The 245,460-nt window shown below is 41.1% G+C and overlaps 30 protein-coding genes, 1 long non-coding RNA gene and 1 pseudogene across 53 annotated transcripts; 15 read left to right on the top strand and 17 right to left on the bottom strand.

Annotated features, from left to right (window-relative positions):
• Positions 1–4,993: 4,993 nt before the first annotated feature.
• LOC108099877 (sodium- and chloride-dependent neutral and basic amino acid transporter B(0+)) lies at positions 4,994–37,469 on the bottom strand. Of its 3 annotated transcripts, none has more exons than XM_017203528.2 (6): positions 37,302–37,469; positions 23,064–23,723; positions 10,827–11,058; positions 7,544–7,689; positions 7,352–7,488; positions 4,994–7,286 (listed from the first exon to the last, which is right to left on the bottom strand). In XM_017203528.2, exons 2-6 carry the CDS (start codon positions 23,712–23,714, stop codon positions 5,507–5,509), a joined length of 2,946 nt encoding a protein of 981 aa, XP_017059017.1. In that variant the 5' UTR covers positions 23,715–23,723; positions 37,302–37,469; the 3' UTR covers positions 4,994–5,506. The 3 variants fall into 3 exon arrangements, with proteins under 3 accessions (XP_017059017.1, XP_017059019.1, XP_017059018.1); XM_017203530.2 differs by lacking the exons at positions 23,064–23,723; positions 37,302–37,469 and adding exons at positions 13,621–13,849; positions 14,289–14,501; XM_017203529.2 differs by lacking the exons at positions 23,064–23,723; positions 37,302–37,469 and adding an exon at positions 13,621–14,063.
• An 824-nt stretch (positions 37,470–38,293) lies between these two features.
• LOC108099943 (exocyst complex component 1) lies at positions 38,294–41,696 on the bottom strand. Its single transcript, XM_017203618.2, has 6 exons — positions 40,933–41,696; positions 40,647–40,874; positions 40,140–40,589; positions 39,598–40,079; positions 39,028–39,535; positions 38,294–38,906 (listed from the first exon to the last, which is right to left on the bottom strand). The coding sequence occupies exons 1-6, from the start codon at positions 41,572–41,574 to the stop codon at positions 38,559–38,561; spliced, it is 2,658 nt and encodes an 885-aa protein (XP_017059107.1). The 5' UTR covers positions 41,575–41,696; the 3' UTR covers positions 38,294–38,558.
• A 231-nt stretch (positions 41,697–41,927) lies between these two features.
• LOC108099891 lies at positions 41,928–42,792 on the top strand. The gene is made up of 4 exons (XM_017203547.1): positions 41,928–41,978; positions 42,040–42,101; positions 42,420–42,589; positions 42,649–42,792. The coding sequence occupies exons 2-4, from the start codon at positions 42,056–42,058 to the stop codon at positions 42,703–42,705; spliced, it is 273 nt and encodes a 90-aa protein (XP_017059036.1). The 5' UTR covers positions 41,928–41,978; positions 42,040–42,055; the 3' UTR covers positions 42,706–42,792.
• On the bottom strand, positions 42,793–43,681 carry LOC108099890 (DNA-directed RNA polymerase III subunit RPC7). Its single transcript, XM_017203546.2, has 3 exons — positions 43,425–43,681; positions 43,240–43,368; positions 42,793–43,183 (listed from the first exon to the last, which is right to left on the bottom strand). Exons 1-3 carry the CDS (start codon positions 43,566–43,568, stop codon positions 42,818–42,820), a joined length of 639 nt encoding a protein of 212 aa, XP_017059035.1. The 5' UTR covers positions 43,569–43,681; the 3' UTR covers positions 42,793–42,817.
• Positions 43,682–43,797: 116 nt separating this feature from the next.
• On the bottom strand, positions 43,798–45,301 carry LOC108099888 (RAB6-interacting golgin). The gene is made up of 3 exons (XM_017203543.2): positions 45,101–45,301; positions 44,320–45,013; positions 43,798–44,266 (listed from the first exon to the last, which is right to left on the bottom strand). The coding sequence occupies exons 1-3, from the start codon at positions 45,198–45,200 to the stop codon at positions 44,050–44,052; spliced, it is 1,011 nt and encodes a 336-aa protein (XP_017059032.1). The 5' UTR covers positions 45,201–45,301; the 3' UTR covers positions 43,798–44,049.
• A 232-nt stretch (positions 45,302–45,533) lies between these two features.
• Positions 45,534–50,148, bottom strand: LOC108099889 (ubiquinone biosynthesis protein COQ4 homolog, mitochondrial). 2 transcript variants are annotated; one of them, XM_017203545.1, is made up of 5 exons: positions 50,066–50,148; positions 46,638–46,864; positions 46,374–46,578; positions 45,780–46,003; positions 45,534–45,709 (listed from the first exon to the last, which is right to left on the bottom strand). In XM_017203545.1, the coding sequence occupies exons 2-5, from the start codon at positions 46,856–46,858 to the stop codon at positions 45,553–45,555; spliced, it is 807 nt and encodes a 268-aa protein (XP_017059034.1). In that variant the 5' UTR covers positions 46,859–46,864; positions 50,066–50,148; the 3' UTR covers positions 45,534–45,552. The 2 variants fall into 2 exon arrangements, with proteins under 2 accessions (XP_017059034.1, XP_017059033.1); XM_017203544.1 differs by lacking the exon at positions 50,066–50,148 and having other exon boundaries at positions 46,638–47,864.
• On the bottom strand, positions 48,082–49,699 carry LOC108099887 (UDP-sugar transporter UST74c). The gene has a single exon (XM_017203542.2). It carries the CDS (start codon positions 49,486–49,488, stop codon positions 48,376–48,378), a length of 1,113 nt encoding a protein of 370 aa, XP_017059031.1. The 5' UTR covers positions 49,489–49,699; the 3' UTR covers positions 48,082–48,375.
• Positions 50,149–50,564: 416 nt separating the features above from the next.
• LOC108099932 (protein IWS1 homolog) lies at positions 50,565–54,982 on the top strand. The gene is made up of 6 exons (XM_017203602.2): positions 50,565–50,833; positions 50,887–51,031; positions 51,089–51,151; positions 53,015–53,068; positions 53,203–54,254; positions 54,322–54,982. The coding sequence occupies exons 1-6, from the start codon at positions 50,633–50,635 to the stop codon at positions 54,571–54,573; spliced, it is 1,767 nt and encodes a 588-aa protein (XP_017059091.1). The 5' UTR covers positions 50,565–50,632; the 3' UTR covers positions 54,574–54,982.
• Positions 51,157–53,125, bottom strand: LOC108099933. Its single transcript, XM_017203603.2, has one exon. It carries the CDS (start codon positions 52,934–52,936, stop codon positions 51,227–51,229), a length of 1,710 nt encoding a protein of 569 aa, XP_017059092.1. The 5' UTR covers positions 52,937–53,125; the 3' UTR covers positions 51,157–51,226.
• Positions 54,983–62,774: 7,792 nt separating the features above from the next.
• On the bottom strand, positions 62,775–63,635 carry LOC108099927. Its single transcript, XR_001771963.2, has 4 exons — positions 63,428–63,635; positions 63,245–63,372; positions 62,962–63,045; positions 62,775–62,907 (listed from the first exon to the last, which is right to left on the bottom strand). It is a non-coding gene; the product is annotated as an uncharacterized LOC108099927 (long non-coding RNA).
• Positions 63,636–64,240: 605 nt separating this feature from the next.
• Positions 64,241–71,655, top strand: LOC108099926. The gene is given in 3 exon segments (XM_017203595.2): positions 64,241–64,487; positions 67,440–71,182; positions 71,184–71,655. Coding segments are annotated over 3 exon segments (4,125 nt in total). The 5' UTR covers positions 64,241–64,483; the 3' UTR covers positions 71,562–71,655.
• An 11,820-nt stretch (positions 71,656–83,475) lies between these two features.
• On the top strand, positions 83,476–83,851 carry LOC108099713 (annotated as a pseudogene).
• A 3,299-nt stretch (positions 83,852–87,150) lies between these two features.
• Positions 87,151–87,948, top strand: LOC108099754 (MICOS complex subunit MIC13 homolog QIL1). Its single transcript, XM_017203384.2, has 2 exons — positions 87,151–87,307; positions 87,378–87,948. The coding sequence occupies exons 1-2, from the start codon at positions 87,297–87,299 to the stop codon at positions 87,733–87,735; spliced, it is 369 nt and encodes a 122-aa protein (XP_017058873.1). The 5' UTR covers positions 87,151–87,296; the 3' UTR covers positions 87,736–87,948.
• A 3,670-nt stretch (positions 87,949–91,618) lies between these two features.
• LOC108099958 (pH-sensitive chloride channel 2) lies at positions 91,619–96,300 on the top strand. Its single transcript, XM_017203638.2, has 7 exons — positions 91,619–92,247; positions 93,851–93,972; positions 94,033–94,434; positions 94,572–94,730; positions 94,795–94,950; positions 95,380–95,759; positions 95,821–96,300. The coding sequence occupies exons 1-7, from the start codon at positions 92,174–92,176 to the stop codon at positions 96,055–96,057; spliced, it is 1,530 nt and encodes a 509-aa protein (XP_017059127.1). The 5' UTR covers positions 91,619–92,173; the 3' UTR covers positions 96,058–96,300.
• On the bottom strand, positions 96,196–97,269 carry LOC108099959 (protein telomere ends associated-like). 2 transcript variants are annotated; one of them, XM_017203639.2, is made up of 3 exons: positions 97,056–97,269; positions 96,687–97,001; positions 96,196–96,624 (listed from the first exon to the last, which is right to left on the bottom strand). In XM_017203639.2, exons 1-3 carry the CDS (start codon positions 97,142–97,144, stop codon positions 96,378–96,380), a joined length of 651 nt encoding a protein of 216 aa, XP_017059128.1. In that variant the 5' UTR covers positions 97,145–97,269; the 3' UTR covers positions 96,196–96,377. The 2 variants fall into 2 exon arrangements, with proteins under 2 accessions (XP_017059128.1, XP_017059129.1); XM_017203640.2 differs by lacking the exon at positions 96,687–97,001.
• A 67-nt stretch (positions 97,270–97,336) lies between these two features.
• LOC108099973 (protein telomere ends associated-like) lies at positions 97,337–101,743 on the top strand. 3 transcript variants are annotated; one of them, XM_017203664.2, is made up of 9 exons: positions 97,337–97,840; positions 97,895–98,224; positions 98,282–98,416; positions 98,492–98,821; positions 98,872–99,378; positions 99,442–99,889; positions 99,969–100,044; positions 100,100–100,830; positions 100,982–101,099. In XM_017203664.2, the coding sequence occupies exons 1-9, from the start codon at positions 97,395–97,397 to the stop codon at positions 100,988–100,990; spliced, it is 3,012 nt and encodes a 1,003-aa protein (XP_017059153.1). In that variant the 5' UTR covers positions 97,337–97,394; the 3' UTR covers positions 100,991–101,099. The 3 variants fall into 3 exon arrangements, with proteins under 3 accessions (XP_017059153.1, XP_017059152.1, XP_017059151.1); XM_017203663.1 differs by having other exon boundaries at positions 98,498–98,821; positions 100,100–101,743; XM_017203662.1 differs by having other exon boundaries at positions 100,100–101,743.
• A 1,461-nt stretch (positions 101,744–103,204) lies between these two features.
• Positions 103,205–103,975, top strand: LOC108099766 (cytochrome b-c1 complex subunit 8). The gene is made up of 3 exons (XM_017203395.2): positions 103,205–103,280; positions 103,539–103,723; positions 103,781–103,975. Exons 2-3 carry the CDS (start codon positions 103,549–103,551, stop codon positions 103,873–103,875), a joined length of 270 nt encoding a protein of 89 aa, XP_017058884.1. The 5' UTR covers positions 103,205–103,280; positions 103,539–103,548; the 3' UTR covers positions 103,876–103,975.
• A 465-nt stretch (positions 103,976–104,440) lies between these two features.
• Positions 104,441–104,768, top strand: LOC108099775. The gene has a single exon (XM_017203404.1). The coding sequence runs from the start codon at positions 104,528–104,530 to the stop codon at positions 104,690–104,692; it is 165 nt and encodes a 54-aa protein (XP_017058893.1). The 5' UTR covers positions 104,441–104,527; the 3' UTR covers positions 104,693–104,768.
• A 1,276-nt stretch (positions 104,769–106,044) lies between these two features.
• LOC108099744 (myosin-10) lies at positions 106,045–107,432 on the bottom strand. The gene has a single exon (XM_017203369.2). It carries the CDS (start codon positions 107,292–107,294, stop codon positions 106,485–106,487), a length of 810 nt encoding a protein of 269 aa, XP_017058858.1. The 5' UTR covers positions 107,295–107,432; the 3' UTR covers positions 106,045–106,484.
• A 373-nt stretch (positions 107,433–107,805) lies between these two features.
• Positions 107,806–108,765, bottom strand: LOC108099771. Its single transcript, XM_017203399.1, has one exon. The coding sequence runs from the start codon at positions 108,520–108,522 to the stop codon at positions 107,908–107,910; it is 615 nt and encodes a 204-aa protein (XP_017058888.1). The 5' UTR covers positions 108,523–108,765; the 3' UTR covers positions 107,806–107,907.
• Positions 108,766–114,831: 6,066 nt separating this feature from the next.
• Positions 114,832–141,953, top strand: LOC108099859 (solute carrier organic anion transporter family member 74D). Its single transcript, XM_017203506.2, is given in 8 exon segments — positions 114,832–115,996; positions 137,154–137,713; positions 137,716–138,858; positions 139,339–139,702; positions 140,160–140,344; positions 140,406–140,549; positions 140,613–140,789; positions 141,178–141,953. Coding segments are annotated over 7 exon segments (2,472 nt in total). The 5' UTR covers positions 114,832–115,996; positions 137,154–137,436; the 3' UTR covers positions 141,360–141,953.
• On the top strand, positions 122,980–123,445 carry LOC108099861. The gene has a single exon (XM_017203509.2). It carries the CDS (start codon positions 123,013–123,015, stop codon positions 123,364–123,366), a length of 354 nt encoding a protein of 117 aa, XP_017058998.1. The 5' UTR covers positions 122,980–123,012; the 3' UTR covers positions 123,367–123,445.
• A 128-nt stretch (positions 141,954–142,081) lies between the features above and the next one.
• LOC108099860 (U4/U6 small nuclear ribonucleoprotein Prp4) lies at positions 142,082–144,152 on the bottom strand. The gene has a single exon (XM_017203507.2). The coding sequence runs from the start codon at positions 144,015–144,017 to the stop codon at positions 142,362–142,364; it is 1,656 nt and encodes a 551-aa protein (XP_017058996.1). The 5' UTR covers positions 144,018–144,152; the 3' UTR covers positions 142,082–142,361.
• Positions 144,153–144,950: 798 nt separating this feature from the next.
• LOC108099842 (putative RNA-binding protein Luc7-like 1) lies at positions 144,951–148,127 on the top strand. Its single transcript, XM_017203489.2, has one exon. It carries the CDS (start codon positions 145,119–145,121, stop codon positions 146,385–146,387), a length of 1,269 nt encoding a protein of 422 aa, XP_017058978.1. The 5' UTR covers positions 144,951–145,118; the 3' UTR covers positions 146,388–148,127.
• Positions 148,128–148,925: 798 nt separating this feature from the next.
• On the bottom strand, positions 148,926–153,498 carry LOC108099841 (enhancer of mRNA-decapping protein 3). Its single transcript, XM_017203487.2, has 5 exons — positions 152,511–153,498; positions 151,360–152,268; positions 151,145–151,305; positions 150,987–151,071; positions 148,926–150,929 (listed from the first exon to the last, which is right to left on the bottom strand). Exons 1-5 carry the CDS (start codon positions 153,068–153,070, stop codon positions 150,602–150,604), a joined length of 2,043 nt encoding a protein of 680 aa, XP_017058976.1. The 5' UTR covers positions 153,071–153,498; the 3' UTR covers positions 148,926–150,601.
• Positions 153,499–153,692: 194 nt separating this feature from the next.
• On the top strand, positions 153,693–171,319 carry LOC108099839 (E3 ubiquitin-protein ligase Nedd-4). Of its 16 annotated transcripts, none has more exons than XM_017203471.2 (20): positions 153,693–153,898; positions 154,422–154,633; positions 162,503–162,585; positions 162,655–162,736; positions 163,471–163,509; positions 163,579–163,748; positions 164,869–165,019; positions 165,101–165,228; positions 165,664–165,763; positions 166,525–166,730; positions 166,912–167,191; positions 167,279–167,365; positions 167,917–168,024; positions 168,188–168,425; positions 168,714–168,838; positions 168,905–169,046; positions 169,106–169,262; positions 169,322–169,615; positions 169,677–170,075; positions 170,142–171,319. In XM_017203471.2, exons 2-20 carry the CDS (start codon positions 154,448–154,450, stop codon positions 170,242–170,244), a joined length of 3,078 nt encoding a protein of 1,025 aa, XP_017058960.1. In that variant the 5' UTR covers positions 153,693–153,898; positions 154,422–154,447; the 3' UTR covers positions 170,245–171,319. The 16 variants fall into 16 exon arrangements, with proteins under 16 accessions (XP_017058960.1, XP_017058965.1, XP_017058964.1 ...); XM_017203476.2 differs by having other exon boundaries at positions 153,693–154,010; positions 163,579–163,739; positions 164,872–165,019; positions 165,104–165,228; XM_017203475.2 differs by having other exon boundaries at positions 153,693–154,010; positions 163,579–163,739; positions 164,872–165,019.
• A 1,005-nt stretch (positions 171,320–172,324) lies between these two features.
• Positions 172,325–173,786, top strand: LOC108099760 (histone-like protein 18C). Its single transcript, XM_017203390.1, has 3 exons — positions 172,325–172,448; positions 172,593–173,289; positions 173,591–173,786. Exons 2-3 carry the CDS (start codon positions 172,651–172,653, stop codon positions 173,651–173,653), a joined length of 702 nt encoding a protein of 233 aa, XP_017058879.1. The 5' UTR covers positions 172,325–172,448; positions 172,593–172,650; the 3' UTR covers positions 173,654–173,786.
• A 455-nt stretch (positions 173,787–174,241) lies between these two features.
• On the bottom strand, positions 174,242–175,163 carry LOC108099856 (serine protease 1-like). The gene is made up of 2 exons (XM_017203502.2): positions 174,915–175,163; positions 174,242–174,851 (listed from the first exon to the last, which is right to left on the bottom strand). The coding sequence occupies exons 1-2, from the start codon at positions 175,139–175,141 to the stop codon at positions 174,290–174,292; spliced, it is 789 nt and encodes a 262-aa protein (XP_017058991.1). The 5' UTR covers positions 175,142–175,163; the 3' UTR covers positions 174,242–174,289.
• Positions 175,164–177,210: 2,047 nt separating this feature from the next.
• On the bottom strand, positions 177,211–179,322 carry LOC108099855 (brachyurin). Its single transcript, XM_017203501.1, has 3 exons — positions 178,288–179,322; positions 177,965–178,227; positions 177,211–177,581 (listed from the first exon to the last, which is right to left on the bottom strand). Exons 1-3 carry the CDS (start codon positions 178,524–178,526, stop codon positions 177,268–177,270), a joined length of 816 nt encoding a protein of 271 aa, XP_017058990.1. The 5' UTR covers positions 178,527–179,322; the 3' UTR covers positions 177,211–177,267.
• A 71-nt stretch (positions 179,323–179,393) lies between these two features.
• Positions 179,394–180,391, top strand: LOC108099854 (brachyurin). Its single transcript, XM_017203500.1, has one exon. It carries the CDS (start codon positions 179,415–179,417, stop codon positions 180,219–180,221), a length of 807 nt encoding a protein of 268 aa, XP_017058989.1. The 5' UTR covers positions 179,394–179,414; the 3' UTR covers positions 180,222–180,391.
• Positions 180,392–180,902: 511 nt separating this feature from the next.
• LOC108099853 (cyclin-T) lies at positions 180,903–187,778 on the bottom strand. Its single transcript, XM_017203499.1, has 4 exons — positions 186,500–187,778; positions 186,375–186,420; positions 184,975–185,570; positions 180,903–184,909 (listed from the first exon to the last, which is right to left on the bottom strand). Exons 1-4 carry the CDS (start codon positions 187,062–187,064, stop codon positions 182,823–182,825), a joined length of 3,294 nt encoding a protein of 1,097 aa, XP_017058988.1. The 5' UTR covers positions 187,065–187,778; the 3' UTR covers positions 180,903–182,822.
• Positions 187,779–190,768: 2,990 nt separating this feature from the next.
• Positions 190,769–233,478, bottom strand: LOC108099892 (ecdysone-induced protein 74EF). 2 transcript variants are annotated; one of them, XM_017203549.2, is made up of 6 exons: positions 233,179–233,478; positions 232,221–232,556; positions 231,511–232,012; positions 196,233–196,607; positions 195,428–195,682; positions 190,769–193,444 (listed from the first exon to the last, which is right to left on the bottom strand). In XM_017203549.2, exons 1-6 carry the CDS (start codon positions 233,263–233,265, stop codon positions 192,414–192,416), a joined length of 2,586 nt encoding a protein of 861 aa, XP_017059038.1. In that variant the 5' UTR covers positions 233,266–233,478; the 3' UTR covers positions 190,769–192,413. The 2 variants fall into 2 exon arrangements, with proteins under 2 accessions (XP_017059038.1, XP_043065475.1); XM_043209540.1 differs by lacking the exons at positions 231,511–232,012; positions 232,221–232,556; positions 233,179–233,478 and adding exons at positions 206,426–207,183; positions 207,218–208,324.
• Positions 233,479–245,460: the final 11,982 nt, after the last annotated feature.

Below are 245,460 nucleotides of genomic sequence, written 5' to 3'. Positions count from 1 at the left end.
TGGCTTCAGTCAAGGCGGACTATATTGTTTTCTGCTTAAGATTTATATTTATGTAAATCTGAGAACCAAACAAACGCCCAACTCGACTAACTAGTTTCCCACTTTGTTGCGTTTTTTTATGCTTGGCTTTAAATTTGGCTGAGAACTCTGGTCTAGGAAGTGAAAATAGCTATACTTTAATTGAAGGCTCAAACTGGATTTTACAACATGCTTTGAAAATCATGGAAATGGAAAGTTTTTGGAACATATAACATATAACCAAAAGTTTACAATTATGTAACCTATAAATAATCTAATTTATTAGATTTTTTCAGGTTTTTCTTAAATTAAAGACTACCTAACACCTTTAAAAATATATCTTTTCTTGAAGGCAATGTTTACAGCCGCAATAAAACTATCATAAATGCTACACTTGTAACCATATTTTCTGTTCCCAAGGCCTTGACTATTTTTTTCAGATTTTAAGATTGATCCGATTAAGATCGTCCTCCATTAAACGCCATATTTCATTCATTGGCTCAATTAATCAGACTGAATGCAAAAAAACAATTAAGTTATCGGTCCAATAATCTGTGAAACATTCACCTTAAATTGATTTAAATCGAGCGACACAGGCTAAATTAATTCTTTCAGCACGATCTCGCTCGACTTTGTTTAAACAATAAAAAGTACAGTTAGATGATTTCAATACCCAAATCCGGACAGTAAATTTATGAATATGATTCGGCAAAACGTACAATGTTTGCAATGCGATTGAATAATTGTTAACATTCGTGTTGGCCAAATCGCATAAACAACTTGCTAACGGCATTTAGTTAATGGATATTCCAAGTAGATAAATAAATGGCGTTTGAAATTCATTTTAAAATCTGTGAAATTTACTTGAAACAAAACCTGCAACTTGCTGCCAAATTAAAGGCGGTTCGGCGAGAAAAAATAAACGTGTTTCCCCCGCAAAAGACCCAGAAACAACAAAAATATTAATAAGCCTTATCAAGGACACCGGCAGGCGAGCGTTAACCAGTTTCTTTTTCTTTTATTTCTTGTTGGTGTTGCCAGCAATTTATGGGCCACAATTGCGGGCCATTGCCATTGGAATCCTTGTCGTGCTAAATGAAACACCCAGACAATTTTTGGGAACCGCCGAGGGTCACCGCGCTGGGAATCGTGGGACAGGTAGCAACTTTTGACAACCGGTTACATCGATCGATTCTGGGCTTGGACGATTACATAACCGAGTGACCCTTGAAAGTTTAACCAACTCGCGCCTGGCCTTTCGAAGCGAAAGTGCCGGGCTTAACCAGAATTTACAAGATCTTCAACGACGAGCTATCATTAATCAGGCTAAGATCGCCGGGGATCAGAAACGGAATCGGGCCTATTATTCACTTAAAACGATGACACCCCGTCTCAAGTTCAAGTGGAGACCCCGTGCTTCGTGGGTCACCGAAAACGGAAGGTGCTCGAAATGGAACTCGAGTTGATGGCTCCCATCAAGAGCTGATTAATGGCCATCTCGAGAGTGCACTTCACCCCTGCCATTTCGACGGCTGAATTAGCCCACTTGGGCATGAGTTTTGGCCACCAACAATCGGATACGAACACTCGTCAGAGGCCCAAATAGTTTTGAGTGCAAATAAAAACAGAAATTGGAGCAGCGCGACTCACACGCGTCGACAGCCACAAGGCTGCTAAAGGCCAAAAACAAAAACAGAAAAAAAAAAACAAAAATAAATTCCAAATTAAATATACACAAATGAGATAAATATAATGTATGAATTGGAGCTACAGATCAGCCTTAAGCCCTCGTTGTGGATGTATAAATTCTACACGGATTGGCCAAATAAAAACAACGAGCCAAAAATTAAATTGGAATAAAATTCATTTGTTTCGGGTTGGGAACTGATCAACTGGTTTTATCGCCTCGATTCGACAGCCAACTGGTTCGTCCCAGTACATAATATATTGCCACTTACTTAAAGCTTGTAGGCAGACCACTTTTGACAGCGGCGATTCTACACCCAAAAGCCCAAATTAATAGTCAGACATGCAAATTTGTCAGTCTTTTGTTTTTTTCGTTAAACGCACCCTTTGATTTACAGAGCAGCTAGTAATACCTTCATAGATCATATTTTTAAGCAAGTTTTTTTATCTTACCGATTGTTTTATTTATAGTCGATAACAAGCTGGTTATTTCATATATGTATTTTTTTAAGATGACAATTATGTTTATTTTGTATTAGTGGACTTATACAATATTCTCAAATCTATGAATTTTAATAAATTCAATTCGGAGAAGATGAGATACGCCAAATTAAAAACCTAGTCAAATAAAAACATATTAACAAAATTTATTTACTTATTTATTTATTTTAAATTCTGGAATTTCAAGTAAGAATAGATAATAAATATGTTCTAGAAACATTGCTGAGCAAATATAAAGGGTGTTCTGCTTTCGACTTTGGTTGCCAGCTAAACTTTTCATTTCATTCATTTTAAAATAAGCTCCATATGGTATCACATACTGACGCACTTTTTCGATACAATCAACTCTTATATATATAATTTACCGAAGTCTGGACGATCGGTGGCCTGTGAAGTGTCTGATCGAAATGGCAGCCACGAACACCATTCTGCACTTGTGAAGGCACGAAAAAGAAACATAATTTCCACCCGGCCATAAATTTCGGCTGTGGCATTTATGATTTGTTGACCCGAGTCCAAGACCACACATTAATCCGCAGGTTTTTGGGAGCTTCCCGCTGTCTTCCGCATTACAAAACCTTGGATTGGGCACTTTAACCCATTAAATAAGTAATAATCCTGCGATATCCTTCCATGTCTCGTGGCATTTATGAAATGTTCAAAGTGACATCGCATTTGAGGCGATTAGCACCGACTTAATTGGATTATGCAATCCAAAGACGTCAATCAGTGTGAAGTCCCCTCTCGTAGGCATCTTCTCGACTCGAAGGTTAGATGGACCAGTTTTCTAATGAATTTCAGATAAAGTTCGGCTCGGACTAGAGCCACAATGAACGCCTAAGTATTTATTAGCTTTAATTTGAATTTTCATATAAAATAAAACCGCGAACAAAACTCGTTGGCACGCTGCTTCTGCACGGAGATACATTTAGACATAGATGCTTCTATACGAAAACATAAAAAGCTAAAAAGGCGAAGAAAAAAGAAACAACACCGCCAAACAAAATCAAGTTCACCTCGAGTGTATCAAATTTGTATAAAATTCATCAGTTAGCAAATACGTCAGCTGGTAATACAAGATCCAAACTTTGTGGTTGGCTCTGTGGCAAGGTGTGTGTTTATATGTGTGTGTATATGTGTGTGTGTGGGCATTATGCAAAGCAGAGGAAGAAGACCAGCTCCAACATACATAGTTACCATAGATACATTTGTACCTGTTCAGCGCGGATCGATTAGCATTTTAGTGGCTGGCTTAATGCCTTAATGATACTCCGCCATGGGAGCCATCGCGATGCAGTTCTGCGTGGCTAAACTATATTTTTATGTGGAATCGATTAACTCGAGCCATACATCACACGCTTGTTCCATCCATTCGATCTGCCCCACTCAAGGCCCCCCTCGGCGATCCGAACAAGCAGTGGAATCAGCTCAGAAGAAGCTCAAGCATCTATTGATTGACCACTTAATGGGCCAACTTCGCACTTCTTTAGCGGTATTAATTGATCCCCGAGACAAGAATCTGTCTCGCTTTATGGAAATCGTCCGGTAATTGCTCAATTTCCTTCTTTATAGCTCCCTATATGTTCCCTAAAGCAATTTACTTCTTGGCCATAAAAGTATTGGGTTGGCATTGAAAATATCCCAGGTTTTAAAACTTTAACCAACAGGTGTAACTATTAGTTTTTACTTCTCAGTATTTGGTTCCAAATGCAAATATTTTGAATTTCCAAACACATGGGGCAAACAAAATGGCAATATAAAAGCATAAGAAACGGACCAAGATAAATATATTTTTTATGGTCGATTTTTTAAATAAAGAAGAACTTGTAAGTTTATTTATATAGTCATTTAATGCAACAAATTACCAAACCCAATAGTCTGAAATAAGAGAAGATTGGCAGAATATTTTCTTTGTTCTACAGCTTTGTGCTAACAAATAAGCAAACAAATTAAATGAGTAATTTACACTTAAACGCTCTTATCGCGTTGGAATTATGTTTCCAAACGTTATTGTTTTTAAAAGCCAAAAATAAAATGAATTTAAATCATAAAAACTATGAAAAAGAGAACATAATCTTTTCAATGTTATAAAATATGTATCAACCATTTATTTTATCGAGGTTGGCTTACCTTTGATCTTGCTTATAGAATACAGAATCAAATCCGAGGCTTCCTATTCCTCGCGGTTTAAAATTCCTGAAGCAAGAAGTCATTGTCCAAAATAGCCCATGTTTATTATATATAATCTTATTTTATATAATCCAGTTTGCACCCATTTTTTATGGCCAGAAGAAACCCACACTGTTCCGTTTGGGATAACGGTACAATATCGATAAATTATTTACCGACTCCATAAGCTTTCGATTTCGATGGCGTTTGCGTCAGCATAACTTGCTCTGCGGCTAAAAACAAAAGTATTCTTCGACGAAATTTAATTGCCGTCTTGGGATGTTCACTTGCCCGGAATCTCGTTGGCAAAACGATTTTGTGCAAATTTGTAGCGAAAATTTATAGCTGAGAATGGCAGAATATAAATTCTTAGCTGGATTTTGGTAGTTAGCGGCAGCAGAATCGATCGACACGATCCACCGATCATGTTCGAACATGTATGCTAATTGAAAGTCTGGTTCCCGAACTTGAATCCATGGATGAGATATTCAAGTAAGAGTTTCGAGATTAGGAATCAAATTTAGCACCCGACTTGATAAACACCCGAACTTTGATATTTAGTAGCCATAAAGTTTCGGCGAACTGAAAACTGAAAACTGAAAACAGAAAACACGGGCGATCATAATTTACTAATCGTACTGTTTATTACATAAGATCGTTTTCGAAATCGTTGTGTTTGCTATGTAACTTTACAATGGATGCTTAGGCTATGCGTTCGTAGGACTACCGACTAACTAACTAACTAAGAACTGAAGAAGCTTAGGGTTAGTTCAGTTACTTCACGATTTTCAGGCACTCGAATCCATGATAGTTCAACGTGCTTAGACTACTGCGTTTATTTCCTGCTCCTGATTTCCAGATGAAGAACAATGACCACGGAATTCTCTCGACTTAAGCTAAGGAACTAGATCGTAGAACTAAATGTCTAGGGGTTAGGCTATTTACAGCTCGCAACTAGAAGATACACTTTCCATATGGACATGCTTTACTCGCGTTACTCGTGACTTAAAGTTAGGTGTGCGGACTACAGATACAGATACGTTTGTTTTGGATGCAACAAGTCTTTTTGAATGTGAATGCTTCGTTTCCCCCTCCTCTTCCTCTGGCTCCTCCTTTTCACCCTCCCCTGATTTCACAGCTCCGTGGAATACTCCTCGGGATTCACGTTGAACTTCCGCCAGCAGATGTGATCCGCCGCTCCACCAGCGCTCGTGGGTGGTGGCAACTTGTGCGAGTTGACGTTCACCACCGAGCTCGCCGACCGCTTCACATGGACGCTGGGCGGCGGAGGTTGGGCGGCGGCGGCCAGGCATCCGGTGGAGCGGCCCAGCGGATTGCGGGACATGGCGGACTGGCCATTGGCCATTTTCCCATTGCCATAGGTGATGGACTCGTTCGAGGGCGAGATCTCAATCCGCGTGGCGTGACCCGTGCCACTTCCCCCGTCCGACAGGCGGCGGATGTAGACCACCTCGCGGTGCTTCTCCACCGACTCCCTGGGCAATCGCATCTGCGTCTGGGTCTGCGGCTGGGCAGTTTGCCTCATCCGCTGGGAGTACCGCGTGGGCTTCGCCTCACTCGCCTGGAAGGGCACGTACTGCTGCTGCGTGATCCCCGGGAACTTGTCCACGCTGATGTCCTCCTCGATGGCCGAGTCCCCGAACATGGAGCCGCTGTAGTTGGGCGAGCTGTTTCCCGGCGTCGAGGACTTCCAGTGCTGCTGGTGCATCGGCGACTGCGTCTGACCTCCGCCTCCGTTCTGCACTCCGTACTTGGCGGCACTCGAATACTGACCCTTCTTGATGGAGTGGGTGTAGTCGCGGGTTCCCCTTCTCCGCAGGGTGAAGTCCCTGCGCCCGGTGTCCTGGCAAACGGAGCGCCACTGCTTCCAGGAGTGCCTGGCCAGAGGGTCGGCCGGTCCCCACTCCTTCGCCGGCTTGGAGGCCTCGCAGATCATGCCGAAGAAGTTGTACTCCACCTGCCGGAAGATCTGCACACAGGCAATCACCACAATCACTGCCAGTACGAAAAGAATTGGCGCCCAACGCGGAAGGTACTCCGCCAGCAGATCGTACTGATCGTCGTCGGCACACCACCACACCAGGATGCCCGTCAGGATGGCGGGACAGACGACCCACAACCACATCCAGACCTTGAAGATGGGCCGTCCCACGGAGAACTCGAGGTCGGTGTAGATGTTCTTGGCCCCGTAGATCCAGGTTATGGCAATCAGCTCGAACACCAGGGCCGTCACCACCATGGTGCCCACCAGGCGCGAGTCCAGCACGCGGGCGATGAGGAACTTGGGCGCCGCGAACGAGATGACCGCCACCACGAGTCCGATGAGGCATATCACGTAGTTGGGGCGGCGTGGCACGAGACGCGTGGAGGTGTACACTGCCACCGTGATGGAGACCATGGCCGAGAGGATGATCAGGGCGTAGATGAGCGAGGGAACCAAGTGCTGGAGCAGCCGTGCGTCACCTTCCCCGGTGCTTTCCAGCACCCGATCGTAGATGGCCGTCAGGGGTTTGAGCTCCTCCATGATCTGGAAACCATTTCCCGTGACATCGAACTGCACCATGAACAGGGTCACGGCGATGGCGTTGATAAGCAGGTTGAAGCAGAGGTAAACCACCGAGGTCCTCACAGCATCACCTTTGTACAGGAACTTTCCCGTGACCATTGGTAGGGCTCCAAAGCCACAGTTCACCGAGAAGAGGACTTGCATTAAAGCATTGAACCAAATGTTACTCTCGGCCAGCAAACTCGAGTCGAAGGCCCACAGTTCCGGGAAGTAGTGCCGACTGAAGGAGTTGCGCACCTCCCATCCAGTGAGTGTGCAGAGCAGGGCTAAACCAACCAATCCATACACGAATACGCTGCGACGCAGGATCTTGGCATTATGGGTGCTGTTGGGTTAAAAGAGTATATGTATCATTGCTTTAAATTAAGATATCTACTTATTTCTACTTACCAAAGCATTACCACTATCCAGATGCCTATCAGTCCCGCTGCCAACAGGCCAAAGTACATTGGATTGCGCCAGAAGGGAGTGAGGAAGGTCTGCTGCAGGCACTCCTGTCCACTGGTTCCCGTCAGTTGGTAGCCACTCTGAGGAATGGAAAGCATCAGAAATAGGTTTTTAGATAGATTGATTGCTACTTACCAATCGCAGCTTCACGGGTCCGGCGCACTCGCGGAATGGCAGCTCATTGGAGGCAAACATCCCGATGTAGGCCAGTGCCAGCACGGCCTGCAAGGACACCCAGATGGCCGAGAGCCAAGAGGCGAAGCGGCTGATGATGCAGGCTCCTGAAAAAAGCATTTCGATTAATACAGTCACATAATAGAATTCCTAAAAAATATAACTAAAAAATGTATTAATAACACATCTTTTTTATAAATGATTTTCTACTTATATACAGAGATTTCAATAAATATCTGCGATTAATAAAACTATTTATAAAAAGTAAACAATCTTAATATTAATCTTGCAATAAATATCCAAGCCTTTTCTAGACTCAAAGAAAATTGATTCACGGCCAAATATTAAGTTTTTTAAAATTGATTTAAATAGGTTCTAAAGGTTAGATAGTTATATAACTAATAACTTTTCTTGATTTGAATCACTGACTTAATTCATGTAGTTTTAGTAGTTCACCCTATATTCCTGTCCCGAATCGGACATAAAATCCGTTTAAAGTACGGTTTTAACATCTCACCTTGCCATCGGACAACAAAAGAGCGGAAGAGGAGGAACCCAGTTAATTAAATTACTTTTGTCATTTAAATGGCGAAATTCATAAAAGCAAAAGCGTTCGTTTGAAAAGAGCTCATGTGAAAACTAGTTATAAATGAGAACGAGACTTTAATATCTTTACATTTACATTTATAACATATTCTGCAGCGACTGAAATGCTATTCGCCAAACCAGATCAATTTGACCTTAAAAACACACCCAAAGCTGTTAATAAATATATGTATTGTAAATTGGTTGGGGGACTAACCAAAGTCGACATTGAAAAGTATACAAAATATATAAATGATATAGTTTTCAAAGGTTTTAGGGCTTGGCTTAAAAGCTTGATAAATATTAATAACGAATTTTAAATAGCATTGTCTGTTATGGTGACCGCAACTGTATTTTCTTGTTTATTACACACTTCCTCTTTTTTCAAATAGGCCACATTGTATTACGTTTGCCAATTCCGTTAGCGCTGTTTTTATGAGTTTATTGCTGTATTGACCGGCGCTACAAATCAAGCAAAAGGTGAAGGATCAGTTACTGACTTTTCATCTGAGTTATTGGTTCTTTTTCCTCCTCATTCATTCAAATACGCAATCGGCACGTGTCGCAAATATTCTGCCTCACTTATCGTAATTATAGACTGCAAGCCACTCACTCAAAACGCAAATGCTCCACTCAATGAGCTCGCAGATTTCACAATAAATTGGTCGTTAGAGGTTTGAAAGATGTTAAGTGTTGCCTTCAGCCTTTTAAGAGTTTTATATGTTATATGAGATGCCTAATGATGGAGAAGATTTGAATTAAACGAAAATTCTTTAATTTACAACTCAGTCTTGCCCTGCCAAAAAACATTTTATATCTCTATCTTTGCCAATACTTTTTATTGTTGTATTTAATGGACTTTATTTCGAAATAAATGTTGATAAAATTCGTTTGAACAGCAGTAATGCCAGTTTACTGCTTATAAAATGTGTTACTTTACTGAAACTAACAAAAGCCATAAACAAGGCATAAACATTTCGAAGAATGTTTTTTTTATTGTTTTTGTTAATTTATTAAACTTTAAATCATACTACACACTTAATGAAGTATATAGGCATTGCGTATACGCACTGTTGTATTTACTTTTATTATTTTATACATTTTATTATTATTGGAGTATCTGTCACTTTCGTCCATTTTGTTCATCAAGTGCTTTCATCACTTTTATATTTGTAAAAATTTTAAAATGTTGAAAAGTAATTCCAAATGTTCTGCTTTATATTTAGTTTAATTGTTTATTCAGAAAGGCAACTGATTTTTCAAAAACATAAATTAGAGAACCTATAGCTGAGGCAATCATAAAAAAGGGCGATACAACGAAGGCATTCCTTTGCAGCCACCAAGCATTCACGTGTTTTTGTTGGTGTTTTATTATTACTGAGGTCTTTTCGAAGGTGTTGTGTCGTAATTTGCAGTTGTCGTTTTTGCTTTTTGCCATTATTAGTTGTTGCTCATATTGCTCATTTTTGAATTCGTTTGTTTCTCGTTACAATTGTTTTTGGTTTATACTTTTGTTCATTTAGAATTTGCCTTAAACGTCTCTATGGTTATTTTTTGTGGACGCGCCGCCGCCTTTGCCCGCCAATGGCACACCGCTCCGCGACGCCATCTTCCTTTTTTGCTCGACCGTTTCCGCTACCGTTTCCGTTTCCGTTTTCGGTCTCCCGCTTTCAGATTTTGTTGTTGTTCTTGTTGGTTTTTGGCGTTGTTACTAGATGTCGATACATATGGGCCGCCCACTTGTTTTTGCCCGTCTACCCGCTTCTTGGGGGCGGCAACAGTGGGCTTTCGGGAGGGGGGCGTGGCATGGTGAGCGGGCCGACAGTGGGCGGGCGATGGCCGACAGCGGGGTGGGCGTGGCGCGCCAGCGATTACACGAACGGGACACACACACCAATGCATTTTGAGGTTTTAATATTTTTTTTGTACGATTTTTCAGAGATTTTTTGCGGTCGTCCTGATAACACGATGATGATTTTATCTACTAGGTCACATTTAAGTAAGTCTTCTCTTTTTTTTAGTGTATTTTTTATGTGTATTTTTTAGATTTTTTTGTTTGCATTGATATACTTTTGGTCTGATATTTGTTTCTTTCTCATTTTGTCATTATCGTTTTCGATTCGTGATACATGTCTTAGACTTTTGCGGTTGTTGATTTTGCTTTCTTGTTTATTTAGTTTGCTCCTGTGCTCCTGTGCCCTTGCACTTGCACACCTGCACACACGTCCTTGTTTTGGGGAAGGATATGCGACACGAGTGCGCCTGCTCCGGCCTTGGTTTTTGCTTCAGAGAGTGTGAGAGATGACGAAAGTTTTGCAATCGTAACTTCGGCTACCAACGGACACAATTCGAGAGAGTGGGGATGAGACGGGATGTGTCCAACCGTCGTTGCTGCGGAATGCACGACCGCCCGACTGAGAACCGTGCTCGGCGGCTATTTAAGCAGCTCCGTCCGGAATTCCCACTTGAGAATTACAAGCGGCCGGACTGCAGCTGCAAAGCTTTTCCCCCGGAAGCTTCGTCCTGCACTGGGGATGCAAAAAGCTGCAGCTGCAGCTTTGGCTTTTGCCCCCACAAGAAACGGGGGATGCTTCCGCTGCTGAACACCTGTTGCCCGCCTGCCGAAAAGTATGCAATCCCTTTGTTACAGCCAACTCACCTTTGAAGATGGGCGAGGCGCGCCACGTGTGCGCCGCCCCCTGGCCGAGGAACTGGCCCACGGAGATCTCCAGCAGAATCATGGGCAGGCCGACTAGAAAGAGCAACACCACGTACGGCAGCAGGTACGCCGACCCGTAGCGGTCCAGCTCGCGTGGGAAGCGGACCACGTTCGCGAAGCTCACATTGAGGCACAAACAGAGCACGAGCCCACGGAACACCGAGCATTTGGTCTGCAACAAAAAGAAATGGTGGAAGTATTGAAATTAGTTTGCATTTAATGGGTTAAGCATAAAACTACAATAAAATTGAGTCAGGGGAGTGCACCCACTAAGAACACGATTCCCGCAGGCATCTAAGATCTTCTTCGATGTGTAATTTATTAATGTATGTATTTTGTAATTTATTTATATGTAATTTATTTTTGAAAAAGATTTGTTTCTTATTAAAAGAAATCTCTTCAAAATGAAGTAAAAAATTTAATTCAAATTGTAAATTTAGTTCGCATAAACATTTTGTGTCTATAAATAAAACCAATGCCAAGCCGCACTCAGCCTCTTCTATAAAACTGTTTCTGTCAGTAAGTCAATAATATTTATGTTCTCCTTTTTGTACGTTTAATGCTTTCGCCAAATAGTTGTTCTTTAACCTAAGTAGGTACTTATTTTTAACCAGGATTTAGGCAATTGCTTTTTAACTGGCAATAAACTCCAAAAGCAGCATTGAAAATAGCATTTAACCTGTTAATTATATCTCACAACAACCTTATAGTCAGGATAAACAGAGGGTCATATAGAGAAAATCTTTAAAATAGTTGAAGAGTCTTCCGACTCCTTCTACTAAAAAGAAAATAAATTACCGAAAAAAACCACCTTGCCAACTTCTAAATTCTAAATTGACAGCACATTCTTCTGCTTAGAATGCTTTTAAAATTTGGTGTTAACTATTCAGACCACGTTAGCCGCTCACAATAAAACATTATCACTTCCGTGATTCAATATTAAAATACTTTTTTGCACACAAACCTTTGGTTTATTGGCATAAGAACCAAGTGTAAATAATCGAAACTAATCACACTTAATTTACAAAAAAATAGCAGAGTCGCCAAAGATCTTTTTTCTTAGATTTTTAAAATGTTCTTTAATAAAATCTTTCAAATGACTTAATGTGTACATTGTTATGGAAATTCAATCGAAGAATAACACTATTATTGTTGTCATTAATATCCAATACATATTCTTATAAAACGAACAACCATGTCAAATCGATTAAAAAACACCCATAAAACACCCATAAAAAATAAAATAAAAAAAATACAATAAAATCCGCCTTTATTCATAAGCTAAGCAAGTTCAAAGACATTTCAAAAAAGTTTTGTGAATGATTTTAACCCTGAACCCACCTGAAAGAAAGTAAGAGTTGGCCATTCAGCTGACGAAAAATTTGCACAGCTGATGAGAAATCACAAACTCACAAATTGCCGTCATATGCAAACGCATTTGGATTTGCCTTTTTTCTGGTAACCCAGACAAATAGCGGCAGTCACAGTCACAGTTGCCGCATCCGCCGACATTAAACAAAAACAAAAACAAAAGCAAAAAGATACTCCTACAGAGCGTCGTTGTCATTTCCGGTACTTCCGCTTTCGACTTGTGTAATTTTGCTATGCTTCGCTTTATTTTCATTAATTACACAATTTTGCTTTCTGTTTATTTGTCTTACGACTCATATTTCTCGAGTTCCCCCCGCACTCCACACGCCGCAGTCCAAAATGCCTTAGTTCTTTGTGTGTTTGCACAGTGAGCGGCAAAAGAAAGTGCCCAACAGCAGGGAGTCATGGGGGATCTTATTAAGCGGCGGCCGAAATTCGCTCATGGCTCTAATAAGTCATCTGCAAAATGTACAGCATAAGCCCATTAGATGTGCGCGCAAAAACATCACCGGGCAACTAACAACAATCCTCACTTTGGTTACTTTCAAAGCCAAAAAAAATGATACTGAAGAAAACATACATAGCGACTAAGGAATACCTTGGGTTTAGAGTAGAAACCCTATTTCGTAAAATATTATTTAGTATATGTTATGAATTATTCACAAAATTGTAAGTTAAATTATTTCAATTGTCAGACATTTATTACCTCTCTTTTTAAATATTTATGATAAATAGCAAAGTACTTGTATATACAGTGAAGTTAAAGGGCTCAAAAAATGTTAAATAAAATGCAGAAGTTTTTGTTTTTAAATTTCTTATGTTATTTGAAGTCTTTTTTAGGTAACAATGTATGTAAATTTAGATGAGAAAGCTTGTATTATTAAGTGTTTTTGAGAGAAGCGTCCTTAAATATTCGTTGCAATATAATCCTCTAACAACATCTGTAAATGTATTTTCATCGTTAATTTTTTTTGTATCAGAATCTAGTCTACAGAACTTCTAACTCCATACTTATTCCGCAGGGTATTTCTAATCGTTGGCTGGCTGAACGCTTTTAAGTGAAATTCATTCAGCTAGACAAACGAGCGAACTGCCAACAGGGCAACAACAGCAACACAAACAGCAGCAGCATCCGCAGGCAGAGCGGTAACAACGTGCCGCCCAGGTAAACGCAGTTAATAAAGCGAAAACCGCACGGTGAAAATGTAAACAAAAAAATCGCCCAGCCAAGCGGCATTTGGAGTTTACGAGCGTGTAGATGACGAGCGTTATGTGTATTATATATGGGCATATATCAAATGCCATATCATGCATGATGGCCCCCGCGGAGCCCCACCCCCCTCAAACCCCTCAAATCACTTACTTTTCGATAGTATCGGAAGGGAACGTCCTCGTGCACGACGTACAGATAGTCGGCTAAATACTTTGTCGTTGGTATCTCCATCTTGGGACAGACTTTGTATTGCTTATAGGTGTCGAAGAACTTGTCATTTTCTTGCATTTGTTTGTTGTTGCATACAAATCGGTTTTCTATTGTTATAAGCTTTGGCTTTGGGGGTTTTGTTTCCTTCTGAGCTGAAATATCAATTGCACTGCACTCGAAAATAAATAAATTACAATTAGCGAATGCACTCGTTTGGGTTTCAAGTACTTCGTATTTATTTTTGAAACATCACGCTAATTAAAGCCTCGAACCGCGGCATTTGTGTCAAGAAAATAACAATATTTTTATGCAAATGGAACAAGTTATCACGTGACGACAGCGAGCCAACAAAAAGCGCAGACTTTTAAAATAAATTGGCAACACCTTCAGAGCCTGGCCCTGAACCGCTTATTGAATGTCTCGCTGTCTTGTTTTGTTTTTATTTCACATAAGGTATTTGTATTCTTTTTTTCTGTATTTTACACAAATCGCCAACGCATATCAATGACAGTAGTTATGGAACTATAGCACTCGAGCACCGAGCTCCTTCCATATAAGTCTACTATATATCGTTTCTTGTGGTTACGGATTGCCTGGAATTCAATTACATTTCGCTGCACAAAACTCATTGGTCAGGCGATTCACACTTTACACTTTTGCATTTTCCCCGATTGCACTGCGTTTCCTTTTCTTTCAGGTGTTTTTTTATTTGTACTCTATATTTTTTTGCTTTCTAGAGCTTTTCGGATGAGCGTGTGCACTCATCACCGCTGCAGCGTCGAGTTGCGACTGCGCAGAAGACGATTTTGATTGGGGGGAAAATCGAATTCGAGTGCCCGGGGAGAAAGAGGCGGCCAAAGAGAGATGGCCAAACAAGTTTTCCCCCAATAGGTATAGGTAAACTTTTATTTGGGATCTCTCTCCGCCTGATTTTCCCCTGGCAGCGTTTTCATCTGGATGCGGAGGCCCAGATGTTGTTTTTGGACCACACGGAGCGTGCGAGCGAGCGTACCTAACTGCTCTCTCATTAATGCAGAACTGACGACTGACGTAGTGCCGCCGGCAGAAAAATAAAACAGCACCAGTGCCAGCCAAAAGCAACCAGCCACCAACAAGCAGCAGCGGCTCAAAAGCAGCGACGGCACCAAAGCGTGGCTTTCTATGCACAGTGGCTGCGCAAAGTCAGCGCACGGCGACTGCTTTAAACGCGCAGCCGAGCTCACGCCTCACTGGGTTTCTTTGGAAATTTATGCATGCTTCTACAAGCACACTCGAAAAAATTTGGATATCAATTAAAATGTAGCCATCTTTTGTATGTTAATTTAATAAAAAAAAAAGTATCCCACCCCAAAAATAAGGAATTTAAATATCAACTAAAAATGTTTCCAATAAAAAAATAGCTTTAAAGACAAGGAACTATGCTTTTTACACCTTTATTATTTTTGCTAATATTTGTTTTCAATTTTCTTAAAGTGTATTAAGGTAATGCTAACTATCAATTGCAACCTTTTTATTCTTTTTAGTTTTTGATTGAGCTGTTTTAAACTATCTAAAATTATTGTAATGTAATATCGATTAATTATTATGTGTAACACTTCAAGTAAAAGTTCAATTTATTTGCAATCTTTTTCGTTGCTTCGTATCTTTTTCATACTATAATTTAAAAACCAACTTTAAAGTTACAATCTTAAAGTCACTTTTCGAGTTACAAGTCCCTTACTGGCATACCCATTTATCCCTCTACTTTCAACCCAAAACTTGTCTTCATAATTTTCCCCAGTGCACTCAAGTTCTCTGAGAGAATTTAAAAATCACAGGTTCATTGAGGCTCTGCAACATTCTAGGCTCGCCCACGTGGGTTAATTGAAAAAAGTGGGCAGGGAGTACAAAGATGCTGGCTGAATGAAATTCTATTTCTATTGCTTAATGATGCCCTCGGGCCGCGTTCCCATGTCTCGAAATCCATCTGCATAATTAACCTGTCTTCTGCACAGCAGGAAGCGGCCACCGCAAAGAGCAGAAACCGTCTATTAGTCTTGGCTCTTTGAGCCGCTTCTCATACTAAAATTAAATTTCGTTTTAACACGTTCTTTCCGCGCAGAAAGAGAGAAGAGTGGCGTTTTCTAATTATTATGTAAGCATGCGAGCGAAACTGGCACTGGGCGCGTAATTAACGGCAGTCACTGTGCGATCGAAAAAAAAATAATAAAGTGGGAACGAGAAAAATTATCGCGGTAGCGCCGCTCAAAATAGGTGGATTGAATGGGCGCTAATGGAAAATAAAAACATTATCACTAGCTAGAATTTATATTTGGCTTCAAAGTTCTGCCATTTCAGGCGGAAGTTCCAACGAAATGCTAATAAAATCGAAACGATAAAGGAAGGCTGGACTTTCTCAACGATGATCACATCAAGAACTTCAACACATTTGGCATAAATAATTGGTTAATTTTGGCTTTTTGACGGTTAAGTGTGTGCCTGGCATATCGAATGGGCTCTAAAGTGGTATAATAAATACTTCTGAAATATGAAAAGCCAAAAGTAAAAGCGTGGGCTGGGGCCAATTAAATATGAAACTTAACCCATAAAAACCAGCCAAGGTTTCTCCGGATTTCTTCTATCGAGAATTGATTCCGTGATTGTGATTGTATCAGAATGGAAAGGTCTTGTAGGCTGCACAATAATTACCTTCAGAGCGGTATCACCTGAAACTGGAGTGTGAAAATGTCCCCACAATGGAGCTGGCCACAAAAGGTGTCCGACATAAGGCTATTGTTAGGCAGTACTTCGCTGTTGAATAAGCGACGCCTCGACAATCTCTTTGACTGAACGGATCTGGGCACTGGAGCATGGACAAGTGTGCCCGGGAGTTATGCTACTCGCATCTGGGCTATTGTTTTACGACTTGGATTGCGTCTCGGTGACTCTAATCAGTGGCCAGTGAAAGGAGAAGTCATGAAGCCATGCAGCTGTGTGTGATATCGTTAACTCGTCAAATGGTCTCGGTTACACCCAAAACCCGGTAGTGCAGTGTTGCGTTCAGTGGGATTGAGTTTCGGACAAACCAAGCTGATTCTACTGCGATTCCCACTTTCGCTGCTTATAAATTCCGCGATTTATCGAAGCAATTCTAACAGCTCCAACTGCATTATTTCGCGTTGCATTCAACCAGTTTGCCACTGACGTCATTTCTTATTTTCGTTTCTCATTTTCATTTCTTTTTATGGCCAAAACGTGCGTCTTGCCACTGCCGAATCTGCACCGAAAGTATCTGCAGCATTTCAGTGGTTGCCACTGTGTTTTGGTGAACTTGTTAATCAGCGAATTGGAAACGAAATAACATAACAGATGAAGTAACTGAACAACTCGAGAAACATGCATATGGGCAGGGGTTTTCGCTTTTGGTCTTGGGTCTGGGCTTTGGCCACTCACAAGAGCCGCTAAAAACAATGCAAGGGAAGTGGCGAGGGGCCATCGATTGTAGTAAGCAAATTGCACATTCGAAAAGTCCCGACTTAAAAGTAAAAATTAAGCAAACAAATATGCGAACTGCCGGCAGACATGGAATTAGCCGAGCCCAGTTGCAGATACGGTTTAGTTGCGGGACCATGAAATTGGTCAATAAAGTGTACATTTAACGCGAAATTTTTGCCAAAAAAAATTAAATTAGTTGGGGTTTTAAGCTAACAGTGGAATGAAGGGTAACAGCTTATATATTTTTTCTAAGCCACTCGAATAACAATTGCATTTAATGAGTAATAAAACATAATAAATTTATATAATGGCTTGAGACCACTTAAAAAATAATGTAATTAATTATTTAGTTTCCTTGTTAGGGTTTGTTATTTTTCTTTCTTCTCAAGTGTTTTTTTTTATAAAATAAAGGTAATACTTCGTGTTTTTAGACATAAACAAAAGCCTTGCTTGATCATAACAAAAGACTTAGGCCACAAACCTTCACCCAAAACTATGCAACACTTTTCTACTTTTTGTACACAAATCATTGCATCTCTGGTTGATGAATTTTATTTACTTTACCTATGTAAGTGATTCCGAATCAAGCAGCGCTGCCGACACACGTCAAAATAGCTACTTAACTGGAATTTAAAAATATTTTATTTTACAAAACTGCAAGAAGGCTCTTGATGAGATTCGGTGGTGCCGTGGACAGAAAAACCAAAAGCAAAGCAAGAGGATCTCAAATTTTTCTTTTGCGCACTCTTCGTGTGCTAATTGGACTTTGTCTAGTGCAGACGTACAACTACAAATACTCATCTGTAGACGGTCACCATTCACTCCGCGCGTGCCGCGCAAGAGGGGTAATGGATGGAAATCTTCATTCTAACTCTCAACCTAGCGGTAAGCAGTTTGATTATAAAAAAATGTTCCAAATAGCTGGTAAAACACCTTCGGAGATAAGGGAAGAGATCATCAGTTTACAACGCCCACTGTGCTCAAAATCTGCGAGCACTAGTACTATAACCTCAATGCTGGCTACAGCATCAGATGCGGAAATCAGCAGTGTTTGCTCTTCCGCGAGTATGGATAAAACTAATGTTTATTACTCCCAACGCTCATCTGGTAATTCATCCCCATTACCCAGAGGTGGGGCTGCAATTGTCTCTCCAACTCTTGGTGATAATTCAAAAATTTCTTCAACTCCGTTTTCTGATGCTGCTACCAAGTTGAAGCTAAGCCAAAGCCATCTGTCGTACAAGAGGAAGAAGCAACTTTCATATACTCCTTACCCTAAGAAGGTGCACAAAGAAAAGTTATCTGGATCACCCTCAGCATCAACCAGCAAGGCAAGCTCTAGTAATAGGTTTGCCTTACTAGACATGGAGGTGGACCTAGACAGTGACAGACCTGTTGAGGAAAGAAGTAATCTTTCCTTGGCAGATGCCCAAACAGATTTAAATGATGATATGGAAACAATTGTCTCAGATAATGAATTTGAACAAAATAATTCTAATGGCAAGAATAATCCCAACAATAATTTAAAACCACCACAAATTGTTCTAAGTTTTGTCAACCTTAACGATCTATTTGATGTTATTTCGGGGATCACTAGTCTAGATAACGTTATCGTTAAAGTAAATCAGGGATCTACAGCAAGAATATTTTCCAAGGACTCTAAAACTTATAGAGACATTGTTGATCATTTTGATGAAATGGAAATTGAATTCCATACGTACCAAATGAAGGAAGATAAACCACACAGAATAGTAGTTAAAGGGCTTCATCATAGCACATTAACTAGCGAAATTGTTGCCAATTTTAAAACCTTAGGTTTTGAAGCTCTTCAGGTGCATAACCCAAGATCTAGGTCTGACCCAGATGAGAAACTCAACATATTTTTTATCAATATTAAGCCATTGTGCTAAAATTAATGCCATATATGATATAGTAACTCTTTGCCGCCAACGAGTGCGAATAGAAAGGATGCGTAAAAGATCTGAAATAGCTCAATGTATTCGTTGCCAAGAATTTGGACATACAGCGAAGTACTGCCGCCGGCATCCTAATTGTGCTCGCTGTGGAGAAGATCACCATACAAAGCAATGTGTTCGTCCCCAAGATCAACCGCCTACATGTATGCACTGTAGAGGGAATCATACAGCAAGCTACAAGGGTTGCCAATCTTATCAAGAATACCTTAGGCGATCGATGAGTTCAAAAAAACAATCAACGCGACAACATCCACAACAAAAACGTCAGCAACAACAGCCAATCCGAGAGCAGCAATCTCAGCAAATGCCTAACTCTTCTGCCAGCAATAATATAGGCTTATCTTATGCCTCTATTGTAAGAAATGGAATTGGTCATGCCCAGCGCCGTCTACATGATCTCCAAGCGCAGCCGCAAGTACAAAATTCGAAGAATACTCAACAACAACAATATGTGCTTGACGTTCAGTCTATATTGGAGCAACAGCAACAGCAATTTATGAAATGGCAACAACAACTTCAGCAACAGCAGCAGCAGCAATTCTTTTTTGTGGTTACAACAACAGCAGCAGGAACAACAAAAGCAAAACAAACAGAACAGCCTTCGACTTGAAAGACTTGAAAATATGGTTTTCGAAATGGCCAATTCTATTAAGCAGTGGACTGGGGGCAAATCAGTGCTTCACAACAACGTTTCAGCCTCAAAATGAATACACTCAAAATCCTTATCTGGAATGTCAATGGCATTTCAGGTAAAGCCAGAGAAGTGGAATTCTTTGCGCACAACAACAACATTGATATTATACTTTTAAGTGAAATTAGGCTCAATCGAGGTGAAGTTGTCAAAATTTTCGGATATTCCTTCTATCCAGCATATAAACCTTCACGACATAATCAAGGAATGGGTGGGGCGGCGGTATTGGTAAGAAGCTCTCTCAGTCATTTCCCACAACGTATTATAGAAACGAAAAGCATTCAATTGTCTTCCATTAAAGTTGCGACCGGCTTAGGACTCGTGGATGTAAGCGCAATATACTGTCCTCCAGGCCAAAGAATTGTAGAAAGACATTTCACTGATATACTCTCTTCTTGTGGTCAGAGGTACATAGTTGGTGGTGACTGGAATGCTAGACATTGGATGTGGGGTGACACCTACAATTCACCCAGAGGCCGTGAGCTGGTTGAATCGATTTCAGCCAGAGGGTCCAAAATACTTGCCACTGGTTCACCAACGAGATACCCATATGTTCCTAGCCACACTGCTACTTGCATCGATTTTGCTTTATACCACGGAATTATGGATTCTCAAATCAATATCTGCCAAAACTGGGACTTGGAGTCTGATCACATTGCCCTTATTGTTAATCTACTAACAAATGGTTCCAATATCACCCGAAGCCCTCGGTTAATAACAAGTCGGACTGATCTCACTTCTTTCAAACAAATTCTTGATAACTCCTTGTTATTTTTCTAAAAAAATTCTTCTCAAGCTGAATTTTTTTTTAATAAAATAAAGGTAATACTTCGTGTTTTTAGACATAAACAAAAGCCTTGCTTGATCATAACAAAAGACTTAGGCCACAAACCTTCACCCAAAACTATGCAACACTTTTCTACTTTTTGTACACAAATCATTGCATCTCTGGTTGATGAATTTTATTTACTTTACCTATGTAAGTTCGTGTAGAATGTCAACATAAGGCATGTCAAGCTGAATTGAAGTAAAATATAAGAGTAGTGTGGGTCTGGTTTCCGGTTGTTATGATTGGGAGCACCTCCCACTTATTTTTTGGGGGAACCAGGCGCACATTTTAAGGTGCATATCAGATAACGATAATTATAGGTATTATTCTGGCAGTATAATGATATGTCGGAATGTGTATATAGTAGCTCTAGAAGGAATTGAAAGGTTCAGATTTGTCGACTAATGTATTTCAATCAATACAACCAAACTCTTTGGTTTATTTATATAACTCAGTGACCTACAATCAAGAACTATTTTGCATTCGTTCTTGCTCTTTAAAATAGGTCTTGAAGTATTTTTGATTGAATTAGCGGCATGCATTAAGGTCTGTGGCATAGTGTGCGTGATGCCAATTAATACCAATTAGCATCTGCTCGACGCATTTCATATTGCACTTGGCACTTGCACTTCCACACTCTCGCCATTCGCCCGGCGAACCTGGCCTGAATGGCTGGCAATTGCGGGGAACAATGGGAGAGCTGGAGGCGAAAGACAATGGCCAAATGGCCAAATGGCCAGCTGGGCCCTATCCGGTCCAATCCGAGCCACTCCGATCCAGTCCGGTGCCCGCTGCCTTACTAACCCAAATAGACGACAAACGCTGGCGAACTCGCAGATGCCGAAACTAGTTTTATGATCGTGTTTATGATGTTGCCGCTGCCCGACAACCCTATAAACAATGACTATTAGGCCAAGACACAAGGATGGACTGTGTGTGGAAGAGCTGCATTCCCCGCCGGGCGGAAAAACAAAAGCGCTTCAGGTGTTTGAAGGTTGCCATCGCCACGCCCTCTGCTGCAACCGAGATTTGTGGACTTGGGCAATCTTCATCTCGAAACTATTCAAACACCTCAAATCGAAGATCAGCAAACAAAGGAGGGGAGTAAACAAATCGCGCGAAAATTAACGCGTTTTATCTCAAGAAGGTGTAACAGTGAGCCATAAAAGTTTGATGCACAGTGCAAAAGAGCAGTCATAAAAATATTTTATATTTAAAAGCGATTTGAATGTTTGGTTTTGGTAATAACGGAATTTTTGTTAAATATTTAATGCCCAATCTTATGTAATTACATCAAATATTTCTTTGTTTACGGAAGTGTTTAAATAATAAACACTTATCATTACCAGACGATTTCATTTGCTTAGACAAATCAATCGATTGCAGCCAGACAAACAAAAATGTGAACAAACTTTCGAGACCTGAGACACGTACACAAAAAGTCATTCTGAATATTTTCAGCATTATTAAGCGGAGAAATATAAATTTACAGCGACTCGTGAGTAATCAATAAACGGAATCACCGAAGTTTCATTCAAAAGAATCACCTGATGATAAGCAGCCGTCAGCTGAGAATTACCATAACATCGTTCTTATTCACATTTATTCTTATTTATTCTCAAGAGGAAGATGAATCAAATCGCTTCTGGCTAACCCGTAACATTAAACAAAAGGGGTTGAACTTGAGAGATCTTGGCTGATAACTTCTAAATAACCAAATAGCCAAAACAGGTAAGACCGCCACTCGACTGGAAGCCAAAATAAATTGCATACACGAGCTCCGGCTACGAAGATGAACTACTTTTTTGAAAGTTCAATCTATCGGAATGCTAAACGAATCTCAAACATGCTAATGAAATCCGCATTAATTGCTTTGGCTAGGCCGCGAAATATAATAAAAGGCGTGTGGAAAATATCAGATGGGGTTATTTTTGGGTTTAAAAGAAGAATATAGATTACTTTTAAAGCTACTCAAATAAGCATCTTCTTTTTTTATGTTTTAAGGTGGAAGTTGGGTATGGTTGAATATGTAGCAAAAAGTTAGGGGAAACCGAAATAAATTTTGGTGAGTTTTTTCAAAGATTTTTTGTAATTGTATTTAATTAAAATTAAAGCGTTGTATGTTATTAATATAAACCTCTTTAAATCATATAAAATATAGCAAGTCAGACACTTGGTATATTATAATTTGTTTAAGAACAAGTCTAAATTATTTCAATTGTAAATGAATACGACCTTTATCATTTAACTTGATTTAAGGACACACCAGTTAGATCATTTTGAGTAGAAAAAGATAATCATACAATAAATCAACTGTTAAGGTTTGTTTCTTTTCCTAATTGAACCTATAACATCTTCGTTTTCCCCAATAAATCCGGAATATAATCCCCCACTTTTTGGTTACCCCACTCACCTGTTTGTTGGACTCATCCTCGGCGGCGGGCAGGAGCTTCGCATTGCTGGCCGTGGTGATGTTGTGCGCGGAGTGAGCGGAGGCCGAAACGGAGAAGTTCTTGGAGACGGCATCGTGGTCCATGTCGTGGTAGCCGCCCTGGATTTCGCTCAGTGTATTGTTGCTGCCGCTGAGGGTGACGATGCCGCTGGAGCTGATGCGACCGGAAGTGGCGGTGGTGCGTCCGCCACCACTGTCCACCACACTGGACACCGTGGAGATGCAACTGCGAGTGGTTTGCGGCGAGGGTGTCACTGTAGGCAGGTCCGTCTCGTTAGCCTTGGCCCTTCGCATATTCAGCCAGGACATTCGCTGCGGCTGCCGGCGGTCCAAGGTCACGGAAATCTGTCCATTTCCGGTTCCCCCGCCATTTGGCGCTCCACCAATGTAAACGCAGGTTCTCGAAGTCGCCGTTGAATCGCAGCGAATTCGGCCGGAGTTGTCATTGTGGTTGTGGTTGTTGTTGTCATGGCGCGGCAGGGTTGCCATGGCGCCGGATATCTGTCGGTAGGTGGGCGTGGCCGGGGGCTGGGTGCCACTTCCGGCACGGGCTAAGCTAAGCTGCTCGGCGAGGGCCTCGTTGCTGCTGCGGGGCTTGTAACTGCTGCTCATCGATCAGATCTGCGGATCACGATAATAAAACAAGAATGTCAGCTCAAATTTGTCATTCGAAATTAACCTTTTCTGTAGAAAAAAACATACAAATTTGGGATCGAATACCCTTTTCTCAGGAGTGCCACACAAGGCAAACAAATTTCAACATAAATTAAATCATAGGAATATTTTGGGATAGGTCAAAGGAAACCGAAATGGGTTGGCTTACCAATAAAATTTTTAAGAGTTCCCCAAAATGAAAAATATTAAAAGATCGAAAAAAAGTATATGTGATATGAATGTATTAATCATTTAAACGCAATACTTTAAGTTTTTAATTAGTTTAAGCGTTTTTGGTCAATTCCCCCTGCTCACTTTTCTGAAACGTTGATAATTTTGTTTTCTAATTCTATCCCTAATTTGTATGATTTAATGATTTAATGATTTTTCAATATACTTGTAGCACTCCTTAAGCCTTAACAGCTGTTAAAAAATCCTATGATAAAACTAATTGTTTGAAAAACCAAATCAAGCAAACATGATAAAATTTTTCCTTGTGTCCGTGAGTCAATTTCGTGGAAATATCAGAATGACTTCAAAGTCGAACTCCGCCAGCGGAGTTCACACGAAGCTCGAAAATCAAATTAAAAACACGATTATATCCGCTTTGGTTTTCGTTATAACGAAATGATTCATATGGGAGATTGACTTTGGCTTTTGGCTGGGGCTTTGTTTTGGGCCTGTTTAGACAGCGAATTTGCAAGCGAGAGAGAACAATGTGAGTCCGTTGAACGGAAAGTGAAAAGTCCCCAAAATTCGCAGCTCTGCGAAAGTGAAAGCCCTTTGGCCATTCTACCGCATACTGATGGCCAAATTATGCTGTGGATTATGACATTGTCTCCACAGATTCTGCAGCCCCTTTTGTCATACCATTGAAAACAAATCAGAGCAAATCACTTTATTTCTGATCTAGACAGGTGACTTTTTCGCTGCTGAAATTTCACTGACAGGTTATTTTTATCAGACACTGGCAGAGAAAACATCTAGACAGAAAGTTGACAACAATGAGAGTTGAAACAAAGTCGTAAAAAACAACTGTTCCAATATGAACATGGCAAAATAAAAACGCAAAAAATAAAAAGTCAACAAAAAACAAAACAAAATAAAACGAATCGAAAGACACACAGCGATATCAGTTGCTTGGGTCTCTGTTTCCCAACTTATTTTATTGACCTGAAAATGAGTTTCTCGTGCTGGAACAATTTTTAGCGTTCCATTGCCACCGCTTAACCCATTGGCTGTCAACTCTTAATTAAATCAGCGTTATTTGGAAATTTTGAATGGGAAGATAACCAACAAAAGCCTAATTGGAAAAAACATAAAGGGGCTGGGAAACATTTTAAAAGTTAATAATCTTATGGCAAAATCTTTATCAACATTTGTATTGTGCTAATCTCTAAGCCAGAGTTTAAGAGTCAGTTTTATTGGCCATTTGCTATCAAGGATATTCAAATATAAAAACCCGTTTCAATAGTTTAAATTCTATTCTGATAAAACGTAAATAAAATTTGTTCAAGGCGTTCCTATTTAAGTAAATAAACTCTTTATTAGTGTCCATATTTGCCATCCCATAATCTGTCAATATATTTTTAAAAGAGAGATAATGAAGAGACTTAAATACGTTCATAATTATGCCAGCTACTGTCTTCGGGCCTTGGCAACGCAAATTAAGCAAATATATGCGACTAATAATCATTAATTAAGCCAAGTGCTCAAATATGTTTGCCGATTGGCGTTTATATATTTAGCACCGCAGGAAATAATTCAAACGGCACGATGACTCAACTCAACTCGACTCAAACATAACATTTCGATTATTAAGGTTGTGTCATTATATTAATGACGACGCTCTCATCTTATCGCCACAATGGCACACATTTATCACGGCGACAGCAGCAGCCTCTTATCACAATCACCTGAAATGCATATTTACAAATAATTATGCACGCTTGCATAAATGAGCAAAACGCTTCACAAAAAGGCGAGAGAAGAAAACAAAATCAACTTTTAACATGCGATCGAGTTCGGTGACCAGCTAAACAGTCCAAAAGAGGCCGTATCTCAATCTTGCTCGGGTATTTACACAAAATTTCGTTCATTTACTGGGCTTTCAGGCCGCCAAGTCATAAAAATAAATACAGGTGAGATTCGGGGGTGTTCGACCCAGGAGATATCCTAAAGGACAAACCAGGTATGACAATGGGGGTAAGAACTTCGTCTGATTTTATTACCTCGAAACTTGAAACTAATTGTGAAGATAAGAAACAGTACTAATTAGAGCTATACAAGATAACCTTATTTGGAGTAGTTCGATAAATTGGAGTGTAACGATTATGTACTTTATAATTAAATATAATATTTAATGTATTTTTGCATATTAAAATCAGCCTAACAATAATTAATAGATTGTTTATATAAAAAAAAACTCTAAAAACTTTTTAGCAGGTAGGGGTTTGCTTGCCGCCTTGAAAAACCGGTTGCAAAGTTAATGAAACCTATTGCGTTTACTAAGAACATTTCTTTTATATTTCATATACTATATATAAATGTTATATATACTTATATCGGTATACACTTTTTGATTTCTGTTATCGATTCATTTGTAGGTGTTATCATTTAAATTTGCTTAATGTCGACAACATTATTTAACCCAAATTATTATCTCTGTCGTGTCTTGAAACACAGTCCCTTAAAAGTAATTTTTTTCCTGCAAAGTCCCATCTTTTCGGATCAAGTTACTTCACCCAGCCGTTGTTTATCCACAAACAGGCATTAATGAGTACCGGGTATCGGAGTGTTTACGGCGTCTTCGCCCAAATGAACGCACCAAAGTGGATGACGGCGGCGTCTCCACTTGTTTATTATTGAACATTTTGCAAACAAATGCGGCGCCAAAGAGCCCGAGATTTGCATTTGCATGTTGCAGATAGAGATACGGATACAGATACAAAGGCGGAGAGATGTGAATGTCTGTTGAGATACTTTGGTGGCCGAGTCACTCACAAACACACAGACAGACAGACCAAAGTAAAAACTGTGAGTAGCCGGGGCGGAACCAAAAACCGGGATCGCTCGACCGTTGGCAAAAAGATTCAGAGAAACCCAGTCCAGCGGGACGGAGACCGAAGCCAAGGGATCCGGCGATCCGGCGATGCATCAAGTTACAAGTTATTAACAGGTACGAGTGCGAGTACAAGTGTTGCCAAGGAAAGCACCCCACACATAATACCGAACACCGAATGCCGAATACCCGTAGATGTGCCTGCTTTTCTTTGTGCACTCAAACCGAACGGCGACAAGTGCGATGGCTGGGGTTTCGAAAACTATGACACTTGATAAAGGTTCTGGCGAGGGCAGCATACCATATACTATATATCGCACTTTATATATAGAAATGCCGGTGGTGCCAGCAGAAACTTCAGCACAATTACTGAATTCAGCCGGGTGTAACCACAAGAGAACTGCCACTGACCAAAGGCGAACATTAAGTTGCCATTTAGCCCGCACTTATGGCTCAGAGAACCCAAACAAACCGCACAGAACCCCAGATACCATAATTCCACCTTTGGCAATAAAGCTTTTTAGCTGAAATTATCAAGGGTTCACTTCCAAGGAAACCCCAAGAATCAACTGCCTTGGCAGTCATTACTTTTAATGGAAAAGCAAATGGTCGGATGAAGCTGACGTTAAATGAAAAAGCTTCTCTTATGGAAAACTAACAAAACAAAGAACCCGCAATATCAATCAATTTCTGAAGGTCAAAGTAGTTGAAGGGTTCTGTAATAAGCAAATGAATTTATGATACCATCTTAATGGGTTTTTACTTTATCAAATATTCAATGATTTTTGAATTGTTTTGATTTGTTCTTTAAGTGCTTAAATTTATCGTTAAGCTTGAAAGTATTGGAACAGGAGTTTTCCTAAGTTTCTAATTAAACTTTTATCATCATAAGTTTAAAAAATGTTAAAAAATCTTTGTTGCTGTAAAGATTAAATGGAAATGTTTGGTGCGTTATTTGTGCTATATTTTCATAATACTTTTGGTTTGATAGTGAACCATTGTCGGACACCAAGAAAACCAAAAATCAAATCAATAAAAATACGACATGAGAGAATCATGATATTAAAATAGAATACTTTGTTGTTCTATTTTTCCCTATGTGCGCTAACCTTTAACTTAAATAGCTTTCAGGCCGCATTAAACTACCGTCAATTAAACGGCGCACTATGATTTATTTCGAAGCCAATTGTAACGAGCACACGTGGTTGACCTTTGCCAGGGCGAAAGTCCAAACTGCCGGTGATTCGAACGCCCATTATAGAGCTGAACCTGAACCTGAATCTGAATCTGAACCTGGGGAAAAGGCAGAAATGTCACAAGTGGCAGACAAACAACAGACTGTTTCCATTCACCGACTGACGGCACTAATTTGTGTCCGACTGTGTATCTAATTAGGGGATCATCCAACGGGGAGAGCAAATCAAATCAAATCAAATCTCGTGGCAACAATTCATTTAGTGGATCTCGGGGATAATCGCGATTGGCATGCTGCTCTGCTATGGGCCGTATCTTTAAATCTAATGGCCGTATCTGTATCTCAATCTGCATTCGTGTAATTGAAAGTCTGCGCTCGGCCTGGCGTAAAAGGAAAGTAAAAAGTATTTAGATGGGTCTACAATCTACTGTCTACTGACTACTGACTACTGACTACTGTCTTCTCGCCCCTTTCTTCTGCTTCTGACGGCTCACAGATCACCGATCAGAGCCACCATCGAAAGTAAAAACAACAAAGCCAAAGCCGAAGCCAAAGCCAAGATACTTGGCCAACTGGCAGCCGACTTGACACAGTTTCTCAAAAGGCGAAGATTATGTAAAATTATGTGCAAATTGAATTGAAACTCAGGCGACACAAGTAAAAGTATCTGTGTATCTCGGCATCCGCGCGTGTCCGTACCGCATTGATTGCCTCTTATTGATTGTCCAATTCCGATCGAGTCTAATTAATGCTGTCCGCTCTGGGGACACGGACCACTGCGAAATCTCGCCACGATGCCACGCCCCTCGATCGCTTGACTGATTCCCAGCCACCAGTTTTTTATGAGCGAATTTTCAGCGGCGTTTTCTCAACAAATTGTCACATCTGCACTGGCAATTCGAGCTATGTTTTTCGTGTTAGTGGAACGAAAATACTGGACGGAGATGGAGATGTGATCCGAAAACTCGTTCGGGCGTTATGGCTCTGCAAATTGCATTTAGCCCGTGGTAATTACGCTTATCCAGAGATCAAGGTATGCCAAGTGGACACTTTTTACTTTTTTCTTGCTTTTTATTGGACCTGTTTTGCGCGTGGAGATTAGCCAAGAAATTGCCCACTTTGACACTTGTTTGCCACTGGGTCAAGAGCAGTAAGAGATACACCAGAAGGCTTTAACCGCAGGCCCGATTGAATACGGCTGCTCAGGATTGTGTTGGGCCATGATTTGTATAAATACTCGTACTTCGTGATGCCCTTGCCGCTTGTTAATTGCATCAGCATCGAGTCGCTGGCAATCATAATCGGTACTCGCTACTCAAAACAAAACTCTACTAAACGTCGTCGGTGTTACCCGCTCCTTCATTTTGTCCCCTTGCCCCTCTAGTTGCACAACCAGAGTTTCGCTTTTGGTTTCGCACAATGGCAATTATCAGAATCATTAGCAACTGAATGGGCTCCACCTGCCCCCCTCATTGACATTAGATTTACCGCTTTCGCAATCGATTCGAGCCAACAAAAATAGTCAGAGTGGCAATGAAAAAAATGGCGGGATGCTATCTGAATAGTTTCAGTTGTTGAAACAATATTCAAGCCAGGTGCTTGCTGTTAAGTTCTTGAGCTGATAACCCGTTTTGCATTTGCAGCGAGTCTTCGTAGAACTTTTTCTTTTCTAAGTCTTCGCAAAGTCTGTTGATTTGGTTACTCAAGTGGCTTAAATTTGTTCGTGGTACTTATCCAAGCTTTAACTCATTTTAATCCCCAATAGCTAGAATTATCTTAGATATTTTTCATTAAATTTAAAATCAACACAAGTCGAGCTTTCACTAGAACTCTAATGATTACTTTCAATAGTTGATTCTAAATGATACTAATGACTAATTTCTTAAATAGAATTATTGTGCACCAAGAAAATATTATATAAGCACACTTATTAAAGTTAGTCAGCAGTTTTAAATTTTCTCATTTAAATGGAAAAATTAATTACCGTAGAAATCCACAAAGTTAAACAAAACGAAGTCTGGCAAACGATCACATACACATTAAACAACGTTTTGTAGCTCGTAAATATTTTTAAATATTTCGTTTTCACAGAATTTCAATGAACTTCTTTCCACTTCTTATGGCCAGCCTAAGGTTGAGCCGACATTCATTCATCACTTGTTAGGAAGTAGATAATTTTTAATTTGTATTCAGGTTGGCTTCTGCTTTTTTCGGGCCAACAAGCGTAACTGGAGCTGGTAATCAGAGACGTAACTCTGTGCCAAAAAGCTCATTTGAATGCTCCATAAAGAGCAATTGCCACACGGCGAAATGGCAATCATTGAGGCACTGGAGCCGTCATCAATTTCGATTCAATAGCGCAAAATTCATGGAAATTACGTTCTCACACACGCCAATCAAAAAAAGCAAAACAACGAAAAAACATTGGAAATACAAAACACAGTAGATACAAAGCGCTGTTGCGGTATCAGAAAAACTAAGCGGCGACGACGACAGGTTCGGCGGTACTGACTGAATCGCCGAGAGCGGAACTGCGATGAGCCGAGCTGAGCTGAGCGGAGCTCTGGACGGAAAATACCTGTCAGGTAGCGTCGGAGGTGAGCGGCACAACACGTGTAACAGCTAAATGTATCTGAGAGATACACAGCTCCTAGCCCATCCGATCAGGCGTCTAGTAATTGCCGTAATATCAGCGAAACACGCAACCTGCTTTAAGATAACTCGAATAGTGAGAGGCCAAATATTTTAACATATCCTGCACACGAAAAAATTATTCAAATTTTCAGTTAGGATCAGTTTGAATTTCATCATACGAAAGAGAAGAGAGAAGTGTTAAAAGAACAAGGCTCTCTGTAGAATATAATCCAAAAAAATTAACATTTAAAGAGAAATAAAACATAAAATTCTATTTAATTTTGTTAAAACTGTAGCAGAATGTAGTGCTATTTTTAAATTTCTTATTAGTTTTGAAAAAATGTAGCATATTGGTTTTTAAATGTATTAACTTATTCTTTGTTTTAACGTTATTTAGTATATTATTTGGCAGAACTTTTTTAATTTTACTTTAATTTTGAAACTGATTTCAACTATTAAATATATAATTTCTTAAATGATAAAATTCTCTCTTTTTTTACACATTCAATAAATCCTGATTTTATCTACACAAATTAATTGAATAATCAAATCGCACTCCTAATAAGATAAGATAACATTGTTAAGCTAATGTAAAAATGATCTATTTACGCAGGCGAACGGAAACATTATCGATTTGTTATTTACTCGTTGTATATTTAATTCACTCTATAACTGCGTTCAGTGTACTCAGCACATAGGAACAACCATACGAGTCCCGAAACTGAGGTTCATTGAGGGAGGGAAACCTTCGAAACCTTCGGCGAGGAAGCCGCACAACAAAGAATCAGACGAACGAAATGCTCATAAACAGGAAATTAATCACTCGAGTGTGAGTATAATGGGCCGATTCCCATTCTCAGGTCCTCAGGTAGAGGCAGATATATCTTGGCTTAGGGCCCTGTGGCGACGGGAAAGGACGAGGTTGCGAGGAAGTGAGAATTCGAGGGTTAGGGCAAGGTGAGGTTTGGGTAAATTCCCATTTGCCAAGGTCGCTCAGGTATTTACAACTTCATTCGCTGCGTGCAATTGAATTCTGTTTATTTTGACTTTTCGATTGTTCGCACAATGCAGCATAAAAGGCGCTCGCAAAAAAATTCCCAGGTATTCCGACGCTACTGGCACAATGCTAATGAGTTCCTAGTTTGAGTTTTTCTTAATGATGATTCAATGGCGGGCCCAAAGATTCTTTGCCAATAACTAATTACAATTGGAGATGTTGCCACTTTCAGAGGAGGCGGCGAAGGCAGAGTTACCGGTTTCCGGCTCATTTCTAATTATAAACCAGACAACTCAACAATTATTGTTAATATTAATTTAGCATGCATCCAGCAAATATTTCACGGCCCCAGAACATTTGCTTTTTATTGATGCTGATCATGAGTTGGGGGTACGAAGTGGAGGGCTTGAACACCTTTGATACGCGAAACGTGCGAGTGCTTTGTCTTGTTTTGGTTTTTTGTTCTATTCATCGGTTAATGAGCTGAGGAAACCATCTTCACAGCTTCCAAAAAAGAGCTTAATGATATTTAATCCAAATTCTGATTTATTGTTCTTTGCTTATTATATATTTTCTAAGAAGCACAAACAAACATTTTTTTACATGTATTCGCAAATTTTAATCTGTGTTTTCGGCACTTTGTTAAACTGACAAATTGAGTTTTGTCTTCATTTACTAAAGTACAAGAAAAGATACTACAAAATAAGTAATTCTAATTAGATAAACTACCTTTAAGCTTATTAGGTTTTTAAGGTGAAATGTACCAAGTTAAGAACTGCCTTTCTTCTCTCTTCATAACGGTAACTAACCAAATATTATTTAATATAATTATCCCCTAATTTGATAATTTCGTATTCGTATGCAAAGCTGATTTATGAAGACATTTCCGTCACACCTGAGCTTTCCAGGTAAAAACGCTTCTCTTAAAGACCTCCAGGCAGTTGAGCTTGAAGCTTGAAGGGGAAAAGGGAGGGGAGGGGGAGGGGGATCATCTTTGGAAGCACATTAGAACCGGGCTCATCAAAACGAGGAAACTGGTCTATATATAATGTAAGACACGAGTTCGTCCACTTCCACGATCACGTTTACATGGTGAAAACAAACCAAACCAGACGAGCAGACACTCGAAAAAGGGGACGATAGCCGACTGACTCGCCTTGGCAACTTGGTAACCTGTCAGTTACCAAAATGAGTGCAGAGCCATTTTCCGCAGCATGCTTTACTTTGGCTTACACCACGCTTCTACTTTTTTTGTTTTTTTATTTTTTTGTTTTGCTATTTACCAGCCGCCTTCTGGCCACTTTCTAGCGGCAGACTGGCGAAGAAGTCTAAGAACCGCCGAGCAAATTGCACCACTTTGTGGCGTTCTGGTGGCGAGTCGGCCAAGAGGCATCATTATCATGGCCATTACCGGCTGCAGTGTACCTTACTGACACCATAAATGGTCCGACCGGGCCCAGACCCATGGAGTTATGTGCTCTAGGTCCAAAGAGGGCTCTCCACGAGTGTGAGTGTGTGCGAGTATGTGTGAGTGTGTGTGCAAGAGTATCTGGAGTTACTTTCCACCTCGGCTGCGTGGAGCAATCGAGCTGCTAGATCTGCAACTCTACCCCCAATCGAATATGACGTGCTCGAGCGTTTATTTTTTCATCGCTTCTAAGAGCCAACTGGAGGAGATATCGCATTTGTATCTTGGCTTTTCTCGGAGGTAATGTCTTTGCTCTGGGAATCTTAAAACTATTTCGAAAACAAAAAATACTGTTTATTTTCTCGAGATTTAATATTTAGAATAAATTGTTTTGAAAAGGCAAGTAGGATTCAAGAATTTCAGTACCATGGAGATACTATTTACAGTTATTTTTTCCTCTAATTGTTTTACATTTAAAGCTCAATAAAAATAATTGCATGAAATACAGCCAGTTAAAAATAAAAACAAAATTCCTATACCTGTAATTGATTTACTCCATAGACTGTTGGGTAAAAACATGCTAATTTTGTACGCAAACAAATCACGAGATTCTGTGACAGCTATTATTATTGGTAGTTGAATGGGTTTGCTAACAATTTAAGCCCGTTGAAAATGTTTATTTTTAGACCGGGTTGTTACTTAATAATCGAAAGTTTAGAAGAACTACACTTTAATGGTTTCAGTTTAAGTTATGCAACATGCAGTTCAATGGTTAATTGCGAATCGTAAACGATAAGGCAAGCCTGGAAAATTAATCAAATTTTACTTTTTATCTTTTCGTAGAGATCAAAAGCCAAAGCATAGTTGCACCCGCCCAACTTCCTCACTTTTACAGTCACTTGCCGCCTTTTTGATTTAGTTACAGCTGGTGTTTGGGGTTCACACGGTTCACATGGCTCATGGATTTCGAGAACACGACAACAATAAATAAAGATCCACCGTCCGAGGGTGAGAGGCTGGTATTATGTGGCATACTACTCGCACAATATTCAGTTAGCACTTGCCGTAACTCTTCTCGCCTTTATTTTTATTTATTTGAGAGTGACTTCATTTTCTCAGGGCTGAGCGATCTAAGGCTGAGCCGGTGACATGCAACCCCCGTTTCGGCTTATTTATACACTTTTTATCGTATAACGCTCCATTGTTCCGAACAATGTGCACCGCACACTCTTTTTCCACATGCATTATAAAACAAGCACATAACTATACGCGCACCTGTATATAGATACATATATAGGTGTTTCATATGCAAACAACAGCAAACTTACGGCGCTTATTGTCTGAGCTTTCCGATTGCCAAACACCCCGAAAATTTGGAGAAAAAATTTCAGCACGTATGTCGCAGATTGGGAGCCAAGTACACCGACGGTCATTCTGCTGATGACAGCAGCGCTCGAGAGCTTTGATTTAATTAGTCTAGGTCTAGGCTCTAGACGCTAGCTAGCGGGAAAAGAGATGTGGAAGATATGCTATTTTCCAGAGATTTCTTCATACAAGCGGAAGGGCAAAAACCTCCTTCACCCCTTACATTTTTGCCGTCTCTCCTTTCAAAATACACGGGGGTGACACACAAAAGGAAGGGGTAAAGGAGGTTTCTATGTAAAAATCCACAGGTTTCAGAAACCCACCCTTATTTAGCGGACCGAAATTTTCATTTCCTACCCCTACGCCTGCTAAAAGAAGCAGGATTTCCAATAGTCTTAAAACCGAAAACCTACTTCTAAAAACCTACTTCTCACTTTCCCGCTGGGAGACCACTCCGCTCGCGAGAATAACGGTCACTTCAGGTGGGCAAAAATGAAAATGCGAGGCAAGAAATGTGCGGCCCACAGCAAGCCATTGCAGTTCTTGGCAAAGCAAAAAGAACGAGGCGAAAATAAAGAAAGAACGAAAGGTAAGAAGCCAGAAATGGTAGGGAAAAAACTGCCTCTGGCTGCTAACCTCAAGTAAACTTGGGTTCTGGTTCAGGCCAAAACCGGCGGGAGATAGAGGAAAAAACCTGATGACTCAGTCACGAAGCACCGAGTTGATGGCTTCCCCCTTCGGGAAATTTGCGAAAAGTGCGCGGAGTGGGCGGGCAGTGGGTGGGGGCGGGGCACCTTCCTCCACTCCCGACATTGCAGTTGGGTGAAGTATTGAAACAAAAGATAATGACCGAGTGCAAATATTTGCCAGCAATGCATTCTAAAGCGGATATTACGCCGTCGTATTCCGTTTCCTCTGTAATAATTCTAAATGTGCCACGCAAATAAGTAAACACTTGATTATGAGCGAAAACAAAAGTGACTCTAGATGTTTACGCTTAAATCCAAGGTTCTACTGTATATGTCACAAAATAAACAAAATAAACAATGCACAGGATCTCTGTTAAGAAATGTAAAATAAGTAAATCTCTTTTTAAAGGTTTTCACTTCGGAAAGCCTAAAGTCTAAAACCCCAATTTAAAATGTTTCCCCTTCTTTATTACAATTTTAAAAGTGTTTCGACAGAGCAAATGAGGTGTGGACCATGTATTCTCTCCGCTTATCAAGTGCGAAAATATATACTCTCTGCATGCAAATAATAAAGTGGAACGGCAATTAAAACTGAAAAAATAAAAATTTGAATGGTAGCAATCAGGGTAATTAAATTATGTACACACAGCACAAATGAGAACTCTGATCTCGCCGCAATTTAGAAAAAGTACACTGATGACAACTGAGACTATATTTTCCATACATAAACACTAAGCTACAAGTATAAGTATCTTATAAGCTGACATTGAAGTAACATTTTTAAATTAACCATTTGTATCTCTTTATAAATCTGACAAATTTGTGCCTTCAACTTCTACGTATTTATTGCAGTTAACAAGTTCAAGCTACTAACCCACTAAGGCCACTTCATCCCTGGTCTCTTTATGACTCAAGATCTTGTCAGCGATTACAATATTTACTGACGACATAGATAACTCTTGCAGTTAATCACTGAACATAGTTTGCTATCGTGCTCCATCCGTTTATTCGAGAACAATTAAAGTGGGCTATGTAAGGGAAGGGCCAGCGAATTAACTACGGTACGAACTAGCTAATTATAGCGGAAGTCGAAAATGCACCGCCAATACTGCGAGGTGTAGCATTGAACTTGCCGAGACGATCGGCCAGCGATCGCGACTGACTGACTTTCCAGGGGCTTATCAAGGTGGGCCAGGTTTCAGCGAAACTTCGTTAAAATATACGGCAAACAGCAACTCTGATGACCGCCAGTTAAGGCAAAAAACAAAAGGCAGTTTGTTAAAGAGGAATGCTAAGAAAAGAAGAACAGTGGGTACAACACGAAAAGTGCAATATGAGATTAGATGCGAAACAAGAATTTTACCAAACTTATTTTTGTTCAAAATAAGAAAAGAAAACAGCTATTAAAACTATGCAAACGAAATCACTTAATGAAAATGATTATGATTATAGACAAAAGTGGTAACAAGATAATAAGATTTTTCGCAAATTACCAGCGTTATCAGAGTTAACTTTTTTAAAAACTATTACTCACTCTTTTAAACGAATTATTTTAAACGATAATATTCACAATTTCAAGAAAGCCCAAGAAGGGCACTTAATATGATCCATGACTAAGTTTGAATAAGGATCATAAATTTCAAATTTAAATTAACCATTGAGAAGGTTGTTGGAGACAGGAAGTTTTCATAGCTTTTGTTGGAGGTGTTAAAAAGTGTTGTTGCTTAATGTTTTTTGTATCCGATTAGTTGTGCATACAAAACATCAATAAAAAGTGTTCCCCCGAACCGGAACAGCAGTTAACCGGTATTCACTGTACTACAGGCTGCCGAAAAAGTGGAAGAACATGGGCACGGGAGCGCACGAGAGACACAAAAAGCGAGGAACGTGTGTGCACGAGAAATGCAAAGACGGAGGGCAAGGCAAGGTAAGGTAAGGTAAGGAAAGGCTGGATGATGGGGATCGAGGTGGGAGGGGGGTCGCGGGGAGGTAAGGAGAGCCGAGACAGGAGCGACAACCGCAGCACGAAACTGGTCGGACGGGTCGCTGTAGTGGCCACAATATGCATGGGACAGGCCAGACAGGAGGGAGGATCAGTTTTCGGATCGGCGGACGTCTAACTTTTCGTTCTCCCTGGCGGAGCTTCTTAAAATATGCACCACATTCAGTCGCATGTTGTGCGGCTCTTGCAATTACCATTTGCATTTCACGGAGATATCAACACACGGCACATGGGCACACACGGAAACACGTACACGGGGATAGAACAATTTAAAATGCACGGAATAAAATGCTTATAATGCAGTTGCGGCCAACGACGCGCTCGAGCGACAGCCGATCGGAAAGAGGCGCGAAACTTGAATGGGGAGCTGAGTCCATAACTCCAAGTGCTGGCCATGGTAGAATAAAGGTAGTCTCGTCGGGGCCATCAGTCCATTAGTAAGCACTACAATGAGATAAATGCATCTTTAATTTTCTCTCTGATCATGATGATGAGGAGATCAGAATCCTACCTTCCTTGGGATAACCTCATTGAGTATTCGAGAGATGTCCTTTAATGAGCTGTAATCATAGACACACAAATCTGTTGACCTTCATATCAAGGTTAGGAAACCCAGAATCAGTCTTAGTCAATCCCGCGATCACCGGTTATCTTTAATTGATATTCAAACTTTACAATCGGTTCCCAAACGGTTAGACAAAGTTTTTCCAAAAAATTGGACATTGTTTTCCCAAACGGTAGGACAACGTTTTCCGAAAGAGAGCCAAGAGAGTCACACCAACGATTACGGACTGAGCCCGAACGACTTTTCCCCTACGAGACTACTTTATACTTGTTCTACCATCTTTGGGTCCATCAGTCCATTAACAATACCGACAATGAGTGCGACGAGTTAAGCAACAATAAAGTATTGTGTTTAACCCCTAAGCAGTGCATGGAGTTTAACACAGCCTGTATAACCAAGAGGTAACAATTCTTTTAAAGTTTTTGATTTTCCGCTGGTTTTTATCGCTCTTCGAATGTGTTCCTAGGTGTTTAAGTATGCACATTATAAAGTTTACGATCAGCTGCAGTAACACTTACTTTTTGGTTACGGAACAGAATTCCACTATTCAAAATTCAAATTGGTGCTTTACATTTGTATGCAAGACCTTTTACACAGAATTATAAAACAAGGAAACAAAAATCAAGGTCTTTGTGGGTATAATGTAAAAACATTCCAACTCTTCTTTAAATATATTACTCAAACACATTTTAAGAATTAATATAAAATTTAAGTTCCCTTAAGCGCGAAATCTTCATGCAGACTTTCTTCACTTTGAACTTGAACAAATCCACATCTGTTTAAATTTTTGCGCCGTATATTTCTCAATCAGCGCTTTAAATACTATTGCACTTAAAAATAAAACCCGGTATACACGCTCCCTGATTTCCAGATACCAATCCTTTGATCAGTGTGAGCGCGCAATATCCGAGAAGAAGGCTAGTATGTCCTGGATGTTGAACTCCAGGTTGATCATGGCTCCTGCGTAGCACTTCTGGATGCGCTCCTCCAGATAGTTGTACTGGGCAATGAACTCCTCCTGCATGGCGTGCCACACCACCTGCAGCAGATTCTCCTCCTCGCTCAGGTGCTTCTCCACCTTTTTGTAGAGGTTCTCCAGACCCTTCTTCACCTCGCGGGCCGGATACTGGGCGATCACCTTGCGGAGCTCCTGCTTCGAGAAGGCCATCTGGTAGCTAATCTCCGTTTCCTTGACTCCCTGCGCCACCTTTAGTTGCACGCCCTCAAAGAATTGCTGCAAAAAGAGAAGGGTTATTAATAAGATAGAGATCTAAAGCGAAGTACGAAAGGCGTAAGCAAATCTTTTAATATCACTTCCCAAATTATCTTCTCTTTTTGAAAGGTCATCGACTTACATTCAGTTTCTCCAGCGGCCGGCCAAAGTACTGAGTCACATACGCTTTTAGCGCCTCGTTGTATCGCGACTTGGCATCTTTTTTCAGCGCATCCAGTCCAGGAACTTTCAGTTGGGCCAGCAGGGCGTACATGTGGTGGTAATTCTCCATTCGCACCACCTGCGAAGGTGTCTTGGGATGGTCCTGCGAGTGCTGATTTATGCCATCAAAGATGGCATTGACCAGCTGCAAGTACCACTTCTCCATGTCAGTTCGACGATCTGACTTGCGGAAAATACCCTCTGCGGTTTGGGCAAAGTTCTCGAAGTTCTCCACGTACGGCAGAATCGCTTTGGACCGTTTGTGCAACTTGGCCTCCCTGATGGACTGCAGTTGGTTCTGCATGAATCGGTCAAAACTGCGCTTCACCTGCACGAGAGCCGATGCGAAGGTCATGCTGAGAAAGGAATGTGTGTCCTGGGCGGACATAACGTGCTGGGTGAGACGCACCAAAACGTACAGAGAGTAGCTGTGAAAAAAGCAATTTATTTATATACAAATTAATAATAAAATATTTCCTTAGCTACTTACAAGCTGTCGACTCGCTCAAAGCTTTGAATGAAGCTCACCAACTCTGGTTCCAGGCAACCAAAGAGACCCATCATCAGCTTTCGCACATCCTCGTTGATCTGGCGATCAATCCGTTTCTGCGGCACGCCGTCAGATGATGGGGAAACAGCTGCCGCTGTTATGGACTGCGACATGTCCACAGCCTTCTCCATCTCCAATGTGGTTTGAGTGTTCTTTGTCGTTGGACTAATCACATCCATTTGAAAGAAGTTTATGCAGAAAAGCTGCTCCTGCAATGCAATGGGTTCCAACTCAGCCAGAACCTTTTCCAGCAGAGCATCGAAGCGAATTCGATCCGCACTCTCTACTCCAGGTCCCCACTGATCTCGGTTGATTCCCAAAGTGCCATAAGGAATCGTGGACACTGCCGACTTCCTAGAGGACGTGGACATGTCGAGATCCTCTCGAGAACTGCGGAATTTTTCTGCCACTTGTATTTTAGCCTTATTAAGAAATTGAAAAAGTTAAACTCATGTAGTTACCATTATCACTTCAGTTCTTACCAAGTTAAAGAAGTTTTTTACATCCCTGTCATAAATCTTGCTCAGCGAGGCTGTGTAGACCCGCATCAAGCCATCATAAGTCTTTCGATCCATGGCCTTTGTCCAGTGCATCAGTTCCGTATAGGGCGTCAGTTCCCGATGGACGTTGGAATGATTAGGCAATGTCAGCTCTGTGCTGGTCACCGGCATGTCGCCGATTTCGTTGCCCAAGTGGATGAACAGATTGTTCATAAACCGACTAACCGTGGCCGAGAACTTTTGTTTCCACTTCTCGAAACGCTTGCGCTGATCCTGAACCGCCTCCAAGCGCAGCAGGGCGGGATCGATATCGCTGTTCATGGCCTGTTGCAGGCATTGGGCAGCTGCTATGGCCGCTTTGCGTCCATTGGCGGTCTTAAGATCGGGTTCATCGAGAGCCTGCTGTTGGTTGTGCGGCAAGTCCAGTTGGTTCTGAAAATACAACCGCAGGATAAACAAAAATAAAAAAGATGTTCAGTCAATACACACTATGACTTTGTTGAGCTCCTTCATCAGCTTGATATTGTTATTGTTGGCGATCTCAATCATTGCATTCTTGCCGCCAATCTTCTCCATAGTCTCCTTTACATGGCCTAATATATCCTCGTAGCTGTCTAGGCGGTTCTCAAACTTGTCCGCCTCATTGATCGCATTGTCTATGTGCTCCATCATTTTCAGAACTTTCTGCTCCGAGGCCAGCACACTTTGCATATTTGCCTGCGTGATAAGAAAATATGAGTCATAAATATTGACTTCAAAAACACTTTGTACACACCCCATCTAGATCATGAAGCTCCCGGGAAAGCTGTTCTATGAACTGTTCGGCATCCTTGATGGCAAAGTCGCACTCAGAGAAGAGTTTGCCCAGCTCATTGGCCTCCTTGTCTGTCAGGGCGGTGAACTCCTGGGCCTCTTCCTCGTCCTCCTCATCGTCGGTGTGTTGCGTCTTTTGGGCCACTCTGCCCAGGACCACCTTCTCCGGCGACTTCTCAGAGAGCCAGGCGGCGGGCACGTTCCGGAATTCGGCTCGTTGGCCACGCACACTCTTCTGTATCTGCCGATTCAGCACCGCCAGGAAGTTCTGTCGCTCGGGGGGATTGAGGGCATACCACTTGTAAAGCTTCTCCAGCTGAAGATCGAACTCGTGCGTCTCAAACTGCTCGTTCCGCCCGTCCACCCACTTGATCTCGTCCAGCTGCCAACTCCGCTTTCGCTTGTACTCGCTCTCACGCTGCTCCGACTGCTTGATGAGGCACAGCGTGACCACAGGTACTGGGGGCGAAGTGGTGACCACGCACAGGTAGCAGGGCTTCTTGTCCTTCTTCTTGACCACCGTCACAACGGAAAGGAGACGTTCGCCGGTGGCCTGGAACAGCTCCTTCTGCAGAGTGTGCTTGATGTTGGCCAGAGAGAGCATGGCTGGGAATGTCTTGCGGGGCACTGGGCGTGGAAAAACTCCTGCAAACAATCAACAAATTTCCAATTGTTTGCACTTGGAATTCGCAATCGGTAAACGCCTCCGCATCAACAGCTGATTTTACAGACCCCTGTAAGAGATGCTTACAGAATATCGCTTAGGGATGTGCGCGTATCGTGTTCGTTGAGGTACTTGGTAAATAATAAAACTATGTTTGTGAAATGTATTACAAAATACAAATATTTCCACTATTTATGTTTATGAATGTATGAAATGTTGGCGCATTAAGTACTAATAAAAAAGAAAATTTAATGATAAACTCGTGAACGCATCTCTAGCTCTTAGGTAGATATTACCCAGTTATTTAAGCACGGTCACACTGTTCGACGCAAGGTAATCTACGGGTGAGTTTTACGCGAAAAAAATATTTTGCATTAAAAATAAAGCAGATTTTTCGATTCGCAGCTACTTTGAAGCAATCATGTTGGTTAAGCACATTGTCAAGCAGGGTCTTCTGCTCAAGAACGGTGAGTTTTTGCATCGTAGCTGCCTTTTTCAGTGCAACTGCTAACCTTAAAAATTACATAATGTGGGAAGCGAAGGAAGGGATTTTAAGGAACTGCGGAGAAACGGTTTACCAATTTATCCATTATAATACCCGCTATACCCACTATTATATCAAGTTTTATAATTTTCCTGTAATTTTGTTTTAATATTACGGTTAAGCTAAAGAAAGAGTTATGTTGGAACGAGATCATAATATTTATACGGCGTTTTCTACAAGTCGTTCCCCTATTCTTACGTTTTCCATAAACAAATAATATTACACAATATTACTTTTTCAGCTGGCGCCTTGTCGCGTGCCGCTTACCACGGTGGACATGGTCCCCACTCCACCATGAACGATCTCCCCGTTCCCGCTGGAGATTGGAAGGAGCAGCACAGCCAGAGGAACGCTAAGTACAACGCCGCGCTCATCACTGGCATCCTCGTCCTGGCCGGCACTATTGGATTCGTGAGTCCCTGCGACAATCCAGTCAATCCTTTAAATTAACCCGCAATTCCTTATTTCAGGTCAAATCCTCCGGAATTGTCTACTTCAACTACAACGCACCCAAGAGCCTGGACTAAGCTAGCTTACCCTTCGTGTACATTAATCCAAAATTTGTGTTTAATAAGCTTAAAGTGGCGAAATAGTAAATCACAGATCTTAAAGTATTCAGTTCGATAGTTTTTATTTAGCTCAGTACACGGGACCATCATCCAAATTGTCGTCCTCATCATTAAAGGCTTCTCCGTTATCGAAGTAGGTCGCCCCATAATCGTTATCCTCGTCCATCTCGTCGTCCAATGCCGCCTCTGGATCTTCCTGCTCCTCCTCCTGCTCGGAATCGGATTCCTGCTTGATTTCATCCTGTTCGCCGCCGCCAGACTTAAGTTCCTTCTGTTCCAGCACCTTCAGCCTATCCTCGATATTGGTCTTCTTGGCTAAAAGCTTGGGGCGTGCATCCGCACCACGTCGTTTGCGACTGGAAATGTTTAGTTCCTGGGGCATGGCTTTATAATTAAATTCAGGCTGTGCTTTGAGCTTCATGCGCTCCATGGCTTTCTGAGGGTGTTCAAAAAGAATAAGGGATTCTAAGCTTTAAGTAGATAAGCTATTACCTCTCGCCAGTCCTTGTGTTCTACATTTTTCGACTCCTGGCTGGCAGATATAATATAGTAGGGGGAATCACGCATACGATTCAGGAAATCCTCCTTCCAGAGCAGCTGGTAGTTTTGCGTGGCGGTTGTCTGTTGTGGGTGTATATTTAAAATTACTTATTTTAATTGAAATGCATGCCACCTACCTCTAATGTAGTGGGCCTGTTCAAAATAGGGGGAAACGTTGGAGGCGGCGCTGTTTGGACCGGCAAATCCTTTGTGCAGCCGAGCATGGCCATTTGCTCGGCTGTTAAAGTGCCTGTTTTTCCACCCCTACCACGACCCGCCATTATCGTACTTTACTTTTCTTTAATTTAAAATAAAAACCATTTGCCTTCGTTAGTTTCGTTTAGCTATCGCACACGTTTATTCAACTAAAAACTTGATCAGCTGTTGTGTACGCAACGGCGTTGCCACCTAACGTAATCCAAACAATAACAAATAAATATTCTTTCTGGCCGACTATAAATGCCCTCACTTTATATATGTAAACAAAACAATCATTTACTCAGCGACAAATTCTTTTTACACAACATATACACACATATTTTATTGCAAGTTGCACTTTTTTCTTAAACTTAGAACTTTAATTACATATAATTGCAAACACTAATAATTTACTCAGCCCTGCTTCATTTTAAGATTGCTATAAAATTAAGCATTAATATAATATCAATTTTGGAACAAATACAATTTTTAGACGAGCTTATGAATTCTTGGTCAATTTAGGGAAACAGGGCTAAATATTCGATTTGAACAATCTAATTGGGCTTAATTGACATTCGGATTGGGGGGCGTGGCAGGTGGCTCATCGGTCGGCGCCAGGCCCACTTTCTGCATAAGTTCCGTTAGCTTCTGCGCCTTGCGATCCTCATTGTGGGCAATTACAGTGCAAAGATGCTCGGTAAGCAGCTCCTTCTTCTCGGAAGCATTGTGAAGCTCTATTTTGGCTCGCAGGAACTGGGCCTCGATCTTGACATATTGTTTTCTGAAAAGATCACGCATTAGGTAATGGGTCAAGTCAAGGTTTTTCCCACTTACTCTACATTGGAAAAATGTATGCAGGCATTGTCGATTTGCTTCCTCAGCATGGCCACGTCCACGGCAAGGTCGCTCTCCAGTTTCGACAGTTCATGGCGGATTTCCTCGATCTTTCGAGACTCCGCCGCCGTTTTTTGGGTGTGCTGCTCGATGGCCTGGTAGAGCATTTGCTTCTTCTGCTTGTTCTGTTCCTCGATCATGCGTCGATGCTGCTCGAAATCCTTTAGCGAGATTCCCTTAAAGGGTGAGTCCGTGTTAAGCCGCTCTCCCAAGGAGGAGTCCTTTGTACTTGGCAAGATGCTGGCATCGTCCGCAGAGCTGGTGGTCTGGCTGTCACCGCCGCTGATCTTCAGTATTGAGCTGTCGTCGGTGGAAGTGGTTGCCTCAGCATCCGCATACGTGGCAGTGGGTTTGTTATCTCTAGCTGAAGGTTTTCCATGGTATAATGCGTCCATTAATGAATCGGAGAGTGCTCGCTCTAAATTCAGCGATCCATGGGCTACGTCATCTTCGGCCGTGGGAGTTGGTGGCTTTTCCGTGGGAGTCGCCGTTCCCGATTTGGTCTTCTTCGCCTCATCCGGTTTTTGAATTGGCTGCTTTTGTTGTTGCTGCTGCTTCCGCAACTGATCAGCCTGACGGAAGATCTTATCAGGCATCCGCCGTATGCCGGGTTGATTCCGGAGCGCCTGCTTAGCTGCTCACGCACACACACATGCAAGCGTTTTTTATTATAAACAGATAATTGTTTACACGCTTCGTGGTTCATTCATGGTGATCTTACCTGCATCTAGATTCGCAGGCTTTTTGACCACGCCGCCCTCCTTTACGCCAGTTATCTTGAGGATCTCGTCGTGGCTAAACCCATTGAAGTTCGCAGTCATGGTAATGGAATTAAAGATAATTTGCCATTTAACGACGGTCGATCAACAAACAAAACACAACACATCAGCAAGAGCAAACAGATCACATGGCGTTGCCAGATCGATTAGTAATTATGAAGTCATTTTTAAATATATGGCCTTTGCACCGCTCTATTTATTCATATATTTAAAATAAATTAGCACTAAGGGGAAATTTACGAGCAATGACTTCACCAAACTAGACTCTAAAATTTTAATTTAAGTATTTTAAAAAAAAAAATTGCCATCTTGTGAATTTTTCACTCGATCTATGTAATCGATAGTCAAAATCGATATTCCCAGTTCAAAAATAAGTTTAAAATAAAACGCCTTATCAAGCTTTATTCAACACAGTAATGCCCAGTTCGGAGCGCAGATCGTGGATGTTCTGCTCCCAACGCTTTTCCCAGTAGATGGGCATCAAGGGCTTGGTCCGCTTGCCGTTCTCCAGGGCCCAGGGCAAATAGTTTTTCAAGTACGCGCGACGCTGCCTAAGCACATGAAAAATAAACAAATGCGTGAATGGAAGCGTAATTTAAGACCTCAGTTCACTGAACTCACTTGGGACGTAGGCGCACCGCTCCGAACACCGCGCCTCCATAGCACATTGGCAGACCAGTGTTCAGAGCCTCCACCCACTTAACGGCCACCTCGCCGAGCATGTTGGTGGGCATGTCGAGCACCGTGTGGATCAGGTCGTGGCACTCCCGGTACCGCGTCATCAGATAGGCCAATTTGGGGTCCTCCAGAAACTTCACCGCCATGCGACTGTCCGGCGTGACTTGCTAAAAGTTAGTTTACAAAATTATTACTGATTTGATTGCTAAAACCCCACAGCCATATATTATTAGAAATTTTTGTTTCTTATTTAAAAAGAAAATTTAACAATTGTTCAAAAAAAGGTCTGTTATCATCTCTATGCACATTTGTTTCTTAAAATTGTATATTGAAACACATTGCTCGGCAAAACAAAAGATTTGATATTTTGTACTACCTCTTTCAAAAAGAGATTAAATTAGACCCAACCCCTTTTCCCCACAAATATCTTTAAATAGATTTTGTTTACTTATTCTAACAAGAATTTTTTTGACTCAGATTTCAGTACGTGATGTGTGTCAAACTCTCGTTCTTCTAATTTTACATTACATTACTTACATTGCCTTTCAGGAATTTTACATAAGCGGCTCCAAAAGTATCTGGTGGCAAAGTTTCCAGTCGCTTAAAGTCAATGGTGCTGGTGTGGATGCGGGGCTTGTCGGCCATGATGCGCTGACCCTCCTCACTGGCTTGCATGGTGTCCAAGATATTCAAGAGAGCACTTTCTCCGGTCGTTTCACCCAAACAGGCGATCATGTCGTGGCTAAAAAAGGATCAGCAGAGGTATATTCAGGCATTTTCTGTACAACTTAGTTACCCTACCGTCTTGGATCAAGCAGAGCGGCAATGGATGATCCTGCTCCGAGGAACACCCGCTGGAAGGGCGATATCTCGATGCGTTCCCTGAGGTACTGCCTCTCGAAGGCATCCAGAGGCTCCGCCTCAGGGGTTTCTGTGGCCACCGCTTGGCTGTTAACCTGGTTTGAACTGAGGCCTCGTCGCAGGGCCAGCGGCTTTGGGAGACGCCAGCAGCGTTGCATCATGATGATCTGTGGATTCATAGAGTAGGCACCCGGTGACCTTATCAGCACGATCGTCGGCATCATCATCATCATCATCGTCGTCGCACATAAACATGACCCTGACTACCTGTCTTCGGTTAAAGCTTGTCGTACGTGCCCACTTTCAATAGCGGCGAATATGAGCAAACAATTTGTCCATAATGTGGGTACGCGGACAGTGCTGATGCTGACTAACAATTTATTTTACCTCACAATCTTTGTAAACCTGTTTCGGCTTCCTCATTACCGGTCCCCACTTCTCCGAATCCCTCGACCGCCACCTATCGATATTGCTGGGTCCCAAAATAAAACCTAAACAAAGTGCTTTAGGGGGCACTGGCACCTCATTCTTCGATTTTATGCTTGATTTCAATGTCGTCATTGTTGTCTTTTTGGACAAATGGGTAGTCATTGATAAGCAAGTAAAAAAGGTAATTTTAGAACGCTATGACAAGACATTTGCTGTTAAAAGCAAAATGTATAAGAAGTTTAATGGTGCTTAAGCTAAGTCTTGCAAAATTTATGATCCTAAGTTTTTAATAGCTGAGGTAGTCTCTAAGCAATGCTGGTTCTTAGAAAATAGATGCCCATCTTAAAAGCATATATTTATTTAAGAGACAGTTGAATAGTTTCAGCTGTGCAAATCTATTTTCTCTACAAAGCAAAAAATGGTTTAACAATACAATTCATTGCTCTAAACAAAAGTCTATTATTCGGCAATCAACAAGTGAAACGGAAAATAACTTTGCCCAAAACTAAAGGAGCTCTAATAAAAATTATATTATGAGGCCCTGCAATCTATCTCTTTGACTGATAATTTTGTTGTTTTTTTTTTAGTTCAACATAAAAACACGAGCTCCGATAAAGTGTAACCGGGAATCGGCCAAACCTGTGAATGTATTCCGACTGCTTTCTGCGTTTTGATGTTGAGTGATGACGCTGCTGGTTTGCCCAGCACTGCAGTACTTTTTTTGTTGGGTTCTCAAGGTTCCAGCGTGTTTACCCAGAACAGATAAACACCCGATTAAGCACAAGTAATTGAAATTTCCCGCATCGCAAGTTCCAAGATTTTCTATTTTACACCTTAAGCTAATTATAAGTTTGAGAGCATTATTTTTCTTAATTAACAAATGGCGAGTTGTAGACTTTATCGGGGAGAGGCAATCTTATCGGTAGTGACCCAAAATAAGACAGAACACAATCAGTTATCTGGCCCACCCATTGCAGAGGAGGAGTTTGATGTCTGTGTATTTCTATTACTTATGACACTTTCGATGCAGGAAACAGTTGCATGCGGACAAATGTACAAAGTGATTAAAATTACAAAATTGCTAAATTGCACTTATTGAGATACATAGCTAGATATATGTACAGAGACGATGCGCTGTGTGGCTATAGGAAAATCGAATACGAAGTCGCAGAACGCAGAACGAAGTACGTAGTACGGAATACGCTAAACATATCGTATGGCTTTGGCTTGAGTTTGAGCTAAGACGAAGCTAGACATTCTCGCCGCGGGTGCTGGGCAAATGGGCCTGCTTATCGGGCGCCCGCTTCCGCCGAAAAGTGACGTACGTGTACAGCAGACTCGCCAGCACGCTGATGTTGATCCCGATACAGTTGAGCCACGAGAAGACGTAGTCGCCGCCAATGAACATGCCCAGATAGGTCACGCAGATGTTCTTCAGACAGCCCACGATGGTGGTGGTCAGCGCCGAGTTGAACTGCGTGCACAGGATGGTGCTGTACGACAGGATGAAGCCCATGACGCAGCTGAGCAGAAATTGGAGTACGAACACCGAGTCGTTCCATTGCCCATAGTTCAGAGCCTGGTCCAGATCTCCTGTGGCATAATTAAGAGCCAAGGCGGGCAGAAACATAAACAGCGAGTTGTAGTACATCAGGCCGTACTTTCCAATCTCCGAGGTGTCCAGTTTCTTCTTCACATACACACCGTTCGAGGCGGTCAAGGCGTTCGTGATCATCACATAGATGTAGCCCCTCATGTTGAAGGACAAGTCATCGGAGGCGGCTAGCAGGGCTCCTCCAATCATGGCATATACGCTGACTTGGACCGCCGTCGAAGGCCTTAGACCCAGGATCTTGAGCTCCAGCAGCATGGTCATCAGGATGGAGAAGCGCCGTAGGGCCGCAAACATGGGCAAACTCAGTGTTTTGGTGCCGCCCAGCCCGAACATCATGTTTCCCAGGAAGATCAGTGGGAGTGGAAATATCTTGGCGAATGTGTTCCTCTGCAGGGGCGGAAAGGACACAAGTTTTAGACGTTTTCCCACGCCCAGAACCACAATGCTGGCGGTCAGTTGGCCCAGGCTAAGGAACAGGAACGAGGGAAAGTGGTAGGAGGTCAGCACCGTCTTGTTCACCACCGTGATCATAAAGGACGAAAGTCCGTAGAACAGTGCGCTGCCGATTTTCTTGACGAACAGCGCCGAGTCCTCTCGTTCCCGGTGGCCCAGCTCCTTTGAGTTGGATCCATTGAGCTGGGCTCCACCGCCCGATCCTCCGATCTTCTCCTCCTGATCCCTGTTGTCATCGTTGTCAGCCAGGAGCGGCTGAAGGTCCAGTGTTGTGTTATTGCCGCTGCGCGACATCGTAATTGCGGGGAGGCTTGTATTTTATTTTAAGCGCTATCTTCACTATCGTTCTTATCTTGCCGCGCACACATTTGCTCACTCTGTTTTTGGGGCCACTTTGGGGCCGGGGAGGAGGCTTTCCCGCAGCACATCAACGAGTATTTGCTATTTTTACCGACGCGAAATCGCAGCCATTCCTCCCGGAACATATGTTCAGTGTGACCGTGGCAGGGCAGTGAGAATTTCCTTCTTAAACAAATCACCCTAAATATGCCCCCACTGTTACTTAACATTGACTGGTGTGGCTATTACTTTCAGGCGGCATGTCAAGACAAAAACAAATGAGATTTCATTTGTAAATATGTATAAATTCCACTACTTTCTAGTTATTTTAATAGTCAACAGCTCACTTTATTGTATATCACAGCACGAAACTATTAGCCTGTCAAAATTAACATTTCTGTGCGTAACCAATTTTGTACACAATTATTTTTCCTAATTAAGCTTTTATCGCATGACCACTCCTATGCTCTCGTCGGCCTTATAATAACTCACTTCTCACTCAATTAAAAGTCACAGTTATTTAAGTCCTTACCTTATAATTTACTGCCAAGAGACACTCAACTAAATTTTTTAGCCGGACGGCTCTTGAAACAGCTGTTTCATTCAGAACAACAATAACACTGTTAACAACAGTTCACAGTGGAAAAAATACATTGAATATTTAGCTAGATGTAGATGTAAACAAAGATGGACTAAGTTTTCCTAGGATTAAAATTATATAAATTAAAGTCTTACTTGCTTAAAATAATTGGTTTTCACTGGATAATTTTATCAATAGTAATTACAGTTATAATTAAATGTATTTCATTTCATGGTCACCCAACCTTGTTAAGTGAAATTATTGGTAAAATTCACTTGTAAAAAGCGCTTAAAACCTAAAAGTACATGTGATACTTAGAAGATTGAGTACTTAAGAGCATAAATTTGATTTTTCATTTGTATAAGAATTATTTGAAATAATCAACATATTATTTTTGAAAGAATATTAACCAAACAACAGATATCAGCCCACTGTTCAAAAGGTCGTTCATCGAAGTGGCAACGCTGGTTGCAAGACCGACAATTGTTTGGTTTTTATTTTGTCAACAAATTGGGTAAAATGAGCGGCTCCAAATCGAAAAAACACAGCAAGGGTGACCAAATCCCCAAGCCCATTAGCATAAAAAAGGAAAAGATGGAGGAGGACCGCACGCTCCACCCTATTTCCCATTACATAGACGACCGTCTGGAGTTGGTAAAACAGATATTTGGGACCCTAAAACCGAAAACGATTATGAATCTAGCACCGGAGTTCTTAAAGGTTGGATAAGAAACAAAAAATGTTAAGACAAATCACTAAATCACTATCCACAGAAAACCCCACTGGATGAGATCGAGGAACTCTGTTTGGAGGAGCTGCTTTGCCTGTCCACCAAACGCCTGAAATCAATTATAGAAGGCACCCGGTGTCCCACGGACACGGAAAGCTCCGAAGACTCCGATGTAGAGCGCAAAGAGGGTAAGTTCAAAAATTCTTAATCCAAGAAGACACCCTCTTATGGAGCTCTCTTTTTAGAACACATTTCTCTAGAGGAGATTTCCTCAGACAGTGACATCGGCGGTCAGGAATCCCGAAAGAGTGAGTAGTTAAAAACTTTACATTTAATTTTGAGCTGGTTTACAAGTGTAATCTGCACAACTGCACGCCGTCAAGTTAGCCGCCGTACTTGAACTTCTCGCACGCAAAAAGCGGCGACACGTAGAAGGCTCGCAGGATGCACACATCATCGCCTATGCCAATGACCACGTTCTCCTTGTCCTCCTTGGCCACTTCCAGAGTGACAACAAAATCCCCAACCTCCAGGCAGCCCTTCTTCCTCATGAAATCCACGCCGAACTCAATCGGACTGTAATTGCACTCGTTAAGTTCCTTGGTGTAGAGGACCGGGTGCATATTTCTGCGCAAGTGAAGCGCACGTGCCAGTTCCACCTTGCAGGCAATGGTATCAGCATCGTCCGTATCCTCCAGAGGCATCATCAAGTAAACCGGGCAGTAGATCTCAGTACGGGAAAGAGCCACGCTGGCCGTCTCGCACGTGGTGTACACGAAAATGGCTTGGCACTCTATGGAACTTATTGTGCGAATGATGAAGTTCACGATCGTTTGGTAGGAGGTCAGGATGTTCTTGAGCACCATCTTGTTCTGGACGACACCAACTCGGTAATCCTTTATTGGCATTAGCTTCTTGACAATCAGGGGATACTTGTTGCACCACGGACTCTTCTGGATGTGAATGGCATCAATCTTCCAAAGGAACTCGTGCAACTCGAACCGCTTGAAGTCACTGCACCGCTCCAGCGGCACTGTGCCAATCACCGGCTTTTTCTGGCAGTGCGAAATGGGCAGCACGTCGTCCATTATGTAGTTGTACACGCAGCAGTGTACGCTGAACATGTCTGGTATCCAGATGTAGTCCACCAACTTAATGATGCCCAGCAGATCCAGCATGTTGCTCCGCACATACTCAAAGTCAATCATTCCGATCAGCTTTAGGTTGCCAAAGCTAGAGTTTAGCTCCTGTCGCACGGCGCGAAGAAAATTCTTGCAGCGAATCTTTGGCAGCACCACGTAGTTTGCGTTTAGGGACGCGGCCATCTCAAGATCCTTCATGAAGAGGTCCGGATAGATCTCGGGATCCAGGGAATGACACTGCCTTGGGAGCTCTATAAAATCGTAGGGCGCCACGACACCTGCGTCGATGATCATTACGGCCAGGGCCTCTCGCAAAGTCTTCACCACTCGACCCCTAGCATCCCGGCCGATAAGCACAATATCGTTAAGCTGCACGGAGGGAAGATAAGCCTTCAGGTTGATCACGTAGAAGATCTCCTTGAAGCCCTTGTAGCGGTAGGCGTCATCGGTAGTGAGTGTAACCACCGCACCCCTTGCCATCATCACGGAGCAGTTGTTTCTCATTCTCCCCACGCGGCAGCACTCCCCGTTTATTTCGAGCGCTAGGCCGGTGGTCATTGGCAGTTCCCTTTCGGAAGAGTAGGCCGATATGGCGATGTTCATGGTGTCCAAGATGGCCTGCAGTTCGTCTGGCTTGTTGGCCACCGTGTCGACGTGGAAGGTGTAGGTCCCATTTTCCAGCATTCGACGCAGTTCGTCGTGTGTGGTTTCTGTCACCAGTTTGGCCACTAAGCCCAGATGGTAGTAGCGCCTTCGTTTTCGCCGCCTGGAATGCTTGTCGTGCGCCTCGCAGGCCGCCTTGAATTCCTTTAGACGCTGCTCCAGGTCATGCTGCCCATTGAGCCTCACGGTGAACTTGTCCAGTCGGTTCTCGTCCTCCGGCTGCTCCTCCTCCTCTCCCTCTTCATTAGTCTGGCTATCCAACTGCAGTTCCTGCTGGGCCACCGGCATTCTGGCGTGCAGTTAATTTAAGTTCTACTTTACCTACAATTTTAAATGTAATCTGTCTTTATCTTATCTGAATTTCAGGCAAAAAGAAGCTTAGAGCCAAAAAGGGTATCAATGGGACCGAAAACAAGGAGTGTGAGTACAAACTTTACAAAAAGAAACGACTAAACAACATCAAATGAACTCATGATATTGACTGTGAATAAATCATCTGGCCATTTGACTGTGGAGTTGCTAAGGTTGCTAAGGTTTGATTTTCTTTTCTTCAGCTGGCGGTCAGATGAGCGTGCTGGAATTACTGGAGCTTCAGGCCCGCGCCCGTGCAATCCGTTCCCAACTTGCCATGGAGCCAATCACCAAGATAGAGGTGAAGTCGGATGATGAAGACGAGATTCCAGCGGGAAAGGATCAGCGAAAGGAGAAGCGGAGTACCAAGAAGGATTCGGCAAAGCGCAAGTCGCTGGAAAATAAAACTCCCAAAGTAGCCGCATCTCTTTCACAGGCAGATGCGGATAGCAGCAGCAAGGAACAGCAAGCACCGCGCAAGAAAATAAAAATCAAGCGAAACTATCGGCATACCTCGAAAACGCCTGAAAAGGAAGCTGCAGGTCCAACTCCTCCCGCTCCTGCTGTTCCCGAAACTTCAGTGGCAAACAAGGATTCCAGCAAACCCTCACGTTCCAAATCACGTTCTGCTTCGCCAGATGTTATTACCATTCAAACGGAGCCGGAAACACTGCTGATCAGCGACAGCACAGATGATGAGGGCACAAAACAAAAGTCAAGTGGTTCTAGTGAGCCAGTCAAAGTAGATCCACCAGCTCCAGTCGTAGAAAGCGAACCGGAGGAAGGAGAGGTGCGTGATGAGCCCGACGTGCCAGCCAATGCCGAAAAGCCAGCAGAGCCAGAAGATCCGGCCAAGGATAACGAACCAACCAAACCGGAAGAAACTGAATGCACCGAAGAACAAACTAAACCTGAAGACCAGGAAAAGTCTGAAGGCAGTGAAAAACCTTCGGATAAAGATCAGTCTGCTGAGAAAGTTCCCTCACCAATTCATAACCCTCCTGCAGAAGAAAGGGAAGCGACTGTATCCGAACCAGCAAACATCGATGACGAAGATCAAAACGACGATGTCATTTCAATAGGCGGTGATCTGGAAATGATTGAGGAAATGACCAAGGAGGACGAGCCACCTTCGGTGAGCATTAAAAACGAAAAAAAGGACAAGCAGCCCGAGCCCGAGGAAATGGACAACGATGTGATCTCTTTGGACACCAGCGAAGATGAGCGCGACAAGCTACAGCAGCCAGACTCAGAGGTATTTTTGAATGCTCACAAAATCAATAACCTAACTAATCATTCCGATAACCCTTTGAATTTTTTAGTCCTGGCGCTCACGCTACATGAAGAGTTCCAAAGTCAGCCAGGTGCTGGCAGAATCCCGACTGGGAAAACGCGTACGCGATAAACTTAGGAAATCAAAGCGCAGCAAAGTGGCCGCCAGCGAGGAACAGGCCAAGGTTGAAAAGCCAGCTTCGTTTACTTCCAAGCACGAGGATGGGTCCATTGAGCAATACCAGGAGCTGTTGCAGCACCGCCCACGCAAGAGTTCCAGCAGCAGCAAGGGCGATAAATAAAGCCACCCGCCGCGGAGGATTGGGGTTTTTATTGAAAAGTATCGTACTGACGCACAGTCCTGTTTTATATGGCATATAAAAACTCAAATAAAAATCCGTTGTCCTCGGGGGCGGCAGGAAACGTAAAAAATTTGAATATATCGTGCTAAGCGCATATTTGATTTCTCATTCGTCTTTACTTGTAATGCATACCCTAACCCAAAACAATAACTCCGGCTTGTGTAAGGTTTTATGTGACATTTTAAGTTTTTGAGCAATAGGAAACCTTTTAAATTAAGGAATTATAATTGTTTAATTTCTGTAAATTTACCTGCATACTTAGTGTTAAAAAACTTAGCCGTTTTTAATACTTTTTGAGAAAATTTGTACATAGTTTTAAGTTTTTCTATTCTGTTTCTTAGACTTGTTTAAATTGTTTATAGGAGGTAGAAAAGATAAATTTATCTTTGTAGTTCTATTTAAAAAATATATATTACTTTTTACTTAAAGAGAGCTTAGTCAGAGTTTTATTACAATTAAAATTAATTTTTTTATTTCATTAAAACATGATTCGCCAAAGAATGCTTACAAAGGGTACTCGTCGCGTCGACTTGCTCTTCTGAAACGTACTTTCTTGTTTTTAGTTTTGCTTTGTAATTTAAAGGAAAATGCGAAAACTATGCCCTCTCATTTCCGCCGCGTGCTCGGTTTTCCGAGGGGAACAGCCGTTTAAGGAGCGCCAAGCGGGGCGGGAAAGGCAGTTAAACGAGTGGCACGCAGGTTACGCCTTTGCATTGATATTGTTTGTCATAAACCAGCTCAAAAATCATTAACCGAAAATTTGAATGGAAGGGTTTGAGTTTAACCTAGTTTGACAACCCACCCACCCGCACCCACAGACCCCGACTTCTCTTTCCACTCGATGAATGATTCAGTTGCTCCCGCCACTTTGTCATCGGCTTTACTCGATTTCTAATCATGCGGTTACAGAACATGTCCACACCACTCTGCACTCGAATCCACTCCACTTCACTCCAACCACTTCTGCCCGTCCTCCTGGCCATTCCACTCCACTCGATTCGGCGTTAGCCACCCCGACTCGATGTTACTGGTCTGGTCACTGGACTATATCTCAATTATGCTGCTGGGGGGCGGCGGTTGAAGCGTGTTGCACCATAAACGATGATTGTTTTATCAGAGACTCGGTCGTGTTGATAAACTGTTTTAGCGACAACAACAAAAAACGGTCCGGAGAGCGAATTCTCCGAGTGGCATTTTTATTCTTCTCGTAGCTAATACGCATGTCCTGTGAGCGGAGGGTAGGATTAGTGCTTGTGAAGGTGTGTGCTTTTACTGCGAATCCATCAAGTGGGCGCGCTGCATACATATAAATATGACATGGGTATAGAACAATCGTTTTTAATTTTGTATACTTCATTGAAGATTTTAAAGATTTACTTTAAAATTTTGTAAACTTTATTAAAGGTTTTTTGAAAGGTAGGGGACAAATTATTTCGGGTATATGGATGTCCAAAGTAAGTTTATTTCATTTTTAAAATGTTTTTTATCATAACTATATAAATTATATAAACATGTGTAGGTATATATAAATGGTATCCCATGTGGGTTTTTTCTTTCATAAAACTGTAAAACTAAAGAACTTTTAAAAATCAGAAAGAATTGTATATTTTATTTCTTAAGTCAAAATAAGATTATTTTCTGTAGGATAGTTTTTGTAGCATACACTCTGTAACAAATCCTTTTTACGTTTTTTGTTCTTGTAAATTTTTAAGACTTAAAAATTTAAAATACCCGAATAAGTAGGCAACAATATTGACTTTCAGTCCGAATCCCCGCGTTGGGCGCCAAAAATAGTGTCAGTGGAAGAGGTTAGCACATGTTTTGCCCAGCACCACCACCCCCTCCTCAACTAATCCCGCGGCTTCGCTCTTTTGTCCGTAGAACGCCCACGCGGCGGGAAGTAAACAAAGTAGCAACAGAGCGTTGCCCGCTGGAGGTTGGGGGGTGGTTCTGAGGGTGGTTTCTCTCGCGGACTCTCGCTCTCTCTGCGGAGTGCTTGAGTGTGGGTGTCCGCATCCTTTGGCGGCAGGCTGGCAATTGGGAAAACGGAAAAGCCGAGTCAGTCTACAGAAAACGCGTACGTGGTGCAGAAGTAGCCGCGGGTGGCTACCACAGCGTCGTTTTGGACTTGTCGGCATGATCAAATAAGTGTAACGCCCTGTACAAGTTCTGTAAGTTTCCAGCTGCAACAAAATCAAATCAAATCAAACCAAATCCACGAGAAGCAAATGAAAGCCAAACAAATGCAATTAGCAATCTGCCGATTTCAGTGTCCAAAGTGTTCGAAATGAGTGACAAAACCAGAGGATTTGTAAGCCAATAACAATCAAAAAGTGGTGGCAACACATCAAAATTAATCAAGGATAACCAAGCTTGTTTTGTATTTTTATAACGAGAAACGCTGTGCTAAAAAAAACCCAAAAAGTGCTTTAAACGTTAACAAAAACTAATTAAGTAATAGTTAATCAACAAATTTGATACTAGCCCAAAACATGCCTTATCCAAGGAGTTTCCGTTCGATGCGCGTTTATTTTCGCAAAAGTTTACACTTAGGATTAAAGATGCTCTCTCTGGCCAGAGACATTGTGAGTCCCAGCTACGAAAACTGTAACCCAAACTAATATATACATAACCGGATTATTGAACTTTGCCCGCTAGCATTGGCCACTTTAAACCACAAACAAAATCACAATTGGCTTGGAAAAAAATGGAATCGAAATTAATTCAAATTGGCAAAAATTAAAAAATGTGTTTGCTAAATGCTTTCGAATGCTTTTCTTTTTATACCTTGTGTAGCTCATTTCATTTTCCATCCTTTAATTATTTAAAAGATCCATTTAAAAGGGCAATGGAAACTAAATGACTGCACTTCCTTATAAAATCTCCTTCTTAAATCTTCCCATTCATAAATAACACAATATATGCATGTATGTATACTATAAAATCAAAAATCATAATATTATTTACTAGTAATAATAGAATCTTTCAGATGTCTTTTTTAGAAAACCAGATTTTAAACTTATTTTAACTTTTAAGCTTTACTTACTTAGACTTTTCAAGAATTAAAATAGTTTTAAATAGTTTGTCTGAAATTATAGTTCTGAATATTAACTATAATTTCATACACTGTTATAAAAGTGATTAGCTGGGGCATTATTGTTATTTAGAAAATGTATAACGTTTTTTCAGAAAAGAATTAGATAAGACATTTTAGAAAAAAAGAAAAAGTACACTTGCCTTGAATTTAATTGTCTTGTTAATTCGCCTTTCTATATCCTTTATTTTTAACTTGTTAAAATCGCCTCTCCAAAACATTTTTACTTTAAAGATTTAAGGTATGCTATACCTGCCCACACCTATCATTTATAATTGTAACATACATTGAAAAGTAATATTTTCGAAAAGTAGCAAGTCCAAAATGATAGATGCAAACTTTGATAGATGCCATGACGCATCCACGCGCCCACGGAGACAATGACCAACGAAGTTGGTAAATTTAATTGGAATAATAAATGGGGGATGTGTGTGGCGTTCGCTGCCTTCTCCCTTTTTTTATGAAACAAAAATGCACAATGCCTGATATAGATGTCATAAAGTTTTATTAATAATGAAAATTGTACTAAAAACGGGGCCAGCCGGAATGGGGCAATTTATTAAAAAGTCTCATTAGCTCACGGGTTTTATCGCACATCGAGCATACGCCACGAGGTCCCCTTACGGGTGCTAATAACGTAAAAGCTGAAACGAGCCAAATAATAATATGCCCGGCTCGGGATTGTGATAAAGTAAAATTTTCGATATGGACATGATTAAAATGCCGGCCGCAGTTACCACCACCCACTTTTTATGACAGGGCGGAGGCAATAACTGGGCCGTCGGAGATTAAGTATTTTTAATGCGACTGCGACTGACAATAAAAATATAAAAATTTCAACGATAACATATAGCATATAGCAACGTCAGCAGGCCAAATCAATTTCAATATATTCTCGTATGATATGCGTTTTGCATGTGTCCATTGTAAATATCCAGCCGACTGATATTAAGTCACTTGCCATGTGCTCCTCCGGCGATATTTATTCGCTGAAAATCAATAAATTCCACACAGACACACACACTTGCACACTCGCAAAGCGAATATTTTTCTTTTTTCTCATTTTCTCTTTGCGCTGGCGCTGCGGCTCATTATTAATATAAGTATATACTTGTATACATCTGTATATATATATGTGTGTGTGTGTATGATTTTTTTTACATTTTGATATTTCGCAGGGCGCAGGGGATGGGGGTTGGCTTAAGTGTTTTTCTATTACGCCTTTGCCCGAATTCCAGCTAGGCAAACACAGACACACACACAAACACACACACGTACAGACTGAGGCCACCCACCTCCCCCAATATTATATTTGCTTTTAAATATTTTGATATACAGCCCAGTAACTCACACACACACACATTCTTCCTCAGTCAGGCATTTTCTCATAAAAATTTCGTACTCGAATAAGACGAAGTAGCTGCACACACACACACACACACAAACTGGGCAAAATGTAACCCGCAGGCATTATGGGTTAAGGAAAAAGTGGGGGCCTCCGGGGGGCCGGGGCCACATGGCAAAAACTTTGAGCAGCAGCAGGAAAATAATGTAAAGGATGTGCCAAAGGAGGGCCACCATGGAGACCAAGCCGACTGTAACTGGAAAATAATAATTTTTTCTCCCTTTTTTCCTTCATTTCTTGCTTTCTCCGAAAGCACACACCCCCCAGACCACCACCCACCCCGCCCACATTCATCCCTCCTTCTGTATGTTTGCCGTTTCTTTTGAGTGTCAGAAATGGAAAAGAAAATAATTTGATGGTTTCATAAACTCGCTTCGGGGGCCAGAAGGAGGCGTGGGGTGGTGGTTTTCCCTGACTGTGAATATATGTGTGTTTGTGTGTGTATTTCTGATAAAATTGCAAACTTCTCCCCCTCTTTTTGATTGTTTGCGTGGGTGTGTGTGTGCGCTTGAGGAAGAAGAAGCTAGAATTTATGGAATTTTTTTCTGCTTTTGTATTCTCTATTTTTTTTCGGATGAAAAGTTCTCGGACGATAGATTTCTCTTGCAAAATATTTTGCTGCATACTTCGGGGGGTGGCTTGTGCGGAAAGTTCATCATGCCGATAAGACAGAAGATAAGGAATACGACTATAGTCTGTGTCTCATTAGAACCAAGGAAGAAACACTTGCCTTATTATAAACATGATTATTATAACCCCGCTCCCAAAACATTTCCTCTACACACACGAATTTGCGCCTGGCTTATGTGCACAGCATTTGTCCTTGTCTCTGTGTTTGAGTTTCATTATTAATTTTCCTCGTTTTTTCATATTTTTCGTATTTTTATTTTATCACAGACAAACGCACACACATGCACAGGGGGTGGAACGCACACATACACACACACGCATTTAGTTTATTGTACAAAATAATATTTGATAGAAAAAAGTTTTAGTGCTCGACAGAGATGGAAATAGTTTTTGTTGGCTTTTCGCTTTTCGGTTGGTCGGAAAATAGGTTCTGTGTGTGTGTGGGAAATGTTAAGGTTGGGGGAAATTAATTTTTCACTTCGTGGCCCATGCGCCATGGAGATGTGAAAGTGAAAATGACGGAAAAATATCAAACGGTGAACGATTTTGAGGCCTTCGAAGCACTCATTACAAGGATTTTCACCACCCCCTCCCAATAAATACGTGTTTGTTTGTTTATTTTCCCTGCGCGTTCATTGGTTTCTAATGAGATTTCTTACTAATGAGCAGGGAACATAGAAACTGGAAATGTTTTTCGGTTTTTTCATTCGTTTTTCTTAGGCTTTGGGAAAAGGATTTTGCTTCTGCGTCAAAGCAAAATGAAATTCTACGAAATTGTCCCGACTTACTTCTTATTCCTAACATTTCACATGATTACGACTTCTGAAGAATTAAGCAGGTTTTCGTTTTCAATTATGGGAAATGCGTTATTTCATTATGGTCATTATATTTCTTAGATGACCTACAGTTATTTGATACCAATTAAAAGCTAGTTATAATTATAATGATGGCATATCAGTAATCAAGACTCGCAACTAACATTTCAGTACTACGAGGCATTGATGAATCATAGGGTGCTTATTACTAAAGAAGATAAATAATATTTTGTTAATATTGTATATATGTTCCTCCGATATATCTGCGTTACTAATTTGTATTCCTCATTGGAACGCCCACTCGAAGGACTTATTTGAACCAATGAATTCCTAATCAAACAGACTTCAAAGTAACACCCCAATCTTTGGACATAAAAAAAAAAAACTGAGCAGAATCTCACGTACACTACGTTTTTCTAATAAAGTAATTTGTCGCACACATTTTCCGAGAGACGCGACATCGAATCCCCCCTCAATAATTCCTCCCCCGCAGAACAAGAAAAACTAACAGAGATCATTACTCCCGGGTTGAGGGTTGATTTCCCAATTCCCTGGCTCATTATTATTACTCCCGTTTTCCATTTCCATTTTTGAGTCCATGCATAATTTCAATTTGATTTTCATCAGAAATATTAATTGCAGTCCACACACCACATCCTGGGCGGGGGTGTCCTGTCAGTCCTACTTGTGTGTCGTGTGTAGGTGTAAGTGTGGCATATGGGCTGAAAGGGGCGTATCAGTCATAACCGACAGCTCTTCAGGACACGCAGGTTTAAGGGTGCAAAGTAGGTTGGGCTCGGTTTGAATTTAAATTTAATAATTACCATTTTGGTACCTAACCAGAAAGGCGGGTGTTATATTTCTAAAACCCCTATACTTTGGTGTCGAAATAATGAAATAAACTTTACAACACTTCAAAATGATTATTGTAAACATGTTTTAAGCTATTATATTTATTCAACGGGTTACTATATACTTGTTATACATATACACAAACATATTAATTCAGCTAATATTTTTTTATTACCTACCGCTGAAAAACATTTCCAAGTAATGTTATGTTTACATATCTGATATTTAAAAATAACATTTTATAATAATAATAATAAAAATAGCCCTCCCTAATTAATCATCTTTTATTGTTAATCAAAATACGAGAAAGCACTAGTCTTAAAAAATCTTTAAAGTTTAAATTGATTGAAAAGATTGAATATTTTAAAGAAAGGATATACTAAACCCCTTTGGTTTTGATTGAGTTGACCGCGACATTAGCGGTTTGTTTACATTGCTCTTCCCGCAAGGACATGCGCTTACGAAAGGGGGAAGCGCCTCTTTTGGGGCGATGCGTGCGTGCGAGTGATTCGAGTCGAGTCGAGTAGAGCAGAGTAGAGTAGAGTAGCGTAGAGTGAAAGCGAAAGTGAAAGTGCCGGCGAGGACAACGTCACAGTGGACATGTGTGAGAGTGAAAGTCGGTGGGAAAACCTTGACCACGACCACGACGGCGACCAGGTCAAAATAGACCAGACCAAGTGGGTGGTTACTCGGTGGAAGGGGAGCAGGGGGTCCATTTGGAGTCCGATCCGATTCGATTCAGTTGCCGACCAATGAGTTGCCAACTGCCTCGCTCCGACTGTTGCTGTTGGACTATTTTGCTAGCCTGGTTCGTTCAACCGGCGATTTTCTAGCCACACTCGTACACATATGACCGGCTGCTCCAAAAAAAGAGAGTCGCCTCCACTGCGCAGGCGCAGATCCAAAAGGACGCCAGCAGGACATCGGGGGAAATGAGGGGGGGAAGTAACTTTCACTTTTTTTCGGCCTCTGATGTGTGTTGAATGCCGAATGGCAAACGGAAAAGGGGTGGCCAAGGTTGGACCCACACTCACACACACACACACACACACACACATGCACTTGCAGCAGGCATGTCCTTTGAGGTACAAGTATCTGTAAGTCAATCCGTCAATCGGCCCAGGCAAACAATCACTGGCCGCTTCTCTGGGGAGAGTTTATGACTCAGATTTATGGAGATGTCCACCGAAGCAAATCTTAATCCCTTCAGGGACGCGCTCGAACCCTAACTTGATCGTATACGTAATTCGAATCAATTCATTCGAGTTATTCAATTTATATATTCTTCATAAATAAATAGCTGCCTATCTAAACTATCTAGGGAATTTCGTTCATAACTTAAAAAGTTAATAAGGGAGCGCGTGTTTTATTTTACTAAAAGTAAATTTTTTATGTACAACAATAGTGTAATTATGAGAGGTAGTTTATTCTTATTTATCAGTATTTCCTATATGGTCCCCGGATTAGTTATCTGCCAACTATTAAAGAATTATGATAAAAAAGAAATACGGATACGACGTATTAACATTTACCATTCACTTGAAATACTCCAATAAATGTCAACTCGTCTTTAATTCAATTTAGAAGCTAAGTTATTTTCGGCAGTTGAATTCCATCTGTAATGGTTGAGTTTTTAACAATTAATTTACAATTATAAAGAAAGAGTGAGGAAACGACACTCAATCAAAACCAATTTGTCCCAACACCCATATGTTTTCTTAAGTAATAGGCACTTAATGTAAATCAACCCTTTGGCCAATTTACTCGGCTTCCTTTACAATTCATTTTACTTGAATGAAATTTGTAATGACAAACCTTTTTCGCTATTATTATACTGGCATTATTATACATTTAAAAGTGTTTTGTCGTAAGCCTCTTTGATACGGTACATTTCCCCCATACTCTTTAGGATGGAAAAGGGAATCTTGGGCGTTTCTTACAACCTAAGTAATCAAATTGTTAAAAGATTACAAAGAAATCCCTAAAAGGCATTATTACCTGGGTGTGCATCAAGATCATCTCAGATAGCGGAAAAGCCTTCAATTAGCCAATTTTCACATTAAGAAACACCGAACAACCCCTGAATCCTTCCACAAAAATATTGTTTTAATTCTTAGCTACTCAAGTCAAGAAGTTTGGGTTTTCTGACAGCAAGTTGAAAGGCAACGAAAGAATTTGTGACTCTTTTCATTGGGAGTGCATAAATTAAAATAACAAAAATATAACTGCCGCTGGCGAAACACAAAAATCCAAAAACCAAAAACAACGATGGCGGCACACGAACTTCTGCAGTAGGAAAAACAAATTGAAAATCCTATCGAACAATGATAAATTGGCACGGCAACAATGAAATCGGGGGAAAACCTTCCAAGTTGCGCGGTTGTTGCTCATTCGTGTGTCGTCGTCCCTTTCCTTTGTTTGTAGTCGTAGTCGCTCGTTGTAGTTGTAGTTATAGTTGTGGTGGTTACTGAAAATTTCAAAAAACTAAAAGAGAGGAGGAAAAGGAAAACGCAAAGGGGCGGAGCAATAATGGTTTTCCGGGCAGCGCCGCTCAGTTGTCGCTGAATGGATTTTTTTTAAGGGAAATTCTATGATTTTTGATATTTTGGGGTGTTTTATTGAGGTTTTTTTCGGTGATATGGGTAGGGGCCCTTTGTGTGTGTGTGTGTGCTCGCGTATTAAGCGATATGAAAAGTTAGGGTTGTGTGTGCCGATGTGATTTTAGTATCATTGCTATTTGCTGTTTTGATTTTCAACCGGCGACTGGCAATTGATAGCCGATATTTTTTGTTATTCCGCTGCGTCATGCGCCAGTTGACAACGAGCCAGCCACTTGGCAGGACACGATCCCGACACACGCCAAAAAAATAGAACAGAAAGTACGCATGCGCGAAAGTGACTTGCATAACGCGAACTAATCGAGATCATCAAGTGATCACCAAAAGAATAAATTCTTCTTTTAAGAATGTTCAGTAAACATTTAAACGAGTGACAATAAAACCAAATTAACTAAACATTATTCCGGATCGCGAAAATAATATACATACTTAATTAATGAGTAGGTTGAAATAACTACACTTTTAATTTATCAATTAATTTATTTAATAACATGGTGATTAGTGTTTCCCTTGAGATAAATACATCATTAGGGTATAATTAACAAATGATAACTAATCATTTTGTTAATTGGGTTTTGATTGTTAAAACTGCTTCCATTCCATTTTAATACTTAAATCATTTTAATTTGACTTCTGATATACATTTAAAATAAGTGCTTGGAAAAAATATCAACACAAATGAATTTTTTTTTGTAATAACTTTCTGTAAAGTTTATCTATTTATATAGTATTCGTTTTATGTTTAATAGTAATAAACTATAAATAGGCAAATATATTTGAAAATTTCTTCTTAAAATCTTGAATATTTCTTTTAAATTTGGAGTACATTTACTTACAAATTTTAAAGATTTGCTTTAGCTCTTGAGGGTCCTTCTTGCAACCTGGCATTCATTTTCTATGAAATACTTCTAAACTACCATGATAAATCCCAAGTCCGGAGCAAAACCAATCTGACGTTATTGGTTTCCCTTAGGCCAGTGTCAAGATTATTTTCTGAGTCCTCCAACCTCCAACCCCCAACCAAAACGAAACGGGTTTGATATGTTGGTTTGCCAAATTAGCCGCTTCTCCTGTGGAGTCTCAAAATATACAGAGTACACATGCACATTGACTATGTATAGTATACCTAGTCGAGGAGTCGAGGAGTCGAGGAGTACTATACATGGTTTTGTTTACACTCTGTTGGCATTTTCATTTGGAACATTTTTCTCGGGCATCCTCCTCCTGGCACGAAGAGATGGATGTAAGATGGTAAGACGGGCGGGCAGACAGGCGAAAAAAATCAAATAAAATAACATCAAACTACCTTAGGCTTTATAAAAATCCCAACCGAAACACAAGCAACACTCGCGCACACACACACACATACTCACACTTATACAAGTACACAAAGATACCAAGGAGAAATGCGCACATCCTGGCAGGCATTTTTGCTTAACTCCTCAAAGTGGCAGGTCCGGGGTCACGGGGAGCAGGAGGGGTGAGGGAGGGGATTGGGGGTTAAAAGGGGCAGGGGGTTCGGCATGAAGAAATTGTATAAAAGCAAAGTCAACAACAACTACAACTACAACGACAACATGTAGCTGGAGAACCAATTTCCAACCATGGAAACTTAATTTATGTCTGCAGCATAGTTGAGAATATTTTTCTTTCTTTCTTTTGGCCTACTCCCCCCCGTTTCCACCCCAACCCCACAAACTTATTTCCCCCTACCCTTTCGCTGCTCCTCCTTGGCTTTTCTCCTTTTGCCTGTGCTCAAATAGGAAAAGAAATTTTCGGTTTATTTCGAAAATTTTTCCTGCACAGAAAGAAATTCAGTGCGTTACCTTAAGTCGATTAAGTTTGAGAACATTTTTATAATTATAATAATACTTGCCTGACAAGTTAATATACCATGTTCATAATTTTAAAAGATATCAACAAGTATACATTTCTTTAAATTTAAAAAGTACTTTATGGTAAAGTATTTTTAAAGAGCTTAACAGCTTTTTGATTTGCTAAGTTTAGCTTGAAGACTTAACATTTTAAAAATATCTTTCTTCTCGCTCACTCAATACTAATTATAATAATTGGATTACATTTTACGATTTTTCCAAGTTTTAATAAATATAAATTTATAGTAACCCACTTGGTGACTTACAACATCAATAATTACTTTCTCATATCACATTTTCTTTTTGTGTATCTCCGCCCCTTTTTGTTGCCAGGCATTTTCCCCCTCACCTCCCACTTTCCTGCCTCTTTTCCTTTTTGCTTTTCTTGAGAATCAAATTTATTTTACCAAGTCATGTTGAAGAAAATTTTTATAAGTTTTATGCTCGACTCAAGTGATGGTGTCGGTTGGGGGAAAAGTGGGTGGCAAAAGGCTGAATGTGTGTGTGTGTGTGTTTGTGTGGCTGTAAGGCGCAAAAAGTTTTCTGTGTGCGCCACACACACAAACGTACAAACACCCACACACAAGAAAATAAGCAAAATTTGTATTCCTTAAATCGGATGACTTTGTATAAATTTTCGTGTGCGCCACAATGGGGTTGTGTGTATGTGTGTTAGTGGGTGGCAGCTGGGGCGCTTAGTAAACAAACAGAAAAAAAATAGAAGAAAGTTTCCTTTCCCTATGTGTGTGCTATACATATGTATATATATATAATGGAAAAATTTTTCATAGAATTTGCACAAAAATGAAAAAGTGTAGCCACAGCAAAATGGTGTGGGAAGTGGGTGGCTGGGTGGTTGGGTGGTTGTACGGTGGGTGGGAATAATGATGATGGAGAAGAAGCAAAAGAAGGCAGAAAAATGAAATTAAGCGCATACGGAAATGAGACACAAATATTCTGCGTGTGTGTTCGTTCGGGCTTATGCGATTGTGTGTGTGTGTGTGTGTGTGCAGGAGAAATATTTGAGTGGCATTCAGTAGAAGCCAAACTAAAATTGAATGGAATCCTTGGCCAAATATTCTGTACGTTTTGCTTTTTGCAAAAATAATGCGGTCTAAGCCTCGGCATATATATTATGTACACTGCGAGGAAAATAGAGGGAGCTGTGAATAAATTGTTTTCCACTGTTATATTAAGTTATAAATTTTCAAAGGATAAAGGTTAATTTTTTTAAATATATGCAACTTGTATAGTGCAGACAATTCCATTTCCCTAAGTTTTTTGTATTAAATATTATATTTTGTTAAAATAACTATTAAATACTATTAAAGTTAATCAATAATTTAGATGCTTTTACCCACACATATGGTGGCTAAATTATAGTATGTACATGCATATAAATAACCCTTATCCCATATTCCCACTTTGTCGAACCCCCGCTAGCATGGCTTCGACTTCAATTAAAAAGTTATCCACTACAATGTTTCCCCCTCCCTCTTTTCTTCCCTGTCGCCGCAGTAATATCATCCAAAATGGCTGCATCCATATATGCCACCCCACCGCCAGATCTGAGCAGCGAGGACACTGCTCTCTCCGACGTCTCCAACTCATCGACACTCAACACGAACCGGAACAACCACAACCACAGTAGCAGTCACAACCACAGCCACACGAGCGGCAGCCACAGCAACAGCAGCAGCAACAATCCCCATGAAGCCGCAGGAGCAACACCCACAGCCACGACGGCCGCGTCCCGAGGAGCAACAGGAGTGGAAATGGGAGGCAACTCCCCCACCACCGCCCACTTGGTCAATGCAATGGAGCTGGAACTGGAGCCCAAGACGAAGACGAAGCCAGCGGGAAGCGGCACAAATGAGGCCATGGAGCAGGAGGCAGAGGAGCAGGAGGCAAGGGCCAAGGACGCGGAGGAGGCGGAGGACGTTGGCGATGCCAACATGGCCACAATGGCGGCAGCCATGCAGCTGCAGCTCCTCGAGGCTCTGAGCGATGCGGCCAAGAAGCGGCGCAAGCAGCACAATCCCAGTCGCCTGGAGGCCCTCAACTTGAGTGGAGAGCCGAGTGGCGAAGCAGTGGGTGGTGGTCAGAGGAGGGCCGACTCCTCCACCGAGGACTACGAGGACAAGTTGTCCAAGATGTTTCTGCCCAAGTCCATTGAGCAGCTGAAGGAGACCTTCGAGATGCTGCAGTATCAGCAGAAACAGCAGCAGCAGGAGGAGCATACCGAACCGGAAGCGGAAATGGAAAGGGATAGGGAGGCAGTAGCGGAAGCGGAAACGGAAGCCATGACACCAGACATATCAGAGGGCGGCAAGCAGCGCGAGAATCCCTACCACACCTACTGCAAGCAGTGCGGCGAGAGCTTCGAAACGGAGTTCAAGTTGAGCCTGCACATGTTGCAGGATCATGGGGAGGAGCGATCCGGAGAACAGGATCCCGCCGACTTCCTGGCCTCCATCAAGGTGAAGCTGGAGCGAGCCGAGATCCCCAGTCCGCAGCAGGAGCACCACATGCAGCAGGAGCTGACGAATGGCCACGGCAAGGATGTGGAGCGGGAGCAGGAGCAGGAGCACTGGTTCCAGGCCATGCAGGCCCAGCACCATCCGCACGGCCCCCAAATGCCGCCCGCCTTTCCCTTTCCCCCGGAGGCGGCACTCGGTCCAGCTGGCTACCTGCCACTGCTCGGGATGTCCGGATTCCCGGGCGTCGATGGCCTCAATCGTCCGCCGCTGAGGATCTTCAATCCGGAGGCCTACTGCGAGCTGTGCAACAAGGAGTTCTGCAACAAGTACTTCCTCAAAACGCACAAGGCCAACAAGCACGGCATCTTCGATCCCGTTGGCGAGTCCAACAACTCGACCAACACTTCCAGCCACCACAACAACAACAATAACAACAACATCACCAGTAGCAACAACAACACCGGTGGTCATCCCAATCCCGGTATGAGTTCCATGGGTCAGATGTTCCAATTGCAGAGGGAGGCTCAAGTGGCGAAACAGGATGTAAGTCAAGGTGGGGGATCATCCAATCCCGTGGCCTCGGTGCACTGTGACATCTGCTCGAAGCGCTTCACCAACATCTTCGCCATGCGACGCCATCGGGCCAAGCAGCATGATGCCCAGCCAGGATCGCAGGACTCGCCCAACTCCCAGACAGCCATGCAGTCGCAATCCTTGAGGGGAAGTCCCAATGAGCAGCCGGTGCAGCCAGCAACCATCAAGCAGGAAATGCCGCAGGAGTCGGAGGTTAAGCCCTATCAATTGCCCGAGGGATTCCGCGAGGACTTCACCCTGGAGCAGGAGGAGCTGAGCTTCGTGCCGCCACCCCGGAAACTACCATCGCATCTCCACCAGCAGGCGAAGGACTCCAACTTCAATGCGGAGAAGCTGCGTCGCTTGGGCGTCCAGTTCCCCGAGTTCTTCTGCGAACTCTGCTTCAAGGAGTACGCCAATCGGTACTTCCTGCGCACCCACAAGTGGAAGCGGCACGGCCTCTTCGTGCCACCCGAAGAAGTGACCCCCCAGCCGGGTGGCAAGGACGAGGCCCAGATGCCCAGTGCCTGGCCCTTCATGCCACTCAATCTGATGCTGGCCAAGGCAGCGGCAGCCACTTTGGATCAGCAGGATCAGGAACGCGAACCGGAAACGGAAACCGAGGCAGAACAACCGAGCAAGAGGATCAAACTGGAGCAGGAACAGACTCCGCCGGAAAACTACGACGAGGAGAAGCTGAATGGATCGGTGGTCGGTCTGCAGAACCTGCAGAAGCTGCAGTCCATGTTGCAGCAGCTGAACGACATCAACGGCAAGCGACCGCTGCCCTGTCACCTTTGTGGCCAGGAGCAGGAGAACCAGTACGCCTTGCGGGCTCACCTGATGACCGAGCACGCTGGCCAGATGCAGCTGCCCATGCCCATTCCCATGCCCCTGCCCGACCAGCAGGCGCCGCATCCCATGGTGGGTCTGTATCCCCAAACGCCGCCCACCTCGGGTGCCCGATCCCCGCCAGGCGTCGCTGATCTCCGCTGCCAGCAGTGCGATCGGGACTTCGCCAGCGCCCAGGAATTCAAGCAACATATCGCCGAGGTGCACATGGGCAGGAACGGAGTACCACTCGGTGGCAGTCCGCTGCGCGAGGGCTTCTTCACCCCCGAACGACCGGTGGCGCCCCCGGCAGGAGCAGCAGGCAATCCAGGGGGGAATCCGCCGGGAAACAGACCAGCCTACACGCTCACCCCGACCAGCAGCTACTGCGAGATCTGCAACAAGGAGCTGTGCAACAAGTACTTCATGAAGACGCACATGCAGCGGATGCACGGCATCGAGATCGAGAACGGGGCACAGATCGGAGGCGTCGTGTGCAACATCTGCAACAAGGAGCTGTGCAGCAAGTACTTCCTGCGGGTGCACAAGCACAACACACACGGCATCATCGAGGAGGGATCTCCTTTACCGCAGCCAAGGGGTCAAAATGGGGTCAAGATGGAGGCAGCTGCCGCAGCAGCAGCCGCAGTGGCAGCAGCCACGCCGCAGCAGGATCAGGAGCTGAATGTTTCCCCCACCACAGTGGAGGGTAGCTCCTCCACTGGCGGATCCAACCACGAGGTGTGCCCCTTGTGCTCGCGACAGTTCCGCAGCTTCAAGTGGCTGCGATCGCATCTGATGAACGAACACGGATCCGCGGGAGTGGAACGCCTGCGGGAGATGGACACCACTGGCTCCTCCACGCGCAGCAAGCCGAACAGTCCCACGCTCAAGATTCCCAACGGAAGTGGCAGCAATCCCTCTGCAGCAGCAGCAGCAGCAGGAGCTGGAAACTCCGCTCCCAATCTCGCCCAGGCGCTGCAGAACCTCAATGCCCAGCACCTCTTTGGTCAGATGCAACAGCAGCAGCAGATGCCCAAGATGCCACCACTACCCATTCCTGGGATGTTCGGAGAGCAAGCTGGCAGGTTCAAGGAGTACCAGTGCTCACTGTGCCCCTTCACCACGCCCTACTACGCCTTCCTCTTCATCCACGAGCGTTCCCACGCCCTGCTGAACAACGGAGGCGAGGCTATGGAGCTGCCCGTGGAGCCGCCGGCACCGCCAATCTCCGCCAGAAACCCGGGCAAGTCCCGCAGCAAGTCCAGCAAGTCAGCGGTGGTTGCACCACTTGCTCCCGTGAAATCCGAGGAGCCCGAAGCTCCCTTGGAGCCCACCAACCTCAGCACCTCGGCACCCAAAGTGGCGGCTCATTCCCCCATCGGCGGGAGCAGGATCTCCTCCTGCTTACTCCACCAAAGCAACCAGCTCAACTTCCCCGAAGATCCAACGCCGCCGCTCCTCCTCGAAGCCCCCAACTACGCCGAACGGATTGGGCAGTGGCGGCGGAACCCTCCACCGATCGGCGGCCACTTCGCCGTTCGAGGGATGCGGCGAGTTGGCCAACGGAAGCGGCAAGCCCGCCAGCTACGCGCAACCGGACCGAACGGAGGAGGCATATCAGATGCAGGCCTTCCACCTGCAGCCCGCCGATCCGGACTCCGAGATGCAGTTCGCCCCGGCCCTCGTCTACCTGCCCGTCCGGGTGAGGGCCTCCGAGTCGGCCACGCTCAGCTTCCGGCTCACACCGGCCTAAAGGTGCCACATGCAACAGGTTACAGTGTTGCCAGCGTAAGTTCAAGCCATAGAAAAACCAAATGCAACCCTGGAAAATATAGGGGATTGGGATACTTAAAAGATAATTTCAGGCTATCAATTGATCTCTTTGGTGCCAGCTAATATTTGTTCAGAGTGTTTGATCTTCACTGTGAAAACAATTTTTATTTCTTGTTGATTGTTCAGATAAATTTCAAGCTTAAAGAAAATCAATTTATTAGCTTTATTAACAGGTTCCCAAGAATCCTAGAAATTTCTTTAGAAACTTAAACATTTAAATGCTTGGGTATCCCAATCCCTCAAACCCCCCAAAAAAACCCCACTAAATACTTAAGCAAACGAAGTTAGGAACATGAACAAGACAAAATAGTGGAACTACAAAAGACTGAGTGCGCATATTAGTTGAGCTCATAATTAAAGTTAAATATACAAAGAAAACCCCGCATAACAAAAACAACAATCGATCAATATCTAAGCCCGAAGTCGGGCCCAAAAGTTCACCATGTCCAACATGGCACTGATCAAATCTACAGCCTATATAACCATTATAACCCGACAAGAACAAGTCCGTTTCAGCTGGCAACACTGTGCTAACCATCAAAATAGAAAACATATATATTTTGATAGACGCGTGGCACAGCACAAAGCATAACATACCGCAACCTATAACATATATCTCTAGTGATTAACTATCAAAGTTCCTATGCGTAATAGTAATTTATCGTAAACGAGTTGCAGAAACCAAAAAAAAAAAGAAGATGTAAGGAGATGGAAGGATGAGAGGAATCTAAATACGTACATAGATTAGGCGAAGGGGAGGCAGAAAGTGGAGGGGCAGACCAATAAAAGGGATTACTATATATACCACTTAGAAGGAATATATATCGTAGTAGCAGCAGCATAAAATCAAAATTTAAATTATACATTTCTCATCTAGATACGGAGTGCTTAGGTTAGATGGCACATAAGGATTGCCATGGGAAAGCTTCAGCACAACAAAAATTGCTCAAAATCAAAATCTATATAGATTTTAGGATGTTTTGAAAAATGGCCCACTTCCGTTGATTATCATCCTCAATATAAACAATCTTGTATTAACCTCATCTGAACCAAGTTATATCCAAGGAAATGTCTTCACTAAACTAAAAACATAGTTCAAGCGCACAACGTGTACATAAAAAGTTGTTAAAGATAACACCGTAAATAGTTCAGATTGTCGAAAGGTAATACGAGATAGATCGGGAGAGAACTAGCGCCAGATGGTAAACATTAAGAACATTTAAACAACTCAGGGCAAAAGTACAATGACCATTAGTACTTTTTTATACAAACGTATTTAGAGAAACCTAAAAGATACGCAAGTAAATATTACCAAAATAATAAATTAAATATATTATGAAACGTTAAAAAATATAACAAGAATGCTACCTCAGACGGACTTGAAAACAATAATTTAAATAAAATGAATTTATAAAGTGAAATCTTCGAAACCATAAAAACCAAAAGTGCAGAAAAGCAACAATTAAAGCTAATCAAATTTTTAGTAACTTTACCACTAAAACAGAATTACATTTTACACTTTATTTTAAATTCTAGTATATGTGCTATGATTTAATTAACCATTCTAAGTTTAAACATTCCAAAGACCAGAACTAGTCTCAAACACAAGAACCAAACCATTCTAGTCAAAAGTATAATAATAATTAAAATAATTAACCAAGAGCCAAACTAGTTCCATCAGCTCTTCGGTTTTGGGCAACGATTTTCGCAGATTATTTTGTAGTGTTTAAGGAATTTGTTCTTCGGCGAGAGGAGTTGCCCAAAATGAGTTGATGGCTCTACGATGAAAACGGATCGGCGAAGAACTATTTGCTATATTTGAAATTTCCTTTTTTTAAAAACGTGTGTTTTTTAAAATGCTGCGTGCCTTTTAGCAAATACTTCGTCGACTCCACAACCACAGAAATTTGAACTTTAAATCGAAAATACATTTTACATATAACTACAAATATAGATCGTAATATTATTTTTATTCCACTTATTTATTAGTTCTTATATCTTACTTTAAATGTGTATATATGTATTGAATAAATGTCATGCAATTTGTATTTGTTAAACTTGAGTTTCTTTTATTATTTTGATGTTGATTTCTGATATCCCAATTAAAGAGCAACCGCATGTATTTTTACCCCTGATTGAAGTGTGTCAGACCCGAGTCCAAGTTCTTAAAAAATCAGTATCTTCAACTCATTGACTGTGAATTTGTCGCCGATAGGGGAAAACCTTTTCCTTTCCTTTGTTTTTTGGTTATTTTTTGGAAAACGTTCCCATAGGGGACCTTCATTTTCCGGGGTGTTATATGCTGGTCCAACGCCTTGGCCACTTCAATTATTAAATCGAAATTTGATTCAATTTGTCAACAATGGCCTGGGAGCATATCTGCAACTTCTTTACTCACTTTAAAAAAACTCAAAAGCAGCTGGTTTCCTTCCTCATTTCCTTCGAATGCAATCGAAAATAGCACCCCCATAAAAAAGTGAAAAACATAATAAGTGAAACTGTTTCCGGTTTTGGGTCAGCCCTTGACCAACCCCCTGATTAGTGTGTTTGCATTAAAAAAAATACATCTGTAGAACGGCGATATTCCGCTGGAAAAAAACCAAAAACTACGATAACAAAAACCCAGCATGGTCATGTGAGGGTCAAGTTGGCGGGTCGGGTCAGCAGCTGCAGTCGATTGAAGTTCTAAAAAATGTTGCTAAGCCGGAATCAAAATCGATATCGCCATGGCTATTGATTAAATTCAGCCACCCTCGGGGCTCAGAATCTCGCCCGTTTTGCCAGTTAATTATTTGTCACGTGTCCATGCAAATTTCATCTCATTGATTACGGCCAGATATTCGATACTTTTCCGGCTGCCGGCGGTGCAATTAAAGATTGACTTGGGCAACAACCCTCAGGTTGACCGGGGGATGGTAGGCAAATTTCATAAATATTTTTCCCAGTTTTTCCGAAATTTTTTCCATTGAATTTTTATGGCAATTTGGGAAAATCCGCTGGCAGAAATTTTTAAGGGCGCAAACAATTGATCGAATGCAGTGCACCCCATGGTGTATTTGCATCTGAATAAGGGTCGCTATTTCGTCGCTATTTGCATGTTTAAAAGTGAACTGGAAAAATCGCAATTTATATAAAAATAAAATGAAAAGAAAAGAAAAGAAGAAATTGCATTTGCCAAGGGTGATTTGGCAGGCACCCCATGCAAATTCTTTATTTCCTTTGGGCTCGGGTTTTGGCAATGGCTTACCATTATTTTTATTTATCGTTGGATTTTGGCATGACTGCAACCCCCACAAATCAGAGCGCACAAATTAAAATTGTGAACAATACGTTTTTTTAAACTAAAGCTAAATAAATTTTACAACACAAAATCCAAAAACAACTTGCAACGTACCTTGAGCGTAAATCAAAATTTTGTAAGACCTTCAAAAGGGTCAAGCAGCAAAAACAAAAGCAGAAAATCAAAAATAAAATTTTACTAGCGCTAAGAACAAACGAAAAATCAAAAGATTACACTCTTAATAAATATTTTAGTTGTAGGCTTAAGTCAAAGCAACCAAATGCATTGATAAATTACTAATTTAATTGATGTTGAAATTGGAACAAGAGGAAATTGTGAGGAGAAACGCAACACAAAAAGACGTGAGAGCGCAAAATCAAAAGCCACGAGCAAAAAATCAAAACAAAATTAAATCTAATTTTAATGTAAAACGAAAACCTAACAAAATAACATTTATTTAGCAATTGGCAAAAGTATGAGATATATACACTTATATATCGATATATATATTACATATACTTAAACAATTTTACTTTGTTATTATGTAAAACTACGTGTGAGAAAAAATCAAAAGAACACAAGGAAAACTTGAACAAAATAATTTATATTATGTGTAAAATGTGAAAGAGCAAAGAATCAAAAATCGGTGGAAAGCCGAACATTTTTCATTTCATTGTAAGTGAGCATTTATCAAAAATTGTATGTGTTTTAAATTGATTATATTAAATATATATACAAATACATATAAATAAATGGAAACTGTATTACTTGGGTGGGCAGGAGTTTCCACTTACTCTGCTGCGGGCTCCTTACTTCGAATTTCCTAGGGCAGAAACGCACTCAGGTACAAGTGTCATCATCTCGAGCTTAAAAAGTGCTTAGGTCGCCTGTGATTCCCATTCAAAGTCGGCGAGGGACTTGCTAAGCTGATTCTGCGGCCCTTGAGACTGGAACTCCCCAACCCGGACCATCCCACCACTTCTCGTCACTGCCGGTGAACATGAGCCAAGTTTCAACTTTTCCGACTTTTGACATTTGCTTTCAGCTTTACAATATTTCCAAAAAAAAAAAAAACAGGGATGAACAGAAGGCACTTAAAAAATCAGAAAGGTATTTTCGAATTCAGTAAAATCTTTTGACTAGATCCTATAAATTCGTATTCCATTTCGAAATTATTTTAAGAAAAAAACATTTTAATTCTCATTTCGTTAAAATGAACTTGAATATAGTGAAACAAAAAGAATTAATTTCAAAGATTTAAGAATAATAACAATTGGGTTTATAAAGGTTACTTCTTATTACCCCTTAAAACCTTCTTGGGAGTATATTTTTTTCTGTGCAAAGCCGAAGAAGAGACCTGAATCCGCAACCCCCCAGAAAAGGAGGAAAGCTGGAAAGGTCCTTCCTTTCGCTTGTTGCTACCCTAAGCAGCTTGAGGATTGCGAAATCAATGTATGTCAATATTTGTATTACATGGGACACTCGCTGGCAGGAGCGACTGTAGCTGTAGCTGTAACTATAGCAGTAACTGTAATGGGCACACACAATGCCTGTGGAAATGTCTTATCAATAATTTTGAAAAGAATGCGACGAAATCAATTCCGATCGGGGGCTGGAGATGTGCGTCTGGCGCGTGTTCCTGACAGCTCCTTAGTTCAGTTTAGTTCCCTTGCCCTTTTATCCCCGTTCGAACTTCCTTCTGCCAAAAAGGCGAGGAAACAAACTTGTTCATAATTTGGCAGCGGAAGAGGGAAGAATGTTTGTGCCATAGTTTTCGGGGAAAACATAAGCTCGGGTGAGTAGTATAAAAGTACTATATATACTAGTTGGAAAAGTGATGGGTACAGTTGACATGAACTTTGCTTAAAAGTTTCATAAATATGTATAAGAATATACAAGAATTTTCTTTTAGGAAATCAGCATGCTAAATAATAATGCTTTTATAAGTTTTGTAGAGGTCATCTCTAGCTGTCCATATAAATCATCTCAGGTAAAAAAAAAATCTATCAAGTGACAACTTAAAGCTGAAATTAAGTATACATAGTTTTTCAAACTGAATCCAACTGTTAAAATTAGATACTCCATTATGTGTGTAGAACCACATGTGACAACTACACTTCGGTTTCAATTCATTATAGATTAGGCACATCCATCAATGACAGCAATTGCTCAAAAAATTACAGAATTAAATTATAGTTTTCGTCTTTTTTTGAATGGATGGTGTGTGGAAATTAGTTTTTAATCGATTTGACAGAGCTTCACACGCAGGCCAACAAATTACAGGACAGAAAAAACCCATTGAACACCATTAAGGGCCGACCTCAGAAGTTCACCCACTTATTCCCCATGTGAATGTGGATAGCCATACATATTTACGAGTAATTTCAACTCTCAATTAAATTGTTTAGGCGGCGCCAGGCGCAAACAACAATTTTTGTTGTCACCATATGCTTTGGAAACGCTTTCCATTTTCCATACCCCTTGCACAAAAAGTTGGGGAGTATTTCGATTGCGGGCAGGCTTCAGTAAAAAATTTATTTGTATTCTATAAATCTTTTTGAATATGTATTTTTGTTTGTTTAAAAAGAGTACCTGAAGAACTTAATAAAATAATTGCAATGGATGTTTGATTGTATAATCAAAATTTTAGTTTTTTTCACTTTAAAACTTAAAAATTATTGTTCAATCCTTGACATAATTATAACTTCCCATTTTTTATGAAATGCAATTACGTAGGTTATTATTTTTTTCTTAAGTTGTCATAAAAGTTGTAATTGAACGATTTTGTAAATGTACAAAAAGAAGGGTACTTTATATTTGATACACAGATTTTATACTGGTGCTTTTATGGGACTTCGTTTCATTGACCGCTTGCCGAGTCCTTGGAATGTGTCAAAAAACCCCCAAACCTTGGCCAACAACAACAGCTACAAACTTTAATAATTTAACTTATGGATTTTTTTGGCTCCTTGGAGTGGGGGTAAGTATTTGTTATTTCGTTTTCTCATTTTCCAAATGTATACGAAGACGAGGGGCGGAGGGAGCGCGAGGATCCGGGGGTGGGTTTTTCATTTGTTTTCCCCCTGGCATATGCACATTAGTCCTGGAAATGCGGCAATTTAAATAAATGACGCAAAAGGACACGCACCAGAGACGAGTGGTCAGGATAGCGAAGGGATGGGGGTGGCAGTAGGTTACCCTAATGACTTTTCAGAACGCGACTAAAATTGGTTCGGCTTTTCTTTTGCATAAATTTTCAGTAGTGTTTAGCATTTTTTAAGTTGGAATTTTTATAATGGCTGTTTTCGTAACAATAACAAGGTGGGGTTTATCTAGTTTTTTTTATATATATATTTGAACTTCTAATTAAAGGAATGTCTTGAATACTTTTTTATGATAAGTACCTTTATTTATAAATAAAATTTGAATAAATTAAAATTTTTGAATACAGTAATATATTTTATGAATTCTCAAAATGTGGAATTGGATGTGTATCTCTAGGCTCTAGCCGGTTATAAAATAAATGAGTGTATTTTAATCAATTTTTTTATAAAAACAACACTTTTTCTATAAAAACAAATTTTAATGCTTTAAAAATCGACTAAAAACACTGCAAATTTAGGGATGATTATGGTTAAGATTCTTCTTCTCAAGATTTCTTGGGACTAGAACCTTTTTCCAGAGGACTGAGGAGCTGCGAAAGGACTTGATCGGTGACCCGTAGGTTAATCCTGTCGTAGCCATTCCGACGTAGAACCTGCTCCTCCTCTTCGAGCACAAAGTACCTCGGTTCACCGCTGGAATGGTTGGATCTGTTTTCCAGTACCGCCTTGGCATCCCGCCGGAAAAGCTCCACCGCACGATAGGTGGCCATGCGGGCCCGCTCATAGATCTTCTGTTCCATCGTATCAACCAGGTGGAGATCCATTCCGCATTTTGGCAACCGCTGGCTGGCCAACTCCAGTTGCAAAAGCAATCGGCGCACTATGAAATTGGCGAATCTCTGGCGACGTTTTCGCTCGAGTCGAGATTGTAGCCAGTTGTGGGGAAAGTACTGCTCAGCCACAATGGAGGCCATCACAAGGGTCCTGGTAACCACCGAAATACTCAGTAGAATCGCCGGCAGCAGGAAATTGTCCTCCAAGATCTCGATTAGCAGGTCGAGCCAGAAAATCAGGTCGAGTCGGAAAAACACAAGGCAGATGTCGAGAACTAAGGTTACCATCATAAGGATTAGGGAGCCAATGGTCACCGAGAGGTAGCGACGCCTCATCCAAAGGTTAAGTCGAACACAAACCATATTCAGGGTAATCATGGTAATCGATAAACTAAAAAGGAAAATTGTATTTTTTGGTTTTTTTTTTATTATTGTTTCTTAAAGTGAAGGAAAACACTTGGCAAGAGCTTGAAATTGTTTAAATAAATGTACGCTTTCTAATAATGAGCAACGTAAGTTAGCCAATTATTTGAAATACGTATGTTACTAATCAGAACAGAAAATTTAAGTCTTGGCATTATTTGGGAATTATGTTTAGAAATTAAAAAATACCATTACAGGGATTTCTAATAACATTTGATAATAATCTTTAATTAAATCCTAATGAGCTGGTTAGGTAATTTTCGGCAAAATCAAAAATTCCTAGCACATCATCAGATCTTGAACCCCATATGATGGATTCAGATCTCTTATCTAGTTTTCGAAAAGGCTGCATCCCCTTAACCATTTCTCATTTGCAGGCATGTGAAGCCAAAGAAAGTGGAAAAGCAGAGGCATCGACACCCAAAACACGGATTTATTTCAGTTTCAGTTGCGTTTTGAGATGCCTCCGTTCGTCCTGTTTGCCGCCTTTTCAATTGGATACACACAGCCTCAGTGGCATGTGCGTGAGTTCCAGAAAGGACTGCCAGGACTCGGAGTTCGAGTCCGGGTTTGAGTTTCAGTTTGAGTTTGAGGTTTTCGTGGATGGGGGAATAGGTTGAGCGGGCGTTGATGAGGAATAAAACTTGCCAGGAGAAAGGACACAAGCGTCCATGTGTGTATGCGTACTTGTATGGTTACTACGAGGGGAAAGGACATCAGGAAAGGCCGAGCGAACGACGCAACGAACGGAAGCAACAAGAGGGCAAACAATTTCTTCCTTTTCGCATGAAAGTTGAGAGAAAAATAAGACGAAAATTGTAATTTTCATCAAGCAGAAAAAAAAAACTTTTTTGTATTTCATTTCAGCTTGACCTTAAAAGAAAATTAGATGCCTGTGTGTGTGTGTGTGTGTAAAGCATAGATGTATAGTATATATGTATTTTCACATATGTACCTAGGCATGTGTGAGACTATCGAACGAAATTCCAAAATAAAAAGAAAAATTTAACGCAAAAGGCAAAGTTTTTTGGGGGAGTGCCAGCGCAAGGATAAGGTTGCCAGGATAATGGGGGAGGGGGTTGGGAGGGATTCTATAAGCATGTGTGGGATGCTGAGGCTTCTGGCTTCTCCAATTTCCAGCTGGCCACCCGAAATGAGGGTGTCCTTTGAATTCCTGCCCTTGTGTAAGTGCGTGTGTGTGTGGGTGTGTGTGTGTGGAGTTGGGTGGGTGGAATGTATGCTAAAGTGAAAAGTAGTAAATTGAACTTTCTTCCTTCTCTTCCTCTCTCCATCTGCTCCTTTTGGCATCGTTTTTATATTTTTGTGGGCAATTTGTACTTTGTCTGCGTTCAGCACTTTTTGCAGTTGTTGCTCCGGCTACTTTTCCACTTTTCTTTTCACTTTCATTTTACGGCTGTCCATGGCTGTGCATGTGTGTGTGTGGGTGTGGGTGTGTTGGTGTGCCCGGAATTCGGATTCCGGAATTTGCAAAGGGAGTGGAATTTGGCTTTGGACTGGGAGCCATTTGTTATTTATCGCTTTGCAAATTAAAGTCGAGCGGCATAAAACTTGCAAAATTATTTATAGCAATAAATATTAACCAACTCGCTTCCCCACTTTTCCTAATTACAAAAAAGAGCAAAGGAAAGTGGGAAAGCAGCTGACAAGCTGATAATAAATTGAAAAATCTATCAAAGGTAGCAGGCTGTATTTTTTTTTTTTTTTTTGTGGGGTTTGGGATTTTGGCGAGGTTATCAGCTTGCTGCTGATGGAGTAGAAATCATAATGTCAGGATTGACTTGACAGCTACAAAAACAATACCAACATCCTGCGTTGTCCTTGTGCGAGAAAATATCACAAAAAATGCTAGTGTTAGTACAGTGAAAACTGGGTAAAGGTGAGTGTAGCTAGGTAGCATTAACACACTTAAACATTCATATATTTAAGATTTTTAACCTATTATTTTAAAGTTAAATTAAATAAATTAATAAAAGAAAGAATTAAACGTTTTTTTTGCATTTTTATAATTAAAACCTTTTATTTAAGTTTGTACCCGAATATTTAAAAATATACTTTGTTAGGTATCGTGTTTTTGTAAGCATTAACTACAGAGCTTTAATGCAATGATTTTATTACGAAAAAGTTATTCCCAATTCAAATTAAAGCGCCTTTAAAAACTCCTAGTTTTGTTTTCGAACGAATTAAAATATACATAAAAACTAAACTAATATACTAAAACTAAAGATATGATTAAAGTTTGAGAAACACCTTAGCGATGATCCACTTTATGTATAAATGATGACAATAAAATTGCTCAGCGTGAATGTGTGTGTGTGGATGTGGATGCGTGTTTGTTTGTTTGGCAATCAGCCATGACAGCCAGGAATTCCTTTTCCCGACCAAAGTCTACGCCCACCCACCCCCTCAAACCCACTAGCAGCTCGCCCCTGTCCTCCACTTTCCCTGCAGTGATTTTGCAATGAAATTCGATGGCTCCACCAAGGGAGTTGGGCCGATATAAGCCTCATTATGGAAAATCAATAGAGACGAACGTAACTTTAGACTTTGCCAACTATAGAAAAAAGGAATCGAGATGGGGCGATGCGGAATAAAAGGAAGATAAGTACACAGGGAATAAAAATCTGAGTAAAGTAACTATACCAAGTAGTTTTACGAAGGGTTTGTATGTGTTCTTTATTTTAAATTAAATAATAACCAACCCGTTTTTTACATTGAATATTATTAACTAAAGATTGGAAAAAAAACTCTTTAAATAAATACTATTCATTTTTCAAACAGTTTTATGCATTAAAATGCAATAATAAAGTATTCGAATTAGAAAATAACTATAAATAAATAAATAAAATAAGGCACAAATATTTCTCATATCTTAACCGAAATAATAGAACATTTATGAGCTACTCCTGGCATCCAAATTTTTTCAAAGTGCAGTTCGATGTTATGGACTACGCATTAAATAAAATTTCGATAGGCCTACGACCACCCACCCCCCATTCTCCATTTTCTAGGACACAACAAACAAAAAAAGGAGGCAAAAACAAAATTAATTAATTTATGTGCCAGGCGGAATTTTCCATGGCAATACACACTCACACCAACACAAACTTGATACACACACAGACAGAGACGAGCGTCTATTGATACAATTTTTCCAATTTCAACGCCATCCTCTAGCAATCTACTTGTTGTTTTTGCTGTTGTGTTTGTTGCCTGTCCTGTTGACAACGAGTGCGACAACAACAACTTGAACTCATTACAAAAACATAATAACAAAATAAATATTGAAAGAAATGGCATAAAATTATAAAAGCCTTGTCCGCAACGAGGAAAGCTGCCAGCCGCAGACCGAAGTGAAAGTGGATGTCCCCCTGCCCCTCCCCCTTTTCCCCCTTGGAAAACCCTGCTCTCCCGCCTCCCCCCAAAGCGCCAATAAATTTTATGCACTATCACACGAAACACACACAAACACACACACACACACAACCGATTGCTGAGTGCGTAAGCTGCTTAAGGGAAATGAAAGTGGAAATGGAAAAGCGAAAGGAAAAGCGCTGGCAAGTGGCGGTCAGTGTGTGTGGTCAGACTTTGAAAACGTAGCCGTGGGGGAGTTTGCATTATTCAAGTAAAAAGAAGGCCGCAAAGTAAATAAGCAAACACGCCCAAACCCCAAAAACCATGACTTTTATACTTTTATCTCACAAAATGTCCGGCAACAGACACTCGGAAAGGAGTATCTGAAATAAATCAATAACTGCAGACCAAAAGATAAAGTAAGTGCCGGTAATAATTTCTTTAAATCTCCTTAAGCCGCTTTTCGGTGGCGTTGATTGCTGTGCGTACGGCACTAACTATTTATACATTTTCATACGAATTATAACAAGTAATCTTATCTTTAACTTCTGTTCTTTATCAAATATATTAAGGTTTTTATACTCCTGCCGATTTTAGGTCAAGGCAATTGCAAATTAGAGATACGTAAGCTACGAAATATTTTTTAAGGTATATATTTTCAGAGCGAAGATTATTTCTTGTATTTATGATTAATGAAAAACTGGCGACTATGAGTAAAATAGTGTAAGCATCTTAGGTATATGGTATCGTTATCAGAGATCAGATAGGCAACTGATATGTCATATAAGCCCAGCTCCCGAAGACATCGCCAAGCAATGCGAAATGGCGAAGGTCGTTGAGCAGAACGCTTTTGGTCGCTTTTACATCATGCTCGCGAAGATCGAAAGCGAGGCGAATATCTACCAGCGATTTGGCATCACGAAGGCACTCCTCTCCTTTATCACCACCGTGGCTGCCTCAAGGATAGGCAGGGGTCTGGGCACTAACCACCGCCCTAAGGGAAATAGGTCGGGCCAAGGGATTTCCTCTGATGGTAGCCAACTGCACCAGCTTCTACTCTGCCCGCCAAAAGGAGAACCTGTGCATGGAGTGCATCCACACACTGGTCTACGCCGACTACAAGGACGAGTCGGGACAACCCGTCTTCACCCCGGTAGCGCCCCACAAAATGGCACGAGTTATGACCATTAAACTGTAAGATGAGAAAGATAGGAAAGAGCAAATGTTTGGCCAGAGATTTTTAGTGTAATGCCTAGACCAGTGTTTCCCAAACTTGTCGGGACCGCGACCCACCTACCGAAAAATTTCAAGATCTATATGACAATTAGTACCCACAAAAAATCTACCCGCGACCCACCAGTGGGTCGCGACCCACACTTTGGGAAATACTGGCCTAGACAGTTTATCAACCAAATACGCTTTATCTTAAATAAATTTTATTTTTTATTACAATTTTATCACACTTATAAAATTGGCGGTGATTATTTCTGACATGTGTGTTTGCACATGCTCCACAGTCATGTGGTGTTAATATTTCTCAACTAGTAAAAATGTGTTTCTGTGTTTCTCACAAATATCCCTTTAATCTTTAACAACTTCCAAAAGATCAACAGTAGACCCTCGAACAATGACCAGCATGTAAAGACTTTAGACATTTTTGACCGACGCGTGTCTTGATTTAAAAAACCCAGAATCGAACTCAAACTCGCACCCCAGAAAGAGTCGATTTTTACACAAAAACCCTGATACTTTCCTTATCTTTAACACCCCGGGAACAAAAAAAACACGGCTGCGGCCCCTAAGCCGTGGGCAAACAGAGACGCGTGCGCCAATAGTATCAGAATCGAGTAAGTAAACAAGATCCATAAAAAGCATAAGATACTGGCGAGTGTGTGTTTGTATCCGTGTTTGCGGCACGGGTAGTTTGGGTTTTTAAAAACCGTTTGGACCCTACGAACTGAGAAATCGTGGCAGCTGCCAGTCGAATGTGAAATGTGAAATGTGAAATCCACACGCGTGCGAAGCGTGTGGTGCCCCCAAAAATTGTCAAAAGGAATCGACATAAATTTCATTAGAGTTTACAGTTGCCTGCATTGTTGCACATGGAAACCGGGAGGAGCAGAAAAGGGTTGCCCGATTGGACAGTTTTCGAAAATGTGTAAAATTTAGCCCAAAACTAAAGGGGTCACCGAATTACTTTTGAGCGCAAATGAAGCGGACAGAATGCGAAATCCTCCCATGACACTGAAAAGGGTTAGGGGCTATAGGGTAAGGGGTAAGGGGTAAATGGTAAGTGCTGCTGCCCTGAACCCCTGCTCATTGTAAAATTTCATTGCAATTTTCTCTGGATAATGCGAATTTTGCAACAAAAAATTTCTTGACATTTTCCGCATAAAAATCGCAAAGGGTCGGGGGTTATGGGTGCCGGGGGTAAAAAGGGTCACCCAGTGCTGCCGCTCATTGTGTAAATAAAGGATCAGGCGAGTGCAACCAACTGTCACACGTCCATGCGAAATTAATAAATTACATTTTCTCATTTTTTTTCGCGCAAAAATCTTGCCGATTTTTTAACCCAAAAAAAAGGGCAGGGGAAAAATTAAATTTTCGGGTGCAAGAAGGGGTTGTGCGACACATTAACTGAGCCCATTAATAAGCGTAGCCAACCCCGGGTGACACGTGGGTCAATGTCGCCCGACCTAAAACCTTCACAAGGACGACAGGCGGCGCGAAAATGGGTGAAAAAACAACAATAGAAAAACCCAAAAAAAAAAAAACAGCAAAAAACTGCAAAAAAGGAAGCCCGTTAAAATTCTCACTCGATTTGAAATCGGGATTTTTCAATAAATTGGCACAAACCTTGGCAATTCCGTCTTTGTTCGCCAGGCAATAATCCTCTTAACTGCAGCGACTGTCGCAAAATTGGAACAAAGGCGAAGGGAAAATGAAAATGTTGCATAGGGGCACCCAGTAGCTGGTAGCTGGTTCCTTCCCTCCTTCCGCTCCTTGTTTTTCCGGGGAGTAGTTAAATAAATGAGATTTCAGTGGGAACAAAGGCGGAAGCCTTCTTGGATAAGCCGGTAACTAGGAAGGACCGCTCCAGTGATTAGCCAACAAAAAACTGCACCACGCTATGAAGTTAACCAGGGGATTTCCCGCTACCGTTGTAAGCGTTGTAATCAATTAAGGTTTTTTCAACTGTACAAAACTTTAAAATAAGTATAATTTATTTAATTAGGAATAATGTAAGCATTCATAGTTTAGATTCTTTGCCTAAGAGCTTTGTACAATTAATTTTTTAATTATTGTCTTTGATTTTGGAATAACCATACAAAATGCTCAAATGTTGTGATGATACACATCTTTGAATTAATGATTTAATTAGATGATTAAGAAAGCAATTAATGTAAGCAGTAAAATAATATAATAAAAGAATGTTTTGCGTAATAAACGGACAGCAATAATAGTTTTAGAGTGTTTACTAGTACTTTTGAAGAATGTTATTATTCTGGGCGCAAAATAAATTGGTTTCACTAAATATCAAACTCAATAGATTCAGACATTCGAATTAAATTAATAGCAGGGAATTTGTGACACAAACGATTTATTTTACCAAAATCTGTTTGGTTTTTGTGTTTCCGATTACCGGTTTTGACTGAATCACTTCCGTAAGGGGGACACCTTTTCGCCGACATGCCGCCACTGAGTAACGCCCCCTCCCGCCCCTTTTTTGATTTTTTCAATTTAGAATTTTTTTCGCAATATAAATATGTTTTCAAATAAAGTTGAAAAATTCAGCTTTTTATCTTTAACCGTTTTCTCAAAAAATTGTTATTTTAAAAGTGTCAATTTTCGGCCCTACAAGGTGAGAACCTGCTTTAAATTGTTACGATGTCGGATAAATGGACGTTAGATTGATTTAGATATAGTGAATTTTTATTTACCTTTTTAACATATTCATCGTTAATATGTTAAATTACTTCAAAATTTAAAAATTTACTACCTGTTTGTTAAACAAGTTGTATTAAAATCTAAATGCTATGAATTTTAATAAAAAATTTTGCAGTAAAAAAAAAACAAATTGTTCTCAGAAATAACCAATTTGAATTTTTAACCAGGTCATTGATTTTAAATAATCGTGATTGAATTATTAAATTATAAAGTAATGTTTGTCAACATCCTTTAAAAAAGTTTACAAAAATAAAAAGCTAGGTACACTTAGTTTTCAAAGGTACACTAGTAATACGTGTACAATTGGTTTAAAACTGTGATATGTTTATAGTAAAGCATCTGCGTGGGTTAGGGACCGCGCTAACTTCCTATCCTTTGTTTGGCGTTAAACTTATGAAATCGAACAAAGTTGCTTTTAAAATTAAGCAATTTGTATTTTACATTTCCTTTCCTAATGGTTTTAATTCAATTTCTTTGTTTAAACATTAAACTTTATTAAGCAGTCGATGAATACAAAAATCGATACATCGGTAGCACCGAAAATCGTTTTTGTTTCATCCCTAATATGAAGTAGTAAAACAAGACATATTTTTTGCAACATTTTTAAACGAAATCGACCAGACTGCGATTGTTTGGATACATTTGAAGCCCCCCAGCGACTGTGACTCTCTCTTCCTCAAAACAAACGAATCAACATGGTTGTTGGGTGAGTCCGGGTGCGTTTGTTTGAGACTTACGTAAGCCTTATTCGGGGATATTCCTGTGATCTTTTACAGACTTTTGCTGCGCGGCGGTCTGCTGGCCGGAACCGTCTACTACACACGCAAGGTGGGCATCTGGGGCGACTCGGACCAGACGGACAAGATCTACAACAACGTGAAGTCGGAGCTGTGTCCGCATGTCCAGAAGCTGCAGAAGCAACTGCCCTTCGAAGTGCCCCAGTTGCCGAAAACCGGCGAGATGCGCTTCCTGGCCAAACATTACTACAACGAGGGCGTGAAGAACACCTTCCGCTTTATCCACATGCTGCCCTGCTACGCGGGACGTGGCCTCAAGAAGGTCAAGGATACGTTCCAGGACTTCTCCAAATCTCCTGCGATTACCGGCGAACAGGAATCCAATGCGGCGAAGTAACTTAACCAACTGCCCTTCAATGGCAGGCTGTTTTCGTGTTAGCTCATAGTTAGCCTACTGAATAATGTTGTAATGTGTCGTTATTCCCCGATCCGCACGAGAGTGGATCCGCGACTATAAGATCTGTTCTCGACGTACTGAAACGTATCGAACTGGAACTTCCAGTTTAGAAATAAACAAATTTACGTGGTAAGCGGTAAGATCGCTCTGAAATGTTGATGTAATAATTTGTTTACACGGGAAAAATTAGGTTTTATAGTCCACAAATTCGGGGGTTAATTTTGTTTTCAAAAAATATTAGTATAATTTCGACATTTTGTGAATTAGTGTTGCGACAGAACAACATAATGGCTTGAAGCATTTTTATAAGTTTATTTTTCTTTCCAAAAAGATTGAAAAATATTGAGAAATGTACGTTTATTAATTAATACCGTTGTGTGGTCTTAACTTCAACATTACGTATACAAAGATTACTATGGATGTATACAAATCTTTAAAAAAAAGTCAACCTTAAAAATAATTAATTCATATACACCCCTACGAATATATTTACATTCATATTATTAGGGCATGATATTTTCCACTGTAGTTGGATTCATTTGCTAGACAGTTAACCTAATATTTCAACGATATATATATCTTGCTGTTACTTTTTTTAGCCGCTCATTTATTTAGATCTTTTCGTGTCCACGTAAGACGCCTGTCACAGCGCACTTTCCAAACAGAGCGAAAACAATGAGCAACTGATTTATTATCACACTACATCACCAAGTTTTTGTGCCAGCTCAGAATCATCAGCTCTTGTATTTGGCCCGTTAAAAACTGAGCAGAATGTCACGATGATGGGCTTTTTGAAGCACGTGAATGAGCTACTCTTTTGTTTTTTTTTTTCGTATGCCAGTCTTCTCAAATTTCTCCCACACACGCCGATAATAAAGTGTGGCAAGAAGGGGAAGCGCTTTCGATTTCGTTTACACTTTCTGTTTTGTCTCTGATAACTTGAAATTATTGCTGTAAACAACGCGATGTTCTAGATTGGCAATAGCTGTATAAAAGATGGCCGACTCTTGTTCATCAGATCGGTGATAAAGCCTGCCAGTCTGCCAGCATTGCTTGACTTTAACTGACTCAGCAGTGGATGGTTGACATTTTACAGCAGCTTCCGCTATGACAGCACGTTACGCATACGCCACAGTGGCAAGAGTAAATATTAAACATTACTTTAGGAGGCGCAGCAAATAAAAACCCAAAGACGTCACCGGGGGCGAACGCACGCCGCCCACTGATAACAGTTTAGTGCCTCAATTGGGCTACCAGGAGTGAGATAGAGCTTGGCCAAATATTATTAAAAAACTCGTCAAAAAGTACCAAAGATAGACCTGCCTGACCATCTTAGTTCGTTCGGCTGTCATTGCTTTAATTTTAGCCACCCACTTGAGACAATGACCGTCCCCCGATTATCTCCCCGGTAATAATACACGATTTTAATTTCGATTACTTTGTTATTTGCCTTTCTATTTATGATATTTGCCCAATGCCAGTGGCGCTGGCTTCTATTTACATAGCCCCACCATGTTTTTAATTAATTAAACTTTTCGCTTGTTTATTGGCGGTGACGACCCAAACACAAGCAACTGTCTGCTGCCTGCCAGGCAGGGAGGAGATGCCGTCTTCAGATAAGGAACTTACCACCTCCCCATGACTCATCCATAAGTGAGATAAGGCCGCAGATCGGAGATCGGAGATCTCAAGGAGCCCAAAGATCGAACCGAATCACGCTGTCACGTGCTAACCAGGACTTCATTGCCGCACATGGTGGCCAAATATTTGCGGACAAACACGAAATCACATTGCCAGCGACCCATAAAATCGGTGCAAATATCAATATAACCTCTAAACGGCCCCGGCAAGCAACACCTCCACGGCTTCCGACCAGATCGCAGTTTGGGCCATGGCAATGACTCCGGTAAACAGGCGCAAATGGGCCAGGGATACAAATACTGATATAAACACCCACCGCACAACGCGATAAGCAAAGGCCAAGTTCTGCTCTTTCTTCGCCAAATTGGCCAAATAGAACACAAGTGCTTGTTTGCCTGGGCATTGCGAACAATAATTAAATAAGCCTTCTTGTTAAATATTCGCAGATCAAATTTGCTCAGCCACGAGCATTTCATTTAATTAAAGTTCCTAAAATAACCGCGATAAGAGGTGAGAAATTGAGAAGAGTCATGGGTGAACTGACGTAAGTAAATTGTACCACAGCACGGTATTAAATTACAAATTTATGCACGGCCATAGCATTGGTTTTATTATTTAACCCTAGTGATGTTTTGTCAAAAGATGATAAGAAATGCAAACCAAAAAAGAGACTTGTTTGTTAAAAATGAGTTATTATTACAAAGGATATAGAAAGAATGTGAAGGCAGTAAACATTATATTTAAATTGCCATCACCAGCATACAATATATTAACACAAAATTCCTTTCATTACAACATCGCTGGCGAATTAAATAATTTGTCAACAGGTACACGTGTTTCACAGCCTCCGTTTGGGAAAAAATGAAATAAAACTGTTGCTCCCCAGTAAGCTACTCGTGTTTACCCCTCAAATTGCTTGGCTGCTCGTAGATCAGTCCTCAAGTGAATTGCGAATAGCGAATAAATCATTCAAACATAACCAGCACCAATCGCGATCCACTCAAGTTTCAGACTACTGTCCGCGGGCCAACTAATTGTGTTTGACAAAACGATATTAACTCATTTCGCTATTGGCCATTTGTCATATATTCAATTATTGTCACACTCTCAATTCTGTGTCACGTCGCGGCTTGAGGTTTGCCGTTGCCTTTGCCTTCGCCAGCTCATTATTATTAACGATATTATGGGCATTGGGGTGCGGAGCTGCGGATTCCGACCTCAGAGCATAATCCCTTGGCCCGATCGTTCAACCAGGAGGATCGCGCACCCAGCTGATAAGAATTGAATAGTTTCGCTTGGGGACAATGGGGGGTTTGTTGAACCTGCGGCAGTCAAGCAGCCACTGGGCACTAAGTCGGACTCGATCATCTGCTGAATCTGCTGATGGAGCGGAACGCAAATAAGGCCAAGAGCGTGGGCAAACATTACAGGCTTAATTAGAAGCGCGGGTGGTTAGACACTTGGGCAAATAACCAACCATATGACTTCTCATCTAATCGTTACACACTCCCAGATATGCTTATGCCTGGAAAACTGACAAGAAATGCGACTGCCTCTAGTTTGAGTGCTGCTGCTGCCTCAATAAATGTTACGAATATTTATTCTGATAAGTATGGAAAATGCAATACGGCCGCGATACCGGTTTACTTACAGACGCAACAGCGATGCTTCCGATTTGTGCACAGCAAAAAACTCGCAACTAATATAAGTACCAGTAATAGGGTAACAACAAAAACATTGACCTATATACAATTAATGTTTTTATAGACATCTGTTTTTGGCATATTTTGGGATACTTTCATGTTACATTTTAGAGGTAAGCGGCACGTATACGTAATATTGTTCATAAATAGTACTTTAATAATGTTCGTTGTTTTCGGAAACAAATAAAAACTCTTTTAAAATTATTAAAAGCGTGTTTCCTAATCGTTAAAAGAAATTGTATTCAATTACAATATTTTAGTCTTAGTCTATTTACTCGGTCGTTAAAAAAAATAATGGGTGCAAAGCATTGTTTAAACTAAGAAAAACAACTATTTATTGATAACCACGTTTTGGGGACCCCTTTTCTCCGAGTGGCAAACGCACGCGGACGGGTGTATCTAGTATATGGTCTATAGAATGCTTATAAGTGAGGCGATCCCCAATCGACCCTGCGCTATTGCCTTCCAGCTCTTGACCAGCTAACAGTATCCGCTGCTGCCGCCGCTGCTGCTGCTGCTGCTGTTTCCGATCTCGAGTGGTTCGGTTGGGAGTTGAGAGGTGAGCGTTGAACGTTCAACGTTGAGAGCTCCCCCGAAAGTAGTACCCGGTCTTATCAGACCCGAAAAGGCCGAAAAAGCCGAGCCGAGGGCTGTACCGCCCACAACTCAGTGCGATTTGGGGCGTCGGCAGAGAGCGTTAACTGCTTCTCCGGGCTTTTCTGTATTTCTGGGGGGCGCAAACGCGGCGCGATCTCAAACCGCCGGTGGCTTTAGACCGGAGCGACAGGCACTCGTCCTCGAGAGAGCTGCGGAAAACTCAATTCGTGAATAAAATCACCGACCGACGTGGATTTGCATTAATCGCGAAGTGAATGTGTGAAGTGAATGTGCGAGGAGATCGTGTGAAACATGAGCATATAATTTGACAAGCCGACTAATTCGAATCATTTCGCCTACGGCCACGAAAAGCAAAAGTTGCAGACCTCCCCCAAGTCAGATAAAATAATATAACTGTTAAGATAACCCCCCTGAAAATGAAGAACCTTAGCCTGTGCCAAGTTTTGTGGATTACGCTGATCTTCAGCTGCAGCATCCGGGCTTCAGTAAGGTGAGTTTTTACCAGATTTCACCGGGAAACACCCACACTAGACATCTTCTGATTAATGGGCCAAATTAACATGTCTGTGTACCTCCAGCGGTGGTCTGATAAAGATACATTCTTGCAGAACTGTCTATATTTAGCTAATAATTTTTTTTGTTATTTTTCCATTCGGAGAGCCAAGTAACTTTCCAATAATTTATCAAGCCATGCAACTTTCCTCAATCAACCAAAAGATACAAAGCATTTCTTGAATATTTCCCCTATAGATTAATTCGATAGGGCACTTGATATTTGTAAACACTCAAGTAAAATAGAAGTAAAGAATAAACAATATATTGTCGAAATTCCCATCTAGATCGTTTTGATAAGGGTGCTTGAAAAGTGTCTGATAATGAAGACAAAAGATGTTCCGGAGAAAATGTTTACATGGAAGCTGATAAGAAAAGGGTTACGCATGGGAGAATTTAGTAACTTTGTTTATACAAGTTTCCCGTCCCTGACATGCGTAGGTTTTCCCAGACTTTTTAATTCTTAAATCAGTTATTCTCTGCGGGATTTTGTTGTTCTATGCTCTGGAATTCCCCCAAAGCCGCTGATAAACATCTCCAAGTTTGCGTAAATAAATCCTCAGATTAGAATTTAATTAAGATTTTTCCAAATGCGCAGAAATAAACGCACCGAAAATTATTTACTGTCGGCGTTTTGTCTTTGATGTGCGAAAAGGTCGCAAAATGGGGAAAAATTAATCGAATAAGTTCAAGATCTGGGCGCTTTATCAATAGGGCTATAATTAGTTTTCCTGTGGGGACCAGGTCAACTCGATTAATTAAATAAAATACTTTTTGTTGTTGCGCAAGCAGTACAAAATATACAGAGAAAATAAAGTCATAAACAGCAAGTTAAATAACGAGTGCCATATGAGAAGACAAATATTTTGCTATTATTTATTTTTATTCAACCATTTATTCTGCTGTTTGACATTTTAAGGTAGCTGCAAATGAGCTTGCACAGCTGCTCCGGTAAGTAATCCGGTGCTCAGTGCTCAGTCAGGCCAATTCCGCTCTATAAGAAAGGTGGAGCGCCAGCTAAGCCAACTCAAAAGTGATCTGAAAATGTTTCGATAAGTTATTTTTTGTTTCGTAGAGTTATATGAAGTTTATGCAAAAATAGTAAACAACTTTTTATGGCTTTCTGTTTAATGTTATGAAATAGAAGCCGGTTTTAGGCGCATGAATCATTGCATTTGCGATTTGGGTGGCAGTTTTCCAGACTCATTAAGAGCTTTTCTCTGAGTCTCTTCTGAATGCGTTTTAAATCATCCGTTGAACTTAGAAGAAATATGGTTGTATTTTCCAAGTGCTACTGTAGTTGAAGCATTTCGCACTTCGGTTTATTACTTTAATAATTTACGATATTTTCCATAATTGATCATAACTGTAAGGTAATACGTTGGTTCTCCTAGTTATTGTTGCTAAGTTTACGCTCAAAGTTACTAAAATGGCTATTAAAATTTAGTTCATTTTTTAAAGCCACGAAAAAATTGGCATTTAAAATATATTGGGAATCTTGCATTTAAAACAAAATTTATTAAGTAAATAAAATGTTATAGAGCCGATACCGCGGAGGATGAAGACTGTCCTTCCCTGGCAAATGCCACTTCCCTGCAACAGACGCAACTCATTCAGCGGTTAACACATGTCTGTCGCTATGACCGACTTGAAAGACCAATCGGTAGGCGGTTAAATAAAATACAATCAAAGAGCTTCAATTCTAGAATACATTCCTTCCCAGAATACGACAATGTGACGGCGCAACGTCTGCCAATTGTGGTGAAGACGCGAATTTACGTGTACTTCCTGCAGAATCTCAATTCCGATTTGCTGCAGTTCAAGATGCACGCCCTCCTGCAGTTACGTTTCCAGGACAAACGGTTGGCCTACAAGGCATTCGGTCGCTACGAAAACATCCTGGGCCAGAAACACCTGAGCGAACGCCTCTGGCTGCCACACATCTTCTTTGCCAACGAGCGGGAGTCCAGTATCCTGGGAACGGACGAGAAGGACGTCCTGACCTCCCTCTCCGCCGAGGGCAACGTGATCATCTCCACCCGCATGCAGGCTACGCTCTACTGCTTTATGAACTTCAAGAAGTTCCCCTTCGACCAGCAGTTCTGCTCGACGGTCCTTGAAAGCTGTAAGTGAATCTATTAACACCATTTTTCGTATTAAACATCTTTCTTGTTTAAGATGTAGCTTTAATTGAAAGCACTAGTTAGATTTTTTACATATTTATTTTTTGTAACATTTCTATATTACCCGATTACCATTCAGGGATGTACAACACCTCCGACTTGGTACTGGAATGGGAGCAAGACTCGCCCATCTCCTTTGATCCAGAAATGAAACTCACAGAATACAACTTGGCTCGTTATTGGCACAACACCACAGTGGTGGAGTCAGATGGAATTAATCTGCGACATGGAGCCTTCAGTAAGTGGATTAAATGCTGTTAGTTCAAAAACAATATTTAATATTAATATTTGATATCCTGTAGCGGGTAATTATAGTTCCCTGAGTTTCACGGTCAATCTGAAGCGCGAAATTGGCTTCTATCTGCTGGACTACTATGTGCCCTCCATGATGATCGTGGCCATTTCTTGGGTGTCCTTTTGGCTGCAGGCTGATGCCTCTCCTCCGCGAATTATGCTGGGTAGGTTCTAGGCTAGTTTTTATACTTACGTCATAAGCTATATTAATTTCGTACTCTGCATCAAAATGTTTAATACATTTTTTTATAAATTTAAATTCACTTTAAATTAGTAATTACTGAATTCAAAAAGTATTTCATCTCAAGAGAAAAAATATGTTATTAATATTTTTACATTTTTCGGCAAGGTAATGAAAAAGAATTCACAGATTTTGTCTAAATAAAAAGTTTCCAAATTTAACAAACATTGTGTTTTGTGGTGAAATTCTTTTTCTAAGTTTGTTTTTACAATTTTAATTTAAAATTCCATTCCATTACTTTTTAAGGACTGATCATAACATGGCATTTACCACAATGATCTTTACAAACTCACAAAATTAGCTAAGCATTTTAAAAACTATTTAAAAAATGATTCGAATTTTTACTTCTTAGGCACCAGCACCATGTTGTCGTTCATCACGTTGTCCTCGTCGCAGAGTAAAACCCTGCCCAAGGTGAGCTACATAAAGGTGTCGGAGGTGTGGTTTTTGGGCTGCACCTTCTTCATCTTCGGCAGCTTGGTGGAGTTTGCCTTCGTGAACACGATTTGGCGCCGCAAGGAGAACATTGAGCTGAAGAAGGTCAACAGCAAGTACATCATTAAGTCCACACTAACACCGCGACCCGCACGTCGTCAAATTGGCGGGAGCTTAAGCAACGAATCCAGGGCAAGATCCTGTTCCAGTTTGGACAATATTGTTTCCAGCACTGAGAGCGTTCGCAACGGAAACGGCAATGTGAATCAGGGCTTTAACAACTACTTGACCGTGCATGTAAGTATTCACAACTTACTCCCTTCCAGGATATATTTACTTAATTCTTTTCAATCCTTAGCCCAATTTACCCATCATCAAGACCGAGTGCGCCGACACCGTTTCCATTTGCAGTGAGCGAACGAGCAACGATCACATTGTGGATGTGGATCAGGATAAAAAGGACACGCCGACCACTTTTACGACCATGACCCCACAGGAGATCGCCATGTGGATCGACCGACGCTCCAGATTCCTTTTCCCAACAATGTTTTTGGCCTTCAACGCCTTGTACTGGACCTTTGTCTATATTTTGTGAGCGACAGTGGCCGCCTTTAATGTGAAATCTTGTCTATTTGTGTAGTCCTGATCACGCAAATAATTATTAAATTGTAAGATGCATCATCTCATAGCTGTAAAAATGTTAACCATTAATCAAGCAATAAAACCAGTCAAATAAATCGTTAGTGTTTACAAATTTGTAATTTTAATATAATGACATCTTAAGTTAAGTATTATATGTAAAGAAACCGTAAAGAAAAAACATTTTTCGAAAATGGCAGCCATAGGCATTTCACTTATGTTTGATATGTTGGTAATTTATTGGTGTATGTATAGATATAGGTTAAAGGCTTCCCCTCAGTTTGTTGACCATTTATTGCTCGGAAGAGCGAGTAGGCGGTCCTGAAAGTCCGTTGCACACGGTCGCAACTTGAATTTGTACTTCTGGCGAATCTCTGGTGTTAGGTAAAAAGCCATGTAGTAGTCATGGGCACACTCTTCATGGTCTTTGCCGGCATAATTTTTGTCCACCAGTTTTAGGTTTTCCACGATTTCATCTAAATTTCGCAAGCTCCTCTTAAACTGATCGAAACTCACGATAAAACTGTGCAAGAATGAAAGGAAAGATTAGAGGAAAACATTTGTGTGAAACGCTTGTTTGCTCACTTTATGTTATTCGACTTTTTTGCGTCAAGCTCTAAAACAGTTTTGGCTGCCATATTATCATAAGGTCTCCCAAACTCCAGCAACTTGGCCAAAGGAGTCGGCGGAAGTTCTTTGAAATAGTTAGTCTTGCCACGAAATCGTGGGAACATGTAGTAGCGGTAATAAAAGTTTTTTAAAGTACTACGACAATACTCGTCATTGCCCAACAGCATTAGACAATGCTCTCTGTTCTTGGTGAGCTTGTCGAACACCACTATTTTGTTCAGACTGCTTTCAAAAGTTCGAAATGATATCGGAAAAACAAAGGTGCCAAACCTGCACAAATCGAAATGTTGTTAACGCCATTAGTTGGAATTGAATGACACTTACTTGTTAATTTGAACTATCTGATCTTCCGGTCCTAGGTTTAGGCATCCTGGAAAGTTATTCGATTCGCTCTTAGCATTGACCGCATCCATAACTACTTGTTCTGATATTGGCTGGATGACCTCTTGCTGTTCGACCGCATATATGATGACTTCAAGATCAGGAATCTTGAGCAACTTTTCTCAAATGTGATGAGGACAAGGAGCCGATTGACCGTACTTGCAATAATCCGATAACGGACTCCTGCATTAATCGGCACATCACTAGCAAACTATTGCAAATACGGTCACTCTGGTAATAATCGCATCTTTAATTTTAATAGTTTGTTTGTTATTAGTTTTGATGTCTGTATTAAATGGAAAGACCTCACTCAGCGAGCGGTCGCTCAACAGTTCAGCATCCAGAGATCAGATTTATCCCGTGACGTTTAAGGTATTTAAGAGGCTAATAGCTAACCTGCCGAAAATCACAACCGCCCTACGATCCGCCGATGGAAACCACAAAACCGAAGACGAGTGGGGACGTTGGTACTATGAAGCTTTTTACAGGGATCCAAGTATTCGAGAAAAGTATCACTTCGAGGTGGCTCCTTGTCCTCATCGCATCCGAGAAAAGTTGCTCAAGGTTCCTGACCCTGAAGTGATCATAAATGCGGTCGAACAGCAAGAGATTATCCAGCCAATATCAGAACAAGTAGTTATGGATTCGGTCAATGCTAAAAGCGAAGCGTATGAGTTGCCAGGAAACCTAAAACTAGCATCTGAAGATCAGATAGTTAAAGTAAACAAGTGAGTGTCACTTAATTCAAACTAATGGCATTAACAACACTTCGATTTATGCAGGCTTGGAACCTTTGTTTTTCCGGTGTCCTTTCGAACTTTTGAAAGCCACCTGAACAAATTAGTGGTGTTCCGCAAAATCATCAAGAACAGAGATCATGGTCTAATGCTGTTGGCCAATTACGAGTATTGTCGTAGTACCTTAAGAAACTTTTATAACCGCTACTACATGTTCCCACGATTTCGTGGCAAGACTAACTATTTCAAAGAACTTCCAGCGACTCCTTTGGCCAAGTTGCTGGAATTTGGAAGACCTTATGATGATATAGCGGCCAAAACTGTGCGAAATCATGAGTTAATTTCCCAAAAATGCCAGTCCTTACAAGATTCAAAGTAAGTAGAAAAAGTACGCAAAAATCATTTTAAAAACAACACACTTTTTTTTATTAGAAATATTCCCCTCAAGATGTTTAAACATCCAGATCCAGACATGGTAATAGATTTAACAGAACCCCATAATGAGACAGCCAACCAAGTTTCGGAAGTATCAAAAAACGATAAAGACCTACTCAGAAATGATTTGCTGTAAGTAGCTGTAAAAGATATGCTTTAAAAAAATTATGAATAACTTTTGTCACAATATATATTCCGACTTGGAAGATGTAGGCCACCCGTTTCTTTAAAAATGTTTAAAAGTCATGTTAGCAATCTCAAGGAAATTGTTAACCAAATGCTGCAATGCGTTGAGTACAAAGAAAAATCTGAGGAGGCATGTATTCAGGAGTATTACCAAGGTTTCTATTTTCGACCTGGAATGCGGGAGAAGTTTGTTCCTCGGTTTAAAGCATGCCCCGCCAAGTTGCGGGAAAAATTGCTTAGCTTTCCACCAAAAATTGAGGAGCAATGTCCAAAGGAAGCTGATTGCCAAGAGAATCGCCACTCGGGGAATGAATTTGCGAAAACTAATAAAGAAGGTCCACCCCAGGAAAGGTAAATAAAGACGCTTTCTTTTTTTCCTAATAAAATTTTGCTTATTTCAGTGCACAAATCCAAGAGGTTGTTTCCAGTAACACAACGAATACCTTAAGATCTGGAAAGTACTACGACGATACCTTAATTTGTATATCAAATAATCATTATCAGTTTCCCGTATCGTTCCGGACTTTTAAGCTTTATGTTAACAGCGAGGAGTTGATAGATCAACTTGTCAACGACTCATTTGGAAAGAGATATAATGCAGAGCAACTAGCCGAGATTCGTAAAGATAACGTCAGATGTGTTCGCCTACTTCACAGGTTTTTCCACTCTTTTTACGTTAAAAAGGATATCAGAAATCGTTTCAAAATTAACTTTAATGCTGCGCCTTCTGAGATGTCCCAAAAATTACAAGAATGGGCGGTGCTTATTTCTCATTCGGAAGATCAAAAACAGGCACAGTGCATTCAAATATCTAAACCTGAATCAAAAGGGCAAACACCAGATGAACCCAAGAAAGGAAATCAATTGCCGAACGAGTCTTATGAAGCACGGAAATTGGAATTAGCTTCGTAAGTAATTAATGTTATTTAATCTATTTTTATAAAGCTGATTGATATTCCTTATTTTAATAGAAAGACAAAGATTGATGTAGTGCAATACATTCCCGATTGCTTAAATGTATATTTATGTTCTGATTGCAAAAGCCCACAAGAGAGCGTAATTCGTGAAAAAGAATTTATGGAATTCCTCTTAACTCAAGATCATCGGGTACAACAAGTTGAAACCCCAGCAACTTCACGTTCAAATGATGTTGAAATAGACAGCATAGTTCGTTTCAAGACACCAACAACCGAAGAGCTTGAAAATCCTTTGGAACAGCATGAGTTGCAAGAAAGTTCTAAGAGAGACGAAGTTACAAAATCCGTCTTAAAAAGTCTGCCTCAAACGTCCAGTATTTCAGAATGTTCCCCGAACTGTTCAGGAAGCTCGTCAGAATGGAATACAGAAACAGCGAAATCAACATCTTTACAACATGACGGTCTAAAATTAGAGAAGCAAATACTCCTAGAGAAAGCAAAGGTAAGAAATCACTTTTTTAAAGATCAATAAATACTTATAAGAAAACTAAATTGGATCTCATCATAAAAATAATTTGAAGGAGCAAACAATTCTATTGGATGTCAGTCAAAATCAAGAAATAATCCCTATCTCCTCGAGTGGAGACGCCGTTCATCGTAAGTTAACCCAAATCTTTGACAATACCTAAAATAATAATTTAAAAACATTTAGTGGAATATAGTGGCACAAATACCCATCCTATTGAGTCCACTCTAGTCAACGTGACAACTGGTAGCCAAGCTTCCCAATCGACAGTAATTGCAGGTGATCCACCAATCGCAGATGTGTGCCAATCACTAAAAGAGCCAATGTCCTTAAACATGATGACAATTAAGCAGGAACCCATTAAATTCCTCAACAACGAACGTTGCGTTTGCTACACTGATGATTGTCAATGGGAAAAAATTGACTCGGAGGAGCAAATAATAGACTTGACTCGCAGCCAAAAAGAGGAAGCGAGTTTGCTCTGCTTTTGCATTTCGAAATTAAAAGAACAAATGCCTGATAAGGCGGGTAATTTGCTGCTTGAAGATACCTTGTTAAAAAACAATGAAAACGCGGATGAGGACGTGGCTGAAGCCACTCAGGAAATGGATACCGATGATATTCCATGTACGTCAAAAACGAAACGAAAAGGGGAATCAACCGGCGAGGCAGCGCCGATTAAACGAATAAGACTGGTAAACGAACAGGTGCCACAGGTGAGGCATGAACTACCGCTGAAATCGATGGTGCGGATAGAGCCTAAGGGGGCTGAACATGTTGATCCATCCGACAATAGTTCACCTCAGCCATTAGCACCCAACATCACTCCCTCGCAGGATTTTGCTACCGGAAACACACTCTTGGAATCCACCCAGCTACACATTCTCCTAGATTCCACCAATATCAACACTCCCAAGGTAATTGAAAAAGAAGTTAACAGTGCTTCTGTTGGGGCTTGTGATCAAGCCCCCTCTTCGCTACACAGCACTGTTATATTTCTTGAGCTGGAGCGATTCAGCTTTTTTAAATCGCTTACCGTTCCACAAATAATCAAGAACCGCATTGAAGGTCACCTAGAGGGTGCTTGCTATCAGGAGGCGTTGGCCAAGATTGACGGAAGGCGAAGTTTTCTGCGAGGTCCTCTGCTGCAAAGTCTTTTTCCCCACTTGTCACCCACGTTGCGATCTGATTTGGAGCACTTGCTGTGCAACATGGAGGAGTTCTCCTACAAACGCATCTGGAAAGCTCATAAAGATTCCATCCTCGATCTCCGCACACGAGTTTTATTTGTTTTTATGGATGTGGCTCCGAAGTTCGGACCATTTCACGTAATGTTTGATAATAAAACGAAAGAGTGGGCTACCTGTAGTGAAATAGGTAGATGGGAAGTTGAGGAGGCAGTGAATCAGCGGAACCACTGCAATGTAACCGACTTTATCAACCCTTGCATTTTAAAGCGAATTAAGGAATTAAAGGAGATAATGGGTTGATCTCAAATCGGGTATTTAAAATCAATAAATATCAAGTAGGTTACTCTAAAACGGTTGGTCCTTTTTATCTTTTCAGTGACGAGCTTAGATCTGGATACATTAAAGATACTGTGTTATTGAAAATTTAATCACCGAAATATGAAATATGTTTATTTTCAATTTGTAATTTTCTAGGAAAGTGGATTAAAAAATATTTAACATAAAAATGACATAAAAAATGTCTCTCAGTTTTAAAAGTATCTTGCTGAAACTTTAGCATACTGCGTGCTAAATAAGTCAGTCAGCCAAAAACGGACGACTATGTAACATAGATTCCATAAGTAATAGTCGAAAATATGAAAAATAAATAGAGAAATCGATGTTGTTTAGCCGTTATTGTATTTTATTCGACATATTTTATATCTACAAGCTAAGCTTGCCAAAACCAGCACCCTTTCATGTATGTAAAATTTAAATATTACTTTTCAGTGGTTGATGTTGGATTGCTTGTGAGAGAATTAACGAACACACATCTTTATTCAGCGAATGTTGGGATCGACTGTGCCTGTTGTTAAAAACAAAATATCCGAATCTAGCAATAGGTGTACGACTTATCAGCCTTACTTTATAGAAGTTTCTCTAGGAAATTTCAGTTTTTGTGGAAGTCTCGTCATCAACGGTTCGTAAAATACAAATTTGTTCAATGATAAGCTAAAAATAGGACAAATAGTGAAAAACTATTGTATTTACAAATCGAACCTGCTAATACTCGTGTTTCTCTATATTTCCAAAGCAAGATTTTACGAAGTCCTGACTCATTTACTCCTTTAATTACAATTTTTGAGAAGCAATCCGTATTGCCTTATTAAAAACAACATTTTCGAATCAAGGGGTGATACATCAGCCCTACTTTATAGAAGTTTGTTTCCAAAACTTCAGTTTTTGTGAAAGTCTCACCGTGTACAGTTCGTAAAATACAATCGCATTAATAGTTTATAACAAAAAAAATGTGCTATATTATCACTTTCCGTGGACCGGACTAGTACATCTTGTATTATAATTGTTTACTAAAGCGGAAATCAAAAAAATATATGAGCGTTTTTTGTTTTAAACAATTAATTATGCATTTGTATTCTACGAACTATAGTCGACGAGACTTTCACAAAAACTGAGATTTTGCAAAGAAACTTCTATAGCGTAAGGCTGATTGAAAAATTTTGTTTTTAATAAGGCAAATAGGGATTGTCTCTCAAAAAATGTGCTTAAAGGAGTAAATGAGTCAGGATTTCGTAAAAACTTGCTCTGGAAATATAGAGAAACACGAATATTGGACGGGTCAATTTGTAAATACATACAAAAATTTTTCACTATTTGTCCTATTTTTAGCTATTCACTGAACTAATTTGTATTTTACGAAATTCAAGTTTTAACGGTGAGTTACTAAAAATATTATAAGGTGGAATCTTTATTTATTGTTGCTCGTTCTTCGACTGGGGTGCAGTTCAAATTAACTAAGCGTTTTTTAACACAGTGCTGAGAAGTATAGGTCCACGCTTAAAAATAACGGTTTTAGACGTCTTTGGGTTTTTTTCAAAAAATTTATTATATATGAGATTGGGGTTTGAACCAATTCCTTACAGGAATTTGATTTTAGAACCTTTTCGAACCGAAATTGTATCGTAAGTTTGACTTGGGGTTACAGCCATCCGAGGCTCCAATCAATAATTTAATAGGTAGAAGAACAGGATTGGTTAGAGATGCACTTCTAGAGGGGAATACTGGATTTTTTAGTGGGAATTCTTGGTAAGTGCACCCTTTTGGGGGAGACAAGTTTACAGTCTGGCAACACTAAGACGAGCAGTCGGGAGGAATTTGCAGCGTAAAAGTCGAATTTCAAGGTAAAATTTGGCATCATAATCGGTGCAATGCCAGGTGCTGGCTCTAAAAATATGCACAATTATGGGCTGCCAAAAGTGCAGCGATCGTGCAAATCAACGGACGTACTCGGCCGCCTTTTTCCGCGGAGCAGTGCGAAAATTACATAACCTCCGGGGACCGCAGTGCCATAATAATGTTTATAATAACGATCTGTGTTTTCATCCAAATCCTGGTCCACTTCCTCTGCGGTTGCTAATTGGTGCTCTCTTTCCCCGTAGCCCCTGAAAGATGCGTCTATCCTCGATCCTGAATGGCCAGCACTTTGGCAACTTGGCCAAGGTGCATGGAATCGTCACCTACAAACTGTCGCCCTTCGAGCAGCGCGCTTTTGCCGGAGCGATCAGCAATGGTCTGCCCAACATGGTGCGTCGCTTCCGCTCCAACGTCTTCATCGTGGCTCCCCGTGAGTATATCCTAGTATTTCCTATCAAGTACCATCTAACAATTCTGTTTATTGCAGCCTTCATCCTGGGATACCTGATCTACGACCTTACCGAGCGCAAGCACACCGCCCTGCTGCGCAAGAACCCCGCTGACTATGAGAACGACGAATAATCGCCCCAACTAGCAAATAGTTATGTTAAACTAATTAATAAAACTAAACCCACAGTTCAAAAGAGTTGTGTGTTTCGGTTGCTGGAAGGCTAAACGACAACAGATTTGTCTACATGAGGGTCTCAAATGGTAAAAAAAAAACACTTGCTATAGAACTTTTGAAGGGTTTAGGTTTATATTTTGTGGAGTTATTTGTTTTCTTCAACAATCAGCTGTTTTAACATACGTTGGTTTGACTCCAGGATAAAGATATTAACAAGGTATCCGGACCAATCAATGCTAAACGACTCCTAAGTAATCTAGTAATGCCTAATTTATATATGTTAATGCGTTACTTAATTTTTAATTTATAAAACAATGATGCAAAGCACGGAAGTCAATGCTATCATTTTTTGTTGCCACTAAATATATTTACACAATATAAATTAAAATACTTTTGACGGTTCACTTTTTGCGTTACCACCCTTTTGTTTAGCCGAGACACTCTTTCGCCCAGAGTTTCCAGCTGTCCGAAAAAGATAATCCATCGATAATAAAGACAGCAATCGATAATTGAAAGACACAGGTGTTCCCATCTCCAGCACCCCGACCAGCTGTTCTTAAACAAAACAATTTGGCGTTATTATAGTTTTTAATCAATATTAGTCACTTAATGGACTGCTGCGGCAACGAAATACGCAGCGAGAGTATCTACAACATGCTGCAAGCTTTGGTCGACTCGAAGGTGGTTAATGTGCAGCTTTTATCGATTGCCGTGGGCATTTTCTTCGTGGTCCTGCTACTAAAAAACAATTTTCGCTCCTTTTCGGGCACGTAGATCGTTGGCATTTAGTGTTTAATTTATGTAATAATGTAATGTACGCTAAGGACTAATAATAACTACTTGAAGCCACTTTGACCTTTGTTTCAGTTGTATGGTTTTTGGATCTCCCTCGCGTCAGTGACGTCACGCACCATATATGTGTAATATTTTGGGTACTTAGAGCTTGAACGTTTTAGAATCTCAGGGTCATCGGTTTATTTCGGAGGTGTTTGCACAAATACACGCCCAACGCATTATAATTGATTTCGAAGGCCAGCTGAACTGGTTTGACAGCCCCCGAAATTTCTATGGAACATGCTAAAAATCCAGCCCAGAATCGGATAATTTCATCATAAGACTGTGATTCACGGCACTCCGTCTTCCGATAAGATAGCTTATTAAAATACTCACAGTAAGTGCTACTTCGAACCGGCTTTACCATCACAGAACTGCTGAACTTTTGGCCCAATTGGCTGAGCAGAAGCCATATCACCCAATCAGTCACAATTGCTGTCCACAAACGATTTCAATTGACCGGCGATTGATTGCCCAATGTCTGCACGCACTTCCTGGTGCACCATTAGAATTCAATAGAGGATCGACTTCAGCTGGCTTCAATCCGAAGTCCCATATATTGAATCACTGCCCGGCGACTGCAGTATTTATGCGATGCGGTGCTACGTGCTTTTATGCTAAAATATTGCATTAGAACACCCAACAAACGTGACTTGCTTACAGGCCTCGGAATTGCAGCACCACTTTAAGCCAAGATTGCAAACCCTAGTAGTCAAAGTGCAACTTGCCCATTTACTAATTTTAATCAAGGGTCTAATGAGAAATGAACAACAACAAACTAGCAATTAGTAAGCAATAAAAAAAGCTTTTAGATATTATTAAAAAATCTTTAAAAGCAATCATTCAAATTCGATTAAATTTTCATCCGAAACTAGGTTTTCTGTTCTTCGAAAAGATTAATTTTCCGTAAGCCTTATTTTAAACTAACAATGTTCCAGTTTATTTTGATAACTTATGTAACAAATGTACTATATAATCGAGTTGAAACTTTGCTTACTATTTATATACTTTATGGGGCCTGGTAAATCTAACTAGCGAAACTAGATAACACTAACATATTCGACAATATATTCATTACGTCATCCCGTCTTGGCAACTTCCTGATTCTTAAAGCCATAACCAAACTTGCTTAACCCACAAAATACATCAAAATAAACTAAACCATTGAGCCAGATCATTAACCCGGTTGTTTTATACTGCTGAATGGATAATCCGAAAGCTTGTCAATGAACTTGTAAAACTGGGAGTTCTTGGAACTCCGCCGCCCACCAAAGTCGAAGTGCTGACTGAAGTTCCGTTTTGGTATTGACTTTTTTATATATTTGTCTTTTTATATGAAAAGTTTCTAAAAGGTTACAAATCACAATTCTAAAATTATAAGTGAACGGGTTCGCTGAGAAGAGCTATAAATAAAATTTTGAATAAGATGTTAGCTGATGCCTGAGGGCAGGACGTAAGATCCCTCTTGTGGTTATCCGTCGAAGCCTTGGTGGTCCTGCTTCTTAGTTTTATTTTCCGCGCCTCGGAGAGGCTGAGCAGGACCTAATGGCGGGTTTCCATATATCCTTGGAGGACTTGAGGTTATCCTACGGTAAATTGCTGGCTTACGAGAAGCGATCTTCTCATCTTCGTGGGGATGGCTTCTAGAAGACCTGTGCTTATCCTTGTGAACTGATGGTTTTTGAGGAGCGATCTTCTCATCTTCGTGGATATGGCTCCTACCCCCTAGAAGTTAGCTGTCGAAACTTAGGTCGTCCTGGTTACTTAGTTTATGTTTTAGCGCCTCGGAGAGATAAGCAAATCTGAGCGGTGGGCTCTTCGAGGACTTGCGCTTATTTTTAGAGGACCTGCGCTTATCCCTAGAGGACCGGTGCTTATCCTTGCGAACTGATGGCTTACGGGGAGTGATCTTCTCATCTTCGTGGTGAGGGCTCCTACCGTGTTGGTCGTTTCCGCCACCCTTGCAACGGTCCTTTTCATCCAGTTGCCTCTGAAGATCTGTCAGGACACCCACCATTTCCTCCTGCTGGGCCTCGTACTTCGAGATGATCGAGTTCCGGCGTTCTAGCTTTTCGTTGAGGAGCTCCAACTGCTGCTGCAGGTTGTCCACTTCACCGGCCTGCTCGGCGATGGATTTCATCTGGTGGCGCACCCGCTGCAGTTCCTTTTCGACCAGGTCGGCGCTCTTCCGAACGTCGCTCATACGCTCCTTATACTTGGTGCGCGTGTGGCTGATCTGCTCCTCGAGGAAGGCGATGTACTTCTCCTGCTTGGTCACGTGGTCGTCCAGCTTCCCCAGTTGCTGACTCATCATGGAGCACTGCTCGGCTCCACCGCGCTCCCGCTCATGGTGATCGTTACGAACCGAGGCCAGTTCTTTTTTCAGCAACTCGATCTCGTGCTCCAGATGCGCCTGCAGCGCCGCCTGATCCTTGCGAGTTCTGCGGCGCTCTTCCTGTTTGGAGCGCAGTTCGGCCACCTCGCGGCGCAGGAGGGTCACCTCATGCTCCAGGCGCGCCTTGGCCCGATCGTGGAAAGGCATCAATGTAAAAGGTTCGGTGGAATGATAATACTACACAGCCGGACAGTAAACGGCTGTAACGGAATCAAATTTTGGCTGTCTAAACAAAAAAAAAAAATTGAACAACTGCTGTTAATAAATGAACTGAGGGATTATGCATATGGACGGGTTTCGATTGGGTACTTAGATCGGTGTTTGGAAAGGCAATAAATAAAGAACATTGTTTTCAAGTTATTATACATATACATATCGCACTCCACTGTTAAATCTGTTCTATGTTTAAAGGACCTCTTCTTAATCGAAATAGTACCCTCTGAAAGGGAATAAAAATCGGTGATTCGAGGTCAATATATAGAAGTTCTGTCAGCTGTGATTGCCTCTATTGCCACTATTGCCAATAAACCAAAAAGAGAAACAGATTCATTACAAGTTTCTGAGTTTTGAAGGAACCATTTGATAACCCATAAAGTCGATTTGGAACTTTTTCTTAATCTAAACGATGAATGGTTTAACCCAGTAATACAAATAGTTATTTTACTTCATTGACATAATTATTACGACGCTTATCCGGAAATACAAAGCGAAACAGAACAAAAGAACTAATGAAAATTTAATGTACACACAGGAATATAGTTCACAACATATTCCTGTAGGTACTTATAGTTTCATTAGTTCTTCTGTCCCCTTGAGAGTTAAGGAACTTGATCAGCAGCTCGTTGGAAACGGATGGCGGCTTGGTTTGGATGCAGCCCTTCTGCAGCTTCTGGACCGCCCCGAACATGTCATTGTAGTGATGACCTATCTGCCTAGCCCGATCATGATCGGCACCACTGAGTAGCTTTTGCAGATGGGTCTCTAGCATTATGGCATTGTTCTTGATGGTGGACACCTGGCGCTCATAGTGGGCTTTTATCCGATGCAGTTCCCGCTGCTGCTTCTCGATTCGACGAGCCTGCATCAGGATTATGTCGGCGAGGGTCTGGCGATCGGTGTGATGCTTCTCCACCTGGAAATCCTGCTGCTGCATCAGTGCACCAAATTCGTCCTCGGAAATGGCACTTTCCTGGAACTTGGAGATGGGGGAGTTTATATTTTGGTTATGGATTTGGGATGGATGCAGTGGTTGTCCAGATGGCTTTGAAAGCTTCTTTTGGAACTTCTGATGCGAATTAACTATTTCTCGTGATTGCTTCCATGCGTTGTGCATCCTCGACAATCCTTCGTTGGCCATCCTTACGCCCTTACTCATCTTAATTGATAATTTAGTAACTTATAGACGCGGTTTAATGATTTAATTTTGTTTAAGCTACTTGAAATTTTGTCGCTCGTGATTAAAAAGTTTTGGCCAACTTAGTTAACAGAACTTTTTACAAAGTTATGTAAATATAATTAATACATGAAAAGCCTCCAGTAGGTATTAAAAACATTTTCGAGCATCACAATTTTAACTCCGGTTAAAATTCACTCGAAAGTGAAATTTCAACCAGTTTTGCCGGACCTTAAACTGTTTCGAACTAATTTCAGTTATTTAAATATACTAAAAATGCTCCAGTTTTATTAACAACCGAGACAAACAAAATTACTGCAATTTGACAAACTCAGGTTCAAGGTGGGCTAATTATCTGGCGAGTTATGCCGTGCTTAAAAATGCCACGCCCACTGCATCTTTGGAGGCTGAAGGCGAACTATAACCACACATGTGTATCTATAAACATAAACATTTGCACTTCTGCTACCCTAAAAATTTAAATATAATTTCGAGCATCCTTCCACATTCGTTTTAATTATTTCTCGATCGTTAATTCGTTAATTATTTCTCTATCTTACAATCACTTTTAAAAGCATTGTATTTATTTGTTTATATTTTCTTTTGTATTTATTTTCTTTACTCTTGTCTGGATATCGAGAGTATCTCTTAATCGGCTACCCTTACAAAGTAAATCCAGTGTTTATTTTTCCGTTTTTGTTTGTAAAGCATAATTTGTATTTTTGGCCCGCGATGCCGCACACTTGATAAGGGTTATCGATATGCCCACGGATATATGTATATACTATATGTATGCGCATGCGTACGGCATTATCTGCAGTTGATCACTACTTGCCTTCTTGCCCACTGCCTGTGCATCGCTTTCGCAAGTTGTAATTCATTTGGCAGCACTTTGTGATATGTGATTTTTGGCTTATGCCATGCATGTGGAATCCCATTAAGATTGGGCCCAGGAAGCGGACTTTGTGTGCATTTTTCGGGGTGTGGAAGATGGATGTTGCCTGCGAAAAATAATATTTATATCCTGAACACCCATAAATTTGCAAATACCCCCGTATCCCATAACTCAAGCTGCTTCCTTGATTCATTGTGCTGAAGGTCCTTCAACACAATGCCAAGGTCTGGTCTTTTATGTCACCATCACTTGCCTCTTGGACTTCTATGCCTCTTTTTGTGCGAGTACATTTCTTAATATGACAAAGTTGTTCCCACTTATGCAATTTCCATAAACTCAAGGTCAGCCGTACAATAAAAGTCCAGACAGCAGATACTATATACACCCAACACATAAAGACAGACGTCTGGCCACTTTTTCGGCACCCGTAAGGTTGAGAGCTGGAGGGGGAAAGAGATAGAGTGAGCGGGAGAGGGAGACAAATGATGCTCAAGAGCCAAGCTAATTTTCGCCAGAGATGCGCGAAAAGCTCTAGGCCAATTTGCATAGTACGCATAGTGTTTTGCAGTAGAATATAAAAAAAATTGTTGAAAAAAAATTATTAACTTTTTTTAATAAACAAGAATTAAGAGAACAGCCATTGATAAAAAGAACCTTAATTCCTATAAACAAAAACAAGGTAAGCATTAAAATTAATTAATTATAAGAACACTAATCTTTAAATTATCCATAATTAAGATAAAGACGGTTAATATTAACTATTTATGTATTTTGTATATACATAATAAAAGCTTTTTATTACCAGCGCCATACAAACGTATTATTTATAAATAAATACAGCTTAGAGGCAAAACCCTCTTTTTTCCCCGTCGCCTTTGCACATGCCGAAAAATGATATCAAAATGCGAAATCAAAACAAAGAGCCAGAATTTCGGCAGACTAACCCAAACAACATAAAAAAAGGTCAGAACTTGACTAACATCTAACCAAACAAAACACAAAAACACAAAGGGACCAAAGTAAACCAGACAGGGAGCAGACGGGCGAACCCCAATTCAAAACAGAAGCCCAAGGGCTTTTTTCCGTCTCTTTCCCTCAAAATCCCCTCAAAAGAGTAGACTTCAGCTAGACGAAATTTGAGATACTTAAAGGACGAAGAGAAGGCAGCCAAAAGGTAGAGATGCTGGCAAGTGCCCGAAAAAAGAAGAACGCCAGACAGAATTCGCTGGATTCGTTTGAATTGTTCTATCAATTTCGGTTTAATTGCATTTAATTTGAATTGCAGACACAAAAATCTGGTTTTCTTTATTTCTTTTTCGGTTTTGCAGCTTGATTTAATTTACTCGCTAGACGGCAAAAAAAAGTGGGAAGATATTGCGCAATTCAGAACAAAAATCGAATGCAGCTGAAAAGTCAAATAAAAGTGAATTGATTTATGGGACTTTTGTTTGTTTGTGCAGCTATTAATGATTAAGATCTCTCTCACATAAATCAAAAATAATTGTAGCAAACGACTTTCATCTACATAATTAAAAGTATTGTTTATTTTAGCTGTTTATATAAAACTAAAATAGTTTCGTGTCTAAAGAGAATGTTATTTCTAAAAGTTACATCTAGAACTCTATTTCAAACATGGAGTTCTGCAAATTTTTGGCACAGATTTTGCGGACGTCATTGCCACCACCCCTCGATTAAGCACTTGCGCATAAATCTGCAGAGGAATCAGCATAAAGCTATAGCTTTAGCCAAGAATCAAAACATATGAAATATGCAACAGGCCAGACTGATCGGTCAGAAATTTGTTTTGCAAATTCCGAGGGTTTTTGGCGACAAATTTCAATTAACAATCGAGCACAGACATCCGTTCTGAGTGCGAATCGCAGATATATCGCCTATAAGGCAAAGTATCGCCAGATAAGATCGAGGAGATCGGGAAAAAGAGCCTCAAGAACCATAACTCACCAAAAGCAAACTCCGATTTCCGACAAGGGAACCCCAGCTCCTTTTCGCTTTACAAACCCTGACTCTGACTCGGAGTTATTAAAAACTGCACACGAGAAATGAGCAGGGGAAACAAACACAAAGTTTGTTATGTTGCGCAGGCGCAGCCCAGAAACGCCCTCGAAACAGGGACTCCGATTCGGACTCGGAACGTGGACTTGGGGGTACATTTGGGGGCATGATGGGGCATCCGAACAGTGTTATTGACCCGTCCCAACGATCCGTTAGCCATCCTCCGCCCGAGTGCTCCGCCCTGCCGCACAAATTCTTATTAAGATCAATCAGCTAAATGTCGGTTTTATGCTTAATGCTCATGATTCACACGGGCAGAAAAGTCCAGGAATCGAAAATTCATACGGCACACACTCCAAAGGGATACAAATTTTATCTCAAGATAACACACAGCTAAATACACTAATCCTTAGTAGAAATTAATTTTAAAAAACTTATTGCAAATCCTTTTCAAGTGCCAACAGTTTTTATATAAATAAATACGTTCAGTATCAAGACATAATTAAAGAAATTACTTAAGACTGCATCCCTTTATCACAATTTAAGAGGTTTTAATCCCCCTCGGATTTTATTTTCACCTTAACATTTACTTTTGTAAAATGAATGATTTATTTGTTTTTATTACAGAACCTTGATAACAATACAAAAAGCTGAAATCCTGAGCTGTGGCTCCCTCTTAATAAACTAATCTAAATGTGTAAGTTAAGATACCCCTCCAAATTGCTTGCAAATTTCTGAAGCATGTCCCAACATCGTATATGAGAATATAAATAAAAATGTGCATTTCTGGCAGCCTTTACAAAGTTGTCGGCACGTTTTAATGCTGAGAATTTGAGCAGCATTTTGCCTTCTTTTCTTATTTTTTTGGTTACTTAATTAGTCATGGCAGGCTGAGTTGGTGGAGTGGGAAACCCGGAGAGGGAGGCGCAAAAACACTCATAAGGAATGCAAACTGTATTCAATCATTACGCACTGCCTGAATCCGTTCGGATCTTATACAATAGCTATTCCTCCCCTCGAAGTGCCTTATCACAATTGACACACATTGGAGTTCTGTTCGGTTCTGGCTCTTGCAATCCATCAGCGTGCTTCCTGCCCCAAGGCAAGATTAGAAACATTTATTCATTCCCTCCAAAATGTACTAACTCATGTAAAAATAAAAGATCTGGTGCATTAAATATTCCTAGTTAATCGAGGGTCAATAAAACATTACTTAGTATTTAAAATAAAAAAGTATTGATTGTTATGAAGAGTCAAAAAAGAATGAAGGATTTTTTTTTATTTTTATTATATTTTTTATAACGCACTCAATAACAGATTTATTTATTCTTTCCTTAAGTGATCCATTCAATTTCACTTATTGTTTTTCTTTCGGTACAATTTAATTTGTATTGTTTTGTTTGTTTCAGTACAGTTTTGGTCATTTGCAAGTTTGTTTTAGAGACGCAGGACTGTATATACTCCACACCGTATGCACCACACATAATATAATATATTATAAGTGTGTGCTTGTGTGTGTTTATTCGATCTGACAACGCGTTGGCGATAAGCCCAGTCAATACAACAAACAATAACGAACATTTTTGGAATTTCGTCTCCGAGTTTGTCATTATTTACTCGCCATTTGTTTACAGGCTGAAACATCAACACACACAACATGCATCAGCTGCTCGGCCCACTTCCTCTGCCCCGCCCCTCGAAGATCCCCCATCTAGAGTGGAGCCCCCACCCACCAACGCCCATGGGTTCATCTTTGGGTTATCAGCAGCGGCGGAGTGCAACTAGAATTGGTTACAAAAGCGGCTACGAAAAAGGGAAAACAACATTCAGCCGGCGAGAAAAGCAACCGCAAAAGTTCAATGCACATTTCGAGGTGAATTTGTTTTTTAGCTCTCGCCAGTCTGATGTCTGCAATTAATTACACAAATCGAGCGATCGTGTTTGACTTGTTTTCAAATCTAACATGTCACGTAATTAACCGTCTAGTTGCGAATCGAGGCGATATCGATTTTCAGCTCGCCCAAAGAATATCCAATAGATACGGGCTTGCCAGAGTCTGTTGCACTCAATTTGCTTGCTCGTTGCATATAGACTTTGTATCTGACAGTTCGCCTATCTGCCAGACGACCTTGCGCCCAATTCGCAAATGATACGTTCTGTGCACATATTAATTTTAATAGACGACCAGAAAGAAACCTAAGATGTTTCGCAAGCCAAATTCCATTAGCTGTTGAAATGCAGAGCATTCAATAATTGTTTAGTTGTTTTTAATAATAACGATTACATTGTAGCTCAGCTGTACTGCAGGTCTACAGATAAGAGATTAGCCCTTTAATCGAAAAAATCACTTGGTAAAAACAACACGAGTGCGACAATATATTTAGAAAAATTCCAATAAAGTTCTATATAATTGCTATAAATTTTCCTTTTCAACAAAGTTTTGTCTTTAAGTTTAAGCTCCTTTAGGCGCCTAAGGAACGCAAAAGAAAGCTTGTGAGGAGCTAAAGCTGTCTGAAATGACAAGAAAAATCAATCAGTCGAATCCCAGACTTTCAATATCACACACCCATATTTACTTTTCCTTTATAGCACCACCTTCAACTGCATTCCATCTAAGGATTTCGCAGAAGGAAAGAAGGGGCTTTCGTTCTTAAAATAGCCTATTAAATATTGTTTAGAGCAAATATAATTTTGTGTTACATTTTATGGTTTGAAATATAAAGTTTGGTTTGGTGTAAAGTTTATTTATTATTGTTGAAAAATTGAGTGCCAGTAGATTTCAAAAATGTCGCTTGGATTCTCTTTAGGCTGCTTCCCTTTGATTAAAAAGCCAACGCCACTGTTAACAGCGAGAGCATTTATGCTAACAGAGCCCTAACAGCCACTGCCTTCAACAGAGCCCCAACAGCCCCAAACAGCTGCGCTGTCGGCGTCGACTGCGACAAAAACAGTGCACGATGGGTGATTCGGATAGCGAGGAATTTTATTTTAATTATGCCGGAAGTTTTGGCCCTTTAAGCCAGCATACGATTGGGTTCTGTATTGCTAAGAAAATATCTATAAGCATACACTTTCGAAAACCTTTTTTTATATATGTATTTCAGTTGCTTTATACATTTAAATGAACAAAACAGGACTTATATTATTCTTCTTAGTTGAGTGTCTCTGTAAAATAAACTATTCTAAACAATTAATTTTTAAACAATTTTTTCTTCAATATTAAACTTTTATCGTAGCTGGACAAAAAAAAAACAAAGCACCATTTTTTAGCAAAAATATATCTTTCTGTACCACTGTGCAGCGGCAGAGGCGGCGGCTCTCGTCGAAAAAGTTTCGGCTGTTTTCAGACCGCCTCGCCGTTTTGCGTATTCGTATTCGAATTGTGGCCGTGTGCGGTGCGGACTGTGAGTGCGTCTGTGAGTGGGGGGCGAGAGAGATAATATGTACATTTGGTGTTTTTATTTATATGGGACTCCGCGTATATGCCAGCTTAAATAAATACACATGTGTGTACGTATATTTTTTATAGCCTGCGAACAAAAACAACAACAATGTGGGTCGTGCATATTGAGCGTATGTAAATAACAACAGATAAATGCCAAAAATCTACTACACTTTTATAACCAAAACACACAGAGCGCGTGAGAGAAAGGCAGCGAAAGAGCGGCGATAACAGTGCGAAGAGACCACCCCCGCCGCGAAGAGAGCGTAAGGGAGCGGCGGTTAGAAGTATCTTCAAGATACACCAACACTAAGAGAGCTGTATCTGTATTTGTATCTTCTTGTCTGCCGTTTTCGTCGTATAAATTGAGCCGCACTTTGCCTATTCTCGTGTTTTTGCCGCTCAGACGTCGCTGTAAGTGCACACGCGTCGCTCGAATTTTTCGGTTACGTTCCGAATCGGTTTCGTTTTCGGTTTCCAGTACCTCCAATTACCGCACACGCTTGAATGGAAAACTGTCTGAAAGATACTTGTGCCCAAGAACGCAGCTTAAACCCTTGAATCGGAAAATATCTCCAGTTAAAGGAGGAAACTCAACGTTTTGCCAACAAATTTAAGTTCTAAAACTGAAAAAATATTTAAAAAATATCTATATAGATATCCTGCTCTTGTTTAATACTCAAAATAATATAAATTGTTTGAAATTGCACAATTTTAAAATATAACTCTGTTAACGCAGTTTTAAAACCATTAAAAAACTGTTTAATAACCAAGAAAATCCTAATATAATTCCATAAAATCGCTGATTACAAGTTGAAGTGCCAAATATATTTTCAGTGAGTGCTTGAAAAATTGTTTCATTGAAACCCAGCCGCAAATACAATTTTCAATTGGTTGTGTGCGTGTTTTCAAGGCACAAACATACAAATATAGCATTTAATTTTGTCCATTATGTGTGCAATTAAATAAAAAAAATTCTGTGTGTGAAAAAGCAAAAAAACAGAGCGGCGAACGGAGGCAGTAACAAATTAGACGCGTAAATTGCGTAGCAAATTCTGAATGAAAAAATAACATCAAAACCAGAAAGCGAAACAGGAGCGATAAGCGTAAGTACAGCTTTAATAAATTTAAACTTTACAAGACCAATAAATTTGCGGTGAGATTATAGGACTCAGAATTTGCAAACATATAAAATATAAAAAGAATGTATAAGATTAATGTTTATGTTTAATATGTTAAAACGGTTACCCGAATTTAATATAGAACACATGGAATAACCTGATTTGGTTTCTTTTTACTTAATTGGGCTAAAGAAATTTCCCTTTTCAATGCTGCCACAAAAGAAATGAAAAGAAAGAAACATTCTCTGATTGATGTGGGGAAAAACAAAAACAGAAACCCCGAAAAGATATTTCGAAATACCATTGAGAGGGCAGACGTCTAAGCATTTATCTTTCCGTTCTTCAACGCCGTTCTTGTTTTTTTTTTTCATTTTCTGTCGGAGGGAGCTATTCAGGCGCCAGAGAAAGTGAAACATGTAATTTTTTGTTGGACGGCCTACAAAAATCATACGCCGTATTGAGTGAAATCGTAATGGGTTAAGAAATTTCTTAAATACGAAGGTTAAAAGGGGGCAGAGCAATCAGAAAGCGCACAATACACACTGGGAAATAATGATAAGACGCGAGGAGAAAAAGCCAGCCAAAGAATACTCATACGGAATACACTCCACTTCTCTGTGTTTTTCTGGCTCCTCTTTCCCTTGGTAATTACATGCCGTAAAACCAAAATAAATACGCACAGATAAAGATGCACAGATGCAGATACAGATACCAGAGGTTGGGTTGGGTTGGGTTCGGTTTACGGTTTACGGTTCGGTTTGGTCTTTTCCTGCGTTCTTTCTTGTCCTCGCAAAACGAAAGCCGAAAATCAGCGAATTGCATTAAGACTGAACAAAAGCAAAATCGAAAACAGTCAATAAACGCTGTTTAATCAAATGTAAATGTTTATACCGCAACGATCGTCTCAGAATCACCGAGTTTCACTTTTGTACCTCAATCATAAGATTGTTTGTTCTGCCCAGAAAACCAGAAAGAAACACTCTTTTCCGTCTGACCCACATCGAGTTCGTTATCACCGATTTTTATTATCCACTTATATATATTTGGTTGATCGCATCGAATTGTACACATTTACAGAACAATTTATTTTCGGAATACAAAATTAAACACTTAAAACGTTGTTAACAAACAGCAGGAAACCCATCTGAAAGTGACAGAGAAATTACTTTAGTATTATTATGGTCATTTGCATATTTTAATATTGTCTTAAGAACTTAAATTCATTGTACCACATTATAAAGTATAACCTTTTTTTGGCAGTACCAACAAACCTATTAAAATACCAAGCCAGTCTATAGAGAAAGTGAACTGTATAGCTACATTTTCAAAAAAAAATATTTTTTTTTACTTTTATAGCGTCTATGAAGATAAAATTTGATCAAAATATTTGTTGAGTTTAAAATATTTCTGTTGTTTTACACCAATAAATACCCAGTACATGTTCTGTAATTTTATATGCTAATGAATTTGTAAAACAAATAAAAAAACATACAAATTTGCAATGAAAATATCTGTATTTTAATGGTTTCGCATAACCAAAGTTTTTAATGCCAACTTCGTATGTCTCGCCATTCCCATATTTTTCCACTGTTTCTTTTGAGCTCCATCGCCTCCGACGACCAATAAATGATCAATGGCCCAAAGCATTTCGATTTCAGCCAAACTTACTTAATTTGTTTTCTGATTCCGCTCTTTTTTGCGAAGCGTCCTAAGTCCAGAAAAATAAAGCACGGCAACAAAAGCAAAAGGGAAAGAACTACAAAATTCACCTGTAATAACGTCGCAGAAAAATGAAGAAATCGGCTGAGAAGACGCAGACAAAAACAAGAATCGAGTAGAACTCAAAGAAGCGGCAGCAGGAGAAGAAGAAGAAAAGGTGGGGGGAACCGAGAGAACGAACCCGAAATCAGAAACCAGATTTACTACTAATTTAAATTCTTGGCATACAAAATATTCTAAAAAAGCAACAAAGGCGGAAAAAAGGCGAAAACAAAAACAATTTTTGTGTATTGATTAACAAAACGGAGCGAAAATGGCTTTTATTGGCCAAATATTGACAGACATTTCCACATAGATCGTACACCCCTATATTTCCGTTTCCCCTAAACTCTTTATGTATGTATCTGATGGATGGACACAAAATGCCTTCCTTTGTACATTTCCTAGACAAAAAAAAAAGGGAAAAGTACTGTGCACTTCGGCATTTAGTCATCGTTGTCGGAAAGGAAATTTTCAAGAAGTTTAGTCATTCGATATCGATTTCTTACTGGCCCGATATTCCTTTATTAGCTCGCAAGAGCACGTGTAAAGTTGTACACAAATAGGTATTATTCACAAGTCGGAGCTGATAATTTGATATGGTGTTGTATGTATTTGGCATTATGTTAATCAACTGGAGAAACAAATACGTACAGCCAGAGCGTCATTAATTATGCATTTATTTTAAGAGTCTCGGGCCGCTGGTTGTGACCACATTTGATATGAAAACCTCGATTCGTATTTCGAGAAACTGAAAGTTGGCCTAAAAACACAGTTAGGAATTGCCCCTGGCCGTGCATTGTCGTCGAGTTGGGCTGACTAAGTCGTGCTTACCGCCTTAGTCGTCCGATTTCAGTCGCCACTATCAGCCATTTACATTATGAATATCTCGAAAAGATTTCCACTCCGCAGATCTAAAGAAACGTTTAAGCCAAAGTCAGATTTTGTCACTAGGGAACTTAAGCGATACAGAAATAATCTTTTTGTGCTTTACATAAGTCCCAAAAATTTGGAAGAACGTTAACATAAGGATTTTCTTTAACCTTTAATTACTTTAAAGTCTTTATAGATTTTAAACGTTCGTACAAGAAACAAATATATTAGGAAATTTAAAATTTGAATTTAGCTACAAAGTAAAGATAAGATACAAAGACACAAAGAAGAAAATAAGTAAAAAGAAATAACAATGTTGTCTAGTATAAAAGATGTAAGCTTAGTATTTAGATAAAGTATTAGTATTTAAATAAAGACGAAAAAAAGTACACTTGTAATTTAACTGAAGGTAAATTACTTAATTGAGTTCATCACAATTTTGGTTCAGTAGCTTGTTAATGCCTTACAATAGGTCAAATTGCAGTAAGATATTTATCTTTTGGCTTACGTTTTCAAACGTTGAACTTGTCTTCGGAATTACTTATTTGACACTCCCCAGACCACTCGAAAAGCCCCAATTCCCCATGCCGAACATGAATATATGAGATAAATTCCCACATTCTATACCGACGACACGCCCTCCCCTTCGGACAGACAAAAGGCCCACTCGAGATATCTGTGTATCGGGAACTGGGAATTGGGAACTGCAAAGTGGGGATTGTGGACTGGATACTGGATGGTGGATGGTGGATAGTGGATACTGGATGGCAACAGTTTGAGGGCGATTAACGAACCAGAAGTCGCACTTGACTGGCCCGAAGCCGGGATGACATACAAAAGAGCCATTCAAGAGCAGCCTAGAAGATGGCAGATGGCAGATGGAATATGGAAGATGGAAGATGGAAGCCAAGGGGCCAAGAGGCCAAGAGGAAGACGAATCATGATCATCAGCGGCAATTACCGCACTGTAACTACGCAGCATCCGCAGCAGCGAATTTGTAAGCGAGCTGCGTGCAAAGCGAGCAGAAAAGTAGTAGTCACATAGATACACAAGAAGCGGGTATCCAGATGGAGCATCCCCCCTCCCCTTCCCTCTCCCCTATTCCCCTACTATCCCCCTCCAATCCCCTCTGAAATCCCAGGGGTCTCCACTCATCTGGAAGCTTGTTTTGCCGCTCGCTGCGACGCGTCTTTAGCAAGTGATTTCAATTTAATTGACAGTCCTTGAACTTGACTTAAACGCAACGCACAACACAAACAACAATAACAATAAAAACACCACGAGCACAACATCTCTTCACTCTCGATTCGCCATTCGCCAAGCCACGTATATAGTACATATAGTAGGTATGTCCCCCGACTCTTCTTGTGGCAAAAGCCTCTCCCCTTGGCGGGTCCCTCGCTTTCAGAATTCATTAAATTGAAATTAATGTGCTTCGAATATATTCGATTTTTAGCAGTTAAACATTTATAGATATTTGATTATAGAGCTCTGAATAAAGTGGATAATATTAAACGTTTAAGGCATATAGAAAAGCCATAAAATCTACAAACAAAAGTTTAGAGCAAATAACAAACAGGTTTATGTTTGTTTGAATTACAAACTGTATTTTTCGTAATTAAAATGCCTTTTTTCCCCTTTTGCCATTATATAAGCTTTTGTTTTGCATTGTTAAACCAAAACAAATTTCAATAAAATTATAAGGAGTATATATAACACATGTCAAACGATAATCATTTGGCATTTATAACCATAGTTTTCCATCAGCCATCAAACATCTACTTATAAATAAATTCAACAAATTTAGTTCTTCTGTGGATCTATTCATGTCCAAACTATTAATATCTTGAATGAGGTGTGTTTATTTGGGTTAATTAAATATGCAAAGTTATTTAAAATACTACTTAACGACTCGTTCATTGCTATTTTAAGTCAGCGGGTATTTTTGAACATTTGGTTCCTTTTCTCAATCTGTATGGAATTTCCTTGGAAATTTTTAAGGGACTTTAGAGTTCGCCATATTCAACTGATATTTCCTCCTTGTCTTTTCTCTTATTCATCTTAATCTGCATCTTCCTCCTTCCTTTGTTGACAAAGTTGAAGAGCAAAGCCACACAAAAAGGGGCAGCCGCAAAAAGTTGCCCATTTGCGATTTCGGCACACAGTATTTCACTGCTCCTCTCGTCGTCATATTTTTTGGCAAATAAATCTTTTTTAAAACAACGAGCGAAACAGCACAGACACATACAGAGACCGGCAACTATAGTATATACTCATATATATGTGTTGAAACGCATTTGTCTATATAAAATCGTATCATCGCCGCATATATAATTTATTTTGAAAGCGTGCGTACGCCACGCATTTTATGCCGTCTGTCTTTTCGGTTTTTGGTTTTTGGGCCTAGACAAATGGCTGTCCGAGGGGCAAACACACGGATATATACCATATAGACTTTCATTCAATGAATTTTGATATTTTTCGGGGCTTAATTGTTTTTCTAGCTGAGAGGCGGCCGCCTCGCCGAATTCTCGGGGAGATCTATAAAAGTTTACAATTATGACTCGGCAACTTCTGGACGGATATCGACACGTGTCTACGAAGTTTTGTATCTTTTTCACTGCTCTTCTATTTCCCCCATTTCTGTGCGCATTGTGTATACGCCCCGTGGGCCCGGAGTAAGCCGGGGAGATAAATAGCCACAGGTGACAAAAGATGTAAATGCACAACTTGATATTCAATAGATAAGGCCACAGTCCGCCGTCCGCAGTCCGCAGTCCAGTAAGGCAAATGAAAGAAACATGGAGCCGCAGAAGCGAGGCGTACCCGTGCAAAAAACTTTCACCCGCAAATGATCTATGGGCCGAAAGAAAGACTTTCGCATCGGGAGCGCTCGCTGGCGGTACGAGCGGTACGCACATCTAATTACCGCACTCGAAAATGTGATTAGAAATCAGTTCTCGTCGCGGCAATTCCATTCGCATTCGCATCGAGAATCGAAAATCGAGAGAGTGCCGAAGCACTCGGCAAGAATTTTATATTTATAGTGTGTGCATGCGATACTTTCACAATCGTCGGAATTCAAGTTCATGGCGAGTTTTGGCAAGGGCTTCGATTAGACATTTGCTTCATATATATTTGTATATATGGGCGATACCCGGTATCAGTGCCCGGGTTTTGGTTACTAATCAGTGACGCCGCGTTGATAACTAAACCGAAAGGCCTCCGATCAACGAAGTCTATAATGAATCGTGCGTGGATCGCACGCACAGGAAAACTAAATTTTGATTTCTTCGTTTCTGTGTCAACGAACTCGATTGAACTAAATTCTCTTTTATGATTTTTCTGTTTTTTTCTCTGATTTCATGTGTTTTTTTTTTCTATTGGTAGCTTTCGAGACTGACGGTGCGTGCGGCGTTATCTCAATAAGTCTGTTGCGTAGGCCGATTTGAATGCGTTTAGAAAAGAAAAGTTATAGCAGAGCGCGCCCCTCTTTCGGGCTGATTAGAAATCCATCGATATCGTTCCTAATCAGCTGGGAAACGTCACATATTAAGGTGCTCTAACATAGTTACAGAGATTACATAGTGGTGGAGAACGATTAATAAGTAATTTGCAAAGATTAAAGTGTAGGAAGACACACCACAATTGATGTTTTGCCACTTTCGATTAACTACACTTCTTTAATATTTATTTATTTATTTATTGTACTCTGTACTCGGAAGTTGCAAACTTAAGGTACAGATGGGAAACGGCCATAGCAGCGGTGACTTTCTTTAATATTATATTTCATTGAGCTTACTACTTTCATATAAACAAATTGGTATTGTAAATTAATCTGAGCATTAACAAACCTAAAATTGAAAAATCTATTTAGAGTAAAATGCTACGAAAATATTTAAAAACCTATAAGAGTTATTTTATTATTGGTTTTGACAAAGGAAGGGTCATAAAAATATCCCCTAATCAGGAAGTCATAAAACCCTCTAGAGATTTAACTCAAGCTTTGTTTGACAAAATCTTTTAAAATGCCATTAAAACAATTTATACTTTACTTGTACAAAGAATAATTTAATAGAGATTAGAAATTATTACAAAGTCTAGCAGACAAACAAAATGAAATTTAAGCATCTGTAACAGAGGTGTTTGAAGATTATATATAAAATTGTTGTCACAAGATGCAGATAAGGATCCCCCGAGTGGGATGAACCTTTATAAAAAAGCACCCTCCCAAGTTGATAAAGAACAAAGTAATTTAAAATAGAAGTCCCCGTTTTGGTGAATCCCATTGGGATGTGGTCTGCTCCTATAAAAGCGCGAAGAACTCCTAGCTCTCCATCAGTTCAATTTAATCAACAAACCAGCGAAGATGTCCTCGAATAAGTGCGGAATTGTGCTCCTCATCGCCTGCTGTCTGGTGGCCCTGGCCTCCAGTTATCCCCAGCCTTATCCTGAGGAACCCCAGTGGCTGGAAGAGGAGGCTGCCTTCCTCGAAGGGACTCCCTTGGTTCGCCGGATTCGATCGCCCGAAGGAGGATCCGTGGTCGTGACCGCCAGCAAGGACAACCAAGTGGGTCGGGAGGCCAGTGTCCAGTACAACCACAATCTCTTCACCAGTCGCGATGGGCGTGGCAGCATCGACGCCTACGCCCAGGCGAGCAGGAACTTCGACTTCAATCGCAACAACTACGGCGGCGGAGTTCAGGGCACCTGGCGTTTCTGAGCGGGATCGCACAATTACGAGTATTAAGTCGGTTACAAAATGATTCACGTGAATAAATAAATGTGCTTAGCCATGCGTACTCCTCTTGTTGTTTTCCCATTAGCGGCGGATCCTCCTCCGGAGATCCCATAGATCTTCGGGTCTCGCTGCGCCTGACCAAAACAAACAGTAGCCGATGCATTGGGTTATTTACTCGGAGTAACTCAACTGAAAAGACACCACAACAGGGAGCCGAAATGGGGGAAATATTAAGAAACCAACCACAAGTTGGTCAAAGGGAACTACAAAATACTCTTTTTGAAGCTTGGCACTAATACAAATTAAAGGAAGGGTAGACCTTTAGGGGAGTTAATATTAATGAATCAAGAAGCTAAAAAATGCAGAGTTATTTTAAACCTTACTTAATAGAAATTGAAACTAAAAAAACTAAACAAAAACAGGCTAAGCCGTTCCATTATTGAGTTTTATTACTTCCTGCATAATGGTACCTTTTTCTATAAAAAGCATAAAACCATTTTAACCAAACCAAATTTAATATACAATTCAATTGTTAATTGTTATTTGATGTAAAATTTTGAGGTAGAATTGTAGATTTTTTCTTTGTATGAATTTTATGTTTTCTTTACCTAATCAAATGGTAATAAGTTGTCTTATTTTTTGAAGAAGAACCAAAGATCGGGAACTGATCTTTTAATTTTTTAGTTATCAGTATATATTATTGATTTATTATTTTAACCTTCAAGAACTTATTAACAAGTTGGCTGGTTGGTTGAGCATACCCCTTGTAGAGAGTGTGCCGAGAAGTACTAAAAGTCATGACTCGTCGTTGGGGTCAATGGACTTTTCCTTCGCTGCTGGCGTCTTTCGTTGTGTAACCAATAAAAATTGATTCTGTTGCGTGTGTGCTGAGGGGCAGAGGGGGCGTGGCAGGAAGGGGCGGCGAATTACGCACACTGCAGCACACAAACGTACACACAAACACACACACACGTATGAAGGTCTGTTAATGCAATTGGGGGTTGCTGCATTTATCGCTCGGTTTCTTGGGGAATTCTTATGGGAACCCGTCTACTACACATCTATATCCCTCGGTATTCGGTATTCGGGTGTATATAGCATATAGTATGTTATGGGCATGACTAAGGGTAATTACTTTCGCTTTCCGTTTGCTCAGCTGGCAAATCGATAAAAGCGAGCGACGCAAGTCGAGAATACGCTGAATGCTTGACCCCCTTGCACATTTTTCGGGAAAGCCGATGCTGTTTCTGCGGCAACAAAGGCGTCGTTAATGAAACGCCACGAAAACCAAGAAGAAAAGCCAGAAACCAAAAAAAGGAAAAGCAGTGCCTGGAAAATGACTTTCCATTTTCATTTAACAATAAGCAATCAATTGCAAGTTCATGGCACAGCTAACGATCTATTAGAAGAAAGTAAAAACAAGTAACGAAACCCATGCGGCATGGGGCATGCGGCATGGGGCAGAAACAAAAGACGAAAACCGTCGAAAAGCGACGCCTACACGTTGCACCAGGTGAGCCGAGTCCGAGTCCAGGTGAGTTTCCAGGTGAGTGCAGCTGTCAGCTGTTGCCGCCAATCAGTGCGAGCGGGATGCCGATAGCCATGCCTTGGCGAGGGAGAGAGAGAGAGAGGGAAACGGCGGAGATGGCGTCTCCGTCTCTCGTCGACTGGTTTTCATTTCGGCTTGGAAAAACCACACATTGGCATTGCCCCGTTGCCATTTTTAGTGGCAAAAACTGACTGCATCATAATGAAAGTGAAATGCATTGCGCAGATGGCGATGGCGATGGCAGTTACCAGATGCAACACCGCCGGGCAAGTAAGTCAAGTGCAGCAGTGCGGCAGCAGCAGCAGCAACTGCAACTGCAACAGCAACATCAGTTGTTGCAACATGAAGTGCCGACCGAGAGGCGGAGCGGGGCGGGGCGGATCGGATCGGATCGTATCGCTGCGGATCGGAATGCGCGCGCGTCACCGACATCTCCATTCCCATTTCCATTTCCAGCGCCAACTGAATTCGGCACCATTCGGTTAATTGGCTAAATGCGAAAAGCGCTAAGCAAAACACACACTTTGCATGCACCGAGAAAAACGTGATAGGATTGCAACAAGAGCTTCTTCTTAATCGCTAGAAGAATGACTTATTTAATTGTGATTTTATTCAATGATATATTGTTACCACTAATTATATAAAAGGAGTTATAGCTTAAGCCTTATGATAGGAAATGATTTAACAGCATAAAATCCCAACTTTTGGATTTTTTTATCAGGAATATATCAATCATAAAAATAAACCAAAGTGGCTTTAATTAGTATTTTGTTGAAAAGCCCTATAAATTTCCTATTGAAGATGAATTAGATTTTATAAGATAAAGGCAAAGTGGCTTATAACATCTATTTATTAAATATCCTATTAATGTTTTCTTCGGTGTATGCTCTGGATAAATTATGTCAACAGCATGTAAAGCAACAAAAGGCGAGGAGGTACAGTATAGTATGTGCGGTGTGCAATGTGCAATGTACAATGTACAGTGGAGTGTACAATGCAGACAAGTACATGCCTCCATTTATAGCCAGTGTTCAATGTCAGATCGGCGGCGAAGGTCGTTGGATGCAGCGAGCGCGGTTTTCATCTGGTTCCTTCGCTCGGATGTTTATCTGCACCGCCAGCATGAATATGCATCAGTATCTTTATCTGCATCTGCATCTGCATCTGCATCTGTGTCTTTAACTCGTGCCAGTGTGTGAGTGTTCCGCGGAGTTCTCGACCAGTGTAATTGATTCCAGCAGCAGGGAAAACTTGACATTGAGAGTGGCGATTCGCATTGTGGTAGGACCACGATAACTTAACATTACTCACGCATACTCGCAAATAGAATTGTATATTACACATCAGACGCAAAGATTGCAAACCAACTGGATATCATTTTACCTATTAGTTCTTGGTAAGAAAGTTAATTCAATACTGATATTTTAATATAAAGGCAACTAAGAAATACTTCAGTTAATTATGAGTACATTTCAATCTTCAATAACAAAATGTTTAGATTTGCTTAAATAAAAATGTATAAGCATGCGAGTCAAAATTAAGATTAAGACGAATATCTATTTCAAAATGTAATCAACTCACATAAAGCCAAAATAATATTTTTAAAAATTCCAAACATATATTATTTATGCATCTCCAAAAAACCCAAAATAATTGTATAATTCATTGACTCACCTTTCATAGAGTCAGTTTCTCCGGCATTTTTTGGGCGCATGCTTGACTCAATCAAGTCACAATAAATTAACCTCTATTTGTAAGCCAAGTGAATAATGCGAATAGCTAACAAACGGACAACCGAGCACAATGCAACATCAATTCACTTTTTTTTGGTCACATTTCACTGATTTTGAAAGTGAACGTTGTGGCAGGCGGCGGTGGCAACTGGCGGAATCACGAATTTGTGGACGGCACAAATCTCTCCATCTCCCTCATCAGTACAGTGGATATGGGGTAGAGTGGATAGGTGATAATAATATAGTTTGGTATTTAAATGTGTGAGGTTTACTATAAATATGAATACTCTAAATTGATTTGGAATGTGATCACTGCAAAGTAGCAATCTTTATTTTTTCATCAAGAATGTGATAAGAATACTTCTACTTCATTTTATTATTTATGTTTTAGAAAATATCTGTTATCTTTTGCTTTTGACTATTTAATAGATTTTACTGCTAAGGATGTTTATGTTTTTCTATTGGCAACTGCGTGGGTGAAATCCAGCAGACATAAATTTGTCGTCTTGTAGCTGCCGTTTTTACTTTTCCAGTGCAAGCAAATGAAGCGAAACGTGGGTTACACTCTTTTCCATTTCCATTTGCCTCTGCCTTTATTTATTTTATTTCAGCTCTGTTTTTTTTTAGTTTTTGTCTCTTCTATTTTTTGGCATGCATCTGCGGCTGCATATCTTTTTGAGTTACATATTTGTAACGTCTGCGGCCGGATAGACAACGAGGTGGATGTGGATGTGGATGTGAATGTGGCTGAATGGCTGAATGGAGGAGCTGCGTAGGCCGCTCGGCATCAGGTTGACCCAGTTTTCGCTTTCTGTCTCCGTTTTGGCCCGGGGTTTTAGTGATTTTTTTGTGGAAATTATACGACGATATGCAACCCGCCGCAGACTTGTTCCATGTTTGTCCGTTAATTTATGGCACTCGTTGCAGGCTCAATTAATTTAGCACACATTCGTCTCGATCCAATCCAATCCCAGTCCGCCGGCCAGGGCACTTATTCAATTAAGCGCCACGTAACTTTGCCACCACAATGCGAGTGCACTCAGATTCCTACTAAACTAGTTTTGCACCCATCCATCCACTTTCTTGTTCTTGTCGCCTCGGCTCTGGATTTTGCGCATTTGATACAATGAAACGGATGTGACAATGTTGGTCGTTTGTTTATTGGGGAGCGTTGCAAGGGGCAGTGAAGTGCAGGGCTTTTAATTATATTTATTACGATTGTAAGCTTTATACGTCGCGTATACGCGATGGGGTTACTCAAACAAACAATCCGCCCTGTGTGACACTTCGCTATAAGGTGATAAAACCCGATAGCAATCTTACAATATCTGTAAACTTTCTTTTAATAAGAAACGCTCGTAGTTTTTCAGTTCCAATCTAGAAGTTTTACTGACAAAGCGAGATTATAGTGAGGCGTTATACATTTCATTAAAAAATCTTCAAAGTAGATGTAGTAGTACTTCTTGTGGTATAAATAAATAGGTGCAAGAAATTACTCACATATTTTATTTTTTTTGTATATTAAACTAAGGTAACTAAATAGGAAAATTTTAGGAAGTTGTTGCAACCTTAAGTTGTTAATAAAATGATTTTTAAGAAGCTTTTCAAGTCTCTCCTTTGAATTAATTTAAACTTTATAAGATGATATTGACTTTTGGTAAAGTGCAGAATTAACCGAATATTCCCGCACCAATTTCCCACAAATTGCGCTATTTGTGGACCGCTGAATTACTTGTGAGACACACCCAACTTAGAAAGGAAATGAACGCCCCCTGGATGAGCAAATGAACACCCCCAACGGCTGCTAAATACCCACTCTACGATATTTGCCTTTGGCCATAAACAAGAGGAGTAGCAAACGGCAAAAGACGAAATACAAATTGGAATTGGCCATTGCAATCTTGGCCACATGCCACACACACACACAGGCGCACGCACACAGTGAGAAAATACACACCCATACCGACAGAGCGGACGAGTCAATGCACTTTTGCAAACACACAAACAGAGGGAGAAACAAGAGAGGAAAAGCGAGAGAGCGACCGTTAGTTGGCTGAATGTGTGCGTGCCTAGATTTTGCAATAATTTCGTTTTCATTTCGAATTCAGCCCTAGTGCCTTGAAAATGCAATTGTTTTCAAATTCGCTTTCACTAATTATGTCACTATAAAACCAAAGGCCGCTCCCATTGTAAAGAGTTTCGGGCTTTCAGGTTTTGTATCTCTGATTTCGTCCCATTACTTTTAATTGCCTGTCTAGACGAAGGAAAAGGCGATTTTTCGTCTGCTGCGCAATAATTTTTGTATTGTCTGTATTCCTTGAGAATAACCTCCTGCCCTTTTTATTTCTAGAGAGCTTTTCTCGGGTTTTGCCAAAAATAAAGCTCCTCGGGGGTGGTATTTTTGTTTGGCTGGGCTCCCTGCCTCAGACACTTTTATTTTTGTTGTCCCAGGTCCGGAAAATGGGAAAGGCAAGGGATGTAACTGAGAACAATAAGAGAGATGAGAATGATTTGAAAAATATAAGTCTGCTTAGATACTTTGGTATTAGACTTCATTTAATTCTGTTAGTAAATTTATTTTATATATTTTACTTATTAAGTAGCTGGTGAAATTTAATATTAATATAAACATTTTTATATAGAAGTACAAATTCATATAACGTTACCTTTAATAAAATATTAAAAATAATTTATATAAGAGTGCTTCTTTAAGGGATTATTCTGTGGCTTAGAACAAATAATTTACTGTTTAATGTTTTAGGGTGTTATTTTTAAAATCGGATTTATTTTAAAATCTACTACTTTTTCTACAAAAAGGTGCAGTCGAAAGTGCAAGTAAACGAAGAGATTTCCGCCACTCTTTCTCTGTGCGATGCATTTCCTCTCTTTTGTGAAGAGCTTTATTCAAATTGCACAAAGAAAAGTGAATCGAGAGAGCGGCATTGCGATTGTGTAAGTTTTACATGGATGCAAGAAACTTGTTTTTCTTTTTTATGGCCTGAAATTTGTGTTCTTCGAGAAGGGGATTGCTATTGTGGTGAAAAATACCACCCCTAGGTAGCGTAATTAGAGCAGTTATCAAACACACACATTAAAGCTTCGGTTGCAAAAGAGAGTCCGCTGCACTCGGCTTTCAGGGTGTGTGTGTATGTGAGTGTGTGACTGACCTATCTCAATGCAATTCTGCTTGCCCGCTGCACACACACACTCTTGTAAACATGGCACACCGACAGGCCGTTGTGCTCATTTATCTTTTATTTTTATACAGTTTTTATTTTTTTTTTGCTGTTGCCGAGGCGTCAGCAACTATTTTTGCCGCAGACAAGATTTGCATTTTACATTTATTGTACACTTTGCCCCCATTTAATGGCGTTTCTTGTTGTTCGCTGTTTTGCTCATGTTAATAAACAATAATGTTCGCTGCATTTTTTTCACACGCGTTGCAGGCGCTCAAAATTGTTGTTAATCGGTCTGTCTGTAATTGTTATGACCCAACTAAACGTCAGGCTCATTTATGAATATCATACGAACTTTTAATTACGGCTGATTGCATATGGGTACAATTTTATGATGCCATTTTAATGAACATAAAGTTCTTTTAATTCTCCACAGCTGCCATGATCAACAAGTAGTTACAAAATATAGAAAGGAAATATAAAATATTCAATAATTCTAAAAAAAAACGGTATTTCAGAAATTAATACTTTAAGATTTAAGGGAATACTCAAGACTTTATTGCCTAAATAAATATTACATATGTTTACCCCAAGTCTAACTTCTTTTTTTTCTCTTTATGTTTTCAGTTACCAACTATAGAAACTCAAGAACAACAAAAAGTGAGTTGACAACAAGACACCCCTTTCAGAGTTCTTTATAAGTAAACAACTAATTTAAAATGGAACGCCATAAAAAGTGGGGCGCCAAAAAAGTTAAGAAAGAAACCCCAAAAAAGCCAAGTGGAAATTTACAAACGCAAAAAGTTAAACAAATAAGAAATTACAAACACGCACTCATTGAAAATTATGCAGGGACTTTTGTTCGTTAAACAATTGAAATGATTTTTTTGCGAGCTTCGAGAGGCTAAAAAAACCTGCTAAGTACTTTCATAAACAAATACTCATGAGTAATAAGAACCAACAGAACCCATGGTTTCGTATCTATGCGAATTGCCATGGTTCCAGATCTAAGTCTGCTTTTTTCTCTGCGGAGCCACTTGACACTTCGAGTGAACTAACTCCGAGAAGCAAAACACTTGAGATGTCTATTGAATCGCTATTCATCTGCTTAATGTTATGCAAATGAGTCAAACTTTCTGCGCATGACGGACTTTTGCCGAATAATTGCTCGCTAATTACAAAAATCAATGCAGAACCCACAATAAATTATGCTAAGTTAGCCAATATCGAGGAGAAGAAGAATCTTCCGATGACAGTGAACAGTTTATAAAAGTTCAATTAGCCGCATAACGGTACATCTCGGCCCACAGAGCATTTAAGACAACTTAACACCTCATCTGATGCTCCACGAAATGCAGTCCTGGCCACCAAAAGCCGCTTAAATCAGCGGCTCAATCAATCAGACGAAAGGTTCTGCGCTGTTTTAAATTGAGATTTTTTCTTTGGTTTTGAAACAGGCTTTCTTTTCCCCTGTCTGATTGTACTGTGGGGCAAGAGCGATAAATAAAGGCATACAAAAAAGGAAATAGTTGCATTTTAGGTGAAAATAACAAAAACTTAAAAAAATGTTAATAATTTGAAACATTGGTCTGGAAAAACAAATACTCTTAGCATTATTAAAAGGGGTATTTCCTTAAGACCAACATCTTTTATTTAATCCGTGAAAAATCGTTAAGCATACAATAAATTTCATTCAAGAATATAGATAGTATTGAGCAGGTTAATTATGATTTATAAAAAGTAAGTTAAAATATATTCTCAGTAACAGAAATCCAAGGAACAAAGTAATTTAAAAAAAAGAAGTAAATTAATTTGTGAGCACATTTTGAAATGTTTTTCTACCAGTGTCACCGCGAAATGACAAATGTAAGCTGTTCTCCGCCAAAGCAAAAGGCAATCCACTCGCAGTTATTCAGTATATGCGTACCTTTATAGGTATATCCAGAAGGGAAATAAATGTCTTTTTTTTGGCTGCGTCGAGAACGTCACGTCAGCGCCATGTTCTGATCTTCACGCGAGATATTCGGGGGAATCGGAGGATCGGAGAATCGAGTCCGGCTACCAGGTAACACTGGACTCCAAGTGCAACGCGGACTTAATGCAGTCCTCTTGAAATACCTTTTTCATTGCATTTCATTAAGTTCTCTTTTTTGCCGATTTTTATTTTCTTTATTTCGAATTTGTTTCGGCTTGGACTTTTGCGGGCATTTTAAAAATTTATGCACACTTGGCTGCCATTTTGAGCTTGTTAATTTTTCTCCATTTTTTTCGTTTCGTTTTTTGATTTGTTTTGGCGTTTTTACCTTTCTCAGATTTTTAACAAGCGCCGTCAAAAAGGAAGTTTTGTTTTTCGCCAAATTAATGCGTACAAAAGAAAGACAGCTGCAGTCCAAAAATTGTAATATATACACACTCCATTGCAAGCGAATAAATTTGTAAAGTTTTAAGCCTTTTGGACTAACCAAAATATATGGTACTGAAAAAGTAATCCATGTTCTTCAGCCAGAGAAAACAAACTCTTTCATTTAAAGCTGTTGGAAAATATCTTTGCTAAATGATTTCAAATGATTCTAAAATTACAAATTAAATTACTGGCAATTTCAGTTAGAGCATTATTCAATCACCTTTGTTCAGGTATTCCATTTCGCCAGTTGCTGAAAATGTTTTAAGTATTTTTTGCCATTGTTTTTCGGCGGGGAAGCCACACCCTTTGTGTTGCCATGAATCATGAACCCCATATTGTATTTATACGTACCAAACTCAGACGCTTTACATGGTTGTTCCAGTTTTAAGAAACAAAAAAGCACATGCTTAAAAATCTGTGTATATATCTACATAAGTACACGGGATTCGGATGGTATCTTAATCGCATTAAAATACAATCTGTATAATCCAAAATTTGTAGTTTAAAAAGTTTAATTTGGTTTTGGTTTTACTTGGATCCAAACATTTGTGAATAATAAACAATCTGAATATTGACCCAAAAATAAAATAATTACGGAAATTTTAGGCAGCTTTAATATAACTTTATACTAAAGTGGGCAGCGTTGGTAATTTAATCGTTTGTCACAGCCAAGCTGGGAACTTTTTGTTATTGTTTTTGTCTGATCCACAGTTTGTTTACACAATTCGAGCTTTTGGTTCAAATTTCAGCTCTCAATGTGAAGGTCAAAGTCAAAACACAATAAACGAATATATCTGATTGGTCAGCGAATTGGAGAACCTAGGGAATAAAACCAAGAAAATGACTCAATGTCTGGGGAACAAGAAAAAATAAATAAATCTTGGCTTTCAAACATTGTAAAAGGGCGGACACGAAGCGAATTCCCTGCGATTAATAAGCAATTCTTCTCCACGATTTTGTTGCTCACCATATAAAAGACTGCAGCGAAGATAGCTCAGGTTCTAAATCGTTTCTATGCTAAAAGTGAAATGTGGAAAAACCACTTTTCCGAGCTCACTGCAGCAGGCCTTAACTACAGGTTCGACTTCAACTTGGACTTGCAACTGGCATCTGTTGCTGTTGCTGTTGCTGTTGCTGGTCGAGTGTGCAATTTACTTTCAATGCCGCTTCTAGCCATTGTTGGCTAGCTTTCTTCCCTTGCACCTTGTTGCACTTGTTTGTTGCCAAGTTGTTGCTGCTGCTGCTGCTGTCAGCGTCTAGTCAGCACGTTGCCCGCGTGTCTGGTTTTGTTGCATGTTGGCATGCAGCAGCAGCAGCAGCAGCAGCAGCAGCAACAACAACAGCAGCAGCAGCAACATCAGTTACTGAGCTGCTTGGTATGCAATTTGCAATAGTTGCGCTTGCGCAATTCAAATGCACACCCATACTTACGCAAAAGAGGCACACGGACACACATAACTCAGTTACGTAGTAGGAAAACCGAAGACCGAACACCAAAGACCGAAAGACGGAAGAGGGAAGAGGTAAGACGTGTGGCAAGTGGCCAGGAAAACCGGAAAATCCACACGCTGTAAGCAGAGAAAAAGTGCAACTCCCCTTTTTCCTCGCCAGCTTTGCCATTCTTGATACACTAGACAGCAAAAGGCGTTGATCCTACTGCTTCGATTGCTTCTAAAATAAATTTAAGTGTTTCGATAATATAAAAAGCAACAATAAGGAGCCATAAATTTTGATGTTGCAATAATGAACAAGCCCTTTATTTTCATAACGGCGATTTAAGTGCAATGCAACTATAGTTACTTGGCATTAAAATACATATCTTAAAGTGCAATGTTTTTAGGCAATTTGTTATAGCGAGAAAATATTCAAGACATGCTTACCGAAATTACGGCTTATAGTTTTATAATAGAAGTTAAATTACTTATTTAAAAAAATACTTTGCTTTGTTTTAGAATTAAAAGAAACAACAATTTCTTGTGGATAATATGTGATTGATTCCTTTGCAAATGTAAAATTTTTAAAACTTACTAGAAGTAATAATTAAACAGATTATAACTATATATATAGTATGCATTACAAGTGACAAAAAAAAGATAAATGCCTGCATTTTGTACCGCGGTGAGGCAGCTTACATTGTATTTATGATGATAGCCGTGGGCCCAATTGAAATGGAAACCCAGCCACAATCTACATATCTATCAGTGCTAGACAGCATGTCCCGCTCAAAGATAGTTTCATAAACGCCTGGGTGGTTTAATTGCATTTATTATGATTGACACTGATAAATCGGCAATCTCTGCTGTCACTCGAACACTTGCAGCAAATTGAACAATTAACCATCCATCAAGCCAAATTAAAGGCAATAGATGGCCGGGGTCTTACATAAACATCTGCCGATAGATGGCAACATGGTCAACCTGGTCGCTTGCTCCCAGCCGGGTTCAATGCGCCCTGCCCGCAGCTCGAACCTAAACTCAAGCCCAAAGCCAAAGCCAGAGCCAAAGCCAAACAGGTAACTGCAGGAGTTCAGGTTCAGACCAGGCCCAGCAAGTGCATCGGAATAGGAATAGCTCCAAAGTTTCAGCTCTTTTCTGCATAGTCCGAGGGGGCGGAAAGGGGGCGGGGAGGATTACGCAGCGATGGCTGCGATAAGTGGCAGTCGAGCACTAAAGTTCCGGCTTTGTTGCCCCATCTACGTCATCACTTGGACTCTCCAAGGAGTACGAGAACACTGTGGGAAAGTGTGAAAAGATAAGGGAGTCAAATTTAGATAAAGCCATGGGCTTATCTCGAGACATTATACATTCTATTTAATGCTGGAAATTTACATTATGAGCTATGATGTCAGAGATCTTGGATCAAAGAACGTCATTAAAGCTTTGTTGTAAAAAGTTTCCAAGCCAAATAAAATAATAGATAAGACTAAAACACTTCACATTTGAATTTCTAATATGTGTTTTAAACAATGGTCAAAGGATTTTACTAATCCTTAATTGATTGTTGTATAACATTAAACTGCAATGAAAATTTGTATTTTTTTTTTTTTTAAATAGTTCGACTTTTAAACACGTATTTATACTTTTAGTTATTAATAAATTACACACCTAATTTTTGAAGCCATAGATTTTTGTTCTGCGGCCTTTTTTCCCGCTTTATGTTGTTTTGTTCAGATGTTGTAACCTCATATGCCTGCACAAAAATAAAAAATAAATCGAAATTGCTAATTAAGCACGTGCTACCTCCATTCATCTCTAATTATGCATAAATAAATATTCCCTCGATTCACACGCATTCCAATGGAACAACAACAGAGTATTTCAAACAGAAATCAAAAGCGCAAAATGCGCAATAAATAAAATCGAATGAAAAACAAAGAAAAAGGAAAGAAACCAATAGCAGCAATAACAACAATTTCAAGGCCAAAGTTTATGACGCCTGAAGCCAAGAAAAAAAAGGAAAAACATAAAGCTCTTCAATATTTCCTTCGTCTATTTGCCTTTTTCCAATTTACTATTGGACTACACACAAATAAAAATTAATATGTATATCTCTTTTATTCAGTAAAATGTATTTTATCTCATGAAGGAAAACCCCTACATTTTTAATCCTCCTAAAATATTGCCAAAAAGTATGCAATAAAAATTGTTGTTAAGAAATTCTGGCTCAAACACATTGTGATATATTTGTAATAAATTCCTCAAGGTTTCTATAATTAATTGGTTTTAAAATAGTTATCACAACGTTTGTGAAGTGGGGGTTGGCAACCCCAACCTCTCCCTACCACCGAGCAGAAATTTCACTTTCCTTATCAGCGAGGTCGGGCATAATGATAAGATTTGCGACTGCAGCCAGTCCATTGTGATTGCAATGGAACCAGAGCGGCTGGCCCAGCGGAAAGTGAAATTTGATTCAGTCATTGCTTTTTATAAGCCAACACAAATACAAATGACTGAGGCAAAAAAGAACAACGAATATTTAGAATGAAATTTGCAAACATTTGACATTGAAATTTTTTTGCCAAAAAAAAAACAAAACTTTATATGAGATACGAGTTGAGGGGAATTTGGGCAAACTGTTTTAATATTTGTTTTGTATACTCGTACACATACTCGTTTTGTATATATAAGCCCATAGTTATATACTTAGTTTATATTTACAATTATTGTGATTACTAAATGGATTAACTTTAGGTATAAGTTGGCTAAGCAGCCGCCTCGTGCGCCCGAAATTTTATATCAAATTAACCTTGAACTTTTTGGTTTCCCTTATCAATTTGCAAAAAAAAAATGGTGCAATCTAAAATTTCGCAGCTTTTGCTAATGTTTTGACGCATGCTGTTCACTCGACTGCGTTTTGAATGCATTTGTATTAGTGCAGAGCTGATAAGGTGTGTGTGCTCAGTGGTTTTCCGATTTTTTCCCAGTCTTCGTTGGGATTTCAGCGCTATAGTTTCATTGCATTCGGATGGTGGAGTGTAGCTTAAAAATTAAAAAAAAAATATAAATATAAATTTATAAATACTTTTTTGTATAAAAAATATGTAAGTACTTCATGTTGAGTTTTGTACTAATGCATATAGCACTTATTTAATATTAATACTTAATATTTATAATATTTCTGTATTTATCTGTCAAAGAGTAATGCAACTAAAGCTCACTTAATTAAATTATAAATTATACAAATATATATTGATATAGCAGAGTATACAACTTTATTTTTTAAATTATTAGATTTGTATTACTAACTAAAGAGCTTCATATGGAACTAAAACTTATTAAATGAAACATTTGTATACACTTTGGGAATATAATAATAATCACGTTTCGGGAAAATGTGTACTGTTCTTTCAGGTTAATTTATTAATATCGACAACTTTAATTTACCACCTTCTTCCGTTCCATTTTCAGACCCAACACTGCCATATTGCAACAAAGAATATAGAACTGTTATCAGAAACCAGATCAACGAATCTACCTCATTTTCTGGGCCAACAAGCGAGAGTGAACTGGATTAAAAGCGACAGCACAGTTTCCGAGCAACGTAAAAATGGAACAGGCAATAACCAAGAGGACATAGAGGAGAGCCACTGAGCAGAACCGTTGAGATTACCCATTTGAGATCGACAGAAGCCCCGAAGACAGATCAAAACCCCTTTCGTATTTCGATTCTCGAACACCCCTGAAAGCCAAGATGACAAAAAGCAGCAATGGCGACGTGGAGGCGGCAGCGCAGGTCCAGTCGGCGGCGGGAAAACCCAGCAACGGACACGGCCAGCTGAACGGGAATGGCTACCACCAGAACGGCGGACGTCGCGACTCCAGCCAGGCATTCACGCCACTCTTGGCGCAGCACAACAATGGCAACGCCACTCCCAATGGGGAGGTGACCACTCCGCCGCCGAGCACCACGGTGCTCTACGAGAGCACGCCGAGCAACAACAACGAGTGGAAGACGCCGGGGGACTTCCCCCAAAGAACGGCATGGGCAACCTGCTGAGCAGCAACAACAACGGAACCGGAAACGGTCACAGTCTCAGCGAAAAGTATGCCCACGAACAGGCTCCCCTGACGGGTGGCTACAAGTTGCCAGCGCGCAGCAGCGAATCCGAGGAGTCCGACTTCGACTCCGACCTGAACGGCAACACCTCCGCGGACTCCAGCTCCAGCTGCGGCCTCTTCGGCTGTAGGCCTCGATGGGCCAGGAGATTCGCGTCGACGCACGTGTTCATGGTGGTCTTCCTGCTGGCGTACATCCTGCAGGGCATGTACATGACCTACTTCGTCTCCGTGATCACCACCATCGAGAAGCTCTTCCAGATCAAGTCGAAGACCACGGGCATCCTGCTGAGTGCCAGCGAGATGGGCCAGATCTGCACGGCCATGCTGCTGACCTACTTCGCGGGCAGGGGTCATCGCCCCAGGTGGATTGCCTGCGGCATGGTCCTCTTCTCCATCGCCGCCTTCTCCTGCGCCCTGCCGCACTTCATCTTCGGCGAGCAGCTGATGCACTCCAGCGTGATCCTGCAGCAGACGCAGCAGGTTGCTCCTGCCGGGGATTCCTCCTCATCTCTTTGGCTGAACGCCAGCAGGGAGCAGGTGAACCCCAATCTATGCATCCTGGGTGGCAACCAAACGGTGTCGGGCAGCGAGTGCAACGAGGAGCGCCAGCTGGAGCAGGCCTCCCACTCCAAGATCACCGTCATCGTGCTCTGCATCTTCTTCGGCAGCCTGCTGAGCTCGGGCATCGGCCAGACCGCCGTGGCCACCCTGGGCATTCCCTACATCGACGACAACGTCGGCAGCAAGCAGTCGCCCATGTACATGGCCGTCACCATCGGCATGCGGATCCTGGGACCCGCCTCCGGCTTCATCTTCGGCAGCTTCTGCACGCGCTGGTACGTGAACTTCTCCAATCCCGGCTTCGATGCCACCGATCCGCGCTGGATCGGCGCCTGGTGGCTGGGGCCCGTGGCCATCGGCAGCCTCATGCTGCTCGCCTCCATCGCCATGTTCTCGTTCCCCAAGCAGCTGCGGGGCAAGCAGCAGTCCCAATCCCAGGCGGCCACCTCGCCAGCAGCTCCCGCTGAGCCCGAGGAGAAGCCCAAGCTGAAGGGTAAGTTCAAAGAGTTGATTTGAATTTTTTTATTAACGATCAGAAAATACCGAAAAGAGTTTCCTAATTTACTAGCTTAAAATAAGAGTGCATTACTTAAATTTGTTATACAAATTTCGGTTCAATTATAAATGTAACTTTCTATTATTTTATCACACTGATATTCTCAAAACTAAATGTTTCACTTATTTTATTTGCTTTGCTTGTCATTATGCTTTTGAATTGTATATTCATATTAACTTAATCTTTATTTTCATGTACTAACGATATGTTTTTAAATAGCTTTATAAACAGATATGTTTTTAGAAGATAAAAATACACTTTATTATAAAAGTCATATAAATAAAATATAAATACATTACATTATTATTCTTTAAATTTACAATATTCATTTATAAGACTATTTAAAATCATATAACTTTGAAAGTATTTTATGAAGGACAGGAAATAATCTTAAAGGTTATTCAATCGCCATTTCAGACTTTCCCAAGACGGTGCGCCGTCAGCTGAGCAACGACATCCTGATGTTCCGCACCGCCTCGTGTGTGTTCCACCTGCTGCCCATCGCCGGTCTGTACACGTTCCTGCCGAAGTACCTGGAAACCCAGTTCCGACTGGCCACCTACGATGCCAACATGATCGCCGCCTTCTGCGGGATCCTGGTCATGGGCATCGGCATCGTCATCTCCGGCTTGTTCATCCTGAAGCGGAAGCCCACTGCCCGGGGCGTTGCAGCCTGGATCGCTTTCACAGCCCTCGTTTACTCCGCCGGAATGATCATCCTGATGTTCATCGGCTGCAGCATGAACGACTTCGCCGGCTACAAGCCAAGCGATGGCAACAGGTGAGTACTGAAATCGATACAAAGGGATACAAATATTTATTAGAACCACAAAACAGTTTTCTGGGTAACGTATTATTATGATTAAAAAAGATTTTATCACACATATTAGAACAGTTTAATATACCCTTCTAAATAAAGTAATTATGTACTTTTAAATTAAATAAACTCTTTCATAACCATATAACCACTATAACAAAAAAAAAGTCTTATGAAAAAACACAATTACGATTACAAATAAAATAATTGCTGTAATTTCTGCTTTAAAAAGATGATAATTTTTGAATAATATGATAAAAAAGAATAAAAATTATCATTTTTAGATATTAAAGGATACTGAATAATTTTAAAAATAATATTATAAATACTAATTAAACTTTTATTAAAGTCGGTTTAGGGAACTCGGGTGGATTCTCCTATTTTTATGATTGGTATTTTACTTCCTTTAATGAAATCATAGTCCCGCTCTGATCGAGCCCACGTGCAGCGCCGCTCTCAACTGTACCTGTGATAAGGAGAACTTTGCGCCCATCTGCGCCGATGGCAAGATGTACATCTCGGCCTGCCACGCCGGATGCAGTAGCTCCTCGCTGCGGCCGAGCGACAATCGCACCCTCTACTCGGACTGTGCTTGCATTCCAGATGGTGAGATCATGACAAACCACATCTGGGTTTCCCAATAAATAAGACCCCTATCAACTTTCAGCTCCGGAGGCGGTCAACGGTTACTGTGATAATAACTGCAAGAACTTCATCTACTTTATACTGATCTTTGCCATTTGCGTATTTATGCATTCCACCTCCGAGGTGGGCAGCATGCTGCTCGTCATGCGCTGCACACATCCGAAAGGTAACGCCCAGGATAGTGACTCCAGATGTTAGGCATACTAAATTTCACTCTTATGCTCCGCAGATAAGGCCATGGCCATGGGAGTGATTCAGTCGGCCATTGGGTTGTTCGGGAATGTTCCGTGTCCGATCATCTACGGTGCAGTGGTGGACTCCGCCTGCCTCATCTGGAAATCCGTGTGCGGCAAGCACGGAGCCTGTTCGCTCTACGACGCAGACACCTTCAGGCAATACTTCCTAGGTAAGTTAACTAAAATTCTACGACAACAACTCAGTGATTTACAAGTAAACCTATCCAAAACCCAATAAAGAATAATGGGACAATGGGAACAATGGGATAAATAAAATACATACTTTAAATTATTGTTTTATGTAAAGAACTAACTTATTTTGGATAATTTGAAGATTGTTTAATCTAAAGCTAAAGCTAAAGAGCTAAAGAGCTTGCATTGAAACCAAACATATTATTTTATGAACGGAACCTTTAAGCTTAACAACCCCTTTTTAAATTAAAGGTTCCTTTAAATTAAAAAAAAAATAATTCGGTTTAATTGTTACAAATATTGAACTGGATAACCAAATAAAATATAGTACTTAATAAATACTTAATAATCTCTTATAACCTGCAGGGATCACAGCTGGCATTATGTTCCTGGCATTCCTGATGGACCTGGTGGTGTGGCGCAAGGCGCACCGCATCGACATCGCGCCGGAGGATCCGCAGGAGGGCGGGCCCGCGCCCCACGGAAGGTCCTTGGAGGCGTCCGAGTCCAAGCAGCCCATCACACCGGCGCCGGACACGACAGTCTAGGGGGAGCGGGACGGCGACGAGCCTGGCACCTGCTGCAGGATTTCCAATAAACGTTTACCTTAATTGTTAATTAGTTATCATTTTGTCTAGTTTGTTAGCCTAGTGCAAGAGTTATGTATTTAGTTAAGTGGCATCTTCGAGCGTCGGGAGACCTCATAAAAATCTATATTAGAACGCGCTCGTCCAGCCCCCCGAACCCGCTCCAAGTCCCTGCTCCATATTCTACATAATACCTATAACCTACGATTAAAATCGGTGTAAATCTCAACGCGAAAAGAAGAAATGAAATTCTAGACATTATTAACTTCATGCATGAGCGTAATTAAACGACAAAAATATTAAGAGCAACTTATCGAAAAATTGTGCAAACGGCAAGAAAATTGATAAATCTTTATGTGTAACTATATGTAACAGCTATATCACGATGTACGTATATCTGTAATTAATATATTAGACGTATACATTTAAATGTATGTATGTAATTGCAACCTATCTGTGGTAGTTAAATTTTAGTTAAAATTCAAATTAAATGTCTAAGTTTGTCATACAACAAAAATATACGAAAAGAAATTAAACGGAAAACTATATACACTATGGATACTGCTTTTTATTGGAAACAAATCTGGATTTATATGCAAATCAGAAAATTAGCAATTTGCATCATTCTATTCATCAAGAATGTATGTACTCCAAGCCCATTTTCCTTAAAAACATCTTTGAAATACACTTATCTACCAAAAATGTGTTTTTTATTAACAATTTCAATAAAAAATTCTTAAATTTACGAAATGCAACATCGCTGCATCTGCCTTTCGCCTAACAAAAACAACAAATTGTGTCATACAAAACGAAAACTTGAAATGTCTGCAAGAACTTCCTTGGGCTATTGTCTCTGAAATAACAAAAACAGTTGATGAGTAAGTGGTGCCCAGCGGGCAGATCGCAAATGGAGATTGTCTGCGTACGCCGACAGGCAAGTACAATAAAGAAATGGTATCGAAATCAGCTATCCGGCGACCACAGCTTGAATGTGCGGTCGAACGAGGTGGTGGCTATGTACTGCGAATTGGGCGCAATGTCCACCGAGATGACCTTGTTGTCGTGACCCTGCAGCGTCTTGAGCGGCTGCCACGTCTTGTTCGACCAGATCTTTGTGGTCGAATCGTAGGAGCAGGTGACCAGGAAGCTGCCGCATTCCTGCTGATACTTGACGTCCGAAATTAAGTTGGTGTGGGCGGGAATGGTGTAGACGGGCTGGCGGCGCCGCAGGTCCCAGATCTTGCAGGTATTGTCCTGGGAACCCGTTGCTATGTGGAAGCCGTTCGGTGAGAAGTCCACGCCGAAAACGGCGCCCAGGTGGCCCTCCAAGAACATGATGCACCGACCGGTGCGCAAATCCCACACCCGCCCGAAGGCATCCAGTCCTCCGGTGACCAGGACACTCCCATCCGAGTGATAGCTGAGGCAGTGCACCGGCTTGGCGTGTCCCTCTTGGTGGAGCACCTCGGTCTTCTGTTCCAGATCCCACAGCCTCCAGCTGGAGTCGTAGCAGGCGGTGGCCAGAAAACGGCCGGACGGATGGAAGGCCACCTTGGATACGCGGTGCGGCATGTGGCCGGTAATGTCAGCAATAGACTCCTCGTTATTAAAGCCCCAGAGCTTGACGGCGCCATCGTGGCCGCCCGAAGCCATGGCCACCACGTTCTCCTCATCCGCTTTCACTCCCGGCCGGAGAGCAACTCCACCCACATAGCTGGCATGGCCGCGCAGCGTCTGCTTCAGCTCGCAATTGGGCACGCTCCACAGCTTGCAGAGACCCGACCACGAGGATGTCAGAAGGAGTGTGGAGTCCTCGCTAAAGGCGGCACTGCTCACGGGCCGCGTGTCGCCCACCTGGGAGCAGAGTGGAGCCAACGATTGTAGTTTTTTTTGCATCTCCACCATGCGACCGGCTCGCGTGGCACTTGGCACTTCGAGGGCCTCTCGGGCTCTCACCAAGCGACCCTTCGCCCGCGGCAAGGAGTAATCTGCCAGCCAAAGCCGAGCGATGCGCAGGGTGTCGGGTCCCTCGTGATACCAGGTAGCCTGATCCTGTTCCCGTTGCTGCTGCTTGCGCTCCTCCTCTTCATAATGCTTCCTGTTTATAGCATGCTCGCCCAGGCCGGCTAGCAGTTCCTTGAGGCGCCTTCGCCGCTCCGCTGGTCCTTCGCCAAAGTAGCAAATCGGTTCGTTCAGCTGGCGAAGATTGCTCTTAATTTCCGTGTCGTCGGTGGAGACATTTATCTGGCGAGCCCGCTTCTTCCGCTCGAATTCCTCCAGCAGGGCCACCTTGTCCCTCTCCATTTCCGTCTCCAAATCAAAGTAGTCATCGTCGATTTTGTTTGCCAATGTAGCAGCAGTGGGGGGTGGGGCTCCTGCCTGTTTGGAGTTGCTTGTTTTTTTGGTGGACTCCTCGTAGTCCTCATCGGAATCTATATCCTCCAGTTGCCCGCCCGTGCCGGTTGTTGCTGTTGTTGTTGCTCCAGACGCTGCCGGCGCCGTTGTTGTTGTTGCCCCAGACGCCGCGGCATTGAGACGCTTTCGCTCCGATTCCTCAAGCGATCCGTAGTGCAGTGTGCGCTGCCGCTTGATGTACTGTATATCGTCGTCATCGGACATCGTAGGCGCCAACCAACTAGAGCAGTAAGGAATTAATTTTAAAACAAAATTTCGCCGAAAAAAACGAAGGAAACAACAAAAAAATATCGCTCAATGAAAACGTTTTGCTGCCTAGTGTTGGAAAACGCCGAGGGGGTGGATCAGCGATGCCACCTCATGCCCATCGATATTTAGCACAAAATGGGGCGCCTCAACCGATAGAACTGTGCGACAAAAATATGTTTAAGTTGATTTTTTTTTATTTTTCACTTCTACTTATCAAAATAAGAATATAAGTTTATGGATTTGTTAATATCAATAGCCAATCAGCTTTTACGCACACTCAAATGTCCCAAAAACGCGTGTTTTTGCATATTTCACAGCCATATAATCACATATTGGGAAAATATTTTTTCACCGTTATAAGCGTTAATGCAAGTTCAATATCTATTAATTAAAATGTATTAAGCAAATATACCGTTAGGCTTTTATCACAATGCTTTAAAATTTTTTTCTCCCAGCTCTATACTCTGGGCGACTACGTATGGAACTTGTTACGCGAGGATACCTCTGAAACAGCCAAAAAAAAAAAATCAGGAAAAAAATTAACTTTTAAAAAAAATAATAGATTATTGAAAGTAAAAAAAAAATATAATATTTTATGTTAATTATTTTCATAATAATAATTTCATAAAATTTACCATGAAAAAAGAAATCGTATCACTTTAAAGGTGGCATAGATATATTTGTGCATAATTTATGCACCTTAACCGAAAACAATCAAAAAAGTAACCGTAAATTATTTAATTTTTATAAATTTTAAATAACATTTTTTGCTTTGTTGAGATTAAAATTCCACAAAAGACATGATAACTGTTGGAAACCGTTCCCATTCACCGATACATCGACCTGCTAGCGCTTTGCAACACTGTTTTGCAGCACTACCCCATTTTAGCACCATCCGCACGCACACTCTCACACGAATTTTCTTAGGTGGTAAAAAACGGAGCGAAAACTGAGAATTTCCAAACGCATTGCACGCTAGCGGTCACATAGCCTGCGAAATAGCTGTCACTGCAACGTCGCAGCAGCAGTTTTCCACACGCTCCCGGCCAGAAGGAAATGAGCGCGCCGAGCAACAAAATGTCGGCCACCGATCAGATGCGAGCAATGTTGGACCAGCTAATGGGCACGACTCGGAATGGCGACGAGCGCCAGCTGAAGTTCTCGGACACCAGGGTCTGCAAGTCTTTTCTGCTCGACTGCTGTCCGCACGACATCCTGGCGTCCACGCGCATGGATCTCGGTGAGTGTCCCAAAGTGCATGACCTGGCTTTCCGCGCAGATTACGAGAGTGCCGCCAAGACGCGCGACTACTACTACGACATCGAGGCCATGGAGCACCTGCAGGCCTTTATCGCCGACTGTGACCGGCGGACGGACTCCGCGAAGCAGCGCCTGAAGGAGACGCAGGAGGAGTTGACCGCCGAGGTGGCCGAAAAGGCCAACGCCGTCCACGGCCTGGCCGAGGAGATTGGCAAAAAGCTGGCCAAGGCTGAGGCCCTCGGCGAGGCTGGCGAGGTCGAGGACAGCATGGAACTGATGAAGGAAATCGACGAGCTGCGCGGCAAGAAGATCAAGGCCGAGCACGAGTACCGCACATCTATGCCCGCATCAACGTACCAGCAGCAGAAGCTGCGCGTCTGCGAAGTCTGCTCCGCTTACCTGGGCATCCACGACAACGACATCCGGCTGGCGGACCACTTTGGTGGTAAGTTGCACCTTGGCTTCCTCACCATCCGCGAAAAGCTGATCGAGCTGGAGAAGACGGCGGCGCCGCGCAAGGCGGAGCTCAAGCGGACGGGTAAGATGACGGACCGCGACGACGAGGGCCGCGGCCGCAATCGCTACTTTGTAGGTGGCCGCGAACTGGACCGTCGCTCCCGCGTGCATCGCTCCCGCTCGAGGGAACGCCAGCGGAACCGGGAGGCGGAGCGCGAGCGACCCAACAACGGTCGCGGGCCGGAGGATAAGGGCGGCGAGCGGCCCAAGGATGCGGCGGACGGGGCTGAACGTGCTGATCGAGCCGGAGAACGTGGAGGACGACGCGATGACAGGGACAACCATGGCCGGGATCATCGCGAACGGGAGCGGGATGGCAGGCGCGATCGGGACCGCCATGGGCGCAACGACAGAGGACGCTTCGGCGACAGAGGTGGTGGTGGAGGAGGAGGCGGCGGCCATCATCGCGACGAGAGACGCCGATCACGCTCCCGGGAACGCTCGCCACGCGAACGCCGCAACTTCAACCACTTCCGCGATGGCGGCGGTGGCGGGGGAAACGGCCAGCGCCGACGTTCCTACTCCCGAGAGCGCTACTCCCGCCGCTAGGAATCCCGCCCAGCGCACGTACGTAGCATTAATCACATCAACTACAACTACAGAGCCACCACAAATTGAACTACTGAAAACAACAGCAACCGAATATTCATAGACTAATCAATAAAGCGACCTAGAGCCACACACTCGACGCTCCACTGTGCAGAGATAACAACATTTGTACATTTTAAATAATTTCTATTTTTTATCCTGCGTTCCAACCTCTGAAGACCGAATAAAGCCAAAAAAAAATATACGCTGTTGCCACCCCAAATCCAGCCCAACTCTGAAACCCAAACCCAAGAAAAACTTGTAAGAGATACGATATACTCGATATGATACGATTGAAATTGAATAGTCCCCCGTCCAGTCCAGAGTATTTGGCACGTAGAGATACCCAATTGAGAGTAGTCAACCCAACGAACCCGCAGTGTTGCCAATTGTAGTTCAGTTCATAGTAATTCGGTTAGGACACAGCGACTGTTAAGCTAAAGAAATCTAAATTATCGAGACGCGCAGAGAACCATTAACATTTGATATTTTGTGTTGTCTGTTGTATAGCTAGCTGCATGTTGGTAACACTGACTGAAACCCAACAAAACCCAACCATGACTCTTCTCAGCTAGCGATCACGTTCTCCCAGGCGAAGTCAACGTGTGTTGTGCATCGCTGTCGTCCCGGTTTGGGGTAAGCCTCCACGATATTAACTCTGACACTCTATCACTGCTCTGATCTGATTTGTTTTGATTTGATTTGATATGATTTGATTTGATTTGTAACCCTAAAGCGTTCTCTACTTGAAGTTCGACACTTTCGCAGCCGCTTAACGCTCTCGCACATCTTCGGTACGTATTGAGTATGGCGAGGTGACTATATCCTTTATACCACACCAATGTTAGTTGTTTTGGCAGATATGTATGCGTATAACATAGATAATCCAGTTATTATAGCTTGGGTACGTATCCATTCCGCTCGACGTTTCCTTTCGAATCGTCCTCGGAGAGTGTCCCTTATATACTCGTTTCTGGGTACGTATTAATGTTAGAAGATCACGGTTCTGTGGTACGTATGCATATAACGACTTTGATAATTCACCGTGAGCAGACCAGGCTTTGTAGGGTTCTCGGCGGTCCAGATCCCAACGTACGTATTCCTCCTCCTCTCTCTCTCTCTTTCTCTCGAAAACCAATAACTAAAAATACACCTCCAAAAACCAAATAAAAATATTAATCCGTAGCTGTTTAGAGGCAAACGAAATCCGTTGCTAACTAAATCTCTGTTTATCTCGCCAAATGGTGTTTAAGCCACAGAATACAGAATCGATGCTGCCGCGGGGGCTCAGATCAGTACAGTACAAGCCTATATGTGAGTATTCGGGCCACTTATCTCTGATTAAAATCAAGCAAATACTAAATTTAATCATCAAAGACGGCTGCAGTCCCGTTCTTGGTTCGTTTCTTTCGGCAGCCGAGGATTTATAGTGGGAGTATGAGAGCAGTGTAAAGAGTTGTTTGTGTTTGGCCCTAACAGTGGGTAAGAATCGATCGAAAAATCCAACTGATTTTATATCTACCTATATATGTATCTAACAATATCTATTGTTTTTATCTACTCCTAAGTCGACACACTGTTCTACACACTTTTAAGTTATATAACAAACACAACACACTCAATTAAGCTCTAAATTAAAACTAATCTTTATTGATCTAAGCGGAATGTAATAAAATTGCACTTGAATTATAACAGACCACACCTGTTAAGTTAACTTTATTGGTGTGGGTAATAAATGGCTATCTAATAATGAAATCTGGAATTCTGGAGATCCCATTATATATAGTTATGGCTCCGTTTCGCGGTTTTGTAATAATTATTTTAAAAAATCTTTCAAAGAAAAGTGATTTGTTTTGACTAAATAATTTTAAGCGAAGCCTGCTGGCAAGAACAAAAGCAAGTCCCAAGCAAACGACAGGCAAGACCGTAAGAGCTGACTAAACCCAAAGTGCCAGGTTGGATTTGAATTGCAAAAAGTCGGATGAAGCGCAATTCTTTAAATCAAATACCTTTTTATTAGAACCATTAAAAAAGTAGAGAATAATTTATGTTGATGAAATATTTGGATAAATTTAAAACAGTAATGGAGCTCGACATCATCCGAAGGATTATGTTAATAGCACCTTATATCCCAACAGAATACAGATTAATCCGCCCTCTATTGGAGGTGTATTGAACTTCGTACAAAATTTCTCAATTGGAGCAACAGTGTGCATATTTCCTTTATTTAAAAGTTGCGTAAATCCTTTTTGCGTCGGTTTGGGTTGAAAAGACTACGCGGGTCGCCTGCTAAAAGAATTTTAGTTCACTGACACAAGTTTGGCGCCTGGGATGGGATCCAACCCACCGGAGCGTTCTGGTCTGAGGTTCCTATAGGAGTCTATTTAGGTCAGAGCTTTTGGCGCACCCTCGCAAAAAGATAATCTAAAAATGACCGCATTTATAGGTAAAACCGAACCCAAGGCACCTTTAATACCAAAAATAAAAACTAATTGTAAATTTTGTTTTCTTCCATGAGAAGGCTTCTCGGTGTTGTTTGTATTTTTTAATATTGCTGTTTCGTTTGGAAAGGACATTCATTTTTTGATTCGCTTTCTTTTTTCTGCTTGATTTTTTGTTCCAAAAGAGAATTTTTCTGTACAATTTTGTCTTTTGTGTATAAATTTAAAATTAGGTTTCATTCTTTTTTGTTTAACAATTTCAATTGGCCCGAAAATAGTTGTTTTTACAATTTAAAAGCGTTACCAAAATCTGGATATATGTGGTTTCTCCATGTGTTAGTGCTTAATCGTTTGGTTGTGAAATCTGTAGTTGTTACTGTGGTATTGGGAAAACCTTCTCATCCGCTCTCCACCAACATCCCTTTGAGGTCTGGTTATCTCTTCTACTCCTAACGCAAAACAGTCACTGCAGAACCCGCCTGACGGCGAAGTGTTCCGCATTCAACTCTCTTTTACAATATAGTTTGATGGTTTTTGGAAATTGAATTTGCAGATGATCATCAACATGATTGGAATTTAGAATCTACGTGTGTTATCTTTACAATAATAGGTATTATTTATACAACAAGTACTTTTAATTTGGGTTTTGAGTTTTTGGTTGCCTTGCTGAGTCGCAACCGTCTAAAATTTTGCACTATTAGATTGGATTTAATCTTATATAAAATTCATCGTTCTACAGTTTAGAGTATAAGTATTGTGTTGTGGTTTCTCTTTAGTATTCGATGGGTAAAAAATTATGCTCTCGACTTGATTTAGTTTAGCTTAAAGACACATCTTAAATACGTCTATATATAATATAAAGTGTTCCTCGTTTTATCAGTGTTGTGTTGTTTGTTATGGTTTGTTAAACGTAAAACACTTGTTGCTTAGAAATATACCTTAACTATCTGATTTGATTTATACTTGGACTTGTATTCCATATTACATCGTACAATAGTGTTTGCTTTTGCTGTTGATTTTATGCTTAAAATTAGACATTGAATTTGGCATTTATTGCGCATACTTGATAATAATTAACATGATCTTATCTTTCCCCATATAATTGTAAAGTTATTTACAAACAATTTATCGCCTGATTTGTTGATTACGTATATGAAGACCACTTGCGGGAAGGACAGGGAATAAAAATCAAATTAAGGCCATAGCTTCTGTTTAAATGTTCTGACAGGGTTCCGAGGTTTTGGATTAAAAGTTTGAAAATTTTCTTTAAGTGTGCGCCTAAACTAAAGCTTTTGGAACTTGTAAATGCTGGACTAGCTTTCGGAACTAAGGGCTGTACAAAAATTACATGAGTTTTAAAATGAAGAAATATTCTAAAGTTGAAATTTAATTATAGTTTGGCACTTGGCCGGGGCAGCTTTTAAATCATTCAGAAAAATAGTTACAATTACTTGATATACTTTAGAGGCTGATGCATAAACTAACCTAAAAACTAAATGTGTACGCGCCGTAGAACAAAATGTTTAATTTGAGTAATATATGAGAAAAGACTACTAAGAGCTAGATTCACAGGAAACTGGACTTGATGATCATCACAAGTGTGCGGGTGTGTCAGTGTCATTGTTATTGATTTTGTTGTGTGTGCTTGATTTAATGGTTTGCTGTTATTGCTGATGCTGCAGTTTGATTTCTGTTGTAAATGTTGGTGTTTGTGATTTTGTTTTTGTCGTTGTTTCAGTCCTTTGAGTGAATCGGTATCACATATTTATGTCCGTACGGACTTTTGTACTTAATGCCACAATCACGATAAAATTTATCCGGTATACCTAGATTACATAAATACAATTTGCCACAATTGTTCGTTGATGTTGCTGCTGCTGATTTAGTGGCCGCTGCTGCTGCCGAAGTGCTAGCAATGGGCGTCGGTGTGGCGGCAGCCGAAGAGGATGATGATGCTGTTGCTGTTGATATGCCATTCAATGGTAGTATGGGTAGTATTGAGTACTTGATAGCCACCTCATTAATGCCACATGGCGGCGGATCTACGGCGAGCACAGACGCGCTAAGAAGGTAGAGAATGTTTAGGTGCTTCAAAAGTGTTAAAACTTTTTCTTCTTACCGATTTACACTAAGCCATTTCCTGATCGCATCCGATAAATTAGCGGTGTTAGTCGATAATATCACAAGATCTGGCGTGGGCAAGGCTATAGGAAACACACAAAAAAAGAGTCGTTAATTAGTTTGTTTAAGTGGCTGTTCGGCGGATAATTTACTTACCATCTACTGAGTGAACTATGACATTGCCAGTTGCCTTGAACAGGGAAATCTCTGTACTGCTGCTGTTCTGCTCCATAAGTTTAGCCTGCTCCACGTACAGCAGCACGGTCAGGCCATGCGAAGCAAGCTGGCGACCCGTGGCTGCTCCGATGTTGATTGTTCTGCAAGTATTTCGGTCATATTCGGTCGGAATGCCACAAGCCCAGCAATCTTACCTCATGTTCTTGACACCATCGCAGATGATGGCTATCTTCGGCCACTGGTGGTTGTTGGCCGGCGTCAGACGTCTGGCTCCGCCGAGCAGTGTTATGGCCAGGTCACTGGCCCCGCGCGCCAATATGTCGATCTGCCTCTGCAAGGAGAGGCCCGCTTTTTCGGCACTCATCTCGATCTTGTTCCGAACGTAGGCCGGAATAGTGGGAATGATCAGACCGTCGTCCGTCACAAAATCCTGGCTGCCATCGAACATGCTCTCGATCTGGCGCAGCTGCAGCGGCTTGCTGGCCAGGATATTCTCGTCGTGCCGGTACTTTTGCTCCGGCTGATGATGATGGTTAACGATGTGCCGAACCACGTCTGGTTTCTGGTGCGTCGACTCGATGTCATCCCAAATGGCCTGCTTGTTAAAAAGCGCCAGATTGCCCTCAAAGTCAAAGTCCTCATGGATCAGTGGATCATCCGCCTCGCCGCCAAATGTCTGCTGCACCTGCTGCTGCCTCATGCTACTCTCCCTTCGAACCCTATTACGCTTGTTTTTCCCGTTACCGTTGCCATTTCCATTGGTATAAGAGCCGTTTCCGTTTCCATTGCCATTGTAAGAGTTGCCGTTCCTTCTGCCATTGCCGTTAGTATTTCCATAGCTTGAAGCTGCCGCCTGCTTATAAAAGCCGTCTCCGTTACTGACGATATCTATGGGCCGGCTGCTGCCCAACGACAGCCCGGCTGCCTCGCCGCTGTCCCCGCTGCTGCTGCAGTAGCTCTCCCGCGTGTTTGCTACGTAGGCACCCATTTTCACCTCCACCTTCGGCGGAATCATATTGCCAAAGAAAGCGGCGACACTGTTTGGAGTTGTAGACATTTGCGGCTGCTGCTGAGCACTGGAGGCTCGAGATGTCTGCGGTGTTCTGGTTTGCAAAACAAAGATAAAGGTTATAATAAAGAATAAGAGAGAGGATAATTTGCCTATTTTAAACAATGCCATATAACTTCGGGAATAGCCGAATAGGTCAATCGATTTGGTTCAATTTGGTTCCAAAACGAAGGTTAGACAGCCGAAAAATTAAATATTAAATATGGCTCATGAAAATGATCCACAGTGTATTTTAATAAGTCTGCCTATATAACTTAAAGGTTTAAAGAGCAATACCTCCGAGTGCCATTGGGTCCGTTGGTCTCGATTAGCTTCAGCTGGTGCATCTTGTCGCTTAGTGCCGAATTGAAGTTCCCACGTGAGCCCGAAGAACCCGATGCAGCGGACGCATCCGACGGTGCCGCTCCTGTCGGTCCTCTTGCGTATCCGTTGGTCTTCGACCGCGGCGTCGATGGCAGCTCCTGCTCATGATCCTGTTCCCGAAACTGCTGCCTCTGTTGTTGCTGCTGCTGAAGCTGCAGCTGTTGCTGCTTTCCAAGGATGTTGGAGAAGTGGGGTAACTTGACAGGCGTGGGCTTGTTGATCACCGGGTGCGGGGCCGTATGCCCATCCAGATCCTGCTTCACGGGCTCGATGAGATTAATGCTTCGAATGTCCGTGCACTTGAGGACCACCTCGGCGTTCTGCTTGCGCAGCGGTACTCCATTCCGGAAGGCCCTTACGATGGTAATCTCTTCGGCGGAGATCTGCTTGATCAGGCCCTGGAACACGCCCAGGACCTCGTCACAGGCTATGGACACCGCACAGCCGATCCAGTCTTGATCCGTCGGACCCATGTAACCAGTTTTTGGCGTTCCCGCTGCAGATGCGACAATGTGTTGGATTGGTGTGTTTGTTTTCGCTGGCTAATGTTTGGTTTGTTCGAAATGTTGGCTGGCTTTTGCGGCTCCGCTTATGTTGTTGTTGTTTTCTTTCCTAATACGCAATTTCGCACTAACTACGCACCACGCACCTCTCTTCCTCTTCTTCCTGCTGCTGCACAGCCGTTGACTTTCAATTGTTTTGATGGCTAAATGGCAGGTATTTATGTGTTTTTTTGGCTCTGCGGATGGGGGTTTAAATTCTTTCACTTTAAATCGCTAAATGCACCAAAAATTGCAACACTTTGAGGGTAAAACTTATTAGATTTCTCGTTTCATTGGGATTTTCACTGCTTGCGTGTGGCCGTTCATCTGTGGTGGGAAATGTGCAACAAATACCAAATCCGCTGCGTGGCAGGTTACGTTTAAAAATGTTACGGAAAGAAAACATGACTTAAGCGAAAATATTTTATACAACGCCATTTACTTTTAAATAAAATAGTTCAATTACTTGGTCTGATTTGTTTTACAAACATCAAAAAGTATTTTAGTTAACTGTAAAGGCTTTTAGGTGGTACGGTAATTTTAAGGTGTTCGTACACGGTCACTCTGGCAGTTTTGTTCTTGATTTTGTCGCCGTTTTTTATGTGTTTCCTGTCCGGTGTTTAAATTGTTTTGGATTTCTCGAGCAATATATATTTATATTCTGCAGTAGCCGACCGATATCGGCGATCAAGCCGCTGCAGCGGTTAAAGTGATCAATATTTAATAAAATAGTGAAGTGCATAGTTCAGTGTGTGAAAAGTACGTGATGATTTTCCGCAAATAGTAGATAAAGGCAAACCCACACGCATACCAGTGCAAAATATATACATAAATTGGCCGAAATTATAGCGCCCCGTGCGTGTGTGTGAACGTAAGTGGAAAACTTGGGCGAACCTTTATGCTTACCATAAACGGTGTAAAAAGACATGGCGTTGAACCCTTCGCGCTTGGCTAATTATTAAGGAAAATGTTTGGCTTTTGTGCTCTCTCACCCACACTCTCTTTCACACAGTGACCGCACACACTAACACAAACAAACGGGAGCAGGGCGGGCGGTAGACAGAGATGGCATCTAGCACAAGTACCGTTGTGCACTTTGTTTGCCGTCTTTGTTGTCTGCTCGCTTTTCTTGTCTTCTCCTTATCCCCTTCTCCCTCTTGTCACCCTGTCACAGCCTCCTCTTCCTCTTGTTCTTCTCCACTCGTGCCTTTTCTCGCTTAATTTGCACTTCCGCCTCACACACATGCACTAACCACTTCTCCACCCCTTTCTCTTATTGCAGAAGCTTCTAAAAAAAAACATCAAACAATGTCGGCACGTTCCAGCGGCATGGTGGCCGCTGCAGCTCTACCCGCTTCATCTTCTTCCTCGGCGGCCGGTGGCGATGTACCACGCCCACCGCCTCGCAGGCGGGCAGCTTCTGTTGCAGGACAACAGCAAACACGGCTGGAATACGGCAACGGACACACGCCACGTCGATCGTTGGCAGCAGTGGTAAGTTTGCAAAGGTGACCCGAAATATGGTTCACTCTTAACGAGAAACGCCATTTAATCAGATCAGTAATGGAGTTAACTGGTTGGAATGGTTGTTATTCTTGACACCTTGCACCTTACAATCTCAAAAGATTGTTGTGATAACAGTGAATTTAAATATGGTTTAGCTTCATAGAATGTTTTAATCTTAAAGAATAGGTATGTACATACATGAACACGTTTTTGTATTTAGATTGTTGGGTTAAATATTCAATCAATTCAGTATTCACTTGTGAAAAAAAATGAACAGACTTAATTAGATAATTAAACAGAAAAATTTTAGGAACCATCTTTGGTTACTTCCGATGGGGCCATGTATTATTTTTTGAATTGCGGGGAAATGTCTTTTAGAAACTTTAAATTTTAGAGAAAGCATAATATTTTATCTTATACAAATTCATTTAATCTTCCTTATATGTAGCCTTATCAGAGCTGCTTCAGATCACCGAAGTTTTTTTGGATGCCAATTCAAAGTTCTCTAATTAAATTTTTTATAAACCACAACATGGGATCTAAAATTATTTTCTGTGTGACAAATTTAATAGGTATTCATCAAGCAAGTGCTGTGGGGGATTTGGTTTGCCTTATCTGTTTCCCCGCTTTATTTCGTGTTTCTATTTTTACGATGTTTTTACTGGTAATCTTATCTGCAGCTTGCCAAACAGCTGAGTCGTGTAGATGGGCCCTGGTGATAAAATGGGTATATATGGAAAAGCCAGGGAAGCCCAAATTTCTTAGGATGGCGGAAACCTTAAGGTTTCTATTTGCAATCCTCAAATTTGATTTTTCTTTAACTCCAGCCTAATACGGCTAAAGTGGCACCTCAACGAACCTGAAAGCTTGTGTCCAACTTTTCTCCAAAGAATTAGTAACTAAAGTACTTTAACTACGTCGTGTAGTTATTGGCGTTATATCAAAATTCGCAGCGACTTGTAGAAAACTGGTGAATGTTTCGCTCTTAAATCTCGCAAAAGTACACAAAATTATAAGTTAAATGGCTTAAGTAGGTAACGGTTGATAAATATATATCTCTTGCCAAAATTGTATTATTCCAGAAAGTATGAAGAATTTTATAAACTTCTGAGAGTATCTTTTCACTTGCACTTTTCACTTGCGTAAAAGCGCTCGATAAGCAGCCGCCAGCAAATAAATCGGCCTTAAGTGTTGTTTATTTAGTGTCTGGAATGTGCTTCTATTGTTTTGCTCACTTGTGTAAACAAATAATTCGCTCGGCATCTCAGGCCGAACGGATCTAATTTATTTATCTCAATTCGCCAAAAGATGCGAGCCACTTGAGCAGTCATCGGCATCTTCGGACCTAATTGAATTTATCAACACGGTTCTTGGCCGCCGCCTTTTGAATATACTAAGTGTGCGTAAACTGTCTGGGTCTTTGTTACACAGAGAAAATTAAGACAGAATGGCTAGATCTCCTTATACTAAATTATAATCATTTAAAACAAATTAACACTTCTGGCCAAATAAGGAGGGGAGTTGTCTAACTGGTTTATCTTCATTAATGCCACTGTGACGGGCAAAGTTGGGATGCTCCCGCTAATTGGGCTCCGTTATTTGGGTTATTTAATCCAATTCGCACGTCAGTCGATGAGTGGTGACGTCGCCCAATAGACACACCTGTCGAAACGCTCAACGTCACCGGTTGTTCAACGAGTTTCCTTAATGGCCCGGTTATCAGTCAACAGTCGGCCAATTACAGCCGGTTAATTTCATTTTGATCCATTGCGTCAGCAGCGCCGGCAGCAGTCAAATGTCAACAATAATTGATGACTGTCCTACTTAACCGAAAAATGTATGGGAATTGGGGGATTCCTAATTTTTATTAATCTCACAGAAACCAACTGCAGATATTGACGCACACGCAGATACTTGTACTCACACCAACTTACTTTGCAGCCCATCAGCTGTTATTGTTTTGTTTTGGTTTTGGACACTTGTTCGCTGGCAGCTGTCAGCAGGAGAGGGAGACAGCAAAAGAGTAGGATGGGGCCGAGCTACTATTTTGAAAAGCTTTTGCCCAGCAATTGAAAGCTTCTCGCTAAGTGTTGGAAAGGGCGTGCCAGATTATTTTTTGGTATTTTTCAAAATTGAGTATTTTAAAAAAAAGAAAAGAAAAATTCTAAATACATAGTTTGAATTTTTAATGATGTTAAATAAATTTTTTTTTTCTATACCTACTAAAATAAGATCAATTGTTTAAATGCTTAGGGTATTTATATTTGAGTAATTTATAATTTATTTAACTGCTAACTTGACTTACATTTACATTTTTTTCCAACTTTTACATTTAAGCACAGAAAAGAGTATTGAAAGCGGTTTTGTGATGTGAAAAAAATTTCTAATGGCAATGATGGTTGAAATCTATAACATTATTACTATAATGTGCTAGTGGAGTTTAGCCGTTTTATGTTTTTTTTTTCCAAATTTTTGGTCACACTAGCCGAAATCAAAGCTCTGCATTGGGGCAGCTCACGTTCTGGCCACACTGCTTGGGGAGCTGCATTCATTTTATCTTAGAACGCGAAAGCGCGAAGTTCCGTGGTTCGTGCAGCGGCTGCTGAAAAGTGTTGCTGTTGCTGTTCCGCTCGCACTCACAACCGCACAACACCTCGCTGCGGGAGCGAGCGAGAGAGGCAGACATTTACGCAGAACATGTTTTCGCAATAGTGTTGGTGCCGTTTGTTGTTGTTGTTATTGTTTCCATCGCTTAGGGCCGTTAATAAAAGATAAATAAGTGAATAATTGAATTATAAATATAGGGGGCACAGCCACACACTCACGAGTGGATTATATAGATAAATTTATAGCACAATACCCCTGAAACGTGTTAATTATATAAAATAAAAAGTGAATAAACGTAAGGCAACAATTTGTGCTGGCCAAAAAAAAAAGAAATCTTGACATCGAAATGAGAAATCTAATTTCTTTCCACTTTTTCGTACGCCCCTATTAGTCATGCATGCCAAAAAATGTGTTTGGCGACTGGGAATGTGGAGCCTGATTCTGCCCTGCCTCTTTTGGCCCTAACCGACATTACGTATACGCAATAAGAGAAATAAAAACAAAACGTAAATTGTTGTGAAACCTGTTCTGTTTTTGTTTTTTGTCGCCGTCTTCAGCTTGCAGCTAAACAAAAAGCAAAACCCAAAAGTTCGTCCGAGATACCGAAATAAATCTTGTGTGTGCAAAAAAGTGAAAATAAATTGCTAGAATTGAAAATTCCCTCTGATCAACTTGTTTTGTGCAGTTAAAACCGCCAAAAACTGCGAATATTTCGTTGGTGTTTTTATTTCTTTTCATAACCCCCACAGTTTATTGTTCAATTTAGTTTGAGAGGAGTGCACGAAAATTAACACAAACACAAAACGTAAACAGAGGAAGACGAGAATCGGCATTGAATAAAGCCCGAGTTGGAATCGAAATCTAAATCTACATCAGAATAAAAATGGCCGAGTCAACAACCGCATCGCCATCGGTGACGAGCGAAGATGGCCAAATCCATGGCTACAATAACAGTGATGTAAGTAACTGGCGAGAGGAGCGCCTCTCTTTTCCATTCTCTCACCAGTCCGTGAAAATGGTACATATGCAAATGTTCGAGCCTCTGTGTGAGTGTGCTCATTTTCTTTAGCCGCTAATTGAGCCGCCTTTGATGTGCCTCACGCGCCGCCCTGCTCATCCCACCCAAGCCTCCTTTCCACATTCCTATATCTCTCGAGATTTTTCGGCCCAAGGCCTTCGGGTTATTGATATTTTACGGATAAACATTGAGAAATATCAGATGTGATCGACGAAACGGGAAATGCAAATTTTTGGGGCCTGTTTTCACATTCCACTCCCATCAGATTTAGACCTTCCTTACACCTGCATCGAAACAGTTTCTTTGGCCTTGAAGTACTCTCTACTTTTTACGGCAATCGAAAATTTAGTTCTTAAACCAAAAGTGGGCTTAACCATTTTTTTTTTTAAACAAATTAATCTAATTTTTTTAATGAGGTTTTAAACATTTCATATAAAATTTTTTGATTGAGTCTGGGTCGCACTGACTACTAATCTTTTCAGACTTTTTTTGTTTCTATAAATGACTTACAATGTGAAATGCTAAGATTTTAATAGGGTTTTTAGAAACCTGTATTTCAAGTAATAATAATTTATTTTTAAAAGTACACACCGTTTGCGTGGATGTGATTTGGACCTTAAAATAGATAACCTTTTTTCTTTTTAGGAATTGCAATTCTCGGAACCAATAAAACTAAAAAGCACCTAATGCGAATCGAAAAATAATTTATCTTTCCGATAACAGAGGCTTGTGCCTGCAATTATAAACGTCATAGACATACTATATATCATCGTCGCAGTTGAACAAGTTATTTATAGCTCTGAATATATTAGACAGATAGGTTTTCCTTATTAATTGTCTAATTTCTTTGTGCCCCTCATGCATTCAGTTTTTCTGGTTTTTGTTTAAAATTAATTCATCAGGCAGATGTGTTATGGCTTCTCTCCTCCCCTATTTTTGAAGTACTTATTTCGAAAACTGTTGAGATATTTATTGACTAACCCAGATGGATGGTAGATTGTCAATTTGAGTAATGAAATTGCATTGACCTCTAAAAAGTAGTGACAAGTGAGGGGCATCCACCAATCAATTAGGTTAATGGCAACGGGTAAGCTTTAGGCCAAGCTCTTTTTTGGATGGTATGATTTTTCTGTAGCTTTTTGTGCGCATTAAAATAACAATTGATATTCAAGTTGATTCAATTTCGTTGTTGACTGGTATTTATTATCTCCCATCAGCATTTCGTTTAAGCCGTCTGTTTGAACAGCAGACAAAACGTTAAGAGCAACAAAATGGTCTTCCGTCGAGCGCCTTGACTTATTCGGCTGCCAATGTTTACTCTCTCTCTCACTTTGGCTTATCAGCGCACAGCTGGATGACTACTCACATATATATTTTTATAATTCATTATTCATTCACTTGGCACGGAAATAAAAATGGAGGAAACTTGTGGCCAATGTGAAATGGTTTGAGGAGGAAAAGTGCTCGTTGTACTGAGGGCAAGAAAACTGAGGAAGGGCGCCAAGCTGTTTGTATGTCACATGGTCATCCGAATGGCACAAGTCAACACCTTGCCATTTCCGATAATGAGCTCTTGGTGCTGGGCCAACTGATAACCGAATTTTGCTACGACTTTAGCTTTCCAGTAGCCGAGAAAATCGGAATCGTATCAGTGGGATTCGTGTTAACAAATTGGACACCAAAAATGTGCGATAGGCGAACGAGCTAAAGTCGAATTCCAAAGAAATAAAGAACAATTCTGTTATAAGCTGTTATCAGGGCAAGGGGTCACTTATAATTTAAATGTTTAGGTAAATGATTTAAGTTTGAAAATAATTGGAACTAATATTTTTACCTGTTAAATCTTAGTTGCTTAGCAAGTATTATTTTTTATAACCGTCAAAAGGCATTCATAAAACGGATTTCTGTTTCTTTTTGCAAAAATACTAAAAAATTGATTCAGTTCCAAAATGGCATTTCATTAGGTGAAGATGGATCACTGCGTCGGACATCCCTTTTAATTAACGCTTTCCCCTCCCCCTTGCCACGCCCCCTGTCTGTTTAGTGCCAAACAAGTTTAAACCGCAAGAACCGTTTTAAGCTAATTTCCCTCGGTCCCAGATTTAATGGCTAAAAATCAATTTAATGCCAGCTACGACGTGGCTCAGTCGGGGTATTTAACTCAAACTGGGGAACTGTGACAGCTGCGAGGGAAACTGAAGGCATGTGAAAGGATCCTGGAGAGGCCTTGAGGGATTACTCGACTCCGGGTCACCCGCTTGGGCTGATTGATTGGACCTTTTGTCCAGGCCATAATCGTATCCCAACAACGGGGCATCTGGCATTTAATATTGCGCATTAGCTTAGCTCTCCTCATCGTCGACAATATAAGCGCTTTAATGATGGTAGCCAGTCACATTAATTAAGTTATTAGCATACAGTGACAGCTGGAGTATCTACTTGCACACGCAAAATAAATATTTCTCAGTTTGAACTATTTGAAGTTTTTTATTTTTAATATTTATTACTCTTTGCTTCTTTCTTGACTGAACATTCCAAATTTTTTAATTAAATTAGGTATTACTTTTTTGTTCTCTGTGCTTTTAATTATTGCACAAGAGGGAAAAGCCGCAGATATTTTAAAGGGCCAGCCCCACGCGGTGAAAATCAATAGCGCAAGTTCATGGAAAATGCGGAACTGGCTGGCAACGGACAAATAAAAATACAACCCGTCAAAAACGGAACAAAAACAGAACAGAACAGAACCAGAATGGAATAGTTTTCCCGAGCGTGTACAAAATGGCACATGTAATGTAGGGTCTAAAAAAAAGAACACAGTCAGGGTCATGCGGCGGCCAACAAGCCGCAACATGCGAGTTGCTGATATCTGATCCAGGGGGGTCGGATATAGATATGGCGCCGTCTGGTCAGCCACCGAGGGGGCGGCGGGGGACTTGGGTTTGCTCTTCACTTTATAAACAATGTCGGCAAATTGAATATTTCATGGGAAAGCCTTTTAATGGATACAAGTGCTGGCTGGCTCTCAGCCGAGATGAGTAGATAAAATGGGTTTTGTTTAACTTTCAGGAATGCAGAAACTTTTCTGCTCCACTGCTCCACCAGCGGAATGGGGTGCCACGGACTATAGGTGTTGGTCTTTTTGCAATGTGCTTAGCTCTCAGGCAAATACAAAACACCCTGCAGTAATTGCGTTTCTTAATTGGCACTCTCCGAAAGGGAAACGGAGAACGTTTTGTTTGAAATAATCTACAAATAACTAATCTATATTTACTTTGAAATTTCTAGAATGACAATAGTATAGTATTCTGTACAAATTCTAGAGTTTTATCGTACTGACCTTTAAGACAAAGCTCTAGGGATTATTTATTTATTACTACAACTATATTGAAAATCGAGCTTGTGGGAGGATATGTCCATCAACGTTTATATTCCCCATTCATATACAAACCTAAAATATTCTTGCACAATAATTTATGACATGAAAAGCCACTAAGCTTTGAGGTTTAACGTCAAACTTTTGCTCAATTAACCTAATTCTGAACTCTCCAGCCGCCTTAATTTGGCCACAGAATACGTAAAGATGTGAAAATTGTTTTTTTGAGAGATGCCTAAATTTGAGTTTCGCATTTCAACGAGAAATGCCAGCTGCAAACTGGGCCGCAACCGCAATTCTAGACCCCAGAGCCCCAAGGCCCGAAGTGAATCACAACACGCAATTCAGCTCAAGTTTGGGCCGCATTCTCTGCACTAGACAATTGCTTGATGACTCTCTTGAACTTCCACGCCCCCTTCCCCTTTTCCCTTTCTGTGCACCAGCAGCAGCAGCGGTGCTTGTGTCAAGGTCGTGGAAATTATCTAGCCGCGAACCAAAAAACAATTATGCACGCGAATGTATAATGCAGATCCTTCAGAAAGCATTTATAAGGAACTTATGCGCGGACAGACCGTCGTCCGTCGACCGTCGACCGTAAAATGCATGAAATTTTACCCGGACCGGGGGCACACGCGGCGTATGCGTAATCGCGGACATTAAGTATACGCCGCGTGGGCCAGGCTTATGGCCATTGCCGTGGCTTATTTATTTTCGATGTGACCCAGCTGGCTGCTCCGCTGCGGCATTGAATTCCTGTCCGCTGTTTTTCCCCAACGAAGCGTGCACAAGTGTCTCATTTGTGTCGACTATTTTTACTTATTTTCCTGTTTTCTCTTATTTTTTTTTCGCCCCTTTTCAGAACGACTCTGGCGACTCGTATCACCTGCGAATTGTCGTGCTCAGCGGCCTGTCGCTGGCCAAAAAGGATATTTTCGGCGCCAGGTGAGTGAATCAGCTGCTAATTAAGCCAATTATATTGCGGCTAATTAAAATTCATGCTCTCGTCCACAGCGACCCGTATGTCAGAATCGATTTGAACACAATCAACGGTGATATTAATATTGACTCTGTTTTGACGAAGACCAAAAAGAAGGTAAGCACAATAGCCGTGGCAGCATTAACCCGTCTTAGTTGGACATGGGTGACATGGGCAACATTGGGGGAGCTTATCTTATCTACCATGTTTGGTTCCACTTGCCACACTGCTCTACTGAACGGGAGGTGCAACAGTACCTTGGGGGAACACTTCTTGGCCTTGATTGCACGATTTGAAATGTAAACCACACAGAGCTTATCATTATCGTGTGGGCATTATGACTAACGCTTAGATATCTGGCGATCGTAGACATGTTTATTCCGCATACACAGCTTTGAAAGGCAGAGGACCTCTTGAGATAATTTTAGTTTTAATTGTAATACTAGTTGGAATCGGTAGCGGAAGTCGTTAAAATTTTACTTTTAGCTTTTCACCACAATTTAATAGCTTTTAAAGCGATAATTTCATTTACAGTTTATAGGCCTTTTAAATTCCGTTTTATTTTGTTTTCAATTTTGGTCAAAAATTGGTTACATTTTTAATAAAGGTGGATAATGGGGAAAAATAATTATTAACTATGCTTTGAAATCTTCTGAGAACCTATTAAAATCAAAAATGTGTTTGGAATAATTTTCAAAATCGTTAATGGATGTAAAAATCCAAGAGAAATACCCAATTGTTAAGGACTTTTATAACTTTTTCTAAAACCGCCTTCCTTATGGGATACTTTGAAATGATCATTATCGTAATTGTACAGTAACATCGTTTTCGTTTGAATCCTTTCCCCACAGACACTGAACCCAGTCTGGAACGAAGAGTTCATATTCAGAGTAAGTGAAGCGCTTTGTGGAAATGATCCGCCTGCTAACTGGTAACTGGTTTCCTCCTCGTTTGACCAGGTTAAACCGTCTGAGCATAAGCTTGTGTTTCAAGTATTTGACGAGAATCGCCTGACACGCGACGACTTCCTGGGCATGGTGGAGCTGACCCTGGTGAATCTGCCCAACGAGCAGGAAGGCCGCACCATCGGAGACCAAAGCTACACTCTGCGCCCGCGCAGGTCAGTAGGGTAGGTTTATATCGTTTGCAGTTTGATTTTGTTCCTTTAATTTCAGTTGATTTACACACAACTACATAGCCATAATATCTAGTTATGTATCAAAACCAAAAACCAAAAACCAAACCAAACCAAAACATTTCAAAGACAAGCGCAATGAATTGAGTGCGTGCTCCTGAAACCAAACTTAAGGCAGATAGAGATTGGTGGAGGAGCAAAGATCTCGTTTAAGTTCTCAACCCGTTGTAGTTAGATTTCGTTGTAGTGCTATAAAGTATAAAGTTTACGTGTTTTGCTTTTCGACCTCACCTTGTTTATTGTTTATCACCACGCCCCTTCCGCCCAAGTGCAGTCTTGAATTGCCATTATTGCCATTATATTTTGCCAACGTATTTGTCGTTATCGTAGTAGAACACTTTACCCACCATTAGATTATAATAGAATCGCTTTTCCATTGAGTTTTCACTTGTGTTCACAACTTTAAGACCGCATGACAATGCAAAGTACTTTAGAAAATTATTGAGCCATTTAATCGGAAAACTACCTCTCGTTCAGGTGGAAAATGCACCGGACTGTCAATATTTTGTTGTTTTGTTCGCTATTCAATACTTGCACTCATTTCAATAGAATCTAAATTGTCGTATAAGGCTAAGAATTATTTTGTGTTTGACTTACGTGACTAAATATCGTTAGTAATTAACCGCTTAATAGAGAAGCTAAAACACATTTCGCAGAATAATCTCACATCTTAATTAACAAAGTGACTCACACCCAGTCGAGCGGAAATATTCGATTAAATCTTTTTGATTAAGTCCCATGAGTGCTTTCGGCAAATGGCGTTCTTATCATCCGACTTGAGTTTCGATGAAGTGAAAGCGGGTTTAAAGTTGCTAAGCGCGTCGCAGTCCATATGTAGTATCCCACTTGTATCTGCATACGTGTATTTGGGTTGAGTTTATTTTTAGTTACGCTTAGTATACGTATAATACTTATTGTTTTTGACCCGTGTGCGTTTGTGTGTGTCTCCCATGTGGTGGCTCCCTGGCATCGGTGGCGGTGGTGTCTGTGCACCTGTTTCGCTGGCTCATTAATATTTACCTGTTCCCCCTGTTTATCCTCCTCCTCTGACCAGCAGCGCCAAGTCCCGCATCAAGGGCACCCTGCGCATCTACCACGCGTTCATCCGGGAGACGCGGGAGCAGAGCGAGCCGTCCAGCGGCAACAGCGACGGCGAGTGGGAGCACGTGGAGGCCACGAATGCCGGCGAGACCTCCGCCCAGCCGGTGAGTATTCCTGCCTTCGTAGCTGCGCCTGCAGCCGCCTTTGAAATGCAAATAATAATCGTGTGGATTGTCCCTCGACAGCAGCACTCCTTTCCCACTGGCGGACATGATGCCCTGCCCGCTGGCTGGGAGGAGCGCCAGGATGCCAACGGGCGCACGTACTATGTAAATCACACCGCCAGGACGACCCAATGGGAGAGGCCTACAGTGTAAGTTGTGGATCAAATCTGGAGCACCTTTCTCCTTCCCTTTCACCCTTTTCGTGGCACTTTGTTTGAGCAAAGAAAATCAGCAATGTTTACTTATTTACCAGGGTATTCTACGGCTTGATTTTGTTTATGAATCACACCTTTTTTTTATCTTGCTTATATCAACTGTAATTTGTCGGATTCGTTACAAAAATTTTAACAGTTACAGCATTAGAAATGAAAAGAATTAGTGTTTGTTAAAATTTAATTGCAAATGATTATTGCAAATTTATGACATTTTGTTATGTTACATCTATAGAAATATCCTTAATGTTACCACCAAAAATATTAATATATAATAAACAAGTGCTGCAAAAAATGAAATCGAAAGGTACAAATAAGGGCAAATAAACCCTTGCAACTTATCTTTCACTAATCACTTCATTCTCCTTGCAGTTTAACCAGCAACAGTAGCCAATCCACTGACCAGTTGGCCTCGGATTTCCAGAGACGATTCCACATCAGCGTGGACGAAACGGAGTCAGGACGCTCGGCGGTAAGTGAAAATGCCTGGTTCCGGAACTCATTGAGGAGGTTTAGTCCACCAGGGAGAGTTGCGTATTGCAATATACTCTATGTATAATCAATTATTTATAAATATTTATAATGCATGTGTGATGAGCATTTGACTTTTGTGCATGATCTCTTAAATTCCAACATCGAACACCAACCCATAACACAACGCACACACCAATCGCACTCGAACCGACTAACCCAATAACCAACCACAAACCGCAGAGGTCGAGGAACGCTGCTCACATGGAGACGCTGGCCAGCGAGGAGAGCAGCGAGGATGAGGATGTGGCTGGGAATGGAAATGGCGATGGGGATGGGGAGGAGGTGGTGGATCTCCAGAACAATCAGGCCAATTGTCTGCACTGCGGCGAGCTGCACGACAACGAGGAGGACGCTGACGAGGAGCAGGACCATGACCAGGAGCTACAGCCACCCACTCCCGAGCCACATGCGACTCCAGCCACATCCCGAAAAGCGCAAACTTGTGATATACTCGATAGGAACTTGTACCTGACACGCATATTCGTAATGGCAAAGATTTTTCACGTCGATTAAGCGTATCGCCAGTTGCTAGACAAGAAGCTAGTTGTACTATATCAGTTATTAAGTTTCCGTTGGAGAGACAAAGACTGCAGTAGATTTTGTGCCACATCTTCGTTAGGCTTAACCCCACTTAGCATTAGCATTGTAGTTGTGTAGTCGCCTAGTGGCCAACATTAATGAATCCCTGTATGTACGTAGGACACCATCAGTCGCAATAGTTTAGAGGACAATAACAATGCTGCTGGCTTGGAAGCAACACCAACAGCAACAGCAGCGAGCACACCGACAACGATCTCAACACCCAACACACCGACGAACAACAACAATGGATTCCCCAATGGCCCAATGGCCATGCTAAACGGTCAAGAGGCCGCACAAACCGATCCCACAGTGGACCACACCAGGTTAATATCATTCGCCAAGCGTTAGCAGCCAAACCCATCCAAACCGATTCCCCTCTGTCCTCTGTCGGTGTTTTGTCCGTGACCCGAAACAAGACTCCCACTCCCCGAGGCGCCTTCACTTCGCAGCCAGCCTTCTAACCGCCATCCGTTGTGCTCTATCTTCCATGAACCCCATGAACAGTTTCGTTTACAATTCCCTGCGACATCCTGTCGCCCATAGGCAGCCCGAAATCTCAGCGACCAGTCTGCAGAACGATTTGCGGCCGGTGCGCGAGGCGCCCGGATTGCCGGACTTGGCCATGACCAACCTGTTGACGCGGCGGGCCGCGGCCAACATGGCCGGCGCACGTGGTGCGGGACGACAGCAGCAGCGTCGGCGACAACAGATGCATCTGCACATCCAGCAGCATCAGCAGCGGCAGCAGCAACAGCAACAACAACAGCAGCAGACTAGAATATTGGTTAGCAAGTCTTAAGCACACGCACATTACCATCTTCCGAAATTAGAACGAAAACCAACCCATCCACATCACCCATTTCACTTGTAGCTCGATGCGGATCACCGCCAGCCGGAGCTGCAACATCGGGGGCAACAGCGGCGATACCAGCGACAGCAATCGCCACATCGGCCACTGGTCAGCACCTCACCATTCACACTCGCATCCCAGCACTTGTAGTCTAAAAAATGGTTGTCTTCTCTTGCTCGTTCGATTCTGTTCTGTTAGAAAACATACTCCCAAACTATTTGGCGTCTCAAAATCTGTCAGTGTTCGAAATACCCACATATCTGTGTTTGTTATGTGGCATGGGGTAATCCAGCTGGAGGAGCGGTAAGCGGTAATCCGAGTCCATCTCGAGTGCTCCCCAGAATCAGCGCGTATGTGTTGCATGTTGCCCCAAGTTGTTATTGGTACCTCATACACTGCTTCTACTTGCAGCTTTTTGTACAATTAGTTGCGGCTAAGTTCTTATGATTCGTTTTAATCTTTTCTATGTTTGCATGTGTGGCTTGATTTGTGTTCTTAGACCGACTTTCAATTTGATAATTCGATTTTAATTTGATAAACACTTCTTTTCTGTTTCTGTTTCTTCCAAAACCAACAAACAAACAAAAATACCTTACGCAATGCAATGCATCCATATGTATACATTATCGAATAAAATAATCCATCCCACCAATGACTAGAATGAAGACACCGATCACACAGACAGCCACAATCCCTCCGACATCTCAGCTCCGTCCACACGACGCAATTCCGAGGAAGACAACGCGGCTGTGCCTCCAATGGAACAAGTAAAGTCCAATTCCCTCCTATTTTTGTCCCATCCTTAATGCACACGAAACGTAAAACGTAAATAAGTTCGAGATATGTTTTATCTGCATGTGCCAAGGATATTATCAAATGGGGTCCCCTTCTAACAAATGGCTAATGTTGTGTGGCGATCTTGTCTTGCAGAATGCTGGAGGCGAGGAGGAGCCGCTGCCTCCGCGCTGGTCGATGCAGGTGGCCCCCAACGGAAGGACCTTCTTCATTGATCACGCATCGCGGCGGACCACTTGGATCGATCCGCGGAACGGTAGGGCCAGCCCAATGCCAAATCAGACGCGTCGCGTCGAGGACGACCTGGGTCCTCTGCCAGAGGGTTGGGAGGAGCGGGTGCACACCGATGGACGCGTGTTCTACATAGATCATAGTGAGTAAAAAAACAAGTGGGTTGAGGATAACCCAAAAAAAAACTAGATAAGGGGCCAACTTGCCTTTAAGGTATACGAATAAGTGAATGGTCTTCATGGAATGCTAGTTATTAATTAAGCTGACATTTATAATTGCTGCTTTAAATATTTGCCGACCGCAAAGATAATAATACTGTGCCTTATCTTATTAAGACCTAAAGTGCGAACTTCATAAGTATTTCATAAAAGTTGATAGTTTACCTTCTTTTGGTCTTTTAACAGTCGAGTTAACTTTACTCTCTTTGCAGATACGCGAACCACTCAGTGGGAGGATCCGCGCTTGTCAAATCCAAACATCGCCGGACAGGCTGTGCCCTACTCCCGAGACTACAAGCAGAAATACGAGTATTTCAAGAGTCATATTAGAAAGCCTGTAAGTAGTTTTGATCAAATCATATTTCTGCAGGAAGATTCTCTAAACATTGTGCATTTCTTTCAGACAAATGTACCAAATAAATTTGAAATACGTATTCGTCGTACATCGATTCTGGAGGATTCGTACAGAATTATAAGTTCGGTGACCAAGACCGATTTACTAAAGACTAAATTATGGGTAGAGTTTGAGGCCGAAACTGGCTTAGGTGAGCAAACCAAAATCATTTCTCGTCTTGATATACTTAAAGAAATTGTTTGATCGCAGATTATGGTGGCCTCGCTAGGGAATGGTTCTATCTGCTATCAAAAGAGATGTTTAATCCGTACTACGGACTCTTTGAGTACTCTGCCATGGACAACTATACGCTGCAGATAAATAATGGCAGCGGTCTGTGCAACGAAGAGCATCTAAGTTACTTTAAGTAAATATATTTGATATTTAATGTATACCTGTCTTCTAACATTGCAATTAAACTTGCAGATTTATTGGCCGCATTGCGGGCATGGCTGTGTATCATGGAAAGCTGCTGGATGCCTTCTTCATTCGTCCATTCTACAAGATGATGCTGCAGAAACCCATTGACCTGAAAGACATGGAGTCTGTAGACACGGAGTACTATAACTCCCTGATGTGGATCAAGGAGAACGACCCGCGCATCCTCGAACTGACCTTCTGCCTGGATGAGGACGTCTTCGGTCAGAAGAGCCAGCACGAACTGAAGCCGGGCGGCGCCAACATCGACGTGACCAACGACAACAAGGATGAATACATCAAGTGAGTCCGATAGATGACACCAATGAATTTAAAGACTTTAACGCATTTCCTTTCCCCAAAGACTGGTTATCGAATGGCGTTTCGTGGCACGTGTCAAGGAGCAGATGTCGTCCTTCCTGGACGGCTTCGGATCGATTATCCCCCTGAACATTATTAAGATTTTCGACGAGCACGAGCTGGAACTGCTGATGTGCGGCATACAGAACATCGATGTGAAGGATTGGCGTGAGAACACTCTGTACAAGGGCGATTACCACATGAACCACATAATCATTCAATGGTTCTGGCGGGCGGTGCTCTCCTTCTCCAACGAGATGCGTTCGCGTCTGCTGCAGTTTGTTACGGGCACGTCACGCGTGCCCATGAACGGTTTCAAGGAGCTGTACGGCTCCAATGGCCCCCAGATGTTCACCATCGAGAAGTGGGGCTCGCCCAATAACTTCCCAAGGGCACACACCTGGTGAGTCTGGGGACACCCTCCCCTCATATCCAATAAAAACTTTGAGCTAACGAGATTTGTTCGCAGCTTCAATCGCCTGGACCTGCCGCCCTATGAGGGCTACCTGCAACTGAAGGACAAGCTGATCAAGGCCATCGAGGGCAGCCAAGGCTTCGCTGGAGTTGATTAATAACACCGGCAACGGGAGTGATAGCGAGTGGCTGTGGCTGGAGGTGCATCAGCAGTTTCAGCAGCGCCAGCAGGAGGAACAGCTACAACGATTACACACATCACAAGAACCGCAGGATCAACAACATCGACGACTTGAGCAGCAGCACCAGCAGCAGCAGCGAAATCAGCGGCTCAACCGCAACCTCATTGCATCCACTTGGGATAGCACCGCCAGCAGATCGTGTACTTATTTGTTCGTTTGCTTTTGTATTATAATCATTTTTGCTAGTTTAGTGTTATTTCGTATGTATTTTAACTAGGCGCCAAAACTCACACACAACACACACACACACCTTACACAAGCAGAGGAGAGACGGATCCAAATAAAACTGCGCATGGTGAACCACAAGAACCTAACAAAGAGTCCAAATTATATATAAATATATTTATTACATTGCCGACAATTGTAAAAAGTTGAAAACGTTTTACAAACTAAGTGAGAAGAGAGGAACCCAAAGCGAAGTATTAAATCTATGGAGTCAAAAATATATCTTCTATGTATATGCAGAGAAACCTTTTTATAATTGTTATTTTTATGCGCTATTCCTCTACATATGGCCACAGCAAATACCTAAAGGCGAAAAAAATAAAATGAAATGCAAGTTAATATTTGTAATCTGATGGATGCATATTTTTAAACAAATTAAATTTTCTATTCTGTATAACTGTGTGTGTATTCATAATAATAATAATGTTAGTTCGTAAAAGTCGCTCTTTACTATTTAATAAAAAGACAAACATCAAATATATATAACAAAAAACTCTGAAAACTACAACCTTAAAAAACACAATCAATGATTATTGTATAAATGTTAATTATAAACAGACACACATTCCAAATGTTGATTGCGAAAGAGAAACTCTGCAGAAGGAGGCCTATATGATAATATGATTATTAAACTATCGGAAGTCTATAAAAATTAAATTTTAAAGTCAAATAATGGTATAATGGTATATGGACTGGAACTTCTGTTTCGAAGTCAAAGGGCGACACAAAGAAAATAAATACCAATAAAAAGGTTAATTTTAAGTTATTCAAACTTGAAGTATTTCTTTTAATAGGCGTCAATGGTGTGTGCGTTTCTTTTAAATTGTTTTTTTTGAGATGATGAAAACGCATATAAATTATTTAAGGAGAGGTTGCGGCCAGATGGGATTGGATCAGGGTGTCACAGGCAGACATAAAGAATTTAAACAGGAACAAAAGGATATATATTCTTGATCAGGATCATCGGACAAGTCATGCCCTTCTGTCCGGTCGAATAAACGTCAAAATCTTGAAGAATAGAAAAGCTAAAATGTAGAAAATATTAATTCTTTGCAACGTAGATTTTTTCAAAAAGGTTGCGAGACACTGTAACCCATAGTTTTTATGGCTTGGTTTTGGGATTAATGATTAATTTATAGGTTGGATCGGGCGACTATATCGGAAACCTCCCATACGAAAGATTGAAAAAAAATATCACTCCGTTGTTTTTGATCATATTGACTTAATTTCTTCCAGATGGTGTTTTTTAAATATGCCGAATTTTGAATTAAATATTACGCCAACTACTAATGCTGTAGGCCTGGTTCTTAAAATCGAAGTCCCAAATTTTACTCGTCACAATCGATCAGCCAAATGCCTTTTAAAGTATCAGGCGAACAAAAAGATAAATTCCCACAATTAAAACTCTTATCTAATGAATTCTGTTGGTCTGCTATTTGAAATCTAAGTGGTAAAAATTCCATTTTTTTTAAATGAGAGAGAGAGCAACACCACATTTTATATGAGGCCCCAAAAGTATAACACAATTTCGGTAGTTCTAGTTTATTTTACATATATAATACATATACATAACTAATAACTATTCATACTTATACTGTGCAATTTAAGACAATCCATGCTGGTGAATCTTAGATACAATTAACTACTGTTAAATTTAGATTCCAACGTTCTGTTCCCCATCGCTGTCTAGGCTGATGCCATCTGAATTTCCCGGATGAGTCGGGAAATTGTTTTCATAGCTAAGCCACTTGTGTACGTTATTAAATTCAACACATTCCAATCGTAGCCATCGGTGAAAGTCACATCAGGCTTATTTTATAGAAGTCGTTTCGAAGTTTCAGTTTTACTGAAAATCTCACCGTCTACAGATCGTACAAATTTTTCTTATTCCGAAGGTAAAAAATCAAACAAAAGTAAAAAATTAGTAAATTACTATTCGGTCGCAAACTTTTTTTTTTACATTATCCTGGCTTTATCTATAATCGCTCATTTTGGTACATTTTATAAAGCCAAAACAATATTTTATTTCTGCCCTCCAGATTTTTTTAGGTTTCCATAATTTTATAGAATATATACGACTACCATTCGTTAGTCAAAATGAGTGTGCACTCCACTAAAGCAGACGAATTGGAAGAAAGTCCAAGTCGCAGTAAAGAATTGTGGAAAGACGAGCGTTTTTTGAATTATTTGCGCGAATTTATTAAACAATGTGGAGATCTGGATTGGATGCATTTTGCCAGAGAGGCCGCCAAGTCCTGGAAAAATCTGAGCGAGGACGAAAAGAAATGTTTCCGCAACCTGGAAATAGCTGACATCGCGGTAATGGCCATGAATACTCCAAAGTCATGTTTATTGTGCTATCCTATGGTCAAGGATACTCCAAAGCCATGTTTATTGTGCAACTATCCTATGGCCAAGGATAAGTCAAAGAAGTCTTGCGGCCAGCCCCGAAAATCGCGCGAAAAACCGATGAAGTCTTGTGCCACGCCCTCGCGAAAGTTGGCCTGTCGCAAGCCCAAACCCAGAAAGGCCGCTTGTGCCCCAAAGAAAAAGGACGAGTGCGAAACGGGTGTCAAATGTAGCAGGCCCGGCCCGGTCACCAACAACGGGTATCTGAACTTTTTGCGTTCCTACAGGAAGCACCACTGCGGTCTGAAGCCCCGGGAATTGGTTCAGCAGGGCGCCCAAGCCTGGCGAGCTCTGTCGGAAGAGAAAAAGAATCGTTACCGCCGCATGGTAAGGTTTTTAGACTTTGACAAGCATTTTTAGGATTCTTGCAATGATAATAAACTTTTTTTAATCCATAATTATTTTAACTAAATCCTTACTCTTAGGTAGTAATAAAATGAAAATTTAAACATAAAATTAAATCTGATAAAAAATAAAAATCTAATATAAAATATTTTTATATTTAAGTGTGCTGTGATGATCTGTGTTCGCTTTGAGATATTCTGCACACGTTCCCAGCTAAATTTGTTTTCAAATGATATCCAATGGATGTTAATATTTAAATAATGGTACTACTATATATTTATAGGCCTGCAAGGTATCCGCGATGGACCGGAAGAACAGGGATCGCCGCAGCTGTAAGAAAGATTAATTTCTCCTAAAGCGTTCGTTTTCATCCAAGTCTTTTAGTTTTGTAACATGTAAATCAAAATTAATTTTCGTGGCTTTTACGAAATGTATATTTAGAGTATGATAATTATAATTTAATTTTTGGCCAAAGAGAATAAACAAGTGTTTTCACTGCATCCTAAAAAAATGATTTTTATGCATTATATCTTAAAATGGAAGCCAAGTAAAAGATTGTTGTTCGGATTGGAATACATTTTATAAAGCAGTTCGCTTTTGCAAATCTGGAAACGTCCTATACTACAATTAGCACGATTCCTTTTTAATAAACATTTTTCTAAAAGTTTAGCAACTTTGAAAAAGTTGTTGTGGTCTGTTTACATTTTACATCTCCGTTCCCCAATAAGCCAGGAATGCGTCTTACAGCAACCGATTTAGACGGCTTCTGTTTTATTTAGGAATCGTGGAAGCAATTTCTATAATCACAACGAAAGGGTTTACTCGGTTTAAAACAACATTGGATTGCCTTAAGCGTTCCGTTGTCTGCTGCCAAAGAGTCCACATTTAGTTGAAAATCAAAGCTCTTCCGATAACCGAAAAAACGCAAGATTCGTATGCTCAATAATATCGGAAATGTTTATTCAATGCCCGAATCGGAAACTTAGCGGGAGATGCCGGTGTGCTCCTCGATCCAGTCCAGGTAGCTGGTGGTGCGGGTGAAGACGGCGGGGTACTCCTTCTCGCAGCCGGCGGAGGAGCCGAAGGAGGTGAGACCGATCTGGACCTTGTCGGAGGAGAGCACCAGCGGACCACCGGAGTCGCCGTTGCAGGTGGACACGCCGGCGGAGGTGTTCACGCAGATGTTCGAGTCGCGGATGGTCGAGTAGTAGGTGCGCTTGCACTCGCTGTTCGAGATGACCTTCATGTGGGCGTACTGCAGGTGGGAGGCGACGGCGCTGGCCTCGTCCGAGGTGCGTCCCCAGCCGGAGGCGATCACCTCATCGCCGTCGTAGGAGGAGTAGCGGGACTCGCGCTTGGGCAGCTCCACGTTGTGGATGGCGCTGCTGTACTCCACGCGGGGAATGCGGATCAGGGAGATGTCGTTGCGCAGGGTGCGGCTGTTCCAGTCGGCGTGGATGATGATGTCGTCCTTGCTAACATGGTGCTTCACCTTGGGGCTGGAGCGCACGGTGCTGCCCAGGTAGACCTCGACGGAGTCGACGCTGGAGGATAACGTTGTTTAGTCCTGATAATCGCTATCAAACCCAAAGTGATTGGCTGCTTACCCATCCGTGCAGTGAGCGGCGGTCAGAACCCACTCGTTTCCGATGAGGGAGCCACCGCACCAGGCCGACGAGGAGCCGATCTTCAGGGAGAGTCCCACCTGGTAGGGGAACTGGTCGGTGCGGGCATCCTCGCCGTGGGTGATCCGACCGCTGGGTCCGTCCACGGACCGCAGCGCTGATCCCGAGGCGTAGGCCAAGGCCAAGGCGAAGACAATGAGAACTTTCATGTTGGGGCTACCTTTGAAGAGTATGACCCACCTGGACTCACCCCGCTGCTTTTATAGCCACTTCTATCCCGTCCAATCGAGTGACGTCTCCACCGCTATCTGATCTTCGGGCGAGCAAGTGGCTCAAGTGGCCAGCAGGTCTCCTTGTGTAACGCCCGTCTATCGGCACACGAAGTTCGGGAGATATGGAGCTTCATCTGCGCTGCCCATCGGCCGTGCCTCTCGAAATCGCTCTGATATGGCGCCGTGATTCGGCGAAAACTCCTCCCAGACCAAAGATAGTAAAACAAACCGAAAACAATCGGCAATTCGGAAATGTGGGGGTTTTTTCCTAGATTTGATAAATCCACAAACAAAGAAAACAAAATATAAGTACGTGAGATCTTTCAATGAAATTCATTTAATAAAAATTATAATCCAATAGTTAGAAATGGGGTGCTTTACTTTTTGACTTTGGATTTGGAAAGGACTGTGGCTAACGAAAAGTGCAATTACACTGTGCGACAAAATTTAACGAAATGTTTGTTTTAGTTACTTTTTTGATTGTTTTCGGTTAAGGGGCATAAGTTATGCACAAAAATATTTATGCCACCTTCTAAGTGATAGGATTTCTTTTTTTATGATAAATTTTATGAAATTATTATTATGAAAATATTTTACACAAAATATTATTTTTTTTTTTACTTCCAATAAACTATTATTTTTTTTAAAAGTGAAATTTTTTTCTGATTTTTTTTGGATTTTTCAGAGGTATCCTCGCGTAACAAGTTCCATACGTAGTCGCCCAGAGTATAGAGCTGGGAGAAAAAAATTTTAAAGCATTGTTATAAACGCCTAACGGTATATTTGCTTAATATATTTTAATTAATAGATATTGAACTTGCATAAAACGCTTATAACGGTGAAAAAATATTTTCCCAATATGGTATTATAAGGCTGTGAAATATGCAAAAACACGCGTTTTTGGGACCTTTGAGTGTGCGTAGAAGCTGATTGGCTATTGATATTAACAAATCCAAAAACTTGTATTCTTTTTTTGACTAGTAGAAGTGAAAAATAAGAAAAAATCAACTCAAACATTTTTTTGTCGCACAGTGTTATCAGAAGCCATTAATTAAATCATTTGACATTATTTTTATTATTAGTATAAGAAAAAAACGTAAATATGGGTTTTTTTTATAAGACTTGTGAAATCTGCTGACGAAGAAAACAAAAGATAACTTTATCATAAGATAAAGATCTTTCAATGAAATTAATTTCATAAAAATTATAACCAAACAGTTAAGATTTCAATGCCTTAGTTTTTGCCTGGATTTGAAAAGATTGTGCGGATAAAGGTAGTGCAATTATCAGAAACGATCAATTAAATGGTTAAATAAATTGTTGTTATATTGCCTAGTATAACGAAAAAGCTAACGCGGTATTTATGTTTTAGAGATTGTAAAATTTGCTGACGAAAAAATAAAAGATAAGTACGTCAGATCTTTCAATTTATACAAATTATTGCAAATAGTTAAGATTGCCGTAATACACAGTTGGTAAGTTTTCAGCCACGCAAATTCTAATACTTTAAAATAGCGAAAAGCCTAACAATATTCTTATTTCTGCCAACACAAAAATGTATTTTGTTTTTTGTTCAACGTTTTCAAATATTCAGTAGAAGCTAAAATTAAGTCAAACCCCGAAAATTAATTCATTTAATTCTTTTGCATGTTATGTATCGTAAAGTTATGTCTTTTTGAATAACTAAGAAAACAAATCATAGGAGATCACAATTTTTTAAGATTTAAAGAGAATCACGAATAAAAATAATAGAAACCAAAGATAATTGCGTTGTTTTGGGTTGGGACACACTGGCTAATCAATTGCCTCTGTTACCACATTTTCATTTTGTGTGTGCCACTAAAAAGTAGACTATCCCATAAATATAAGGCTCTTATCAAAACGGAGAGAAGGAAGCAGCTGGTTATCTCTTCCAGTTTAAATTGCAAACTGCGTCACTTTCTAACGTGTCATTCTGACCACGCCCACCCCTCCGAAATGAAAGCAATGGTCGCAAGTGAAATGCTCAACATTTGATTTAATTTCAGTGCCCAGCACTGTTTAAATTGCCATTAGAGGCCACTCTAAGAGTAGATAACCCCGCTCACCTCGCCTATCCAATCCAAATAGGCGGTGACGCGCGTGAAAACCGATGGATATCCCTTTGTGCAGCCCGACTTTTTGCCATAGGAAGTAATGCCAATCAGAAGGTCTGAGTCCTGCGAGGGATCCTTGTAGACCAGCGGTCCCCCGGAGTCTCCTGTGCAGGTTGATCGTCCTCCGGTGGTGTCCATGCAGATGTTGGTGGGTTTTATGTTGGCGTAGCAGTACTCACAATCTTCATTGGATTCTACATACTGGGAAACGAAGCGCAGGCTATCCGAAATGGCTGACGATTCTGTAGATAAAAACATTGCAGTTGTGTAATTTAATTATGCATAACATTTTATAAAATAAATAAATTACTTTGTAATATTAAAAAAGAATGTAGTACTAGTACAATGTATCAGTTAATAGTAAAAAGTTTAATAACTAGAAAATTCAGATTTAACTGGGATGCCAACGTCCGGAAATAGTTTTATACATTTACAAAAAAAATAATACAAAAAATGTACAAAATTTAGAGATAAAATCATTGATCACACCCAATTTCAACACATAGTAGGTAATAATAATAAATAAGGCCTAAGAATTCAGAAGCCAACTTTCTTATTTTTATAAATTTTTTACTACCTAAAAATCCTTGTAGGTAATTCGTGATCTTAAAATTTCTGTTCTTACCATCATTCATGCGGCCCCAACCAGAAGCTGTTGCCGGGACGTAGTCATAAGTGGTGCGGCTAGATGAGATTCCTGGCAACCGGATGGGTTTTATGGAGTCACAGGAAACAGCATCTTCTGGCAATCGTAGAACAGCGATGTCATTCTCCAGGGTTTCGCAATTAAAGCCAGGATGTATGGTAACTTGCGGATTGGTCGATCGGATAAGTTGTCGAGGTGTGAGTCGCTCCACTCCGCCCAAGTAGTAAGTAATGGCGACAGCCCTGTAAAGCGTATTCATATTTATTTATTTTGCTTTTTTAAATGGTAAATGGTGTTCCTACTTTTCCACACAGTGTGCTGCCGTTAATAAATATCGGTCGGAGATCAAACTGGCTCCACACCAGCAGAACATATCGTTGGGCTCCTCAATGCTCAAACCCACTTGATAGGGAAACTGATTAACTTCAGCCAGCTCACCGCCAGAAATTCGCCCATCGATGCCATGACCCAAATCCAGACAAGAAATGGACCCTCCCTGAACAACGATCAGCAGAGAAACTAAAGCCGTAGTGATTTGCATGTTACTCGGACTCAACTATTTGCACCACTGACGTATTCCACCCACTCGAATGGGGATTTATGGCCCATGGCCCCCTTTAATGGGTTAATCTAAAAGACGTACGAACGGTCATAAGAACTGATTATGGGTAATCATTTTGGACAGATCTGAACGCCACCTGATTTCAAAAAAATTTTAAATACATATGTCTTGCTTTCATTTATCATGTAGCTTCCATTGAAGCACTTTGGAGGGCGTTCTGGATTGAGGGAACTCCATTTTATTAGTGCTTAAAAATTATTCAGCGATATAAAGAATGAGAGGAAGACTATATCTTAAACAACTTTATATTTAACTAAAATTTGTCTTTTAAATCCTGGAGGATTTTTTTTCCCTTTAGTTGTTTATATAAGATACAATAAAAAAATTATATTTAAAAGCTTTCTTTTTTGCGACTAAAGAAGGTTATCAAATGAGTGTAATCACATTGGTGGAATTACAAGAATAGATAACGATATCAGTAACACACGTGACATAACATATTTATAGTACAAACATTTACTTTTATCAATGCAATTGAAAGTGGAAAGCTTGCAACTGATTTTGCAGAAATAAGTTCTTTCGATGTAACTATTTGAGAAGGGGTTTCATTAAACCAAGCCTTTAATGCCCTACTCAGACCGAAAGTAAACTAATCCTCACGTGCTGACTTAGGTTAGGAATGAATCACTGCGCACCACACTGAAGTGAGTTGTTTTGTGAGACCGTGGCAGTAATCCCCTTGGTCTAGGGTACTTCATGGTTGAGGGTGTCCCTATCAGTGATAACATGTGGCTGGCGGAGGCTTAACCCGTTCCTATATAACCAATGGGCAGTCTTCCTCCGCCAGTTATTCCAAATCGAGTTAAAATGATGAAGCTTTTGCTATGTGTCCTGTTGGCCGCCTCCTGTGCTGCTGATTCCCTTCTGACGGAAGTGGATCCATTTATCACCAATGGCGAGCTGGCGGAAGTGGGTCAGTTCCCCTACCAGGCGGGTCTGAACGTGTCCTTCGGGAACTGGAGCACCTGGTGCGGCGGCACCTTGATCTCACACTACTGGATAATCACGGCGGCCCATTGCATGGATGGAGCTGAATCCGTTACGGTTTATTTGGGAGCCATCGACATCCAGAATGCGGAAGAGGAGGGTCAGCAGAGGATCCTAGTCCAGAAGTCTGGCATCATAGTGCATTCCGAGTATACGGCAAGCACGGTGGTCAACGACATCTCGCTTATTCGACTGCCCATTTTTGTGAGCTTCACCGATCGCATCCGAGCCGCCAACTTGCCACGTCGCCTGAATGGAGTGTACCCCACCTACGAATCCGTCCGTGCCTCCGCCTCCGGCTGGGGAAGAGATAGCGATGCCTCCGAAACGGTCTCCCCCGTTCTGAGGTACGTGGAGATGCCCGTGATGCCGTACGCCATCTGTCGCATGTACTGGAGTGGAGCTGTCTCCGAGAAGATGATCTGCATGAGCACCACCAGCGGCAAGTCCACATGCCACGGCGACTCCGGTGGCCCGTTGGTCTACAAGCAGGGCAACTCCAGCTATCTGATCGGATCCACTTCCTTCGGCACCTCCATGGGCTGCCAGGTGGGATTCCCAGCTGTTTTCACGCGCATCACCAGCTACTTGGACTGGATCCTCGAGCACGTAATCGCCCACACCTAAAGATTACTGACACATTGCGATCTTATCTGTGAAGGTTAAAGACCAGTTGCAAACGAATAAATCGGAGCTGTTTATAAATTTAAACTTTTTAAGGAATTTCTTAACTGCTCCTTGTTGATTTAGGCTTTTCCTAAATAAATTAAACAAATTCTTCAGCTCAAAGAACTTTACTCAATTGCATTTTTCTGAGATACTTGTGATATAAATAGATTTATATTGAATAAAATAATATAAATATTTTATTATTTTTTTATTTTGTATTTTTATTTTTTTACCAAAGTTTTCTTGGTTAATCTGCTAAAACCAGTTAGTGGTAGTTATTTTAATCCATGAAATATTTACTTAGTTGCAAGAGGTGTATAAAGTGAATATGCACATTCCAGATCAGCTCCGCCAGGCGAATCGAAATATATATTTCAACTTACCCGAATTAGTCAAGCTGCCAAAGAAACGATATCACCTTACAACACAAAAAGTAGATGTTTCTCAATAAAACGATCTATAAATTTCATGAAATTTAAATGCGATCCAAGTGGAGTGACAATAGTTCGCTTTTGGACCGGTTTCCCAATTCACGTGGCCCTTACTGGACATTTAGAAAGTGGAGCTCTCTGCGATCGAAGTCGAACTGATTCCAATAGAAATTCCCCATAGAAACCCATAATAAAAACACTCGGATCGTTTAATTTTTTCCTGATTTTTTTGTTGTTTATTTTTTGCGTTTTTATTGTTTTTTGTTTAGGATTTTTGCCTGGTTTTGAAGATTTTTATTCGTGCCCTCGTGGGGCGGGCAAGTGTCGAGTGTTCACATTCGAACGCACAATCTAATAATCCCAATGAAACCCGACACTTGCACGCCGCCCGAGCGGCGGGTTTTCCATTTGCTTTCTAAGTATGTACAAAACCTAAGTTAGGAGGGGGCGTTGGCGAGGGCGGAGATGGGCTTGGATGGGGCGGGGTGGGGTGTGGTTAGGGGTTGCCAAGAATAAGTGTGTAAAAGAAAATCTAAATCTTAGATGCAAATTACGCATTCGTACGATCGATGGATCGATTAGAGAAACGGGTTTCTCGGGTTCCCAACTTAAAGTAAATGTTTCACGATTGTGTGGGGTGTATTTATGGATGTGTGGTGTGTGTTTAGAGCTATATATGCTTGCAGCTTAATGCAGTAGTAGAGAAATCGAATACGAGTACGAATAGTTTTGAAAAACGCGCGACGTTCGCTTAACCTTTGCCTTAGTCGAAAATTACATAAAATTTCATTTCATTCTCATTTTCGCCTCGTCGAATAATATAGATCTGGCTTAGTTTCTATATGCCTAACTTTTGTTTTTCTTCTTCTAGCAGTTTGTTAGTGTTTCGTTCGTTTAGCTTAGTTTGCTTGCAACGTTTTCATTTGCATTTACATAATTTTAAACCTTTTTGTTTTCTTGCACAACAATTTTTGTTTTATTCAAAATTTTGTTTTGGGGATTTTTTTGTTTTTGTTTTGTTTGCATAATTCGTTTTTGTAAAAGGAGTTTTTTGTTTGTTTTTGTTTTGGTTTTTTGTTTCGTTTCGTAATGCTATTTAAAAATAAATTAAAAACAAATGAAAGCTACATACGTCAACGTTTCAGGCGATCTTGAAAAATAATATCCTCCGCTGAAACAATCAGATCTGTTTAGTTATCTTCATTGGAAATACGCTACTGTATTGTATATATATTGCTAGGGGTGAAAAACTAATGCGGAAATCGGTTGGTAAACGGGGCAATCGTTCAAAAAGGATAGAAAACTTTGCTAACTAAACTAAAAGATAAACTTCCTCATTCACTTTCGGATTAGCAACTATGTGTTTAATTAATTAAATAATTTATCATGTAGTTTGGCGTCTTCAATTTTGAATCAAAGCGCTGGCTTTCTTTCTTCTCTCCTCTCCTCTGCTCTTCAACAACTTTTCTGCTTATTCTGCCTATGTGTTCCGTGTGTGGATTATTCTGAAGTTCTTACTCTGTCTGGCTTGCAATTAGTTGTTGCCGTATTTAGTATATTTGCTAAGCGGAAGTCGGTTCTATTTATCTCTCGTTTTGTGTGAGTGTGTGTTCATGTGTGTCTGTGAGTGGCTATATACAGCTTACAGTGAGTGTTACGGGTATTTGTTGTATTTGATTTGCTAACTTAAATGCTAGACGGCCATTACTGCTCTCCTTCCTCTGTGAATATTCTGCCTGCGAAGCGGCTTCCGTTTTCCAACAATTCGCTTACAACTAGACTGTGTTTCTTGTATATATGTGGGCGTATATGTATGCTATTTATTATATTTATAAATTAATTAATGCTGTACAAAAGTTTTCGCGTTTTGAGTTTTGCGTTTACATCCATCCCCATCGCGATCTTCTCTCCTCCTTCCTTTCTTTTCTTCTCTCTCTCTCTCTCTTATCATCTCGCCTCTGGATTCGACTCGCTATTTAGAGTGTTTTAGCTATGCGCTTAACTAAAGTGAATCAATAATGCATCTCACCAACAATCCTAACAATCCTAAGCCTACCATCGGACTTACTGAGGTTCTATACATATATCAAAAAGTTCGACTTAGGGGCTAACCCGCTGACCGCTAACACTACTTCTTGTTGTAGACGGGCAGCGGGGGCGGTGCCAGCCCGGCGACGGAGGGCGGTACGCCGCTGCCGGGCGCCAACAGCATCGATGGCGGCACGGCGGTGGCCAGCGGAGCGCCCATGCTTCCGGCCAAGTTGGGTGCGGCGCCAGCACCGCCGAGCGGAGCGAAGATCCCGCCGCCGGCTCCATTGTACTTCGCGTAATCCTGGCTCTTGCTCTTCTTGCTCTCCTTGTCGCGGTCGCGATCGCTGTGCTTCTTCTTGCTGCTGCCGCCGGAGCTGCTGCCACCGGATGAGCTGTAGCCACCGCCAGAGCCGAAGGGCGGCATCGCCGAAGTGGCAACTGCTCCGGTTGCCGAGGTCAAAGTCGAGGTAGCCGACGCCGAAGGCAATCCGTAGCCAACTGCTCCCGGCAAACCAGACGCTGTCGAGTAGTTGCTCGGCTCCACCTTGTTCTTGCTGATCTTGAGCTTGAGCGGGGCCGAGGCGCCCGACTGGAGACTGCCGTTGGGGTTCTTGATCACCATCTTGAGGGGCTCGTTGGCCAGCGAGCTGTCCTTGCTGCCGCCGCTGCTGCTGCGATCCTTCTGCTTGTCCTTCTTGTGCTTCTTGCGCTCCTCCTTCTCCGACTTGTCCTTCGACTTGTCCTTCTCCTTGTGTTTGTGCTTGTCCTTCTTCTTCTTCTTCTCGGACTTGCTGCTGCTCTCCTCCTTGATGTTGATCTCCCCGGCCAGCTTGGTGGGCACTTCCAGCTCCATTGGAGCGGGGCCTCCAGCCAAACTGGTCATGGGAGCCACTCCCGGTTCCTTCTTGATTGTCGACGGCGCAGGCATGGGCTCCAGCAGCTCGGCCGGTGGCTTGAGACCCGGCATGGTCAGGGCATCCGGCTTGAGGAGCGAGGCGTTAGACGGACACAGGCTCTCCTTCAGCAGGCTGCGCACAAGATCCGGCGTGGTCTCGATCCCGTTGGACATGTTCAAGGGCGTGTGCTTCTCCTCGTAGCTCGGATAAGACGGCAGGCCACTGCTGTTGTCCAACTTGCGCAGCTTCTCGCGCGGCATGCTACTGCTGTCCAAGTCGTCCAACTTGTTCAGACCGTACTGGCTGCCCGAGATCTCGTTGGCCCGCTTGAGGCTGCCGCCCTCGCCGGGATTGGCCAGCAGGTCGCCGCCGTGGGGCAGCTGCTTCTTGTGGGGCGGCAGCATCGGTTTCGACGATCCCGAGACTGAGGAACTGCTTCCGCTGCTGCTGTTGCCCATCGGCATTCCCGGACGGTGCTTGTCCTTCTTGGTGGGCGTGAGTCGCTCCTTCTTCGGGCTCTCCTTGTCGCGCGGATGGCTGTTCAGCTTGTAGTCGTGCCCCAATGGCGCCGGCGGTGGCAGCAATCCGTTGAAGGGCTGTGGCTGCGACTGCGCCATGGGCTCCTTCTTGATGTCCGGCCACTCGGGACTAAAGAGCGAGTTCTTGGACTGCGACGAGTGCTGGGACGCCTCCGGGGGCAACTGTTGCTGCTGGGGCTGCGGACCGGGCTGCTGCATGTGGCCGTAGCCCTGGCTCTGGAGATAAGGCAGCTGCTGCTCGAAGGGCGGCATGCCATGGACGGTGGAGCCGGATTTGCTGCGATGCCCGCCGTATCCGGCCGGAGGCGGTGGCTGGGAGCCGTTGCTGGCGCCCGGATATCCGCCACGCGACATCAGCGGGTTGGGCGGGGCACTATTGCTGTAAGGCGGCGGAGCGTTCGGATACATCTTGCTGCTCTGGGACTTGTCCTTGGAGGACATGCCCGGCGCAGACGAGTTGGAGGCGGATGGATGGGGAGCCGGCGGCTGCTGCGGCGGCTGAGGCTTGGAGCTCGAAGGCATCTTGTGGCTGCCGTGCGGGGGCATGCCCACGCCTACTGGCGGCATGCCACGCGAGGATTTGTGATAGTCTACGGGCATTGACGGTCGACCGGGCTGCTGGCTCGACGACGACGAGGACGAACTGCTGCGCTGACTGCTGCTTCCCGAGGAGCCGAGTCCGCTGCTACTGCTACGCTGGTGACTGGAGGGCAGGCGATTGCTGTAGCCCGGCTGCTTGGACTTGTGATCTGCAAGGCGAAAGAGTCAGATTACTTGCTGCTCGGTCCTTCCCCGAGTGGGGAGGTGGACTCACCTGGATGCACTTCGGGCGGCATGCCACCGGGATAGTTTGGCAACTTGTGACTGGAGGAAGACGACGAGGAACTGCTGCCGGGCACTCCGCTTACCGAGGACGAGCGCTGGTGGCTGCCGTCCTGGCGTCTCTGTTGCGGCACCATCGCCGGTGGCGGCAGCAGCGACGACTGATCCCGCTCCCGCTCCCTGTCCCGATCTCTGTCCCGCTCCCGTTCCCGATTGTCGTTGCCGTTTAGGAGCTCCGGCGGAGGCGTGATGTTCGAGTGATAGCCCTTCATCATCTCGGTGATCTTCCAGTCCTCCTTCGGCTTGTCCTTGCTGTTGGCCGTCCGGTTGCTGGCTCCCTGGGCGATCGCCTTGATCGAGTTGAGCTTGGACTTGAGGCGGGCGGGACTCTTCTCGTAGATGGCGATGAACTCATCGGTCAGCTGCTTCAGCAGGTCCAGCGAGACGCTCTTGTCCACGTAGTAGAACCAGTGCTTGCCCTCGGTCGACTGGGGGATCTCCCAGCGGGACCACTTGCAGGCCAGGTAAATGCAGAAGCAGGCCACCACGGTGGGGCGGTATTGCAGGCACATCGAAGTCAGATGCAGGCTGTGCCGGAATGGTGACTCTTATTAACGCCAATTCAATTCGACTGGTAAATGTTTACAAATATAATGCAGTTTGGTGGGTGTGTGCAGGGGGATTTCACCACTAGTATCACAGATTACGTATTTCGATTTTAAGCATTCTCCCAGGGGCGTTATCGATTTTGGAAAGCATCTGCCGAAATTGCAAATTTTTTATCTTCCGCGAAATGCAAAACTTTTCGTGAAACTGTAGGGTTTTACTGCGTTACATCTGGCAACTCAAAGGCAATCTTTCTTGCAGATTTTTAGATAGAAAAGGTTTACAACGGTATCTCAACTATATAATCCTATTTTTCTAGGAATAACATATTTTTCTTGACATTTGGCGGATTTCCCGATACAAATTACAATGTTATTGCAGGCAACTGAAGATAATTACCGCGAGGGACCCGAAAATACTGCCTTTTTGTGTTAAGATGCGGGATTTGTACAGCCTGGCTGCCTGCTGCGATTAGGGACCGCGTGTCCTTCTGCATCTCGTGACTTTGGGCCTTCGCCTTTTCTTTGTTTCGGTCCAGTTACCTGGCCTATTAGCTACAAGCCAAAAAACAAGCAGGTAGCTGCCGGAATGTTTCTAGCTTACAATGGCCCCAATTTTGAATGGGATGCCTCTGAACCTGACCACTTTCTGGAGGAGATTGTGCCAATCTCCACACCCGCACACACACACACACACATCGCTTATACCACCGCCGTACGCGAGAGTTGAGAGGGACGGGTTCTCTGGGAGTGATTATACCATAGAATAGCGCATTGCTAGCCATACCTGTTTGAGGCCAAGAAGTACGAGGTCTGCGCCAGATCCTTGCATGCTAAAATATACCACAGTAATCAGTACCATCTGACATGTGAGGGGACATGGCTGGGATCGGATGGTGGGGTTGTGCCTACCTTTGACCAGCTGGCAGGTGCGCACCACATGCGTGTGCGGATGGTCGATGGCCACATCGAAGCCCAGCGTCTGCAGCAGCACGTTCTCGTTGAAGACGAGCTCCTGGGCGAGTTCGGCGTAGTTCTGCTCGGTGGTCGGCGGCAGGCACTTGTTGGCGGCCCGGATAACATGCTCCAGCTTCCGCGGCTGCTCCTCCACCTTGGCGGCCAGAAAGAGGCTCGCCGACGCCATGGAATTCCGATGAAAGTGGGTGAACGAGTGGAAGGCGTAGAACCGGTGCATGTACACGATGGCCGTGTTGATGCACAGCTGCGAGACCTGCAGACGCTGCCCCATCTCCTGGATCAGGTAGGCGGTCATCTGGCGGTACTGCAGCTCATCGTCGCCCTTGATGCCACATCGTCTGCTCGGGGAGTTGGCCAGCTGATCGTTGCTGAAGTACCAGATCTTGTCCTTCTCGAACGGCAGGTTGTTGTTGGAACTGGGTGGAATTCCGCTGGCCGAGGCGGACGTGGAGGATGAGGCGGTGGCCGCCGCGGGCATTGGCGTGGCCAGGAGACTCATTTTTCCAGGGGGTGGGTGGGGGTTGTGTGGTATCTGCTCCGTGTTTCACATGCAATCTGCTCCACTGGATACGCTGCTAATTCCTTTTTTTAGCTGATTCAGCTGTAGGAACTAACTGTACAAAGAGGAAGAGAGAGCGCTATTTTTCTTTGTCGGACGTGCTGAAGTGCGCTGGTATTGGTACTAGTATCCGTATCCGTGTCCGTGTGCGTTGTTGCTGTGACGGGGGTGGCGGCGGTACGGAGGGGTCAAAGGGGAACGCAAAGCACATTGGCTACGCCACACTCGATTGCCTTGTTTTTCGGTGTACTCCAATTCGGGTTCGGAATGAGGGGCTATATCCACGGTCCGCACACTTTTTCCGCCGCCGCGTCTCTCACTTTGCGAGTGTGTGTGTGTGCGTGGTCGCGATGGTGGTGGTGTGGTGTGGTGAGGTTTTCTGGAAATTGCGACTGCGGCGGAAACGAAAACGAGACGAAAAACACACTGACCGCGACACCAGGCGACGTGTTATGCAACTTTCGTATCAATTCATAGTAATTCGCACTGCATTCGCCGACGCGTTGGGCACTTGAACCATTACGGGTCGTTTACTGCACGCTTTTAATTCCACAACGCATCACAGATTCCATTCACACAGTGACAATGACAAACTTTGCAGAAAAAAATGTATTTTCAAGTATGGCCGTCAGCAGTGTGACCAGATCAAGCGAGGACGCCTACCTAGTGGCTTACTCACCAAAATAAACCACGCAATACCTAAAATATACTAAAATATACTGAATGCATACAAACCGCTAGAAACTTAGCGATGTCTCAAACCACGCAGGCGCTTTTGTTACAAACATAACTTTTATAAATACCCTGTCTTCACTATACGCATTTTGCAATGCACCTGGTTTCAGAGATTCCCCACATCACGTACAAATATGACCACAAAATGACCACACGAAGAAGAATACTTTTAAAGGCGGGCAAGAATGTTATGTTATTTTTTATATTTTATCGAAATGTACTTAATGAAACATGTAAAAGATAGTTTCCGATTATATAACGTGCCATTCTTGATCAGCGGCAACAGATAATTCTTGTTATAGAACTGTATCACAAACAAAAAATAAATGTAATTATCTTCTTTTTCACAATAACTTAAAAGAAAAAAAAACCATTTTTGTTGTTTTGTTTTACAATTTAATGTCTGAACACATTTTTATATAAAACCACTTTAGCATAACCTACAGTTTTAAACTTAGAGCCATCGGAGAAATAAATTTTAAAGTTTAAGAAGCACTGACTTTAGTTGTGGAAACAAAACGTTATTTATAAAGGTTTTAAATATGTACTACAAAATTTGGAAAGAAACTATCATAAGCAAGTTCTATCTACCAAGTAAATTTGGCTCCGATAATGCCCTTATTTAAAATATAAAAAACCCAAAAATTCTTGGGTAGAGATTTCGCCAACATTAATTGTCCGATGATAACAATCTTAAGACTTCAAGTACTCACTTTGTCGTTGACCATTTCAAAACAATAAAACACACTTAAGTTTTATTGTTATTTATAAAACAGATAATATATATATTTTATAGTTTGTAGATTAAAATATACAAAATTTAGCTAAAAACCTTAAAACTCTTATGTTGTCATAACAGTAAATAATTATGCTAGCTTGCGACTTTTGCCTTGCTTCGATTTTCTTAATGCATCCTTATAAAAATTAATCTAATCCTTCACTTTAGCTTTCCTCTAACCATAAAATTCACCTACATACCATGTCATCGATCCAACGTTCGTTTTCTTACTACATATGAATTTAAGTATATATATGTTCTATATATTGTGGCTGGCTTTAGCTGATTTCTCTTCGCAGACAGTTGAAAATTTGTCTGACAAATGTACAAAGATCAACGAAAAATTGAAAAAAAAAAACAAGCGAAAAACTTAACTTAGGTTAGTTAGCCGTAAACTAGTCGTAGCTAATGTTAATACATTCAACATATTTATCTAAATCAGGGCCAATCCGTGCACTTAGAGAGTCCGACGTCCATATTCTCCGACATATTGAAATAATCGCACGTTCAATTTAAAAGCTATATAGTTTGTTTCGTTTTTTGAGTTACCAATAGAGTGTTATATTGTCTTAGCCTAGAATAGAAATCCTGCCCAAGGGCATCGATATTCGATTATATTTAATTTAGTTGGTCTTATCCAGCATTCGGGGGTTGTCCAATTTAACAAAAAATTGGTGTATATATATAAAATACGTTTACAATTAAGTGGAATCATGAGGTCCAGAAGTTGTTTATTTACAATTATCGTGCTGAGCATTCTCAAATGCTTTTGGGTTGGATTTCCAACTAGGGTTGTCGAAAATTTTAAAAATATCGTATCGATGATATTTTTTTTATCAAATAATGTGATAATAATATTTCTAAATATCACCGAAAAATATCGATATATTTGATATTTTTGATATTTTTTGTGTTAAATAAAAAAATTTCCTGCCCACAATAAAAAGACAATAAGTTTCGGTAATTGTTTACAAGTGCGGTCCGGACTTCGAAATCCGTTGGCGGAAAGTGAAAATTTTGCACCGTTTTTTTTGTTATTAACAATCCTTACTTCAGCATTCTTGAAAGTCTCCGTTATTGTCATAATACCTTCAAAGTTCGTGGACAGCTAAGAATGAAAACTAATTAATATATATACAACGTGTGTGTGCGCGTTTGGCGCCAAATTTCGGTGGTATGTGCGTAAGTTACATATGCACACATAGACAACGAAATCTGGCCATACGCACACATATCACATATGTACATTCCTTCTTTTGCGCGCATTTTGCGAAAATATTATTTTGCGCTTGAATTCGTTCACTTGAAGTCGCTTTGGAATACAAAGTAACCAAGACAAAAATATCAAAAAATATCAAAAAAATATATCGATTTTCCGATATTTAGGCAAACAAAAAATAACGATATAAATATATCATTTTAAAAAGAAAATATCGATATATTGATATTTTGATATATTATCAACAACCCTATTTCCAACTGTGTTTAGGCTATCAGAGTGAAGGCAAAGTCTTTTTGGGAGTTCCGAAATCAAACTACAAGATACTATCTCGATTTAAAGCTGAATTTTCGGGGGTGTGGCTCAGATTTGTATTCACCGATTTCGTTGTACTTGATTCGTGATTTTGCATATGTGGTTCGATTCGCTTCTTTGTGTGGGTGTGCTTACGTCCTATGTATCTAGCATCCTTATAACATTTTTATACTCATTTCCTATCAACTAATAACTGAATTACGCTAGGTAATGGTAGATTCGATGGCCTACGCTAATAAATAGACATACATATAAATCCATGATCTGCGGGGAAACCTCATAAACTGAGACCTCGTGAAGTGGTGTCGAATTTCATACTGTGTCTGTGTCTTAGAACTACAAAATACACCAATTCGACTTTATCTAAAATATTTGATCGACTTTGAATGCCGGTAATCCATCCTATATAGACTTTGAATACACTTTAACTTATGCAACTTTATGTACTTTTCATGGGAGGTATATCTAGATTCCAAATTTGTAGCGGGTTCCATATATTTGTATCATATCCTTTGCTTACTTTCTACTTTTGCTCTCTTCTGCTTTCTTCTGTTTGTTTGCATTTCTTTTTCAAGGTAAATAAAACGCATGCACGAATTGAAATAATAATTTTATTTAAAAAATAAAAAATAATCATAAAAAATTGTTTACAATGAACAGAGTTGAACTCAAGACTCACTTTGTTTATTTGCATCATCAATCACCAATCATCATAAACAAAATGATATATTGTAGACTTCATCTTCACGTACACATAATAATAATGATAATAGATAAAGGTACTTAGAGAACGCAACTATTAAAGAAATAGATTAAAGAACTAGGAGTTGGTTTTATTCTCTTTTCCTATTCAAGGCTCAAAGTTTCCTTCTAAGAGATTGCACGTTTTGGGCAGTGTTTGGAAATTGTTGTAAAAGTTGTCGGTATATTGCATTGAGGATTGCAGGTTGCAGGTTGCTGTTGCAGTTGCAGTTGCAGTTGCAGTTAAGGTTGTTGAAACTATGGTCAGTATCTCGGTTCTGTTCGATTTCTGGCAGTGTGACGTTAACAAGAATACGTTTGATTACTTTACGCTTTAAAGATAAACTTCAGATCGAGAGGATTGAGTTTGGCTGGTTTGCTGTTCTAAGACTGCTCAAACGATGGCTCAAGGAGTGCTTGTCTTCGAATTTATCATGATCATCTTTTTGCTGTTGATGTTGTAAATATACAAAACTTATCAAATAATAATTACAAGAAAGTTTAGACCACCAGTTATCTGGGTTCGCAGCTCCAGTTAGGAAGTGTGTGTGTGTTTTGTGTTTTTGTTTGGGGGGCGAAGTTAAGGGGTTTAGCTGGAGAAACACTTAAATAAATAACCTAGGCGTAATCGTAAAAGTAGCTAAAACTATGAAATAATAAATTTCCATCTCTCTTCGTTTATAAAATAAGCAACAAAAACAATTAGCCCAAGCACGCAGACACCGCGCAGATCGTTCCGATCCGCATATATACGCATCTATATAAAGGTAAGGCTCACATCCTTTCTTGCACTGTGCTTGTCCTTGGGCAGCGGGGGGGTTTTGGGGGGCAGTTGAAAGGGTATTAGGCTAGGCATATACATACTCATATACATTTAGATTTAGATTTAGCTTTAGATTTAGATTTAGATCGATAGAGATAGAGTTAGGGTTAGAGTTGGAGAATTTCTTGCAGCTATAAGGGCTCGTACTCATTTACATATTACACACGTTTATCGAATATCAATATGAATCAATTCGGTCTGGTAGCAATAGCAATAATAATATTCATAATAGTAATAATAATAATAATAACCAATAATAACAATATTCATTACAGTTACAGTTACAGTTTACAGGTAGAACTACAGTTACAAGTACAACACTAACGCCAATGAATAGATCATCAATTACCGCCGATTTAGCCGATTTAGCTGGGTGTATGTATAGGGTACAGGACACAGGGTGTGAATATATATGCATGTATATATAAGTATATGTTTACGCGTATTGGGACTATCAGCTATGTGTAACTTATGCTTATCGCTGGCTAACCAAAAACTCAACGCATATACAAAGAAATCCCCACCTCGCGTGGCCTTTTGTTTCAGCCACTATTGCCGCTAGCCGGTTGATTTGTTTTCTTTTCACAATTGCCCCAACCCAGAGAACCTATTGCCATTCCATTCCAGTTGGATCGCACATCGCATCGAATCCTATTTACAGGCGAACCCCCTTGATCCTCAGACGCCGTTGCAGTCGATCTCGACGATGTCCTTGGGCACGTCGACGAACTGGTAGACCAGCCGCTGGCCGTCCACCTTGGCCAGGATGCCGCGCTGGTAGTAGTAGCGCAGCGCCCGGCCCATCGTCTCGTAGTTCATGTCCGGCTTGTTCTTGTGCATGCCCCACAGGCGGGACACGGCCTTCGAGTCGACCAGCTTGAAGACGCCCTTCTCCCGGTTCGTCCACTTGATGAAGCGCGGACAGTACTCGCGGTCCTGCAGCAGCTTCAGCAGGAACTCCCACAGGTAGGTGGTGGAGCCCTCCCGGCTGCGCCGCTTCACGCCCATCTCGAGCTTCGGCTTGCGCGGCTTCTTCGCCTTCCGCTGCTGGAAGCCGCCCAGCTCCAGCATGTAGGAGAGATCGTAGCTGACGCTGGACGTCGCCGGCTGGATCACGCTCTGCGATCCCCCGCCGCCCCCCGCCGCCGCTGCTGCCGCCGCCGCTGTCGCCGCTGCCGCCGCACTGGCGCTCAGCATGGCCGCCGCTGCCACGCTGCTGCTGCTGCTTACCACGGAGGCGGCTGCTGCGGCCGCGGCGGCGATTGTGGAATGCGTGTGCTGGCCGGCACCCGACTGCGGATGTCCGTGCGGATGCGAGTGCGGATGTGAGTGCGGATGCGGACCGTTCAGCTGCGAGTGCGGGTGTTGTTGTTGCTGCTGTTGTTGCTGCTGCTGCTGTTGCTGCTGTTGGTGCGACAGTTGCTGGTGCAACGCCTGTTGCTGCTGGTGCGACAGTTGCTGGTGGGTCAGCTGCTGCTGCTGCTGCTGTTGCTGCTGCTGCGCTTGCTGCGACTGCTGTTGCTGCTGCTGCTGGTGCAGGGAATGATAGCCGTTGATGGGGTTGCCGCGCTGCGACGCCGCCGCCGCCGCTGACGGCGCACTGAAGTAGGACGTGGCCAGGTAGCCTCCCGGCGTCTGCGGGTTGCCCGGCACTCCCGGCTGCCCGCCCGCGCTGCCGGCGCCACTGCTTCCGTAATAGTTGTCGGGCACTGCAAGGGGAAAAGCGGGAAATCGGATTAGCACGTGGTGAAATTAATTATATTTAATAATTCCTCAATTAAAGAACCTATAGTAATATAAAAAAAATTTCTTTAGGTTGAGAAACTAAGTGTCCGCTTAGCCACTATTCTGTTAGCAATTATTCCAACTGCAAAGGCTTTGTGGTCCTTAAAATTGAAGTACCTATTAAATTTAATAGTATACCAATAATTTATTAGTTATCTTCAAAACAACTAAAGTTTCATTTAAAAAAAAAAAAATTAATAATTAAAATTAACATTAATCCTATTTATTGACTAATTTATAGCATACTTTTAGACTCTTTTAGAAAGTGCAAATTTCTTTTACATTGTATGCTTATATATGATAATGCAAAATTGTACACTTAATTTGCCATGATCCTAATGACAGAATTTTCATTATAAGAAAATCTCATCATATTAGTGTTATCATAATACAATATTATTAACAGTTAAGAGGCATTCTTATATGATCAGGCTAAAAATGTTCATTTGAAAAACAATATTTGTGGTAAAGCTACATATAATATGTGTGAACGGCAGAAACCCGCATGTGTAACACCCGAAAACCTGCAATCTCAGCTTGAACAGAGAGATTTATAGCCCCTCCGCTTGACATTTGAAATTTAGTGTTTCGAAATTTAAGAATATGCCCAAAAATATCTGTCTGCGGGCAACCCGATTCATCCCATGGTGTCCAGATCGCAGATCGCTCGCGACTATTTCACACCGTTTCTGTTTCTGTGTGGTTGCACAGGTATAATTTTGTACGCTATTTAGTAAGTTTATTTTTTTTACATCCGGCGTTGCCGTTGCCCAATTTCGCGGCTCAGCCTGTTGGCAGTCGGCAGTCGGTAGTCGGTGGATGGACCATTTCGAGGGGGGGGCGAGGGTGTTGGAGGTGCAAAATGGGGGGAAGACTGAATAAAAACAAAAGTGAGCAGAGCAGCACTCTCTCACGAACACGAAGACACTCTGCACAGAGAGCAACGCACGCTGTGTTGTTCGTGTGGTGCTCGTGAGTTTCGTTCGTTGCATTTGCGTTGGTGTTGGCACTCTCTCTTTCCCTCTCTCTCTCTCTCATTCTGGGAGAAAGATAGAGAGCTGGAGCTCTCATGAGCTCCATTATTGCCACATTGGCGCTGCTGCTTTTGTTGCTGTTGTTTTTGCTGCTGTTCGTGTTGCTTTTGCTGTCGTTGTCGTTGTGACCTTCACAATTTGCGCAAAGGCAATGTGTCGATGACCACAGATTTTTATACAGCAACGCGCACACACACACACGCACAGCTGACGGAGAGCATAAAAGCAGCGAGTGCAACACAATCTCAATTGCAATTGATTGCGGCGTATGTGTGTTCGTGTGCGCCTTGTTTGCCTGACATTTTTGAAAAAAGAGTAAGTTGGATTAGGAGTGCATTATGTATGCAACAGATTATACCAACTTCAGATTGATTGCAAAATGCAAATGCCTCATTAGGTCATATGATTAATTGGCCGAGATAAAACCGTTCTAAGCTGAGATCAAATCCCGAAAATAGTCGTGTGGTTTACCTAAGCTTACAATCTGTGCTAAAAAGGGAGTTTATTGCTTAGAATAGTCATTCTTTAACTTAAAGTAAATACTTTACTTTTCGGTGGGAAATCGAAAAATGATTTAAATACAATTTCGATGATTAACAATTAACACTAAAGTATTTTAAATTTGTAACTCAAAATGCTTTGCTTAAAAAAGGGAATATTATACTCATACATTTATAAGGGGATGTCTAAACAGTCTTGTTAAAAGAAAAGGATTTAAGGCATAGACTTTTATTTGCTAACTATATTTGTACTTGTTTTAAGCTCCTAATGAATCGATTAAGTTTAGGAGCTCGTTAAAGAAAAGTTCGCCTGCTCATACAGTTGGAATTAACCGCTTTTATTTGAGACACATGGAAGTACTTGTATACTCACCCCCGACACTGCGATTCCATATGTTCCGCAGCGAATTCGCCGCATTGTTCTGGTATAAATTCGGATGCAGAAAGGTGCCCGTGTGCAGGTGTGCCGCTGCCGCCGCCGCCGCTGCTGCCGCCGCCGCTGCCGACGCCGAGGTGGCCGCCGGCATGCCCAGCCGCGCCTTCAGCTCGTCGGCGCAGGGCTGGCCGCCGGAACTGGAGCTGTCCACGTCGGAGACGCCGCTGTCCGCGGGACTGGGCGGAAATGAACCTGCGAACGGGACATGGCGAAGAGGAGCGAGGACGAGCCGAGAAAAAAGGGCAATTAGCAATCGATATGGCTCGAATCGAGTCGAGGGCGTGTGCAGTGGTTCTCCTTGCCGGTGGACACGCTCGCCTCACTCACTACTGCCTGCACTCGAAGAAAAACTTGATCTCTTTTCAATTGGCATTGTGATAACAAGTTTCGTTGCCAAAAGTGTAATTGCATGGAAGCTTTAGTAATTTACTTTAAGTATGCATTTCTTAAATTCAAAAAATGTTTCAAAATTAGAATTATTAAATTGCATTCCCTTTAAATTAGTATTATTATATTTAATTCATTTTACTTTATAATAAAATCATTATTAAATATTTTTAAAACTTATTAATAAAATATGTTAAAAAAGGAAATGAATTGTAATTTTTGTTGCTATTTCTTTTGCATAGAATATTTTAAACAAGAACATTAAATAAAATTCTTTAACAGTCACTTTTTGCCTTTCGAGATCATTGAAAAGAACATGAAAGAAATCGATATTATATGCTTAGAGTATATTCACCTGTTGTGGCCGTAGTGTAGTTTCTGTGGTGCGGATTGTGGATTGCACCGCCGCTGAGCAGATTGTGGAGCAGCGGGCGGTGCGGAATGGCCAGCGGTTGTTGCTGCTGGTGGGCACTGTTGCCGTTGCTGCTGCCACCGTTGCCTGTTGCACCGTGCAAGCTGTGCTGCTGCTGTTGTTGTTGTTGCTGTTGCAGCTGGAGCGGCGTGAGCAGCGCGTTCTGCTCCGTCTTGATGTGGAGCAGCGCGGTGGCGCCGGCAAATGTTGCCGCATTGTGCGCCTGCTGTTGCTGGTGCTGCTGCAGGTGTTGCTGTTGCTGGTGTTGCTGCTGCGGTGCCGGACTCGTTGATTGTTTGACAATAGGAATTTCGGTGTCTGAAATGGTCAAGAAAACAGGAGACATTGTTAAAAAAAAATGTGATTAAGAATGTGTCAGAATACATTTTATTTGTTTATTTAATTTAAACTCAGTTTAAATATTTTATAAATCAATTGAGCTACTGTAACAATGCACTCCATTTTATAATGACTGTTTTTATAGGCGACTAATTATACGTTTTTCAATAGTTACAAATATAATATATAATAATAAATAATACATATACGTTTTATAAATTCATATTTGGATTTTGCAACACTATAAAAATAAACATCCATCAGCAACTTCAATTAAAATTATGATTAAATGTTGCCAATGAACCTAAATAAGCATGCCCATCAAAAAAATTGCAAAGGTAATAGCAAGATAATTGAACATCCTTCAGCAACATCAGTTTGAATTAAGTCTGGTGAATGCTTCAATCACCAGAAAAATGTACGCTTTCATATCCCCAGCCGCCAGTTTCTGTTCCAATTAAACGGATACTTAGCCCCCTCACGAAATATTTGCAGGGCCCCCTTTTTGGTATTTTTTATTTTTTGTTTTTGCATATCAACCACTTGGCTACGCCCCTGTCCTCTTCACAGCTGTCAAAATGCCTATCCAACGGGCTAATAATACAAAAATTCGCATCATAATTTCATAGAAATGTCATGTTGAGCGAAATATGCAAAAAGGAAAAACGAATAAAACGAAACGAAACGAAACAATTGAAATGCCCCAATTTGGTGAGCCATGAACTCGCAACCGTTAAAAACAACGCCAGAGGAAAGGCAAAAAATAAAAAATTAGCTTCTCACTTTCCTTTGCTCGTTGTTGCTGTCGTTTGCCGTTATTGTTGTTGTTGCTGCTGCTGCAGCTGAAAAGTAAAAGTGCATTTTCACTTATTTCATGCAGCAGCCGCAGCGGCATGAAAATAAGCAGAGGAAAAAAATTGCATTGAATGTCAAGCGGTACGCACACACACACACTCACACAAACACGAACACAAACCCAAAGCAAAAGCAACTGCAGTGTGCAGGAAAACGTCAAAGCCAGCGGAGCAATGAAGCTTGCAAGCACACTCACTCTCACAGACACACACACGCACACCCTCACACAGCACTCGCACACACACACACACTCACAGACGAGTGGCAGCAAGAGAGGAAGAGAAATCAGGTCAAGGCTTGTCGGCAGCGGCGACGAGTTTACAATTTATGCTTTGCTGGCTGCATTATTGCATGTTGCCGCTGTGTGCGAGTGCTTTTTACAGCTTTTTAAATACACGGCGGCCCAGCCGACATCGCACACTGGGCGAAAAGGCCTATAAAGCGTTATAAACTGAACAACAATCGATTAGAAAACAAAGATATTCCCATTCAAGTTCTGCTACATGCAGAAATATCAACGTTCGCAATTCCTTTGCTCTGAATAAAAGTCCTATTTTGCATTGCCATATTTTTCAAGCTTATTGTGTTACCTATATATATGCTTGTAAATATTTATACAGTTGTAATATAAAAAACACCATATACATATGTACATAGCAACAAGCAAATATTTTAACGTTTCCTGTAAAAACACATTTCCAGCTGATTTCCAATTATTTATTTATTTATTTTTATATTATTAAAAGTTATTTTAATAATCGACTTTAGCCCACTGTGCAACGAAGTCGTCTCGTTTTGATTGCCGCCCGCCGCTCCACTCGTCGTGGGTGAATGAGAAGCATGTAAAAATATATATACCCATATTTTTTCTTGATATGTAAAAAATTCAAAAGCCGCAGCAGCACAAAAGCGTATTTACCCACAAAAATAAAAAGCCAAAGTCGTGACGGAAATCGCGCGGCAACAAAACAGCTGTGCGGTTGCATTGGTTAACCACCGGCCCGTCCACCCACCACCCCCCTTGCCCACCCACAATTAGCCTGCCGCTACTGCTGCAACGGCCACAACTTTTTAACGGAAATTATAAATATTATTTTTCGCCAAGTTTTCGTTGCGAGAATTTCCCTCTATTTACTTGGCGCTTTAATCGCTTGTCGAAGTGGAAATGTCGGAAATGCCCGTCACTTGCCCGTCGATTTTTTGCGCTTGTCTGCGTTTTTCTTTTAGATGTTCCGTGGGGAAGTGTTCACGTGTTGTTTTTTACTGCGGCATACGCGTCGTATGCGTAATTTGTTGCAGGTGGCCTCCGACAAGTTGGTTGGAGTAAAGTTATAATAGGTTTATAATATAAGATTAAATGTATTGTAATTCTTATCAATCTTGTCTTAATTGGCTTGCGAAAATTGTTTAAACAATCGATTTTGGCGAAAGCATTCATACTATATTTGTTTTGTTTTTAAAAACTATCAAATATTACCGGTTTTAAATATTTATAGCAAGTGCTCAGATCGCAACTTTTTATTAAGACCAGAAATTTCCAGGGATTTCGAAATATGGTATTTATACGCGGTGAAATAGTTTATGTCTGTACGTGAGCGGTTACTTCCTGCAAGGCATACTAGTCGTATGAGTAATATATGGCCAGCTAAATTACGCATACGCCCAGTGAGCAACGGAAGGAAGGCGAAGAATTAAGATTTCCTGATAGAAGAGCAGCGTTCCTACGTCCAGAGCTTTCACTGTACCAATTTCGTGGCGCCCCCACGGTAAAAGAAAACAGAAAGAAACAGAAACCGACAATTGGACCGCCAGAGGTTCAGCTTTAATGGTGCATAAACAAACACAAACACGGCAGAAAGAAAGACAAATAGCCAGTGGTAATAGAGTCTACAAAACATTGCAATGCTGCGCCAAATGTGCGCTGACCTCTAAAAATGCGGTCTAATAAAACCAGCAGAAACTAACCAACCGACAAAACACTCATATATACGAAAAAAAAATTAAATATATTACGAGAAAACAAAGCAAAATTGGCAAACAACAAAAAATAATAAAAAAGCAACACAATCACACACACACACACACAAACACACACACATGGACATGTCAAAGAAATTAACGGTAAAGTCATGTGCATGTGAGCTGGTGGGTTTTGCTATTTTTCTTTCGTTGAATTCGAATTTGGACTTGAACTGGCTCGTTGATATGTGCGCGGCATTTTGGGACAGTTACATCACAATTCCGGCGGATAGCGCAGCATTTGCCGCAATAGTAGGTCAATGTAGGTACGAGCCATCGTTGCTTGTTACCTCCATGATTAGTTTGCCTTATAGAGACGATATGCTTTTTGTTTTATTTGGACTCTGGTTTGTTTTTTTCTTTTTTTGCGGTGGATAAGGCGTCATCCGAGGTGCTTGAATTTTGTTTACAATTTTCGTAGCATTTCCGAAAGCCGTAGAAGCTGCCCGTCTGTCTGCCCAACAACAATTGCACACGAGCGCGGCAGCAGCAGCAGCAGCAATTGGTAATTGTTTATGGCATTTTGGTTATTGGCCTATTTTTGATGGGCCCAACAACGAGGTTTGTGACTTGTGGGCGGCTTTGGTAAGAAACGGAAAGTGACTTTTTGTGTGGGTTTTACCTATTGAGCTCAACTTTTATCGCACATAGCGTATTTTCATCTGACATTAATCGGTGGAAAGTAGGCAAATGAAATTGTATATTTCGAAGTTTATGGGTGAGATTATTGGTTTGGTTTGGCAGATCAAGTTACAGCGAAATATACGTTCAACTATTATATTGCCATTTTGCAGTAAAAAAATTATATTTAGTGAAAACAATATTCATTTATTTATAGCTATTTGCCTTTTCTCTTAACAGAAAAATATATATGTAAAAACAAAGAATTTCGAAACGTATGTTTTACTGTGAATTTTTGTTTATCAAATAATATCTTAAAATATGAAAACATCACAAACAAATTTTAAATGAATGAGCATTTTGTAGACATTTAGTGGGTGACTCCCTGCAAATGATCCATCATAAAATTGCCTTGCCCTACTTGTTTACCAGCAAATAAAACATATTCAAATTCTATTCAACGAAAAAACTATTACAAAAAACCGCGATGGATGCCGCATGAATTCCCCGAATGGCCGAAACCGACAAAAACAATAACAACTAGAAATTGTTTAGTATCGGGAATTTCACTTGTGCGGCGCAATAAAGCGCCAAACCGGAATCAAATTGTGCCTCAACTGGGATACATATTTATTTATTTATTACCATTAGTAATAATAATAATAATACAATTTATGGCGATGCCAAAAAAAAAACAACAACGTTATGGGTGTGGTGGAAGAAAGCAAAATTTGAGTTAATTCGAATGCAGCCGCGACAGACGAAAGTAAAATGCACAAAGAGCTGAAAACAAAATCAACAGGAACGGGCGACAACAACGCAAAAGTTCTATATTTAAATATTATAATTTATGTGTTTGTTTGGCAATTGTAGTATTTGTTGTTGGTGTGAATGCCTCTTCCCCAATTTTGTATTTTTATTTTTCGGGTTCCGTCTGCCTCGTTTTGAACGATCCCCAATATTCCCACTCCCGTTCCCGTTCCCATTCCCATTCCCGTTCCCGTTCCCACTCCCTTCCCTTTTCCATTTCCATTCCCTTCGCGTTCCGTTTCCCGATCCCCAGGCCCATTCCCCTTTTTCTCTTTCTCTTTCTCCCGCTCTCCGGTGCTCTTTTAATTCCTGTTCTGCCGACTTATTTTGGCTTTTATGCCGCTGCCGACGTCGCTGCTTTCACGGATGTCCATGTGTTTGTGGCCAGAATAAAAGCCAGTTGTTGTTCTCTCGCTTTTTCGCGTGTGTATCTGTGTGTTCGCTTTTTGGAAATTCAGTCTCAAGTTCAAGGTCTCGCGGATAACGCACACCAGCGAAAGACACGCTGTTCGCACAGATACCAGATTCTCATTGTTTACACACACACACTCGCTCACATTGAGACATATGCATATCAGGCAATTTCTCATTGTCGTACAAAATGTATGTTTGTTTAAGCTTCATATGCATTTAGTATAAATCCACACACAAACGCACACCCGTATTTATATAGACAACAGAAATTCTTCTTCAATATTTCCGCATTAAGAAATGATACGAGAATTCGCTTCCATCTCTTCTTATTTTTGTTTCGTTTGTTTTTTGCATTTTTTATGACCGCTATTTCTCTATACTCGAAAATCTTCATATCGCACAAAAGGAAATATAATGTAATTTTATATACTTTCTGTTGTTTCGTATTTTTTTGGGCTGATATTTTTTTTAATTTGTCATTAAGTACTTTTATTTGTTTTATGGTGTGGTATAATATGCATATAGATTGACGCATTTGCCTCCAGGGAAGATGATTTTATATTCCTTTCGAATTTGTTGCGATTGCTTAAGTGGGATTTTGTAATGCATTTTTTTCATGCGCTGGCGAATGTTTTTTAAATATATTATTTATTATATTTATTGTTTGTCATGTGCTGAAGAGATAAATTTCCTCTTTGTTTGCTATAAATAAGTTTTTTATTGTTTCGGTAGGCACATTCGATAAATGTCTGTTTATTGCCTTTTATCTAATATTGCATAACTGAGTAAAAAGCATCTGGACCTATATTTAATTTTCACAACAGCATTCTAATTTATAAAAAATGAATAGGCTTCATTCGAATTGTGGATTTAAAAGTCTTTTTGCATTCAAATGCTGTGTCACTCATGGTAGCTTCTGTTTAAATTAACACTTTCTATTCACACAGCAAAAAATCCATTTTTTAGTCACGCGTCAGGCTTTTATGTGGTTACAAGTGCTAATTGTATGTGAATATAATTATTCTGCTCGCGAATTGTGAAGTTATTAATTGTTTAACCAGCTAATCATGAGCATGTATAAGTTCTAAATGAACTTGTTAATTTTACAGCTGAGAAGGAAAACTATGTTTTTAGATTGTTTAAAGGAAATAAAATAGAATTTCATTCATCAAATTAATTTTCTCTTAATTTTTTAATAGATACATAAGATTACAAATCTAATATTATATGCTAAAAAAAACTTTCCCAAAAACCAAAAAGATTTATTGAAACTTTTTCCCTTTTCGAAAACGAAAGTTTGTTTTCCCCTTTAAAAAATAAAGTTTCTATATTGTAAATGCTTTTAGTATGATCTATCATCAATAAACAATATGAGTTTGGGTATTTCACTGCACTTAAAGCGGGTTTTTCAAGAATTTGGCGGCGCAGCTCCGAAAACGGAAGTTTCGGTAAGCGCTGCAAGTTCTAGGTAGCCGCGTTACGTATACGACTCGGTGTCGCGAATTGGACAGCTAGCAGCAACAAGTCTTGGGCCTTGACCCGACCCATTGCACTCGGCTGGCAGTCCGCTGACCATATGGCCACATCGGCTGCACCGCGAGCGGGAATCATTTGCTCGATTCGGTTCGATTTCTTGAGTTTGCTAATCCGATTTTGTAATTGAGTTACGTTGTGCTCGGCGGCGGCCAATGACATAATCCCTGCGACTAGGAATCGGGGGAGCCTGCGCCTCCCCTTGGCTCGCCGATAAGGAGATAAGCTCCGAGCGAGCAGAACCTCCATTGGCCAATTATGAGGAGAGCAGAGGCGATTACAAAATCTGAACCGCGGAAAGATACGTATACGTATGGGCCTGCTAAATGGGGCAGCGGCTTACATAATTCTAATGCGAAAAAATCGCCGCCGCCGCCGCCGCCGTATTTGGGTTAAAAAAAGCCAGCGAAAACGAAAAAAAATGGAAAATCATTTGCTAATTTCTTGCCACGAAACGAGAAATTTAAGTTTTTCCGCGCACGCTCTGTGTGTGCGATATAGTACGAGTGTGTGTATGTTGGTTTGTGTGTGCGCGCAGTTGTTGCCAATCTATTCCCAACCTACCTCAAAATGTTTTGCGTTAGGCCTGAAAAAAAGCAACAGAGCGTTGAGTTGGGTGGCGGGCGGTGGGCGGTTGGCGACGGGGGGCGCTCTTTTTCACTATTTCCCACAGCGCACTCACACACAAACACACACACACACAGATAGACTGAGCAAACACAGACGCTCCAAGCTGGTTTGTCATGTAAGGAAACGCTGCGGGAAAAAGGGGCGGCAGAGGCGGCGGCAGAGGCAGCGGCAGCGGAAAAGAGAGCCAACCGCTCTCCGCCGCATGTCGCAATTGAAAGTTGCCTCCACTGCCCCAATGTGTGGGTGGTTCAATACTGTGGTCGCTCTTGTTGTTGTTGTTGTTTTTCATTCTTCATGTTGTTGTTGTTGTTGGTGGCGTCGAAAGGTTGAAGGTAAGACCAGAAACCAAAACAAAGCCCCACAAAATGAAGTCATGAGGAACGCAAGCACACAAGCAGCCAGCACAGAAAAAAGGTTAAAAAACACATATAAATAAAAGATGAAAATGCTCATCGTGTCGCAAGCGGAAAATATATATCATCTAGGAATTTGTGTGCGAAAAATAAATAATAAAGTCCGAAATGGAGTCTAGAGGAAAGGAAGCCCAAGAGATTTACCGACTGACGGGAATATTTCGACAGAAGTTGCAAGTTTTTGGAGCGAGGCGATCAAAGGGGGGGTTCCAGTGGGGGATTTTGCGTATTCCCAATCATTTTAGCCATGCGATTTATGAGGGAAGCCAGCCAAATCGATTGGCATAAATTAAAATGTTTATTAAAAGTGCACCCAGAAAATGCTAAGCAAAAGCTAGAAATATCAGTTCAACGAATTGCATTTTAAGTAAGTAATTTTAGGGAATTTTTATAGATTCGAAAAAATCAATATGCATACAAATACTTTTAGTCATATTTATTCTAGGAATTGCTTAGCAGAAGCTAGTAACATTACTTCAACGAATCACATTTTAAGTGGGTAATTGTAAAGAATTTTAATATTTACATTAAAAGTCATTAAAAATGTTAATAAGGTTAATATAAATATTAATAACAAATTATCAAATAAATTGTGATTTTTCTACACCTGAACTATATATAATTCTGTTCGAATGCTTCATAGAATTATATTACATATTCATTCAAGTACTAACTAATTGCACATTGAAACTAATGTTATTATTTCGATCCGCTAATTTACCCATAACACCATAGGATGATCATTTAATTTTATTGGCAGTAAAAACGAACAACTTCAAGCTCTTCCATTTGATTACCAATAAGATCTCCACTTTCAGTTCTGCCGTCCTTAAAAATGGGCATTAGTTTTGGCTTGCAGGCTGCTTCCCCATTTCACACACTGCATAAATCTGTTGGCGGCGACCACTTTTGGCCAGATGTGAGCAAGAGGAGCATTTCCGCCGCATTTCAGCCACTTGGCCAAGAACTGCAATCGGCAGGCAGCGTTTTAGTGGCGGTTTTAGTGTGTATCCAAAGCCGAGGGCTCCAGCCAAAGTTAAAGCTAAAGCTAAAGCCAGAGCCCAGGCCAAAATCAAAATCAAAATGAAAATCAAAGCGAAAAGCCAAACTAAAGTGGGGTAAACTTCGGCAAAAGTGAAGGCAGTGGCAGCAGCAGCAGCCCGGGAGCCGTTTTGCTGACGACGACGCCCCGTGTAAAAGTCAAATAGAGGAAACAAGTTGTTGGCTAGGGTTACCAGATATACATATGTATTAAAATATATATGCCTTGGCTATATATATGTATGTATGTATGTATGTGGTGGGCATGTAGCAAGTGCAAGACACACCGACACAGATACCGCGATACAGATACAGATACATTTACAGAAGACCAAGTCGGAGTCTCCAGCTCATTTAGCAGTTGCCAGTCGCGAGCTGGCGAGTTGCTGTGGCAGTTTTAGAGCAAGTGACTGGGAAACTATTCCACACCAACACAGCGACACCGAAAGCGAAAAGCGAAAAGCAGACCCGCAGACTCACAGATACGCGTTACAAACTAGCGAATGCAGCGGCGAGCGGAGAGACAGCTACAGATACGGATACATTTACAGATACGGATACGGGATACCAATACACTGAAAGAGAAACCCAAAGCCAAACCGAAACAGAAACCCAGCCAGCTGAGCGCAATAGTTTATAGACACACGGGGCCGCTCTCTTTTTGGTGCCTTTCGTGCTCTCCGTGTGGCGTTTGCCGCCTCGAGTAATCAATAAAATTGTTGAGGTGGGTTAGGAAACTGTTACGAAGCCTTTGACGTAGACTCGCTGCTTCTACCGCCGCCGCTTCTACCGCTTCTGCCGCTTTTAATGCTTCTACCGCTTCTGACCGCAGCAGCAGCAGCAGCGACGCAGCAGCGCCGCCGGCGGAAATTGCGCTATTTTAAATAATGTTTATTTCGCCTCTGGCTGCCCGACTCTTTTTTCTGTGCATTGTTTTCGTTATAAACATTTCTTGCCGTTGCCAAATTGACATTTCACAATTTCGGCCAGTGAAAGAAACACGGGGGAGTTGCTTGTTAGGCTGATTCATTGCCACTCGGTGGTCAAGTGTATAAAAAACAACAAACAGCCAGCAAAAAGCGACAACAGATTGTCAAAAATAGAGGAAATGGTTCAAATATAGATTTTATATGACTTGAACTTTTGCTGAAATTGTTTCTTAGTTTTCAACATGTGGTTATTTTTATGGGAATAATATTTGTCATAATTTGATAACTTTGCTATATATTTTATATATTCTAAGAAAATGTATTTTTTAGTGGCATTATCATTTTACTGCTAAATATGAAATCTCTTTCATGACCGGAAAATGAAAGATTTTTATTTTAACGGCTGCCTAATTAATCTATGTACATATTTCCATATTTGTATTAAAAAGTTTGAATTCCCAGAAAATGAAGTGGTCTTTCTTATAAATCATATGTGTTTTCAAAGACTGTTGCACGAACTTTTGCCACTTACAGTATCGCTTCATCAAGCTCTTCTTGTAGGCCGCCGAACGTTCCGCCTTGCGCTCCGGCTTGAGACGCATCCTGGCCCGCTCGCACTGCGCGGAGTCGTCGGACTCGGTGCCGGAGTAAGTGCGTCCCCTTCTTCGGCTGGCCGCCGAGGCAGCAGCGGCTGCTGCAGCGGCCGAAGCGGCGGCACTGCTTGCCCCGCCGAGGGACAAGTCCAGCGGGGAGTCGTAGCCATCCTGGTACTGCTCCAGCAGCTCCTCGTCCTCGCCGTCCGCCTCCACATCCGCGTCCGCATCGTCGACGTCCTCCAGCGTCTCCTCGTCCTCGATGTCGCTCATCGGTTGCTGCTGCAGCTGCTGTTGTTGTTGGTGTTGGTGTTGTTGTTGGTGTTGGTGTTGGTGTTGCAGCGTGGGTGCGGCGGTAATCACGGAGCTGCGCTGCAGCTGCTGCTTTCGCTCCCAAAGGATCTTGGAGACGTCGTCCAAAGTGCTGCGCGTCTTGTCCGGGGAAACGGGAGACTGGTGGTGGTGCTGCTGCTGCCGCAGGTGATTGTAGAGCACTTTGAACTCGCGACAGTCCGAGGCAACGGACTCCGACTCCTCTTCGTCGTCTTTAGCGGGCGGCGACTTCGGGGATTCCTCCTCCACTGGTGACTCGGGGACTTTGGTGGGCGCAACTGGACTTGGACTTTGCCGCGCCAACACTGACTCGGTATCGACTATGGCACCTGGTTCCTCCCCCCTTGACCTGCTCCTCCTTCTCCTCCTCCGCCTCCCCCGGTTTCTTCTCCGCCTGCTTTTCTTGGTCCTTTAGCGCCGCATCCTGCTGCTGCTTCGCCTCCTCCTGCAACTCGGCTCCTGCTGGCGGTGAGGCTTCTGCGGGCGCGGCGGCTGCCGGCGGTGGCGATGTGGGCGTCAGGGGCGAGGCCACCGGCGTGGGCGTGGCCGACGACAGCGAGGAGCTCGACGAGGAGGACGACAAGGAGAGCGAGGATGAGGAACTCGAACTCGAACTCGAACTGGAACTCGAACTGGAGCTGGACACATTGACGAGGGATGCCGCCGCCTGGCTGGCGAAGTTGTGAGCCGTGGCGGCCACCAAATGTTGCACCATAATCATTTTGCACGACGCGGCGTATGCGTGATGTCTGCGTTATTGGGTTCGGCGATATTGCGATATTGCGTATACGCAGCGTTTCACACTTCTGACATGGTTCTTATGCCAGCTTGTTGGGGCTCTGAATTTTTTGCTTTCGTTTTGGGGATAAATTGCACTAAGTTTTTGCACTCGGTTCGTTGTTTGTTTCTACTTTTGTTACTTCTTTACGCTTGAGGTATTCGTTAGATTTTCCAAAATTTATAACATTTTGAACTTTTTTGCACTAATTGTGGACGTTTTTAGACTAACTTAAACACATTTCGCTATTTTAGCTATTACATTAGGTTTGTTGGCTTGGCCAAACATTTGCTTGTTGCTCGACTCTGTTTTTCTTTTACTGGCTTTCTGCCTTCTGTTTGTGTTTTGGCTGCTGAGTTTTCTTCTGTTTTGGGCCGCTAATTCGTCGCTCGCCGCGGCACGTCATTTATCTCTTACGGTATCAGCAAAACTAAAATCTAAAGTCAGCACAAAAACCGCTGCGAGTGTTTGTTAGGCGCAAACAACAAACGTCGACGCCGGCAGCGACGTCGACTGCGACGACTGCGGCAAGCAAAAGCGCGCGCGCGCCCCACTCACCGATGCCCCAACACCACTGCACTCGGCACTGCACCCCCCCCGCAGCTCACGCACACACACAGACAGGCACACGCACCGCGGGAGCAGCGAAACACACACTTGCACAGGTGCAAAAAGAGAGCCAAGACGAGAAAGAGAGAGAAAAGTGGCAATTCGGCGGACTGAATGGGGCTCGCTCGCTCGACTCGCTTACGCCGACTGAACGACTGAATCGAAAACTCTGCTGCTGCTGCTGCTGCCGCCGCTGCTTCTCTGCCGATGGTATTGCGAAAAACGTTGCGAGCGAAAAATGGCAAACAAACGTAATCGTGCGAGAGAGAGAAAAAGAGCGAACGCGAATGTTTGGGGCTCTCTCTGCTGCGGCTTCCTCCTATCCACGCTCCCCTCCCCCGCTGCAACTGAGTGTGTGTGTGCATGTTTGGAGGGATTTGTGTGCCACATGCGCATTTGCATGCAATTCTCGAGGGGATTGGGGATTGGGGAAACGGGGAGGCCAGGGAAGGGGGGCAGTCACGGTAGCAAGTCCCTCAAGAATGTTGTCAAGTTAGGATTACTTTTAACTGCACAGGAAAAATAAATGCAATCCAACTTGCAGAACTTCGAAAATCGATCTCAAGCTCAGCTTTTTTTATTAAAGCGTTTTAGTTCGAATTGTTCCTATACTCAGATAAATTAAAGTGAAGTTAAAATTAATCCAAAAACATTTTAAGCTCTGTGATTACGACCTTAATAGACCTAAAAGTTAAAGTTTACGAACCCTCTACGTATATCTAGATATTTCTGTAACACTCCAGTTATAAGCCGAAACAGTTTTTAAGTTATCGTTCTATCTTATTGTTAGGTATGAAATTTGCAAATTGAGAAACAAATAAAGATAAACGTATTCCTTACCTTAATATATTTATTACTTTAAATATTTGTATTATTAAAAAAGTAAAAAAAATAGTTCCTGTAACGGGTAGTAGTAGTTATGGTTATGAATAAAATGGATTTCTGGTGAAGGAACCGTCCCTAAATTATTACGAATATTACGCAGACTATTTTAAGAATTGCGATGCTTTTAATTTTAATTACACGAATTACAGCATTTCCACGATGCCCCAACAAAGGCCTGATTATTTCCCATTTAAAGATCATTACACATCGAGAGCGATTGCGAATAAAAGTAACACAACAACCACAATCACAGCCAGCGACCCAGACCCAGTGCTCTCCACTCTCCCGGCTCTTCTGCTTCCTTTATTCCGCCCCTTTTCTTCCGCCCTTGCCTTCCGGATTCTCCCCAATTCTCTGGAGAAGGCTATCGGTGGCTCGCCAAATGGGTCAGGCCACGTCAAAAGGGCTAAGTGATCATCTGGTCTATGTTTTCTCGAAAGAGGGGAATGACAAGAAGGATGGGGATGACGAGGAGAATGAAGGACAAGGGGGAAACGAAAGAGGGGGATAGGAAAGGGGAAGAGAGAGAGAACCGACGTCGCTGCTGCAATCGACACGATTATGACTCAATGCAAGTGTATGTTAGTGCTTTTCGCTGTGTCTGTGAGAGAGCCAACGGCCCTCTCTCTCTTTTTGCTGTCTGTCAGTGGAGCAAATTTTCACTTTCCGTTTGCTTAGTGTTGTTGGCGGCCTTTCCATTTACTTTGCCGATTGCGATTGCAAGTGTGCGAACGGGCAGGCAGCACTCTCTCCTCTCGCTCTCTCTCTCTCTTTCGGTTGGCATATAATGTATGTTGCAAATAAAGGAAGCAGAGCAAGTAGACGACGACCAAGAAGAAGAACACGGAGGAGCGGCAGAAGGAAGAGTTTTGTTTTTAGAAACGGCGCGGGCGTAGACGCCGGGGGGCGGGTCAGGGGGGCGGAAAAGGAGGCAGAAGGAGAAGCTAAATGAGGCGACGTCGACACAGACATACTTTTGCAATAGCTCTTTGTCTGTGTGCGCCCGTCTAAGTGCAAGTGTGTGAGTGTGTGTGTGTTTGAAATGAGTCCAATGTACCGACAACTAAGGGTGCACTCAAAGAAACAACGAAATGTTTTAAAATTGTATGTTATTGAAAAGGACTCTCTTGGTTGCACATTAGTTAAGTAATTTCTTAATTTTTCTGTCCCCATAAAAGCAAATTATTACTAAAACTTCTGAGTTATATTAACCAAATCTATTCCGAGTGGACAAATAAAACCAATATATTATAAAATACCATTGTATTTTTGTTTTATAAAAAAACATCAACACAAGAAACTGGTGGAAATACTTCAAATAGTAAAAGGATTAAAGGAATAATGCTCAATTTCTTTCCATGTAAGATTTAGAACGAAGGCAAGGGTTTGGGGCTAGTCGAATGGGCCTGGGGGAAACGTTTGGGTTTGACTGCCGCCGACGGCTCCTTTTGCCAGAAGAAGCAGAAAATGAGAGGGGACTGAGACAGACAGACAGCCAGTCGTAAAAGAATTTGTTGAAGAGGAAGCGCATTAGGTGGCTCTGCTCCGCCTGCTGCCTGCTGCCTGCTGGAAGCTTCCACTTCTGCTCCTCCTTTGCGCACAGCTCCTTGACTCCTTCGGAATCGGAATGGTCGGGCTTGGGGATTGGGGATTGGGGCTTGGTTTGGGTGTCGCCTGTGTAGTCGATTCATGTTTCAGCAGAAGTCATTGAACAGCTAACGACAAATGCTGCACACTGGTCGATTCGCATGGAAAACTAATCAACACGTTGGAGATAATCAATGCTTGCATCAGGCAAAGTGATCGCATTCAGGGTATTAATCTAGGGGCTTCCAGTTACAATAGATTTCCGTTTCGAGATTTCTTGGAATAACCTCCGGGAAGATTTAATTAAAACCGGATTTATAGGAATGAGGCATATGTATTTATGGGAATTAAAACGCCGTTAATTCTTATAAAATATACATACATATTATGCATTAAGTGACTGAATTTCTAGTAACCATTTAAATAAAATAATCAAATAAAAATAAATAAAACTCCTTTTAAACAAAATAAAGAATACCTTTATATGGTACAGGTTTTTGATCAAGCCAAATGCTTTAATCTTATCTGCACAGTGAAAGAGAACAAAAAATAAAATGAATTAATATATTAACTACGATGATTATTTGTAATCTTTTTATTGATCCCTAAACTTTCTAGGACGGGAGAAAATGATCCTGGCGCCACTGTGCTAAGCCGGAGGACGACTAAGGCGCCACCTACTGCCAGACAGGCGGACGATGGGCAAGGAAGATGTCGGAAACGTGGAAGCAGGGCAACAGTTTGGGGTTTCGGTTCGGGTATTGCTTTCAGCACGGCCCCACCAACACACAGACGGGGCAAAGCAAACTGTATATTGTATATTATTGAGCGCAGCGTCATCCAGAAATTTCGGCAGCCGCAGTCGAAGCAGCAGCGGAGGAAAGCAGCGCAGCTGCGTCGGCGAGACGAACGAAGTTTTCGGTGTAAACAGCAGTGAATGACCTCATATCATCTAATACACGCGCCGAGCACTCAAACCCAGCGACTAACTGACAAACCGACTTGACTGACTAACCTGCAGACTGGAGCTGAAAGCTGAAACAGAAACAGAATCACAATCGCAATCTCCGTTGCCTCCCCTTCCTCTTCCCTTTCTCCCTTCTCCCCCCTCTCCTCCTCCTGCTCCCCACCATTCCCATCAACAGATTACGATGGCAACGACAAGGCGACAAAACCTGCTGCTCTTCCTCTCCTTCGCACCAAAGAAGTTAAGGTACACAAGGCGAAATGTCATCCGCAAGTGTTATAATAAATTGTGCATCTTTTTTTTATAGAATGCTGCCTTTCTTGACGTGGCTATACAATATGTTTTAAATGGAGAGTCCTTAACCAACTGTTCATTAAAAAGAACTTCAATGAGATATTAGGATATTTATGTTTTCAAAAAGTATTCGGTCTGAAACAGACAAGACAACCATATCAGTTTGAAATAAATTAATTTTCCTATTGTTAGAGACTTTTGGTTGCAGCAAGAATCTTGTTTGTGATCCCTTAAACAATATGAATTGATATATGTACATATGTAAATTAATACAAGGTTTTAATTCTATTTCCAAAGGTCTGCCAATGTTGACTTTAGTTAAATAAATTTTCCAAGTTTCAAAGCATGCAATTTTTTTTCTTGGTAATATTTTGCAGTGGAAAAATAGAAGCAGAGCAGACTTTGTAATTGTTACGGCTTCGACAGGGGAAGTCGGGGACGTTTCTTTGTTCAGCGCTCGTAATCTTGCCGAAAAATTGTCCGTATAGTTTCTTTGTCTTCCCCGTAAAATGGGATGTGAGTGCGGGGGGAAAGGACACTCGTGGCTTAAACGAGCGACGCTTATAATGTCGTCGAATTGATGATTGCGACTTTGATGCTTGACGAGATTAGGAAGATGCTGCAGCCTGATGGAAACCCGATATCAACTGCAAATTCGTGACCTGTTGGCGAATGGAACTTTAACGCTCAATTTGCTGGGAAACTTGATGCATTTTACATTGCCAAAGTGGTTTTTCTGATGAATTGGAAAGGAATCGGTAGGTGGGTGTTTCTATCTGATGAGTCATGGTGGTTAAGTTATTATTTACGGGTATGTATAAAAGGGACAAGTTTGATAGTCCAAAGGAGATTTAAATGGAAATCTAAAATGTTGGTTCCGTTGAGAGCTTTCCACAAATCTTCAGGAAGTTTCTGCAGCCGTCGAGAGAAAGAGTGAAAACACATGTTTCGATGGCATTCACCTCGTGGAGCAGAAAATTAAAGCAACAACCAAAACACATCTCAATTCAGCGGTTTTTCATAGTCGCTCGGTCGAAGCCTTGAACAAATTTCAATTGTTTCCCCATTTTCAGCCACCAAATTGGCGAAAATGAAGCCAAAACGGGTGCAGCATGCTCTTGACCATCAGCCGCGGCAAAAAGAAGTAAAGCCGAGACCGCAAAAGAGCCAAGAAAAAAAGAACCACCACTGTTCACTGCTTCATCTTAAGTGGCAGGGGCAACGCGGCGTATGAGTAATTCGCTTGTTTACTCCGCATGTAAAGCGGCAATTACAGGTGTCAACATTTTCGGGCCGCCGACAGCTTTAGACCAAAACCTTGACCCCGAGTTCTTAAAATGTTATTGAAGTGACGCTTAAGTAAAAAAAAGATCAGAGTGCAGTGCAGACTTCACATCATGATTAAGAATTATGATGATGACAAGTTTTTGGCGCTGATGGTGGCAAGTTTTTCTTGCAGCCAATGTCAATGATAAGAAAACCACTGTTTTTCGCTTGCTGTCTGTCACTGCCAATGACGAGCGAAGAGATTGTTGTTATTTTTGTTGAGGGGAAGTGGGGATGGGGCATCTTAAATCCCATCCTAGACAATGACATCCAAGCTGGAGTCAACTTTTATGCGTTTTAATTAAACGAAATCGAAAGCGCCAGACGGACGAGACCAAAAGGAAATTGCTGATTGTGCTGCATGCAACATTATTCCGCTGTTGGCCATTGCAGTAAATGCTTTACTGCTCATTTGACCAGCAAACCCAGCTACACTTGCACTTGACAACGAAAATGGCACAACAACATCGAGAAAACTCCGAGTGGTAGCTGGAAAAACTCGTCGTCGTTGTCGTCAGCCGCAAAACAATGGCATTCATCCTACATTTTGGCCCGAAACAAGTTGCTCATACGCCCCATTGGCATTGTTTTGCTTTTCCTTTCTTTGAGACAACCCTCCCCCACCCCCAAAATCCCCACTTCCCCGCGATTCAACTTCAGCTTCAGCTGCTGCACTTGCACTTTCTTTTTGCATTATGGTCTGGGGAAAAACTTTCGATTTTCTCGCTTATAAAAAAAAAGAAAAACACAAAAATATTTCGCTTGCTAAGAAAAAGAAAATGAAAGCGAAAATGCGAAATGGAAACGCGCTGGAAAAAAAGCAGGGCAATCGATGGGGCAACGGAGGGAAGCTGAAGCCGAAGCTGAAGCTGAAGACCTGAAATGTGTTAGTTGGCGACTTCCAATTGCAGACTGTCTTGGCCTGGGACCTGCCGTCAATTGCGCTAAATGGCAACACCAACAACTACAACAGCAACAACAAGGTGCCACATCTATGCTCAGCTCAGTTAGCCATTTGATTTGATGTGGCAAGCATTATGGTCTCCAGCTGAGTGCAACATGCAGGTCCATGTAGACAGGCCCTCGGGGCAGCGTCATGAAAACTAATGCAACAGCCGAAGCTCGGACATAATGGAAATGCGGATGGATGCAAGTGTATATTGATAGGGTTCTTTAGGAAGCAAATTAAAGAATCAATTCATTAAAAATTGGAGAACACTTCATTGCCAAAAAATTATCAATTTTTGTTATTTATAAATATATTGGCAGGATATATGAGTGCTTTCACAACGCATTTCTCTTATGAATTGCAACAAACTCATCTTATATTGCCTTTTTTGTGGACATGTATGAAATTGTATTAGAATTTCCAATAAATTAGCCTCTTCAAAAATATTTACAGTTAATTTTATTGCTTAACGTATTTAAAATGTAATATTTTAAGATGTTCAATTTGATTTCATAAGTCAATTTAAAATAAACCAATCAATACTGAAATCGACCCAGATTAACCATAACTCGAATTGCGACTTTTGGAACATTAAGTTGAAATTCTTTTCATTAAGTAGTCAGTCATTATTATATGTTTTTAAATATATTTTAATTCACCTTTATTAAAGAACTCCAACAAATATAAAAAATTTTTGGTAAATGAAAAAGTTTACATGAAATAAAAATCATTGATAAAATGCAGATTTATTTGAAACTATTCCAATTCGAAATATTATAAATAGGTATCAATTTATAAATAAATTGATCTGTTTTTAAAATACTTTGGTTCGGGCCGTCAAAGCCTTAACTGATTGACTGCATCGAACTTGGCCCACTGAATGTCGCCGTTTAGCCCGTCAATTAGCGGCAGCCACAGCGGACGGAGGAAAAACGCCAACCGCAGATGTGAAAGAAAGGAAAAGCCATGATTTGGCCAACCAACTTGGCCAGGTTGGATGACCAAGCGGCCAAGCGGGCAAGCGACCGCCACTGCAACTGGCCGCATTTGTATGCAGCGCCATTCGGCCGTTTGGCCATTTGGCCATTCATAATGAAAGTGAATTTCGCACAGTTTTCCCCGCTGACTCTTACATGTGAAGCCAAGCATCGATCTGCTGGCCAATTTCTAATGCTGCTGCTGCTGCTGCTGCTGTACATTGCACGGCATGGCTCGGCGTTGTGGTATCTTTTGGCCAAGACCAAACCGAGTTAAAACCAAAACCAAGAGCAAAACCAGTTAGTAGTAGTAACTTGTGATGGCCGGGTAAAAGTGTCTTAGTAGGCCGCTTTTGGCATCGTCATCGCTCGGATCCGATGGGATCGGCTCGGAACGGATCGGATCGAGCTGGGATCGCGGATCGCGGATCGGGGGTCGGGTAACACTGACTGACTAACTGAGTAACTGACTTCTTGGCCATGCAATGAGCGTATGCAGAAAATCGCAGGAAAAGCGAAAAGAAAACGCAGGCCACATGTGGAATGGCCAACAGTTTCACATTCGCTGATTTTCATTTCATTTCTTTTCTTTTACTTTTATTTACATTTATTTTTTTTCTACTTTTTTATTTTATTTATTTTTTTTGGCACAATCATTTGCCTGCTACGTCCACGTCCGTGGCGGAAAGTATTTATTTTAATTAACGAATCGCGTTGGAGTGGCGAGTGTTGGCTTGCATTTGCCGTTTGCTGCTCGATTTTCATTTGATTTCCGAAAGCCATCAATTTGAAATTTTACTTTCGCCGCTCGACACTTGATCTGAAATATATCAATTCGGTTTGATTGACCACAAGAAAAGGTTTCCCTAATTCATTTGGATATGAACTTATTGGATTAGCGCAATTAAAAAATAAAATAGGTGTCGAGGATTGAATTCTAAGTCGGAAAAATAACATATATCAATTTAATTCTATTTTACACGAGAAAAGGTTTTGAAAAGGCATTTTTAAGGAATTCATAAAATATATATCATGAAAATTTATAAAAGTATTTTCCTAAAATTAAATCGGAACATTTTTGAATGTATTAAATATAAAAAGTTCTTCTTTGAAACATGCATATTATATACCTTTCTAAAGCAAAGTAGTGCTGTTTATAAATGTTTAGCTCATTTGAAATAAAATAACCTAAAGCTAATAAACTAATCGCATTGCAGATACAGTTTTTTATAAAAATCTTGTTCCCTTGACCCCATATCACCCCTTCTTATTGAGTTTATATCCTCCCCAGGGCAAACCCCATAGATCGTCGGCTTCTAATGAATATTGAAATTCAATGGAAACATTTCTCGAAGTCTCCCGTCTCCGTCGCTCCGGATTCGCCGTCTCGCTCAGTGTCAGTCGCCAAACAGACAAAAGTTGATTAAACTGCACAATAACAAACGGCAACAACAACTACAACGGCCGTTTTCAAGTTCAAGCTATTGTGAGTCCGCAAGATACAAACGTAAATTCAAAAGAGCATTTCGACTGGAAAATTCCCAAAAAAAAAAAAAAAAAAAAACAGCCTAAGAAAAACAACATACTTATGATCGAAAGCAGCCAACCAAGTTTGATTTGCAGCGGGAAAAAAGCGAACAAGTGCAACATGAATTGCAGGCGAAATTCTCACACATTATTAGGCGTTGATTGCCGTCGAAAAAAATGAAATAAACAGAAAAAACCGATGAAAGAAACAAGCTTGCTTATAAAAAACTATTAACTAAAAGTGCAAACTCAAAGCTTCTTCTGCTTTTTATTTTCATCTTGTTACTGTTTTTGTTGCTTTTTTCTGTGTTTGTTTTCGTGCGTTTTCATTTTCATTTGGCTTTTCGGTTTTTGTTGTTTGTTTACGTGTTTTATTGAAAACGATTTTCAATGCCATTATAATGCAGTTCGTCTAGGTGTATGTGTGTGTGTGTTGGTGTTGGTGTATTGGTGTGTGTCCGTGTGTTGTAAATGCAAGCAAAGCAAACGTCCGTCTAACTGTACGGCCGTCAACCGCAGCCATTGGGGCAGCGGCGTTAGAGGCAAGGCGGTACGCTACCGATGGGGAAGTGGGAGGAGGAGGGGGTGGGGCAGGGGGAGGGGAAGCAGTGGCGTACATGACTACGGCAACGGTGACTGCGACTGCGGCAGCGCTGCCAACGGCGACTGCGAAGGCGACGCCGACTGCAGCTGCTCATCCGCCAGACGATTTGCTAGTTAGCTAGTTACTGCCACTAAAACTGAATTGAGGGTCGCAGGGAAATGTATCTTATCACTCGTATTTACCGTCTCATAATAACTATACATTCTGTATACTTTTTCTATCCTCTATTTCCTACGAGGGTAAGCCTATAATTTGAAACAATACCACTTTATGGCTTTAAGTGTAGTAATAAAAAACTTCTTAAACAATATTCGATTTCACTTTCAATTTCCAATTAAATTATATTTTTTTATGATACAGAATACCACATCATAAATGATGTTAAAATTTAAAAAATAAATAAAAGTACTATACAATCACAGATGTGATAGCTTACAACAAATTAGGACAACAAAACTTGAGTTGAGGTAGGTTATAACCAATCTAATGAAATAGTACGAATTAGGGTTGTTAGAAGTAAATTAAATTTACAAAATATGGTAAAAGGTAAGTTCTCCTTGTGGTTTACAAAAAAAAGATAACGAACACTTTATAAAATGTTGTAGGTGATATTTGAAAAGCATTTATCTTGGATTTCTTGTTGAGGTAGGCTAACAAAAATTTATTGAAATTGTATTTCAGCCAGCAAAAAAAACTGGCAACTTCATCAAATAAATCAACAGCTCATTTGTTTACCTCTTTTTTTTGCTAATTGAAACATTTTGGATTGACGTAGGAAATTTCTGGATGTGGCACTACTTTGTTGGCCACACCCAACACAAACGATAAGCGGGTCTTATTAATATGTTGCCAAAGGAAAGTTTTCACCGACATGGATGGCCGGCAAATTGATCGTGCAATAATTACTGCATAGCAGCCAGTTGCCAGTTGCCAGTTGCAAGTTGCTCTTGCCGCTGTTGCAGATGAAGTTGTTTGTGGCTGCCGTTGTTGCCGTTGCTGCTGCAAATGGAAAGCAACGAGAGGGAAAGTGTTGCCGCTGCCAGTTGGCAGTTTTCATTTTCCATGGCATGCTGCTAATAATACCAATCATAATGGCGCATAATAGACACACTGACATTGAAACGAGGCGCAGTGGGAGGGGCGCACTGAGGGAGGGAAACAAGGGGGAAGGGGAAGGGGGAGGAGGAGGTGGGGAAGTGGGGAGCGGCAGACAGTGTCTGCTGCCAACACGGTAGCCCGAGTGAGATCGATTGGCATCGTCGATCATAGCCAGCAGCAAATAGAAACAGTAGCAGCAGCAGCAGCAAAAGCAACAACTATATCAACAAATGGCAACAAAAGCAGCGCAGCAGCAGCAGCAGCGTCAAATTTTGCAATTGCTATTGCGAACTGCACAACGGCAACGGCAACGGCAACGTCGACGACTGCAACGACATTCAACTGATAGAAGTCAAAGTTCTGAGAGAAGGCGACAGATAACACGTCACTTGACTCGAATGGGGACATGGACAACATGCGTGCCTCCCCTCGGCCCGTTTGCCCCCTTCCGTTCGGTTCCGTTCGCCAGCAGCAACAGATACAACTACAACTACAACAGCAACAGCAACAGCAATTGCAACTACAGCAGCAACATCGACATCGCAAAACGACGACGAGTCCGGCACTCGCCGCTGCCACTCGAGAATCGCAATGAATTGTCGTTAGCTTCGCCATTACCCCACGGGCAGTTCACTGGGTTCTCCTGGCCCCCAACCCCCCAACCCCCTCCCCTTTTCCCCTCCGCCTTCTCCTGCCATCACCCCCTGCCATGGTCATTCGCTCAGATCTCTGGCACACACAGAAAAATAATCCAGCAATTTAGTTTCTTTTCCAGACTGGAAAATGTTTTCACCTAAGAACATTATTCATGAGTCCCTAACATAAACGTGTTTAATATTATAAAATACTTTTGAGGTTTAAACACAACATTTAATTGGGCTTTAAGCAACTTTTTAAATCATATTTGAATACAATCTGTTTAAATGATATAAAGATAGCGGATTAAAAAAGTAATCTTTCGACCTATTATATAAATGTAATTTATTAGATTCCTTTTCGAAAATCCTCTTGACTTTTTAAGTCATATATCAAAATGCAAAGATGTAAATTTATTTAACCAAAAACTTTTATGTTTAAACTTGCAAGCCAACGATCAAAAACAGGTAGGTAGACAAAAATTAGAAGATAATTATACAAAGGCTACTTAAAAAGAAAAGGAGTTCATCAAAGTAAATAAAAATTTGTTGCAAATTTATAAATTGTTTAAAGACAATTGAATTAAGCAAATTATACTCAAATTCCCAGTGCAATTTTTGTTTGTAATTTCGCATTTTATTTGATAGAATGTTGCGCGTATCGAACTCTGCCACCGCAATGTTGCAACGGGCTGAAATCGCGGCGATGGGATGGCAAAGGGGGCGGGGCAGCCGGGGGCGGGGGCGTGACTTGGTTAGGCGGCGTTTATGGCCGTTTGTCTGACGGTAGCGCAAAACAGCGGCAAAAAAAAACATTTTTTCAATTTTAATTGTTTGTTGTTGCTGTTCTGGGTTGTGTTTCGATGTTGTTTTTTTTTTTGGTTAGCTTTGTTTTTGCTCGGTTTTGTTTTATTTGATATTCCCATTGCGTTGCAATTGCAGTTAAAGCCAATTGCAGTTGTTTCTACCTCGTTCGTTGTTTTTTCTTGGCGTGTATTTGAAAGCCAATGTCTCTGCTAGTAGGTGATTGGTAGGATAAGGGGTGCCATAACCACGATGTTTTATCAAGAATTATGGCGACTCAATAAATTATCTTTGTACGGAAACGCCAAGGACCTTTTGCCATTTTAAAAGGTGGAGGAAAGAAAGTCTAATTTTTATCAAATTGATATTGATTTATTATACTAGACTATTAATTATTGTGTTCATTTAAACTTTGGAAACTGTTATGCCTATGAATATAGTATTCAGCTCTGAATTTTTTGAAATGGCTTTAAAATGGTTTTTTTAAACTATAAAACACATTAAAGGATACCGGAAATCCATGGTCATGAAAATCTTTCTCCTGAAAGCTAGATTGCAAATTTTTAAAGCATACTTTAAGGATCTTAATCAGTTGATCCTTTTGTAAGTAAAATCAACCAAGTAAGATCATTCCTGGTTTATTTATTTTCCCTTTTTGGTTATAAAACTCAATAATGAATTGATTCCTTAAAAGGGTTAAACCGATGGAAATCTTTCAAGTGATCACCAGAGCTCAGAGCACCCTGTACAGTGCGAACTAACGCACAATTACCCACAGACAGAAAATGCATGCCAAGAGACTCGAACGCCAGAGTATAGACAAATACGTATATATATATATATATATATAGTAAGCACATTGAATGCATTTTATTTGCTTAGGCATATTTTTAATTTGCGAGGAAGGAGAACAAATAATGAGTGCTACACAAAATGGCACACTGAGCGAAAGAGACGGAAATACTTTAGCCAGCGAGCGAGTGAATTGCGAGCTGCAAACTGAAAACTGAAAACTGAAAACTGCGAACTGCGAACGAGCGCGAATTCGCGAGTACGAGCAATAATAATAGCAACAAAATTTTCCTTTTCTAGGTCTAGGCCAGATGCACAATTACATTCTAAAATATGCACACAGCTGAGCACATATATAAGTATTTATATGTATATATTTGTATATATATTTGTATGATTGTTTGCCGGGGAGCAATGAGCAATGCAATGTTGCTGACGTTTTCCAGCTCCGGCTTTAAGTAGCAGCAACAACAGGTAACCGAATGACAGTACTTGGGATTTAGGGCCACCACTTGACTTCCCCATTATATCGGTATATACATACATACAATCATATATACGTATGGGGGATCTACAAAGCGATATCCGCGATTATTCACCGATTTCAACTGGTCTCGTTTTGCTCGGTTCCTGCAACCTATAAATATTAATATATAGGGGCATATCGTACGTATGGCCCGATTATAGATGCACACGATGTAGTCAGACATCCGCCTAATATTTTCTGCATTCGCGATGGTCGTTGGCATTGCTTTTGCTTTTGTTTTTGCTTTTGTAGTTGGTGTTGATTTTGTTGCTTTTTGTTGCTCTTGTTGATTTTCTCGATTTGGTTCTTGTGCCCCTCTTACGCATGCAATTTTCGCTTTCGTTTTTCGCGTATCTGTTTATTCGTTTTGAAGGACAAGCCCCATGTGTCGATGTGTCTCGTTGTCTGGGTGTCTGGGTGTCGATCTGAATACCGAGCTGCAACAACCACAAAAACAATCTATTTACGCATAGACAATGTTGCTGCATAACGAGCACGCAGTGGGCAACATTCCTCAATGGTTTACCACCTTTAATCATAAAAACTGTTTTCACTAGGAAACTACCCACTCGTTTTTACTTTCCAAGCTCATGACCAAGTTTAATCCATGAAATATTTATATACATATTTCCTTGATAAGTGTTTTTTTTTTGCGAAATCCTTTTCAACTTAGTTTCCTTTCATTTTGTCAGATTTTATGTTTCATCGCCATGGCAACTTTTCCATTGCAAGGATAATTCCCCTTTCTTTTTTTTAGCAAAAACACATCTTCATTTGTTCCTGCTTGAAAATGCATTCAATTCGCCATCAAACAGCCAATTAGTTTCTGGCATTTATGACACACATACGAAGCGAGACGGTTTTCCGCTTGTTTTCCCCCATTTCCCGACACTCGCTAATTCCCATTCACACTGGCGAAAAGGAGAGTGGAAAGACGTGCATATCCGCTGCCACAAACATACACATTTATACCATATAGTATAGTGCTTCGATTCGAGATGTGTGTCGGCACGATCAGAAGGCTAGACGCACCAGATGACGGATCGTGTCCAAAAGGTGGAGGCGTGCGACTGACAGGAGGAAATAATTAGGGGCAACACGTTGATCAATTGGAAAAGGGGGGAGGTGGGAGTGGGGGTGCTGTTTATGTGGCAGAAGATCTCAAAATTGCATTCCTCAAATACCAAAAGCACGACCAGACATCTGCCAATACAGGGCCCATTAAAATTTAAGTATAATAGCCTTTTGCGATTTTAATGTCCGAATTAAATGCGTATTTTAAAATGAGTTCTAAAATGACTTAGATATATATTCCATTAATCTGTTTTAAATCTTAACTTGTGTTAATTAAATTTTGCCCGATTAATATGGAATAACTTGTTAAGAATGTCACTTTTATTTATGAAGGTGTTTATACCTATCAAGGAGCTTCCGAAAACTCTTTCTAAGGTTATTAAAATCTTTGGAATACATCGAATGTAATAAAAAGTAATACTCTTTTCAAACAAATCAACAAGTCGAATAAAGTTGTCTACCAAACAAAACCCATCAATTATAAAATGTGAATTTAAAAAACCTATATATTTATTCGTATGTATATATTTATATGCACCAGAAATGGAATTAGGTTTAATGGTACAATTCCTATATGTGCACAAAAGGTTTGTTGACTTTGTTAGAACAGATTGCTGGTATCACCGGTAATTAAACGAATGTGTTTGAGTTCAGCAGAGAGCAGTAAGTCCCCCAATCGGTCATCTAATTCTACTAAGGTTAAAAGAGATTCGCATTTATGGTGTCTACATTTTACTCGTATTCACAGATTAAGATTTCACGGCACATAGGAAGTAAGGATAACCTGATAAGCTGACGTTATCTGTACGGGGGATAAACCCCCAATCGATTCTAGAATTTTTTGCTGTGCTACAAACATTCTGTTTGCCAAAGACGGAAAATGGGATATGCAAACAAGAAGCGACAACTCGGATGCCCGACGTTCGTATATATGCACATATAAATGTGTATTATAGCGCCGCAGTAGATTCTTTCCTTCCACATTTCGATTGGGTGGGATGGGATGGCATGAAGTGGGGTGGGGCGGGGATTTTGGGTGGTGGGGGGATCGACGAACATTGCAAAAGGGGAGCAGAGCAGAGCAGAGCAAAACGGAGCAGAGCAGAGAGCTTTCGCACACTGCGAAACGCTTATATGGCACTGCTCCCCATCTGTGTGTGCGTGTGTGTGCGCCGTGTGTGCGTTTGTTTGTTTGTGTGTATGTACGGCGGGTGCAGCGAACTAATTCAAGGCTGCATACCACACACGCTACGGCAAAAATAAAGCTATCACTGTGGTTGTCGCTCTCTTTTCTGTTTCATGCCCTCTCTCTATCTCGTTGTCTATCTCTCTCCGCCCGCTCTCTCGCACTCTCTTGCTCGCGAATTGCATTTGTGGTTGTGTGCAAGACAAGTTCAGCGCTAAACATTCAAAGTCGCTGCGTTGAACGTTGGGGGAGGGTGGGGGTTTCAGGGGGTGGTGCGGTTCGGAGAGGGGTGGTGGCAGAGGGGGGCAGATCGCACCGCAGACTGCGACTGAGAATTTTGTAAGGTTGTATCATCATCAGTTGCTGTTTTGTTGTTGTTGTTGCTTTTACTGCTGTTGTTGTTGTTGCTGCTGCTCTTGCCTTTTGTTTTCATTTCTGCCTTTTAACGAGATGCGACGGGCGGCACACGCTCTAATGCAATCAAAGGCCCAGCGAAAACTGGAACTGATGCCGCGTTTAGTTCAGGGACGGTTTCAAAAGGGCCAAAAAAACAAATGGACGGGAATGGAATAACAACGTGCATCATTAAAAGCATATGTATATTTTATAAAATTAAAAAATTGTCTAATAATCTCGTTAATTTTGGGCTATAACCTTGCCACACTTTCACTGAGCTAAATTAATTGTTTGCCTTCGTTTTCCGAAAGAAAATTAAATTATTAACTCCTTTCCAAATATCAGTTATCTAAGATTCCTTGGACAACTTGAGGCTTAACTTTTTGTATAAGAAATAAATAAAAAGGGTTAATGGGGTAGTTTAAGCAAAAAGAATGATAAATTCGTTTTTAAACTTTAAGCTGCAACCAAATTGTTATTACTTCTCGTCCATTGACCTTAACTTGTTTATATTTATGGATCTTATTTAGAAAACAACCGAATTAAACTAGATATATGATACATGTGACCAAAATTAAATTTGATAAAATGTTGTTGACTTAATTTTATGAAAAGTGAAAAAAGAACAATTTAATCTCAGAATATTTCTGCCACCGCCACATAAAAAGAGAGAGAATGGAAAAATATATATGTATGTATCTCGATTCCCCGTCTTTATCCTATTGCACTATTGTTTCTCTCGCTCTGCTCGTCGCTTTTCCGATGCGGTTGCTCTTGTTGTTGTTGTTATTGTTGTTGTTATTGTTATTGTTGCTGATGAGGTGAAGGTGAAAATTTGTGCAAAAACAGCTTGCCGGCCCCCCATTTCCATGGGTCCCAGAAACACAAAGGCAGACAATAGGGATGCCACAACTGGTTGCATGTTGCCGCTGTGTTAATGGGTTACAGTGCAATTAGGACAGCGAAGGGGAGCCAACACGATGGTTGTCGTTGTGTGTGTCTGTGTACTATATATTGAATCTGATTAATATGTAATGAGCGCGCTGATGTATGCAAAAGCGGGGGAACAAAGTCCTGTGAACAAGAATTGAACAATGGCAACCAGAAAGGGGAGTTGGTTTTGAATATTCAACCGACTGACGAAAATGGATCTATTTATTTTGGGAAATTTAAATAACTTTTATGTGACTAAAATTACACAAGATATTATAGGTATTATTTATTATGATATACTAAAATTTTACCTATACAATTATTTAAATTTGTCAAAAAAATTTTATGAATAGGGGAAGTTATAATTCTTTGTTAAAAAAAAGCAATTAAAATTTGTGTGTCAGCAAAGTTCAGGTTCCCTAAATTTTCCAGCCTCAGGCGAAGCGGAATTATCTCAAAGTATCTCGGCCCGTCCCAAAAACTAATTAAGCGTTTCCATCAGTGAACTTAAAAAAGTGCCACTGGACCATTAATCAATCTGCAACTTGACAAAATGGCGCTCGGAATGACTTCATTGGCAGCACAAAAGAACACGGAGCCATAATGCCGCTTACATAACGAGGCTAAGGCGAGGCTCCTGCCAAAAAACGAGAACACGGCAGCAGCAATGGCATTAGCAGCAAAAGCAAAAGCAACAACTGCAACAACAACAGCAGCTAAACGATATCCGTTAAAACTTGAACTCGGCGGTCAACCTGCAATGCGTAGCAGCAGCAGCAGCAGCAACAACAACAACAACAACAGAGCGAATTTAGATAAGTCGCAAAACAAATAAATAGAAAAAATAAAACAAAAAATGAGAAAACACAACAGCCAGAGCAACAAGAAAGGAAGTTAACTTAAGAAAAACCGAAGCTTTTATACTCTTAAGCCAAAATAAGGAAAGGTTATCAGTTCTCTAAGTTTCTAATGCTTTCTGAAACTATTTTTAGATGTTATTTAATATAGGTATGTATTAAGGAAAAAACACAAAGAATACATATGCACGGTTTTAGTAATTATTGTATTAAAAACGAAATGAACCCATAAATTAGAACATCATCAAACCAAAACGTTTTTAGCTAAATTCTTTTTACACGCATTCAAAGAATCAAAAATTTAAACACCTAAAGATATAGTTTTAACATTTTTTTTTAATATTTTCAATATCATTGAATAGTTATTTGAACAAGTTTTAAATTTCATTTTAGTAAAGAATAATTGAGGAAATTGAGAAAAGAATACATTAATAATCAGTCCTAAAACACCTAAATTAATTCTGTATCGTCGCAGTTCTACTCCCCATCGTTGCAAGCTTGCAATCGAAATTAGAATACCCTGCGGAATAAAGGTATGATAATGGGAAAACACAATAGCAACAACAACAACAACAACAGTAACAACAAATGCCAAAGCAATCAACAAAATTGCAAAGTGCATTTTGCAGTGGCAACGTTTGGCACTCAGATTTTGGGGCGCACAAGGGGGTGGTTTCGGGGATTTTTAGCTGGCAGGGGGGATGAGGAGGGGGAAGGGGTGAAGGGGGTAGAGGGGGTATGCAGTGGCAAGTGGCAAGTGGGGAGGGTTGTCGCTGGTGACAGTGACGTGCTCGGCCCGGTTCGGTTCGGTTCAGTTCGTTTGCTGGCTGGCAATGGACAAATGAACGCCCCTGACATCGTTAGTTGTTTTTGTTGTAATTGTTGTTGCTGTTGTTGTTCGTGTTGTATTGCTAGTGCAATTGTTAGTTGTTGTTGCCGTTGTAATTGTTGTTAGACGCTTTGCTGGCCGGGGCACGCAGAAATCCTGATTTGGTTATAACAACGCACATTTAAAAAGCAAACGACAAACAACGAAAAAAAAAGGAAAAACAAAATACGAAAAACGAAAAACGGCAGCAGCAGCACAGCATGATTTGAAATTCAAATTGGCAATCCAAATCTAAAGCCGAAAGGCAGCCAAGAAATGCGTGCACCGAGCTTTAGCCATGAGCAGTGGCTTAAATGAAAAATCAGACTCGCACTCGTAGAATAGAAAATGTCAGTCGGAGTAATCAAATAAATAATCCGGCTAAGTGCTGCCAGGGATGGCGACTCCATGCCACTTCAACCGAAAGTGAAACCGAACACGAAAACGAAAACGAATCCGAATCAACAATTTCAGTTGCAAGTGCAACTGCAACTTCAACAGAAAGTGAAACGTGTGATTTCTTTGGGCTGGGAAATTGCACAGCGAGTGAAATGTAAACTCAAGTCGAACGTAAGAAACGACTTCATACCCAAATTTAATCAGTAACTACAGCAAAAAAAAAAATTAAGCAAATGTAATAAAAATATTTATATATGCGGATATATTTCTTTCATATATTTCATATCTTTCAAATACAGTTAAATTAATTAAATCATTTCAGGGAAAAAAACCATTTAAGGTGAAAAAACAATTCTTCAATTCAATTGAAAGAAAACACAGAGATTGAAACTTATGAAAGGTACTATATAACTATAAAACAAAATAAAATTTAACTGTATTAAAAATACAACAGAAAATAATTTTTAATTAATTCTAATCAATTTTTATGTTGAGAAGATGAAGATTTTGAAATTATTATGCTTTAGGTAAACATAATCTTTTCAACTTATAATTGAAACCCGTTTGGCAGTGATAATCGCTCAATTTATCCTGGCATCAAAACTGACAATTATTCTCTAATTGTGGTCGAATCGAAATACAATGTAGCATGCAAAGCGAACGCTTGTAAATGAATTGCTGAAATTATCACCAATCAAATGGATACAAACTATAAGCTGCTGGCCACCAATCATTCTGTCAATTGAACAGATCCCAGCCAGCGATTTTCCCATAGCACCCAGCCCTCGAGTGAGCGGACTAACGCAGAAACTAACGCACTTTTCAAAACCGAGCCAAATCAAAAAAAAAAAAAACAGAAAAGCAGTGGAAACTGCGGCTTGGTCGTGTGGAACCCCTTGACATTAATAGCGAGTCGCAAAGTCTGACTCGAAAAGAGAGGCCCAAGAGATGGCTGCAGGGGCTTGTGGGGCGCTTTTCTGGGGGAAACATAGGGGTTAAGAGGGGTTTAGGGGTTTTAGGGGGTTTAGGGGGTTAGGGGGTCTGACTGCCAGTGGCCGCCGCAAAAGAACCTTGGACTGGCGCTGAACTCGCTGCAAAGTGAACAATCTTAGCCGTCTACTACGCGTCGGTAGCGTTGACGACCGCTCGCAATGTCAACGGCTCGAGCAGCATTTCAATGACTGCCACTGCCACTGCCTGCCTGCCACTGCTACTGCCACTGGCTGGCTTGCGGATCCGACTTCCAATCCGAGTCAGCATCACCATCACCATCACCATCAGCATGAGAATCAGAATCAGTATCCGAGTCCGAATCTAAGTATTGGTGTATCCTTGAAAGCGAGAGTTCAATGCTTGGGCCGTGCGGCGCTTGAACCCATTCGAGGGGCACCCACAAAAAGGCAGTGCGGCAGGACCTTCTCGTCCCGCCTTTCCCCGAAATAAATTCGAAATCACTCGGAGAAAAAAACGAGGCCAATAGCTCATTTCTCTTATCTATTGGCTAGCCGAATGACATGTCATTTGTAAAGAGGATATACTCTTGGAAGTTGTGATTGGAATATTGTATTTAGCACATGAACACATTTTAAGAAGATTTTATAAAAGTTGCTAACTCAACTAAGAATCCTTTGAAGTCCATTCTTTACTAAATGTTACCTTGACCTAAAAAGTATGCAATAAAATATTTTTGAATTGCAAGCCATACGTAAAATCACAAAATATCCTCTTATGGTAAATTTATTTTTATAAACCCTAACATTGGCATTTTAAGATTGAAGCTATTAGTTTTTAAGCTAGAAACTATTTATAGAAACCTTTTTTTTTAATGGCAAAAATAAATAAAATGTTAATTTAAAGGATAACCAAGAAAACTTCTAATGAATTTAAATTCTTGTATAATTTAGTACAACAAACGCACTTAATATTTCCCTTAATTCATGTACCATAATCAAAAAAAATAGCAATGCCACTGGAAATGACTAGACATCCTTGATTTCCTCTAATCAAAATTGTTCTGCCTGTACATAGAAAAAAGTGGGTGGCCCTAGGGCGCAGGACACGAAATGATTGCGGCTCGTTTACAGCCTGAACTTCAACGAAATTGTTCAAGTTCAAGGTTGCCGGAAAGCCCGATTCGAACCCAAAAAACCCAAGGCCCCCACCCAGACAGTCGGCTCTTTGTCTGCCGCACGCACACACCCACTACCGCACACACACACACATACAGATCCAAGGCACACGCACAGCAAAATGGCCGACTGAGCGAAGGGAGTGTGGGCAGCCATTTTGTCTGCGACCCGAAACACCAATACACGCGCAGACTTAGGCAGACGGCAGCCTAAATACATGCACACATACACACAGCTAACATTTCCTACAGCCGCCACCCACACACACACACAGAGGCGCAGCAAGGCAAATATCCTTTTGACCTTGAGCGCACAATTTCCACACGCAAAATTTATTGACCCGACTGTCTGACTTGGCTTCGCCCCATTCGGAAACTTTGGAAAACAAAAACGAAACGAGCAGCGAAAAAAAGGAGCAAGGCCCGACTCCTCGCTGGGCTCCGTCTGGATATATATATATGAAAATATATATATATATGGTACGTACGCTTTTTGTTTTCCTTTTTCGCCAAGAAAAGGAAGTAGGTGCCCGCAGAAAAGGAGGCACGGACTGTGGGTGGTTGTGGTTGGTAAGTGTGTGTGTGTTTGGGTGTGCTTGGCATTCAGACGCTTCCCAGAAGCGGGGGCTCCGTCTGCCTTTCGTGTCAATAGACGGTTATTTGTCTGCCTCCTAGAGGACCCCGCCCCCTCCGAAATCCGCCCTCCCAGCGGGCGGTATCCCTTACCAGATTATTTCTTCTCTTTTTTTTAGGCACTGCGACGAGACAACAACCCGAGCGTCGACATTTGTATTTCAGTCTGAGGTTTGGGTTTCTGAGGTCTGAGTTCTGAGACTCCGAGTGGTTGAGTGGTTCAGTGGTTTGGTGGCTCGGTGGCTCGGTCGCTAGGTGGTTGACTGTCTTGGGGGCCGTTGGGCGGTTCGACGCGGCGAGGACATCCTGTCGGGATTTAATAAACAAGTTACTGGCCTTTTTATTTATTTCTGGCAGTTGTTTGGCTAACAGTTTCGCCAGTTTCCCAGGACGAGGGGTTTTTTCATACAAAGTATTCCTCGGCCAGATGGGAAATTAAATTAGTTAAACACAATATTTTTGTAATGGGCGTTTTCAAAGGTTAATACCGAGTTTTTCAAGCCTTTGAACTTTGAACTCGTCTGCCTTGCATTTTCCTCAAGAGTTTGCCTAATTGTTTAATGCCTAATTTTGCTTTCATTTTATTAACTGTGTAGACAGAGAAATCAGGCAAAAACTTTGATTTTAAAAATATTGTTAACAAATTATTCAAAGATAGAAAAAGAAGAAGATGGGAGAAGAGAAGCATAATTTGCATTTAATTTTTTTTTTTTTAACCAGATTTGGCACCTCAATAGTTGCATTTTGGAAATTAATTTAACTTGTCCAATCAACATAGTTTACGTAACACCAATAAAAGTTATACAAGTCACACTAAGTTCTTGCTTAAATGATAAAACTTTTCAATACATATCTTGAGTTTCAAACAACAAAAAATATTATGTACCCAGGGCCTGCACAAAATTGATAAAAACAAACTAAAAACAGTTTGTTAAATTCTTGTTAAAAAAATAAATAAATTCTTATTTATTTCGGAACTTCCCTAAAGAAAATATTTTAAAGCATACTTTTTGCATTCTTTTGAAATCGCTACGGATTTTGTGGGCACTCTCGAAAAAGAGCTTTGAAAGCTCTTCATTAGCACTTTATATATATGAACACAAAATAAAACTGTGATCAATGCATTCAAAACTTTGAAACTCAAAACCTTAAAAACGGGTTGAATGTTTTAAAAAATTTTACACTAATTAAAAATTTAATGCAGGATACGTAAACAGGTTATAGTAAATAGTGAGTCCTAAAGATACGACTTTGGAAACAAAACCAATCTTTGAAATGTAAAACATGAACTAAGAACAGATTTCCCCCAAAAAAAATTTTATTTAAATTAAAAATGTCGAATAAGTAAATTGTTCATCAGTTTTACACACGTTTTACTTGGGTTTTCTACTTCAGCCTCTCAGTCGCGCTGTCGAATGTATGTAAAGTACCTAGTGTTATTGACTTTACCTAGATGGCGGCACTGGCCTAACCCGATGTAGACTATTATGTAAAATTTCGGTATGTTTCTACATGGGTGAAGGTGGTTAAAAATGTGGCAGCGCTTTGATTGGCGGCCTTTTTAAATAAGTTTATAGCGATACATTTTCGTTTTTCAGGGTTTAAAATAACATAAGAACTTTAAAGACATAAAAATTGTTTAAATTCTTAAAGTTAAAGGAGAGTAGTTATTGGTTAAAAAAATGGGTGCATTGCAATGTTTTTAAATTGCATATTGGGTATTTTTTTGCACTTAAGTCCCCTTTTCTTTCAACAAATATAAATACAATATATATTTTTATCTGTTTCATATGTGTATAAGCCCCCTTTTAACTTTTTAACCAATATAAATAAAAAAGTAATCAAAGATCTCGACTCACCACTGAGTTTGTCCAGTCGCTTCTCGATGTTCAGGCACTTGGACATGAGCTTCTCGACGAGCAGCGGATTCGCGGCGGCGCTGGTGACGAAGCGCGGCTCCTCCGCCAGCGGTTGTCCGCCCATCAAGGCGTACTCCAGCTTCGTGGCGCAATCGCCTGCTACTCCACCGCCATTACCAGCTCCTCCTCCTCCGCCTCCTCCTGCACCTCCTGTCAGGGATCCGTTGGTTGCACCGCCATTGTTGTTGATCAAATCGCCACAGAGTGCGGCAGCTGCAGCGGCGATCGCCGCCGAGGCCGCCGAGCTGGAGGAGCCGAAGGCCAGGAGCGCCTGCTGGCCGCCGGCATCGCCGGAGTCCGCAAGACTGGCGGCCACCGAGTCGACGAGGCCCTGGGCACTCAGCTGGGCGTTCTCTTTGGCTAGCAGATCGTCGTTGGCCACCACGGCGGCGGCCACGCTGGCGAAGTCATCCTCGGTGATGACGTTGTTGTTGTTCTCCTCCTGGGAAGCATTTGGTTGCGGCGGGAGGATCAGGAGTTGTGGCAGCGGAAAAGGGAGAGAGATGAGCAGAAAGCAAAGAAAAACAGGGAAGACAAAACAATGATGAAAAATCCATTGAAAGGGTTTACATATGGTTTATAAATATATAGTAAATATATAGAAAAAATTCAGTTGTTAAACTTCTCTGTTCTGTTCTTGGCGGATGTACATTTTCGACTTTCACCTCGACGGTGGCCAAATCGGACAGCAGGCTCTCGATCTCGAAGTTGCTCTCGGAGAGGCTGCGGAACAGCTCGTCGGAGGAGTCGCCCTCGCAGAGCGGCTCCACTAGAACGTTCACGTTGCGCGCCGCCGCTCCATTCAGTTCGCTTTCGCCGCCGGATCCCGCCGATCCTGCTCCGGATCCGTTCCCGTGTCCGTGTCCGGCTACCACGCCTCCGAGTCCGCCTCCTCCACCTACGACGCCCTGCTGCGGATTGCTCGAGTTGCCAGCTGATTGGATCGAGGGGCTCAGGTTTTCCGTTCCAGTCACCGTAGAATCATCCTGGAAAGAGGATAACTTGTGATTAATACATTTAAGCAAAATATTATTATGTTACTCCCAATGTTACCCTATATCTACACTATCCTATTTATAAATTTGTGGCTTAACTTGACTTCACAGAATGTCTCACAATTATCCTTCAACTAAAGTCGGTTTTGATTAAAAGTAAAAAAGCTCTTGATTCTAATTCTAAAAAAGTGTAAAGGTGGGTTTTAACAAGAGTTCTTATTCTAAAGTGTGATATTTTATTTAAAAATTGTCAATTGATTTTCCACTAATAAATGTGATATTTGTATTTATATTTATTCACAAACGGTTACGGTTTGTTGTTTTGTTTTACAAAATGAATTTATGGGTAAGAGCCGCTTCGAAAAAACATGATTTCATCGGTATTCAAGAGTTATTTCATTGAACTTGCCATAACACTTCAAAAATGTATTTTTCTATATAAATGTATTTTGTGTCAGTCACAATTATAGTTGGTAATCTATACCATTAACTCGCTCTATCATTATTATCTCGATCCATAACCAATTCTCTCTTCATTTACAAAAAGGGGTTTACTTGAAGGGGGAAGCAATAGGAACCCCCTGGAACCCTCAGGCACCGCCCTCATACTCACGGCTATGCATGTGGCCAGGTCTAGACCTCCAACAAGACGACCATCGTTATCCGGACACCAGAGGAGCGCGTCGTCGATAAAGGGCATCGCTGATAGGGCAAAGCCTGCACTGCAGATGCTGTTGGCTGCCAGCGTGCAGCCGTTTCCCGAGAACCCCTGCCACTCGCGAAAGTTCTGATCAATCTTGATGCCACCCAGGTCCAGGGTTCTCCTCGTCTCAAACCAGTAAAGTCTTTTCGCTGCGGAAAGCTTCTCCTTTCCGATTCTCCGCTTTTCCGATTCTCCGCTTTTCCGACTCGTCAATTTCTATACCTATCACACTTGGTATAAAATCTGGATTTCCGTTCGCTTCGTTTCACAATTTTTTCATAAGATCTGCGTGGAAATTCTGTTGTAGGCACTTTGTATGAGACGGTTTTGGTTTGGTTCTTTTAAATTTGTATAGAGTTTGCTTAGCTTTAGTCTTGGTTGCTGGACGTTAGATCGCACAAAAAGTGAAGACAAAAGGTTCCTTGTCGATGTGTAAAAGTCGATCGTTCTTCAAAGCACTTAAGTGTGTAACGATTGAAAAATCCTTTCGTTTTGTGTATATATACTTTTAAATTTAATGTTATTTTGGCTTTATTTTGGAGTCTGAAAGAAGAATAAGATTTATTAAATTAGATTTATAATTGAAACCATTCGCAGCTTAAAACCTAAGCTAAAATTGTTAGATCTTTTCTCTATCTGAAAATTATAAAAACCTATTTAAATGTCATTCTAATACAAAGTAGACTCAAAATAATATTTTTGCTATGTGTTATTGCAACTTGAGTTAGTTTGTATTTTAAAAGGTACAATATTTAATCCTTTTTTAAAAATCACATACTTTTTTCTTAGGTATGAAAGTTAAATAATGGGTTTAAAGCTTATTGCTTACTAAAAAGCATATTAAATATAAATATACATACAGTAGAATCCTGTTATAACGACTCCGCTTATAGTGTCCGTCCGGGTATTGCGACGAAAACTCGATGGCTTGATTGGTCCCCAGACAGACTTATACACTTAAATCCTTCTGCTTAGTGCGTCTTCCGGGTATAACGACGAAAAATCGTCGGTCCCTTGAAAGTCGCTATAAGCGGATTCTACTGTATTTGAAATAATTTAACTTCCTTTTCATTTCTAAGTAATAATAAAAAATTGAATGCTTTGTTCTACTTTGATTTAAATCAGCAAAACTCCTCCATCATTTTCGCCTGATCAAAAGGTAAAATCAAAGCGTGTTAATTGCGCTGGCAACGGACTTTCCTGGGGAAATTCCAGACCATCTGAATTTGCATCTGCATCCCAAGAGTGCTGCATCATTGGGCGGCCATTAAAATATTTACATTTAAACACCGCCGATCCACAGGCAATATATACACATATATAGTATGGAGGCGATGCCAGAGCAAAAGGCAAGAAGAGGATGAAAATATAGAAAGTCGTCTCGTTGCATTGTTTCAATTTTTGCCTTGTGGCTTCCGGTTATAACTAATTTTCCTCTGAATCAAAGCTCCCCTCCCCTTTCCCCCTTTGCCGACGTTTTGTTTTTTGTTTTGTATTTAAAGTTCAATAACATTAGAAATTGCGAATTACAACATAAAAGCAAGAGCGGAAAGAAAACTCGGCGATCGGGGCAAGTTGCATCCACAGAGGGAGAAAGACGTGCAGCACAAATTTTGTGGCAAAACTAAAACTGAAAACTGAGCGCGAACCAAAAAAAAAAAAAGGAAAGAAAAACTGAAGAAAAAAAAAACGAAAGACAAAAACGAAAATAGAAGCAAAGCTGGAAAAATGCTTTTTACATAACATGTTACTGAACTGCGGCAACAGCAACTGCAACAACAACAACAACAATAGCAACAGCAACAAAATGCAGCAGCAACAAGTTTTGCACTCGCCAAATTCATTACAAGTGAAAGTCCAAAAACAACAGCAAACTCAACATTTGCAACACCAACACATACAACAACAACAAATACAGCAACAACAACAACAACAATAACAACATGCATTCACAGCGCAAAAAGTTCGTTAACATTGAACTACGAAGCAAACGAGGCGGAATACGAAAACGAAGAGAAAAATGCGCATAGAAAAAATAAAACTGCAGCAAACTTGAAAGCACTCGCAAAAAGCAGCAGCAACAACAAAACCAGCGAAAGCAACAACAACAACAACAGCAGCTTTAAGTGCAAGCGTTAGCTGAAAAAATATTATAAAATAGGAGATTACAGAAAAGCAACAACAACATCAGTTACATACAGAGTGGTTCAACTAACGAATGAATCACCTGATATATTTTATTAACATTTATAAAATTAATAAGCCTGAAGAAATATCTTTTTATTACCTTCGAAGCTAAGATTTAAGTACCTACGAAATTAAAATTTTCAAAAGGGATAAAAGTAAATCGACTGGTTGTAAAAAAATACATATCATAATTAAGCTACATTGTCTATTCCAAATGCAATAAAATATCCAAAATACCCCTTTAACAAAAACAACAATTGTAAAAAATCTTTTCAAATTTTACCTTATTAAGATATTAACAAATGTTGCAGAAAATTGAAAGGACCGAATCGTCAATATAAATATATTGGAAAAATCATTAGAAAAACTGCCAAGGAACCTGCTACCTATCCTATAAAAGAAAATACAGCATAAATATAAACATCATAAATTGCAGCATTAGAAAAAGGAGACACCAGTGGAAAAACGAACTGTTCAAAGAAACAATATATCTCGGTAAATCGGCATTAGAAGTCAAAGGCACAAAAACAACAAAAACAACAAGCAAACTGAACACACAGGCACAGCTGCAACATTACAACATTGCGCCGCCTGGCACCCGCGTCATCATCTCCCCTCTCTTTCTCTCTCCCCCATCGCCACTTTTCTTTTGGAGTCTTCGGGATTTCCACAGCTTCGCTGTTGTTGTTGTTGTTGTTGCTATTATGATGCGCATGCGCGGCGGAAAACTCGTTTTTCATTATTCAATACGAGCCACTCGAGCCGCAAGCTGCAGCTACATGTATTTCACTTTCCAGCCAAACGGCAAGTTCAGGCGCAAAAAGCGAAAGAAAACTTGAAAGAGCTGGAGGAAAAAACGAGAAGCACGAAAGGAAAATCGAATGGAAAACCAACCTCCAACTCGAGATTCAGCTGGCGCCAAGTTAACCATTTGCCCGTTTACTGTTCGCTCTTCCCCGCGGGCTGGATGATAATTAGACATTTGGCCCGCGCTGCTCAACATTTATGCAAAACATTGGTTGGCCCGATGATTCGGATGCCCGCCCCCTGGCAGCGACCCCCCTTAATCACAGGGCGACAGTGCGTATACGCAATCTCTGATTAGCGGTCCAGATTGCATTGCAGTTGAAAGCGCTGGCCTGTGTACTTATTAGCAGAGAATCGAGAATCCACACTCCGATCACTTCCTGGTTTCCCCGGCGAGTGGCTGGCAATGAGAATTCCCGATTTGGGTGCGGCACACACCGCCTATATCGCCGATAGCCGATAGCCGATTGACCGGTGAGCGGTGCACTCGAATGCGGCACTTACATACTCTATATGCACTCCCGGTGGTCATCGGCTGATCGAAGCGATCAAAGTGATCGGAGCGATCGAGTGCTCTCCACATCCACATCGGGTTCTTTTCGCGAAAGTTGAAAGCTTTCCAGTTTTCCCTGGGAGTGCTGACATTCAGGCCGATAAGTGCCCACTGCAGTTGACAAAACACATTGGAATTCAACATCGGAAGTGCGAATATAAATACCACCTAAGCTGGGTTGATCAGTAAAAGCCTAATACTAATATTGAGGTAAATTAAGGATCATAAAATAATGGCAAAGTGTAGAATGATATAACATTCTAAAAAATTTAACTGTCAAGCTCCATGTTCGTCAGCCTTTATTATTATATAATTTTTTAGAAATAAAAAAAAATTATATTTTTGCAACATTTAAAATTTATAAAAAAAAAAGTAAGAAACTTGCAACTTACAATAAAACTCCCAATTTATCTTTGTTTTCATAACCAATTTTATATTATTTGTAACTTAGAGTATATCTTAAAGGCTAAAGCTTCTTAATTTTTTATTAAAACGTTTTGTAACAAGGAGTCAAAAAAAGTTTAGAATAATGAACCTATCAAATTGAAAACAAGGTGAGTAATATTGTTTGCTAATTTCCTTAAAATGTAGTATATGTTCTATATGGACAACTTTATTTAATGATTGTCGGGTAAACTCTTTTTACTATTTTCAACCTTTCAAACAAAAAGTAACTCCTTAAAAACTTTTTCCTACTCACCTTTCGCTTTTTTGTTGTCGTTGTCCTTTGACGATCCTCGACGTTGCTGAATGTTGCTTACTTATTCGTTTGTTGTAAATGGTTTCGTTGGTGTAAATATATAAATTTTGATTGTTTATACTTGTATATATGTTGTATATTGAACTACGTTTAATTTGTAAGTTAATATTATCATTAACCGTAAGGCAGTGTAAAGTTGTCAAAAAGTTGTTGTTTGCTTATTTGGGTTGATTCACTTGTTGCACATTGACCGATGCGCCGCTCTAAGTTGTTGTATTTGCTTTGCCGCGCACACGAGCGCATTTTATCAGTTTAGTTTTAGTTTTGAATTTGTTTTTCGTATCGATTTTGGCCACCGCACTTGTCACAGGTAAGTTGAGGAGTTCGGGGAAGCAGTGTCCGAGTTAGCCGGCGATTTTATCTTACAGCGAATGCGATAGATGTACAGGGTTTTATTGCCATTAGCATCGATATCGATGGCATTGACCAAATTTGCATCTGTTCCCAGTTTGTTGCTTTTGGCACGCATTTATGGTGTTTGGAGGTGCGCTGGGGCATTTGGGGGCGGCACCGATGGGCGGGGCCCCGGAGACAGGTGGATCCCGTGGAAGTGGCTCCCAATGTCGCCCTATGTCGGCTTGCTGTGCGGCCTCTGCAAGTAGAACCGAAGAAGAAACCACACCGCAATCAATAAATATGAAATAAACACAGATTCGCTGCATAAGTTTGAATTGTTTAAAAAACGCGCGAGACATTGACAAACCGGTTGACGACAGTCAAAGCCAGAGGCCAAGATAACTCGAGTGAGGGTGTTCCCAATAACTTTTTTTTTGGGGAAATCTCTCATAAACATAGCAGTTTAGTTTACTTATTAATGGTTTTACGCCTTTGAAATTATGTTTAACGATGATCGTACCAGAATAAAACTTTAATTGAAGACGTACCAACAAAAACTTTTAACTTTGGTTTTCATGAATTCAAAATGTAATCATGACATCATTACAAAATTAAAGAATTTGTAATTTTTCTTAAAAAAAATAATACTTTATAAATCAAGTTTTTAAAAAGTAACTAACTAATAGGCTTTATCTTTATTAACAGGTTTTTAGTGATATTATATATGTTTATTAATAATCAACAACAAATTTTCCATTTCGGATTTAACACTTGAGTAAATATCTTCTACTTTGCACTAGGAAATACATTATCTCCTTTATCGACCTTTTCGAGAACATCGCAATCTCGAAACAACCATTTCTGCATAGAATTCGATCAACATTTAAAAGAAAAAAAACAAACAAAAAACACACTTGAGCTTTTCACGCCTGCCAATTATGGAAGAGCTTTTGCTATAGACTGTAGTAAAGCTATGCAAAATGCGTTAGTGCAGAGAACGAGCGACAGAGAGGGGGCTAGACAGAGGGACAGAGACAGGTGGCAAGGAAGAGACACAGAGAATGAGAAACAGAGGAGCGCGAAGTGCGCCGGCTTCTTTGACTTTGTCTATTTCTATTTACTGCGTAAATATGTGTGCTGTTCTTGTTGTTGTTGCGCTTAGCTTTTTGCATTGTTGTTGTATTTGTGTGCGTTCAGTTTCTAAGCGTTTGCGCGTGTTTGTGTGGTGACCTTCTCACACTGTCATGGCTACGTATAAAATAATATAAAAAAAGAGCTTTTGCCTTTATAATTTGTATGCAGCTCCCAATGCGTGTCGACAGTTGTTTTTGTGTGTGTGCGTGAAGAACATAAGCGAGTCGTGCTTAAAAAACAACAACAAATACTATAGACTATAGCAACAACCACACGGCTTCTCATTGAACAAAATATTATTAACGTTCCGCTCAAGATCGCAGTTTTTGCCAGCTATTGTTGTTGCCGCGAATAGTTGAAAAAACAGTCTCACAAAAGTTAGCTACATTTGTCGTATTTCTTTTATTGCCAACTGGCTCGAGATACTTCCGATTTGGCGAAAAAAGCTTAAGCTTTTTCTATGCTTTGGTGACAAGCTTGAAATTAAAAAAAAAAACATTTACTTATCTTCGTACCTAATTAGTTTATTTGTGGATAACAGTTTCAAGGTCACCGCAAATAGCTTGTATTTACATTCTAAAGTTTTACAGCGATTTTTAGAATCTATAAAAAGTATTTTTGTGCAACATCTTTCAAGATTCCCTTTCATAAAACATTTAATTTCATATTTTCTATTTCAGTTTTAACTTTATGTTTCGTTTTTTTTCTTTAATTTTGTGTTTAAGTTTATAGGAAACTTGCTAATGCTTGTGCAGTTTTTCCTTGATAAATGGATTATTTTAGTCATTTGATTATTAGTCACACTTTCAGAAACTATTTAGCAAGTGGGCAAATTTTAACCTTAGTTTCGCGCCTTACTTTTTGTTTCGTTTTCCGTTGTAACCACAAAAAGCTATTGTTTTTGCTGTTTTTTTGTTTTTGTTTTTCTAGTGACCTTCTTTCCTGCTTCTTCTTCTTTTGCTGCTAGTTTTTTTCAGTTTTTGTTGCTATTCCGATTCAAGTTTAAGGTCGTCGCTTTGGGGGTCTAGACTGTAGACGGTAGACTGTAGACTGTAGTCTGTAGACAGTCGCTAATGCCGCACTAATGGCCGAGCTGTAGGGTGCTTGTTGTTGCTTTTACAGGTAGTACCCCCCTTTTCCAAGGGCGTAACGAATGTTGTTGTAATCAAGTCTCCTTCTCCCTCGCTCCTATGTTTTAATGCACGCTTTTTTATACCCTTGCAGAGCAAAGGGTATTATAATTTTGGCCAGAAGTTTGCAACGCAGTGAAGGAGACACCTTAGACCCCATAAAGTATATATATTCTTGATCAGCATCACCATCTGAATCGAAATACGTCTGTACGTCTGTCCGTCTGTCTGTCTGTCCGTCTGTCCGTCTGTCCGTCTGTCCGTCTGTCCTCCTGTCCGTTTCTGCCCAAACTAGTCTCTCATTTTTAAAGCTATCTTGCTGAAACTTTCCCAAAAGGTGTGTAGCTATTGCACGCAGTATATAAGTCGGAACGGGCAAGATCGGGCGACTATATAGGATAGCTCCCATACAAGGGATTGAAATACAAAATTCTAACGCCGTTGTTTTTGATCAGATCGACTTGATTTCTTCCACATGGCGTTTTCTAGTTACTATTGAATTTCGGGTTAAATTTGATCGAAATCGGATAACTTGATCATATAGCTGCCATAGGAGAGATCAAAAAATATATATAGAATTAATGGAAATTAATTGATAAGGTGATTGTTTTTCATCACACGACTATGATTTTTTGAGTATCAAGTTTTTTAACTAGTCTTGGTTCATAAAAAAATTTTCATTAAAATCGGACAACTATATCATATAGCTGTCATATGAACAATAGTCAAAAATATAAAAAATTAATAGAAAAGTCGTCGTTGCTTCGTTGTTGTTTAGCCTTTGTGTATTCTGTTCGAAATATTTGATGACTGCAAGGGTATATAAGCTTCGGTTTGCCGAAGCTAGCTTCCTTTCTTGTTTAGCCACAAATTCGGCTTAGTTGAACGGTCCACGTATGTGGAAAAAAAATTCAATTGGTTAATGCACCTCATTATGTGTGACTAATTTGCATTGGGAGAAACACTACACCTACTAAAAAGGGGAACAAAATTAACAAAATCGGTCAGGGCAACTTATAAAAAAAATTACTTAAGCTGTGTTCGCAACATAAAAGTGGGTGAGGCAAATGCATATACTTTTTATACAAAGCAATTGCAATAAATATCTCTATTCGAAAATTAGTTAACGTAAATTAATGTAACTCACTAAATCACGGAAATAAAGCACTTAGTAAAAACGCTAAAAAAAAATGTTTACATAATTCATTATTACAAAACCCTTAGAATCACACTTCAATCTAAATAGCTTAATATTGCGCATACGCCCTGTCAGTCCACTAAAACATTTAATTTATAAAGGTTTGTTAATTGATTGGACATTGTTTTTTATCCGTAAATGCCCTCAAAAAGTTATTACCAAATTATTATCATCATTATTGTTATGGACAGAAATTCTTCACCATCAGGCGCACGCGGCGTATGCGTTATATTTCTATTAACTGCTGCTGCTTATGGCTTCATTGTTACAGCAGAACTCGAAACATAAGGTTAACCATGGGAAACAAACGACCTTGCGTCATTATTATACAACATATACCCGAATTCTTGACGGCTAACAAACAAGAAGAAGCCAAAGTTAACCAACAAAGAGCCAACAACACAAAATGAATTCTAATTAAATTAACAAAATAAGCATAAACAACAGCAGCAGAAAAAAAGTTAAATGGAAAAATTATTCTGCCACTGCCATAAAAAGTGCGATCAAGAAATAACAGACACACGAGACACAGCCATTATGCATAATGGATAATGGAGATGGCGACTGCGCCGACGAAGGAAAAGTTGAGTCAGGTCCCCGAGAAAAGTCGTCTGATATATTTGTCCCACTCACTGATCCCATTGTTCTGTGATGGCCTCTACAAAACTGTAAGTGGAGGGGAAAATCCACAAAGCATTTCTATACACAGAAAATACAGCAGCTCGTTAATAAAAAGCTTGAACTTAAAATAATTAATAGGCATTGTTTATAATTTAAACAAAAAATATAAAATAAAAAATATAAAATATAAAATAAACAAAAAAATTTAGTTAAAGTAACAGATTAATTTTAAAACATTTACCTAAAAATATTTAAGGTTAAAAAAATTTTTTTGAAACATAAGAGTGTTTAAAGATTTTATTTCATTTTTGGATGAGCCAAAATATTATTATAAAATTTTTTGAAAATTCAATTTATTAAAAATGTTTTGCCAATGATATTCAAAATATGTATAGTAAATGAAAAATAATATTCCGAGTGGACTAATAAGTACCTAACAATTAACCAAATTGGAATGATTACAATTCTTAGTTGTTTTGTCAAATACTTATCCAAATGTTTCTACTTATCCAAGTTGAAATAACATAATTGAAGAACAAGAAGTCAAGCACTATTGGGCAAATGCCAGAGAAGAAACAAAAGCAAGGGGCATATCTTACTACGAAAACTAATGTGTGTCTGTATGTCTAAACGTGCCCCAGCAAAGTGCATGTGGCGATGTCTGCGAGTGTGTTTGTGAATAAAATACGCAACCTTCAAAAAAATCTAACAAAGCAAACTTGTTCAATAGTCATATGCGTATCAGGAAGTCAACATTTCAAGGATTGACTCATTGAAAAAGTCGAATGCGACGGCAACAAAAACAAGTTAGTCGCTGTCGCACGCACACAGCTGCGAGCTCAAATACACTCTCACACATCCACTCGCAAAACACCAAGTAGCATTAGACGAAAAAAGCGCGCCCGGCAAAATGCAATGCAACAACAATTTATTTACAGTAAAGTACATACACACACACACAGATACTGTGCAAATATGTGAGATCACTTGCAATTGCATTTGCTCTCTTTTACTCTTGAGCGAGCTTTTGTTTGCATGTGTGAGTTACTCTCTTGCTTTGACACTTGCTCTTTCATTTCCGCCTCTCTTTCACTAGCAATTCTCTTCCTTGCACTTCGCGCTCTGATTTCATTCAAATTGTTTAACGCAAAAAGTGCAAATACCGCAAAACGATGGGAGATTACTTGTTTGTTGTTGTTGTTACTCCAGCCGCAAATTTTACTTTTCATTGTGCGGAATTACTCACAAGAAACAAATTACAATTTGTGAGGTAATTTCTGGCAGCAAAAGGGCAGGGAACTGCAAATTGGCGGGCAAATGTGTACATCGTGTTATTCCTCAAATGAAAATGTATAAAATTATCAAATATTATAAACAAAAAACTCAAATATACCAATTCTAATTTAAGACAAAGTTGTTCAAATACAAAGTTTTTTTTCTTCCATATTAGATTTAAGCATACTTTAGTTCAGATTATTTTTGATTTTTGTTAGAAGTGAATAAAAATCTTTTAAAATTAAGATAAATAACAAATTAAAATTAAAAAATATTATTAAACTTAAAAATGCTCCTGCTTTGAATGTCAACTTCACTAGATAACTTTTCTAAGAAAATAAATATACCTGTGTACTTATTTTGAATTATTTTAATGTTTTATGGTTAGTCATGTAAGAAATAAAAAAACCCAAATGTATTCAGAGAAACCAAGTTAGGAAACTAGAAAAGAATATTAAAATTTCCCAAAAAAGCGTGCCTTGAATTCGTAAAATGCGTCAAATCATTTACAAATAAGTTCATTTGTATTCCAATATACAAAAACAAATAATTTATGAAAATTTCCCAAAAAGCTGTTCGTGGTCACAAACTTTCCAGTACACCCAAACCGGTAGAGTAAATCCTTCGGCTTTTAAGTCCATCCCTGACCTCAGTAAAGCGTTCAAAAGTCCCAAAATCGACGAGAAACCTTCACTCTCGGCCGGCAGGTTCATTGCTCAGATTCAAGGCACTAACCTGGCCAAAAACGACACTACTACACTTCTGTCAATAACGATTAACTCCTTCACGCAAAAACAAAACAGAAGTAAAACGAAACGAAAATATGGGAGAGCAAAACAAAAACCCGAAAAGCTTTTCAGGCTTCAGACTTCAATTGAAATTCGCGTCGTCGTCGATTCGATCGCACTGGAAGGTCGTTGCATTAAAGAGTTTAATGACCAAGGAAACTTTTGCCGAAATATGAAACAAAAGCGGGGCTGCAGCAACAACAACTAGGCGCCCACAACTTACTTACACTCCTTTCATGGCAACAACACTTGGGAAAGGTCAACGAACAACATTGCCTCGTCGGTCAAAAGCAGAGTTCACACGAACAGAGAGAGACGGAGACAGTGGGAGAGAGATAGGAGAGAGAAAGAGAGTGCGAGCGAGAGAGCGATATGTACAGAGAAAAAAAAATTCTTTAAGAATTCGGAATATCGGTTGAGGAATCAATGTATCATAAGGTAAACACTTTCTTCGGAAGCTGTTTAAGCTTCTTAGCAGGCATTCTTTAGAACAAAGTTTTTACAGATGCTACCGAGTTTATACGGTTTTTTATTTGATTTCTTTGGGTTTTAAACTCAAATGCATAGGGAAGAGGGAGAGCCACGATTTTAAAGCCATATTTATAAATCTTATGTGTATGAACATCAGGTGAGAACAGGGACAAACTGATATAGTCCTTTTCTTCGTCCATAAAAATCTTTTTTACAGTAAATTTGTTATGTAAGTCATCTTAAGATCAAAATGCTCTATATTTGTTTTCCATGTAGGGGGATTGAAAAGGCAATACGCGAACGCAGGCTGAAGTTTTGTTTTGCTTTTGCTTTCGCATCGAGTGGAGTGAAATGAGTGAGTGAGAGACCGGACGAGTGAGATGGCGATCGGGAGTTACTCCAAAAAAACTGCAAGCCCCTCCCCTCGCCTTAAAACTCGTGATTCACCGCAATTAATAATTTATTAATTGTTAGTCACATTCGAGCTATTTTCACGCCAGCCAACGTAACCAGGCAGCGACGCCCACGCGAGCAGAGACGCCGCGTCGCGACGTCACCGTTTGCATTCATTCACTTTTTCAGCGGAGAGATCAACGCACTTTGTGTTGATCCCACGAAACAATTTGCCGTTTAATGCACCCAAAAAAAATAACACAAAAATCAAGAGCAGCAACAACAAGGCGATTTTTGAACTGCCACAAGAAATGCAGCGCAAAGAAAATTATTTCGTTTTATTGGGTAACTTTTATGGGGAATTTCACTTTGGATTTAAAAACCCCAAAAAAGAATATGAAATAATTGGAAAATGCTTCTGGATTTATATATTCTTCTGAATATTTATTTTCTTCTTATTTGATAAAGTCCGCTCATAATTTTCTTTCGTTCTAACCGGGTCAACAGAAAAGAAATGTATTACTTTTTAAAAGAAATCC

This window comes from Drosophila ficusphila, unplaced genomic scaffold (assembly GCF_018152265.1).
Source record: "Drosophila ficusphila isolate 14025-0441.05 unplaced genomic scaffold, ASM1815226v1 contig_106, whole genome shotgun sequence".
In the NCBI taxonomy this organism is placed as follows: Eukaryota; Metazoa; Arthropoda; class Insecta; order Diptera; family Drosophilidae; genus Drosophila; species Drosophila ficusphila.
This window is presented reverse-complemented; position numbering and strand designations above follow the sequence as displayed.

Coding starts and splice junctions, on each gene's coding strand:
- LOC108099841 (XM_017203487.2), bottom strand. CDS start 153,070: ATGGGTCCGACGGATCAAGACTGGATCGGCTGTGCGGTGTCCATAGCC. Junction 151,306..151,359: donor GATGGTGTCAAGAACATGAG/GTAAGATTGCTG, acceptor AAATACTTGCAG/AACAATCAACATCGGAGCAG. Junction 150,930..150,986: donor AAATGGCTTAGTGTAAATCG/GTAAGAAGAAAA, acceptor CTACCTTCTTAG/CGCGTCTGTGCTCGCCGTAG.
- LOC108099856 (XM_017203502.2), bottom strand. CDS start 175,141: ATGAAAGTTCTCATTGTCTTCGCCTTGGCCTTGGCCTACGCCTCGGGA. Junction 174,852..174,914: donor GCCGCTCACTGCACGGATGG/GTAAGCAGCCAA, acceptor GTTATCCTCCAG/CGTCGACTCCGTCGAGGTCT.
- LOC108099890 (XM_017203546.2), bottom strand. CDS start 43,568: ATGGCGGGTCGTGGTAGGGGTGGAAAAACAGGCACTTTAACAGCCGAG. Junction 43,369..43,424: donor ACAGGCCCACTACATTAGAG/GTAGGTGGCATG, acceptor CACCCACAACAG/ACAACCGCCACGCAAAACTA. Junction 43,184..43,239: donor AACACAAGGACTGGCGAGAG/GTAATAGCTTAT, acceptor GAACACCCTCAG/AAAGCCATGGAGCGCATGAA.
- LOC108099932 (XM_017203602.2), top strand. CDS start 50,633: ATGAGCGGCTCCAAATCGAAAAAACACAGCAAGGGTGACCAAATCCCC. Junction 51,032..51,088: donor CGATGTAGAGCGCAAAGAGG/GTAAGTTCAAAA, acceptor CTCTCTTTTTAG/AACACATTTCTCTAGAGGAG. Junction 54,255..54,321: donor TACAGCAGCCAGACTCAGAG/GTATTTTTGAAT, acceptor TGAATTTTTTAG/TCCTGGCGCTCACGCTACAT.
- LOC108099959 (XM_017203639.2), bottom strand. CDS start 97,144: ATGGATGCGGTCAATGCTAAGAGCGAATCGAATAACTTTCCAGGATGC. Junction 97,002..97,055: donor CAGATAGTTCAAATTAACAA/GTAAGTGTCATT, acceptor CGATTTGTGCAG/GTTTGGCACCTTTGTTTTTC. Junction 96,625..96,686: donor AAAAAGTCGAATAACATAAA/GTGAGCAAACAA, acceptor ATTCTTGCACAG/TTTTATCGTGAGTTTCGATC.
- LOC108099744 (XM_017203369.2), bottom strand. CDS start 107,294: ATGCCTTTCCACGATCGGGCCAAGGCGCGCCTGGAGCATGAGGTGACC.
- LOC108099943 (XM_017203618.2), bottom strand. CDS start 41,574: ATGCTCTCTCTGGCCAACATCAAGCACACTCTGCAGAAGGAGCTGTTC. Junction 40,875..40,932: donor AGCTTCATGATCTAGATGGG/GTGTGTACAAAG, acceptor CTTATCACGCAG/GCAAATATGCAAAGTGTGCT. Junction 39,536..39,597: donor TTTGAGCGAGTCGACAGCTT/GTAAGTAGCTAA, acceptor CTTTTTTCACAG/CTACTCTCTGTACGTTTTGG.
- LOC108099842 (XM_017203489.2), top strand. CDS start 145,119: ATGAGCGCGCCGAGCAACAAAATGTCGGCCACCGATCAGATGCGAGCA.
- LOC108099973 (XM_017203662.1), top strand. CDS start 97,395: ATGTCTGTATTAAATGGAAAGACCTCACTCAGCGAGCGGTCGCTCAAC. Junction 98,417..98,491: donor CTACTCAGAAATGATTTGCT/GTAAGTAGCTGT, acceptor CCGACTTGGAAG/ATGTAGGCCACCCGTTTCTT. Junction 100,045..100,099: donor GAGTGGAGACGCCGTTCATC/GTAAGTTAACCC, acceptor AAAAACATTTAG/TGGAATATAGTGGCACAAAT.
- LOC108099854 (XM_017203500.1), top strand. CDS start 179,415: ATGATGAAGCTTTTGCTATGTGTCCTGTTGGCCGCCTCCTGTGCTGCT.
- LOC108099760 (XM_017203390.1), top strand. CDS start 172,651: ATGAGTGTGCACTCCACTAAAGCAGACGAATTGGAAGAAAGTCCAAGT. Junction 173,290..173,590: donor AGAATCGTTACCGCCGCATG/GTAAGGTTTTTA, acceptor ATATATTTATAG/GCCTGCAAGGTATCCGCGAT.
- LOC108099771 (XM_017203399.1), bottom strand. CDS start 108,522: ATGAGTAAGGGCGTAAGGATGGCCAACGAAGGATTGTCGAGGATGCAC.
- LOC108099860 (XM_017203507.2), bottom strand. CDS start 144,017: ATGTCCGATGACGACGATATACAGTACATCAAGCGGCAGCGCACACTG.
- LOC108099775 (XM_017203404.1), top strand. CDS start 104,528: ATGGACTGCTGCGGCAACGAAATACGCAGCGAGAGTATCTACAACATG.
- LOC108099887 (XM_017203542.2), bottom strand. CDS start 49,488: ATGTCGCGCAGCGGCAATAACACAACACTGGACCTTCAGCCGCTCCTG.
- LOC108099958 (XM_017203638.2), top strand. CDS start 92,174: ATGAAGAACCTTAGCCTGTGCCAAGTTTTGTGGATTACGCTGATCTTC. Junction 94,951..95,379: donor TCCTCCGCGAATTATGCTGG/GTAGGTTCTAGG, acceptor TTTACTTCTTAG/GCACCAGCACCATGTTGTCG. Junction 95,760..95,820: donor ACAACTACTTGACCGTGCAT/GTAAGTATTCAC, acceptor TTCAATCCTTAG/CCCAATTTACCCATCATCAA.
- LOC108099861 (XM_017203509.2), top strand. CDS start 123,013: ATGTCCTCGAATAAGTGCGGAATTGTGCTCCTCATCGCCTGCTGTCTG.
- LOC108099888 (XM_017203543.2), bottom strand. CDS start 45,200: ATGACTGCGAACTTCAATGGGTTTAGCCACGACGAGATCCTCAAGATA. Junction 45,014..45,100: donor GCCTGCGAATCTAGATGCAG/GTAAGATCACCA, acceptor GTGCGTGAGCAG/CTAAGCAGGCGCTCCGGAAT. Junction 44,267..44,319: donor ATACATTTTTCCAATGTAGA/GTAAGTGGGAAA, acceptor TGATCTTTTCAG/AAAACAATATGTCAAGATCG.
- LOC108099855 (XM_017203501.1), bottom strand. CDS start 178,526: ATGCAAATCACTACGGCTTTAGTTTCTCTGCTGATCGTTGTTCAGGGA. Junction 178,228..178,287: donor GCAGCACACTGTGTGGAAAA/GTAGGAACACCA, acceptor TACGCTTTACAG/GGCTGTCGCCATTACTTACT. Junction 177,582..177,964: donor TTGGGGCCGCATGAATGATG/GTAAGAACAGAA, acceptor TTTTATCTACAG/AATCGTCAGCCATTTCGGAT.
- LOC108099839 (XM_017203471.2), top strand. CDS start 154,448: ATGTCGGCACGTTCCAGCGGCATGGTGGCCGCTGCAGCTCTACCCGCT. Junction 165,229..165,663: donor CAATGGGAGAGGCCTACAGT/GTAAGTTGTGGA, acceptor TTCTCCTTGCAG/TTTAACCAGCAACAGTAGCC. Junction 170,076..170,141: donor TTCCCAAGGGCACACACCTG/GTGAGTCTGGGG, acceptor ATTTGTTCGCAG/CTTCAATCGCCTGGACCTGC.
- LOC108099766 (XM_017203395.2), top strand. CDS start 103,549: ATGCGTCTATCCTCGATCCTGAATGGCCAGCACTTTGGCAACTTGGCC. Junction 103,724..103,780: donor CGTCTTCATCGTGGCTCCCC/GTGAGTATATCC, acceptor TGTTTATTGCAG/CCTTCATCCTGGGATACCTG.
- LOC108099889 (XM_017203544.1), bottom strand. CDS start 46,933: ATGATGATGATGATGATGCCGACGATCGTGCTGATAAGGTCACCGGGT. Junction 46,579..46,637: donor GCTCTGCTTGATCCAAGACG/GTAGGGTAACTA, acceptor ATCCTTTTTTAG/CCACGACATGATCGCCTGTT. Junction 45,710..45,779: donor GCGGTGCGCCTACGTCCCAA/GTGAGTTCAGTG, acceptor TCATGTGCTTAG/GCAGCGTCGCGCGTACTTGA.
- LOC108099892 (XM_043209540.1), bottom strand. CDS start 207,540: ATGATTATGGTGCAACATTTGGTGGCCGCCACGGCTCACAACTTCGCC. Junction 196,608..206,425: donor GAGCTTGATGAAGCGATACT/GTAAGTGGCAAA, acceptor TGACCATTTCAG/ACACCGAAATTCCTATTGTC. Junction 193,445..195,427: donor ATGGAATCGCAGTGTCGGGG/GTGAGTATACAA, acceptor TTCCCCTTGCAG/TGCCCGACAACTATTACGGA.
- LOC108099933 (XM_017203603.2), bottom strand. CDS start 52,936: ATGCCGGTGGCCCAGCAGGAACTGCAGTTGGATAGCCAGACTAATGAA.
- LOC108099877 (XM_017203528.2), bottom strand. CDS start 23,714: ATGAGCAGCAGTTACAAGCCCCGCAGCAGCAACGAGGCCCTCGCCGAG. Junction 7,690..10,826: donor CGCCTCGCCCATCTTCAAAG/GTGAGTTGGCTG, acceptor TGCTTTTTTCAG/GAGCCTGCATCATCAGCCGC. Junction 7,489..7,543: donor GACCCGTGAAGCTGCGATTG/GTAAGTAGCAAT, acceptor TCCATTCCTCAG/AGTGGCTACCAACTGACGGG.
- LOC108099891 (XM_017203547.1), top strand. CDS start 42,056: ATGTTGGTTAAGCACATTGTCAAGCAGGGTCTTCTGCTCAAGAACG. Junction 42,102..42,419: donor GGGTCTTCTGCTCAAGAACG/GTGAGTTTTTGC, acceptor TTACTTTTTCAG/CTGGCGCCTTGTCGCGTGCC. Junction 42,590..42,648: donor TGGCCGGCACTATTGGATTC/GTGAGTCCCTGC, acceptor TCCTTATTTCAG/GTCAAATCCTCCGGAATTGT.
- LOC108099853 (XM_017203499.1), bottom strand. CDS start 187,064: ATGAGTCTCCTGGCCACGCCAATGCCCGCGGCGGCCACCGCCTCATCC. Junction 186,421..186,499: donor CACCTGCCAGCTGGTCAAAG/GTAGGCACAACC, acceptor GGTATATTTTAG/CATGCAAGGATCTGGCGCAG. Junction 184,910..184,974: donor GCCGCCCGAAGTGCATCCAG/GTGAGTCCACCT, acceptor TTCGCCTTGCAG/ATCACAAGTCCAAGCAGCCG.